The 266,474-nt window shown below is 39.8% G+C and overlaps 10 protein-coding genes across 16 annotated transcripts; 3 read left to right on the top strand and 7 right to left on the bottom strand.

Moving 5' to 3' along the window:
* Nucleotides 1-6,607: 6,607 nt before the first annotated feature.
* On the bottom strand, nucleotides 6,608-35,552 carry LOC125241023 (probable zinc-binding oxidoreductase, mitochondrial). 6 transcript variants are annotated; one of them, XM_048149293.1, is made up of 9 exons: nucleotides 35,409-35,552; nucleotides 26,983-27,199; nucleotides 26,392-26,507; nucleotides 25,513-25,635; nucleotides 23,713-23,880; nucleotides 22,951-23,125; nucleotides 10,751-10,898; nucleotides 8,494-8,646; nucleotides 6,608-7,500 (listed from the first exon to the last, which is right to left on the bottom strand). In XM_048149293.1, the coding sequence occupies exons 2-9, from the start codon at nucleotides 27,123-27,125 to the stop codon at nucleotides 7,384-7,386; spliced, it is 1,143 nt and encodes a 380-aa protein (XP_048005250.1). In that variant the 5' UTR covers nucleotides 27,126-27,199; nucleotides 35,409-35,552; the 3' UTR covers nucleotides 6,608-7,383. The 6 variants fall into 6 exon arrangements, with proteins under 6 accessions (XP_048005250.1, XP_048005249.1, XP_048005253.1 ...); XM_048149292.1 differs by having other exon boundaries at nucleotides 26,983-27,133; XM_048149296.1 differs by lacking the exon at nucleotides 35,409-35,552 and adding an exon at nucleotides 35,010-35,146 and having other exon boundaries at nucleotides 26,983-27,133.
* Nucleotides 35,553-37,636: 2,084 nt separating this feature from the next.
* LOC125241701 lies at nucleotides 37,637-38,469 on the top strand. The gene is made up of 2 exons (XM_048150296.1): nucleotides 37,637-37,662; nucleotides 37,904-38,469. Exon 2 carries the CDS (start codon nucleotides 37,910-37,912, stop codon nucleotides 38,408-38,410), a length of 501 nt encoding a protein of 166 aa, XP_048006253.1. The 5' UTR covers nucleotides 37,637-37,662; nucleotides 37,904-37,909; the 3' UTR covers nucleotides 38,411-38,469.
* Nucleotides 38,470-44,353: 5,884 nt separating this feature from the next.
* On the bottom strand, nucleotides 44,354-56,197 carry LOC125241520. Its single transcript, XM_048150043.1, has 9 exons — nucleotides 56,133-56,197; nucleotides 55,228-55,284; nucleotides 53,325-53,381; nucleotides 52,780-52,836; nucleotides 49,919-49,975; nucleotides 49,239-49,295; nucleotides 47,003-47,050; nucleotides 45,342-45,404; nucleotides 44,354-44,520 (listed from the first exon to the last, which is right to left on the bottom strand). Exons 2-9 carry the CDS (start codon nucleotides 55,241-55,243, stop codon nucleotides 44,408-44,410), a joined length of 468 nt encoding a protein of 155 aa, XP_048006000.1. The 5' UTR covers nucleotides 55,244-55,284; nucleotides 56,133-56,197; the 3' UTR covers nucleotides 44,354-44,407.
* A 486-nt stretch (nucleotides 56,198-56,683) lies between these two features.
* Nucleotides 56,684-151,930, bottom strand: LOC125241310. Its single transcript, XM_048149721.1, has 8 exons — nucleotides 151,785-151,930; nucleotides 69,701-69,778; nucleotides 68,765-68,806; nucleotides 67,404-67,451; nucleotides 66,789-66,836; nucleotides 66,064-66,114; nucleotides 60,689-60,745; nucleotides 56,684-57,192 (listed from the first exon to the last, which is right to left on the bottom strand). The coding sequence occupies exons 2-8, from the start codon at nucleotides 69,717-69,719 to the stop codon at nucleotides 57,104-57,106; spliced, it is 354 nt and encodes a 117-aa protein (XP_048005678.1). The 5' UTR covers nucleotides 69,720-69,778; nucleotides 151,785-151,930; the 3' UTR covers nucleotides 56,684-57,103.
* Nucleotides 88,135-89,104, top strand: LOC125240524. The gene is made up of 3 exons (XM_048148417.1): nucleotides 88,135-88,271; nucleotides 88,403-88,585; nucleotides 88,960-89,104. Exons 1-3 carry the CDS (start codon nucleotides 88,135-88,137, stop codon nucleotides 89,072-89,074), a joined length of 435 nt encoding a protein of 144 aa, XP_048004374.1. The 3' UTR covers nucleotides 89,075-89,104.
* Nucleotides 92,011-146,589, bottom strand: LOC125241309. Of its 2 annotated transcripts, none has more exons than XM_048149719.1 (2): nucleotides 146,486-146,589; nucleotides 92,011-92,587 (listed from the first exon to the last, which is right to left on the bottom strand). In XM_048149719.1, exon 2 carries the CDS (start codon nucleotides 92,562-92,564, stop codon nucleotides 92,055-92,057), a length of 510 nt encoding a protein of 169 aa, XP_048005676.1. In that variant the 5' UTR covers nucleotides 92,565-92,587; nucleotides 146,486-146,589; the 3' UTR covers nucleotides 92,011-92,054. The 2 variants fall into 2 exon arrangements, with proteins under 2 accessions (XP_048005676.1, XP_048005677.1); XM_048149720.1 differs by lacking the exon at nucleotides 146,486-146,589 and adding an exon at nucleotides 95,987-96,092.
* A 3,054-nt stretch (nucleotides 151,931-154,984) lies between the features above and the next one.
* LOC125240523 lies at nucleotides 154,985-169,585 on the bottom strand. The gene is made up of 6 exons (XM_048148416.1): nucleotides 169,116-169,585; nucleotides 158,754-158,918; nucleotides 157,397-157,657; nucleotides 157,015-157,344; nucleotides 156,073-156,648; nucleotides 154,985-155,754 (listed from the first exon to the last, which is right to left on the bottom strand). Exons 1-6 carry the CDS (start codon nucleotides 169,186-169,188, stop codon nucleotides 155,417-155,419), a joined length of 1,743 nt encoding a protein of 580 aa, XP_048004373.1. The 5' UTR covers nucleotides 169,189-169,585; the 3' UTR covers nucleotides 154,985-155,416.
* Nucleotides 169,586-181,648: 12,063 nt separating this feature from the next.
* On the bottom strand, nucleotides 181,649-183,223 carry LOC125240537 (tubulin alpha-1 chain-like). The gene has a single exon (XM_048148429.1). It carries the CDS (start codon nucleotides 183,140-183,142, stop codon nucleotides 181,790-181,792), a length of 1,353 nt encoding a protein of 450 aa, XP_048004386.1. The 5' UTR covers nucleotides 183,143-183,223; the 3' UTR covers nucleotides 181,649-181,789.
* Nucleotides 183,224-188,866: 5,643 nt separating this feature from the next.
* LOC125240538 (biogenesis of lysosome-related organelles complex 1 subunit 2) lies at nucleotides 188,867-200,583 on the top strand. Its single transcript, XM_048148431.1, has 4 exons — nucleotides 188,867-189,040; nucleotides 189,250-189,380; nucleotides 199,621-199,732; nucleotides 200,106-200,583. Exons 1-4 carry the CDS (start codon nucleotides 188,992-188,994, stop codon nucleotides 200,243-200,245), a joined length of 432 nt encoding a protein of 143 aa, XP_048004388.1. The 5' UTR covers nucleotides 188,867-188,991; the 3' UTR covers nucleotides 200,246-200,583.
* Nucleotides 200,584-202,208: 1,625 nt separating this feature from the next.
* Nucleotides 202,209-260,851, bottom strand: LOC125240585 (ADP-ribosylation factor GTPase-activating protein 1). The gene is made up of 9 exons (XM_048148536.1): nucleotides 260,693-260,851; nucleotides 260,453-260,620; nucleotides 257,058-257,171; nucleotides 218,816-218,970; nucleotides 217,238-217,361; nucleotides 213,898-214,020; nucleotides 211,252-211,388; nucleotides 209,431-209,582; nucleotides 202,209-206,064 (listed from the first exon to the last, which is right to left on the bottom strand). Exons 1-8 carry the CDS (start codon nucleotides 260,750-260,752, stop codon nucleotides 209,435-209,437), a joined length of 1,029 nt encoding a protein of 342 aa, XP_048004493.1. The 5' UTR covers nucleotides 260,753-260,851; the 3' UTR covers nucleotides 202,209-206,064; nucleotides 209,431-209,434.
* Between the last annotated feature and the right edge of the window lie 5,623 nt (nucleotides 260,852-266,474).

The following is a 266,474-nucleotide window of genomic DNA, read 5'->3' as shown; positions in this document are numbered from 1 at the left end:
TCACTTTTATTTTAACCCTTTGGATAAATGTTGCGCTTGATGGGTGAGGTGAGGGTGGCGACAAGAGGCTACTTGACCCTTTTTAAAAGTATATCTTATATTATTAATTACTGTCCAATTTACCGAAAACTATAGTGCCATATTTTATTACGACTTGAAACCCGATAAAAAACATTTTTAATGTATACTCTATAGGTTGTCTGCGCATGACGTAAATCGAATAGAACACAAATTTTTCCGACATTTAAGTATGATGCATAAAGTTCATCATGTTAGTGATTGACTCCACATAAAGTTAAGTTAGGTTCTATGACGTCACTACATGTCTGACAGCGTTTTCGGTAGTCAAAGTTAAAATAGTTATTTGTTATACAAGGGGGCAAAGTTGTATTTTAACGCCGAGTGTGGAATTGAAAAACGAGCAAGTGAAAGGATTCTATAGTTGAACCACGAGCGAAGCGAGTGGTTCGAAAATAGAATCCTGAACTTGCGAGTTTTTTAACACACGAGAAGTAAAATACATTTGCACCCGAGTGTAACACAAAACTTTTCCCCTCACTATAGCGAGGAAACTACAACGCAAAAATGCGTTTATCACTGCTTCCAGTAGTTCCACAGGTGGTAAATCATCTTTATTACTAGATTCACCTACTTTTATCAATTTTAAAGCAGTTAATTTGACTTTATTCAAGGACAAATTACTTTACCCACTAGTGGATAAAATGCGTTTTTACCCGCTGGTATTAAAGGACAAAACACGTGTTTCCGAGCTAGTGAGGGAAAAAAAATATTACACACATTTTTAATCGAAAATACGTAGCCACCATACACTTTTAATACCCAAAATCTATAAACATTGGTTTCTTATGTCAAATACTACAGAAAACAATCATTTCTTGTGCCAAATTCGATATGAGTCTGCGAAATTTTCAAGATAGGAAAAATTGTTTTGGTTGACCTCTATATTTATTAAATTTTGATAAATATAATTCCTTATTTATTATGTTATGTAACACCCAATGATATCATTTAATAATAACAATTTAGCGAAATACATTAAATATACGTTTGTATATAGGGTGTTTGTTACCAAATTAGTCACGGATATTTAATTAACATTTTCATGTTTTTTTAGTTTTCATTTCCTTAACAAACAAAATATTTAATTTATTTTCTAAATAACCATCCCCTATAATGTTATTGCCTGTCAGGATGTTTAACACTGTCTCTCATGTCACGTTAACAATGTCTAGAGAGATCATACAGATAACACATTTGTTTCCTAGTTTTGTCCAAAAAAAAACATAACAAAACCTATGATGTTTCATACATAAATTTAATATAGGAACTTCAGGAGCGGAGTACTATCAGCCGTAAAAATATCCGGGTCTAATTTGGTAACACCGTATATGTATAACACATGTATAACGAACTTACTTTCTTGACTCACGTATACAAATATACATACATCTAGAAAAATAGGTTTGAATAGACTATTACAATTGAGATACCGCCATTATTTTAATAAACACATATTTTCAGAAAATACAGCTTGTCCTTTGTGGTTTTTAGCTCTAAAATTTCGTTAAAATCTGTAATAGGATGAAAAACCTACACATGTAGTGCGAAATGTTTTCCTTCGTGTTTCACGGAAACTCACGAACGTGTCATGCTAGTTCGGTAAATCTAGGGGTTGCAATTAGAAAAACCTAGCATAATTTTTTTTTTCTAAATATGTTTTTTTTAGATGAAAAAATAATACGTTCTTCGTGATTTGTAACGTTTAAATTTTAAATCACATTTTAATTCGATAAGCATTCAGTATACAAACGTTTATTGGGGAATTCCCGATGCGGCGTGGAGCGCGGAGAGGCGGTGGTGTTGCCAACAGTAAATAGCGATAACTATTACTAACTACAGATTTCGTAAATGATAGTTTTATAAAACCAGAAATTAAAGTTAATAAATTAAACTAGTTTAATAGTTAGCATAAAGCCTAAAAAACCGTACAAAAGTATTAACTGCTTTGCAAGTTTTGAGATTTCGTACTTTAGAAAAAAAAACTTACTCCAGAAAACTGTTTTTTTTTTTGTCACGGTTTTTTTTTCAAGTTAGAAAAAAAAACCGTTTTTTGCAACCCTAGGTGAACCTTAGTACTTCTCGTACTGAGACTGACTGAAATATGACACGTTCGAATTTCCGTGAAAACACGAAGGAAAAACGTTGTGCTACTGCAGTACGTTTTAGTCAGTCTTCATTCAAATCAAAAGAAAAGAAGAGGATAGTCTTCTTTTCTTTTGATTTGAATTTATCATAATATTAATAATATTAATAATTGTAATTGATCTTAGGTAAAATTATTACGTTTATATCTTAAGTAAAAGATTGTCGTGAAATCGCGCAACAGTCGCTAGAAAACGAACACAGCTCTAAAAAGTCTCTGTCTGTAGAGTACACTATTGCGTTGCGATACATGTGCGAATGAGAGGATGTTTGAAACGAGCGGCGATAGCAACGAGTTACGAATTTCCTTTTCGCACGTGTATCGTACGACGTTTTTCTGTACAGATGGCCCTCTGTAAGTTTCGACCTGACAAGAAATGTTCCTCTTCTCGCACTAGTGCGTAAACAAAACACCATCTGTACTGAAATAGTTATTTGTTATACAAGGGGGCAAAGTTGTATTTTAACACACGAGAAGTAAAATACATTTGCACCCGAGTGTAACACAAAACTTTTCCCCTCACTACAGCGAGGAAACTACAACGCAAAAAAATGCGTTTATCACTGCTTCCAGTAGTTCCACAGGTGGTAAATCATCTTTTCCCCTCACTAGCTCGGAAACACGTGTTTTCTCCTTTAATACCAGCGGGTAAAAACGCATTTTATCCACTAGTGGGTAAAGTAATTTGATCTTGAATAAAGTCAAATTAACTGCTTTAAAATTGATAAAAGTAGGTGAATCTAGTAATAAAGATGATTTACCACCTGTGGAACTACTGGAAGCAGTGATAAACGCATTTTTTGCGTTGTAGTTTCCTCGCTATAGTGAGGGGAAAAGTTTTGTGTTACACTCGGGTGCAAATGTATTTTACTTCTCGTGTGTTAAAAAACTCGCAAGTTCAGGATTCTATTCTCGAACCACTCGCTTCGCTCGTGGTTCAACTATAGAATCCTTTCACTTGCTCGTTTTTCAATTCCACACTCGGCGTTAAAATACAACTTTGCCCCCTTGTATAACAAATAACTATTATTACTAGATTCACCTACTTTTGTCAATTTTAAACCAGTTAATTTGACTTTATTCAAGGTCAAATTACTTTACCCACTAGTGGATAAAATGCGTTTTTACCCGCTGGTATTAAAGGACAAAACACGTGTTTCCGAGCTAGTGAGGGGAAAAGGGTATTTTTGTTTAATTTCTGATTGGAGTACATGTATACTTTAATATATACCTAATTATAACAAAAATGTTAGTACCATTATTTCGTTATATTACATTCGTTGTTATTACAAACTATTTTATATTTACGTAAACGCAACTTATATAACTTATATTAATTAACTAAAGTAATAATTTTTCACCAATTTAATACTTTTTCATACATACAATTTTAAAACGTTAAAAACTCAATTTATTTGCAATCACAAAACATTCACGTCGCCAATATTGATATACTTAATCGCTTTATAGTTAATGTCGCTAATGTAATGTGTTATGTAATGTATGTGTATGTGGCTACTCGACCCTTGCTTAAAAGTTTGTCTTATATTATTAATTAGTTTAATTACTGTCCAATTAACCGAAAAAAGATCACTATATTTTATTATGGCTTAAAAACCGCAGAACATATTTTTAAAGTAAACTTTTTTTTTAATTTATTTAGGTAAACAAACAGTCACTACAAAACAGGCTTATATAAAGTATAATAATAGTGTTTACAGTATGTGTGACCAACACCGTTCACCACTTACTAAATACAGTACATTAAATCATTCGGAGGGTTTTTCATACTATTACGTAATCAGGCAAAAACAACATCAGCCATAATAATCTATAGATTATCTGTGAATAACGTCATTCAAGACAACAACACTTTTTGACATTTGACGAGGACTGATGTCAGTGCCTGACTCAACATGAAGTTAGTTCGTTTTCTATGACGTCACTACACGGCCGTTTCCGGTGGCCAAAATTTAAAAAAAAACTTACATTTTTAATTCAAAATACGTAGTCATCGTAAACTATTAATACCCAAAATCAATAGTGGTTTCTTATGTCAAATATTACAGAATATAATCATTGCTTGCGCCAAATTAGATATGAGTCTAGTAGCCTACAGTAAAGTACACATAGTGTCGTTGGCGTGCGTACAAATGTATGGAAGTCGTATGAGTACGCATGAAGTAACTTTCATGTTTCAACACACTTGCCCGTGTCAACAATATTGCCGAACCTTTTTAGGCTCATAAGCAGAGATCGGACGGATTTGCGACATTCTTATTGACTTACGTCATTTTAATGACTTTTAGTATGAGATGACGCACAAAAATCCGAACTCTGCTCATAAGTCAAAAATTCGAGCCGAGATTCGAACCCAGGACTACCGGCTTAGCAGGCAGGGTCACTACTAACTAGGCCAGACCGGTTGTTAATATCGAAATATTATTTAAAAAAAATGCTTCTAAATTTTTAGATATATTATACCATCACAAACTACTTCAATTAAAACAGGCACTGATCCCACCAAAAGTGGGTAAGCCATGAGCTATCGGCTATAAAAACGAACAAAAGACAGTCGCTCCCGTGCAAATAAAAGGGAGATCGAGCGATTTGTAGTTCATAGCTCGGCTACGAACTATAACTAGCCCGCGCTATCATCGCGTCTCTTTTATTTACACGGGAGTGATTATCTTTCGCTCGTTTTTATAGCCGATAGCTCATAGTTTACCCGCTTTTGGTGGGACCAGTGCCTAAAGTTGTAATTTCGCTACATTCGCAATATTATAAGTAGGTATTCTAAATATGTGTTGTTTTTACATTTGTTTATTCAAATTCGCATGGCAGGCAGACGGACAGTGTGTTCAATAAGTCAATATGTATATCCAAAAATAGAAGTATTATATCGGCTTGATAATTTACAATTCATGGACAGAAAAACATTTAGGCTTGAAGAACAATCTAATACACATTACGATTTTTCACCCACTGCTGGGCAAAGGAGGGGAGGCCTCTTCCTCCACTCGACCCTATCACTTGCATTTCCCCACCAGTTCGGATAACATTCTTTAATATATTTGATCACCATTAGGAACTAGTTTCTTCAATATATTTGCCATTTGCTCCAATATATTGCCCTTAGGAACGCGCTACTTTCATATATTTGATCGCCATTGTCCGAGGTGTGGTGACGGGTTAGAGGAGGGTGGAGCGAGTTAGTCCACGTTGTAAAAGCGCAGCCCTGCACCTCGGAGTTGATTTTTAAAATAATCTATACATCCGCCGCTCAAAACGATGATTCGCCCATATACACCGTGTTTCACTTAACACTAAAAACCTGAAAACAGTTTGTTCAGAATCAAGAGTAGAATCGATTCAGCTATATCTTGATGGGGGTAATATTTTTATTTAAATTTGTATTATTAGTTATTTTTTACGTGCCTATTCTATTGTACTCGTAAGACAACATTGTGTATATCGCATTGCTAGAGGTTGTTTACCTTTTTCAGTATTTAGTTGGTATTAATACTGGCTGGTTACTTCGACGATTATTTTTTCGCTACGAGTTTGACGTTGTTTGTCAGTTTAATCTTAATGTTTATCATAAGTCATAACAAATTGGACTCGTACCTAATTACAACCTTGTCATTTTAAACATTGGGTTTAAATTTGATTACCTGTCCAATTTGAAGTTTACTGTGACAAAGCTTTAAAGTGTTTTACAGTGACATCTTAGCTGTCTATTGGTAAACCTTATGTCGTTGCAGTAACGTACACAAATAAATAGTTTTGTGGTTTATGGTGGAAGTTAGCAACTATTTTATTGAGTGTAGAGCTAAAAGTCAAGTAGAGCTGTACAAAAAATTAAAAATTCAATTAAAAAAAAAGTAACCATCAGATTAAAAGATGAATACTCTAGATGAGTTTAAAAAAATAAAAATCAGTTGGGGTGTCTGAGGTTTTGAGTGTTACCGGAAACACGGTGTATATGGCACAAATCTATCCGCAAATTTTAAACTTCGTTGTAAAATTACACTCTTAATAATAAAAATAATAAGGCGTTCCACATGACATCAAAGCTCTCCAAACGGCCTCTATGTGTTGGATGTGTATCCCCACACACGCCTTATAAATGACCGGACTCGAAAGACCAGAGAGTTTTAAACGGAGATACATAATAATAAGCCACCGCCTACCTGTTTTTGTTATGTTTTTATAAGATATGATCAGAGGGCGGAATTGCTCATGGCAAAAATCAAACTTTAATCGAGTTGGAACGTTAAATTTTATCGACTATCGATTGAACTGAAATTATCAGTATATTGAGTTGTTTCCGTCGTAAGTAAGACGAGGATACTTCTTTATCCATTTGTTGACTGGTTTTCGTTTTAGATTAACCATTTTTTTTCAAACGTTTTTGCAAGAGGACTAGTGACAAAAATGGTAATCAAATGTTATACAATTTACTTTTAATCTAGTCAAAGAGGTCAAAATCAAATGGTCGAATAGCTAATCAGAGGTCAAATAAAGGCAGAAATTTAAAAGGTGACTGTTTTTATCGATAGCTGAAAATGTCGATAAAATTTACCGTTCCAACTCTATTGACGTTTGATTTTTGCCATGAGCAATTCCGCCCTCTGGATATGATCAAGGCAGGCGCCATAGACCGGTCACTAGTACAGTCAACCAATTGGAACCCTAGGCCACTCTACAACCATGTCAAAATAACAAGCAGTAAGAGATTTCTTACAATCTGATTTATAACGTCACTATGACAAAGTTCTACAGTGGCCTAGGGTTCCAATTGGTTGACTGTACAATTGTACATAACACCTCAACCCAATAGCCCGGTATATTTTGTTTCTTTTCATTGCAATAGTTCTAAATTAACCGGGGATTGTCCTTGGGTGTATTCTATATTGCGGACAGGGATAATCGCCGGTTACTTTTTAGATTAAGGGCCGGTTGCATCAAGCCATCTGCCACCGTTAAAGCGTTCGTTAAATAATGTTGTATGGGAAGTTCCATAGACGTCTGCTGGTCAAAGGTCGTCAAATGTGGTTGATGCTACTGGCCCTGTCTTAAAGGGCCTCTGCGCTGTTGGCTTCATGGTCCGAAGTGCGGTGACTTGACGAGAGGCTGGTAGGGGAGGGTGGGGCGAGTTAGTCCACGTTGTGGAAGCGCAGGATGGCGCGACCCTGCACCTCGGAGTTGCACAGCTTGCGGACCACCTCCTGGGCCTCCTCGGCCGGGAACACTGAGTGCGGGGGAGGGGCGATCTGAAACAACAATTATTTTACAAGTTAGTGACCGCGCCCCATGAGTTACCTTGACAAGTAAAGACCTTGACACATCTGTCATAATCTTGCCATTGAACTGGGCGTCCTCTGTCGCTAAAGCGTCCTTGAAAAGTGATCCAGCCCCACAGGTGGAGTGACCTTGCTCCATTAGGGACCTTGGCCCGGGGTGACCTTGACACATGTGTTTTTTTTTTTATCAAAAAAGGTTACACAGTATTATTCTAATTATAAACCAAACTGTATGACAGTTTGTTGGCGAATGCAAGCACTCACTATTAATTACTTCCTTATCGTCTACTGTGTCAGGTAGGTAGCAACAGCAACACACTTGTCCAACCAGCTGGTGGTCATTATCCAATTACAAAAACAAGTTTTGAAGGCGGTCGGAGAACTGTGAAACCATTGCACAATTTTGATGATGATTCATACTTAATCTCAAAGTATTAAAGCGTTCGTTAAATTTTATTGTATGGGAACATTATGTGTCTGTCAAATATGGTTGATACAACTTAATAGTATTAAACTACATTCTTAGGTAATGATTCTAATGTCTAATTAATACATTTACGCTAACCCGTTTTCTGATAATTATGTAATAAAAACTTTTTTACATTATTTTTGAAGGACACTAGGCTATTACAATCGTTATGACATGGAATAACATTAAATACATAACATTTGCCGCGTTGTGATCTTAACATTTCCGTAAGGGCACAGTATAATAAAGAGTACTATTGTACAGTATGGCCACTCCCGCTCCCCGCTGAAAGTGCCGCCCACCCCCTCTCGGTTACCTCACAGTTACCGCCTGTCAAAAACGCGAACAGTCATTTCATATTTCACTCATACAAGCCTAGTACGCGTTCGCCTACACGAGCTTAGAGTGTGTGCTAGGAACGCGCCTCTGTCATATATTTGACCGCCAGTGTCCGAGGTGTGGTAAGGGTGACCTTGGCGTGACCTCGGCCGTACCTCGCCCTTGGCGACGAGCGCGACCAGCGCGCGCAGCTGCGTGAGCGTGCCGTGCGGCACGACGGCCACGCGCACGCGCAGCTCGTCCGCTTTCTTCGCGAACTTGGGCAGCAGCTTCTCGCCCACGTCCTCCGTCACCAGCACCACGCCGCCCTGCAACGATTAATACTTGTTTCTTATACGGCGTGATTCACAAAAGCTGGCACGAATCTAAGGCACTGGTCCCACCGCGAGCTAGTAAGCTATGTGCTGTCGGCTATAAAAACGAACAAAAAGTAATCATTCCCGTGTAAATAAAAGAGCCACGGCGATATTGATAGCTCACCGCTGGGCGAGTAACTATAAACATCGCCGTGTGTCTATTTTATTTGCACGGGAGTGATTACCTTTTGTTCGTTTTATAGGCGATAGCTCATAGCTTACTAGCTCGCAGTGGGACCAGTGCCGAAGGGAATGAACGAAACTTTGATTTCGTGTGTGACACCTGTATCGATATACAGTCGGGACTGTCAAAAGTCACTATTTCATTGGTTCACATAGATATTTTCATCAAGTCATTGATTACATTTGTGGTTCAATTTCCTAATACTAGGACAAAATACCTACGATTAAATTTGAATCTACGTTAAATAGAACTGAATGGCTTTTGTTTTGATTCGTTCCATTTTCAAAAAAAAAATCAGCATTGTTTTCTAGTATGTAGTACCATTGGTTCTAAATTGATTGGCAATTTTTTTTATAATATGGTCTGTCGCTAGAGGCTTATACAAGGGTGCAAAGTTGTTGTTTAACCGCACGTGCCAATATTGATACCCGAGCAAGCGAAACATTCGAGCAAGTGGAGAGGTGGTGTAACCACCAACAACTCTCCATCAATCCAGGCAAAACAGTGGTAGTACCGTTTACCAGGAAAAGGGCCCTTACTGGCATGGAGCAACTAAGGCTCTATGGAAGGGTACTTGAACTTTCCAATGAAGTGAAATATCTAGGGGTAACACTAGACAAAGAACTGAACTGGAAAAGACACGTCGAACTGACCACAGCCAAGGCACTTAGAGTGTTTGGAATGTGTAGGTCAGCTTACGGCAAAACATGGGGTTTAAACCCAAAGGTACTAAGGTGGATCTACACCATGATGGTGAGACCTATAATCCTGTACGGAAGCCTGGCCTGGTGGCCAAGGACATTACTGAGCACATGCAAGGATGTCCTCATGAAGGTACAAAGGACAGCATGCATGGCTATAACGGGTGCGTTCAGAACGACGCCAACAGCAGCATTGGAGGTACTATTGGATCTCCCGCCGCTACATCTAGTGATACAGTCTGAGGCACTGAAATCGCTACACCGGCTGGCTTTAACAGGCCTCTGGAGCGATAGCATGCCGAAGACTAAACACACAAGCATGGAATACAACAATTCTATGGGAAGGCTGATGAGTATGGGCTGCGACAAAATGCAACCGAAATTCATCTTCCACAAAAACTTCAAAACCAAAGTCCATACTAGAGCCGAATGGAAGGAGGGGCTGGAGACACCCACCCCTGATGACAACACCATCATCTGGTATACAGACGGGTCCAAGATGGCATCTGGTACGGGCGCAGGCATTTATGCAAATGACTACAGTGGTAGTATCAGCATGGGCAATTATGCCACGGTCTTCCAAGCCGAGACATATGCAATAATTGCCTGTGTACATGAGAATATAGTTAGACAAATCCAAGGTAAGACTATCTATATACTCAGCGACAGTCAAGCGGCACTCAAAGCCTTCACATCGCCCAGAGTTACCTCTAGACTGGTATTAAACGGCATCCAAGCTCTTAACAAGCTTGGAAGCGAAACATTCAATATTAGAATCTTGAGCGTTGCGAGAGAATATCTTATGTGTGTGATGAGCACAGATGTTTGTTCTTGAGTCATGGATATTTTCTATGTATATAAGTAGTGATGTGCAAGTTGCGGAAACTTTCCAAAAAAATCTTAAATTTCTTGAAACTTTCACGAAAAACAAAGGGAATTTAAATTTATGATATAGAAAGTTTCCATCCATACAATTGTCCATGCAAAGTATGGAAAGTTTCCGAAGTTTTACTATGTGAAAATTTCAGAATTTTGGAAACTTTCCTTCGGCACATCAGTATATATAAGTATGTATTTATCTATAATTTAAGTATGTATGTCGTTGCTTAGCACCCATAGTATAAGCTTTGGTTAGTTTGGGGCTAGATGTCCTCGATATTGATTGGTTTACCGGCGCGAGGCACTGCAGCGCGCGGTGCAGCGACCGCGAGGTGGTCCCGAAGTTGAGCACGAGGTCGACTGGGCCGCCGCACGCGTCCGTCGTGCGCTCTATCAGCTGCTTCTCGTACAGGTCCTCGTTCCACTGCACCACGCTTATTCTGGAAAGAACCACAACTAAATCAATACGGACAAGTGTGACATTTGGCCTGTTTGGACCATTTTTTTCAAAGTTGTCCACCCCACCTTTTTTTGGATTTGGAATTTTTTATGTGGTTTCCACTCAGAATCGCGAGCTCTTTCAATCCTAATGGGAGAAAAAAGTGTCCGAAGGTTTTTTTCCAATTCCGTTACCATTTTTTCATACATTTTGGATGGCGGTAACGGAATGGAAGGTTTGAAAAATGAATGGAAATCTTGGGACAATTTTTTTCTCCTATCAGGATCGAAAGAGCTCGCGATTCTGAGTATGAACCGCGTAAAAATACCCATGTTACAAAAAAGTAGGGTGGACAACTTTGAAAAAAATGGCCCCTTTAAATCAAAGACATTATGTAACCCCGTATAGACGGAAAAAGTCTAAGAAAAAAACGTATCTTAAAGCCATAGAGAAAAAGGTACGGTGGCCTAGATGGCGTTGCACCTTTGGGGAACGTTCGGCTAGATGGCGCTTATATCAACATTTGACATTTTTACATATATCATGGTAACAATATGGGCCAAATTGTTAAAATTGAGATTCAAAACTTTTAAGCTTGTGTCGAGAGCTGGCAGTCTATGTACTGTGATTGATTACACATTTTACTTTGACAGTAACTCTCTATAATACTCGATCTTCTTTGGTTTAAGCCTAATAGGCTACTTGATCCTTGTATTGTCCAATTATCCGAAGTAAAATATTACAATATTTTATTATGACTTAAAAACAGCGAAAAACTAATTTTCAGTTGTTTATTAATGATTATAATTGTTTATTAACGATTATAATTGTTTCGAATCGAGTAATGAATACAAATTGTGTCGATAGATAAATAGGTATTATATGTGTGTAGTGTAATAATAACGATTTTTTATTTTTATTTATTTTATATTTGTTCGTACGTCAGAGTGCTGTGAAATTTATTAGGTTTGTGTCGACATTTGATTCGTGGATATATTTGACATTTAATTTGTTGTAATACATAGGATAAATTAAAATTACAAATGAACATTACAATATTAGTGGGTAAAAATGAAATAGAAGTATGAAATAGGTATACATATAATGTGAAACAAGCGGTGTGTGTAGAAACAAAATACATATATTTTGTAAATTAAATACATTCTTATAATTTGTATTGTCATATGCCTATTTAAACATACAGAAAACATTTTTACTTTTATTTTTTTAATAATAAAATAAAAAGCCTTTTATTTCCTGTTATGATGTACAATTAAATCTTTGCTGTTTGTTAATAATTGTTAGTTTTTTTTTCTAGTTCTAATTTAGTTTTTTGTTAGTGATTACATTTATATTTTAGGTAAGTTTATAATTATATCTTTTGATAAATGGGAACCCCTTAGGTGAAGGTCTTTTCCAAAGCTATTCATTATTGTCGGTCTTGAGTAATTTTTTGTTAGTTTGGTCCGGCAATTTTTTTTTATTATTTATCCTTTTCAATCAAATTCCTTTGCTCTCAAAAACCCATTCGACATCGGCGTCTGAGGTGATGCGGATCGGCTGTTTTTTTTTTTTTTTTTTTTTTATTTATTGTTCAGAACACATACAGTCATATATCAAATAACATAGGTAGCAAACATGTATAAGGTATAAAAGACCTGGAGGTTCATAAATGTTTTAAAAAGTAGGGTATACATCAAAAACATGCAAATGCGTCTTTGCGAGGAGAAATACATATGATAAATTTACTTTAACAACAAAAGTTTAGATCTAATAAGTCCTTTTAAAGCTGGAAGTGAATGCATAAATGGATCGATGTCATAGAAATACTCATTGTAAGTTTTAGATACACGTTTGAAAAAAGTATGCCTAGAATAATTAGTACGTGCGAAACTCACATAAAACAAATTTCGAGGACGTAAGGAACGATGCGGTACATTAAACATAATATTTTGTAGTAGATTTGGGCTATTAATTTCATTTTTTAAGATTTTAAATAAAAACATTGTGTCTATAAAAAGTCTTCTATTACAAAGAGAAATTATGTTGAAATGCTTAGCCGACCTGGCTGATGACTCAAATAAAGTGCCGGTTCTGTAACAGAGTGCTCGTAAGAAAACATTTTGTATTCTTTCTAGGCGATTAATATGGATATGGTATTGAGGAGACCAGATCACAGACCCAAATTCCAGAATACTCCTGACATATGAATTAAATAGTATTTTAAGGGTGCAGGGGCGCCTGAAGGGTTTACTCATTCTTAGTATCATACCTAAATTTTTGTAGGCTCGGTTACAAATGTTGTCAATATGAATATTAAAATTAAGCTGTGTGTCCATAGTAATACCTAAATCTCTAATAGAACTAACTCTAGTTATCTTCTTTCCATTTATTAAATAATTAAAATTTATTATATTTTGTTTTCGGGAGAAAGTAATCACAAAACACTTGTCTAAGTTTAGGTATAGATGATTATTGCTACAATATTCATAAAAACTGTCAAGATCATGTTGTAAGACATGACAATCCGCTTCAGAAGATATAGCTTTAAAAATCTTTGTATCATCAGCATAAACAAGGTGTTCCGAATTTCTGAAGCAGGTTGCCATGTCATTAACATATAAAATAAAAAGAAGAGGACCAAGGTGAGATCCTTGTGGCACCCCTGAGAGCACTGGCAGAAAACGAGAAGTATAACCCTTCAGTGCCACAGCCTGGCTTCGGTTCCTAAGATAAGATTGAATCCACCTGAGGAGGTCACCGTGAATACCGAGCCTCCGGAGCTTCTCAATTAACTTAAAATGGTTAATTTTATCGAAACATTTCGAGAAGTCGGTATACACGGCGTCCACCTGCCAGCCGGATGAGATTTTATTTAAAATAAAATCAGAGAAGTTGAGAAGGTTTGTATCAACACTGCGGCCACGACAGAAGCCGTGCTGATGTTCTGAAATATGCTGATAAATAGTTGCAGTTATTTCTGTGGTGACAATTTTTTCGAAAACTTTACCAAATATATTTAATTTGCTAATTGGTCTGTAATTAGTGACTAATTTAGAGTCGCCACTCTTATGTATCGGGGTTATTAACACTTTCGCTACCAAGAACCCGACTGTCGGGTACACCGCTCGTAGAAGCGTAGCCGATTACATGGGTTTCCCCGTATGTAGCGAAAATGTCGTAGCGCCGCGTAGAGCCCGGTTTCGAAAGTGTTAAAGCCTTTTTCCATAACTCGGGAAAGGTTCCTGACGAAATAGATTTTTGAAAAATTTTTGTAATGGGTACAGTAAGTTCTTTAGCACATGTTTTAATAAAGAGGGGATGAATAAAATCAGTACCGCTACCTTTTTTAACGTTTACTCCGTTCAATTGCTTAAAAACCAAATCTTCTGTAATATCAATAGAGCATAGATCAATTAGGCTATCAGTGGAACATTGCGACAGTGGCGCTCCTTGCCCATCACTAGGAGAGGGGACGAACACAGAATTGAAATAATCATTGAAAAGATTACTCATGGCTTCCCCATCACTAGCATTTACCCCATTAAATGACACTTGATCGGGTATAATATTAACAGGAAATTTAGATTTAATAAATGACCAAAAATAATTTGGTGATTTATATATTATGTCTTCGGTCAGTGAGATATAATTCTTGTAACATTCGGCTGCTAGTTTATGTTCCCTTTTTCTCAAAAATACAAACTCTGCCCTATCTAAAGGGTTATTATAAGTTTTCCATCGTTTGTGTACTAATAACTTTTGATTGCGAACTTTGATTAAACTGCGTGAAAACCATGGAGGATAACTAGTGTTGTGACTTATACTTTTGTGAGGTATAAATTTCAAAATCAGTTTATTTATAATGAGATACAAATAACCCACAGACTCATTAACATTCAAACTGTCTAAACAAGACCAGTCAGTATTAGAAAGGGCTGCACGAATCGATTCATAATCTCCGGAATGAAACATAGGTTTGACACCTTGATTAGGCCTCAGTTCGGGCAAGTATGACGATATTGATAAGGCTAATTCGATGAGTAGGGCCCTGTGCTGAGAATCTTCGGCGGTGAGGGGAGAGGGGCTCGCAGTAACAGAACAGTCACCATTAGACATCACAAGGTCAAGAATCCGCCCGTTTACATTAGTACATGAGTTATACTGACGCACACCTGTTAAGGTCATAAAATCAGACAAATGAAGGACCGTTCTATTATCACTAGCCCCCAGCGATAAGTAGTTTATATTGGGACTAGCACCCCAAGTAGCATACGATATATTGTAGTCGCCTAGAAGAATAAAAATGTCATCCGGGTTATTATGCATTAAAATAGAAGCGTTATCGAAAAATCGAATTAGTGACGAGTTATGATTATCGTTGTGCGGGAAATACACGCAAGCTATGTGTATGTGGGGTAGTGATGGGTAGGACATCAATTTCAAATGAGTTTGTATGAGTACCTCATTTCCAAAAATGAGGTGTTACAATGTCTTACTTCAAATGAGGTGAGGTACTGATCTGTATATATATATATATATATAATTTCTAGCATCGGCTGTTTGACAAAATCCATCGGCAACAAAAACTAGTATGTGTAGTTGTGTACTAGGTAAATATCCTTTATACATACTAAATTTCATTAGTCATAATGAGTACTTGAATATTTAACAAGAGAAAATAGATAAAATTAAAAAATATTTCAAGGACTGTCATAGAGGCCTGCATAACAACTTAATTTAATGTTTTTATGGAACTGGGTCTAATTTTGCCATTGAATAATATTATTTACAGTTTGTTCCATTTAAATTACTGCTACAAATTACAGTGGTTTCATATTATTAACAGCTTAATAATATAAAAATTTTACCTTCCAATAAAATTATTATTATTTTGCCTGGTATATCCGAGGTCTTTATAGAGAGAGAGTACGTCGTAGACGTCGCATCGGACCGATAGATGGCGCCATCGCTCGTTGTAAGTCGCTCCGGCGTCACACCGCCGCGATGTTGGTAGTCCCGTTTTCCCCACCTGCAACATAAGGCTCCTTGCGCCCCGACCCGCCACCAGCCACCCTCATTGTTGAGGAGAAGTGCCGACGGTATATTAAGCCTACCAGGAAGGCATCACTCAGACCTCGGATATACCAGGCAAAATAATAATAATTTTATTGGAAGGTAAAATTTTTATATTATTTGTGCCGTTTGTATATCCGAGGTCTTTATAGAGACCTGTTTATTATCTGCCTGTGTGGTGACGGGTTAAGAATTTCACCACCCCCTTTCTTCCCGTGGGTGTCGTAGAAGGCGACTATGGGATATGGGTTAAATTGTGGCGTAGGCGAGAGGCTGGCAACCTGTCACTGCAATGCCACAGTTTCGTTTTCTTTTAACCCCTCATTTGCCAAGAGTGGCCCTGAAGCTTTAGTAGTTTCATGTGCTCTGCCTACCCCTTTATGGGATACAGGCGTGATTGTATGTATGTTGTATGTATGTTTATTATCTCCTGGTGGCGAGTCAGCTGGCGCGCAAGCCTTTGGTAGCCCTATTGGCATAGCATAGAAGAATAAGTGAATCAGTTGTTGAACCGATTTGACAGATGTATCAGTCGAAATCGCCTTCGATCCGCGAATATCTCGGTGCCAGAAACGCCTAAAGAGATTTTCGTGATGACGTTTAGCTTTAGTCAGCGAATAGTTAGAGAAATGACATTATTATACATCGCAGATCAAAACCAAAAAAGATGTAGGCGAGGTTGACTTGAACAAGACACAAAAACTTTAGATACACTATTATTATTAACAGAGACGTTATTTTATCGGGTTATAAACCCAATTTCAGACACAAAGTGTGGAAATTAACTGTAAAAGTAGTGTAACTATCTGTACTGTAGCAGGGTAACGTAATTGATACTGCTTTTGTCAACCCTTCGTAAAAATTATCAAAATCAATATTAGCTTTGATATGACTATTTAAAGTCCAACGTCTTACGTCCATATCAAACACAGAAAAAGGTCATCACTCACGCGCCCAAGGCTATTTGTTACAATACTGGTATTTTCGATCAGACTATTTCGCGTCAAGCGAGCGCGGTTGCAAGCGAGACTCCTGAACTCTGAACTCTTTTTAGTGAGGGCATTTGAGGATACTGATCGCTCGGTAAAACTAGCCTAGAAGATGAAAAGTACGAGCGCTGTCGATTGCTACTACACTGGACGGAGGTATCAGTCGATTTCTTCAAGTCAGTCATTGACTCTTAGGGTAATCCATTACCTAATCCAAAACCCGATGCGACGGATTTCTACTTCGTGCAATGAAGGTCGACAGCGTAGACTGAGAGGTGACGTCCGTGTCGCATCGCTGGTGGTTGCTGAACACGTCGTGGTAGCAGGTCAAGGGATGAATTAAAACACCGCCACACATGCGCGCTTTGAGAGCGTAGGCGGAGCGCAATAATGGCGGTGCACCGCACAAACGCTGGCGTTGCGCCCAGTGGGCGCTAGCGGGAACTAACGAGCGCGGATTGCGAGCGCAACGCGCGCGGGACGCAAGCGGAATGCGCGCGCATTCAGCGCGCTGATAGCGTAGCGTTAGCGAAGCGGAATGCGCTTTATGTGTGGCGGAGGCTTAATACGTACCGTTGTACGGCGTAATGCAGGGCTCTCGCAGACGAAGAGGTACGATGACGGGCGAAGCAGAAGAAGGCGAGGTCACCGAAGGTCACTTGGCTCCCAGGGGGTGCATACTGACCTCGTACGACAGTCTGTTGGAGTCAGCAGTTACTGTCGTAGTTACTCGTAACAGAAGAGATGTAGTCCTGCCATCGTACAGCATAACATAACATACAACCGAACTGTGCATAGCATATAGTGTTATGCGAACCTTAATCCGGCTGCATGTCACTTCAGTCGCCAGCGCCACCGCCTGTTGAAGATTATTTTCCATCGGAAGAGCTTTACTTCGTACAATGTTACGATTATTGAAGGTCTTATCGGGCTGCAGATGCAAGCAAAACAGGAGCGATTGGCCTACAGCTATCGGCAGCTGTACGAGGTAATGCTGGAAACTGCAGCGGTGCAACCTTCCTCTGTAGACTACGAAAGTTGTGAAATTGATGAAATCAGGTTCTACGATCGAATCAAGCACTATTAATTCAGTATAGTCGAGCCAGATGATAACTACTGAAGTCCTCCTGAGTTCCTGGCCCCTTTCGCTTTGAGCTGGAATCTCAAGTTCACTAAGGCGAAGCGGGTTTATTTTTCCCAATTTGTTTATTAGAGGCTCGGCGAACAAGTTCATCTCTCGAATGGACAGGGGGCGCCACAAGCCTCCGGGAAATCTTCGTGTACTTGGAACCCCCGCGGCCAGATTACCGATCGGTTTTGGTGTCCGCCCGGTAAACAGACGCATGCTCAGGATGCAGGACGCTGGCTCGAATTCAGATCTGGACATTCTGAAAGAGATTTTTTTTTTTTAATTCCGCAAACCTTTACGATGTCTTTGACCTACACAATGAGCGATGTACAGGAACCACAGGGTCGTCTCGCGAGGCGCCTCTCCGATTAGATAGCCGCGAACATCGTCAGGACACCCTCGCAGCAGTGCGGCTCCTCGTCCGGTTATTGACGTCTTACCTCGTTCAACTATGGGTGGCCAAGCCACGTTAGGACGTAGCATCTTTAGAATTTATCTGTTCTCACTTCGGCGACGGAGGAGTCCTTGGTCAAAATAGAGTGTAAATACTGTCAAAGTACTTCACGGGAACTGGAAAGAGAAGAGTGGATACCATAGTGTACGGGATGTCAACTGATAGCGGCGCCCGGCGTCACATTGGAGGGTAGTATCAGCCTGGTCAGCAACAGAGTCTGCAACGATACCGTAGCAGACGGAGCCTGGATAGTCGTGGTCGTGGCACCATTGTAGGGGAAGACAGTGTTCGCGGTGAGCGTGACATCAGGCGCGACGGCAGCCGCCGACGTCGGCGTGGCGGCCAGCGACACCAAGGGAGCACATCAGCAATCTTACCAGCTTGTCACTGCAGCAGAAGGTGTTACGTTCGGCGGTGAGATTGAGACGGCCGTCGTCAGCTCGAAAGGCGTCTTCGATGCCCCTGTCGCGTCACGCAGTATCGTGCTCGGTGGCCCTCTCGAGGTCGCCGCCGTCAGCGCGGGAGGCACCGGCGCCAGCGTGGCAGTCGGCTACATCGGTGAACAGCATTGACAGAGTTCGCGGCGTCGTCACGGCAAACGCGGCAGGAAAATTAGCGACGCCTTCGCGGCAGCCGCAGTATTGCGCTCGGTGGCGCGATGAAGGTCGCCGCGTCTGCAATCTTACCTCGTGCGATCGAGGCGACATCAAGGCGCCAGCATCAGCGTGGCGGCCGACGACACCGGTGGAAAACTTCAAGTAGCTTGCGGCGTTGTCACGACAGACGCAGCAGAAGGATTGCGACGCCTGTGCAGCGGTTAACAGTATTACGCTCCGCATCACCACTGAGGCGCCAGCATAAGCGTGGCGGCCAGCAATACTGGTGGACAGCTTCGGCAGGGTCGCGGCGTTGTCACGGCAGATGAACGCTCTACATCACCATCGAGGCGCCAGCATAAGCGTGGCGGCCAGCGATATTGGTGGACAGCTTCAGCAGGATTCATAAAGCACCGCTCGTTCATTTCTATCGTGAGAACCCCGAAAGACGAATAATGATCGCTAGCGAGGCATAATATATCTCATTATTCAAGACGAACGAGCGTAAATTAAAAGGGAAGAAAGAATTGACGGATGAAATTGAAATTGAAAAATTTCATAATTCCGAAATGTTATAAGCCACTTTTTAAATAAAAACACGAATAATTCTGGTTTGACCAGAAGTAACAAGGAAATAGAAACTAAAAGATTAATTTCGAGACACCATGCTGTAAAAATGTTCGAACGGAATACGCGACAACAACACTGCCGCGGTCAGTGGCGCTATCGCAGCGCTACCAGTAAGTTTAAAAAAGAAAACTGATTAACGGTAACGATTTTTGCTTCGACGAAACAATGTGGGTGGCTGGTGGCGGGTCGGGGCGCAAGGAGCCTTATGTTGCAGGTGGGGAAAACGGGACTACCAACATCGCGGCGGTGTGACGCCGGAGCGACTTACAACGAGCGATGGCGCCATCTATCGGTCCGATGCGACGTCTACGACGTACTCTCTCTCTATAAAGACCTCGGATATACAAACGGCACAAATAATAACATACTTTGATTAGCATAGTTACCATAAAACTGCATGTTTTAAAACAAACTAAAGTTCGTATTGTTTTATAATTAGTACCACTTTTACATAAAAATAACAAACTTACCACTCCATGTGTTTTAAAAGCAATATGATAGTAATTAAAAACACCATCAACATTCGCGACGCCGGTAAGTCTTTTCAGTTCAGTTTCACTATTTTGTTGCACACAAATGACACTAAGGCAGAATCACAGGTATATTTGATTGTGTAAAAGTTGTCACCATTATTACATTTTGGCTCATTTATTAGTATTATCACTGTAGGAAGTGTAGGACATAACTAAACTTTATGCAAATACACACAAACTAACTTTTCTTCTGTAAACTGTCATTACTGTCAACGTCAACCGCCTGTGAATTACGTTTCGTGTCGGATTTATTTATCATTCTATTGAATTAAGAAATGAATTATTCTTTCTATTACTGATTAAATACTTAATTAAACTACCATGCTTCACATAATTTATATTATATTTCGGTCAGTAATCTTGTAATTGTTTTTAAGCAAGCTTCGTAAACGCATCTTCTCAGTGGTTGGCCCTCTGTGTTGGTATGCTTGGTATTCCGAATATTCAAAACACTTGAGTTACCATTTCAACGTCCAGTCTAAGAGAGCTCCCTGATTACACATAACAATAGCCATACAAACTCTATTGCTGCGGTAGATCACGTTATACTGGTCAATGTGTTAGCACAATAATAGCTATCAAAAAATTCAAAAATGAAGACCTGCCGCGAAAAACAACATTTTGCATCTCAGCTGCATTTATTCATGACTTCACAAATGCGACAGAGACAAAAGATGTGGTTCACGCGAAATCGTCTGATTTTTCGCGCGATTTTTGCGAGCAAGTTAACTATCCTGGGATCAAAAAGGCGTAAAATGTATGAAAACTTGCGGCGCATAAGATTGTTTTCTTTCGAGTCATGTGTAACGTATTTTTGGTGAGGAAATTTGAAGCCCGCGTGTGTCTGTCTCACTCCCTCTTATGGTAAACGTAACTATCTGTTTCACTTTGAAAGGATTTTTGAAGTGTTGTTGTCACAGTGCCTCTTCTGTCTTTCCGGTCCAAAGCGATTTCCGGTACAAACGAGTCAAACGATACATTTTATTTTATCGGTGGACCTTTTGTCCCGGCCATAAGGTCTGTAGTTCGATAACTGAACGTGTGGTTGATCACTTCATTTGAGGTGTCGACTCTCGCGACGGAGTTTGAGGGCCGCGTCTGCCGCGAGGCGCGCGAGTGGATGATGAGTTTTTGACGTTTTGTGACATTTGAAGTATGTGCATGATCTGTGAGGAATGAGGTCTTTGTGTTGCTACTGTTGCGAGCGAGTATTTGAGGGCCGCGAGGCGCGCGTGTGGATAATGAGTTTTGACGTTTTTGTGACATTTGAAGTACGTGAATGCTTTGTGAGGCGTGAGGTGTTTGTGTTGCGACTGTCACAAGCGAGTAAAATGAGGTGCGGTGAGTTGAAGTGTGATGCAATACATTTTTGCCGTGTGAAGTACTGCGACAAATTAACAATATGAGTGGTACAAATGAGGTGCCTCACGAGTGAGGAACTCAACACTAATGTGGGGCCGGCGCGGCTGGCGCGGCGCTTGGGTGGCGGCGGCAGGAGCGGGCGCCGGCGACACGGTGAGCCGGCGCCCTCCCGCCGCCGCCCTCCTCTCGACACCATCCATGCGATCCGAGAGGCAGAACAGTATGGCCCAGACAGAGTCTCTACACCCTTTGAAGTTCCAAACAAATACGTTACACGAACTAACGTCGTTAGATCCCTCTTTACATGTCTGTATGTGGATATATCCACCAAAAGATTCCTTATTTTCTCATTATAATCTAAACTATTAAATACTATTGAACCAACTGATTCATGACCCCACTTTGCAAATAATTCATTTGAATATTTCAAACCTATAAGGTCTATCCATACTAATATTATAAATAAGAAAGTTTTGTTTCTCCGTCTATCACGGCAAAACAAAGACATGAATTGACGTGATTTTTAAACTGGAGATAATCAAAAAGATGAAGACTGACATAGGCTACATTTTGTCTCTTTCTAACGCGAGCGAAGCGGGCAAAATCTAGTCGCTTACAATACACTTAAATTGTTTTAAATACTCAATCATATCACTACAAACATGTCAGTGTCTAATAAAATGATAACAAGTTCGTCACTAAGGAAACCCTACCTGCAAGGGAATTTTTATCTACTTACATTAAGATGGTTTGAAAAAATGATGATGATGATCATCAAGTTGTTAGTACTTCTCTAAATAAAAACATCGACAATCCTTTTATATACAAATTACCTTACTCGTCCTTAAGATTATTAATTACCACTAATAATAATCTCATAATTCTTGAAAAATCATGTAAGAAATTATGTAAAGTATTCAAATATGGTTCGTTTTATTATTATTGTCCATTTATTTTCAAACACGTGACATTTGTATAAAACAATAATGTTATATACACATAAATTCAAGCCTATATTCCCTAAACGGGGTAGGCAGAGCACATGAAACTACTCAAGATTCATTGCTACGGAAATAATTAATGACATATTATAATGTAAGTTGTCGATGAACTAAATATCAGAATGAAGTCACTAGTGTCACTTCGTTCGTGCCAGAAAAATATCTAGGTATAGTTATGAGTCATGATTCAGTTGATTCGATAGTACAACGGTCGCATTACCCTTGTCAGCTCGAAGACCACCATCCGTTACCATAGTTTTATTTCATAATATAGTACACTCACTGCTCGCTATCCCGGGCCAGCAGGAAGCCCTCGTCCTTGAGCGTGGCGACGGATATCCGGACGCGGTCGTGCCAGCACGCCTGCCGGAAGTAGTGCGTGGCTATGCGCAGCGCCCACAGCGCTAACCCGCCAGTGCCCACGATCAGAACTGTGGCTTTGTCCTTGTGGTCGGGACCTGGAATGTTACGATACATATCTACATTTTCGTATAAAAATATCATATGAAATGAATATGCATAAATGACCTACTTAAATAATCGACGGAATCAGGCGTTACTTTGCGGAAATCCTTGATAATCAAAATTAGAAGATTACTTATTCTATTCGCGGATTGGCTAAGTAATCTACTAGTTTTGACAAAAGCTTTTGATCAGGTGGAGCATAAAATTGTAAGGACTTATATGGGGTGTGACTCGAGGTAGTGTCATAGGTCCTCTACCTTCGAGGATCCCGTGCAGGCAATCGCTGGCGGTGTTGACGGTGTTCATGGCGTGCAACTTGCCGGTAGTAGGTAAGCATTGCAGTGACCATTTATAAAACGGATCAAAGCCTTTGATCTGGTGGAGCATGAAATTGTATGGACGTATATGAGATGTGCCTCAAGGTGGTATCATAGGTCCCTTACTTTACTATACTAGACTACTATAGCAGTGACCATTTATATAACTGACCCGATCAAAGCCTTTGATAAGGTGGAGCATGAAATTGTAGGAACTTGTATGAGGTGTGCCTCAGGGTGGTATCATAGGTCCCCTACTCTACCTTCTAGGATCTTGTGCAGGCAGTCGCTGGCGGTGTTGACGGTGTTCATGGCGAGCAGCGCGCCGGTGGGCAGCATGGCGGCCACGCTCAGCGGCAGCTCGGGCGGCACGCGAACCAGACACTTGAAGTCCGGGACCACTATGTAGTCCGCGTAGCCGTGCGGGACTCCTGAAATGTCGCGTTGACAAATTTCAATATCTGAGGCACATACTATAAGACTATGAATCTATGATAGTTCTTAAAATATATTCAAATCTAGAGTGAACAGGCATCTCCTGGGCGAGCTCACTTCATCGTAGGCCACGTATTTGCCTTTGGCTAGTCTGTGGCCAAGAATAAGCCCATTTATAATTAAAAAAAATTATATGTATTTCTAAAAAAAAAAAACCAGCTCTGTTATTTAGAATCTGTTAACACGTTCGTTACCAAAACCCGCCTGGTGGGCACTCGTGAACTTTGCTCAGATGCTGGAGAACCCTCCGGCGAGTTCTCGTCTCGCCATACCCAAATAAATAGAAATATTAATATATCTACTTGTTTGATCTTTTCCTTGTACTCCGTGTTGTGGCAATAAATGCATTTTCTTTCTTTCTTTCTTTCTTTCTTATATCTAATTATCATGACATGTAACTGTTTGTTAATTACCTACTAATGAACCGATAAGCACCTAACCTATACTACACTGGCCTACTAACACGAAATACCTAAGATATTAGGTTATACAAGCACAAGTATTAGGTTACTTTGTTGAAGTATTGACGTAAAATAATATTATGTTAGAGCCAATTACATTAAATGTATGCTTATCCATACTAATATTATAAATGGGAAAGTGTGTGTGTCTGTTTGTTTGTCCGTCTTTCGCGACAAAACGGAGCGACGAATTAACATGATTTTTTAAGTGGGATTGAAGGGATGGAGAGTGACATAGGCTACTTTTGTCTCTTTCTAACGCGTGCGAAGCCGCGGGCAAAAGCTAGTTTATAATATAACTAGCTTTTGCTCGCAATTCTGCTAGCGTCAAATTTCATACAAACGTCCACCCCCTATTTTAGGGAAGTGGGGGGTTAAAAGAGACAAAAAGTAGTCTATCACTCTCCATCCCTTCAACTATCTCCACTTAAAAAATCACGTCAATTCGTCGTTCCATTTTGCGATGCAAGACGAACAAACAAACACACACACACTTTCCCATTTATAATATTACTAGCTTTTGCCCGCGGCTTCGCTTGCGTTAGAAAGAGACAAAAGGTAGCCTATGCCACTCTCCATCCCTTTAACTATCTCCACTTAAAAAATCACCTCAATTCGTCGCTCCGTAATTATGTATGGAAAACTATAGACAATTAACATAACAAAATAAATAATGCAATGTCAACGGGGGATTGTTGTTTTATGTCACTCACACAAGCATGGTACGCGTTCACCTACACAAGCTTAGACTGTGGATCTAGAATTATAGAGGATCTAGTATTATAGAGAGTTACTGTCGAAGTAAAATGTGTAATCACAGTGCATAGAGTGCCATCTCTTGACACAGGCTTAAAACTTTTGAACCTCAGTTTTGACAATTTGGCCCATATTCTTAGCTTGATATGTTTTAAAATGTCAAATATTAATATTAGCGCCATCTAGCTGAGCGTACCCCAAAGGTGTAATGCCATCTTGGCCACCGTACCTTTTTCTGTATGGTACTGAGGTACGTTTTTTCTTAGACTTTATCTGTCTATACAGATTTATATATGTCTTTGTGTCATATATTTGATCGGCATTGCCGAGGTGTGCTGTGGTGTCACTGACCTTCGTAGGGGTACAGAACGATCCTGTCTCCTTCCTTGATGCCTTCGGTGTCAGCGTTCTTGCCTATGGCGTCGACGACTCCGGCCACTTCGTAGCCAGGGAAGAGGGCTCCGTCGCGTAAGCCTGGAACCGTTATATTTACATCATCATCCTCCTTGCGTTATCCTGGCATTTGCCACGGCTCATGGGAGCCTGGGGTCCGCTTTGACAACTAACAACCGTTATATTTACATCTGATGTATAATTTGTTAATTATATCATAGAGGAATAAGTAAGGGAAGAGTAGTAACCCCATACATCAGTAAATGCGGGTTATTTTTGTAGTGACATCTAGCGACAATCACGCATCAATCACTATGGTGTATGTATATGCACGACGTCGTCGTGCAACCAAGGTACGGCTGGTGCGAGCATTGGTGTTCTCCATCTTTATGTATGGCGCTGAAACTTGGAGCTTAAAAACCCTAGACAGGAAAAAGATTGATGCTTTTGAGATGTGGTGCTGGAGACGGATGCTCAGGATCCCATGGACTGCTTTTAGAACTAACGAGTCAATATTGCGAGAACTGAATATCACGCGGCTCTCAACTATTTGTCAGGAGAGAATACTCAGGTTCTTCGGGCATATCATGCGTTCTAAACAGCACACTCTCGAAAGGAATATTATCCTCGGCAAAGTCGAAGGCCGACGCTCCAGGGGTGGAATACCGCTAAGGTGGGCTGAGACCGTGGAGAAAGCTTGTGGTTCCATGCAGATGGCAGTCCATATGGCCCTAGACCGCGTCAAGTGGAGAGAAATCACTGTTGGTTACGATCCTCAGCCATGAGGGAACGACTGAGAAGAAGAAGATGTATATGCAATCTGTGAAAGTTACTTACCTATATGAGCAGGAGTCGATGTGTGGATCCCGAAGTTCTCCATCTCGCCCGATAAGCTGCCGATGGATGAGACGGAAGACGTCGAGCAGACCGACGCAGAGCGGGTGCGGTTCGCCCTGGAACGACCACATGCAACGTTTAACATAAGATACAGATTTTCAATCACTCATTCGTTCCGTTTGTGCTAGATCTCGTGACTCTCGTGAGTCACCTGCAGTTTTTTTTAATGTAAGTATATTATAATGCACTTATGATGTATGCCAAATAGAGCTACTGCGGCTCTATACCAACGCCACTAAGATTACTTTTACAGCTGTAAACATTTTTTTATTAATTATGCAGACTAAAAAAATATACACCAGAGAGGCGACGGTTTTTGTTGTGTCATAAGAAATTAAGAATTTTATTCGAGTAATAGAGGAGGCACACGGGGCATTACTATAGTCGAGTGGATCATGAAAAAGCCTTTGATAAAGTGGATCACGAAATAGTGGGTACTTGTATAGGGAGTACCCCAGGGAAGCGTATTTGCGCCCCTACTTTACAAAGTCGATTGACCTTGTAGGGCACGCATCTATGGTGGTTCCTTACCTGTAGCAAGCCCCGGCGTAAGCGACGCGGATCCGGGCCCCGTACATGGGCACCTCGGGCACGGGCACGTCGAAACTGAACACGCACTCCTTCAGCGTGGGCCCGGGGGACTCGATGGACACCTGGCGGCACAGCTTGCTCATCTTGACCGCTGCGAAGGCATGCTAACAGTTATTCGGATTGTCTGTATGACGAGATTGGTGACTGGAAAATTGGTCTGAAAATATTCTACGTGTTTTAGTTTGTTGCAACAAAAAGAATCGTATGTTTTGGGAACAAAAAATCTACAAAAACATAATGTTGTTGTTTAGTTAATATCCGAAATTTTTCGTTGTTTCTTTTTCGCAACTTCAGAAACTTTGCAACGGCACATCAATTCAATTCAATTCAATCATTTATTCATAAATAATAATTTACACGTCACATCATCATATTACAATTTGCATTTGCATCAGCATCAATTAAATTGTGTTACTTTCTAAATATGAATGTGTGGCTGGCCGGCTGTGGAATGATCTTCCTCTCAGCATTAGGCAGGCTCGGAACAAATTCGCCTTCAAGCGCATGCTGCGTAAGTACCTATCTGTTTGACAAGGTTCGATAGTCACCCTCAATGATCTTTCACAATGGGTATATTTTATATTATATTTATTATTTATGTATTGTATATTTATATACCTATATATGTATAATATTAGGTCTGTATATATATATTTAAATGTAGCATATATGGATATTGTTTGTATCTTAAATTCTTTTCCATTACACGCTAACTATACTAGGACCCTGCACCTACTTAATCTTTCGGTTTAGCCCATAGTTGACTGGTAGAGAATGCCATCTGGCATTAAGTCCGCCATTTGTATTTTTTTTATATTGTGCAATAAAGTTTAAATAAATAAAAAAAATGAATGTAATTAAAGTATCGCTTGCCAATATCCCAAAGTAACCATTACGATGCACTAGTAGATACAGATCTCTTAACAGGCCGTTAGCTTTTCGCTCCTAAACATATTATAGAGAACTTATGATATGGATGTAGTTGTAGATAAACGCTATAATGTATTTGCGAACGTTGTCATGTCATGCGTTATCGTGTCATGTCACGTACGACACACTGTGGCATAAGTTATTTATCTGTTTACCAGCTTTTCCGCGTTGTGATAAACTTTCATATCTGTTGCTATAAATAATTAATAAAGCGAAATGAAGGCTAGTGTGACTGTGACTTCTACCAAAGACATCATATACACCGTGTTTTTTTTGTTTTCCGTTAAATTCGACACGCAGTTAGGTTCATCATTAAGAACCATTTTGTATATCGCTTTTTGTTAAATTACAAAAAAAAAAAATTCGATTCGACACATAATAAATGGATTAATTAGTGTGAGGACCTTAATCATAACATTAAAGCCATTGTCAAGTGTTTGACGGCACATGTCAAAGCAAATAACATTAGGAAGTGGTAGGCAGGGATGTAACGGAGCTCTGCTTCTGCTTCCGTTTCTGCGGAACTTCCGTTTTGTTTTACACATCCGCTTCTGTTCCGGTTCTGTTATTTTTCAAACGGAAGTTATAGCGGATGTCGGAACCTAGCGCGACGGTGGGACATGAGCGGCGTACTTCAAAGACCAACAGGTCTATACCTGTCATTCGCTCATCTCTCCGCTTGCCACGTGCTGCGATACTAAACATCAATCGCTTCATTCCATTGCGCGCCAATATTTGTCCTGTCCACCTAGTTAGTAGCGAGTGAACAACTATTCAGTGGTGCAGGGCTTATCTACGATCCCCTTAGAAGCAAACTGCCGGGAGATAAAGCTGCTAAGCTTTTGTTTATTAAATACAGCTTACTTCTTTTATAATCACTCCATTTAATTAAAAAATTTAATTGTGTGCTAACAATTACACATATAATTTTTACTGGTTAGTTTTGGATTGTATTATACTACCTACGAGTAAGTTTTCTTTTCGTTTCTAAAACCTTTTACGGCATAATAAAGGTTTAAAAGGATTCTTGTGTGTATTTTAGTGATTACCTAAACAACTAAACATCTTAAAGTTCAAAATAATTTAAATTTTTGGATTGTAATGAATGATATACTTAAGATAAAATATCAGGTAACTTTTCTTTTCGTTTTTAAAACCTAAGTGGGCCTAAAGGCTGATTACAAACTGCTAATTACAGGCTAAACAGTAAACACCTAAAAGTTCTAGGTAATTTAAGTAGTTTTGGTTTATGTTATACCTATGTGGTATTTTTAGGGTTCCGTACCAAAAAGGTACAACAGGAACCCTTATGGTGCGACTCTGTCCGTCTGTCTGTCCGTCTGTCACATTCCTAAATATCTCGAGAACTACTAATGCTATCAACTTGAAATTTGGAATAGTTGTGAACATTGTAAACCTCTACAAATAGAAAGTATAATTTTTTTTAATATATTAATTTTAATTGTAGAAAATGGCCAAAATGAAAGGGGGGCAAACTGTAAATTTCAAGTTACTAGGGCAAGTGGGGTATCGTTGGAAAGAGCTCAAATTGAACGTAAATAAGCTATTTTTTATAATTTTTTTGTTGTGGAAAAAGAATTTTGAAGGAAAATGTAAAAAAAATACCGTTCCCCCCCCCCTTATCTCCGAAGTTTACCAACGAAAAATTATGAAAATTTTAGTAAACATTGGTTTTATACTATATATTACAGGAAAAATATAATCGTGTTTGTATTTTGAATACTTTTTTTTTAATTCACAAAAAACTTTTCAGATTTTTACTTTCAATTTACCCACCCTTGCGGATGTATATCGTACTTCAAATTAATACGAGATGTTACGTAAACCATCTTCTGTCCAATAAAGTATAAACTGTTTAAATCGGTTAACATTATAAAGAATTATCCCTGAAAAACCAGGTCGCGCAAATTAGTTAGCAAATTGACCGGGAGATGGCGCTATACACTATAATACTCATTAGTGCCTATACTTTTGTCTTCTAGTCAAGTCATTAGAGTTATATGAAAATATGAGATTATTTTTACTAGGTAGTTTGAAAGAAAGTTTGTACGGAACCCTCGGTGGGCGAATCCGACTCGCACTTCGCCGGTTTTTTTTTCATTTCGTTTTTAACATCTATATCTTCCGCTTCTGGTTCCGGTTCCGCTTCTGCTTCCGTTAAACTAAATTCAAAACTTCCGCTTCCGCTTCCGGTTCCGTTAAAACCACATCCGTTACATCCCTGGTGGTAGGTAAGGAACCGTAAGAGTTAAGTGGATAGTTCTTAGAGAAATTCATTGTATTTGAACTAAAGAATCTTCCCTGAAAGTTAACGGAATTCAATAAAAACAGGGTGTATAACTCCGTGTAGACATAAAGTCTAGGAAAAAAACGTAAAACTAGATCAAATCCATGAAATAATTACATACTTATGATTCAAAATTATCATTTAAAGGTTAATTGTGTCGCTTAACTTCAAAACCTGGGTAAATCCATTCTACTTTAAGGTTGTATAATTATATAAAAAATATAATCTGATCTGAAAGATAATCAACCTTATAGCAGAATGGATTTACCCAGTTTTGAAGTTAAGCGACATAATTCTACCAGCCAGGTTAAGACATCAAATTAAAATTACTTTGCACTCCTATTAATAAAATGCACCTTTTACACCCGTTCCCGAAGAATCAACAGTGGCTTTAACAGTTGGTGTGAAAGAACGAATTCTACATCAATTTGCAAATGCGCAATAATTTTAAAACTACGCACCCGAACGTTGTTTGCCGAATTCAGATCAATATACAGTTATACACCCGTGTCACAATCAATTACAGAACCATTTAGTACAATAAAACGAAATAAACGATCGGCCTTCTGTCAGTTCTGTCACAAGATTCCATTTGGCTTCATAAACAAAACTGTTTAAAAAAGAAATGACGACACTTTGACATCGACTTAAGATTCTATTTCGTCTCGCGCACCTAAACACGGGTGACGTCATCGAATACAGTAAACACTAAACACAATTAATAAAGCATTATTCAACATTTATGCTCTCCCTTTCATTCATAAGCGCTGGTGGCCTAGCGGTAAGAACGTGCGACTTTCGATCGGAAGGTCGCGGGTTCAAAGTTCAAACCCGGCTCGTACCAATGAGTTTTCTGAACTTAAGTGCGAAATGCCATTTGACATTTGCCAGTCCCTTTTCGGTGAAGTAAACATCGTGAGGAAATCGGACTAATTCCAATAAGGCCTAGCAACCCTTCGGGTTGGAAGGTCAGATAGCAATCGACTTATATTGACCGGGATATAGACCGTGATTACCTTTTTGATTTTTGTCGAGCTCCCGATATTTCGACGCAGTTGCATGCATCATGATCACGGAAAACCGGACACGGGTAGTTTTCCGTGATCATGATGCATGCAACTGCGTCGAAATATCGGGAGCTCGACAAAAATCAAAAAGGTAATCACGGTCTATATCCCGGTCAATATAAGTCTAATGAAAATAACCGTGAATCATTCAAAACTCAGATAGCAATCGCTTTCGTAAAACTAGTGCCTACGCCAAATCTTGGGATTAGTTGTCAAAGCGGACCCCAGGCCCCCATGAGCCGTGGCAAATGCCGGGATAACGCAAGGAGGATGATAATGATATGCTCTCCCTTTCATTCTGCTATGTTGAAAAGAAAGAGTATGAGTTATTCTTTTGAACAACATCATCTACTCGTAAATATAAACACGCTATGGAGGTTAAGCGACGTAGTGGTTTGTTAAAAATGTGGTTGTCGCATTGTATCTGTGTAGCTACATCTAAAACGTTACGGAAAATATCATTGTACGGAGAAAATAAACAGCACCCCAAAAGAGTTACCTACTTACTAGGTAGAACAAAAATTACATAATTATCTCGTGAAATTGTCGGAAAGTATGTATTTATCTAACAAAACAAGACGTAAAAATCGATTTCTTCAAAAGCCGAACTTTGAGCTGTACTACACCTCGGACACTGGCGATCACATATATGAAAGAGGCGCGTTCCTAGCACACAGTCTAAGCTCGTGTAGGTGAACGCGTACTATGCTTGTATGAGTGAGATATGATAGGTCGACTGTTCGCGTTTTTGACAGACGGTAACTATGAGGTAACCGAGAGGGAGTGGGCGGCACTTTCAGCGGGGAGCGGGAGTGGCCATACTGTACGATAGTACTCTTCATTATACTGTGGCCCCTCAACTAACAAAAAAACTAAACGGCGAAACAGTGTACGTGATCGAACAGCCCAAAAACAGGTCGTGTCGTGTACGTGGTCAATGTATGTTCAGCCCATGCCCATGCCCCAGCGAGGGAGTTAATGTAGTCAATTTGTATGGCCTATGGGCATTTTCAGAATTTGGGACCCCCCAATTAGCGTAAGTTGTTAACAAAAATTAACTCACTGTCAGTTTTGTCACGATAATTAAGCAAGAAATTTCAATAAAAATATTGTTTTTGTGTTAATTTAACATAAACTTTAAACGATAATCTACATTCAGAATGTGAAAAAAGTAAATTTTTATACAGATTTTATTCTTAATTGCCGTCACAAAACTGACAGCGAGTTAATTTTTGTTAACAACTTACGCTAATTGGGGGGACCCAAATTCTGAAAATGCCCCTATAGTATGTAACCTCAACATCCTCAACAGTCCAGTATACACGGTCCCAGTTTGTCACTAGATAAAGGCGCGATATTCAATTTTTTTTATGGGAAGATAAACATTCGCGCCACTTTGCCGCTCGCGATAACTTGCCACATTTTTCTAGTGACAGAAATGGTTTGAAAAGATTTAAAACATCATGCGAGGCCCTTATACAACGTTGAGTGTATACTGTGTGTATACCACTGCATGTCCCGGCCTTGCGCCCTCTTTTCACAGTGCAGGCAATGGTATATAGTTGAACAGAAAAACTAGGCCAAGTGGCTATTGTCACGCGAACGAGAATAGGCATTACGACGTCGCACTACAGTTCCAACTGAAAATAGGTTTCTCTGAGGACACTTTCAACTAAGTAGATCTATTTAGCACTTCAAATGAGTTAGAGATATGCGAATGCGACTAGAAAAGTTACAAGTACTCAACCTATTTTACAAATGATCTATCACCTTGTCATCATGATTAAATAAAATTTAATAATTAGTTAAGTGGAATCATAAAGCAATTTAGTAAATTGACTCCCTGAATAACAAGCTGTACATACATACATATTAGAGATGGGCCGAATACGGACTTTGCCGAATACGAATATTCGGCCGAACATTCGGTTCAGCTGTTACCGAACCGAACATTCGGCCGAATATTCGGTTGCGCCATATTTTAAAACTCTAAGTTAAAAACTTTTCAATTATTGGTAATGGGTACATTTATCTTACTAAGGCTCTTAATATTCCTATAATTTAGTGCAAAAGAAAATATTGGTTTTTGTTTCTACGTTACGTTTACGTGCTACGTTATATTTAATTTTTCACAAAATTATTATATTTATATTTTAACGCATTTTTTACACTCTTTAACTACCAAGGGGACCTTCGAATGCTGAAATAAGATGTCATTATCCGATGAATTACGAAACAACTTACGCTATTTGTTTACTTGTTTATTTGGTAAATATTCGGCAGTGTAACTGAACTTTTCGGCCGAATACAAACATTGAGAAACTTGCCGAATATGCCAAATACCAAATATTCGGCCCATCTCTAATACATATTAATAGAACTCATTTTATTATTATAGAATAGAACAAACTTTATTCAGGACACTTAAACAATATAAATTACAAAAAGATGCCACAAAAATTGAAATAAAACATCACTGAAAAGGTTTCCACTCAGCTTGCACTCAGTTTCCACTCATGGCTGTATATCATTTATCACCATGACCATGTCTGTCACGTTCTATCAAGTGTGTAAGTGTGAAAATGATGTATGAAAGTGACAAAAATATGACCATGATGTTGTGACTAGAATCAATATTAGCATGAGTGGTTAAACAACAACTATGTCCCCTTATAAAACAAACAACTATTGTTTGTTTTGAAAACATAAGAATTTTATTTTGGTAAATATAGTGGATTAAATGGATAACAAAAGGCAACAAAGCACTTTACAATTCACATGAGTTTGGCTCAACATACAGGATGCAACTACATAAATAAATCATGTTTGACCTACTTCCACTCAATTTAGATGCAACGGCATAAGAATCAGTCAGAAAAACAACTTTACAGAGAGTTTCAGTCACAGAGTATGATTTCTTTTATCAAGCCTACCGACTAGGTGCATAATCAAACATTGAATTTCAAGTCTCACCAGAAGGGTTCCTTTTGCACTATTTTGATACGGAACCCTGGTAAGATCAACAAAGTCTTAAAAAGCCACAAACAGAAAGTAATTAACTTTACATACAAATATGTAAGAAGGAAGATTTGTCAAATTTACTATAAACAACTTAACAGTAATTACTAACAAAAGAAAAGAACAAAAATGTGAAATAAAATTACTGAATATATACCTTAATAAAAATGAATCCCTACTAATTAACATATAGCTGAAACATGAAAATGAACACTTACCCAGTTCCTTGCAACAAAACAATGAAAAACCTATAAATAGTGACTCTGCATGCGATAACAGAGTGACAGCACAAACACTTTTAACAACTATCTCATCACCATACATCGGGGTTTTGGGAGCGGGAATGATTTACACTAGCCCAAAAATGGTGAAAACAATAAAAGATAAACATTAATTTAACATTTCTAGGTACATTTGGAGCCAGTTACATAGTTAAATATATATTTCAGTAATTCAAATGACTATAAACAGAGTTACAAATACACGAATTCATTCCCGCTCCCAAAACCCCGATGTATGCTCATCACACTATTAATTGCTGTGCAAACAAGGGCAGCTAGAGGGCGCCCAACTACATACAAATCAGTTAATGCATAAAAATACAATAAATAAACAATATTATCACTCTTCCTAGCTGCCATTACCTCTAAAACATTCACGTATTTGAATTTAGAAAACCCACTTTAATAGTCAGTTTTTAAAACCAGAAACTTAAAAAAGTAAGTTTATTATGGTCTCATTTGTTGTTGTTTTTCGACACTTGTGGTGTTCCGAGTATCACGCTGCAACCGAGTGCGAAAACAAAGCAACCGAAACATTATATAAACAGTATAATGACCTTTCAGCCTGTGAAGGTCAATCTTAAATCGAAATACAATAATATTTAGCACACTCCAAACATCTAAAATCACTTTAAATGCATTAAACATAAATACTACCTTTTTTTTAAACATTACATCAAACAAACACAATTACATAAATATCGTTATCGTCCAATTTGAGAGCTAAAACGTAATTTCGATTGGAACATAGATTAAAATTACCTTTTACACGACGTTTGTGTTACTTATTGTAGAACTCTGTAATGTAGATCTATTTTACACGCCTTCCAGTTATATTTACAAGGACAAAGAAAAGATATCTACATAAATACGAGGTTTTATACGTCCGCCTATTTTAAATTTTGACCCAAGTATGACAGTAATTTGACAATGACACATGACTGGCGTTCCTTTACACGTTTGAGACATTGACTTTGTTCAACTTATTATGATGAATAATTTTATTATTATACATTTAACTAGAAATTCTTAGCATTTATCCAGTGAATCTTCTTTAACAAAATTACGCAGTTATTACGAAATCCGCAAAGAATATAATACTCACTATTTGTACGACTCCTTTCATGTTTGATAGTGAATAGGTTGAAATAAATCCTACCCCATAGACAATTTGGGGTTCTCCTTCGAGTGTCTCAAACAGACGTCTCAGTGACGTTTTGGACAGTGTTGCCAGTTCGGAGATTTTCCTCCGATTTTCGGAGAATTTTAGCCTCTAGCGGAGAATTGGCGGAGATCAGGTACGATCGGAGAATTTCGGAGATTATGAAAAGGTCCCTAATTTTTTAAAGTTAAACCGCTCGGAAAACCTGAATGCATGAATTAAATATTTCAAATATTCTCAATGTTCTGTGCATTTCTGATATAAAAGCGTTAAGTAATAAAAAGTATGTATTCACCATAAACATTTTTTTTGTTTATAGACGGTCAACCAAATCTTGGCAGTAAAAAAGCCGGCCAATTAGTAAAATGTATCCTAAACATTGAAGTTGGAGGAATGGAATCATCGAGGAACTGCTGGCGTCCACTAGGCTCGCCGAGTCGAGCCTCGTTAATTCGTTTTCTGCATTTCTTATGAGACCGCGTCCATTAAAGTGGAGGCGGAAACAGCCGCGTCGAGTCGCATTCAAAATGTATGAGGACTCGATGTGATGCGGCTTGATTCCGCCTTAGGCCGGCAACAGACAGTCTTAGGCACGCCACAGACAGTCTGAAAAATTCATAATCTGAATTTGGATTTGTATGCAACCTGTCAGTTCAATTTGACAGATTTGTCAGTTTGAACTGACAAGTTTTATACAAATCCAAATTCAGATTATGAATTTTTCAGACTGTCTGTGCTGTGGACTGCTTTATGAAATCAGATCTAGTGCACGGATTTCCATACAATTCACAACTGTCCGTCTTAGTTTTTAAGATTATGTTTTTTTTCTGATCGATCTGACAAATTGCGAATAATCTTAATTTTCAATGCACTCGATCTGATTTCATAATATTTTGATTTTTTAAGATTATGAAATGAAGACTGTATGCAAACTGTCAGTTCAAACGGACACTGACAGATCTGTCAGTGTCAGTTAGCATACAAATCTTTTTTCAGATTATGATTTTTTCAGACTGTCTGACTGTTTCCGGCCTTAGTGGATGCCAGGCTTAAAACGGAATCGAACTGTGTCGAATCGAGTTCTCATACAATCGAATGCGATTCTACGCGTCGCTGATGGACGCTATTTCATAAGAAATGCAGAAAGAAGCTTAGAGGGTGCGCTAACGGGTGACTTTTCGAAGTGACTTTTTTGTCGCGACCATGGGCTAGTATGAAAGTGCGCTCATGAAGCAACGCAACTTTTCATACAAATACGTAGGTCGCCGAGCAACTTTGTCGGCCGTGGGCGCGCACCCTGAATAGATAATATGTTGTAAATAAATAAAAAAAATATTTTTTTTAGCTCTGTCGGTGACACTGACAGCTACAAACTGCGCAGCCATTAAATTAAAATGCGAGTACAAAGCTTTTGCGTGTAAAATGTAGTCGGTGAACCAAAATTTGGCACTAAAAATTGGCGGAATATTTGAAATGTTAAAAAAGGGGCTCACCGGCCAATTGTCTTAATAAAACGCGTGCCGGTTAGCCAAATGTTGGTACAAAAAAAGACGCGTAATTCAATATGCCCCTATATTCTGGGTCGTTGATTCCATCAACGTTAAGGTTTCGAAAGGCACGCGCTTTTTTCAGACCCCCCCTCGCCGAAAAAAAACTGGTTCTTGTATACGTTACGGAACATATGGATTGCAAAGGTCTGGCGGAGAATTGGTTGACATTTCGGAGATTTTTGCGACCGACTTCGGATAAAATCGTGGTTCACAGCTGGCAACACTGGTTTTGGACGATAAGGTGTGTGACGGTATGTATTTCACATAAATAACAAATATTACAATAATTAACAATGCTGAGAAGGTAATGCTTAAAGTATTCCTCTTTGTGATCCAGAACTCATAATAAAACTCTTAAAGTCATGCATTAAAAACCGGTTTTAACGGAAAAAAAGGCAAGCCAAACATTGTTGGTTCAAAATTTTCCTTGTATTGACTCTCAACCCAGCGGCGTAACATATAATTAACAACCTTAGTGATAACCGAGAGAATACAATTACTTAATCGTAAAACAGGTTAGTAACTGCGATTGTTTTTTTTTTCAGTGTAACATGTCGATGCAAAAGCGTTTTTGTTGTGACGACGAAACCGGCGAGATTATAACGTACGTTGTCAATGACGAGACCGGCGAGCCGACGCCGTCTGCGTGCCCCGCAGTACCCGGCCCGCGCGCGGCGGCCGCGCCTCCGCCCGAGACCATCAAGTTTCCTAAGGGCTATATGAGTGAGACCAAGAAATTCCAAATGTTGAAAGAGAACATAATCAGAGGTTCAAATGTGTTTAGTCCGAGGTTGCTCCTGATACCTATGGCCGCGGTGTGGCCGGCGCTTCTGGTCATGTTCCTGATGATTGCTGAGGTGTTCATACACATCTGCTGCCACAAACAGAACAAGTCCCTGAAGGACCCTAGTCTGTACTACCGTAGCCCATTGCATATGTTGACGAGTATTTTCTGTGGAGAGTGCCGGGAGAGTGAGATGTCGTCCAAGATTGGGCAAATGCAGGACCAGAGGAGGTTCCGCTATGGATACTTTAAAGGGATGGCTATATAAGTACAATTGCTCTCTTATGTATTTTTATGATACAAATGGGATATGCTTGAAAAGCTAAGCCCACATTTACATACTTTCATCTTTTATATTGCGTATACATAAGTCATTTTATAATTTGTTACTGAATCCAGGTAGTTGTTACAATATACATTTTTTTTAAAATATTTTATCTAGTTTTAGCTATTTATGGTATGGGAAATATCAAGGGTGAAGAGAAAGATGTAAAGAATATTCTTCTGAATACCAGAAGTGGCCAGTATGCTATACATATAAACTCATGTAAATTTGAGTTTTTATTGTTATGAGCGTAATATAAATCTCATATGAAATATGGATAGGTATTTGGATAGTTTTAACTTTGATTTGATGTGGTTACAAAAAATTATACGTTGCGTATAAGCAAGGTTTAAATACTCGCTACTTGTTTCCGCACAGCCTAAAATCCATGAATCTTGTGCCTTTATCGAAGTCGTCGATGTTTATTTTCTTTTTGCGTGGGACCTTGTTTTTATACTGGTGTCAATGATGTAACGGCCTTCTTATTTCTATAAATATTTTTCACGGCAGAGCTACAGACACCTTAAATAAGAACAAAAAATAAATTAAGCTAAATCGAAACCAAATAATCAGTACAGGACAACCGCACTATAAATTGTCAGTACCGGACATGTCAACAAACGATTTCGGAACATTGTTATCGAAATACTGTGAAATCCTTCATCCTTTTTTGTTGTTAGTAAATTATCACCTTAAGTATAATTATTTTCACCTTTTTAAATATTATTTTGGGCAAATTTGCGATGAAACCGTTAGAAAATTGAAAATATTTACTTCTCGTTTACATCACTGACATTCAATGATTTTTGACGACGGGTGTCAAATATTAATCCTTGCCAGTAAAATAAATTAGTTCAGCTGAAAATCCGCAACGTGGCGAGGGTCAAATAAAAACTTGTCAGGCTATACCAACATTCATAAGGGCGCTGTTGCTAGGGCGCCGTAAAAGGAGGACTCTAGCCCTTGACGAACCATATTATTGTGCGGCGAACGACAAAGTTACGTCGCTATCCAAATGCAAAAATATGAGTCTGCCCGATAGTCCAAAGCGGAGCTCCTCATAAAGCCAAAGGCGCAAAACGTCTCAGAGAGGCGCAATTTTCTGAGTCACAGCAGGTGGTGAGTGAACTTCAAAGCAATAAGATCACTTAGTGGCAAAATACCGAAATGGACATCCCGACGGTGACGATCGAGTCCGCAGTTAATCTCTTAATTGACTCTTAGTATTATAAAAATAATAGTGATGGCGAAATATAAGAAGGCCTAAAAGTCGGGAACATAGGCGCCCTGTGAAGTCAAAATACCCCAAAATATGTAAAAGACCGCAGCTCAGAAGACGATTTTATTATATAATTTTTTAAGTAAATAGTTAGGATGCTAACAAGTCCTGTATTTAAGCATACTTTGTAGATCCTCTGAGCAAACATGAACAAATATATTTTTAAACGCAACTTTAGGTACACTTTCCACAGGTGCAATGCTAGCTTTTTGTGCTACTTTTACTACTTAACTGTAATAAAATAAGATATTGTACTGTTTGTGAAAATATGCATTGTTGCTTTTTTTATTTAATTTGCTCACAAAATTGCTAACCATGACACCACTGCAGTGCGAAAAAAACTTAGCAACTGTTACATTTTTGATGGATTATTTTTGTTCCATTTTACCAAACTATGTTGCACTAAACGGTGTGTATTTTGTGTGTAAACCAACATAGCTACCACATGATTGGCGCGACATGTCTCGCCGCATGTCTTTCTCTAATTGTTGCATCATGACTATAATTATAAAGGATAGGATATATGATAATATTGTGCCAATCATGTGCTAGCAGTGATGACGAAACAGATTCCGATTCCATTTTACCCCTTAGAAGGCCTAAATAGAATGCCTTGATGGAGCATTTCATGGGCTATCCCATATGTACAGTCACCGGCATAAATAAGTCATGATTTCTATAGCTTGTCACATTAATGTCTTGTTTGAAATGCCATACGAAATTGTCAAACGATTGAAAGCAACTAGGTACAAATATCATCACTTATTTATGCCGGTGACTGTACGCATTATATTTCGTGGGTTACGATTTTCTTTTCGGCGTTTAAAGCAGGCGATCATTTTTTTATACATAATGCTCCACAATGCGTTAGATAAAGATACTCTTACACCCGCCAATTTTCTGAAAATTTGAAGACTCGTGAAATGCTCCTGTCCTGATTCACAAGCATTTTCTCAAATAGGTTAACTTAGGTATAACACGATGGTGACGGGCCCAAATCGAATATTATTAATTAAGAATTTATATTATTCTCAGCATCAAAATTGCAATAATAGATAGTTTTTACAAATCTTTGGCTTGTTAAGACTTTTACCAATATGTGATATTTGTATTCAAAATTTTACAGAGTTGTTTTACTCGAAATAAAGATTTTATTTAAATTTTTGATTGTTTTTGCTTACAAATGTTTATTCTTTAATCTTTTCAACGCCAAGAGCCACTAAAGTGGTCGAGTGCTGTCGTGCCCACCACGCCAACAACCACTAAAAAGGCTATGGCGGACGTTGTCAAAGCGACTTTCCTACTGTCAGTTAAGTTTTATATTCGCTCTTCACCAGTTGACTTTTTGGCGTCTATGGCATTTTTTGACACGGGAGGAGAAGCGTTGAAAAGGTTAAACTTTCATTTACGAAACATAATGAGGACCATGTGCATAAAACGTAGGGAATCCTTAGCGTACTGGGGGATTCTAGCGATATCCACACTAATATTATACTTAAATGGGAAAGGTGCCTTTTGTCTGGGTCTGCCTAAAACGCACTTTAAGGTGGCTCGCCTAGGTTACCCGAAGCTCAGGCTGCGTTAGATGGCGTTAATCTGCAAATTACCAGTCTTATTTTTTTTGTGGAGTCGTACAGGCATTTATATACTTTCAATTATGCTTCGCGAACATTTAATATTAAAATTAACGTATTACAACAAACATTCAACTTCTCATTGTAACGTTAATCCCCTTAATGTAAATAAATTTACTATTTTACACTATTTTTAAGTACCACTCACACATACAAACAGTGTTTTTGTATTCCTTCTAGTCGATAATTTCACGCGGCGACAGCTTGTTTAAATAGCCTTGCGGTAAATACGTGCCATCGCATGATTTGCATGGAAGTACTGGGTTCGAATCCAGGACTTTTTTCTTTTTTTAAATACTACGTCGGTGGCAAACAAGCATACGGTCCGCCTGATGGAAAGCGGTCACCGTAACCTATGGACGCCTGCAACTCGAAGAGTGTCGCTTGCGCGTTGCCGCCCCATTAGAAACTTGTACACTCCCCTTTGCTGCGTATGCACAGCAAAAAGGAGTGTACAAGTTCAAAGGAGGGTTTGGGTTGCCGACGACTCAAAGGACAATAGACGGAACAAATTAGTTCCGTAAGTCCTCCCGTCGTCAGCACCCCGCACCCTCGTTGAGCTCTGGCAGCCTTACTCACCGGCAGGAACACAACACTATGTGACACTATTTTTTGTTCGTCGAACTCAGAATTTCTAACATAATTATCCTAATCTGATATTTTAAAAAAATCCAAAAAGTATAGATAAATTTTAGTTTCTAAACTACGATCCGAATGATTTTTTTTCTAATTGTTTATTTTCGATGGAGCAAGGGTATTCAAATCGCTTTTGAAATCTTAAATTAGTAAATGAAAATGCAATAGTTAACTGAGTAACGTAATGCTTTAAAAACTCAAGTGGACTTTTTTTATCTAAGGAGTGAATTCGATAAAATATTATATTTAGCGAGGGTATTAAAAGTTGTGTTTTATATCTCAACTTAATAAATAGAAAATCAAAATGACAATAAAAAAATCAATATGTTCTCTAAGACAAAATTGATACCTTCGGCTCTCCATTCTTGCTCAGTCAATAAAAAAAACGAAATTTATATCCAAAAAAATACAAAAAGTTTATATAATCCTGGGAATCGAACGCACCTTCACGGCGTGACAGACGATTGTTCCCCAACGACGCCATTACATAACACTCTGTTACCGACGAAATTGGGCTATACATATATAATTATTTAAATATAAATAATAATGTCAAATCCATACTAATATTACAAATGGGAAAGGGTGTGTGTCTGTTTGTTTGTCCGTCTTTCACGGCAAAACCGGAGCGACGAATTGACGTGATTATTTAAGGGGATTTAGTTGAAGGGATGGAGAGTGACATAGGCTACTTTTTGTCTCTTTCTTACGCGAGCGAAGCCGCGGTCAAAAGCTAGTTTATTATAAATGGGAAAAGCTGGTTACTCTATAATCTGAAGTGGAAGAATTCGTTGTTTCACCAAAGATAATTTGTGTTTGTTTGTTTGTCCGTCTTTCACGGCCAAACGGAGCGACGGATTGACATGTTTTTTAAGTGGAGATAGTTGAAGGGATGGAGAGTGACATATGCTACTTTTGTCTCTTTCTAACGCAAGCGAAGCCGCGGGCTAAAGCTAGTACAGCACGGGTAGCATGGTCGCGCGATAGACGATAAAATATCAGGCCGTCCCTGTCGCACTATTAGTAAGTGCGATTATAGGGACGGCCAGATGTTTTATCATTTATCGCGCGACCATAATTGCCTGCCTGGATCAGATTATATTGATGATAATTATTATTTGTAACCATTTAGTTAATATTGTCTTCAGTTACCGCGATAGTTACTCATGAAATAAAAACTATGAAAACGGATTAAATCGTGTACTTATAATGAATTTACAATTTATCCCGACGTTTCGAACACTACAGCGTTCGTGGTCTCTGAGCTCAGCGGGTGACTGAGGAAAAATTACAATGTGCAAAAGCTACCCACATACCTACATACATATTCATATATATAACTATTTAGTTGTTGAAGAAAAACATTCACACAACAATAACATAGGTCAACTAGCTCAGTAAATGTAAGGAAGTAAATTACTAATACTATGCCACACTATGACCTATGTACCTGACCTGACGTGTAATATTTTATTTTATCAACAAAGGCATAATAAAGATTGTAATGTATTTTTGTATGAAAATAAAAAATAGGAAAGAAATATAGTAAGAGTCTTTTTTAATAGAATATTTATTCTATTAAAAAATAAAAATAAAACTTAATAAATCCAAAAAAAGTTCAAATTATTAAAAAAGAGCCCGGAATCGAACTCGAGATCTCCTGTTTCATAGTCAATGCATTTGACCGAGACGCCATTTCGATTTACACTAGCAGTATCGAAATACACGATATGTATCTTTATTGACAAAATGCGTCATTATTTCTGAGTCTGCTTGAGTTAAGTAAACCAATATCTTTAAACAATTACTTGTCAAGAGCCAAGTGTCACTGATGACAATGTCAACTAAAAATGCGCGAAATATGACGGCTCTGTGTCTGTACACAAAATTTGGCACACACATTTTCGTAAAATTAATAAAAAATTCACATGGATTTGTCCATGATTTCTGTGTGAAACAATGTATTTCGTTCAATACTGCGACGATGGATAATGTATAGTAGATGTATGCGCATATTTTTATTTAGTTGTAGTGTGCGGTGACTAAATAAATGGTAGATGTTTTTTGTATGGAAAGCGAGCCACCTTAACTAATTCGCGTTTTGCCAAAACGTCATTTGGAATAGGCTATTGGACTATGTCGCTGCAGGCCTAGCACATGATGGCCGCGGGAGTATGTCGCCGCGAGATAGACTACCTGTCCTTATGTCATTAATACAATTAGACAAAGACGTGTCATCTATCTCGCGGCGACATACTCCCGCGGCCATCATGTGCTAGGCCTACTGTTAGCCTATTGATTTGATTTACATAAATAATTAAAATAAAAGCGCATAAACGAAAGCAGAGTGTTTATTAAAGTGTGACAGGAGGCGGCAGGCGGCGGGCGCGGTCACTTCTTGGGGCTCGGGCACCACGCGCCCAGCGCGCCTTTCCCGTGCCCCAGAACTTGCACCTTGATCCCGCGGCACGCCTCCACTTGTTTCGACGACTCGGATGGGCTCACTGCCACATACAAAGGCATCGGTTAAACTCGGCTCCAGGGGGGCTATTTTTTTTTCAAAGTTGTCCACCCCACTTTTATTGGATTTGGAATTTTTTATGTGGTTTCCACTCAGAAATACGATCTCTTTTTATCCTGATAGGAGAAATAGTGTCCCAAGGTTGTGTTCCATTCCGTTACCATTTTTTCATACATTTTGTGTGGCGGTAACGGAGTGGAAGCTTTGAAAAATGTATGGAAATCTTGGGACATTTTTTTCTCCTATCAGGATCAAAAGAACAAGATATCGCGTAAAAAATACCCATGTTACAAAAAAAGTGGGCAGGACAACAATCAAGGAAACTAATTCTTTAGGAGAACGGTTGTTTCATTTGACAGCTCTGAGCATAAGCAAAAACATATCCGGTTTAATTTTTGAGTAGCAGTGTGAGACACGAGATTTTTTTCAAAGTAGTGACGGTATGTAAAAAGCGCTGAAAGCCTAGCGGTAAGAGTGTGCGGCTTTCAATCCGGAGGTCGCGAGTTCGAACCCCGGCTCGCACCAATGAGTTTTTCGGAACTTATGTGTTAAATGTCATTTGATATTTGCCAGTCGCTTTTCGGTGAAGGAAAACATCGTGAGGCAACCGGAATAATCCCAGTAAGGCCTAGTTACCCTTCGGGTTGGGAGGTCAGATGGCAGTCGCTTTCGTAAAACTAGTGCCTTCGCTAAATCTTGGGGTTAGTTCTCAAAGCGGACTCCAAGCTCCTATGAGCCGTGGCAAATACCGGGATAACGCAAGGAGGATGATGATGACGGTATGTAAAGCTAAAGTTATCAAACCTGATGGTTCAGGGGTAGAACACCGACAGTTAGGTAGTTTCCTCAGAGACGAATCGGGGCCCCCTGGAACGAAGAGTTTTATGAATTGGGTACATAGCCAAATGCACAAACCATTACGATGATACCGTTATCGTATTGGCGCGACAGAGTTTTAGTTTATACAGTCAACCAATTGGAACCCTAGCCACTGTAGAACTATGTCATAGTCACGTTATAAATCAGATTGTAAGAAATCTCTTTGCTTGTCATTTTGACATGGTTGTAGAGTGGCCTAGGGTTCCAATTGGTTGACTGTACAGTCGACATCAGATACCTACATCGGAGCGAGCGAAGTATTATTGTAATGAGTGCTTGTTCAGATATTTTCCCCTCACTAGCTCGGAAACACGTGTTTTGTCCTTTAATATCAGCGGGTAAAAACGCATTTTATCCACTAGTGGGTAAAGTAATTTGACCTTGAATAAAGTCAAATTAACTGGTTTAAAATTGACAAAAGTAGGTGAATCTAGTAATAAAGATGATTTACCACCTGTGGAACTACTGGAAACAGTTATAAACGCATTTTTTTGCGTTGTAGTTTCCTCGCTGTATTGAGGGGAAAAGTTTTGTGTTACACTCGGGTGCAAATGTATTTTACTTCTCGTGTGTTAAAAAACTCGCAAGTTCAGGATTCTATTCTCGAACCATACAACTTTGCCCCCTTGTATAACAAATAACTATTTCCCCTCACTAGCTCGGAAACACGTGTTTTGTCCTTTAATACCAGTGAGTAAAAACGCATTTTATTTACTAGTGAGTAAAGTAATTTGACCTTGAATAAAGTCAAATTAACTGCTTTAAAATTGATAAAAGTAGTTGAATCTAGTAATAATAGTTATTTGTTATACAAGGGGGCAAAGTTGTATTTTAACGCCGAGTGTGGAATTGAAAAACGAGCAAGTGAAAGGATTCTAGAGTTGAACCACGAGCGAAGCGAGTGGTTCGAAAACAGAATCCTGAACTTGCGAGTTTTTTAGCACACGAGAAGTAAAATACATTTGCACCGAGTTGAACACAAAACTTTTCCCCTCACTGGTAGCGAGGAAACTTCAACGCAAAAAATGCGTTTATCATACTGCTTCGAGTAGTTCCACAGGTCGTAAATCATCTTTATTACTAGATTCACCTACTTTTATCAATTTTAAAGCAGCTAATTTGACTTTATATTCAAGATCAAATTACTTTACCCACTAGTGGATAAAATACGTTTTTACCCGCTGGTATTAAAGGACAAAACACGTGTTTCCGAGCTAGTGAGGGGAAAAGGTGATTTACCACCTGTGAAACTACTGGAAGCAGTGATAAACGCAGTTTTTGCGTTGTAGTTTCCTCGCTATAGTGAGGGGAAAAGTTTTGTGTTACACTCGGGTGCAAATGTATTTTACTTCTCGTGTGTTAAAAAACTCGCAAGTTCAGGATTCTATTCTCGAACCACTCGCTTCGCTCGTGGTTCAACTATAGGATCCTTTCACTTGCTCGTTTTTCAATTCCACACTCGGCGTTAAAATACAACTTTGCCCCTTGTATAACAAATAACTATTTTTTCCTTGAAACGTCGGAGGTTAGTTTTGAAAACATAGGTAAGTACACGCGATTAAGTCCCTTTTGCAATTTTATCGAACCTGATTCAGTACAGCGACACGAAACGCCTTTCTTCTTAGATTTAGATCCTGAAAATAAATGAATAAGCGTGTAAGTAGGTACCTAAATATTTTATGCATTCATTTAGTTACGGCAAAGACTTATATAACTCCGTATAGACAGATATATAAAGTCTGAGAAAAAAACGTACCTCATTACCATACAGATAAGTGCGTTTTCACATTATCCGATCCGATATCGGATGTCGGACCGATATCCCATACATTACAGACGCCATCTTGGATTTTTTCCATTGAAATCCTTCCGACATCCGATATCGGATCGGATAATGTGAAAACGGCCTAAAGGTACGGTGACCTAGATGGCATTACACCTTTGGGTTACGCTCAGCTAGATGGCGCTAATATTAATATTTGACATTTTAACATAAATGAATATGGGCCAAAGTGTCAAAACTGACATTCTAAAGTTTTAAGCCTGTGTCAAGAGATGGCAGTCTATGAATTAATTCTTGTTATAACAATAAAAGCAGTCACCTATCCTCACATACCTTTTATTTATCACACACCAAGTAGGTATAGTATCTATTCACCCCACGCTGACTTTACGATGCCTTGTATTCGGGTCGGCTCCAAACTCCCGTCTCTCCTACTATCCTGACTGCAAACCCTACACTCCCCACCCTACCTACTGGGTGCTCCGGTGTCTTGGACAGGCTGCGGGGGCCTACGGCGGGGCAGCAGGGGTTGCTGCGCAATGAGCCGGTATGAAAACGTACTCTGTCTGATTCTGCGTTCGAGACTTAGTCGGTGAGATGTGACGCAGACATATCCAACGACTCGCTGCCTCTTAGGCTCAATCATCAGAGTCACGTGAGCCTACAGTGCTATTTCGTATCAAAATCTCCTCCCCCTGTAGTCTCTCCTTCCTAGTCCTTGCAGCAGGATCTGCTGGCTGGAGTTACCCCCTGAATCTGAATCTGTGTCAAGAGATGGCAGTCTATGTACTGTAATTACACATTTTACTTCTCCTCTAGTTCTCTTCTCCTCTCATGTCGGAAGGATTTGAATGGAAAAAAATGGCATTCTTACTTCTACGCAACTTCATTTAGTAACTTTGGTAAATACAATTAATGCATTACTAAAAAAATGAAGTTATCAGGATAAAACATGTAATATGGTGTCTCCTTATTTTGTTTACTTTAAAATATATCAAAGCATAATAATCATCCTATAAGTATACCTAAACTATTTTTTTATTAAGGAGGCAAACAAGCAGACAGGTCACCTGATGGTAAGCGGTCACTGCCGCCCATGGACACCCGATACACCAGAAGTGTTGGATGCGCGTTGTCGGCCTTTGAAATGGGTGTACGCTATTTTCTTGAAGGTTTGAATGTCGTATCGGTCCGGAAATACCACAGGTGACAATGAGGATGCACACTGACATTTTCTCCCGCCAGGCGGCGCCTATGCAAGTGTCTAGGCATATCACTGTCATTCATATGTGAGAGAAAAAACATAATATCATCTCGCTCTCACGTATGGGCTAATAAGGGTGGCGCCATCTGTCATAACCTTTGAGTGTGCCTCCTTATTGATTCCAAAACACCATAAAAAACAGGTAAGGTGTTTCCTGAAAAGTAGGCTTTTGCCGTTTCGTTCGTTGATCGGAGCGCTCCGATCTCGTTCAATCGCTCCCACGAACTAGTTCGCTCTTTTAGGTCTTTGCTCATTTAGTTCAATCTGACCAACGACTACTACGGTCGGAAAGATCAGGGTGGCTAGCCGAATGGCACAATCGCTCACGAAACGCTCACGAAACGAAGCGCTAGTAGATATCTATCTCTATCGCGCTTGCGTATTGGCGCGACAGAGCCAGCGGCGTATCGCTTTCGTTTGGCGTCGGAGAAATGCCATTCGGCTACGGGGCCTGAACGAATGGGACCGACTAGTGTCAAAATGATACGAATATTCCACAGACAATAACAATTCCGGGCCGAAAGGTTGTAAGTAACCGAAACTTAATATGAAAAATTTGACGTTTTTGTGTCGCTTTGCTAAATACCTCGCTTCCGGTCGGCGCTGTCACACACTCTTTTTTGATCCAAACCGCTCGCGCTCGCCGATCCTATATGAGCAAAGACCGATTCACAGAGCACGGAAAAATTCAGTTCAATTCGGTCATTGATGGGATTTTATTCCTAACAGTTCATAGTTTGTGAACGACACAAGCCTACTGAAAAGCCATACCGACCTGCTTCAGGGACGGAACAGCGACAAGTAACTTTTTTCTTCAGAGAAGGTTCGGACCCTGAAACGAAACAAGCGTGTTATGTTATTTACTGTCATACTTATGCATTCACTAAAGTAGTTGCGGTTTCCTGTAGCGTCGATTACCCTACACACTCGAGGGTAAGGTTGCATTTTAATTTAAGTGCCATAACCTAACAAAAAAATTAAAATTTTGAAAAAAACCCCAACATAGTCATACCTCGGAGACTGGCGATCAAATATATGCAAGAGGCGCGTTCCTAGCACACAGTCTATGCTCGTGTAGGTGAACGCGTACTATGCTTGTATACGAGTGAAATATGACAGGTCAACTGTTCGCGTTTTTGACAGGCGGTAACTGTGAGGTAACCGAGAGGGGGTGGACGGCAGTTTCAGTGGGGAGCGGGAGTGGCCATACTGTACGATAGTACTCTTCATTATACTGCGACATAGTGGAGAAAATAGTTCTAATAAAATTCCGCAACATGGCGCGTAGCGTAGCGTAGTCGTATATTTCTGATCAGGGGCCTATTGCATAACAATTTACAACTCATATTACAAGCGGTAGTCCCCCTCCAATTCATTTTATAAGAAAGAGAGTTCCGCTTGTAATACAAGTTGTAAATTGTTATGCAATAGGCCCCAGGCTTTATGTTATCTAACCTGCTTCTGGAACAATACAGGGACAAGTAACGCGTTTCTTCAGAGAAGTATTGGACCCTGAAACAAACACGTGTATTTTATGTTTACATAAAATATAGTGCAATGACTGCCATCGACACAGGCGAAAAATTGACAAATATAAATATTAGCGCCATCTAGCCGAGAATCAACCAAATGTGTAGTCACTCCGTCTAGACGACCATACTTTTTTTTGGTCGAGGTACGTTTTTTTCTTAGACTTTATATGTCTATTCGGCGTTATCTATAAAGTGGGTTCCCTTTATCTTGCAGAATATCGATTGTCCGAAATACATTTGGCATAGCAGCTTTCGCAGAATTTTTTTTACGCGAATGATACTTTTGCATAATTGTACAGATAGCATAATTGTCATATCGCATATCATTCGTTTGGCAGAATTCTGGATAGCAGAATACTATATTTTCGATTTTAATATAGCAGAATTGTATATAGTATACGTTACATTTCACCGAATTAGTAATAGCATACTGCTAATATCGTCGACTTTAATTTTGCAGCATTTTATGTCGCATAATACTCATGTTGCTGACTGTAATTTTGCACCGAATAGACGTTCCACCGAATTTATTTTGTCAGTTGTACATTAGGTTAGAAGGTTAGAACGTACCCCCATCCAGACAAAATACTTACACGACACAGAAATCGTATATATTATGTCACAGAGTTGGTTTAGGTGCGACGACGAGCGAAGCGAGGAGGAGCGTGTTAGGTTGACAGTGTTATGTTATTGGGCTGATAATTAAGCAATCACGCGTGCGCCACTATCATCATCATCAGCCCGCTGCAGTCCACTGCTGGACATAGGCCTCCCCCAAGGTACGCCACAGAGCCCGGTCTGCTGCTTTATGCATCCAGTTTCCGCCACTATATAGTTACTCAAAGGAAATGTTGGCAGAAATGTAGATTAGGTTAGAATCCCTATCCAAACAAAATACTCACATGACACAGAAATCTTATATGTCACAGAGTCGGTTTAGGTGCGACAATTAATCGAATATTATTATTAATCGAATATACTACTATTATACGATTTACCATTATGCCATTGTATTACTCTGCTTTAGATAATTCTGCACAATGACAGTATGCCAAGAAATTTATGCAAAAAGTCATTCTGCGAAAAAAGGATTCTGCCAAGCGTTGTTATGCGAAGGTAAAATATGACAAAAAATATTATGCAAGATAATGGTAATTCCTATAAAGTCGCCGTCAATAGAAATTGCGAACAATGTAAACAAACTGAATGGTTGAAATATCCATATCTTATACTATTAAACGAGCAATTCTTGTATATTTATTTATTTGTTTATTTATTTATTTATTTATTTATTTATTTATTTATTTATTTATTTATTTATTTATTTATTTATTTATATATACCGACGATCTCGGAAACCGCTCTAACGATTTCGCTGAAATTTGTTATGTGGGGGTTTTCGGGGGTGAAAAATCGATCTAGCGTAGCCTTAGATCCCGGAAAACGCGAATTTTCGAGTTTTCATGAGTTTTTCTTTCGCGTTTGTAAACATAAAATATGGTCGTTAATTTCGCCGCGCGCGCATCGATTCCGCTTAGCTCAGTCGTACGAGGTCGGTCGCATGTACTGTACGCAGATAGATCGTAGGTAATCCCGGCCAGAAATAAAGTTTTTGTTTTTTGTTTTTGTATTTATAAGAGTTTTTTTTATCTAAAGACGTGATATATTAAAATAAAACCGAGCGAAGCTCGGTCGCCCAGATATTTCCAACACTATTGTGTCTGAGCTGTCAATTCACATTTTTGACACATTTGTTTTGAAGTATGTTGCGTCTGTATGGAGATTAGAGGTAGTACCTCTAATCTCCATACAGATTCGAACCAGCGTTTGAGGCATCCGTCGCGATAACGGAGGACGCTGGTTCGAATCCAGCTTTGGACACTTGGAGGCCTTGGTCATTTTTTCTTTGTATATGACATTTTATCAGTTTATAGTTAAAATAGTAGTGTGTCTACTAAAAAATACAAATTAAATTATTTTCTATGAGGATAATTTAATTTGTTCTAAAATTAGCATGGCAGCGCCATCTCTCTTCGCTAACTCGTAATCACATGGGTTGATTCAGTTAGGAGATCGAACTAGTTTCGGTTCTATCTCAGAGATGGCAGGGGGCGCCTTAGCCTTCGGTAATTGTGTCATATACTTGAAAAATTCGACCCTTGCCACCGTGACCGAATGGCCGAGTGGTTTGAGGCATCCGTCGCGATAACGGAGGACGCTGGTTCGAATCCAGCTTTGGACACTTGGAGGCCTTGGTCATTTTTTCTTTGTATATGACATTTATTTCAGTTTATAGTTAAAATAGTAGTGTGTCTACTAAAAAATACAAATTAAATTATTTTCTATGAGGATAATTTAATTTGTTCTAAGAATTAGCATGGCAGCGCCATCTCTCTTCGCTAACTCGTAATCACATGGGTTGATTCAGTTAGGAGATCGAACTAGTTTCGGTTCTATCTCAGAGATGGCAGGGGGCGCCTTAGCCTTCGGTAATTGTGTCATATACTTGAAAAATTCGACCCTTGCCACCGTGACCGAATGGCCGAGTGGTTTGAGGCATCCGTCGCGATAACGGAGGACGCTGGTTCGAATCCAGCTTTGGACACTTGGAGGCCTTGGTCATTTTTTCTTTGTATATGACATTTATTTCAGTTTACAATTAAAGGTTTGTTTACATTGTTCGCAAATTGTGTTGGCGGCGACATTACATATAATGTTTTTCCAAGTAGATACGTACTAAAAGTACGAGTCAAAATAAGTTATTAATTATGGCATTTATCGAACCGGCTTCAGGGACAGAACATCGACACGTGAGGCGTTTCTTCACAGAAGCATCGGATCCTGAAACGAAGAAACGTGTCAGCATTCTATGCACATATTCATCTTTTAGTTACCTACTTATTGACAGGCCAGTAATAAATATGTTTAGTATAATGCACGCGATAATGCGCCCCATTTAGTATAATGCATGTGATATATTGTTGGATAGGTATTTAAAAATGAATAAGGGTTTACCAAGAAAAATATGGAAAACTACGGAACCCTACACTGAGCGTGGCCCGACACGCTCTTGGCCGGTTTATTATTATCATAAATGGGCTTACTCTTGGCCACAGACTAGCCAAAGGCAAAGACGAGGCCTACGACGGAGTGAGCTCGCCCAGAAGATTCTTGTTCACCCTAGATTTGAAGGTTGCCGGGGCTGAATGAAACCACGTGACCCCCCTCTAAGTGCGAAGCTGAATCCACCCCTGGTATATTGTGACCTGTTATTGGACGCTGGCCAGCGACTGGCAATTTACCTATCAACTATAATTTGACACACTAACCTCCTGATTGAGGAGCACAGGCACACGAAGGTAGTTTCTTCACAGACTTATTAGACCCTGAAACGAAGAAGTGTGTAACAAGTTTATTGACTGTAGAATATCGAGTGGTTCCTGTTAATGTACCTAAAGACAAACGAAACGTCATATACAAAGAAAAAGTGACCAAGGCCGCCAAGTGTTCCGAGCTGGAATCGAACCAGCGTACTCCATTAACCGGACGGATGCCTGTAAAACCACTCGGCCATCGGATCTCGAAAGCAAGGGTCGAAATTTCCAAGTATATTCATGACACAATTACCGAAGGCTTATGGAGGTGTACAATCTATACTAATATTATAAGTGAGAAAGTGTGTGTCTGTTTGTTTGCCCGTCTTTCACGGCAAAACGGGGAGACGAATTGACGTGATATTTTAAGGGTTGAGGAGTGACATATACTGCTTTTTATCTCTTTCTAAACCCACATTTTTACAAAATGGGGAGGGGGGGGGGACATTTTGTACGGAGCATTCCGCAATTTCGAATTTAACGCTAGCGAAGCCGCGAAAGTGGCGGCACCTAAGTTTAGCGCTGAGTGACATGTGGAGGGGATGTCATGTAATCCCCTGGGGACTGTCATGTAATCCCCTGGGGACTGTCATGTAATCCCCTGGGGACTGTCATGTAATCCCCTGAGAGACCTGTTTTTGATTTCTGCGCAATAACTGTCAGCGCTAAACTTATGTGGCACCACTTGTAATAGTTGTAATACCTATAATAAAAAAAGGGTTGACGACTACATAAAAATTGGCATTCGTTTAGTCCGTCAGTTAGATCGCCCAAAAATACTGAACACATATGTTTCGCCTTTTCTAATTAATGAAAATATACAAAGATATGGATCATCAAAGTTCCGGAGTGAGGGCTTCTGACGTTTAAAAATTGTACCTAGGCGTGCCCATACAACCATTTCGGTCGCAAAATCTTCAAATTAGTCACTAAATGTCAAATGTGACATAACGCGTGGTAACATCGTGCACACATTGCGCGGTTGTAATACAATAACAAAATGTAGTCGACGTATGCACGCATTACGGTAATAAAATGTGTACAAATTTTGACTGTTTATGTCACTGTCACTTTGTTTGTCGCATATGCACACATGACGGTAACAAAATGTGTACGAGTTTGTGGTTATTAATGTCACTGTCAGGCGGTTTCTAACTACACTTTTTTAGTCGCCGTACGCACTCATCACGGTAACAAAATGTCAATGTCACTGTCAGAAGAAGACATTTTATAAATCCAACAACGTATTCACTGCTTTCGGTCACGCGTGTACTCTAGGACCATTTTGCCACCAATTTTCGACTGTTTTATGACTTATTTTATGAAATCACTCCAGCAGTTTTAATTGCCCATGATAAATAACCCACATTGTAATACAAATGCAAATAATTAATATTTACCTTTTGCAAATTCTTACGCCATTACGTTTTAATGTCATAACATTTTATTTATTTTTCATTTTGACGTGTCTCACAGCTCGCCATTTGAAAAGAATGAAATTAACGAATGATTTTGGGAAACCAGTTGCCAAACGGTAACAATTTGTGCACGGGTAGTGCACAGTTCTGTGACCAATTGTGCCTGTTACCAATCGTCCCCATTTGGGTAGCCTCGACTAAACGATGACCATACTGCGACTAAGAATTGAGACACGAACATCTGTGTGCACGCAATATCCCGATATACGACGACCAAAAATGGTTATAGGGGTGACGTCACGCGAAACTTCAACGCACTGTACCGTCGTAATTTTTCGTTTACGAGAAAAAATAAAAAATAAGTGTCTAATATTCTTTGATAATCTAATTGACGGACTAGTTCGTTTTTTTTAGTCGTCTCGCCTATTATGTGGTCAAACCTGTGCCAGGGATCATACACGGACACGTCGTTTGTTTCTTCACAGACTTATTAGATCCTGAAACGAAAAAGCAAGTAAGTTTTATCCAAATTATTTTATGGTTAGTTGTCACTTCATATTTATGTATACATTTATTGCGATTGAGTTTAATGAATTCTAGATACTACATATAAGAACTAGGTCTTATTAAAATGTTTTCTATTATGATAGTAAAAATGACGATGTAAATTCTTAAGGCACTGGTCCCATCGCGAGCTAGTAAGCACTAATCACTCCCGTGTAACTAAAAGAGACACGGCGTTGTTTATAGTTACTCGCCCAGCGGTGAGCTATCAATATCGCCGTGTCTCTTTTATTTGCAAGGGAGTGCTCACAGAACTTAATTTAGATAGAAGAAACAAATTCATATATTTGTATAGGGGCCGAGCGTGTCAAATTTTATACTGAAGTTGATTCTTGCCTGTAATTTTAAATATGTCTCAGGCTCTTGATTGTTCATAATTTTTGTGTTGTTGCAATTGAATATCACGTAACGAGGCATTTTTTATGTTTTGGTTGACTTCAACTTACAAAAATTGACGCCCGAAAGCTGCAAGCTGCGAGTAAAGACGGACAACTCAGTGGATTTCACTGAGTTCATTTGACACGCTAAGTAGATACGTTTGCTTGATCTATGGTATATATGACATCTGTGGGAGTGCTTATCTTTTGTTCGTTTTTATAGCCGATAGCTCATAGCTTACTAGCTCGCGGTGGGACCAGTGCCTACGTAGGGTAAATTGCCAATAACTGGCCCCCTTCCGATAACTGGTTAACGTGAACTAAAAACGAACTCCGTATACTGGGAGGACTATTTAATTTACCTAATACACATAATTATGTATCTATAGGTCATTTTGTCAAACCTGACTTAGGGACTGTACACCGACACACTTTCTTCTGGGACTTCTTAGGCTCTGGAACTAACAAGCGAATTGAAGCTTAGCCTGTGCATATGTAAGTGTAAAAATAATCAGTAATCAGTATCTAGTACCTTAAATGTTTAGAGAGTAAGTTGTTCTTGTAACGTAGGTTAAGGCACTGGTCCCACCGCGAGCTAGTAAGCTATGAGCTATCGGCTATAAAAACGAACAAAAGATAGTCGCTCCCGAGCAAATAAAAGAGACACGGCGATTTTGATAGCTCACCGCTGGGCGAGTAACTATAAACATCGCCGTGTCTCTTTTATTTACACGGGAGCGACTATCTTTTGTTCGTTTTTATAGCCGATAGCTCATAGCTTACTAGCTCGCGATGGGACCAGTGCCTAAGGCGCCATATTATGTAGAATGGTTTATACAATAAATGATTTTTATCTTTATCTTTATCTAAAGGTAAAGCCTGAGTGGACACTCAGAGCGGAGCGTTCGGTGGCGGGCGAGCGTGCGTCTACCCTATGCAAGTTTGCAGCGTCAACTCAGGACAGGACACTTGTCTTGTATGAGCGTCAATTGTTAAACATGCGCGCCGCCGCTCGTCCCGCCATGATGCAGGCCCAATCAGTGCGTGCACTTTTCCCGCACACTAACACAAGACTTTTATCGAACTGAGTATATTTGACGGAACTAGAACTTGTAAGAGTAGGTATTTATTTCCTTTGTTTATTCGGTAAATAATCTAACCGAACTATTCGGCATTGATAAACTTGCCGAATTTGCAGAATACCGAATATTCGGCCCATCTCTATTCCAAACATATTTGAGAGCTATTGAGTCTTGTCTTACAAGCGGAAAGCAAAACTTATTACAAATTGTCACATTAGATACGATTTCCATTTGTAATTTTGTATCTCGTAGCGGCGTGAACTCGTCGTGGCTACGAAGTTTATTTTATATCTCTATTGTTGTGTATGATTCTGATTATAAATATACATAATATGTTTCAAACCTGGTTTAGGGCTTGCGCACCGACATGTCGCAATAGACCCTGGAACGAAGAAGAATTATGCTTTCATTTGTAATTATTGTTCGTAAAATAATTTATTTTTATCGAGTTGTATATAGAGTTTGCATTATCCGACGGATTTTTAATATTCGAATAATTCGGATAATACAATTTTTATTATTCGAATATTCGAATAATTCGGATAATTTCGGATAATTTATTAAATGGAACAAAATTAATGTTACAGGTGCGTATAAGCGTGGAATTGATAACGGCTGAGATAGATGAGCGCCATAATGCAAAATTTACCTACATTTTTATTTATTTTTTGCGTAAATCAGCAAACTGTAGAAATTAAAACACACCTAGCTCTCTATCTTTAGTTCTATGACTAGAATCTTGCAATCAGATAGTGAGCTGTCGATATAAGACAGTTAGTAGTAGTGATTAGTTAGGTGTTAGGTATAACGAGAAGTTTTTCTGACAACACCTTTACCTTGGAAATGGATGGTAGAGAGGATGGCTTGTGTAGAGTGGAACGTGAGACAACATCATTGGATATGATGATGGTTATAGGCGATACAGCGTTGTCATATTATCCGTTCCGATATCGGATATAGGAAGGATGTCAAAGGCAAAAATCAAAGATGGCGCCTTGAATGATTTCGAGAATGTATAGGAGTCGGTCCTTCGCTCGATCGGATCGGATACTCATCTTATCTTAAATCTGCGGGGCCCTTCCGGATACACTTCGACCCATCGGGATCTTTTGTGCAATTACCCCTTAGATCTAAAGATCCTTCAGCTATTCAGGAGCTTCTCGACCATCTCCACGTATCGGATGATGAGGCTCATGGGTAGCTCTCTGATGTCCTTTGGTACTAGGTAGCCTGCTCCAAAGTTCTTCATTCTTTGTCTGGCGAGGGCGTGACATTCACACATTAGATGTCTGACGGTCTCTTCCTCTTCGCCGCACATGCGACAATCTGTGTAGTCAGCGTGTCCCATCTTGGCCAACATTCCTTTGATCCCGTAATGGCCTGTGAACACCCCCGTTATAATTTGGAGTTGTCTTTTGCCTAGCTTTCCTAGCTTTTTGCTCCATCCAGATTCTACCCTCCGCATAAAGAGCTTTGAATGCTTCAGACCTACCAGGGCATCCCACTCTTTTTGGTGATTAGCCTTTGTATGGTCCTTCATAGCCGTTTTAATGGTTCCTTGTGACGTTGTCTTCAGACCTGGCCTTGGCAAGTTCATCAGCATTTTCATTGCCAATGAAGCCTTCGTGCCCCGGTATCCATACCAGTTGCATCTTGTTTTGCCTTCCAAGCTTGTTAAGAGCTTGGATGCCGTTTAATACCAGTCAAGAGTCACCTCTGGGCGATGTGAAGGCTTTGAGTGCCGCCTGACTGTCGCTGAGTATATAGATATTCTTTCCTTGGGTTTGTCTAACTATATTCTTATGTACACAGGTAATTATTGCGTATGTCTCGGCTTAAAAGACAGTGGCATAATTGCCCATGCTGATACTACCACTGTAGTCACTAGTCATTTGCATAAATGCCTACGCCCATACCAGATGCCATCTTGGACCGGATCGGATACTTAATATAAATAGTTGAAAACTCTTTTCGTAGGCTCTAAACAAAAGCGTCCTGGTTAGGGTCTTAGAACAGGAATAAGCAACTGAGCATAGGTACTCCTTCAAAACAGAATAACCAAAAAAAGAAGACCAATTAGTCGAAGATACTTCCTATCCAGGTGTGGATCATTTTAGACCTTAGTTGCACAGTGGCTGGTACCAAAGTACCAATGGAAGGGGAGAGGCGATAAATAAGTATTGTACCACCAACATAAAATATACAAGACATAAAATTTAAAAAAAAAATGAAGAAGGAGGAGGTACAAAGGCGAACTTATTTAAATATTCAAATCCAAAACGCCTCAAATTGCTCGGCAGCAATTTGATGGGTTTTAGTTTCCAAGCTGATCAGTAGATCGACTAAGATTTCAAAGTATAAGTAGTAATTAGACCGATTTTTGTGTATGAATGTAACTAAGGACTTAAAAGAAAAATGCCTTATATTTCTTAGTGAAGTGGAGGGAATTCTGGCGTACTAAATTGCCATGGAACTGATAACAGCTAAATTCGGAGTGAGGCGCTAAATTTCAATTTCAAAAAAACAAGGGACCAGGAAATCTAGGTTAAATCTCCCTTATTAAGTACGGTTTTACAGATAACTTCACGTTAGCTATTAGCAGTAATGAAAGTAGGTTGGGGTAACGTTTTCATATTAAAAAATAATACTTGAACGTTTTTCTGTTTTTTTAAATCATCCAATTAATCGAATATTTGATAAGAACTGAGTGCGTGGGGTGAGGCATTCTGCTTACTTCTTGTCCACGAATGCTTTCTTTGTTTTGTAAATATTAGTTTGATTTTGAAGATAAATAGGTGTTGACTTGTTAGCAATAACATTGTCCGTATTAAGAATTGATCGAAATTGGTTTCAGTGACGTCTATCTATTAAATATATTACTTATAAATAAAAAATAATGTTTATAGAAATTATCCGTTTATCCGGATAATTTCACTTGGATTATTCGAATATTTTCGGATAAAAATATTGGCGGATATTCGAATAATTCGGATATTCGAATATCCGGATTGCAAACCCTAGTTGTATACCTTGAGCTTTTAGTCCGTTTTCACACTATCCGATCGAATGTTGGAAGGATTTCAATGGAAAAAATACAAGATGGCGCCTGGATAGCGGTCCTACATCCGATATCGAATCGGATAATGTGAAAACGCACTTACTTTTATATTTATAGACGTTCAACCAAGTCTCGGCACAAAAAAGATGGCGCGAAGTTCATATTTTCTTTGGGATTTAAGGTTTCGTTCGCCCTTAAATTTTCAATCATTTTTTAAGTGTTATGTACTCGTATGGTTCGTTGAATTCTTAATGCCAAGAATTTTTTTTTGACATTCTTAAACAGATTAACTGAGTCCTACGGCAAGCTCAAGAAGGCTTGTGTTGTGGGTACCCAGACAATGATAATATAAAAATACGACTTATATACATATAAAACATAAACATCCATGACTCAGGAACAAAGATCTGTGGTGGATTCAGGCCTCACATGACATGTCGCCGCGAGATAGATCACATACTGTATTAATGACATAAGGACGGGTAGTCTATCTCGCGGCGATCTCGGAAGGCCCAGGACCGCAAGGCCAGACAGGTCGTTAATTTCGTCAGACTTGGTTGACCGTCTCGATGCCAAGAGCGCTTTACCTGCCAAGTAACTGTCCTCAGTTTGGCGGATTACTGTTACCTACAGCCAGGCCGCTCTACAACCATGTCAAAATGACAAGCAGCAAGAGATTTCTTACAATCTGATTTGTAACGTTACTATGATATGCTTCTACTCTACAGTGGTCTAGGGTTCCAATTGGTTGACTGTGTAGGTACATCGTAAAACGATGCAAAATTTCTTGTTAGATTATAACAAAAAAAAAATGTCAAACCTGGTCCGGGGCCTAAACACCGACAGACAATTTTTTTCTTCAAAGAGATATTGGAATCTGAAACGAAGAAAAGCGTGTATGTAAAGTCTGTCCAGTCCTCAGAGAATAATAAACACCAAGGATGATTTATATATGATCGACAATCTTCATAATAAGAATAGTACCTCAATTTTTTAGAATAAGAAAAAGAAAAGAAAACATTTATTGGCACACAAATAAAAATTAAACATTTACACAAAAATATTAAATAATAAAATAGACAGCTTACTTAGCATGCATGTCAAAAGGAATGGGCTCAGCATGTTATGCTGCGTAGCCATTTTATTACAAATTGACTGATTTAGCGCTACCTTTTAAATGCTATCGAGAACTATCACTAATAGGCTAGTTTCCTACTAGTCAAATCAGCTTCTATTTAAGAAATGTCAAAACTATTTTCTAATATGGAATTACTATGAAATACTGAGGAGTGACGTCACGGTCAATTCATTTACTTTATATCTTTCTCTTTGACTTATTAAATATAAATTATGTTTAAACATAACTACTGCCAGTACTGCCCCTATATTTCTTCTAATTATGTGGTGCTTTATTTTGTGCACTGCATAAAATATTTTATTTTAAATATAGGAAACTAGCCTATTATACCTACAAATGTCTTTTTTTAGAGTTCCGTCCTCCAACTAGGAAGTCCAGTAACCCTTATAGTTTCGCAATGTCTGTCTGTCCGTCCGTCAGTCCGCGGATAATTTCAGACCGTTAGAACTGGAAAGCTGAAATTTGGTACCAATACGCCGACAAAGTGCAAAAATAAAAAGTCAAAACAAAAATGTTTTATTAGGATACCCTCTCCTGCAGGTAAAGTGGGGAGTGTTTTTTTTTTATTTGGATAGGTATTTAAAAATGAATACGGGTCTACTAAAATAATTTTTTGATAATGCTCACATTTTCGGAAATAATCGCTCCTAAAGCAAAAAAATTACTAACTTTTGAACCATAACTTTAAAAAATATGAAAAAAATCACAAAAGTAGAACTTTATAAAGACTTTCTACAAAAAATTTTTTGAACTTGATAGCTTGAACAGTTTTTGAACTAAATGCGGGAAACTACGGAACCCTACACCCAGGGCCGGATTAAGGGTAGAGCGAGTGGAGCGGCCGCTCTAGGCACCACATGGCAAGGGGGCGCCAAAATCGAGAATGTGGAAAAATCCATACAAAAAATTATACATTGCGTGGGCGCGCACATATCACAAAATGGCGAGAGGAGTCGGGAATTAATCCAGCTATTGAAAATCTAGATTTGTAATTCAGATTAAGTGGAAAGTTGCACCACATTGCCAACATATAAAGCCTGACAAGATTTTATTTGACCCTGAAAGAGTGTCGCTACAAACCGCTTTCATATGGCAATAATGTGCGGACGTCATATATAATGGGGACAGCGTGTACTGGTTTCGCTTTAATATTTGTGGAAAATGAAAACAGGGTTTTAGAGAATCAAAGTTAATAATATAGTAATAAGCAAGGTTTAAATACTCGCTACTTGTTTCCGCACAGCCTAAAATCCATGAATCTTGTGCCTTTATCGAAGTCGTCGATGTTTATTTTCTTTTTGCGTGGGACCTTGTTTTTATACTGGTGTCAATGATGTAACGGCCTTCTTATTTCTATAAATATTTTTCACGGCAGAGCTACAGACACCTTAAATAAGAACAAAAAATAAATTAAGCTAAATCGAAACCAAATAATCAGTACAGGACAACCGCACTATAAATTGTCAGTACCGGACATGTCAACAAACGATTTCGGAACATTGTTATCGAAATACTGTGAAATCCTTCATCCTTTTTTGTTGTTAGTAAATTATCACCTTAAGTATAATTATTTTCACCTTTTTAAATATTATTTTGGGCAAATTTGCGATGAAACCGTTAGAAAATTGAAAATATTTACTTCTCGTTTACATCACTGACATTCAATTCAATTCAATTCAAAATATCTTTATTCATGTAGGCCTAGTTACAAGCTCTTATGAATAGTTCATTACATATATATTATGATCTTAATCTAACCTAATTATCAGAGCAATTTATTGTTGTAAATTATTGTTCATAATAATATTGAGTCTATAATATACAATTTCATATAAAAATAATCGTTAAACAAAAAATATATAATTAGGTATTATGTATATATAAAAATACATGTCTAGAATATTTCTAGGAAAAATCCAATGTCCAAAAAAATACAATATTAATTTCATCAACAATAATAATAATAAAAAACGTAAAAATAAGAAACCATTTCAATGATTTTTGACGACGGGTGTCAAATATTAATCCTTGCCAGTAAAATAAATTAGTTCAGCTGAAAATCCGCAACGTGGCGAGGGTCAAATAAAAACTTGTCAGGCTATACCAACATTCATAAGGGCGCTGTTGCTAGGGCGCCGTAAAAGGAGGATTCTAGCCCTTGACGAACCATATTATTGTGCGGCGAACGACAAAGTTACGTCGCTATCCAAATACAAAAATATGAGTCTGCCCGATAGTCCAAAGCGGAGCTCCTCATAAAGCCAAAGGCGCAAAACGTCTCAGAGAGGCGCAATTTTCTGAGTCACAGCAGGTGGTGAGTGAACTTCAAAGCAATAAGATCACTTAGTGGCAAAATACCGAAATGGACATCCCGACGGTGACGATCGAGTCCGCAGTTAATCTCTTAATTGACTCTTAGTATTATAAAAATAATAGTGATGGCGAAATATAAGAAGGCCTAAAAGTCGGGAACATAGGCGCCCTGTGAAGTCAAAATACCCCAAAATATGTAAAAGACCGCAGCTCAGAAGACAAAAGCTTGAAAGTTCGCGGATTCCCCGCTGGCGGGTTGAGTCTTAATAAATCGAGTCAATAGGAAAAAAAATCGCGCTCGCTTCGCTCGCGCTTACTATTTATATGTTCTCTTTCAGTTAGAACAAAATCCAAATCTACTTTCCTGTCTTAGCCACTATAGTGCTCCATTTTGTTTGTTATTTTATGTACATGATATCAACGGTCAGCCACACTTAACTAAACTAGGGTGCGACTGCGAAAGTTCAACCTGTTCAACCATTTGTCCCTTTCGTACTCTGTATGATGATATCCATAAATTCTATATTGCGTTAATCTTCAAATTATGGCACTACTATGAAAAAAAAAATGTCGCGCTCGCTACGCTCGCGATTTATTTTCCTGCGTAGTGAAACTTCTTCCCAAGGGCGCTAAAACTCAAACTCGCTCTACCCTGATCTAGTGCACGGGCCGGCGCTGCCTACACCTGACTTGGCCGGTTTTTTTAAAATGTGTATTGACGAGATGTCATGATAATAAGGGTCCCCACACATCTAGCGTCGCGGATCCTAAAATAAAGAAATATGTTTATGTTGCTCGCGTTATCACTTTTTTATTGTCTTGCACGGAGCGAGCCGAGCAGAGACCTTCTTTACGTAGAAGGAGGAGGTTCTGTATAATTTAGTTTCGTATTTATGTTTTATGTACTTATGTTCACCGATAACTCCGAGAGCCATGATCCGATTTTAATCATGTTTCTGAAGAAAGCGAAAGTGAGACAAGCCTTTTTCACAGGATTATTGCAAATGTGACGAAAAAGAAATTTAATTTTGGTTTTATCATAGATAGCTTTTACCCGCGGCTTCGCCCGCGTAATAAAAGTATTCATTAAGATTTTCATTTGGATCCTTAGGTTTCTCTGTAGGTATATTTATCTGCGATTATTTTGATTGCACATAATACTTTTGCTTGCAATGATTGTAGAAATATTACACATCGACCACAGCGTAGTACGCTGGGGAAACGTATATACGCTGGGGAAACCTTTATAAGCCTCGACATTACGTTGTCACCTAAATCTAGATGACGTTTCTTACTTTTATGTGTTTATTTTTTATGCTCTTATGTATTTTTAGTTACTCAGTGCTTTGGTTTTTACTGTCATACTGTGTAACATATTTAAAATAAAAATAAAAATAAAATAAATAAATAAACATCCCACATAGCCCGTATTTCGACACTATGATCGGTGGGTAAAAAGTACTTTTTTCTATTATCCCTTAAATTTTTTTACATTTTTTACATTTTAGAAGAAACAAATTCATAATATATTGCAAGGGGCCGAGCGTAATCTTCTGAAGTTGATTCTTGCTTGTAAAAAACGATCGTCTTGATTGCATAATTTTTGATTGTTGCAATTGAATACCGCGAGGCATTTTTTTATGTTTTGGTTGACCGATTACAAAAATTCCGAAATGCCCTGCGAGTAAAGACGATACTCCATATTATCCGTAGATACGTTTGTGATCGTATATATGACATCTGTGCGCTTATGGCTTATCGCAAACGTAATCTTCAAGCAAGCAAACAACGATCGTCTTAGAGCTATCGCGATTATCGCTATCGCATATTATCCGTATCCGTATCGCTATCGCTATCGCTATCACTATCGCTATCACTATCCCTATCGCTATCCCTATCGCTATCCCTATCCCTATCCCTATCCGTTATCAAGATGTTCAATGATTTCTTATCAAGTGCTAAAATATAAAGTTTCATGGTTTTATCTTTTAAAATTAAGAAATCCCATACAAACTTTCAACCTCTTTTTCAACCCCTTCATCCCTTTTTTTCGAAATAAAAAGTAGCCTATGTTCTGTCTCAGGGTCTAAAGATTGTCTGTTCCAAATTTCATCAAAATCGGTTGCGTGGTTTAAGCGGGAAAGTGTAACAGACAGACAGACAGACAGAGTTACTTTCGCATTTATAATATTAGTATGGATAGTATGGATGTTGTGTGACGTAAAATTGAAAATCCTCTGATGGCGTCAGCAGGGAAATTATCGTTAATACATCATTTTATCGACACTTCCAATCACTAGTAATGTCTTTGACCATATTTGACGCTTCGTTTGTTTACTATATTGGACAAGTAAGGTTGAACTGATTTTTTATCGACATTCTTTTGGGTTTACTACTTCAACTACTTGCATTATAGGTAATAAAGACAATAGAAAAATAATAACACGAGCTCAAGCGTTTTATTGCCCTTGGGGGCAACTATAGCGATATATATATATTTATATATATGAGTTTTTTATAATAAACTAGCGACCCGCCCCGGCTTTGCACTGGTACTATACTTACATGTAAACCTTCCTCTAGAATCACTCTATCTATTAAAAAAAACCGCATCAAAATCCGTTGCGTAGTTTTAAAGATTTAAGCATACATAGGGACATAGGGACAGAGAAAGCGACTTTGTTTTATACTATGTAGTGATAGTGATAGTGATGATGAAGTGAAGTAAAGGTGTCAGAGCAAACCTGGGGAGCGAAGCGCGCAAGTGATGACACGCTCCGTCGACGCTTTAGATGCTGAAACAAACTTACTGATTATTACTAATAAACATTATACTGAAGTGCGGAGGAAGATTTCCTCTTCGCATGAGTGTGGCACTGGTCCCACCGCGATCTAGTAAGCTATGAGCTATCGGCTATAAAAACGAACAAAAGATAAGCACTACCGTGGAAATAAAAGAGACACGGCGATATTAATAGCTCACCGCTGGGCGAGTAAGTAATAAACAACGCCGTGTCTTTTTTATTTGCACGGGAGTGATTATCTTTTGTTCGTTTTTATAGCCGATAGCTCATAGCTTACTAGCTCGCGGTGGGACCAGTGCCTATTGCACGGCGTTTGATTGAAGTTTCGACATATTATGTAGGCACACAAAGTACCGTTTCTCGCACTAGTGCAATAAAGTAACACCATCCGTACTACTGAAAAACATTATGTCACTATGATACAAGTGGGGAAAAGAAGTTCAAAAGTGGAAGATAAATCGACACGATTTACGAATTACCTCTTCGCACGTGTATCGTACGTTGTTTTACAGTGCCTACATATGGCCATTAAAATTTTTGATATAGTTGCGTAATGAGTTCATTACCTAGCTAGTGCGGTAATATAGTGCCGTATGTTAAGTAAGTAATATTATATGTTATGTTATTTATTATATTAAGTAATGGATCCATGGTCCATGGCTAACCTGAGCGCAGCATGCAAGTGACAACACGTTCCTTCAGGGCTTTCGCCGCTGAAACAATAGTACATTACATTACAGCAAAGGCCGGGAAAAGACGTGATGCTCTCCAGCAACCCCTTTGCGTTTAGGGTACGGGAACGTACAGGAACGTAAAGAACGTAATTGCGTTTGAGAAAAAATCCTTTACGTACATATAGGTACCTATCATCTTCATCGCACGAGATATGTATAGCCAGCCGGCGTATCATGCTTCCAATTTTATCACTTATCCACGTGGATAAGACATCTGTCACTTTCACACTGGCGTACTTGCCAAAGCGTGACGGATACTTTATCCACGTGGATAAGTGATAAAATTGGAAGCATAATGAAAATGAAAATTAAAAATTAAAATGAAAATGAAAATGAAGGATAAAGCATCCGTCACGCTTTAGCAAGTATGTCAGTGTGAGAGTGACAGATGTCTTATCCACGTGGATAAGTGATAAAATTGGCAGCATGATACGCCGGCATATGACTATGATTGTCAGCAGGGCGCTGTTATTCTGATGTTGCGGTGACAGTATCCTTAGATATATTCAGTATAGTTTGTAAAAATAAATCTATCGTTTTACTTACCCGAGTCCGAACACTGACGCTTGAGTTCTTTTCCCGGTGGCAGAGAAGCTAAAAAAAATGTTTAAAATGTACAAATCAATTGTGTGTTTTTTAATAGGTACCTAAAAGTATAGAGAGTATAATAGTATTTTATGCAACAGGCGTTTAAAGGGGGTCAAAAAAGACGAGTGGCGTGGGTAACAATTTGAGGCGAAGCCGAAAATTGTTAGTAAGACGCCACGAGTATTTTTTGACTCAGTTAAACACCGTTGCATACAATACTTTTTCTACGACCATGCACTTAGTTTTTTACTGTTTTCTTGAATAACTTTCGTGAAATTCACACTGTTTCCTTAATTTGACGCAAAGGTTTGCACTGTCAGCTCAGCGGCCCCAAAGCCTTCCCGCACACGAACGCGGTATCGTTATAACAATGCGTTGCCATGGTTACAGAGCCAAACAATGCGTTTTCAGTTTTTTCGATACTGCGCGCATGCGCCGAAAGCCGGCAGACGCTGGCTTTGGGAATAGACTTTTATGTAGGGTTTTAAAGATCTATGCACGACCCTGTAAATGACGAATAACAGTTCGGGAGTAGAAAAAGATACGGAATATAGTTATTAGTTATAGCATAGATTAAATATAAGAAGATTATACCATTCCATACATTAACATGCGACCGCCTAAGAACGTGCAAAAAGTAGATGGCGCCACTAAAAAAATACCATGTCAACGATTGTACTTGTAGATGGCGTTAAGGGTCATTTTCGACATAGATTTATGGCTCGAAAGTGACACTTAACGTCAATCTACTTACAAGTAATCGATAGCAACAAGACATTTTCAGTGGCGTGGCGCGCCATGCTACTTTATGGGATGGTATACAGTACCGGTCAAAAAAATTCACTCCTTGTTTTCAGTACAATTGACTGTTTTAGAGAGATAGTTTTTTGTAGTTCAGACGTCAAAATTTGTTTCGTAAACAATTTATATTTTTTTAACATCTGTTTCCCTCAAATCTTATAGGCTAAATAATTATTTGGCCTATATTATCTGGCTAAAACTGTGTTTCGTGTAAAATGTGTCTCAATTAGTGGCAAAGGCAAGGCCATAAATATAACTAGCATTTTGCCGTCATGTTTATTAGATTTTAGTGAAAGAAAGGTACGTGAATTGTGTCTAACTAGTAAAACAAATCTCCACAAAACAATAAATATGTTGAAAACATATTTCGACTACCAAACCGAAGATAATTATCGTACAAAAGTACTCATTTGTACCGAAATCAAAAGGTGAACTCAAACTTTTGACCGGTACTGTAATCTTAGATTTAATATAAGTATGGTTATAGGCAGGCATTATAATTATATATCGGTTTGTACCTGATCTGGCCGGAACCGGGACTGAGGGCGCTGGGCTCAGGTCTGGAACACAAAAACATCTTTTTCACCACACCAACTGGTAAAGGCTTTCTTTGCTATTCGAAAACAGATAGCAAAATTCTATTTTATCCACAAGGGGGCAAAGTAATTTCATACGAATTTTAACTCGATGTCTTAATCTGGCTGCTAGATTTTACCTATAAATGATGATTTTGAATCATAAATATTGAATAAATTGATGGATTTTATTTATTTTGATGTTTTATAGTTAGTATTTTGTTCGTGTTGGTGTGGTGAAAAATTTTGTGTTTCACTCGGTGGCAAAGTTTCTTTAACCTTCGTGCCTTGATACCCTCGCAGCGCTCAAGATTCCACTTTTTGAACCACTCGCTACGCTCGCGGTTCAATACTGGAATCTTTCGCTTGCTCGGGTATCAATATTGGCACGTGCGGTTAAACAACTACTTTGCCCCATTGTAAAACAAATAACTATTATTTATTTTATATGCTTTCATTTGGAACATATTTTATTCATTAACAAGCTTTTAGGTATTTTGCATACGATGTACAATTAATTATATACATACGAATACGATGTATGTGCGCAAAAGAGCAAATTGTGTCATCATATGACAGATACGACTAATGTAGCACAATGTATGTACTAATACTATATTATAAATCGGAAAGATCTGTCTGTTTGTTAGTCCGTCGGGAAACGGGAAAACGGAGCGACGAATTAACTTGTTTTTTTAAGTGGAAATGGATGGAGAGTGACATAGACTAACTTTTGTCTTCCTAACCCCCCACTACTTTCTAAAATGGGGAGCGGAAGTTTGTATGGATCATTCCCCAACTTTCGAATTTAAGGCGAGCGAAGCAACGATTAAAAGGTAATAAATACCATAATGTAAGTACTGTTACAAAGATACATACACCGACATAATGTGCCCATGGCGCAGGACAGGGCACCACGCTTCTTCGGCTTTGGCGTTGGCGGTGGCGGTGGCAACTCTGAAAGGCAGAAATCTATATCAGATAGACTGTGGTGGGCGCACCTGGTTCTATAGGAGCCAACATTTGAAATAAGTTCAGAAGATGAGAAAAATTCAGTTTTATTACAGCTATATCAATCAAACCCGTAAAACTCCAGAAAATATTGCCAATTTGTTAACAAGGTCATGAGAGGTTGTCAAACACAACTTCGCTTTCTTAGCGTCTTCAGAAGTATTACAAGAATTGCATGTCTTAAGCGAAATTCTCAATACCCCTTTTACTTTAGTGCTGACACTGCTGACCATATCACCAGGGGCGGCTCACTCCGCGATTCTATCGCCGCGCTACAAGTACATGCCGGGAGCCGCGAGTTCGGGGCCCATTCAGTGGTGACGACCATCGCGTGGAGCAATTCAATTCAATTTCGGCTGCTCGCGTGCGGTCCGTTTGTTAATGTAGGTTCTTTAGAACGGCGGCATTTTGTGCTTGTCAAAGGAGTGAGCCTTTTGTACTTTTACTATTATATATTCTGTGATTATGATATCACACACTATTTAGAAGGACCGGCGGAGGGCCGGATAATATCTTTTCGCGGGCAGGACATGACCCTGACTACTTGACGCACCACTGGTTAAGGATTTAACTTACTTATTTTTAGCCCATTTTATTTTAATAAACAAAAAACGTAATTTTGTACCTTGAGCACAGTTAACCAGTCGAAACTTCATTTGTTTCTTATCTTGATCACATATCGGCAAACAAACGTCCGTGTTCATTAGTTTAGACTTCTTCTTCTTTCTTTTATTTTTCTCGTATTGCGCAACGCTGATGACACCTTCCTGGTCGCCCTTGTAGCTGCTAGGATCTTTTAATTTAACGGGTGTGCTGGGCAGCAGAAGTTTCTGTCGGCACACGCCGCAAGGGGAATCTGGCAGTGCAGGCAGTTTAGATTTTGTTTTTGATTTTTGTTTAGTTGGACTACAGGTCCGCGATATCGGCGTAGGGCCTGGGATATACGTTGATGCTGGTTGTGGTTTCAGTTTTGCAGGTTTGGACTTCACTTTTGCTGGTTTACATGGCTTTACTTTTGATGAATTTACCGACGTCGCTGAACTTTCGGATGACGTCAGTTTCTTCTGACAGATACCACATGGAAATTCGACCGATTTAGTTGGTTTGGGTGACTTTACTTTCTGTGGTTTTACCGGTTTCGGACATTTTTCTGGTTTTGGCGACTTTGCCTTTTCAGGCTTTTCTTTTGCTGATTTTTTCGACGCTTCTGATACTAATGAGGCGTTTGAACTAGCGGAAGACAATATTTTTTGCTGACAGATACCACATGGAAATTCATCCGATTTAGTTGGTATGGGAGACTTTACTTTCTGTGATTTTACCGACGTTGCTGAACTAGATGAACTGTCACTTTCTTTACATAGGCAGTCGACAGATTTAGCTACTTTTGCAGATTTCTGTGACTTTTTCTTTGCTGATTTTGCCGACTTTCCCGTTAATTTCTGCTGACAAGCAGGACATAAAGTTTTGTCTATTTCAGTTTTTGGTTTTAGCTGCTTTCCTTTTGATGATTTACAAGATATTTCTGATGCTGTTGCGCTAGACGAAGAGCCAGAGGACGTCAGGTCTGTCTGAGAAATATTGTTGCTCATAATTTCTACCTGGCTTGATTCTTTTTTCGGTTTTGAAGGCTTTGATTTGGGTTTATTAACAGATTTTGGAGATTTTTTGCCTTTTCCAGGTGATACCAAACTAGTATATAGACTACCACAGGGTGTGATTTCTTGCTGAGGTATCTTGTCGCATAGAAACTCTACTTGGCTTGGTTGTTTTTTCGGTTTCGGTGGCTTTACTTTGGGTTGTTTGGCCGGTTTTGCTGACTTTTTTGTACTGCAAGTACTGCTTCTTCTAGAAATTGCCAAACTGTTACAACTGCCACAGGGCGTAAAGTTTTGCTGAGATGTGCTGTCGCATCGAATTTTTACCTGGCTTGATTGTTTTTTCGGTTTGGATGCTTTCGATGCCTTTTCTTTGCATGGTTTAACCGATTTTGATGTGTTTTCTGAACTACTACAGCTGCTTACTTCAGACATTGCCAAACTCTTACAACTGCCACAAGGCGTAAATTGCTGAGATATGTCTCGGCATAGAATTTCTACCTGGCTTGATTGTTTTTTCGGTTTTGATGCTTTCGATGGCTTTACTTTGGGTTGTTTACACGATTTTGCAGATTTTTTGCCTTTTCCAGACGTTGCTAAACTTGTACAACTGTCACTGGGCTTCATTTCTTGCTGAGATATGTTGCCGCATATAATTTCTACCTGGCTTGATTGTTTTTTCGGTTTTGATGCTTTGGACGCCTTTGATTTGGGTTGCTTGTCAGATTTTGAACATTTTTTGCCTCTTCCAGACATTGCCAAATCTGTATGACTGCCACATGGCTTCATTTCTTGCTGGGATATGTCGCCGCATAGAATTTCTACCTGGCTTGAATGTTTTTTGGGTTTTGATGCCTTTGCTTTGGGTTGCTTACCAGATTTTGCAGATTTTTTGCCACTTCCACATATTGCCAAACTTTTAGTACTGCCACAGGGGGTCACTTCTGGCGGAGATATATTGCCGCATATTATTACGTTGCTTGATTGTTTTTTTGGTTTCGGTGGTTTTGCTTTGGATTGTTTTGCTGACTTTTTTGAACTGCAAGTACTGCCCCTTCTGGACATTGCCAAACTATTACAACTGCCGCAGGACGTAAATTCTTGTTGAGATATGTTACCGCATAGAATTTCTACCTGGCTTGATTGTTTTTTCGGTTTTGATACTTTCGGTGCCTTTGCTTTGGGTTGCTTATCAGGTTTTGCAGATGTTTTCCCTTTTCCAGACTTTGCCAAACTTGTAGAACTGCAACAGGGCACTATTTCTTGCGGAGGTATACTGCCGCATATAATAACCTTGCTTGATTGTGCTTTTGGTTTTGATGGTTTTGGTGACTTTGCTTTGGGTTGTTTAACTGGTTTTTTTGAACAACTGGTACTGTCTTTTCTAGACTTTGTCAAAGTATAACTACCACAGGGTGACATTTCTTGCTCAGATATTTTGTCGCATAGGAATTCTACCTGGCTTGGTTGTTTTTTCGGTTTCGATGATTTCGGTGGCTTTACTTTGGGTTGTTTGGCCGGTTTTGCTGACTTTTTTGTACTGCAAGTACTGCCTCTTCGAGATATTGCCAAATTATTACAACTGCCACATGATGTAAATTCTTGCTGAGATATGTTGCCGCATAGAATTTCAACCTGGCTTGATTGTTTTTTCGGTTTGGATGCTTTCGGTGCCTTTTCTTTGGGTTGTTTACACGATTTTCCAGATTGTTTGCCTCCTCCAGACATTGCCAAACTTGTTGAACTGCCACAGGGCGTAAAGCCTTCCTGAGACATGTTGCCGCATAGGCTAACTTGACTTGATTGTTTTTTCGGTTGCTTGTTTTTTTTGTGTTTTAAACATTTTGAAGATGATTTTGTTGATTTTAAAGAGCTGTCGCTTTCTGAGGAGTTCAAACTTGACGCGCATGGACTAAGAACTGGGGGGTCACATGGATAATTTGCTTCACCCATTTTTGTCAATTTTGATTTACATGTTTCCTTTTTTTGCTTTGCTGGTTTAATTTCATTAATTGGAAAATCTGTCTGAGTGAATGATCTGGACAATAGTGCTGGGCAATTTGAGTCACGTTCTGCGTATGGAGTTTGACAGTTGGGATTGCATCGTGTAGAGGACGTGCGGCACTGTAACGCCAGTGGTCTGGTTTGGTAGTCCCCGGCCTTATGCGAAGCGGGAAGACAATTTACTACTTTGAGTGGAGTGGAAGGGCAGTCCTTTACCTTCTGTGGTCTGCTGGAGCTCCTCGGCGACTTGCTGGGGCATTGCAGCGATATGGGTGGCTGCTCCTGTATTGGCCTGTCTCGTACCCCGTGTGCACAGGTCCGAGATTTCAAACGTAACTCCTTTCGACTTGAGTGATTGGCCGATGCTTGTAAATCCGCAGAAGGGTTTATGCTTGGAGAACGATTTTTAGGTTGTAAAACTTCGAAACAGCACACAGATCCGCGGTCGGTCAAGTGTATGTTAGTCGGGACAGTGCGATTCAAACAGCATGTACTTTGCATATTAGCTTTATTGTTACGAGAGCTGTTTGTGCGTATGTCTTCCGGTTGGCTCCGGGGGGAGTTATGATCACAACAGGATTTGGCCCAGTGAGCTCTCTCGTTATTAAACAGCTGCATATAGTTTGGAGCCGGCTTCAATGTATTGCGTGAGGGCACGCTGATCTTTATTTGTGGACTTGTTATTCTACCGCAAGAAAATCTAGCAGGCTTTCTGTTACGAGAGTCCATGGCAAACTGATTGTTGTACCCCGGCGTGTCTTGATAAGGACTAGGACTCGCCCACCTTCGTCTGGATGAAGCAGTCCTATTTGCTTGAGATTCTCTTTTAGGGCAGCAAGGATTGCCGCAGCTTTCTATGGATGTACTTTGATTTTCATCCGTTGGTAAATTTTTAAAGGGACAGTCCGGATTCTCGCAGCTTTCTAGAGAGGTGGACTGATCTCTATCGGTCTGCGAATCTCTAAAAGGGCTATCAGGATTGGCGTAGCTGTCGATAGACGTACTTTGACCTCCACTCACTTGAGAATCTTTGAACGGACCTTCAGGACTGACACAGTTCTCTATTAACGTCTCATTTTCAGATGTCAGTGAATCTTTGAAAGGACAGCACGGATTATTACAACTCTCTACGGATGTCGTTTGGGAACGCTTGTTGCTTTGGGAGGCTGCAAATGGACGAGGTCTGATGAAACATTGCATGGAGGTGGAGCTTTTATAGAGGTCGTTATTGTTATTTTCTATATTGTTAGGAATTGGTTTAGAATCGCGTATTGTATTGCTATTCTGTTCTTGGCTCCCAGGTTTTTGAGGTCGTGCATCTTTCTCTAGCTTGGAGCTGCGGGATTTTCCACGACGTGTTTTTTTTTCACGCCGCTGTGCAGAATCTGACTTTTGAATATTTTTGGTACGTGTCTCGTCTTTTAGTTTGGAGCTAGAGGGTTTCTCAGAACATAGCTTCTTTTCATTCAGTAGCGTAGATTGAACCGATCCGGAACCGCTTGTATTTTCTGAGCTTCTAGGTAGTGTCTCTGTGGCAAGTTTGGATTTGCTAGGTTTTTTACGCGGTGACTTCTGGTTACGCTGTGGTGAATTGTCAGGCCCTGCAGGTTCTGACAATTCGCTCTCGCTGTTCCCTGCCGCACTTCCGGGTTGTATCTCTGCGCGGGGTTTCTCTTGAAGTGACTTATTTGCAAGCAGTTGTTCAGAGTCGGACACTAGGTCATCACTCTTCTCTGGGTCGCTCCCTGATTGGGGCTGTATGTTGGAGCTGGGTTTTTCTCGCTGAGACTTCTGTGCACGCTGTAGCACAGAGTGGGACAGTTTGGCGTCGCAGTTTTGTTCTTCTCCTAGGCTTCCGCTGGAAGTGCTTAGTTCTTGTGGGTCTCTTACGACCGCCTTCTGATTACTGATTGGTTGAGGTTTGCCACTTGGGGAAGCGACGCATATGTCACTTGCAACTGGATCTCGGTTACCCGGACTAAGGGATTCATCACTAATGGAATCCTTTTTAGATCTACTCTTGTCGGATGACTTATCTGTAATAAAGAAGAATTGTAATTTACATACTTTCATAACATGATCACAACAATAGATGCATAATAAATAGTACACTTGGTAACATAATGCAATATGTGGCTTTACGTCAAAAATTTTCATTGCGGAAAAGGCATAATAAGTACTTAAATACAGATGGGCAACCAAATGTTATCTCTCAAAAAAGGCGGCAAATTTTAACACTGGGTGTCGCGTATCATTTGTATCTTATTTGTGGAAATCTTTGTTAATAGTGCTAATGCTAACACATAACCGTAAGGCCGTTTTCACATTATCCGATCCGATATCGGATGTAGGAAGGATGTAATGTAAGATTTATGCGCTTCCAGGAGTTCCAGGTCTTCATTTATGTATTTAATAGATCACTATTACTAAAAAACGATATAAAACGCGAAAATTGCGGATTTAATGCCGATGGCACTTTCCTACAACAGTTTTTGTCTGAGGCACCATCGAACTGCCGATATCGGCAGGACGCTTCCGACATTTTTTGGCATGCCGGACCCCCCGCCAGTTGTCGGCCGATAATACGAGTATTTGTTTGTGTGCGTATATAATGTATGTATACGTTTGTAGTAGTATGCGTGACAAAAATGGCGTCTATTAAACAGCTGCTAATGATCGAAATTCAAAATAGTTGACAATTTCCATGGAAAAAAGAAGGTTGTAATGCATCGGTCCGAATTGCGGATACTAGTTTTTTCATCTTTTAGTAGATATAGTTGAATAAAAATGGCGTCTATTAAACAGCTGCTAATGATCGAAATTCAAAATAGTTGACAATTTCCATGGAAAAAAGAAGGTTGTAATGCATCGGTCCGAATTGCGGATACTAGTTTTTTCATCTTTTAGTAGATATAGTTGAATGTAAAATTATTTATTTTGCCTGACACTCAGAGTATTTTTTATGCTCGTTATTTTAATTTTACAATATAATATTTAGGATATAGTGCTTATAATTATTAAATATAAAACATTTTTCTAATATTTTTTGATACAAAATCATACTTCATTGATTTGGAACAATGCATTTTATCGGACCGACATCCGACACTATCGGAAGCGTTTATCGGATGTAGGATGTCGGTCCGACATCCGATATCGGATCGGATAATGTGAAAATGGCCTAACGCACCTGAAAGTGGGAGCGAGAAAAGAATAACTTTCTCGCTCCCTCGTGTTTCATAGAACGTTTTTCAACACACTTCAAAAGCCAGGAGCGCGATCTGCTCGTCTTCTTTTTCCATCTAACCACCTAACCTCGCGCGCGTAGAGGACACGCGCGCGAGGACAATTAAAAGAACCTATATAAATACCTAAGTAATAAGTTACACTTCTAAAGGCCATTAAATGGTAATTTAGTAGTGATGCATCAGTTTTTAGTGAGTGGGCAACTGCAGAGTTACATCAACGAAGACGTGCATTGTATGCCTTGTATGAGGAACGGCGGTTTAATACGAGTGATGAATTTAAAGAACATGTCAAACAATTTTCGAAACAGTTTAAATTAGATTGTCATACCGCTAAACGTAATTATTTAAGCAAGAAAATTAAAAGTAGTTCCGATATAATTAAAGCAACGTGGAAAGTAATTAACGTGGAGACTGGTCGGTCAAAGCAAAGAACAAATGAACTGAAATTAAAAATTGATGGCAAAATTGTAGATTCCAATTTAGAAGTAGCAACAGAATTTGAAAAGTTCTTCACTGATATACCAGTTTCCACAACTAGGCACTTAAATTCATCACCCGCATCTGCCGTTACATTGTTAGAAGATAATGTCACAGAATGTAGTAGAGACCTTGTATTTGAACATGTTAGTACCTCAGATATAATTAAGGCATTTCAATCAATTAATGTTAAAAAAACTTGTGACCTCTGGGGAGTCTCTGTCCATGGTGTTAAATCTTTAATAGAAATTGTAGCGCCTGACTTGGTAGTTATTTTTAATAACAGTGTTGATTGTGGTGAGTTTCCTGATCTTATGAAACACAGTAAAGTCATTCCATTATTTAAATCTGGTAGCACATCCGACCCCACTAATTTTAGACCGATATCAGTGTTACCGACATTCAGCAAAATTTTTGAAAAGTTAGTGTTATTTCAGCTATTGCAACATTTTAACATCAATAATCTAATGCACAATAAACAATTTGGTTTTACACGGGGTCGCTCAACAACCGACGCTGGTGCTGAGCTAATCAAACAGATTTTCGATGCCTGGGAGGAGTCACAGGATGCCTTGGGTATCTTCTGTGATTTATCTAAGGCTTTCGATTGCGTCTGTCATGAAACACTGATCAGGAAATTGCACTACTATGGAGTGCGAGGATCGGCACTGAATTTAGTCAAATCTTACTTACACGATAGAATACAAAGGGTCGACGTGAATGGACAGCGCTCACCGGGGTCACTAGTCTCTATGGGTGTACCGCAGGGATCAATATTGGGGTCTTTCCTGTTCCTTATCTACATTAATGACCTGCCATATCTTGTAAAGACCCACCATGATATAGTATTGTTTGCAGATGATACTTCCCTTATTTTCAAAGTCAAACGTCAGCAACAAACTTGTGAAAATGTAAACAATGCTATTTCCGAAGTAGTTAATTGGTTTAGTGTTAATAACTTATTGTTAAATGAGAAAAAGACTAAATGTATTAAGTTTGTAACGAGTAATGCTAAAAATGAACAAGCAAGTGTCGTTGTGAAGGATGAGGAATTGGAACTGGTAGATAGTACAGTTTTTCTTGGCATAACTTTAGATTCTAAACTTCAGTGGGGTCCCCATATTGCTACCCTCTCGAATAGACTGAGCTCTGCAGCATTTGCAGTGAGCAAGATCCGTCAGTTAACAGACGTGGAAACAGCTCGATTAGTTTATTTTAGTTACTTTCACAGCATTATGTCATATGGTATTTTACTATGGGGCAGTGCTTCAGAGATAAATACCATATTTGTTCTGCAGAAGAGGGCTATTCGAGCAATATACAAAATGAACCATAGAGACTCACTTAGAGATAAGTTTAAGGACATTAATATAATGACAGTGCATTGTCAATATATTTATGAGAATATTATGTATGTACATAAAAACATTTGTAAATTTAAGAAAAACTGTGATGTACATAATATAAACACTAGAAATAAGCATAAGCTTGCAGTGCCCTTCACTCGGCTCCATAAAATTAAAAAATGATTGATTGTTTTAAAGCTCATGCTTTATTTACTTAAATGTCTGGGCAATCTATCTCTATCGGGTCTATTATAATTCCACAAACTTACTTGCACGGCGTCCAAAAGAACGACGGCATTTAGTGTAATACGTCTTGCTCTCCTTGTTCCCCGCTGGGAGGGCTGGGCACTCCGGTTGTGAATCTGCATCTGGTGCGTACCCGCACGGGGTCTCAGCCCGCGACTTCTTTGCACAGGGGGACGACTGTGCGGGGCCTTCCTGTGCTTCGCATCCGGGTTCTGTCTCTGTACAGGGCTTCCCTTGAGGTGACTTGTTTTCAAGCAGTTCAGAATCGGACGCTGGGCCATCACTGCTCTCCTCGCCGCTCCCTGGTGGCTGTATGCCTATTTTGTAGCAGCAGGTTGACTTCTGTTCACGTTGTAACACAGGGCTATTTTGTCGCTCTGGTAGGCTTTCGCTGAGCTCTTGTTGTTCTGGGTTCTCCTCCTGGTGTGAAATCGATTGAGGGCGAGTTTCAAGCGTATTAGGTGGATCTGGGTTACCCGGGCAAACGAGTTGATCACTTTCGGGATTGGGATCTTTCTTTGGTGGACTACCTGTAAAAATAATAGTAGGTATATGTATTTTCACGGCATGATCACAATAATTAAGTGCATAAATCTGTATAATAAATAATCTACAAACTTACCTGCACGGCGTTGAAAACAAAGGCGACATTTCTCGTACATTTTTTTGCATTTGTTGATTGGGTTTGTAAATATCTTCTTTTTATTTTCTTTCTCTGCTTTAGATTTAGAATGTATAGTACTTATAATACACTGTTCGGGCATTTGGATCCCTCTTGTTGCACAGCACTTGGGGTCGGCCGGCTCCTGCACCACGACGCTGCCGGAGGTATTGGTGGCCACGTTGCGCAGCCGCTTGCCGGGCTGGTGCGCGGTGTTGACGCCCACGCTGCGGCTCACCACCCGGGATTCCTTGGGTCTCGTCTGCGCGTCCAGTGTCAGTTTGCGTAAGCATTTACCCGACCCGACGCCAATGTTGCGACTGGAATGCTTGGGGTTTGTCTGTACTTCTCGTGTGCAGCTGCAGCATGATCGTAAAGCGGATTTTTTGACTGCGCTCGATGTATTGGTGCCACGTGTATAAGATTGAGACACTTTTAGAGCCGGTCCTTTCGATACATTGTCAGTAGATTTCCCTGCACAGGAACATTTTATCGGTGTAAGTTTTTTCTGTCCTTCATGATTACGAATAGGATATAATCCGCCAGCACTGGTTCTTTTGAATATCACATAGCATGAATCTGATCCTTTAATGTCAGAGTCGGAGTCGCTTCGTCGCGCCTGGATGATAGTGCAGTCCGTGTAGGCCGGGCCGGGCCCCACGCCCTTGGTGCGGACCTTCCGATCTGTGTTCTTGATTTTCTCTCGAGATCTTTTTCGTGTAGCTCCAGTGGAGGTACAGTCGCAGGCTGTACTAGTATCAACTGACTTTTTCGAAACCGAGTGTCCCGAACTACATAGACTAAAAACATTATATTTTGACATGGAATGCATATTTTGCGTGTGCTTAATTTTAGCGATAATATACTTTTCAGATTTGCCACCTGTTGCACAGCTAGCCAAACATTTGTTTTCTTTATAGATGGTGTCGTCGCCGCAAGCCTGCGTGGCGTTGATGATTACGGGCCGCGTGTTCGTGCCTATTGTTGACGTCTCAGGCGGCACATAAGAACAGCACGGACCGCAACTTTGAGATTTTTTCATAGGACAGAGCCGACTGAGGTCGGATCCTATCTTTTTGTTCTTGGTTTTCGATTTCTTTTGCTTTCCAGATTTCGGCGACAGTCTACATTTTGCAAGTTCCCAGCTTCCTGCCGACGCGATCGACAAAGCGGGGCTCGGCAAGTGCGATCCGCAGGCCATATTCCGCGTTCTGATCTCTATTACAAAACTTCTTCTTTCGCTTTGAGTACTCGCATCTTGAGATGGTGCACGATAAGAAGACAGCGACGCTGTACTCGGCGAAGTCGTTGAACATTGTACCTTGACTGTCTCGGCCTTGAGACATCGCTGCCCGCCGTTGGCTCCGCCGTACGACGCCGGTCTATCGATTGATAGGTCAGGTGAGCTGCCACTGCATTTTTCTGGACACACCATTTCGGTTTGGGAGCCAACTGATGAACGCCTGGCCGTAGCAAGTTTTAGACCTATAATTTGTGACTCCTTTACTTGACACGCCTCATTATTTTCTGGCGTTTTGAACAGAGGACATGGCATCTGGGAATCTCTCGAACGCGCCCTTACCGGAACTAGATGTGGACTGCATTGTGCAACTGGGGGTGGTGGTTTCCTGGCTTTACAACCACCCGGACATTTGGCTGCGGCTTTACATTTGTCGCAACTCGAATATGAGTTTTTTGAAATCATTGATGTTGCATCTGATCGTGAATCTGATTCGAAACCTTTACATTCACATATTACTTTGACTTTATTATCACGTTTTTCTTGATCATTACAGCCACATAGTACTTTTTTTTATTTTTTTTAACTTGGAACGTGACTGTTTCGGAATCGGTGTTTGTGTTAGCGGCGGTAATTCACAATCGGAGCACTTGGTTTCCTGTGATGATGCTCTTGGTCGACATTTTTCGAACTCCGGAGATGAATCATTCGAAAACAGTGATGGTAGAGCTAGTTTAGGTACATTTGATTCAAAGTTTTGGACTCTACAGCCACCCGTACTTCCTCGTGATGGACATACGCTTTTTCTAGAGCCTGGACAATAGTCCTTGACTATTGCCGGACTTCTTGGTGATGGAGGTTCATTTTTTCTACACGTTTTGCACTCGGATGCAACTGGTCGACACGTTTCCAGGTCCCTGTAACTGCAGCATGCCGGCGGTTGTCTTGTAAATGAACGTGCTGTTTTTCGACACTCCGCCATCCCTGGACATGACATTTTTGAGTGATGTGATAGTGCAGGTGACTTTGGTGAATGTTGTTCAAACTTCTCGGATTTTCTTAATTTTGTAGCTGGTTTTGTTGAATCTGACCCAAAGTTCTCGGATTTACAACCACCAGGACATTTGGGTACTACAGGTGGCTTTTTTATACATTTTTCGAGCCCTGGACATGGATCTTTATTTCGGGGCATGTTTATTACTTCTTTGGAGGATTTTATTTCTACTTTTATCATGTCTTTTGAGTGGGTGATTGTTCCAGTTAGACTTTGACTTTCTATACTGGCTCGACAGCCTCCTCGACATTTTGTGTTCGGGTCGAGGGTCTCGTTGATGCACTTGTCGGGGCCGAGGCACGGGCCCTTCAGCACGAGGGTCGCCGAGCTCCCGACTCGGGTTTGAGACGCTGTCGTCTTGGCCTTGCAATCATTAGAACCTGTGCAATACCCTTTAGTCGATGGCATCAAACGGGGTGGTGACAGTGTATCCGTAGGAGCCTCGGAAACACTCGCTTGTTTAGTAGGAGTAGAACTGGGTTGTTTAGTGGCACTGGGTTGTTTAGTGGCACTGGGTTGTTTAGTGGCACTGGGTTGTTTAGTGGCACTGGGTTGTTTAGTAACACTGGGTTGTTTGGTAGCACTGGGTTGTTTAGTAGCGCTGGGTTGTTTGGTAGCACTGGGTTGTTTAGTAGCACTGGGTTGTTTAGTAGCGCTGGGTGGTCTACTGGGACTAACATTAGCTTCTTGATGAGTAGCACTGGCTTGTTTAGTTTGTGAGAGGGCGGGGCTAGATTTATCATCATTCTGATGAGAGCATTCACAGTCACAATTGCATTTCCGCTTGGGGCCGCCTGAATACAAGAGGGTTTGAAGTTTAGCCGCCAGAGCCTCGCCCAGGGAGCGCGCGGCCGCGGTCACGTCCAGGTAGGAGCAGGGGCCGACGCTGGAGCCGTCCTGATCCGTCGCGCTGCGCCGCGAGCTGGAGGCCCACGTGTGCGCGTGGAGGCGGGGCGGGGCCCCCTTGCCGGCGCCCTTGCCTTTCCCTGCTCCTCGACTTTTCGAAGCATCCTTTTGAGACGTGCGCGCCTCGGCCCTGAAGTGGTCGGTGCGAGACACTGGCGAGTTGTCTTGAGTCGTATGTTTACTGATGGTGCGACTGAGTTTAGGCTCGTTAGAGTCAATGTTTGGACCCAGTGTGTGCACGCTGATGCTCTTTACTGAAGGAGGGGTAGCGTCCTTGAGGGATTGCAACTCTCGGTTGACCTTTTTTGGTTTCTTGGGGAACACTGTGATGAGGCGGTTGGGGTTGGTTTCTGCAACAATCAATTATTCATATTCGTACACGGTCGAGTACACAAACATCTTTCCAAGCCAACATGCCAAAAATACACTACCGCTCATAAGTATTTCTATTTAGGCACTGTCATTATTTCTTTTAACTCTGATAAATTTAGTGTATATAGCTCCATTTTTGCTGCTAAGCAGAATTTCGACATTATATCAACACTTGCCTGGGAAAATGCAATATATCAGTTGTTAACCACAAAAAATTACAAATATTTACACCTAAGCAGTAAAATTTGTGAGGTTTTGGTAACTTATACATTTTATTACGTTTTTGGTAGCCGTTATTTCTCATATTGGATTTAAATTAAAAGGCTTTGTTATACTTAAACTGTATAAAGACATATAGTTTTGTGAAAAAAAAAATGTTTTACTTACATTGAGTCTTTTTCGTCTGAATTTGGTGTTATACAAATAACAGGTAAGTATTTTCGCGTTTTTTTTACCGGCATCGAGGACTTTCAAACAGACCCATCGCAGTCAAAAAATTGGCGACATCTAGCACTAATTTACTCAACAAAGATCGAACTGGAAGGCCTAAAGTGACAACTCCAGCCGATGATCGTCTTTGGTAGAAGCTGGGCTGAACCCTGCGTTGCAGTCCTACCACTTTCAAGGTCTATAAATAAAACAAAGAGGCTAAATTGGGCCATTTGACACAAAAATTGGTCAACAGCACAATAGAAAAATGTGCTTTTTAGTGACGAATCCAAGTTCGAGATTTTCGGTAGTAAAGAAAAGCATATGTGCGTAGAAGAATTGGAGAGTGTATGGCTGATAATTGTGTTATGGTTACGGTCGAGCACGGAGGGGTTTGGGGAAAGGCATTTTAGTGCCAACAAAGTCGGTAACTTGATTAAAATTGAGGTATTCTCAGAAAAAAGGGATACTTTTTCGAGGAGAATGCTTTGCCATCTGGAAGGCGACTAATCAATCAATCAATCAATTATTTATTCGTGATAACTACAAAATACACAAGTAAGAAAACAGAAACAGCAAATAAAAGAAATTAAACAAATAAGTTACCACGAAATGGTCTCGACTCAGCATAAAATGCTAACCCGAGGGTCAGCGCTGGTCTTCCGTCGGGACCATTTTGTTGGTTACGAACGCAGCTGTACGACGCGGACATGTGACACAGTGAACGCAGCGCAAAGATAAAACTAAACGCAGCGGCGAGCGCCATCTTGTTGCTGCCAGTACTAATTGGTGCCAGGTTTACTTTCTACTACTATAATTTTGTTTATTTTCTCTGTATGTATTCTACTTTTAAAAATAATAGTACATTACTACAGAGGCCGGGACAATCGAATTTTCGTTCCCCTTTGATACCACGTACCTTATACTATTAAACGAGCAATTCTTGTATATTTATTTATTTATTTATTTATATATACCGACGATCTCGGAAACCGCTCTAACGATTTCGCTGAAATTTGTTTTGTGGGGGTTTTCGGGGGTGAAAAATCGATCTAGCGTAGCCTTAGATCCCGGAAAACGCGAATTTTCGAGTTTTCATGAGTTTTTCTTTCGCATTTGTAAACGTAAAATATGGTCCTTAATTTCGCCGCGCGCGCATCGATTCCGCTTAACTCAGTCGCACGAGGTCGGTCTAATGTACGCAGATAGATCGTAGGTGTCAGGGTTTCGAATCCCGGCCAGAATTTAAGTTTTTGTTTTTTGTCTTCTTTTTTGTTTTTGTATTTATAAGAGTTTTTTTTTATCTAAAGACGTGATATATTAAAATAGAACCGAGCGAAGCTCGGTCGCCCAGATTACGCTTATAAAAAAACAAAAAGTTAAAAAAAAATTCAAAAAAAACGAAAAAAATTTTTTTTGTATGAAAACGCACCCAAAATCAAATATTGTCTAGGGCCCGTACCAGTTGCAGTCGGCACGTCTATAAAGCCTCTTATAGTTTTTTTTTTTAATTGGCTAAATACCTGGATGTTATGTCACAATTATCTGTGTTTGGAAATTAAAAAAGAGGACTTTGCCGGCCTTGGCCTGCAAGGTTTGTATGAAATTCCATTATCTATCAATCGTCCTAGCCGCACCTGCAACGTCATACTTCGCTGCCAATTATAAGGCACATAACATCAATATTTCATACCATGTTTGAGAAAAAATATTTTTTTTTTGTTGTTTATTAACTAAAACTGTCATTTTAACGATATTGCCTGAATTTGAATACTTAGTGCCTAAATACTTTTGAGCGGTAGTGTACATTTACCTACACGTCTCTATGAAGAGTCCCTATGTGAAGAAGAATGTACTCGTACACACCTTGCTCCAGGTAGTCGTTGATGAGGTCCTGCGCAGTCTTGCGGACGCTGCCCAGGCGGCTGCGCGCCGTGCCTGAGACGCCATCCGCCCCGACTCTGTAGACTCACCAGCACCCACGTATTTCTTGCAGTCTTCAAGTATACTATCTATTGCAATGGTCCCACAAAAGGCGAGTGAGTTAAATATGAACTATCAGTGACAAAAACGAATAAAAAATAGTCGCTCCCGTTCAAATAAAAGAGACGCGATAATAGCGCGAGCGAGTTATAAGTAATTCGGCCGAGCGATGAACCTTTTGTCGTTTTCATCGCCGAAAACTCATAGCTTAAATACTCTCTTTTGGTGGAACCAGCGCCTATATGGAGAAGAATGCACACACCTTGCTCCAGGTAGTCATTGATGAGGTCCTGCGCAGTCTTGCTGACGCTGCCCAGGCGGCTGCCGCGCCGTTGGACGGAGACCTGCGCTTGAGACACCACCCGCCCGGGAGACTCAGCGGCGCCCATGTAGTTATCGTACTCTTCCGGGGCATCTGACGTAAAGGAGGATTTATTGTCAAAATGTGTAGCCACAGCCTTTTTACTGATATACAGGCACAGATATAGGAAGAAGATCGGACATGCCAGGCGATTTGAGCATAGAGAGTGCGTGATCTTTACGTCGAACTCATATGATATGGTAAACTTAAAAGTTGACCAACTTTAGAAAATAATGTTAATGAGGATCATACAAAGCTGCCGAGCCTGGAACAGAAATCATGGAATACTCGGTGACTCTGTCGTCGAAGTCCTACATGATGTCTACATGGGTTGACCAACTAAAAGATGACATTCTTACAAAGCTGCCTGGGACAGTCTAGAATTCTAAGCACGGAAGACTCGGTGACGCTGCTGTTGAACTAATATGATATAGTACCTATCCATAAAGGTTAACCAGCTTTAGAAAATAATAATGATCTTACAAAGCTGCTACTTAAACCTGGAACAGAGGCCAGAGTGCAAAGCATGGATCTCATGTGATATGGTGTCCATAAGGGTTGAGCAACTTAAGAATAAGCACAGATGTCAATACCATAGATCAAGCAAACGTATCTACTTCAGTGTGTCAAATGAACTCAGTAAAATCCACTGAGAAGTCCATCTTTAATCGCAGCTTGCAGCTTTCGGGCGTCAATTTTTGTAAGTTGAAGTCAACAAAAACATTAAAAATGGATCTTTACGTGATATTTAATTGCAACAACACAAAAATTATGAACACTCAAGGGCCTGAGACATATTTAAAATCACAGGCAAGTAACAACCTCAGTACAAAATCTGACACGCTCGGTCCCTGTACAAATAGATGAACTTGTGTCTTCTATCTAAATCTAGTTCTGTGAGGATAAGTATCTTACAAGCTTGGAACAGCGTGTGACAGCTAATGGAGCAGCTGACATCGGAGTCCAGGATGCAAAGCATGGAGGACTCAGTGACGCAGGTGTCGTACTCCAGGGCGGGGTGGCTCTGACTCAGGTACAGCCGGTTGGCTAGGTTCGCGGCCATGTTTCCAGGGTTCGAGGTACGCTTCTGCGAAAGGTGTTACGAAAAAAAATTGGTTAGGCTTTGAGCTTGTAGTTAAAACTGCAATCCTTGACGCTCTACAGTTAGCTCTTTCTCTGATCGGTGCGACAAAACCGGTTGTCTATCGTTCACCACGGAGCTTTAACGATTTTAATCATTCGGTAAAAACATCGTGAGAAAATCTTCGAAGAAATTTAAGGTTGTATGTGTCCCCAATCCACATTGGGCTAGGGTGGGGACATTAGCCCGAGCCCCTCTCACTCGTGAGAGGAGGTCAGTGCCCAGCAGTGGGATATAGGCTGAATTATATATTTTATAGGCCCTTCAGTTAAAAAAAAAAAACAGCGCAACGCAGCACTGCTCGGAACTAGATCTGAGGGACGCTGCTGCCTATTAGGCATCTATTGTATGAAAAAAGGAGCATCATCACGAAAAGAAGACGGAACCTTAAAATGTGTATAAGGACAACTGCAGCAGTCAGGAATCGAGGTGTTGCTAGTTTTTCTTTTTTGAAGACCAATCAAAAGAAATTATTCAACATTAAGCACATATTTGTATCTTGAACTTTGGGCAGCGGCGTGGGCGATATCTCTTCGCTTGTATTTCAACCAACCAATTATCATAAAATGATGAAAAATTATACATCCAATCCAAACCTTTTTCAGGAATCACTTAAAATCCGTTCCAAAGGATATGCTGCATGCCAGACAGTTGTGTTTCTCGTGGAGTCACCACCAACGGCGAAGAGCTGTGCCCCCAGCAGCCCAGCGCGTCCAGTGGTGCCGAAAGGACATTTCTGCTATTTCACTACATTTCTATTTAAAAAACACATTTTTACGGATTCATGGTGATTTTGATGGTGTAATGACGGATATTGACGTTTTGCTGATAGAAACTTTATTTTAAAATGGAAATCAAAGACAACATGTAAAATAACACCTTCATACTTCGTCAAGTTAAACTAAATAAGTATGAAATAAAGCTTTTAATTATTACACTTGTCCCAATATTTCCGTTTTCTGTAATAGTTTCGCTTGCCTCCTGTGCCCTCAGATGTTATTTTTCAGTGGAATATAATACTTTGCTTTTAAGTTCATTTACAATAAGCATATATCCTCCTTATTTCAAGAAAGGAGTTCACATTGTTCTGCCATTGCCGTAGTTCTGCAACAAACGTCAACCAAAAGATAAACAATCAATATTTTTTATTTACATGTTCCCTTTTATACCATGAAATAGAAACTGCAAATTACTCGTCTAGAATAAGTTAAGTTTTTCCAGTATTCGAAGGTTAAAATGGGAACACAGTTGGGCGTTAAGCCGTGCCGCTGTTGCCTCTTGGGTCCGAAAGGGGAACAGATCACTCCTAGGAAGAAGCTGCTTACCAGAGCATTGGAGAGTTTCTATGATAACTGTGCAGCGTACAACTTGAGGTAAAGCCACAGATGCTTATAATAGTACAAGTATGTCGAGTATAGAGGGCTCACTGCTTTTATGATCACAAAATGCTACCTTTCATAGTCCTTATCTACATATTAGTATAGTATTTTTATTCGTTATTCAGATACATCCCATACCGAACGCTGACGGACCAGACTTGCGTTCAAACCATCGTGAAAGACTTCGTGCTGCTGTTCTGTTTCTTCGTGACCAACTTTGTGGTGTTTCTGACCATTCTTGCCAGGATCGCTATGCACCTGTGCGATCTCTTCTTCGAAGCTTTTGATTGGATGAAGGAAATGTCTAAGTAAGGTTTCAGTTTGTGAAACTTTTTTGACATTACTGAATAAAGGTTTCCCCAAACCTATCGACATGGAATCGGTTCTAGCCGGCCAAAAATCGGTCGTTAGTAAATATGCGTACGCATGCGTTCAGTGACGATAACGACGCGTTAGCGTCTTCATGATTCAACCTTTTTACTCATTGTCACAGGTGTTTTGCGAGTTTAAAGTACTTATATATACTTTTGCTACTTGCCACTCACGATTAAGGTAAAAGTATGAACTTTCAGCACTGACTATAGGTTTGAACAGGCCAAATTTAAAGGCCAGACACACTTCTCCTTGTGACATACTTGCCCGTATTGATCTTTAAATAGAATAAATAACTCGTTGTCCACAGGAGCCCGGAAAAACCGCCCCAGAAGAAAATGCTGACTCACATCTCGCCTCAGGAAGACTGTCCCAACTTCTGCCGAAACCCGAGGAACAGACAGCACGTGGTAGTCAGCCACTAAACCTCTAAACATTTATCCGCCGTACTGTACTACGCCCCATTAAATTGAACTGCCATTGTCCGATATACATATAAGACATACAATCAATAGGTAATAACTTTTAAATCGCGTACTAATTACATTTTAAACTGACCTCCAGCGTTTCAGGGACGGCGTTGTCCCCGTGGTCTCGGAGAAGACTGGCTTGTAGTGACATCAACACCTGACAGCGCGTAACACTCAGTCATTGTTACGTTGCGTATGGTTGCGCGAAATGCCGATCACTCAGCGCGTACCATTCTGTCAGTGTCGTTGCACTCAAAGCGACTCACTCATTCTATTCATTCACTTAATTATTCACTCGGTCAGTGACAGAAGAGAATGGATTTGAATGGTGTGGAATGGTTGGTTGGAAAGTTGGAATGTGTGTGTATTACATTTAGATAGACGCAACTAAACGCGAATACGTGATGGTCACTTGACAAAATGTTTTTGAGGTTATGTTAGGAAGTTTCACTTCTTCCGCGTGGAGTCCTCCACGCACTGTTCGAACTACCCGCACTGTTTGGTCTTGTTTATCAACTTGAACTGTTGGCGCACTAGGGATGTAACTCCGCGAAGTCCCGTTTTAAAAGTTAATATGTGTAATAAATAATCGTGAAAGTCCAGTAACGTACAATCATAGCTCAAACGGAAGTGGGAGGCGTATACAGCGGTACATAGGCTGCTTACAATCAGGCGGGTCATATGCTTGTTTGTCGTCATTGTATTTTAAAAAATCGCCGTGTGTTAAAGACTAATCCTAGTAAAACTTACTAGCACGTTCAATGAAATAAAAGTCAATCGCAGTTTCAATCGAAGGACGCATTATTGAACAAAATCTTATCACGAAATATAGGGAAAATTTTCCTTCGTTATTGATTTACAATAGGTACTTATAATAATTACAAAATGTCAGGTGAAAAACCGGTTATATAAATTTTTGGACGGTTTCTGACTAGGTTTTTGCTAGAAGATTATAAATAACATACGTTTTTACTAGGGATGTACCGACTAGTCGGGAAAGCCGACTATCCGGCCAAATTTCTAGTCGGCGATTAGTCGGCGACTAGTCGGCAAAAAAGGCCGATTAGGCGGCACTTCATTAGTGATAGAAAAACAGTACAAAAGTAAATTATCAGCTGAAATTATGGTTGTAATATTATGTGCCTATTCGTAATTCCTTTCTTTGTCAAAACAAATATCTGTGATCACCACAGAAAGAAATTTCCTACCTAGTATTATATATTTCATAGGCAGGATCACTACCCACTAAGCCAAGCCGGTTGTTAAAAATGGAAAATGTATATATTATATTGATATTGGCGTGAACCTTTGAACCCGTAAAAAAACATGAAAAGCGCGAATGAAGGGATAAAAATGATATTCAAAAATTTGAATGTGAATTTAGTCGTAGTATAGTAATAGTGAATTTAGTCGAAAATTATGTTTTGGCCGACTAGCCGACTAGTCGGCCGACTAATCGGCCACCCGAGCGCCGACTCAATAGTCGGTACATCCCTAGTTTTTACAATTTAATTTTTTTTCGGGTTTTATTATTCTTCATCACACTCCTTCAGTAAATTGGAATTGTACAGTCAACGGCATAAAGAAGTGCTGATTTCTGTACCTTGTCGCTTTTAATTGTTTGACAATTTCCTATGACATTTCAAACAAGACGTTAATATGACAAGATACAGAAATCATCACTTATGCCAGTGACTGTACGTAGGCGCAGCGGGAGTTATAAAAATATCGTTCTCCCTAGGGAGTTAGGTATAAAATTTCTAGCACCTACACAACTATTTTCTTTTATATTTTTTATACTGCAAGTGTGATGAAAAACATTGTTTGTAATTTGGGGGTATAAGAATATTGCAAACTCGAGACATTACCTAAATCGCTCCGTGTTGCTTAATGAACTATTGTTTTTCCTCTGTATTTTTATATTTCATTGTCACTGCGTCAAAATCCTAACTGCATTTTATTACATTTGTTTCTAATAAAAAAATGTTGAGTTTTAACAGATTGGCCTTTATGACGTGAATGGCCAGCTAGTTCTAGTGTAGTCTACGGTTCAGTAACCTTAGTGCGTTTTCACATTATCCGATTCGATATCGGATGTAGGATTTCAAAGGCAAAAATCAAAGATGGCGGCGTAAAATATATGGAATATCGGTCCTACATCCGATATCGGATCGGATAATGTGAAAACGGCCTAAGGCGTACCTATTCAGAAAAATATACAAAACTTGATAATCACAACACAAATCCTAGTGGTTTTGGGACTCTTTCTACTCTGAATCGACAGCATTCCGCATTTCGTCACATATTATTAGTTTAGAAGTTTTTTTCACTTGTGTGCTCGCGTTGTTTCATAAATTTTTTTGGAACACATTATTTTTACTGTAGGTAAGTGCGTTTTCACATTATCCGATCCGATATCGGATGTAGGACCGATATCCCATACATTACAAGCACCATCTTGAATTTTTTTCCATTAAAATCCTTCCGACATCCAATGTCGGATCGGATAATGTGAAAACGGACTAAGGATTGAAGCAGCTGGTGATTCTGTGCCCATCGAAACCAAAAATACCATAAGGATCTGAGGAATCAGGTCTACTCGTTCTATTTTAGAAAAAACGTAGCAACTGTATTTTTTCTAGGAAAACCTCCAAAGGAGTTAGGGTAAACTCGCCTCATTCGGTGACACACCTAATTCGGTGATACAATCTTTGAAGCAGTATTCCGAAAGACGATTTTTGGTTGTTTCACCGAATTAGGCGTGTCACCGAATGAGGCGAGTTTACCCTATACAGTTGGAATTATGGATTTATAATCTTTTAATTTTTCAAATGGGCCGTTTCAGCAAATAAAACTCAAAGCAAAATTTACAAAAGTGGCTTATATAAGATTTGACAAAAAAACAGTAAGCAGTACCTGTTAAAAAACACTACAACTAAATGTTTGACTCAGTCTCAGTATCCGACGGCGAATCGCTCCAAGAATTATGGTTGAGAGCCCGCGCCTTCATAAACAAGTATTTGGACTGCATGTTCTTCAAGTCCCCCTCTCGCTCCAGCGGCTTCACATTCCTCTTCCGCGGGACCATCTTCGGCACCCCCCACACGTCCACCACAGACCGTATCTCCTGGCTGGACTCCGCGTGAAGAATTAGTAGAAGCGAGGATGTGTTCAACCCTCCCCTCTTCAAAGTGGCCACAGCTCCGCAGGTCTTCTGAGCTAAGTTATCTACTTGAAGGTATTTGATGGTGTGTCTCGGGAATGTGTTCTCGTAAACATAGAACTGGCCTTCCGCAGCAGTAACCGGGTTGTTCTCTATAGTTGCCGCGTCCAGGTGCTCCAGGTGGCCGTTCCATTCCCCTAGCTCGAAGGGCGCCTTGGCTCTGCTGCAGTTTATGGCTATAGTAATCCCAACGTGTAGGAGAAGCAACGCGACTAACGCCATCGGGAGTCATGTGTGGACTGCACCTGGTGTTAAACAATACGCCGATAATGCCTTTTTGGTTTGCGTTATTTTCTATTGTTGGCTTACGTCGTAGGTTCGTTTTACGTAAGATTTGATGATGAATTCACTTGTACAGTCGTTACAGATACATCTGGGCGGGCGAGGTGCCCACAAATATCGACACGCGCCTCTGTTACATTAAAGTGCGTGTTCTGGTATTTGTGAACACTGCTCGCCCCTATATATCAGGTGGTGACTGTACCTAGATACTTCCGTGGTACCTATATATAGTATCGTCCCACGATAAGTCTGCATAGATTTTAATAGATTACTCACGTAAAGTATTGAGTTTTCACTAGAGACTGTCAAATAGTTCTGGTTCTATTGACTTCATACAATCAGAAAGAGAGCGCCTTAGCTGTAAAGTTAGGAACGTATTGAAAACTCCGATGAAAATTTTAGTACATGAGCGTTTCCGCTTGGAGCGCTGTTCAGTTTTTCCATACATTTTCCGTAACTCTCACTGAAAACGTAACGTATTTTTTAACTCAAAAAAGTCATGGTAATGCTACTTTGTTTTTTATCAACGTTTTCCTGAGCGGGAAACAAATATTAAAGTAATGTTTTAATACGTTAATAACTAGTTCTATTTTTTTGCTAGGACATATACATTTATCACAAATGTGATTCCCAAGGTTATTTACAAAGTTATATATACTAGAATTCGTAAAATTTCTCTTCAAAATATGCTTATTTGATAATCCTTGTTTGAGTATTTTAACGGTAACATTAATGCTTAAGTGGTCAGATAGGTTTAATTCATCAGAAAACACATTTTGAATATTACACATCGATATATTTGTAAATGCGTGATCAATACATGTGCTAGATAGATTATTTATTCTGGTAGGTATTTTGATTAACTGTCTGAATCCAAATTGGGTAATAGTAGTTTTTATTAAGATTACATTTGACCCGATATAATTTTTGATTGCATGCATACTCAATAATCTCTGCATAGATTTTAATAGCCCCACCTCTGCAAGGGTTAAGTAAACGTCATAATTTCATCAAAGTTTAAAATAACATCAGCACTGGCGAGGCTGTGAAAATCATTGCAAACTTATCGTGGATTACCTATAAGTACTTGTATTAGCAAGTGTATGATGCGGGTGAACGGAGCGGGTTCACGTACGCAGCGCAGGTGGCATTATATTGTAGGTAAAATCCGCAACATTTTGCTAATATTCACGTAACTCGCTTTCTTTACATCTAGCTCGCGCTAATATGCCAGTACTACCGAAATGCATTAGAAAAAGTACATGCGTTCCAACGAAAATGTCAGTACCTAGTCATGGTAAACTATCGTACCTAAAGTGGCGCACTGACGACCATCAGCCCAACGGATGGCAACGTATGTAATGGCGCAATTTCATTAGTCGATAACTCGTTCGGTATACATCATACGGGGAGTCCGCGCAGGCGATATAACAACCAATGAAAGTGGTGCAATTTAATTGGTCGTTAACTCGTTCGGTATGCAGCATACGGGGAGTCGCCGCAGGCGAGATAACAACCAATGAAAGTGGTGCAATTTAATTGGTCGTTAACTCATCCGGTATGCAGCATACGGGGAGTCGCCGCAGGCGAGATAACAACCAATGAAAGTGGTGCAATTTAATTGGTCGTTAACTCGTTCGGTATGCAGCATACGGGGAGTCGCCGCAGGCGAGATAACAACCAATGAAAATGGTGCTATTTAATTGGTCGTTAACTCGTTCGGTATGCAGCATACGGGGAGTCGCCGCAGGCGAGATAACAACCAATGAAAGTGGTGCAAATTGATTGGTCGTTATGCAGCATTCGGGGCTCCCCGCAAGCGAGATAACAACCAATGAAAGTTACTATTACTATTTAATTTCCCGAATGCGGGCCCTGTGGCATGCGTTCCAGAAATCTCTCGCACCAATGCGGACCCTATCGACTAATGAAAATGTTTCCCCGAATGCGGGCCCTGTGGACTGCGTTCCAGAAATCTCTCGTACCCCGCATGCGGGCCCTATCGACTAATGAATAACATATAAATAACAGCGCTGTCCTGACAATCCTATATGTATTTCTGGTCAGGCTTCACTATCACAATTTATATCACAACACAATTTATATTGTTCAAGAAATAAAGAAATGAATGAAATGAATATCAGAAGACTATTGGAACCTAATTACTAATTGGGTAACATGTATTGTCAGAAGTATGGCGCATTTTCATTAGTCGATAGGGCCTGCATGCGGGTTACGAGAGATTTCTGGAACGCGTGCCACAGTGCCCGCATTCGGGGAAACGTTTTCATTAGTTGATAGGGTCCGCATTCGGGGTGCTAGAGATTTCTAGAATGCATGCGGCGCATGCCACAGGGCCCGCATTCGGGAAATTAAATAGTAATAGTAACTTTCACTGGTTGTTATCTCGCCTGCGGGGAGTCCCCGTAAACTGCATAACGACCAATCATTGATTGGCAATCAATTTACACCACTTTCATTGGTCGTTATCTCGCCTGCGGTGACTCCCCGTATGCTGCATACCGAACGGGTTAGCGACCAATTAAATTGCAGCGCTTTCATTGGTTGTTATATCGCCCGCGGGGACTCCCCGTATACTGTATACCGAATGAGTTATCGACTAATGAAATTGCGCCATTATCGACTAATGAAATTGCGCCATTATCGACTAATGAAATTGCGCCATTATCGACTAATGAAATGCGCCATTAAAGTAACAAGAAAAAGTAACAGCGTCTGGTTACGTCCAAAAAAGCAAAGTCTTACAATCAGTAAGTCTATTGAAGCAAATTCCCAATGGTTCAACTGGTAAGACTACGCGGCAAGACTACAGGGAATAGGTCCCACCGGTAGACATTATGCGCTTGTAATAAGAACTACAACTGTAGGATCCGGTCACCTACGGCCACTTCCCCAAACGACCACCATGCAAATTCCTATATGGGCCATTTCTTAGTTCGGCCGTTTCCTTGTCCGACCATTTCCCCGATAGACCACTGTTAGAATTCTTTCTACGTCCAGTTCTCCGAACGGCCACTGTGAAAATTCTTTGTTGGCCCCATTCCCCGAACGACCACCATGCAAATTTTCCTATATGGGCCATTTCTTGGTTCGGCCGTTTCCTTGTCCGACCATTTCCCCGATAGACCAATGTTGGAATTCTTTCTACGTCCAGTTCTCCGAACGGCCACTGTGAAAATTCTTTGTAGGGCCACCCATTCCCCGAACGACCATCGTTAAAATTACCAGATTGTCTAATTCCTCGATTGGCCACTACAACATTTACTAGTTTGTCCTATTCCCCGGTTGGCTACTTTCACTACACTATAACCTGGGCTAGTATGCATATATTATATACGTACCTACTTATACAGATCTACAGCTACGGAATCCTCCCATATGCGTGGTCCGACTCACACTTGGCCGATTTTTTGACTGGTAATGTACTGAACTGACATTTATCTAATCATTTTCCGAGCCTGGTATAACCTAAATTTTGTCTGTTGTGGAGAAATGCTAGCACCTAAAAAGCAATAATTTTTAAGAAAAAAAAACCACCGCCTTTGGGGTTCTGGTGAAAACTACTTGCGAATGTTGGATTACGTAGAAATGTGCAGGTATTTTTTAAAACGGCTTTTAATACTTTCATTATTTGATGGCAACACAAATGAATATACGTATATACCGTTAAGGTTTGAGGAGTTTCCTGAATTCCTCATGAATCCGATTATAAGAAATCAAAGCTTGACAAAATTTGACTTGAAAACTCAATATTCTTAACAAACATAACTAAATAAATGTCACTGTTCTGAACTTAAATGCATGCTATTCTTATAAAAATACCAAAGTTACTATAAGTAAGTGTGCCGTTTAGCTTTAAAGAGTTCCGTTCTGATCTTCTAGCAGTTCCACTGCACCAAATGTCACTGTTCTGGACGAAAGTGCATGCTGTTCTTATAAAAATACCAAAGTCACTATAAGTGTGCCGTTCAGATTTGAGGAGTTCCGTTTTGACCATCATCAGCAGTTCCACTGGACCAAATGTCACTGTTCTGGACGTAAGTGTATGCCGTTATTATAAAAATACCAAAGTCACTATAAGCGTGCCGTTCAGATTTGAGGAGTTCCGTTCTGACCATCATCAGCAGTTCCATTGCACTAAATGTCACTGTTCCGTGCGTAAATGCATGCTGTTCCTTAAAAAATACAAAAATCACCATATGTGTGCCTTTCAGATTTGAGGAGTTTCCTCGATTTCTCCAGGATCCCATCACCAGAACTAGGTTCTGAGAAAAATGGGACCAGTCTGTATGCATATACATTAAATTTAAAAAAAAAACAAAATCGGTCCAGTAACGACGGAGATATCGAGGAACAAACATTAAAAAAAATACAGACGAATTGATAACCACCTGTTCGGGTTGTTAGGGTTCATTTTGGAGTGAAGGTGTTAGAAGAAATTAAAACAGGTCCATACGCTTATGACTATTTATTGCAACTAAAAATGCAGTGGCGGGTCGGCTCATCATCGGTACATACATCGGTACAGGTATGTATAGGTGCGTATAGATAATCAAATTTTAACTAAACATACCGCCCACCAAAAACAACAGTTTTTAAACTAAGCCTCAAAATGAGCGAAAAAAAAAACATTAGTTAACTTAAAACCAAGAAAAAACATCGTAAACTTTAACCACTTAAATGAACTTCATAAATGTCTAAACTTTGATTAAGGTTACGTAAAGGCCTTAAGTTAGCAAAATATAACAGTTATAATAAAAACAACATTAGCTTATTGTTATCAAAAAACTATAGGTAAGTTTTTACTCATTAGATACAGTAACTACAAATACCTATATATCTATCTCAGCTTATCTTAACAAATAATATGTGTAGGTACATTTTTGTCCCTGATGGCACAATATAATCTATGGCCGAGCCTTAGAAAATATTATTATATTTTACGAACAAGTTAGCTTGATGCTAATTACGTGCTAATAACTAGTCAAGCTAGGTACCTACAAATGTCTACATACATAATAAATGTGAAAGAAGTAAACAAAAATCCCATCACCCAGCTGCTCGGTTGCATTCTTATTATATGTTATTACGTTATCAATAACAAAGAAGCTACTTTGAACCTTATATTCATACAAATAGAATATCATAGTCTGCGATGCTTACAGTTCCGACTTAGTTCGTTTTGCTTCTACATAATGCAAACTGAGCAAATAATATACTGACATAATATACCTAACTCCGAAATTAATAAAATAATGCTTTCTGTTTTATAATTTTACATTGTGTCGTAAGTGTAAGTTTATATCCACCTTTTATACGTACTTAAAACTATAACATACTTAACATTCTTTTTCTTATCCAAACCACAACTTGTTTGCTAATTTAATATAACATGATTCAACATTAATGGACTGTATGGATTTGTTTAGATACTAAATGCAAACTAGTGTTAGCCAAAAATAATAACCTTTTAGTAGGTAAACAATGTTTTTATGGTTAGGTAAGTACGAACATAGAAACTTGTTATCATCTTAAGTATTTTTACAAACTGTTTAATGCACACACTCGAGAATTAAATCTTACACTAACATAATAAGATCTATATTTGATCGACATCTGGTGTTGGCGAAATAATATGAAGTGGTTTATTTCCTTAATGAGTAACTATTAAAATCACAAATTACAAGTTACGTCTATCTATAGGTGAGTATGCACATGTATTAAGGTACACAGCAGAAAAAAGTTTTTGTAATTATTCTTTAACTTATACTACAGATTATAGCTAACTTTCATATTCATTTGGAAGATTAGAGGTTTTACCTAATAAATAGGTATTTGGGTATTTTTAAACTTACTCGTACTTTATCTAACTGACCGCCCACCCTCTTGTACCTACCTACCAAGAATGGTAGAACATAGTACCTACGTTTAGCACGCGTGCGATTTATAAGTGAAAGGATGGTAAGCGGACACAGTAGCCTATAGACTCCTGTCATTTTAGCGAGTCCACTAATTATCGGGGTGCTTTGGTAAGAGTACCAACTTTGACAAGGGTCTCGCAGCAGCTGATCAGGTCCTGGAGGTAAGGCTGTTATCTTTCCTAGTAGCCATTTTGCGGGCGGCAAGTCATCCTCCTGGATTACAACGAGATCTCCAACAGTTGGGAGGTTAACTGTGTCTTGCCACTTGTATCGTGGTTATAAGGTGTTTAGGTATTCCAACTTCCATCTTTTCCTAGTCTTCTTTAATACGTTAATTTCCTCTTCATAAATTAAATATTGGTAGTATCGTATGCATCTAACTTCTATTTCTTCCATTTCAGCTGCTGTCAAATAATCTTCTCTTCTTTTCTTGTCTTGCCAATTTATAAATATTCTGCCCTGAACTAGTACTCTCTTCAACCTTGTCATTGATGACAACCTTTCCCATATAAGAGTGTCACCTAGGTCGATGTGGAACATCTTCTTCATTTCTAAACTTGTTAGTAGAATGTCAACTCTAGCGATCTCGATATTTTTCTCTTTCGGACACTCCATAGCCCAGACAAAAGTCTTATCCATCGGTATCGTTTTTGCTGATATCATTTTAATATGCACTTCATCATCTTCATCTACGACTCGTTCATAAGCTACTGCAGCGTAGGCTACGGATGACACATCAGCGAACCCATGAAGTTGTATGTCTTTGCAGAGTGCTGTGATTTTTAGCCATCGCGGGATAGCGATCATTTGAAGTTTGTTCAGCTCATTTCGGTAAGGATCCCATTCGTTTATTCCATGATTGCATACAAGCCATAACTTCTGTATGACCTTAGCCGTTATGACGACTAGAGCCATCCATCCTATGGGATTGAAGATCCTTGCCACATCTGACAAAACTAACCTTTTTGTTACAGGGTTCCTGAGTTCCGGTAAGTACACAGTAATTTTAAAGATGTCTTCGTTCCTGTCCCAGGTAAGTTCAAGTCTTTTTATTACCTTATCTAGCTTTATTTTCAGATTGTTGACCTTTTCTTTACCGACACTACCTTCATGTAAGTACTTAAACAGCTCGTGTGAGTTGCTTGAACATCTTTGCTTGCTAAATCCACCAGCTTTTAGTAACTTACTAACTTCAGTGTATATCACCTTCATTTCAGATAAGTCTTCGTGACCAGTCTTCAAGCCGTCCATGTAGAAGGAATCTTCCACCACTGCTGCACCTCGGTAATGTATCCACATTCCATAATAGTTTTTGTTTATAGTGTCTTTGTCCTCGTAAATGATTCTGACGCTTTATGCCAGGAACGCAGAATGTTAGATTAGCAGAATGCCAGATTCGCAAAAAGTCAGATTCTCAGAATGTCGGATTCGCAGAATGCCAGATTCTCAGAATGTCGGATTCGCAGAATGCCAGATTCGCAAAAAGTCAGATTCTCAGAATGTCGGATTAGCAGAATGCCGGATTCGCATAATACCAGATTCGCAGGTTGCCATACTCAATGCCAGGTGATTCTGATTACTGTAGGTACCACGCGATGGAATACTTACTTAAACAGAATAGGTAACATCACTTAATTTTCCTATAAAATAAAATAATTTATTCCATATTCAAAAGATACAAACCATCATCGAAATCCACAGCGCGGGCTTCGTCAAACGCGTAGGTACAAAATAGCATCCGCAACAAACTTCGTCTAAACTACATCAGTCATACCTAATTATAATTCACCTCAGTCTTCGTCAAAAGTGATAAAGGTAAAATTTACAACAAGCATTAAAAAAAAAAAATATATTTCGTGCAATTAAAATCCATATCACATTACATTAAATTAAAATTTACAGTCTACATTTGGTCTACATCACATTACATTTTTTTTTCAAAATGGCCGACTTTTTTTTTGACGATTTTTCAAGTTTGTCGTAGAGACTACAAATGTGGGAAAACTGGCCACTTTTATTTTGTATGGCAACTTTTAAACCGTAAGAGATAGCCGGGGGTGCTCGACCAAATGTCATACAGGTATCCGAGTAGAAAAAAGTTGCATTAAAAAAAAATCAAAATGGCCGACTTTTTTTTTGAAAATTTTCAAAACGGTCCTAGCGCGCTGAGATTTGGCACACGGGTGGACGGTCGCGCTAAGATTAGTATTCAAAAAGAAAATTTTGAAAAATTCAAAATGGCGGCCTTTGAGGGCCAATTGAAATTTGAATGGAGGTTTTTCTTTTAATTACCATATCTCCGTAACGGTACAAAGAAGTGAAAAGTGCTTAAACAAATGTTATACAGTCACCCGAGGTCCATCGAATGGCATTAAAAAAAAATCAAAATGGCCGACTTTTTTTTTTTGAAAAATTTCAAAATGGTCCGAGCGCGCTGAAATTTTGCACACAAGTAGACAGCCACCCCAAGATTAGTATACAAAAAGAAAATTTTGAAAAATTCAAAATGGCGCCCTTTGAAGGCCAATTGAAATTTGTATGGAGGTCCTTTTTTTAAATCCCCATAGCTCCGTAACGGTAGGAAAAAGGTTAATAGTGCTTGAACTAATGTTGTACAGTTATCTGAGGTCCATCGAATAGCATTTACAAAATTTCAAAATGGCCGACTTTGAAAAATTTTTTTTTTATTTTCGGTCCGAGCGCGTTCAAATTTGGCACGTGGTAAGAACGGGGGCCAAAAATAGAAATGAGAAAAAAAATTCGGAAAAGTCAAAAACGGTGGCGAGAGGGGACAAAGTCAAATTTCCCTACCAGTTTGTATGGAGGTTTTTTTTTTAAATCCCCATAGCTCCGTAACGGTAGGAAAAAGGTTAATAGTGCTTAAACTAATGTTGTACAGTTATCTGAGGTACATCGAATGGCATTTACAAAATTTCAAAATGGCCGACTTTGAAATTTTTTTTTTATTTTCGGTCCGAGCGCGTTCAAATTTGGCACGTGGTAAGAGCGGGGGCCAAAAATAAAAAATGAGAAAAAAAAAAATTTTGGAAAAGTCAAAAACGGCGGCGAGAGGGGACAAAGTCAAATTTCCCTACCAGCCTGAGGGAGCGTTCTACAGCCCGACGGTCATTGCTCCGGTCCAAGTTCCGAGCTGCGTACAGACAGTGCTCCCAAGCAAGAAAATATAAGTAAAAGTGTCTAAAAAGCGACGCGGCGGGCCGGAGGCCGCAGGCCGGAGGTCCAACTTCCCTACAAATCCTGCAATCCCCACAGTAACTACGCGGAGGGCCGAAGGCCGGGCGTGTCTGACAGGCTCCCAAGTACGCGAAGGCCGCAGGCCAAGCTGCGGGCAGAGTGCTCCCAAGCACGCGAAGGCCGCAGGCCGAGCTGCGTGCAGACTGTGCTCCCAAGAAAACAATAACAAAAAGTATCTAAATAAGCGAAGCGGCGGGCCAAAGGCCCGACGCGGAGCTTCGAAACCCAGCGAAGGCCGAAGGCCGAGCTCCGCGTAGGGCCGAAGGCCCGGAGCGTCCCTGATCGGCTCGCCGGCGGACCGGGAAGTTGGAGTTTAAACACGACCCAATAGTAAGAGAGAAGTACTTAGAGAAGCGAAACGACGGGCCGGAGGCCGCAGGCCGCAGGCCCGTCGTGAGCTTCTCAAGACACTTTTACTATTGGGTCGTGTTTAAGCTCCAACTTCCCCACAAATCCCACAGTAACTACGCGGAGGGCCGAAGGCCCGGAGCGTGTCTGAGAGGCTCCCAAGCACGCGAAGGCCGCAGGCCGAGCTGCGGGCAGAGTGCTCCCAAGCACGCGAAGGCCGCAGGCCGAGCTGCGGGCAGAGAGTGCTCCCAAGCACGCGAAGGCCGCAGGCCGAGCTGCGTACAGACTGTGCTCCCAAGCGAAACAATAACAAAAAGTATCTTAACAAGCGAAGCGGCGGGCCGAAGGCCCGACGCGGAGCTTCGAAACCCAGCGAAGGCCGAAGGCCGATTACTTATATTATATATTATAGTTATAAATTAAATTAAATTAAATGTATTAATTTGGCTCACATGCATGGAGCACCAATGCCTCAAAAGGCAACTGTCACACCGACTGGCTACTACACTGGCTGGCTGTGACGGCTACCCCGGATCCTATCGAGCATCGCGGCACAACGCTTGCGAAGTGTGGCATGAAATCCGTCAACACTAGCGTCAGCAAACATACCGGACGCACTACAGTAGTACCGCGGCAGCCGCAACAGCTGAGCACCCTAAACGCATCGTTGTATTGGACCCGCAGAGCATTTAGCGAACGCTGAGTATATCTTGTCCATAGGCTACAGGTATACAGCGATGTACAGTACAATCTAAACAGTGTTATTTTCTAATGGCATTCTCTATCAGTCAACCATTAGGCCACACAAAGGTATCTAGAGGTATACGAAGAAATGGTGCAATGGGAGAATTAAGTAATGTTACCTATTCTGTTTAAGTAGTATTCCATCGCGTGGTACCTACAGTAATCACCTGCCATTGAGTATGGCAACCTGCGAATCTGGTATTATGCGAATCTGGCATTCTGCTAATCCGACATTCTGAGAATCTGACTTTTTGCGAATCTGGCATTCTGAGAATCTGGCATTCTGCGAATCCGACATTCTGAGAATCTGACTTTTTGCGAATCTGGCATTCTGCTAATCTGACATTCTGCGTTCCTGGCATAAAGCGTCAGAATCCGGTTCATCCGTTCGGGAGCTTCATGCCACAGACAGACACACACAGAGACAGACAAACAGACAGACAGACAGACACGTTAAACTTATAACACCCCGTCGTTTTTGCGTCGGGGGTTAAAAAGAATAAGATACTTATAAAAAGTTTTTTATTTGGTTTGTAGTTCAAAAACTTAGATTTTTAATTTTCACTTTTACCTCCCAAAAGTGGCCGCTGTGATTAATGGTTATTTGTTATACAAAGGGGCAAAGTAGTTGTTTAACCGCACGTGCCATTATTGATACCCGAGCAAGCGAAAGATTCCAATATTGAACCGCGAGCGAGCGTAGCGAGTGGTTCAAAAAGTGGAATCTTGAGCTACTTGAGAAATTTTTCACCACACCAACACTAACAAAATACTAACTATAAAACATCAAATTAAATCAAATCCATCAATTTATTCAATATTTATGATTCAAAATCATCATTTATAGGTAAATTCTACCAGCCAGCCTAAGACGTCAAATTAAAATTTGTATGAAATTACTTTGCACTCTTGTGGATAAAATGCAATTTTGCTATCTGTTTTCGAATAGCAAAGTAATCCTATAAGGGTTTGTCTCTCCATTTTGAGGTACGGAACCCAAAAAAAAACAAATATTTACACTTGACCCTGGCTATACACTAGGACAAATGGTCGTCAAAATATTAGTGAAACAATGGCATACATGTTTTATTGGCATGTTGGCTACGCAACCTAGACACAAACAAACTTTTTTTTACACTGCGTCGGTGGCAAACAAGCATACGGTCCGCCTGAAACCAGTCACCGTAACCTATGGACGCCTGCAACTAAAGGAGTGTCACATATACAATAGGCAGAACCCGCAGAACAAATTAGTTCCGTCACCATTCTTGTCACATTATCAGTGGAACATTGCACATCGGCAAAGACGTGCTAATGCATAGCGGCCATGTATGAAGGCAAAAGGCAAGTCACACAGTTTCAGTACTCTTTATCTAATACCTCTGCCACACACTCGACGAGCGGCGTGGGAAGTAGCGAGGGAAGTAGGCAGAGGCATAGTGTGGCCGCGCTAGTTGCTATACATTAGATTGCACAAACATAACCTCTCGGGTCCCTTATTTCGGTTGAAATTGCGATGTTAAACTAGAAATCCGAAAATTCGGATTTTGGTTTTAAAATCCGGATTTAGGAACGGATCGGAAAATCAGCGGATAATCCGGATTTTCGAACTCCGGATTATCCGGATTGCAATCCCTAAGCGCTAGTCGTCATGCCGCTTGTCTTGCTCCTAGTCATGCCCACCGCTCCCTATTTTGTCGGATCCATATTTTTGGCGCGAGTCAAAGGGCCGGCAACAAGCTAGTGCAATAATCGCGTGAGTAGGGCAGTGTGTGGCCGGAGAGGGCAACATCGTGGCAGCGCGAGGAGCATAGTGTGGCAGAGGTATTACATCACCAATCATCAATCTTAGTAGGTACTATTATACAACGTGTTTCCGGTATCACTCAAAACCTCAGACACCCCAACAGATTTTTATTTTTTTAAACTCATCTAGCTAGAGTATTCATCTTTTAATCTGATGGTTACTTTTTTTTTAATTGAATTTTTAGATTTCTGTACAGCTCTACTTGACTTTTAGCTCTACACTCAATAAAATAATTGCTAACTACCATCATAAACCATAAAACTATTTATTTGTGTACGTTACTGCAACGACATAAGGTTTACCAATAGACAGCTAAGATGTCATTGTAAAACACTTTAAAGCTTTGTCACAGTAAACTTCAAATTTGACAGGTAATCGCAGTAAGCAAATTTAAACCCAATATTCAGAATGACAAGGTTGTAATTAGGTACGAGTTCAATTTGTTATGACTTATGAAGGGGGTCGTACGAAATCCTCGAAAAGTGCATTCGGCGTTTAACAAATGCTGCTCACATTTCTAAATTAAATGAAATAAAATAAATGTAGTTATTATCTTAAAGAGTGTGTCTACAACTTTTGACTATTCAGAATCTCTAATTATTAAAGGTATAATAAATAAACCCACGCAAAGTTGACCTAAAATGAGAAAAACGTATGTTGCCGTTTAGTAAACTTTGTTAAAAAAATTCAATACTTTAGTTATAACATTAAGTGATTCTAAAAGCCAGATAAATGGACTAGAAGTTTTGACGTTTTTTATATTTTTCCTCTCAAAGGCAACAAAGAAATTTTACCTTAAATTTAAACTATCGTAAAATTTCCATACATTCGCCATTGCTGTCAGAATTCTCCTTTCGATTAGACGCCGTGAGCGGCTCATCGGAGACAGACGTGTCGCCGGTCGCTCCGCGTTGACAATTAAATTTGACAAATATTTTGACAGAAAATAGTGTACGTACACGAAAAACCATACCAATGTAAAACTGTGCTCAAAATAAATAGGGTAAATCAAATATGTCAGGTGGAGATCCAATCTCATTTAAAGTTTAAAGGTGCATGGCTTGTGCATAAAAAATAAATAAAAAGATATCACATTATTAAAGAAAATAACGAACACAACCGAATGAGTATAAATGATTTCATTCTAGTTCGGTTAAATTGAAAAAAAGTTTCATGTTTTCTTTTACTCATTGGAATACATTTTCATTACGCTGGTATTAACAGTACGTCATTTCAAAAATATATATGACAGCACCTACGTCAAATTTTGTCAACCAAACTTCACAGGTTGTATGTAAACAATTACAATTTAATTTATCCATACATATTCAGATACTTATTAATCGATTCTTACTTATAATAGAAAAAAGGGGAATGCGAGCGGGTATAGGTATAGTGCTTCTGGTTCAAATTTAATTGTATATATAAAAAAATGTCTCGATTTCATTAAAGATTTACTCTGTGCATACCGCGAACACGTAATCGTAAGTTGAAAACAATAATAATTATAAAGTACCAAAATACATCGTTGTTTAGAAAGCGCTTGTTTTGAATGGTACTTCTCCACTCAACTAGACCAAATATTCATGGAATACCAGCTGGTGACCAGCATAAATGACTATGAACGGCCGTGCAAAAATATCTGATTTTCTATAGGGGGCCATAAGTAGGTATATGACGACATGTTCCCGGCAAAAATTTGTGATGCTCCGTGACCGGCAAAAACATCGTCTCTCTTTCTAGCGTCTCGCGAGCGTAGTTTCGGGAACTGTATGGAAAAAGACGCCGCGTCAGCGCGGCTTAGCCATAAGCCTAAATTACACTCTCACCCGCATAAATATCTATCCATTGTTAAAGCAAATATATATCTTACGGGCTAGAAATCATTAATATGTAATTAAAGTGCAATAACAAACCCTACCTGGTTGCCTTACAGCCGTAAATTGTATGAGGTGATTTGACAGTTCACGAAAACGGTGTAGACTTTTCATTGGATATGTCTGTCTCATTTGTTCTTAAATTATGACAAGTAAACTTATTGCAAATCTAGTATCAGAAGCCTTTATACAAGCTTTTATTCAACTTGCCTTGTTACTAGGTAATTAGGTATGTTAGTTTGAGTCAAAACGTAGAAGCTAAATTTGACCCACTTTCTGGTTTCCGATTGAGCTGAAATTTTGCACACATATGTAAATCAAGTAACAATGTAATATTATGGTATCATGGAGCTAATCTGATTATGAAGTAGAAAGGTGATCATAGGAACTCTGTTATGAAACGTCGTATCCCCATTGAGTCAGGGGTTTTTAGAAATGTCTCGGAGAGCAATAGATGATTGTTGAAAGAAAGGTACAGTCGGCGATAATAGCTTGTGCCAAAAATGAAATTTTTGCATAAAAAACTTATTAAGTATAAATTGGGAGGTGTAATTTTTTATTATCTCTTAAATATAGCATTAAGAAGAAAAACCGACCAAGAGCGCGTCAGTGTAGGGTTCCGTATTAAACCGACATTATACATAATGACAATTTAATAAATACCGTAATTTGGGGTGAAAAGGGTTCCGGGGGTATATAATGTTATTATATTTCTTGACATATTCCTTCTATTTTCCGCAATCAAAGTAGGAAAATAATATATTTACAGTTTCATGTCTGTCAAAGTTGACGTCCAAATTTATTGGATTTTTACTCATTTTAATCGTTCATTATCCTTTTGAATGTGTATACACTTCTAAAGTTTATGTATAACAGAAAATCATAAGACATATTTTCATTTTTGTAATGGTTTTCATGAAGAAAGCGATGCAACTGTGTTAGGAAATTTTTACGGGATGAATAAATATCCGCGGCCTGAGGGGTGAATGGGATCAGGAATGGGGGAAATTGGGTCGCAAAGGGGGTGAATAGGTTTACGAAGAGGGTGATTAGGGTCGGAAGAGGGGTGAATTGGGATGTGTGGTCAATGCTTGTCACATTGTATAAAAGATATATAACTTACCTAAAGTGATATTTTTATGATTGACCTCTCTGTATATGGACGCAATTTATACGTCAATGTATTGCTTCGTAGTTAGACTAGATACAAGAAATTAACACTTAGAAATATTAATCACACTTCTGTCCACCTCTATAATATAAACGGATTACTTTAAAATAAAAATCATAAGTACGAAACTATACAACTAGGGAAGAAATAAAATTATTTTATTAAATTATTTTTGATTTGTTCCTTTTCAAGTTTATATGAATAATAAATTTTCAATTCGCTCAAAGGTTGGAAGAGATCCCTTATAGGGATAAGGTCGCCTTTGTACATCATAACTATACTGTATTTTTATGTCCTAACTTGTCTTATGTACAATAAAGTGTCCAACTGTCCACATACATATATTGAAATAGATATCATACACGAAAGAAAAAACGACAAGGCTCACGGTGGCTGAGCCGGGAATCGAACCCGGGTCTTTAGCTTACGCAGCTAACGTTATTACCACTAGGCCACCAGACCAGGTAAAAAAACCGGCCAAATGAGAATCTATTTTCGCACAATTGTAAAACTAAATTATTTTTACTAGTTACCTCCAAAATACCAAATAAAATTGGGCTACATAGTACATCGTTTTCTAAAGATTTTGGGTTGATGGGGTCGGAACGGGTATAAACTAACGTAATTTATGGTGAATAGGGCCAAAACCGACTTTTGAACGTCGATAGCAGTTTTTTTATATGTGCCATGCAAATTTTTTACACAAAAAATCTTCTGGCAGTGTGAACTTCGGTTTGTCTTTGAAAATATGTCGTTTTATTTAGTAATTTTCGCTCACTCTAACGTTGGGCTGAATAGGGTCGGGAAGGGGGTGAATAGGGAAAAGTGCTAGGGTTGACTCTTTCGGATTGCGAACAAAATATGACCTGTCATATTATATTTATTTGACCAAAAAAATAAGGATTTAATATGTTATGTATGTGAGTCGGTAATGAAATCTACACATATTATATATTAAACGAGCAATTCTTGTATATTTATTTATTTATTTATTTATTTATTTATTTATTTATTTATATATACCGACGATCTCGGAAACCGCTCTAACGATTTCGCTGAAATTTGTTTAGTGGGGGTTTTCGGGGGTGAAAAATCGATCTAGCGTAGCCTTGGATCCCGGAAAACGCGAATTTTCGAGTTTTCATGAGATTTTCTTTCGCATTTGTAAACGTCGATTCCGCTTAGCTCAGTCGCACGAGTCGGTCTAATGTACGCAGATAGATCGTAGGTGTCAGGGTTTCGAATCCCGGTCAGAAATTAAGTTTTTGTTTTTTGTCTTTTTTTTTTGTTTTTGTATTCATAAGAGTTTTTTTTATCTAAAGACGTGATATATTAAAATAGAACCGAGCGAAGCTCGGTCGCCCAGATATTAATAACCCTTAACCAACCTTTATAGTTAGATGGTGCTCTGACGCGGTGAATAAGTAAGTATGGTCTTGGGTAGTGCGGATAACGTGTCAAAATAAAAGCATAGTTTGTTGCTATTTTTCATGTTTAAATAAATTTCTAAACTAACGTAGTGGGTATTAAAGTAAAAGGTTCACAGTGAATATTAGCTTGCCAGAAATTTTCTATCATAAAGTCAAACTAGGTATTTACTACTAATGATTTACTTTTTGGGGTGTCTTTGATCACTTGCATGGGGTAACATTGACATTAACATTGATAGTGACACATAGTTGATTATGTCACGGTACTTCCCAAGTAACAATTTCTGGTCCTATAGTGGTCGTGAGCACCAAATTAAATCACATTAAATAGTCCTATAAATAGTCTATATTGGTACTGTAGAGCCGATTTGGCGCAATTATGCAGCCATTTAGTGATATAATAGGGCTATAGCAGTATCATCCGTGACGTTTAAGGTCTATAATGGTGATGTGATGATGACTATTGTGCTAATTTGTTGACATAGAGGACACAGTAACGCTATTATAGTATCAATTTATGCTATAGTAGCATTTGAGATTCCGTTATACAGGTTTTTTGTTCTGTAATAGCAGTTGCCGTCCCTTTTAATGCGAATGAATGAAATTTCTAAAATTTTATGTGTGTAATATTTAACAAAAACTGTTCTAAACTTTATGAAAAGTGGCGTGTGAACTTGTGAAGTTTAGTGTCAATCAAAATAATTTGGATTTCGTATAATTCCATCATTACTGCAAAAAGGTATGCGATGGAAATTTTACCGTTAAAAGAATATCAGTTTAATGGAGTATTTTAAGTGCGCCCTCGATTTATACCTGTTTTGAATAAAATAAATAAATATAATTTAATACAATAAAATTATTGGCACCATAGTTTCTACTATGAATCCAAGAAGTAAAACATACGCTTTTATAGTTCGACTATGTCACTTATCATACGCATTCACTGCCATAAGCCCGCCATTGTGGATTCAATTAGGTTGCATGAGACTTTAACTATGATCCAGTTTAACTTATAAGTTCTTTATATAGAAAACAATACTTGTTTTCAATGTTTTACTATAGAAAGATCTTCTAAACAGTTTTTTTTTATAAAACATATAGTAAACTCAGCTATAACGCTATTGTGTTTTAAAAGAGATACCGAAACCATTATTCCACAGTTCTGTGATATAAAAGAGTAATTGTGACGTATACGGCGATGAGATATAAAAGGCATTAGAAAACGACTATTAACGCTTTTCAAAGCTATATAAACGTATCCTGAAAACTTCATTATACAGCAAAATAGCTCTATAATGGTATTCATATCACTACTACAGTGTTAAATACTGTAGCAGTGTTTTCCAAAGCCACTATTTCCCAAAATAGTGGTATAGTTAGGTTTTAATTTCTGTTAAAATACGACTACTAAAAATACTATAAGCGGCTTGTTGGGAACCTTAATAGCGCAAATTGATAACATAACAGTGATTCCTAACACTATTATACAATAATATTGTTCTTTAGTAGGTTATTTGATCCTGTTATAGACCAGGCCTATAGCGGCTGTATAAAATGGTGATATAAACGTTTACATCACTTCCTAATAACACCTTTTAGCTGTATAACGCAACAACTATAGCGGCTTGTCGGGAACCTTAATAGCGCAAATTGATTGCATAACAGTGATTTCTAACACCATTATATAATAATATTGTTATATAGTAGTCATATTTGATCCTGTTATAGACCAGGCCTATAGCGGCTCTATAAAATGGTGATATAAACGTTTACATCACTTCCTAATAACACCTTTTAGCTGTATAACGCAACAACTAAAGCGGCTTGTCGGGAACCTTAATAGCGCAAATTGATTGCATAACAGTGATTTCTAACACCATTATATAATAATATTGTTCTATAGTAGTCATATTTAATCCTGTTATAGACCAGGCCTATAGCGGCTCTATAAAATGGTGATATAAACGTTTACATCACTTCCTAATAACACTTTTTAGCTATATAACGCAACAACTATAGCGGCTTGTCGGGAACCTTAATAGCGCAAATTGATTGCATAGCAGTGATTCCTAACACTATTATACAATAATATAGATCTATAGTAGTCATATTTGATCCTGTTATAGACCAGGCCTATAGCGGCTCTATAAAATGGTGATATAAACGTTTACATCACTTCCTAATAACACCTTTTAGCGGTATAAGCTTATAGAGCTAAAAGGTGTTACTGGAGGCTTTTATACGACAAGCGGTCACGCCGAAAACCTTTATACGACATCTATAGTAGCTTTTGGCGTCGAAAACCAAAATTATAGCACTAAAATGTTACTTGGGTTGTTGAGGCTGATAATTTGATCTCTTCTTGTAATAAATATTGAAACAATTGCAAATAAAGTTGGTTTTTTGAAGATGGTAATTTTTATTCTTGATCAAAGTAACCAAAAAATCAGTGGCGGATTTGCCGTAAGGCCCAGTAGGCCCGGGCCTAGGGCGGCCAGATTTTAAGGGCGGCAAATCGTGGCAAAAAAATCACTGAGGATAACAAGATTAACAACAAAGAACTCGAATGCAAAGTATCTTAATATTATATAGGCTCGCGTAAGTATCGTATCCATTTCTGCGTATCAAAGAATAAATATTTAATTCGTACATCGTATTACATATAATATGCCGGCGCAAGGCACCTGTAACCTTATAGTGTCTGAGGCCCATGGAGGCGGCCCACATTCCTGGTCCAATGTTTACGTTAACAGCATTAGCGGAATTGTCACAGTGATGTCTTTGTACTTTGAGACGGAGCGGATATTGTAAACACCGCCGAACGTAGCCGTGGGTCCGATGTGGTACGTAATGAAATTAATTAAAATATTTGTTGTAAGCATTCCTTAAGGTGCCGAGAGGGCATTAAGATTTGGGACATGGATGAATAGAGACACGCGACCGTGCGCTATCCCATAACCGTGCCGTGAGATTACGTGTGCGCTTTAAGTACCTAGTAGTGTACTACTTGACCCACGGATTCGTTTCCGGTTCTGATAACTTAGTGATGCTAAAGCTTTGAGTTGGTGTGATTTTTTTGTGTTTTGGAACTTAAGTGATTGTGTTTGTTTTGATATTAGCAATATTCGTTACCAGTTGCATAAACATTTGTTGGACTTGTGTGCGTGATATGCCCACCGTTTCCGCCCGCCATGGAGCTGGTGCCTGCGGCGCCCCTTGATGTCGAGCTACCGGCTCCGACATATAAAAGTTAAGTAGTTTTAGTTAAATATATAGGATGGTACCTACCTATTGTTATCTATTACGCGTGTGTCTGCGATTTGCGATTGTTTTGTCAGCAGTGTGCGTAAAGCAATTGCAGTGTGCGGATTAAGTGTTTTAATTACTTATTTGCAGTGATAAGGGGTGAATGACAGCAATCATTATGCTAGTATGAATCTGCCGCGGGATTCCAGGCTTGATGTGGTTAGATAAAGGACAGGTTTTTATTATAATATCAGTATACCTTTATATTATAAGTTAATTGTCAGTATATTGCTATTACGGGTTAATGTTTTAAATGCAACATCCAATCATCAATTACTTACTGCTGAATAAAGCTGAGTTATTACTTCTGAATTCATTTTTTATATTAAATTAGTTTAGTATCTAAGGCCTCACTTACAATAAAATATGTAATTTATATAAAAATTACTTAATTATCAATATCATAACCAACACTTGCTTATTTAAGGGTGCTTTCAAAAACGTCAAAATAACGTAAAATTGATAGTTTTAGTCGGTGAAATGTTACACTTTCCGTTATCTAATAGATATATTTAGTTCAAGTTTCAATTGGAGCATCTTATTATCTTGATTCTTATCAGACTGGATTTTTGAAAGTTAGCTCACTAAATTAATTATGATTTTTTCTCTGATGCACGTTTAGGAAAACCCGCGTATAGCGCTGAATTAGTCGATCTTATTTGTAAAATTTGGGCAATTCGTAATACTGAAACTGGTAACTTTATAATACGTATCTAGACTAGAATCTTCTCAGACGACATTTTATTATAAGGTTTTGAAAAAGAGTAAAGCGCTGGTAGCCTAGCGGTAAGTGCGTGTAACTTACGTTCTGGAGGTCGCGGGTTCGAACCCCGGCTCGCACCAATGAGTTTTTCACTTATGTGTCATTTGATATTTGCCAGTCGCTTTTCGGTGAAGGAAAACATCGTGAGGAAACCGGACTAATTCCAATAAGGTCTGGTTACCCTTCGGGTTGGAAGGTCAGATGGCAGTCGCTTTCGTAAAACTAGTGCCTACGCCAAATTTTGGGATTAGTTGTCAAAGCGGACCCCAGGCTCCCATGAGCCATGGCAAAATGCCGGGATAACGCAAGGAGGATGATGATGATGATGTTTTGAAAAAAAGTAAACGAGGCAAATTACCTAAAATTAACTGACAATTTCTTTGAACATCTACATCATATCGAAGTTATTTTCGTACTAAAATAATCTGCAACGTTTACTTAAATTGCTGTTACGCCTTAGTGATTATTTTCTATTATCTATTTTTGGCTATTTTTTTGAAAACGAGCCTTCACCGTCACAATTATTACCACTTCTGGACATTTTTTCATATTTTGTCAGACTAATTAAAAAAAGTCCTATGATAATATATGTTATATATTTGTAAACAACTCGCAAAGCCCTATAATTTGATACCACACACGGTATGATTAAGCGCTCGGTTGCGATTTCACTATTTTTCACGTGAAAGCCCTCTTAATATTGTTTATTTTATAAATATAATACCTACACGGGTTAGCGTTTATTTTTCGAACAGTTTAATTCACAGTTTACTTGTAACCTCATTGTTTATGGGCGACGGTGGTTGCTTACTATCAGGCGATCTGACTGATCATTTGTCTACTATGGCATCAAAAAAAATTACCACGGGCCAGACGACGTATCCATATCACTGCTTCTACTTGACATCCCGCAGTGTGGCATCCAAATCCCCGATCACTGCCAATTTGGTAACGACATTTCGCAAATCGCAACGCAACGTTTACGTACGCATCTAGTTTATAATTATGGGTGTTGAGAAAGGGGCGGCACATGGCCTGGGGCCTAGAGCGGCTAGGACTGCAAATCCGCCACTGCCCAAAATAGCGTTAAAGAGTTGTAATATTTGACTCTGCGAACCATTTTTTTTTTCTTGAGATAAAATACTTTTGTAAGGGATTACATTCGATTATCGTTACAAAAAAAATAGTGTATCAAAGTAACCCCAATGTCAGTTTAAGTTTGATCACATCGAAACTATAAGTTTTTTTTGCAAAATTTCACTAAATAGTTTTATTTATTTATTTTTTTTTATGCTTTATTACATTTTTCTTAAAGTGAACGGTTTTTGAGATATCAGCTCTCAAAGTCGTAAAAAGTACATAAAAAATAAGTACAAATAGTGGACATAATGCCTTAAGGCATTCTCTACCAGTCAACCACTGGGTTAAAAAGAAACATTTGATACATGCAGGCATCGTGACAGAAAACAATAATCCTGATATCACTTATTTTGTTACCTTTTTAGATTTTTAGCAGGAAAAGACTTAAAAAGTTGATGGTCCCATTTTTTTTCTTTCTTAGTTACGTTACGTTGACCAATTTTGGAATTTATACTTCTCTAACTCTAATAGGTAAAAATACCCATTAAATGTAGAAGCTAGAGAAGTTTAAATTCCCAAATTGGTCAATGTAACCCCAGTTTACGGTAGACACCGTCAACCTATTCTAATAATTCTCTTTTTATTTGAAAGAAAATTCGTTACGATACTAAAATATGCAATCTAAGGTAAAAAATGCTTTTCATATAGTTACAAACTTAGTTCAGATTTTTTTGTACAACTTTTAAAAATTGTTCTACCTATCAAGTTCAAAATAATGTTCCAAGAAAGTCTTTTTAAAGTTCTGCTTTTGAGATTTTTTCATATTTGAGAAAACAGCCCTTATGGCCTGAAATACGGCATACGGCAGTGATATTGACATTGACATATGCTTTTTCGTATTTTGATGGTATTTTGACTGCACTGTATTTTTTGCCATGCTAATTTGAACCTTATCTTTGAGCGATGTTTTTTAATTTTCAGTTACATCACAGATGTTTATGACATGACATAGACATAGACATAGACATTTTTTTAATAATATTATAAATATTACACGTTCATCAATAAAATTATTTAACAGCAATTAAATTAAGATTATTACAATTTCAGTCTAGTTATAATTTCGAATATTTAATTGAAAGATGCATTCATTGATTATATTACATATGATATGTCATTTAGATTTGTTAATTTGATTTTAAATATTTTTTTTTTTTTTTTTTGACATCTAGGGATTTAGCCATTTAAAAGAAACTACAAGGGGCTTTACAGACGTGGCGACTGCAACTGGTACAGAGCCTAAGCCATAATTTAAAATTATATTGTGATTTTTATATGTATTTGTGTTTTATTTAATACTAAGTATGAGTTTCAACATTTTCAACTCAAGGAACTGAAATTAAGAGAAGAGACTCGGAAATTGGGTAAGATCAAGAGTCTGATGCAGATGGCAATGGCGGTATTGGATAAGATATGCGTCGATATTCCCTGTCTATCTTTGTGTCTCTGACTTGACTGCTGCTAGCTCTGTACTCTATTCATTAGGTTTTTATTTTATACACATACTTTATTTTTGTATTAAAATAAATGATAAAAAAAACCTAACGACCAAAAAGAAAAAAGAAAATATCTGATAGTCTTTAATACAACCCGTATATACGTAATGCGCAGCACAGGCCTCTGAAGACCTGTAACCCGTTTCTCGAAAGGTACAAGCCTTGTATTACAAGTGTGTTTCCATGACAACCCATACGATTTGACAGTTCGCGCACTTGTAATACAAGGCTTGTACCTTTCGAGAAACGGGCCCCTGGAGGTATCGGCCTTCACACACGACTTTGAATAATGTTTGCGAGTATAGGCAGGCTGATGATTTTTAATCTAAGTACTTATAGAAAAGTAACGCAAAATGAAGTGCAAAGCAAAGTAATTTGAAATACACCTAGGTAAACAATCAACTGAGTAAGGAACGTTATCTACATATTTAGGTAAATTTAAGTCACATGAGACATGAACAGAGAAGGAAAGCTAGATGACGTGTATTTTTTCTCTGTCTTCTTGTATGCTACCCTTTCTACAGTTTTAATTTCTCAAAGGAGGTCAGTAGTTGACTACAAACTCAAAATAACACCTTGAAAAAAATTAAGGGTCACTGACCTTTCACAGTAAATTGAGGTAGTGTGAGTGAAGGGTGTTTGTGTGTGTAATGGGGTAATTTGACAGATTCTGAAAATTCTCCCTGCTCTACCCCCTCTTAAGATAAAACTGACAAACAACGTCAAACTCGTAGCGGAAAAAATAATCGCCCAAGTAACCAGCCAGTATTGATAACCCTAAATACTAAAAAAGGTAAACAACCTCTAGCAATGCGATATACACAATGTTGTATTACGAATACAATAGAATAGGCACGTAAAAAATAACTAATAATACTAATTTAAATAAAAATATTACCCCCATCAAGATTTAGCTCAATCGATTCTACTCTCGATTCTGAACAAACGGTTTTCAGGTTTTTAGTGTTAAGTGAAACACGGTGTATATTACATTTTGCTCAAATAAGTACAACATGTGTCGACAACAAAAATGATCACAAGAAGCAAAGCACGAGCTCTACCAGCGTCACTACTAACAAGCGCACGCCCACCACCCTCGCCCGCCTCGTCCGTCTCCTCGCAACCGCCGTCGAGTGACGAGTTCGCCACCGCGGCCGACACCAGCGAGTCGAGCGACGAGAGCGGGCCGCCGCCACCGCCGCCACGACCACCTGCGCGACGAGGGCGGCCACCGCTGCCGGCACGCTTGGGACCTGCGGGACATCCTGCCCCGCCCACGGCTCCCGCTGCCGGTGGTGTAGTGCGTCGCATGACATGGACTCGAGAAATAAACGAGAATGTCATGCGCGCCTATTACGGGGCCACAGAGGGGGGAACCCGGCTATCCGCGTACCGTTCTAGAATGCTGCCTCTGTTCCAGGCACTCGAGCCATCCACCACCGTATCGGAGCAGCGTCTATCGGATCAGGTGCGCGTCATTCAGCGGTCAAAGCGGTTGGATGACGCCACACTTGATCGGCTTCGCCAGGAGGCCCTCGCTGCTCGCGCGGACCCCGCCTCGGGGCGGGATTTGCCCGCCATGTCGCCGGACCCGGTGCCCGAACCCGACCTGGCACCGGAGGCGCCGCGGGTTGATTCCGGTAACGACGGCGGGGACTTCGCGAGTCAGAGCGTAAGTGAGCCTGCTAATGAGCAACTGAGGAGGTCTTTGGAAGAGGCGATTACGCAGTATCGCTCCGCAAACAATCCTAGGCCACGATTACCACGTCTGCCTATGAATAGACGCAATCTAGCGTTAATGGGAGCCTTAAACGCTTTACTAGAGCCATTTATACGGACTAGTAAAGATCTAGATGATACACACTCGATCATGTACTGCGGAGCCATCGCGGCGTGCCGTGTTGCTCGAGTCAAGTTTCCGGACGCTGACCGTGCAACTAGGACCGTCGGAGGTGTCCCTGCATGGCAAGTACGGATCGAGCGTCGTATCAACTCGTTTAGGACTCTCATTGCAAAGCTGATCTGCTTCAGAGGGGGTAATAATCGCCCCCGAGTAATGCGCTTTGTGAACCAGGCGTTCGCGGGGACGGACATCAGGCCCCGCGACTATTTGGCCAATGTCACAGAGCGCATCGACTTCCTGAAGCAGAAAGTCTATGCATGGGCAAGCCGTATTCGCCGCTACAGAAAGCGTGTGGACCGATTCCAGCAGAATCGTCTTTTTCAAAGCGACCAAAGGAAAGTATACCGAAGGTGGGAGGAAACCGACCCTCGTGTGTCTGACGTGCGGCTGCCGGATGCTACTGCCCTGTCTGATTTCTGGCGTAGCATCTGGTCGGTGCCCGTCGAACACACGGAGGGTGAGTGGATGACCGTTGTCGAACGCGAGTGCGAGAACATCGAACCTATGGGGGCTATCACCATCAGCCCCGACGACGTAAGTTGTGCTGTCCGTACGGCCCAGAACTGGAAAAGTCCTGGACCGGACGGATTGCACAACTTCTGGCTAAAATGGTTTCGATGCTCGCACTCGCGTTTGGCAACGCAATTTCAACAAGCCCTCGATCTTGGTTCTCTCCCACCTTCCCTAACAACTGGTGTTACTTTCCTGCTCTACAAGTCCGGTAGTACCACGGAAGCAAAAAACTACAGACCCATCACGTGCTTGCCTACACTCTACAAGCTCCTTACATCCATTTTGAGAGCAAAAATTAACGCGCATATTGTCGCTAACAACATTCTGGCCCCCGCTCAAAATGGATGTAGGGTTGGGTCCCGTGGTACTAAAGAGCTCCTCCTCATAGACATGACCATTTGCCAACAAGTTCGGCGGAACAAGGGGGCCATCTCGGCCGCTTGGATTGACTATAAGAAGGCCTATGATTCAGTGCCTCATTCATGGCTGGGAAGGGTATTGGAGCTGTATAAACTTGATGCAGCTTTAATATCCTTCCTGGCTGCATGTATGAGGCAGTGGACCACAGTCCTTCGTCAACCAGGAGGCAGAGATGACCCCACTGGCCCGCAGGACTTCATAAGGATTGAGCGAGGAATATTCCAGGGTGACAGTCTGTCCATTATGGTTCTGCCTAGCTCTGAATCCCCTCAGCACCCTGCTGAAGGATTCAGGGCTAGGTTGCCGGCTTCGGAGAGAGGGTGAAGTCATCTCTCACCTTCTGTACATGGACGATCTCAAACTATTTGCACCGAACACCCAAGACCTGATGGTGCTATTGAAAACCACAGAAGTTTTCAGTACCGCCATCAGAATGGAGTTTGGTGTCGATAAGTGTGCGGTTATGCATGTACAGCGGGGGAGGTTGTAAATTCAGAAAATTTACAACTTTCTGAGACGATGTCGTTCAGATCTATCTCTGAATCAGAAACCTATAAGTACCTTGGTATGTCACAGTCGTTGGGTATTGAGGATGTTGGCATTAGACGGTCGGTGAAGGAGCGCTTTTTCAGTCGGCTGACAAAAGTCCTTAACAGTCTTTTGTCAGGAGGCAACAAAGTGCGCGCCTTTAACGCCTGGGTAATGCCTCTACTCACATACTCCTTTGGCATACTAAGGTGGACACAGACCGAGCTGGACGCCCTGGATCGGAGGGTCCGGTCACTGCTTACCACACACCGTATGTTACACCCTCGCTCGTCTGTTATGAGATTGTACATCCCACGGAAGTGCGGAGGTCGAGGCTTCCTAAACGCCAAAAATCTCCACAACCGTGAGGTGTACAATCTCAGGAATTACTTCCTTAACAACGAGTGTGGGATGCATCGTGATGTGGTGGCAGTGGACGGAAACCTCACGCCGCTCTCCTTGGCGAAAGAGAACTGGCGCAAACCTGTGATACTAAGTGCTGCGGACCGCAAGGCGGTATGGGAGAGCAAGCAGCTACACGGGCGGTTCTACAAGGCCCTCACGGGACCCGATGTAGACCTGCTCGCATCGGTGAACTGGTTACGATTCGGGGACCTCTTCGGAGAAACTGAGGGTTTTGCCTGTGCAATTGCGGACGAAGTTATGATGACGAACAACTACCGGAAATATATCCTGAAGGACGGCACGGTCGACATTTGTCGGGCATGCCACCGTCCCGGAGAATCACTCAGGCATATCATTTCCGGTTGTTCTCATCTTGCTAACGGTGAGTACTTGCACAGGCATAATCTCGTAGCCCGGATCATTCACCAGCAGCTTGCTCTTCAATACGGCCTTGTGGACCGCGAAGTACCGTACTACAAGTACTTACCTGCGCCAGTTCTTGAAAATGGCCGTGCCACGCTCTATTGGGATCGATCTATTATCACTGACAGGACTATTGTAGCCAATAAGCCTGACATTGTGATAATAGATCGACCGCAACGCCGGGCCGTGCTCGTTGACATCACCATCCCCCATGATGAGAATCTCGTGAAAGCCGAGAAGGACAAGTCCAGTAAGTACCTAGACTTGGCTCACGAGATAACCACCATGTGGGATGTTGATTCAACGATCATTGTCCCGATAGTCGTTTCAGCGAACGGTCTCATAGCGAAGAGTCTCGACCAACATCTTAAGAGACTCTCGCTCGGTGGTTGGATCAAGGGTCAGATGCAGAAGGCGGTGATTTTGGACACAGCGCGGATAGTCCGACGGTTCCTCTCTCTGCAGCCCTAACCACCGGCAGCTTGGGCCCTGCCCCGCTGCTGGCGGCACCCTAGGTTAGGTTTTTTATAATATGTTTATATTTTTTTATTGTTTTGTAAGTGGTTTTGTATTTTACTTTTATATTCGTATTATAAATAACCTAGCCTAAGATTTGAAAGAAATAAAGAGGAATAATAATAATAAGTCGACATTTGTCGGGCATGCCGCCGTCCCGGAGAGTCACTCAGGCATATTATTTCCGGTTGTTCTCATCTTGCTAACGGCGAGTACTTGCACAGACATAATCTCGTAGCCAGGATTATTCACCAGCAACTTGCTCTTCAATACGGCCTTGTGGACCGCGAAGTACCGTACTACAAGTACTTACCTGCGCCAGTTCTCGAAAATGGTCGTGCCACGCTCTATTGGGATCGATCTATTATCACTGACAGGACTATTGTAGCCAATAAACCTGACATTGTGATAATAGATCGACTGCAACGCCGGGCAGTGCTCGTTGACATCACCATCCCCCATGATGAGAATCTCGTGAAAGCCGAGAAGGACAAGTCCAGTAAGTACCTAGACTTGGCTCACGAGATAACCGCCATGTGGGATGTTGAATCAACGATCATTGTTCCGATAGTCGTTTCAGCGAACGGTCTCATAGCGAAGAGTCTCGACCAACATCTTAAGAGACTCTCGCTAGGTGGCTGGATCAAGGGCCAGATGCAGAAGGCGGTGATCTTGGACACAGCACGGATAGTTCGACGGTTCCTCTCTCTGCAGCCCTAACCACCGGCAGCTTGGGCCCTGCCCTGCTGCTGGCGGCACCCTAGGTTAGGTTTTTTATAATGTGTTTATATGTGTTTTATATTGTTTTGTATGTGTTTTCGTATTTTACTTTTATATTCATATTATAAACAGCCTAGCCTAAGAAAGAAAATAAATAAAGAGTATAATAATAAAAAAAAAAAAAAAAAAAAAAAAAAAAAAAAAAAAAAAAAAAAAAGACGCTGTCAACGTCAGACGTGTTTTTGTAAATTCTCTTGTATTTTTTTCAAATTTTTGTGTTTACATGTTGATTTTATAATTGTTTTTGTGGAAAATATTGCCCACGATACGAGAATTCTATCATGACCACATGGGCAAGAAGCTAACATGACAAATAAGTACAACATGTGTCGACAACAAAAATGATAACAAGAAGCAAAGCACGAGCTCTACCAGCGTCACTACTAACAAACGCACGCCCACCACCCTCGCCCGCCTCGTCCGTCTCCTCGCAACCGCCGTCGAGCGACGAGTTCGCCACCGCCGCGGCTGACACCAGCGAGTCGAGCGACGAGAGCGGGCCGCCGCCGCCGCCGCCACGACCACCTGCGCGACGAGGGCGGCCACCGCTGCCGGCACGCTTGGGGCCTGCGGGACATCCTGCCCCGCCCACGGCTCCCGCTGCCGGTGGTGTAGTGCGTCGCATGACATGGACTCGAGAAATAAACGAGAATGTCATGCGCGCCTATTACGGGGCCACAGAGGGGGGAACCCGGCTATCCGCGTACCGTTCTAGAATGCTGCCTCTGTTCCAGGCACTCGAGCCATCCACCACCGTATCGGAGCAGCGTCTATCGGATCAGGTGCGCGTCATTCAGCGGTCAAAGCGGTTGGATGACGCCACACTTGATCGGCTTCGCCAGGAGGCTCTCGCTGCTCGCGCGGACCCCGCCTCGGGGCGGGATTTGCCCGCCATGTCGCCGGACCCGGTGCCCGAACCCGACCTGGCACCGGAGGCGCCGCGGGTTGATTCCGGTAACGACGGCGGGGACTTCGCGAGTCAGAGCGTAAGTGAGCCTGCTAATGAGCAACTGAGGAGGTCTTTGGAAGAGGCGATTACGCAGTATCGCTCCGCAAACAATCCTAGGCCACGATTACCACGTCTGCCTATGAATAGACGCAATCTAGCGTTAATGGGAGCCTTAAACGCTTTACTAGAGCCATTTATACGGACTAGTAAAGATCTAGATGATACACACTCGATCATGTACTGCGGAGCCATCGCGGCGTGCCGTGTTGCTCGAGTCAAGTTTCCGGACGCTGACCGTGCAACTAGGACCGTCGGAGGTGTCCCTGCATGGCAAGTACGGATCGAGCGTCGTATCAACTCGTTTAGGACTCTCATTGCAAAGCTGATCTGCTTCAGAGGGGGTAATAATCGCCCCCGAGTAATGCGCTTTGTGAACCAGGCGTTCGCGGGGACGGACATCAGGCCCCGCGACTATTTGGCCAATGTCACAGAGCGCATCGACTTCCTGAAGCAGAAAGTCTATGCATGGGCAAGCCGTATTCGCCGCTACAGAAAGCGTGTGGACCGATTCCAGCAGAATCGTCTTTTTCAAAGCGACCAAAGGAAAGTATACCGAAGGTGGGAGGAAACCGACCCTCGTGTGTCTGACGTGCGGCTGCCGGATGCTACTGCCATGTCTGATTTCTGGCGTAGCATCTGGTCGGTGCCCGTCGAACACACGGAGGGTGAGTGGATGACCGTTGTCGAACGCGAGTGCGAGAACATCGAACCTATGGGGGCTATCACCATCAGCCCCGACGACGTAAGTTGTGCTGTCCGTACGGCCCAGAACTGGAAAAGTCCTGGACCGGACGGATTGCACAACTTCTGGCTAAAATGGTTTCGATGCTCGCACTCGCGTTTGGCAACGCAATTTCAACAAGCCCTCGATCTTGGTTCTCTCCCACCTTCCCTAACAACTGGTGTTACTTTCCTGCTCTACAAGTCCGGTAGTACCACGGAAGCAAAAAACTACAGACCCATCACGTGCTTGCCTACACTCTACAAGCTCCTTACATCCATTTTGAGAGCAAAAATTAACGCGCATATTGTCGCTAACAACATTCTGGCCCCCGCTCAAAATGGATGTAGGGTTGGGTCCCGTGGTACTAAAGAGCTCCTCCTCATAGACATGACCATTTGCCAACAAGTTCGGCGGAACAAGGGGGCCATCTCGGCCGCTTGGATTGACTATAAGAAGGCCTATGATTCAGTGCCTCATTCATGGCTGGGAAGGGTATTGGAGCTGTATAAACTTGATGCAGCTTTAATATCCTTCCTGGCTGCATGTATGAGGCAGTGGACCACAGTCCTTCGTCAACCAGGAGGCAGAGATGACCCCACTGGCCCGCAGGACTTCATAAGGATTGAGCGAGGAATATTCCAGGGTGACAGTCTGTCCATTATGGTTCTGCCTAGCTCTGAATCCCCTCAGCACCCTGCTGAAGGATTCAGGGCTAGGTTGCCGGCTTCGGAGAGAGGGTGAAGTCATCTCTCACCTTCTGTACATGGACGATCTCAAACTATTTGCACCGAACACCCAAGACCTGATGGTGCTATTGAAAACCACAGAAGTTTTCAGTACCGCCATCAGAATGGAGTTTGGTGTCGATAAGTGTGCGGTTATGCATGTACAGCGGGGGAGGTTGTAAATTCAGAAAATTTACAACTTTCTGAGACGATGTCGTTCAGATCTATCTCTGAATCAGAAACCTATAAGTACCTTGGTATGTCACAGTCGTTGGGTATTGAGGATGTTGGCATTAGACGGTCGGTGAAGGAGCGCTTTTTCAGTCGGCTGACAAAAGTCCTTAACAGTCTTTTGTCAGGAGGCAACAAAGTGCGCGCCTTTAACGCCTGGGTAATGCCTCTACTCACATACTCCTTTGGCATACTAAGGTGGACACAGACCGAGCTGGACGCCCTGGATCGGAGGGTCCGGTCACTGCTTACCACACACCGTATGTTACACCCTCGCTCGTCTGTTATGAGATTGTACATCCCACGGAAGTGCGGAGGTCGAGGCTTCCTAAACGCCAAAAATCTCCACAACCGTGAGGTGTACAATCTCAGGAATTACTTCCTTAACAACGAGTGTGGGATGCATCGTGATGTGGTGGCAGTGGACGGAAACCTCACGCCGCTCTCCTTGGCGAAAGAGAACTGGCGCAAACCTGTGATACTAAGTGCTGCGGACCGCAAGGCGGTATGGGAGAGCAAGCAGCTACACGGGCGGTTCTACAAGGCCCTCACGGGACCCGATGTAGACCTGCTCGCATCGGTGAACTGGTTACGATTCGGGGACCTCTTCGGAGAAACTGAGGGTTTTGCCTGTGCAATTGCGGACGAAGTTATGATGACGAACAACTACCGGAAATATATCCTGAAGGACGGCACGGTCGACATTTGTCGGGCATGCCACCGTCCCGGAGAATCACTCAGGCATATCATTTCCGGTTGTTCTCATCTTGCTAACGGTGAGTACTTGCACAGGCATAATCTCGTAGCCCGGATCATTCACCAGCAGCTTGCTCTTCAATACGGCCTTGTGGACCGCGAAGTACCGTACTACAAGTACTTACCTGCGCCAGTTCTTGAAAATGGCCGTGCCACGCTCTATTGGGATCGATCTATTATCACTGACAGGACTATTGTAGCCAATAAGCCTGACATTGTGATAATAGATCGACCGCAACGCCGGGCCGTGCTCGTTGACATCACCATCCCCCATGATGAGAATCTCGTGAAAGCCGAGAAGGACAAGTCCAGTAAGTACCTAGACTTGGCTCACGAGATAACCACCATGTGGGATGTTGATTCAACGATCATTGTCCCGATAGTCGTTTCAGCGAACGGTCTCATAGCGAAGAGTCTCGACCAACATCTTAAGAGACTCTCGCTCGGTGGTTGGATCAAGGGTCAGATGCAGAAGGCGGTGATTTTGGACACAGCGCGGATAGTCCGACGGTTCCTCTCTCTGCAGCCCTAACCACCGGCAGCTTGGGCCCTGCCCCGCTGCTGGCGGCACCCTAGGTTAGGTTTTTTATAATATGTTTATATTTTTTTATTGTTTTGTAAGTGGTTTTGTATTTTACTTTTATATTCGTATTATAAATAACCTAGCCTAAGATTTGAAAGAAATAAAGAGGAATAATAATAATAAGTCGACATTTGTCGGGCATGCCGCCGTCCCGGAGAGTCACTCAGGCATATTATTTCCGGTTGTTCTCATCTTGCTAACGGCGAGTACTTGCACAGACATAATCTCGTAGCCAGGATTATTCACCAGCAACTTGCTCTTCAATACGGCCTTGTGGACCGCGAAGTACCGTACTACAAGTACTTACCTGCGCCAGTTCTCGAAAATGGTCGTGCCACGCTCTATTGGGATCGATCTATTATCACTGACAGGACTATTGTAGCCAATAAACCTGACATTGTGATAATAGATCGACTGCAACGCCGGGCAGTGCTCGTTGACATCACCATCCCCCATGATGAGAATCTCGTGAAAGCCGAGAAGGACAAGTCCAGTAAGTACCTAGACTTGGCTCACGAGATAACCGCCATGTGGGATGTTGAATCAACGATCATTGTTCCGATAGTCGTTTCAGCGAACGGTCTCATAGCGAAGAGTCTCGACCAACATCTTAAGAGACTCTCGCTAGGTGGCTGGATCAAGGGCCAGATGCAGAAGGCGGTGATCTTGGACACAGCACGGATAGTTCGACGGTTCCTCTCTCTGCAGCCCTAACCACCGGCAGCTTGGGCCCTGCCCCGCTGCTGGCGGCACCCTAGGTTAGGTTTTTTATAATGTGTTTATATGTGTTTTATATTGTTTTGTATGTGTTTTCGTATTTTACTTTTATATTCATATTATAAACAGCCTAGCCTAAGAAAGAAAATAAATAAAGAGTATAATAAAAAAAAAAAAAAAAAAAAAAAAAAGACGCTGTCAACGTCAGACGTGTTTTTGTAAATTCTCTTGTATTTTTTTCAAATTTTTGTGTTTACATGTTGATTTTATAATTGTTTTTGTGGAAAATATTGCCCACGATACGAGAATTCTATCATGACCACATGGGCAAGAAGCTAACATGACAAATAAGTACAACATGTGTCGACAACAAAAATGATAACAAGAAGCAAAGCACGAGCTCTACCAGCGTCACTACTAACAAACGCACGCCCACCACCCTCGCCCGCCTCGTCCGTCTCCTCGCAACCGCCGTCGAGCGACGAGTTCGCCACCGCCGCGGCTGACACCAGCGAGTCGAGCGACGAGAGCGGGCCGCCGCCGCCGCCGCCACGACCACCTGCGCGACGAGGGCGGCCACCGCTGCCGGCACGCTTGGGGCCTGCGGGACATCCTGCCCCGCCCACGGCTCCCGCTGCCGGTGGTGTAGTGCGTCGCATGACATGGACTCGAGAAATAAACGAGAATGTCATGCGCGCCTATTACGGGGCCACAGAGGGGGGAACCCGGCTATCCGCGTACCGTTCTAGAATGCTGCCTCTGTTCCAGGCACTCGAGCCATCCACCACCGTATCGGAGCAGCGTCTATCGGATCAGGTGCGCGTCATTCAGCGGTCAAAGCGGTTGGATGACGCCACACTTGATCGGCTTCGCCAGGAGGCTCTCGCTGCTCGCGCGGACCCCGCCTCGGGGCGGGATTTGCCCGCCATGTCGCCGGACCCGGTGCCCGAACCCGACCTGGCACCGGAGGCGCCGCGGGTTGATTCCGGTAACGACGGCGGGGACTTCGCGAGTCAGAGCGTAAGTGAGCCTGCTAATGAGCAACTGAGGAGGTCTTTGGAAGAGGCGATTACGCAGTATCGCTCCGCAAACAATCCTAGGCCACGATTACCACGTCTGCCTATGAATAGACGCAATCTAGCGTTAATGGGAGCCTTAAACGCTTTACTAGAGCCATTTATACGGACTAGTAAAGATCTAGATGATACACACTCGATCATGTACTGCGGAGCCATCGCGGCGTGCCGTGTTGCTCGAGTCAAGTTTCCGGACGCTGACCGTGCAACTAGGACCGTCGGAGGTGTCCCTGCATGGCAAGTACGGATCGAGCGTCATATCAACTCGTTTAGGACTCTCATTGCAAAGCTGATCTGCTTCAGAGGGGGTAATAATCGCCCCCGAGTAATGCGCTTTGTGAACCAGGCGTTCGCGGGGACGGACATCAGGCCCCGCGACTATTTGGCCAATGTCACAGAGCGCATCGACTTCCTGAAGCAGAAAGTCTATGCATGGGCAAGCCGTATTCGCCGCTACAGAAAGCGTGTGGACCGATTCCAGCAGAATCGTCTTTTTCAAAGCGACCAAAGGAAAGTATACCGAAGGTGGGAGGAAACCGACCCTCGTGTGTCTGACGTGCGGCTGCCGGATGCTACTGCCCTGTCTGATTTCTGGCGTAGCATCTGGTCGGTGCCCGTCGAACACACGGAGGGTGAGTGGATGACCGTTGTCGAACGCGAGTGCGAGAACATCGAACCTATGGGGGCTATCACCATCAGCCCCGACGACGTAAGTTGTGCTGTCCGTACGGCCCAGAACTGGAAAAGTCCTGGACCGGACGGATTGCACAACTTCTGGCTAAAATGGTTTCGATGCTCGCACTCGCGTTTGGCAACGCAATTTCAACAAGCCCTCGATCTTGGTTCTCTACCACCTTCCCTAACAACTGGTGTTACTTTCCTGCTCTACAAGTCCGGTAGTACCACGGAAGCAAAAAACTACAGACCCATCACGTGCTTGCCTACACTCTACAAGCTCCTTACATCCATTTTGAGAGCAAAAATTAACGCGCATATTGTCGCTAACAACATTCTGGCCCCCGCTCAAAATGGATGTAGGGTTGGGTCCCGTGGTACTAAAGAGCTCCTCCTCATAGACATGACCATTTGCCAACAAGTTCGGCGGAACAAGGGGGCCATCTCGGCCGCTTGGATTGACTATAAGAAGGCCTATGATTCAGTGCCTCATTCATGGCTGGGAAGGGTATTGGAGCTGTATAAACTTGATGCAGCTTTAATATCCTTCCTGGCTGCATGTATGAGGCAGTGGACCACAGTCCTTCGTCAACCAGGAGGCAGAGATGACCCCACTGGCCCGCAGGACTTCATAAGGATTGAGCGAGGAATATTCCAGGGTGACAGTCTGTCCATTATGGTTCTGCCTAGCTCTGAATCCCCTCAGCACCCTGCTGAAGGATTCAGGGCTAGGTTGCCGGCTTCGGAGAGAGGGTGAAGTCATCTCTCACCTTCTGTACATGGACGATCTCAAACTATTTGCACCGAACACCCAAGACCTGATGGTGCTATTGAAAACCACAGAAGTTTTCAGTACCGCCATCAGAATGGAGTTTGGTGTCGATAAGTGTGCGGTTATGCATGTACAGCGGGGGGAGGTTGTAAATTCAGAAAATTTACAACTTTCTGAGACGATGTCGTTCAGATCTATCTCTGAATCAGAAACCTATAAGTACCTTGGTATGTCACAGTCGTTGGGTATTGAGGATGTTGGCATTAGACGGTCGGTGAAGGAGCGCTTTTTCAGTCGGCTGACAAAAGTCCTTAACAGTCTTTTGTCAGGAGGCAACAAAGTGCGCGCCTTTAACGCCTGGGTAATGCCTCTACTCACATACTCCTTTGGCATACTAAGGTGGACACAGACCGAGCTGGACGCCCTGGATCGGAGGGTCCGGTCACTGCTTACCACACACCGTATGTTACACCCTCGCTCGTCTGTTATGAGATTGTACATCCCACGGAAGTGCGGAGGTCGAGGCTTCCTAAACGCCAAAAATCTCCACAACCGTGAGGTGTACAATCTCAGGAATTACTTCCTTAACAACGAGTGTGGGATGCATCGTGATGTGGTGGCAGTGGACGGAAACCTCACGCCGCTCTCCTTGGCGAAAGAGAACTGGCGCAAACCTGTGATACTAAGTGCTGCGGACCGCAAGGCGGTATGGGAGAGCAAGCAGCTACACGGGCGGTTCTACAAGGCCCTCACGGGACCCGATGTAGACCTGCTCGCATCGGTGAACTGGTTACGATTCGGGGACCTCTTCGGAGAAACTGAGGGTTTTGCCTGTGCAATTGCGGACGAAGTTATGATGACGAACAACTACCGGAAATATATCCTGAAGGACGGCACGGTCGACATTTGTCGGGCATGCCACCGTCCCGGAGAATCACTCAGGCATATCATTTCCGGTTGTTCTCATCTTGCTAACGGTGAGTACTTGCACAGGCATAATCTCGTAGCCCGGATCATTCACCAGCAGCTTGCTCTTCAATACGGCCTTGTGGACCGCGAAGTACCGTACTACAAGTACTTACCTGCGCCAGTTCTTGAAAATGGCCGTGCCACGCTCTATTGGGATCGATCTATTATCACTGACAGGACTATTGTAGCCAATAAGCCTGACATTGTGATAATAGATCGACCGCAACGCCGGGCCGTGCTCGTTGACATCACCATCCCCCATGATGAGAATCTCGTGAAAGCCGAGAAGGACAAGTCCAGTAAGTACCTAGACTTGGCTCACGAGATAACCACCATGTGGGATGTTGATTCAACGATCATTGTCCCGATAGTCGTTTCAGCGAACGGTCTCATAGCGAAGAGTCTCGACCAACATCTTAAGAGACTCTCGCTCGGTGGTTGGATCAAGGGTCAGATGCAGAAGGCGGTGATTTTGGACACAGCGCGGATAGTCCGACGGTTCCTCTCTCTGCAGCCCTAACCACCGGCAGCTTGGGCCCTGCCCCGCTGCTGGCGGCACCCTAGGTTAGGTTTTTTATAATATGTTTATATTTTTTTATTGTTTTGTAAGTGGTTTTGTATTTTACTTTTATATTCGTATTATAAATAACCTAGCCTAAGATTTGAAAGAAATAAAGAGGAATAATAATAATAAGTCGACATTTGTCGGGCATGCCGCCGTCCCGGAGAGTCACTCAGGCATATTATTTCCGGTTGTTCTCATCTTGCTAACGGCGAGTACTTGCACAGACATAATCTCGTAGCCAGGATTATTCACCAGCAACTTGCTCTTCAATACGGCCTTGTGGACCGCGAAGTACCGTACTACAAGTACTTACCTGCGCCAGTTCTCGAAAATGGTCGTGCCACGCTCTATTGGGATCGATCTATTATCACTGACAGGACTATTGTAGCCAATAAACCTGACATTGTGATAATAGATCGACTGCAACGCCGGGCAGTGCTCGTTGACATCACCATCCCCCATGATGAGAATCTCGTGAAAGCCGAGAAGGACAAGTCCAGTAAGTACCTAGACTTGGCTCACGAGATAACCGCCATGTGGGATGTTGAATCAACGATCATTGTTCCGATAGTCGTTTCAGCGAACGGTCTCATAGCGAAGAGTCTCGACCAACATCTTAAGAGACTCTCGCTAGGTGGCTGGATCAAGGGCCAGATGCAGAAGGCGGTGATCTTGGACACAGCACGGATAGTTCGACGGTTCCTCTCTCTGCAGCCCTAACCACCGGCAGCTTGGGCCCTGCCCCGCTGCTGGCGGCACCCTAGGTTAGGTTTTTTATAATGTGTTTATATGTGTTTTATATTGTTTTGTATGTGTTTTCGTATTTTACTTTTATATTCATATTATAAACAGCCTAGCCTAAGAAACAAAATAAATAAAGAGTATAATAATAAAAAAAAAAAAAAAAAAAAAAAAGACGCTGTCAACGTCAGACGTGTTTTTGTAAATTCTCTTGTATTTTTTTCAAATTTTTGTGTTTACATGTTGATTTTATAATTGTTTTTGTGGAAAATATTGCCCACGATACGAGAATTCTATCATGATACATGGGCAAGAAGCTAACATGACAAATAAGTACAACATGTGTCGACAACAAAAATGATAACAAGAAGCAAAGCACGAGCTCTATCAGCGTCACTACTAACAAAGCGCACGCCCACCACCCTCGCCCGCCTCGTCCGTCTCCTCGCAACCGCCGTCGAGCGACGAGTTCGCCACCGCCGCGGCTGACACCAGCGAGTCGAGCGACGAGAGCGGGCCGCCGCCGCCGCCGCCACGACCACCTGCGCGACGAGGGCGGCCACCGCTGCCGGCACGCTTGGGGCCTGCGGGACATCCTGCCCCGCCCACGGCTCCCGCTGCCGGTGGTGTAGTGCGTCGCATGACATGGACTCGAGAAATAAACGAGAATGTCATGCGCGCCTATTACGGGGCTACACAGAGGGGGAACCCGGCTATCCGCGTACCGTTCTAGAATGCTGCCTCTGTTCCAGGCACTCGAGCCATCCACCACCGTATCGGAGCAGCGTCTATCGGATCAGGTGCGCGTCATTCAGCGGTCAAAGCGGTTGGATGACGCCACACTTGATCGGCTTCGCCAGGAGGCTCTCGCTGCTCGCGCGGACCCCGCCTCGGGGCGGATTTGCCCGCCATGTCGCCGGACCCGGTGCCCGAACCCGACCTGGCACCGGAGGCGCCGCGGGTTGATTCCGGTAACGACGGCGGGGACTTCGCGCGAGTCAGAGCGTAAGTGAGCCTGCTAATGAGCAACTGAGGAGGTCTTTGGAAGAGGCGATTACGCAGTATCGCTCCGCAAACAATCCTAGGCCACGATTACCACGTCTGCCTATGAATAGACGCAATCTAGCGTTAATGGGAGCCTTAAACGCTTTACTAGAGCCATTTATACGGACTAGTAAAGATCTAGATGATACACACTCGATCATGTACTGCGGAGCCATCGCGGCGTGCCGTGTTGCTCGAGTCAAGTTTCCGGACGCTGACCGTGCAACTAGGACCGTCGGAGGTGTCCCTGCATGGCAAGTACGGATCGAGCGTCGTATCAACTCGTTTAGGACTCTCATTGCAAAGCTGATCTGCTTCAGAGGGGGTAATAATCGCCCCCGAGTAATGCGCTTTGTGAACCAGGCGTTCGCGGGGACGGACATCAGGCCCCGCGACTATTTGGCCAATGTCACAGAGCGCATCGACTTCCTGAAGCAGAAAGTCTATGCATGGGCAAGCCGTATTCGCCGCTACAGAAAGCGTGTGGACCGATTCCAGCAGAATCGTCTTTTTCAAAGCGACCAAAGGAAAGTATACCGAAGGTGGGAGGAAACCGACCCTCGTGTGTCTGACGTGCGGCTGCCGGATGCTACTGCCATGTCTGATTTCTGGCGTAGCATCTGGTCGGTGCCCGTCGAACACACGGAGGGTGAGTGGATGACCGTTGTCGAACGCGAGTGCGAGAACATCGAACCTATGGGGGCTATCACCATCAGCCCCGACGACGTAAGTTGTGCTGTCCGTACGGCCCAGAACTGGAAAAGTCCTGGACCGGACGGATTGCACAACTTCTGGCTAAAATGGTTTCGATGCTCGCACTCGCGTTTGGCAACGCAATTTCAACAAGCCCTCGATCTTGGTTCTCTCCCACCTTCCCTAACAACTGGTGTTACTTTCCTGCTCTACAAGTCCGGTAGTACCACGGAAGCAAAAAACTACAGACCCATCACGTGCTTGCCTACACTCTACAAGCTCCTTACATCCATTTTGAGAGCAAAAATTAACGCGCATATTGTCGCTAACAACATTCTGGCCCCCGCTCAAAATGGATGTAGGGTTGGGTCCCGTGGTACTAAAGAGCTCCTCCTCATAGACATGACCATTTGCCAACAAGTTCGGCGGAACAAGGGGGCCATCTCGGCCGCTTGGATTGACTATAAGAAGGCCTATGATTCAGTGCCTCATTCATGGCTGGGAAGGGTATTGGAGCTGTATAAACTTGATGCAGCTTTAATATCCTTCCTGGCTGCATGTATGAGGCAGTGGACCACAGTCCTTCGTCAACCAGGAGGCAGAGATGACCCCACTGGCCCGCAGGACTTCATAAGGATTGAGCGAGGAATATTCCAGGGTGACAGTCTGAGTCCATTATGGTTCTGCCTAGCTCTGAATCCCCTCAGCACCCTGCTGAAGGATTCAGGGCTAGGTTGCCGGCTTCGGAGAGAGGGTGAAGTCATCTCTCACCTTCTGTACATGGACGATCTCAAACTATTTGCACCGAACACCCAAGACCTGATGGTGCTATTGAAAACCACAGAAGTTTTCAGTACCGCCATCAGAATGGAGTTTGGTGTCGATAAGTGTGCGGTTATGCATGTACAGCGGGGGAGGTTGTAAATTCAGAAAATTTACAACTTTCTGAGACGATGTCGTTCAGATCTATCTCTGAATCAGAAACCTATAAGTACCTTGGTATGTCACAGTCGTTGGGTATTGAGGATGTTGGCATTAGACGGTCGGTGAAGGAGCGCTTTTTCAGTCGGCTGACAAAAGTCCTTAACAGTCTTTTGTCAGGAGGCAACAAAGTGCGCGCCTTTAACGCCTGGGTAATGCCTCTACTCACATACTCCTTTGGCATACTAAGGTGGACACAGACCGAGCTGGACGCCCTGGATCGGAGGGTCCGGTCACTGCTTACCACACACCGTATGTTACACCCGCGCTCGTCTGTTATGAGATTGTACATCCCACGGAAGTGCGGAGGTCGAGGCTTCCTAAACGCCAAAAATCTCCACAACCGTGAGGTGTACAATCTCAGGAATTACTTCCTTAACAACGAGTGTGGGATGCATCGTGATGTGGTGGCAGTGGACGGAAACCTCACGCCGCTCTCCTTGGCGAAAGAGAACTGGCGCAAACCTGTGGTACTAAGTGCTGCGGACCGCAAGGCGGTATGGGAGAGCAAGCAGCTACACGGGCGGTTCTACAAGGCCCTCACGGGACCCGATGTAGACCTGCTCGCATCGGTGAACTGGTTACGATTCGGGGACCTCTTCGGAGAAACTGAGGGTTTTGCCTGTGCAATTGCGGACGAAGTTATGATGACGAACAACTACCGGAAATATATCCTGAAGGACGGCACGGTCGACATTTGTCGGGCATGCCGCCGTCCCGGAGAATCACTCAGGCATATCATTTCCGGTTGTTCTCATCTTGCTAACGGTGAGTACTTGCACAGGCATAATCTCGTAGCCCGGATCATTCACCAGCAGCTTGCTCTTCAATACGGCCTTGTGGACCGCGAAGTACCGTACTACAAGTACTTACCTGCGCCAGTTCTTGAAAATGGCCGTGCCACGCTCTATTGGGATCGATCTATTATCACTGACAGGACTATTGTAGCCAATAAGCCTGACATTGTGATAATAGATCGACCGCAACGCCGGGCCGTGCTCGTTGACATCACCATCCCCCATGATGAGAATCTCGTGAAAGCCGAGAAGGACAAGTCCAGTAAGTACCTAGACTTGGCTCACGAGATAACCACCATGTGGGATGTTGATTCAACGATCATTGTCCCGATAGTCGTTTCAGCGAACGGTCTCATAGCGAAGAGTCTCGACCAACATCTTAAGAGACTCTCGCTCGGTGGTTGGATCAAGGGTCAGATGCAGAAGGCGGTGATTTTGGACACAGCGCGGATAGTCCGACGGTTCCTCTCTCTGCAGCCCTAACCACCGGCAGCTTGGGCCCTGCCCCGCTGCTGGCGGCACCCTAGGTTAGGTTTTTTATAATATGTTTATATTTTTTTATTGTTTTGTAAGTGGTTTTGTATTTTACTTTTATATTCGTATTATAAATAACCTAGCCTAAGATTTGAAAGAAATAAAGAGGAATAAATAATAATAATTTTCTAACGCTATTCAGTATTCATTCAAATATTATTGTCAATTGTTATGTTATAACCCTGCCTGGGCCTGTGTGGTGACGGGTTAAGAATTTCACCACCCCCTTTCTTCCCGTGGGTGTCGTAGAAGGCGACTGTGGGATATGGGTTAAATTGTGGCGTAGGCGAGAGGCTGGCAACCTGTCACTGCAATGTCACAGTTTCGTTTTCTTTCAACCCCTTATTTGCCAAGAGTGGCACTGAAGCTTTAGTAGTTTCATGTGTTCTGCCTACCCCTTTATTGTATGTATATGTATGTATGTTATAACAACAAAACAGACCAGTTTACAAGCAGTCAGCAGAAATTTAAATTTTGTATCGTGCTAATTTTAGTGCCGAGATTAGGTTGACCGTCTATTATAGTCAGAGATCGGATTTTTGTGCGTCATCTCATACTAAAAGTCATTAAAAAAACCGGCCAAGAGCGTGTCGGGCCACGCTCAGTGTAGGGTTCCGTAGTTTTCCGTTTTTTTCTCAAAAACTACTGAACCTATCAAGTTCAAAACAATTTTCCTAGAAAGTTTTTATAAAGTTCTACTTTTGTGATATTTTTTAAACATATGGTTCAAAAGTTAGAGGGGGGGGACGCACTTTTTTTTCCTTTAGGAGCGATTATTTCCGAAAATATTAATATTATCACAGACATGGCGAAACTATAAGGGTTCCTAGTTGACTACGGAACCCTAATGACGTAAGTCACTAAGAATGTCGCAAATCCGTCCGATCTCTGATTATAGTAAATAAGTTGAGTAGTCCGTCGTTGGCTACTCCACGAAAACTACTAAATTACTAATAGGTAACCTTGCGCGCAATCAGTTCCAATGTATTGTACTAGCTTTTACCCGCGGCTTCGCCCGCGTAATAAAAGTATTCTTATTCAAACGTTTACAAAAAATAAGATTTTCATTTGGATCCGTAGGTTTCTACTCGTATGTAGGTACATTTGTCCGCAATTATTTCGATTAAGGTGCAGCGGGGCATTATACTTCTACATGTATCCACTGAACACGCTTACCATATATATTCCCCGTCCCCGTCCCTCCCCTATCCCTATTTCTATCCCTATCCCTATCCCTATCCCTATCCCTATCCCTATCCCTATCCCTATCCCTATACCTATACCTATCCCTATCCCTATCCCTATCCCTACCCTTATCCCTGTTCCGGCCCGTCCCGTCTCGTCCCGTCCCGCCCCGCCCCGCCCCGTCCCTGTCCCTGTCAAATTATCATGTTAGGCGGTGAATTTTGAAAAATCCTTTCTTAGTGCTCTTCTAAGGAACTTACATGTAATTTGAAATCTCTTGAACCAGAAGTAAACATAAAAAAGAAATCCATATGGCTATTTTCGATATTTAAACCCCATTGCACCACAACAGGGGAAAAGGTATTTCACTTCCGCCACGTCAGATTTTAAAAACGTTGTATTTATCGTGATCAGCGACCCGATAAACCATAAAAACGATACCCATATTGGTTTTTTTGACATTATCACCCCTTTTCACCCTTTTCAAAAACTTGAAACACGTATTTAGTCATACGTCTTTAGCAATCCTCCTGTGAAGTTTCGCATAACAGTGAAACTAACAATTTTCCCCAAGATATTTAAACCCCATTGCACCACAACAGGGGAAAAGGTATTTCACTTCCGCCACGTCAGATTTTAAAAAAGTTGTATTTATCGTGATCAGCGACCCGATAAACCATAAAAACGATACCCATATTGGTTTTTTGACATTATCACCCCTTTTCACCCTTTTCAAAAACTTGAAACACGTATTTAGTCATATGTCTTTAGCAGTATTTAGTCATATGTCTTTAGCATTTTGAAGTTTCGCATAACAGTGAAATTAACATTGTTTCCCCATACAAACTTTGAACCCCCATTTGACCCCCTTAGGAGGCGAATTTTGAAAAATCCTTTCTTAGCGCTCCTCTACACTATATAAGGAACCTACGTGCCAAATTTAAAATCTCTAGGACCAGTGGTTTCGGCTGTGCTTTGATATGTCCGTCAGTCAATATATTTTTTTGATATTTAAACCCCTTTGCACCACAACAGGGGAGATGATATTTCACTTCCGCCTCGTTAGATTTTAAAAACGTTGTATTTATCGTGATCAGCGACCCGATAAACCATAAAAACGATACCCATATTGATTTTTTTACTTTATCACCGCATTTTCACCCTTTTAGGGGTTAAATTTTCAAAAAACCTGAAACACGTATTCAATCATATGTCTTAAGGAATCTTCCTGTGAAGTTTCGAATAAAATAGTCAAACTAATCTTGTTTCCCCATACAAACTTTGAACCCCCATTTGACCCCCTTAGGAGGTGAATTTTGGAAAATCCTTTCTTAGTGCTCCTCTACACTATATAAGGAACCTACGTGCCAAATTTGAAATCTCTAGGACCAGCGGTTTCGGCTGTGCGTTGATATGTCAGTCAGTCAGTCAGTCAGTCAGTCAGTCAGTCAGTCAGTCAGTCAGTCAGCTTCTTCTTTTATATATTTAGATTATAATTACACTAGCTTTTGTACGCGGCTTCGCTCGCGTTAAAATCGAAAATACACGTAACACATCCATACAAACTTCCACCCCCCCATTCTAGGAGGGTAGGGGATTAGAACGAGACAAAAAGTAGCCTATGTCACTCTCCGTCCTTTCAACTATCTCCACTTAAAAAATCACGACAATTCGTCACTCCGTTTCGCCGTGAAAGACGGACAAACAGACACACACACTTTCCCATTTATAATATTACTAGCTTTTGCCCGCGGCTTCGCTCGCGTTAGAAAGAGACAAAAAGTGGCCTATGTCACTCTCCATCCCTTCAACTATCTCCACTTAAACTTAAAAAATCACGTCAATTCGTCACTCCGTTTTGCCTTGAAAGACGGACAAACAAACAGACACACACTTTCCCATTTATAATATTAGTATGGATAATGAAATTACTCGGTTAAAAACACCATGTGATGTTGAGGAAAAGAGAAGGATGTTGGCAAATTTGTGTATACAAACACTTTACATTATAAGTTGTACACGGTGTTATGAGGAAACTATAATTTTAACGAATAAAATGTTATATAAGTAGGTACAGATGGGCATATTTTGTTAAAACTCTCATTTTCAAAAAGTCTTACTTCTCACTTTTTGATATAAAAAATGAGGATAGTGAGACTATTCTCTAATTTCTCCATTTTTGTACTCAGACTAATAGTAACAATATTATTTTTCCCTCACTAGCTCGGAAACACGTGTTTTTAACCGTCGCCTCATATCTCAAGAAGGACGGTTATCAAGTCGTCTGTCATGTTTTTTTTTTTTTATTTTTTATGTTTGTTCCTCGATATCTCCGTCGTTCCTGGACCGATTTTGAAAATTTTTTTTTTGATTGAATGAACCCAGTTCTGATGATGGGATCCTGGAGAAATCGAGGGAACTCCTCAAATCTGAAAGGCATACATATGGTGATTTTTGTGTTTTTAAGAGCGCTATGACAAAAAAAGGCGATATATTGTAAAATGCACAATATTTATCGACAAAATTGTACACTTTACTCATACTAAAAGACAGTGAAAGTACTTGTTTCAGTTAGAACATCTTATTAACTGTCGGTTAAATAAAAAACATATGAAAAAAAAAGCTTTTTCAATTAGTAATGATTGTTTTTCTGATGCTCGTTTAGGAAAAACCGCGTGAAGCACAGAATTCGGAGCTCTTATTATGTACAATTTGATAAGATCACTCTCATAAATGAGGTAAATTTAAGTTCCAAATATCTTGTACTTAAGGCCCATTAAACAATATTTATCATTTAATCCTTTGAAATTGAGAAATTGAAAGTAAAACGAACTCAATTTTGTCTTGAAAATACATCGAAACAAGTGATCATTTCTCCGAAAATCTACATGTTATCGAAGTTATTTTAGTATAAAAATAATCTGCACAATGTGCTTAAACTGCTGTTATCCATTTGTCGTTATAATATTTTATCATGATTTTTTGCCAATTTTTTGAAAACTAGCCTTCCTGTCGCTATTTTACCGGCGACGGACGCCTGCGATTTCAGTGCCGCGCCGGAGCTCGAGCAGGTAAGACGTATGTCGCTTTGGTCTCCGAGTTTTCATCGCAAACGTCGAGAATATTTATTGTTGTGTGGGTCGGACGCCTTGTTTCTACACGGGCTATCCTCGCATTGTGTGTGTGTAAACAGCGACCAACGAATTTGATCCTAGATCCGTAAATATTTGCTTTTGTAATACTTTGTTATGTTTGAATGTTAAAGTATTACAACGTTGTGATGATAAAAATGTGAAAATTACAATACGGTCAAGATGATAAGACACATCAAGATGGTACTCGGGATCTGATGATGGAGCCAGAAGGTGGTCACCAGTACCAGTGAACCATGTAAGTAAACGACTTCGTGTTTAGGCTCGTTGGGTTCGTCTCAACAAGACCTTTGACAAGAGGTGGTACTCAGGGTCTGATGATGGAGCCAGATGGTGGTCACCAGTACCAATGAACCATATAACTAAACCCAGAGATGGGGAAATCGTAATCGATTCCGGATTACACGATTACTTGATTTTACTTTGTAATCTGACACTACTGGGTGTCAGATTACTTGTAATGTAATCAAGTGAAACGGTAAATTACCATTACATGTAAAGGAATCACTAATCATCTATACAATCATTACTATTACCAATAATTCGGAATCATAGTCGATTCAAAATAACTGAAATTATTGACTTGATTACTTTCAGATTACGAATATGTAGTACCTCAGATTGCTGACTGTCACTTTGACACAAAAGTCATCATGGGTGTCGTAAAATAGGTTTTAGGGGGTGCTGATTCCAAAATTAATGACCAATGTGGAATCTGACATTGCTGACTGTCACTTTGACACAAAAGTCGTCATGGGTGTCGTAAAATAGGTTTTAGGGGTGCTGATTCCAAAATTAATGACCAATGTTCAATCTGACATTGCTGACTGTCACTCTGACACAAAAGTCATCATGGGTGTCGTAAAATAGGTTTTAGGGGGTGCTGATTCCAAAATTAATGACCAATGTGGAATCTGACATTGCTGACTGTCACTTTGACACAAAAGTCGTCATGGGTGTCGTAAAATAGGTTTTAGGGGGTGCTGATTCCAAAATTAATGACCAATGTTCAATCTGACATTGCTGACTGTCACTCTGACACAAAAGTCGTCATGGGTGTCGTAAAATAGGTTTTAGGGGGTGCTGATTACAAAATGAATGACCAATTTGGAATCTGACAGTGCTGACTGTCAGTTTGACACAAAAGTCGTCATGGGTGTCGTAAAATAGGTTTTAGGGGGTGCTGATTCCAAAATTAATGACCAATGTGGAATCTGACATTGCTGACTGTCACTTTGACACAAAAGTCGTCATGGGTGTCGTAAAATAGGTTTTAGGAGGTGCTGATTTCAAAATTAATGACCAATGTGGAATCTGACATTGCTGACTGTCACTTTGACACAAAAGTCGTCATGGGTGTAGTAAAATAGGTTTTAGGAGGTGCTGATTCCAAAATTAATGACCAATGTTCAATCTGACATTGCTGACTGTCACTCTGACACAAAAGTCGTCATGGGTGTCGTAAAATAGGTTTTAGGGGTGCTGATTCCAAAATTAATGACCAATTTGGAATCTGACATTGCTGACTGTCACTTTGACACAAAAGTCGTCATGGGTGTCGTCAAATAGGTATCCGGAGGTGTTTGAAAACTAATGACCAATTTGGAATCGGACACTGTTGACTGTCACTTTGACACAAAAGTGATCATGGGTGTCTTCAAATAGGTTTTCATGGGTACTGATCTCAATATTAATGATCAATTTGGAATCTGACATTGCTGACTGTCACTTTGACATAAAAGTCGTTATGGGTGTCGTCAAATAGGTTTCCAGGGGTACTGTGCAATGTCAGGTTCCAAATCGGTCATTACTTTTTAAATCATTTCATTAATTTTGGAATCAGTACCCCTAAAAACTATTTGACTACACCCATGATTCCTTTTGTGTCAAAATGACAATTAGCACTGTGAGATTCCAAAATAGTCGTTAATTTTGGAATCAGCACCCCGGAAACCTTTTTGACGACACCCATGACGACTTTTGTGTCAAAGTGACAGTCAGCAATGTCAAGATTCCAAATCGGTCATTAATTTTCAAATCAGCACCTCCGGAAACCTATTTGACGACACCCATGATGACTTTTGTGTCAAAGTGACAGTCAGCAATGTTAGATTCCACATTAGTCATTATTTTTGGAATCAGCACCCCGTAAAACCTATTTTACGACACCCATGATGACTTTTGTGTCAAAGTGGCAGTCAGCAATGTTAGATTCCACATTGGTCATTATTTTTGGAATCAGCACCCCTAAAACCAATTTTACGACACCCATGACGACTTTTGTGTCAAAGTGACAGTCAGCAATGTCAGATTCCACATTGTTCATTAATTTTGGAATCAGCACCCCCGCAAACCTATTTGACGACACCCATGACGACTTTTGTGTCAAAGTGACAGTCAGCAATGTCAGATTCCACATTGGTCATTAATTTTGGAATCAGCACCCCTAAAACCAATTTTACGACACCCATGACGACTTTTGTGTCAAAGTGACAGTCAGCAATGTCAGATTCCACATTGTTCATTAATTTTGGAATCAGCACCCCCGCAAACCTATTTGACGACACCCATGACGACTTTTGTGTCAAAGTGACAGTCAGCAATGTCAGATTCCACATTGGTCATTAATTTTGGAATCAGCACCCCTAAAACCTATTTTACGACACCCATGACGACTTTTGTGTCAAAGTGACAGTCAGCAATGTCAGATTCCACATTGTTCATTAATTTTGGAATCAGCACCCCCGCAAACCTATTTGACGACACCCATGACGACTTTTGTGTCAAAGTGACAGTCAGCAATGTCAGATTCCACATTGGTCATTAATTTTGGAATCAGCACCCCCTAAAACCAATTTTACGACACCCATGACGACTTTTGTGTCAAAGTGACAGTCAGCAATGTCAGATTCCACATTGTTCATTAATTTTGGAATCAGCACCCCCGCAAACCTATTTGACGACACCCATGACGACTTTTGTGTCAAAGTGACAGTCAGCAATGTCAGATTCCACATTGGTCATTAATTTTGGAATCAGCACCCCCTAAAACCTATTTTACGACACCCATGATGACTTTTGTGTCAAAGTGACAGTCAGCAATGTCAGATTCCAAATCGGTCATTAATTTTTAAATCAGCACACCCGAAAACCTATACTCGTGGTATATGCACTTGAAATGTGAAAGTGAAAATGCTAGAATGACATGTAAACCACGAAGTTGTATAGTCATATTGTTCATTGATATTGGTGACCACCATCTGGCTCCATCATCAGACCCTGAGCACCACCTTGAAGTAATTAGAATTGTATTTGTCTTATTTTATCATCATATTAATATATACTTTACTCTAATACTTATCATATAACAAAAGCAAATATTTGGGATGGGATCTACTTTTATAATTATAACTTTAATTTTTTAAATAAATTTTAACATAATTGATATTATTTCGCGCTATATTCTCGTATTTTCGTACAAAATAATGTTTATTAGAAACCAAAAGTTTATATCGAGATAGTAGATTGTGGTTGTTATCAAAATTCCATAGAAAGGATCAAGATTGTTTTGTCCATTATTGTAGTGCGAGCGAGTGATAAGACGTGCTAGAAAGGGTCGGCATATTGGGCTCGCGCGGCGGGTAAAATACCTAATTTCGCCCGACGCCGAAATGTTATAACGCTCTTATGCATTTAGGTACGGAACAGTGACATTTGGTGCAGTGGAACTGCTGATGATGGCCAGAACGGAACTCTTCAAATCTGAACGGCACGCTTATACTGACTTTGGTATTTTTATACGAACAGCATGCACTTTCGTCCAGAACAGTGACATTTGGTGCAGTGGAATTTCTGATGATGGTCAGAACCGAACTCCTCAAATCTGAACGGCACGCTTATAGTGACTTTGGTATTTTTATAAGAACAGCATGCACTTTCGTCCAGAACAGTGACATTTGGTGCAGTGGAACTGCTGATGATGGCCAGAACCAAACTCCTCAAATCTGAACGGCACGCTTATAGTGACTTTGCCATTTTTATAAGAACAGCATGCACTTTCGTCCAGAACAGTGACATTTGGTGCAGTGGAATTTCTGATGATGGTCAGAACCGAACTCCTCAAATCTGAACGGCACGCTTATAGTGACTTTGGTATTTTTATAAGAACAGTATGCACTTTCGTCCAGAACAGTGACATTTGGTGCAGTGGAACTGCTGATGATGGCCAGAACCAAACTCCTCAAACCTGAACGGCACACTCATAGTGACTTTGGTATTTTTGTAAGAAAAGCATGCATTTAAGTTCAGAACAGTGACATTTATTTAGTTATGTTTGTTAAGCATATGTTTTGAAGTCAAAGTTTGTCAAGCTTCGATTTCTTATAATATAATCGGATTCATGAGGAATTGAGGAAACTCCTCAAACCTTAACGTTATACGTATATTCATTTGTGTTGCCATCTAATAATTAAAGCATTAAAAGCAGTTTTAAAAAATACTTACACATTTCTACATAAACCAACATTCGCAAGTAGCTTTCACCAGAACCCGAAAGGCGACGGTTTTTTTTTTCTTAAAAATTATTAACCGTCGCCTCATATCTCAAGAAGGACGGTTATCAAGTCGTCTGTATGTTTTTTTTTTTATTTTTTATGTTTGTTCCTCGATATCTCCGTCGTTCCTGGACCGATTTTGAAAATTTTTTTTTTTTTGATTGAATGTATATACATACAGATTGGTCCCATTTTTCTCAGAACCCAGTTCTGATGATGGGATCCTGGAGAAATCGAGGGAACTCCTCAAATCTGAAAGGCATACATATGGTGATTTTTGTGTTAATAAAGGAACAGCATGCATTTAGGTACGGAACAGTGACATTTGGTGCAGTGGAACTGCTGATGATGGCCAGAACGGAACTCTTCTAATCTGAACGGCACGCTTATAGTGACTTGGGTATTTTTATACGAACAGCATGCACTTTCGTACAGAACAGTGACATTTGGTGCAGTGGAATTTCTGATGATGGTCAGAACCGAACTCCTCAAATCTGAACGGCACGCTTATAGTGACTTTGGTATTTTTATAAGAACAGCATGCACTTTCGTCCAGAACAGTGACATTTGGTGCAGTGGAACTGCTGATGATGGCCAGAACCAAACTCCTCAAATCTGAACGGCACGCTTATAGTGACTTTGCCATTTTTATAAGAACAGCATGCACTTTCGTCCAGAACAGTGACATTTGGTGCAGTGGAATTTCTGATGATGGTCAGAACCGAACTCCTCAAATCTGAACGGCACGCTTATAGTGACTTTGGTATTTTTATAAGAACATCATGCACTTTCGTTCAGAACAGTGACATTTGGTGCAGTGGAACTGCTGATGATGGCCAGAACCAAACTCCTCAAATCTGAACGGCACGCTTATAGTGACTTTGCCATTTTTATAAGAACAGCATGCACTTTCATCCAGAACAGTGACATTTGGTGCAGTGGAATTTCTGATGATGGTCAGAACCGAACTCCTCAAATCTGAACGGCATACTTATAGTGACTTTGGTATTTTTATAAGAACAGCATGCACTTTCGTCCAGAACAGTGACATTTGGTGCAGTGGAACTGCTGATGATGGCCAGAACCAAACTCCTCAAACCTGAACGGCACACTCATAGTGACTTTGGTATTTTTGTAAGAAAAGCATGCATTTAAGTTCAGAACAGTGACATTTATTTAGTTATGTTTGTTAAGCATATGTTTTGAAGTCAAAGTTTGTCAAGCTTCGATTTCTTATAATATAATCGGATTCATGAGGAATTGAGGAAACTCCTCAAACCTTAACGTTATACGTATATTCATTTGTGTTTCCATCTAATAATTAAAGCATTAAAAGCAGTTTTAAAAAATACTTACACATTTCTACATAATCCAACATTCGCAAGTAGCTTTCACCAGAACCCGAAAGGCGACGGTTTTTTTTTTCTTAAAAATTATTGTCCTTTAATACCAGCGGGTATCCACTAGTGGGTAAAGTAATTTGACCTTGAATAAAGTCAAATTAACTGCTTTAAAATTTACAAAAGTAGGTGAATCTAGTAATTAAGATGATTTACCACCTGTGGAACTACTGGAAGCAGTGATAAACGCATTTTTTAACCGATTTCAAAAAAGGAGGAGGTTCTCAATTCGACTGAATGTTTTTTTTTTTTGTATGTATGTTACTCGATATCTCCGAGAATCATGGACCGATTTTCAAAATATTTTTTTTGATCGAACGGGTATACCCCCGAGATGGTCCCATTGGCAAGTCGGGGTCTGATGATGGGATCTTGGAGAAATCGAGGGAACTCTTCAAATGTTATAGGCACATGTAATGTTTTTAGTGTATTTTTCAAAGGTACACCAGTATTTACGTCTGATGGTAATAATTTTATGTGGCTGAGCTGATGATGGAAGGTCAACTCCTCAATGGTTAGGAGTTAAAGGATAATTCTTTCACTACTGTACATATATTCGGACTGATACATATAATACCACTAGGAACCACTAAAAATCAACAAATAAATTAACTTTTTAACAAAAAATAAAACCGCCTTCAAAAAAAGCGTGTTACAAAACACGGAGAAACTAAAAAGCCAAAAATAATAAACCTTCGAATTCAGATTTCTTATCGGATTGCAATAATCTAAACATCCAAATTATAAACAAATCAATTATTTTTGGAGTCGGGACCAGCCTGCGTATGGTTGGGTGGGGCAAACAGGAAATAGCAAGGCGACGAACAGGTCTGGTACCGACTACAAAAATAATTGATTTGTTTATAATTTGGATGTTTAGATTATTGCAATCCGATAAGAAATCTGAATTCGAAGGTTTATTATTTTTGGCTTTTTAGTTTCTCCGTGTTTTGTAACACGCTTTTTTTGAAGGCGGTTTTATTTTTTTTGCGTTGTAGTTTCCTCGCTATAGTGAGGGGAAAAGTTTTGTGATACACTCGGGTGCAAATGTATTTTACTTCTCGTGTGTTAAAAAACTCGCAAGTTCAGGATTCTTATATTCTCGAGAATCCTTTCACTTGCCCGTTTTTCAATTCCACACTCGGCGTTAAAATACAACTTTGCCCCCTTGTATAACAAATAACTATTTTTTTAAAGAATAAGTAAACTTACTTCTTTAAAAATGAATACACGTGTCGTCCATTACATCGTCATACCGAAACTCGTAACTACGTAAAAACTATATTAGGTATTACGATTAAGATTTTAGATTTAGATTTTGTGATAATATCTCATAATTTATTTATCTACCTATAAGTTTCTAATGTTTGCAATGTGTTTACAATGCTATCATTTCATAGAATGTCTTTTTAATATATTTACTGTAATAAGTAATAAACATTAAAATTTAAAATTATGTTTATAAGTGAATATTAAAATTTTAATTGCTCAGTCTCAGTATATTTACTACGAGTTTGTAACGTGTGTAACTTACTTTTTCTCGAACATGCAATGAAATATAATCATTTTGAAAGTAGACCTTTGATGTTTCAGGCACAGCAACTCCGATAAGGAATTTTATACCAAATTGAAAGCTTGGCCAGGACAGGAAGTATTTTTTCTCAAACATGCAATGAAATATTGTCTTTACGTTCCTTAAAATGGGCTGGGAAGTATCGCTTTTTGGGCGCAACAACTCGAGAGGACTGTAAAGGGATTTCATATTATTTTTTAGGCCTAGGCCTGCAAAGTAACTTTTTTTTATAAAATATTGTCCTTTAGAGCATTTTTTTTATTTCATTGCATGTTTGAGAAAAGCACTATACATGCCTCGGCGTGAAAACGGATTCCCGGCCTCGTATCCCTATCCAGCCTCGCTCGCACGCTCGCTCGGCCGTATATACCCACTTGGCCGGAAATCCTCATTTTCCCGGCCTCTGATGTAATGTACTATTTTTTTCATCTTTTGACAAAGCATCAAAAGCATTAAAACAATAAAAAAATGGTCATAGACGTTCAACTTTCGTAAAAATATTTAAATCTTATTGCGGATGTAGTTAGTTATAAGAATCTGTATTTTGGGCTAGTAAATGTCTTTCTTTCTTTCTTTTTTAACCCCCGACGCAAAAACGACGGTGTGTTATGTGTGTGTCTGTCTGTCTGTGTGTGTGTCTGTCTGTGGCATCGTAGCTCCCGAACGGATGAACCGATTTAGATTTAGTTTTTATTTGTTTGAAAGCTGAGTTAGTCGGGAGTGTTCTTAGCCATGTTTTATGAAAATCGGTCTACCATGTCGCGGTCGGGGGTTTTTATAAAATTTTAATTTCACAGTTTCGTTTTGTCACAGTTTCGTTTTCTTTCAACCCCTTATTTGCCAAGAGTGGCACTGAAGCTTTAGTAGTTACATGTGCTCTGCCTACCCCTTTATGGGATACAGGCGTGATTGTATGTTGTTGTATGTTATGTAATTTTGTGGTTAGGTTATTTACTCTCGTTAATATGCATTATGCATATCTCGTTTGAGATGTTTCGAGTCACATGGAGAGGAGACCCATCGTCAGGCATGAGTGATCGCGACGGCTAGACACCGTGTAAAAACGTTTTCACACCGCCGGTTTGGCCTAGCGCGTAGTGACCCTGCCTGCTAAGCCACGGTCCCGGGTTCGAATTTCGGTAAGGGCATTTATTTGTGTGATGAACGCAGATATTTGTTCCTGAGTCATGGATGTTTTTTATTTATTTTTTGTTTGTATTTGTATATTATATTAATTATATATATCGTTGCCTGAGTACCTGCAACACAAGCCTTCTTGAGCTTACCGTGGGGCTCAGTCAATCTGTGTAAGAATGTCCTATAATATTCATTTATTTATTTATATCGGATGTAGGAAGGATGTCAAAGGTAGCGACTGGCGCCTTAAATATACACGGTGTAACATGAGGAAACCGAATAATTTTAAAACAGCGTATTCCTCATTATATTAGAAGAGTAAAATGTCATATAAACTTTTCTGGATTTCGCCTACTTCCAGAGGTATAAGCATTTTAAAAAATAACAATTACTTATTATTTCTCAGAACAAAACGCTGTTTTGATGGCGATGATGCCGTCATCGGACATAATCTAACTATCCTCGTTGATAGATATCAAAAAGCAACTAGTGATTCGTTGCAAAAATATATTTTTTTAGAAATGTTAGAGGACTCCAAATTTATCCCTAGTTTAAAGAAATGGTTAATTAACAATGAATTTTATACCTTAAAAGACTTCTTTGAAAGATATGACTGATAATTATGATTCGCCATGACATGATTGCTAATAATGTATACCTAGTATAGTTTTTTAGCTTTAAGTGATAATTGTATACCCGAATTGGGTCACCGTTGTAACCTACTAATGTAATGAATTAACACCTGTGTAACACGGTTGAACAATAAAGATCTATCTATCTATCTATCTATCTAGAAAAAATATGCAAATTTTTATTTTAAGTGCCAGTTTTACGAATAAAATTTAATAAATTAATTAAATAAAATAAAAACCCAAAAAAACTAAAACTACAAAATTAAAATTTTGAAAATACCCCCCCGACCGCGACATAGGTAGACCGATTTTCATGAAACATGGCTAATAAGAACACTCCCGACTAACTCAGCTTTGAAAGAAGTTAGTTTTTTACTAAATCTAAATCGGTTCATCCGTTCGGGACACACAGACAGATAGACAAACAGTAGAGACAGACAGACTGACGTCCTTGAAACGGACGGACGGACGGACGGACTCGTATCGGACAAGGACGGACGGACGGACGGACGGACGGTTCACGGACAGACAGGACAGGACAGACAGACGGACGGACGGACGGACGGACGGACAGACAGACAGACAGACAGACAGACAGACACGTCAAACTTATAACACCCCTCCGTTTTTGCGTAGGGGGTTAAAAACTTTTTTGGCAAAATTTGCTTGACATATAACATTTTATCTTTATTTTGCCCTCAGAAATGTTTCGGTTTCGTCATGTCACACCGTGTATGTATAGGCAAGTATAGGTTATCGGTCCTACAGACCTACATCCAACGTCGGATCGGATAATGTGAAAACGTTTTTTTTTTTTATGGGATAGGAAGCAAACGAGCAGACAGGTCGCCTGATGGTAAGCGATCACCGCCGCCCATGGACACCCGAAACACCAGATGTATGGGGTGTACGCTCTTTTCTTGAAGATTTGAAGGTCGTATCGGTACGTTGTAAGGATCACTACAAACGGGCTGCAATTCAACCATCAATATTGGATACAACCCAATTTAAAACCGAAATAAATTACATATATGAAAGAAAAAGTGACCAAGTCCTCTGGTGCCTGAGGCTGGAAATATTGAAATATTTTCAATAGATTATAATTTAACTTGTGTTCATTAGAAACAACCCAATTTTTTTATCAGGATTATAAATTTCTAATTATGGCTTATCTATAATTCGAATCTTAATGTTTGCAATAAAAATCTATATCAAAACCAATTAGGTATGGTACAGGTAATAATTTTAATGAGTTTGTTGTTATATTATGCATAAAATGAATGAGTAATAAATAATAATACTAGGCCAAGGTAAGTAGATTTAAAATAACCACAAAATTAAAATTTTGATAAAACCCCCAACACAGTGGACCGATTTTCATGAAACATGACTAAGAACACTCTCGACTAACTCAGCTTTCAAACAAAACAAATTAAATCTAAATCGGTTCATCCGTTCGGGAGCTACGATTCCACAGACAGACACAACAGAGATTTGGGTCATGCCCCATGAGCCGCGGCAAATAACCCAACGATGATAATGATGACAATCAAATCACACATATTGTCAAATGCCTACAATAATTTTATTTTAAGGCAAAACAGTAACCAAATAATAATAGAGGGATATTTTGAGGGAATACCCAAAAGATAAGCTGATATTTTATGTGTATGATTCCTGACAAGACCGTCTGTTGTTACCTCTGTTTAATTTTTTTTTCTTGCTTGTGCATTACTTGTAAACTATGTCTTGTATTGTATATTCTCTATCGTAAACTATGTGACACACCGAAATATTATTACCATATGTATACCAATGGAAAGAGCTAGAGGAGGCCTTTGCCAAGCGGCACACTGAATTAAGAGATATTCTCTAATAAAAAAACGGGGGCTTAATAGATAGATATACCAATAAAAGCTGGCTGACTTGTACTCGCGTTTCAAGGGTTCCGTACACCACGAGAAGGGCTTAAGCGCCTCCTTTTTTGAAACGAAACAGAGATGAATTTATATGTAATATTCAAACGCGCTCACACAATTAGTAACTCCTTGCAGCGGCAGTGAGTGAAATTCGTTATTTGAGTTTAAAGTCCGACTTACGCTTGAGTGTAGTTTTATAATAGGTTTTCCTGTAATCTATAGATTGAAGGCTATCTCGTGTATTTTTTTAAAAGTAAAGTATAATAATGTTAACCATTCACTATTGGTTCAATATTGGAATCTTTCGCTTGCTCGTGTATCAATATCGGCATGTGCAGCGCTGGTGGTCTAGCGGTAACAGCGTGCGACTTTCAATCCAGAGGCCGCAGTTTCAAACCCCAGCTAGTACCAATGAGTTTTTCGGAACTTATGTGCAACATGTCATTTGATATTTTACCAGTCTCTTTTCACTGAAGGAAAACATCGTGAGGAAACCGGACTAATTCCAATAAGGTCTACAAGTAGTTACTCTATGGGTTTCGTAAACTAGTGCCTACGCCAAATCTTGGGATTAGTTGTCACAGCGGGCTCCAGGATCCCATGAGCCGCGGCAAATGCCGGGATAACGCGAGGAGGATGATGATGGTTAAACAACTTTGCCGCCTTGTAAAACAAATACCTATTTATGTAGCCCAAATGATTAGGGCAGCGTAATTTTGGTGTAGTCAAAATTGTCTCGCCAAAAAATACCTAATGTTTCCTTAGGCAGTTTCCCTGTTTTTTCTATAGTTTCCGATTTCGCCATCCATACTGTCCCAGATAAAAAAAAACACAGTGTATAGGTCTACAAAAAAGTCCGCAATGGCATATAGTGGTCTCACAAATGGCCTCGTCGGAAGATCAGCGCTGACCTCCGGGTCAGCATTATGCTGAGACGGGACCATTTCGTGACAAACTTGTCAATCCATTGTACTTTTGTAGTTTTAGTAATAGTGGTTTTTTTTTTTGCATATTGTGTAGTTTTAAGTTTATTACGAATAAATATTTTGATTGATTGATTGATATGTCTATCTTTTACGGATAACTTACTATCACAATGTTTAAACACCGCTATTGAATAACATTCCTTTGAGAAGAATTTCACAAACACAACGCGAGAACAAAAGGGGCGGAAATATCCAAAGAAAACCTCAAACATTAGAACATTCAACGATATTCTACACAAATAGTTAAGAGAATAGCTTACTTACCTTAATAATTTAGAAGATACACTCCAAAGCACTAATTATCCTTAAATATATTGATTTAGCATAAACACTATTAATTTTACATATTACGAAATCGCGCTTAGCAACCTATTTGAACATTTTGCGGCTTAGTTTTTTTTAGTCACAGTCTCATCACTTATTTTATTCAATTCATTTGTTTTAGTTATATAAAACAAAACGAGATTCAAGGCATGAGATTCGGCCGCTAACTAGGGCTTCCAAATACCGGACCTTATCCAATACCGGTATTCATTCCGGTATTGGCGATTTCAATACCGGGATCCCGGGATCCCGGTATTGAAATCGGGAAAATATAAGAACCAAGTAATTTGCTTAAAATAACAAATTTTATTCAAAATTTCGTTTGTTACTGTTCATGCGTGTTATACTACAGCGGAATCTTGCCAATCCGACTTACAAATGGGTCAAATCGATTACATTTCCAACTTCAAAAGTTTCGATTTCAACCCAAAACGGTTCGCAAACTTATGTGGCCAAGTCGGTTCAACTTTTATTGTTTTTAAGTACCTATACATAGTTCAAAGGGCTACGCCCTGTGCTCTTTATTTTTGTTATGAGTGGGACCGAGGATGCAGTATAAAAGCAAGCGGGAAAGAGCGCCAGATCTCTACTCAGGTGATTCTGTAAGTTAGACATCGCCGCCAGATCGGACATTTTGCAAGAAGACGCGGCCATGGCAAACCATGTTTTATGCCAAATCAGCCAAATCGATCTCTTTAAGGTCGTGCGGAATAGAATCTTTTACATTTTAATAATAACAGGCCTTTGCATCTATATAATAACAGACGATTCAAGTAGCATCCTTGCGACACTTACGTTCGTGGCTGAATAGCCCAATTCGAGAGAGGATCCCTCGTCCGCACACACGGCAGGTGTATGCTCCCCCAGATGGGCGGGGGTTAGAAGCCTGCTCGTGACGCCTCATGCGTTTATCATTCAAGGAGGAGAACCAGGCATTGGCGTGCTTGGATTGACCGTCATGGACAACACGGCGCCACGTGGGTCGGTCTTCGTCTAGTCGTTGCCACTGGTTGCATGGAATATCAAATGTGACCATGTCACGCTTCACGCAATCTTTAAAGCGCAGCATTGGCCGTCTGACCGGTCTCTTTGCATCTGCAACCTCCCCCAGCAGGATTTAACGTGGCAAACGTCCGCTCCATTCGATACACATGCCCGAGCCACCTCAGTCGCCTCTTCTTTAGTAATGGCTGTGATACTAGGAAGCTGTGTCTCATTCATGCTGTGTTACATTTTATAGTCAGTGTTAATGGTGTAATTGTACTGTAGATTTAACTATAATATCACTTTATTAAATAACAAGTATTAAGAACATTTCTCGATTACACACACTATAGTTTCATCATTGACTTTTGAAATTAGAATATGGGTGTTTTTTTTTGGAAACACAGTAATCAATATCTACGGTACAATTTTGTGGTATTTTTGTTTTTCGTAGCGCTAGAGGCGCTAAAGCAGTAATAAAATAAATCCGCCAAATCATTGAACAATTAGCCAAGAAAGCTAAATTGTCCGACATAGATGATTAAAAATCACATTAAGAAATAACCTATGGAATCACACATTACTTTGCAGAAATGATAATCAAAATCAAAAAGATTACTTCGCGGAATAGAAACACTTAATTTACGGATAAGAAAAGTAATTTTCTTCATTTTGATAGTTGAGTAGTGAGTTCCCAATTTCGTTACTATAGGGAATGTTACGGCAAAGTTTTGAGCTAGAGTTCAATACACTAACGCACACGTACAGTCAACCAATTTGAATCCTAGACCACTGTAAAACCTTTGCACAGTAAACGTCAATAGATAGATAGATAGATAGAATACTCTTTATTGGCACACCTCAGCAAAAGATACAGATGGAGACAAAACAAATGTCAATGTGACTTCTATGGCAAATAGAACACGGTGTAAATGAGACAGGGTTCTAGAGTGGCCTAGTATTCAAATTGGTTGACTGTACAGTAAAAATAGAGTAACTACGGTATACGTTAGTTCGTATGCATTAACCAATTTTTTGAAAAGTTATATCTATGATATAGATTATAGATGCATCAAGGCGATTTGTTTACAGAGGATCTGTGGCCTGTTGCAACTACGTTTGACGTGTTGCTTCTCTGTCACACTTACGTGCGAATTAACAAGTGCAACAAATGTGTCAAAAAATGTTCGCGGCAGACCCTCCTCAATGAATGCTTTTGACACGTATCTTTAATTCTTTATCAATGTAATCATCGAAAAAACTATCATTTTCATTCAAATATTGCAAAAACACCAAACAGAGAATGTGTCAAATCGAAAAACGAGAGCAGGAAGCAAGATTTACGCGTGCAGTGACCATCGTGATGCAGAAATTTAACGTTTTTGATGAGTAATTTACGTTCATTTGGCAAAATTTGTTAGTTTCTAAAATTACCGGGATCCCGGTATTACTAAATTAAATACCGGTATTGAAATGTGCCCAAAAAAAGGCGGGATCCCGGGATCCCGAGATACCGGGATCCCGGTATTGGAAGCCCTACCGCTAACTAAATCGATTCGATTTGATACTGAAATGAAAGTGAAATCTGAATGACATTGACAGTTCCCTGTGACAGCGATTTTGTTTATAAAGGTAGCTATCCGAGAACATTTTTTCGCAACGAGCATTGAATCATAACATAATTGAATCACTAGAATACGTGTTGGGTTTTCTAATATTCTAACAGAATTTAATATCGAGTGAATGTCTTCTAAGACCGTTTACACATATATACCTATGTAATAGACCTAACACACGACCTAACGACCGCTAACGACGACACGACACACTACCGCACCGTACCAAGGTGATCCATATACTATTATATCCTGTAAGAGAAAGCGAGAGACTTATTTGTTTCTCGTTCTCACTTGCGTGAAAAAATTAAATAGGCCGGCAGATCATCCTGCTTTGGGCATCAAGTTAAAATTTTTGTTAAAGTAGTTTGCGCACTTGTGGATAAAAATAAAATGCAATTTTGTGATTCGTATTTGAAGTATCAAGAAGTGCCTTTACCAGTTGGGGTGATGAAAACACATTGTAATTGTACTCAATATATTTGTATTAAGACAAAAAAAAGTTTCATAAATGTGAAAGTGTACATAAACTAAACATATAATACAAAATATAATCATACACATATACCAAAACTTTGTCCTACATAATCATTATCTTGATTTGACATATACCTTTTAGATACTTAATTACGTAATCATTCCTCAACACTTTACACGACATCGTCTCGTGTCACGACACAACGTCACAACGTTACACACTACATCGCGTCGTGCCACGACACGACGTCACAACGTTACACTACATCGCATCGCCACGACACGACGTCACAACGTTACACTACATCGCATCGCCACGACACGACGTCACAACGTTACACTACATCGTCTCGTGCACGAGACGACGTCACAACGTTACACGACATCGTCTCGAGCCACGACACAACGTCACAACGCTACACCGCACTATTACGAATCGTTATTAATAATAGCGTACACGCCAATCGCCGTGGGGCAAACACAATCAACAGAAAATCAAGAACAAACATGATCTTGGCACCTACACAGCCTCAACACAAGCGGTAAACCTACAAAAAGATCTTTCCTTACACTCTCCCATTGCAATTTCTCTTCTAAACCAGTTTGCGTCGTCATATCTTTTTTCCTTTTTCTCAACGGTAAGTCGTCACTTGAATCGGATCTTCTTTTTGAACTATTATCATTTGAATTATCGAGATCTACTTCTACGGACGATACTGACCAGAAATCATCTACACGAGCGTAGTTGAGATTTTGAATGTTGTCTTCTACGGTTTCATCTTCTGTAGATGCGCTTATTTCAGTGTCGGAGCATTCTTCAAGTCTTTCTGCACCTAAAAATATACATATAGATGGTTAAAAAAACCTTGGCACTTAAATAGGCGTCAAATTTCAACTCGCCGGCCGCCTTCATAAAACGCGTGCCTTCCTAAGGTCGGCAACAGACAGTCTTAAAATTCATAATCTGAAAAAGAAGATTTGTATGCAATCTGTCAATTCAATCTGAAAATTCTGTCAGTTTGAACTGACAGGTTGCATACAAATCTTTGTTAAGATTATGAATTTTAAGACTGTGTACCTACGCTCATCACCCAAATGTATGCCCTCACCGGGATTCGAACCCGGGAGCGCGGCTTAGCAATAAAACTTACTTGTCTTGGTTTCAAATGCCAACGCAGGACTTGTCTGATCTGCCCCTCCGTGCCAGGACTCATTAGCTCCAGACCCTTGAGCTTCTCTCATCTCCTCAACTGGCTCAAATTCTTCATTATCAAAATTCTCTGTACTATGAGCGAAAGGCTCTAAATTCTCAAAAGAATCTGAAGTACGGAAAACTAGATGACGTGCTTTGCGAGCAAACTCTCCTTTTCTAATAGCGAAGTCGAACCCATCTTCGTCATCGTCTACTCCATCTTTATTCCACTCAATAGATTCATTACCTATATCTGTTATTTCAGCTTCATCTTGGTTTGATTCGTTATCTTCTTCACGTTCATTTTCTTGAAAATCATCTTCAGTATTTATATTCTCTCTCTTCTCAAGGACATCTTCTTGATTATGATCCGTTCCTGTGTGTACTGCAGTGATAAATGTTTTATCTATACTAATTCTTGTAAGTTCACTGTCTGTTAGTAGTTTTTGCACTTCTGTATCTGGTTCTACGATTGTTATATCTTGTATATTTGATTCTTCAGCTGTTTTTGTTGGAACGCGGTCAATATTTTGACCTAGAAAGTAAAACATTACAAAATTACTTTCCCAAATATTGAATTTTCTGTCGATAATTTCGAATTCGAACTACATGTTTGCGTTTTCACATTCGATCCGATACCGGATGTAGGACCGATATCCTATACAGCCTATATGTATATTAAAATGCCAAATAATACCAATACCAAATAAATATTTTTTCTTTCTTTCTTTCTTCTTTCTTTCCAAGGTACCATTTATGATATCCTTCCTTATGATAGCCTTTGACATCCTTCCTACATCAGATATCGGATCGGATAATGTGAAAACGCTCGCGTACGTTAAACAATGATTGGAAACAGGCTAAAGTCACAATAATAATGAATTCTGTTCTACCCACTTACCAGAAGTGTTCAAAACATTCACGCTCTGCCCAGATAACCTTGAAGCAAATCCAGATCCAAATACTGTTCTCCCGAATTGTAGCACCCGAGGGGTCAGCACTGGGCTCCCGCTGTCAAACTGAACAGAAGCTCTTGCAGGCGATCCGTGTATCTGTGCTACTGTTGTCGATATTCTATGACATTGTTCCGTTGAGTCATCTTCAACTGATTTATTTTCAATAGTTTCAGATTCTTCACGTCTGATTTTAGTAATATCATCAGAAGACTCGTATCTCACTTCATTTGTTAAGTTTATTCTATCATAGTTTTCAATTTGTATATTAATTACTTCTGTGTTTTCATTTGGATCAGATTCAGTTGACAGAAGATTCGATAGTTTGACTGTCTTCTACAGTTGAAGACTTATTTAAATCATCAATAGATGTATGACTAGACGCGCAGGTTATTAGTTCACTGGTATCTTTTTCTTGTAAATCGTCTTCATTCTCAATTATTGGTTGATTTTCATTAGTTATTGAAACATCTTGATCAGAATCTATGTTTATATCATTTCTTGTTACATCTTTCCTGGTGTTGATGAAAGTGCTGGACATACTTCGATTTACTTCAAAGTCGGAGCTGCTGTCTTCGCTCTCATCTTCTCCTGAAACATGAAGAATGTTTTCATGTTCAATTATATTAGTCAGTGTTATTTTTCTAAATTACAAAACAGCTTCACAATGATTTTGATTTATTAGCCAAATAGCCAGCAGAGTTAGCACATGATTGCCGCGAGAGTATGTCGCCGCGAGATAGACTACCCGTGCTTGCGTCATTAGTCATCATCATCCTCCTTGCGTTATCCCGGCATTTGCCACGGCTCACGGGAGCCTGGGGTCCGCTTTGACAACTAATCCCAAGATCATATATCTCCTTTTGTCATTATTACAGTTAGAAACAGACGTGTCATCTATTTCGCGGCGACATACTCTCTGGGCCATCATGCGCTAGGCCTACTGGTCCACACAGAGCGAGGCACGTCACGAGGCAATGTGTTCGCGCCGCAAACGTCCAATATGGATGCCTTGGCCGAGGCAAGTTGGCCGGCAGAGCAACACGCCCTGTCTTGGTCAAGGGACGTCTACATAGCGCGTTTGCCGCGCGAGAAAATTACGTCGCAACGTACTCTCTATGTGGACCTGGCACTTGGCTATGGCTACCTACTTATAAACTATACCACAGTTAAACATAAAATAAAGGTCATATACAAAAAAAGAAGAAAGGCCTCCTGTCCCGAGCTGGAATCGAACCAGCTTCTTACGTTTACCGGACGGATGCCTAGACCACTCGGCCATCGGATCACGAAAGCAAGGGTCGAAAATTCCAAGTATATGACATTTATACACAACTATGGGAACAAATCAATTTATTTTAAACAAATATTTTGATTTGTGTTTTATAAGTAGTCACACTACTATATATAAATTAAAAATCGGAATAAGATGTCACATATTAAAGACGCCTTACAAAGATGACATATAGAAGAGAAATTTCGACGGCTTCCGCTGTGGCGAGGTGGCCTAGGGATTCATGGCGTTAGCCCGGATTGCTAAAAACGCCGGTTCGAATCCGGCCTTCACCACTGGTGGTGCTCGCCATTTTTTCTGTAATATATTTCGATTTTTAATATATGACATTTGTAAAGGCTCGTGGCGCCCTCTAATAATAATAATTAAATTCTTAGAGTATACCGCGCTTACCTAGAAAGAGCTGCCGGTAGTACCGCCGCATCCTTCGCTCGAGAGCGTCGTAAAAGTCCGGCGCGTGGTCGTGGCGGTTCGGCGCCGGCTCCACGATCAGGTCCGGCAAGCTTTCGCCGTCCGGCGACGAACGGTCCTCTTCCGGGATGGGGGATAGTTGGAAACCTGGAGGAAACTCGATGTATCAAAGACCTATACAGGATGTGGATTTGGTACGGGCCTTAAACAAAGGATACTATAGACTAGACAGCCAAATAATAATACCACTACCGAACGAGATGGTCACATAAAAAATGTTATTTTTTGTCTTTGTCATAGTTTCACTTTTCCGCCGCTGCCACAAACGAGTTTGTGGCAAACAATAAGGACGTGACTTGTCAAGCATATTAACCGCCCAAATTACGTAGGTTGTTTATGGTAAACTGTCAGCCATTTTTAAAGTGATTCTTAAATTCGCTCCATTATTCTATATCTGTCCCTTACGGGTGTACGCTTGTGTCAAGTCTATAGTATCCTTCGTCTGAGGTACGGGCGAATAATGCATCCATCAGTTATAGTATCTGCAGGGTTAGCTTTGATTGACGCGAGAGTATGTCGCCGCGAGATAGACTATCCGTAAGGGCCTGGCCACATGGGCGCGTTGCGGCGACGCACCGCAAAAATTCTGCGTTGCGTTGCCGCGCCGCCAGTTTCTGCGGCAGGAAATCTGCGGCGCGGCACCGCGACGCAAGAACTCGCGGTGCGTCGACGCACCGCAAAAACTCGCGGCGCGGCACCGCAACGCAGAATTTTTGCGGCGCGTCGCCGCGCCGCCAAAACTGGCGGTGCGTTACCGCTGCTCGCAATTGTGAACTGTTGTGTTCGAATTAAACTTCGTGTCGTTTATATTTAACCCTTCTTTACTTGGTGATGGATTTTTTTCCAAGCATCACGAAAATTGAATCAATAGTAGATTTAGTACAGTTTTTCACGATAAAATACTAAGCAATATTCGAATTTTTCAATATGCTATTAAAAATCATCTTTTTTAGTTACGTTGTTTCATATTTAAAAAATGGTGATAGATTTTTTTTCATTATTTTTCCAGTGCTCAGCATATACATATACCACCATGGTGTCATATATCTGTAAGTTGTTAAAAAAAGTAAAATCATGCAATTAAGGGTTTATTGACAATGGAGTGCCTCTCTAATTTATATTTCCGCAATGGGTACATCGATGGGTAGATTTAAATAATAACATTTTTAACCCCCGACGCAAAAAACGAAGGGGTGTTAAAAGTTTGACGTGTCTGTCTGTCTGTCTGTCTGTCTGTTTGTCTGTCTGTCTGTCTGTCTGTCTGTGTGTGTGTCTTTCTGTGGCATCGTAGCTCCCAAACGGATGAACCGATTTAGATTTATTTTTTTTGTCTGAAAGCTGAGTTAATCGGGAGTGTTCTTAGCAATGTTTCATGAAAATCGGTCCACTATGTCGGGGTCGGGGGTTTTTCAAAATTTAATTAAATAAATAATTTTATGACTTTTATATAATTCCCAAAAGATTTGACAATTTGTAAATACATAGGTAAAGAAAATATTCGTTCTATCTGAATATGACGATAGGTACCTACGTTAAAAATAGAGCGCTTTCGAACTACGTCCGAACCGAATCCGATAAATTCGTGAAAATAAAATTACGCACTATTATGGACTATGGACGGAAATCTGGCAGGATTTTGGAGTAGGCCCTTGAGGCAACCTGCTAAGATGCTTCTCTTATCATAGTCAACCTCAGGTCCGCAAGCTGGCAGCTGGGGAGCGGGGCTAAATCGACAATCGATTATATTTTTAAGACGATACAGGACGGTTCAATTTCCATACCAACGCTCTCGACTATTTGCTCCCTGGTTTTTGAAGGTAGACTGATTTTTTCAACACAGATTATTCTATAAATTGAAATAGACATCATACACGAAAGAAAAAACGACAAGGCCCAAGGCAACAATTAGTGCTTGCACCTCCTATATGAATCCATTTGCAGCATTACGATATAGCGAAAGACTATTTTTAACCCCCGACGCAAAAACGAAGGGGTGTTATAAGTTTGACGTGTCTGTCTGTCTATTTGTGTGTTTGTCTGTCTGTGTGTGTGTGTGTGTGTCTGTGGCATCGTGGTTCCCGAACGGATGAACCGATTTAAATTTAGTTTTTTTGTCTGAAAGCTGAGTTAGTCGGGAGTGTTCTTAGCCATGTTTCATGAAAATCGGTCCACTATGTCGCGGTCGGGAGTTTTTTCAAAAATTTAATTTTATTGTTAGGTTATTAAATAACAAATCAAAAAAATATTCAATAAAATAATTTGATTTGTTCCCAGTCAGATTGTTATTAATTATTAATCTTATCTGTGTTGGAACGTTTTGATATTTTTATTTTTAAAGACGCTCGAGTCAATCAAAAATTTCCAAAAACTGCCTTTTTCATTATGGCGCAAAAAAAGTGATACTCAAGATTGGTAACAATTAGCCAAAAAACCAAAACGGTACGATATAAATTTGATGAAAAACGTGTGACCTGTGCCTTTAAAAAGTAAAACAGAAAAACGTACGTCGTTTTCGTACGTGTTTTCACTACGATCAATATGCAAATGGATAATTTAGTAGGCAAGTTTTATTTAAATCGATTAAATCGTAAATAGTGGCTTGCAGCTAAAAATAATGTTCAACTGGAAAAACCTAGGTACGTTTTTTCGCTAGAATCTACATTTTAGTAGGAAATTTTCTTAAAAATAGATTAAAATTAAACTGGTACAGATTTTTTTAATTAGCCCGTTATAGTGCCCTACTGCTGGGCAAAGGCCTCTCCCCTTGATTTCCTCAACTCCCTCTGGTGTTATTTTTCCGGCCATGCAGTCACTCATAAAGGCGTCCAAGTCGTCTCACCATGCATGCGACAGACCAGACGTGGCATGCACAAATACACTTCAGCATGGCGGTTTTCTTCCCTACTTACTTTAATATGTACAGATCATTTCTGTCGTAGATCAATTTTAGCTGTAGACCACCGTTAACGACTAACTTACGAAAAACTAAAAAATGTTTACAACATGTCGGTGTGTACCTTAAACAAACCATGAAAAAAAACCGCTTCCTAAAAACAAGCGCGTTAGAAAACACGGAGAAAAAAGAAAATATAATTTTACATTGCAATAATATTGATGATTAGATTTCCTACCTAAACCTTTGAAATCAGATTTCTTAAGACGATACGATACAGGTCAGTTCTCCATACAAACGCTCTCGACTATTTCCTCCTTGGTTTTTGAAGATAGAGCAATGATTTTTTCGACACAGATTATTATTATTTTTTCTGAGTCGGACCGTTTTGATATTTTTTGCTATTCTTATTTTAAAAGATGCTAGATCCAATCAAAAATTTCTAAAAACGGCATTTTTCAATATGGCTCGAAAAAGGGATACTCAAGATCGGTAACAATTGTCCAAAAAATCTAAACGGTCCGACACAGATTATTTCATTTTAAATTATTCAGATTCTCAAATTTCGTTCCGTTTAAATAAGTTTTGAAGGAGGAAAAGAGAGCGGAACCTCGATTTCAAAGATTTTTTCGCAATATCTTTTAACTGAGTTGTTCTTAATGGAAATTTTTTTTTTCGATAAATCTAGTTAATAAAACTAGTATATTTAACTAAAATTCCCAAATTGAAAGGGGGACTCCTTTCCATTTTAGCATTTTCGCTCCCGTAGCGTCTTAATGTATTGCAATAATCTAAACATCCAAATTATAGACTAATCAATTATTTTTGTTAGTAATTAAATTCCGTTAGGCCGTTTTCACATTATCCGATCCGATATCGGATGTCATAAGGATTTCAATGGAAAAAATACAAGATGGCGCCTGTAATGTATGGGATATCGGTCCTACATCCGATATCGGATCGGATAATGTGAAAACGCACTTACGATTCATTAAGTTTTGAAGGAGGAAACAGTCGAGAGCGGAACCTCGATTTTAAAGAATTTTTTCGCAATATCTTTTAACTGAGTTGTTCTGAATGGACAATTTTTTTCGATAAATCTAGTTAATAACACTAGTATATTTAACTAAAATTCCCAAATTGAAAGGGCTCCCTTTCCTTTCCATTTTCGCTCCTGTAGCGTCTTAAATACCTAAAAGTACTTAAACACCTAAAAGTACTTAAATACCTAAAAGAACAACCAGCGAATCGTGTCATCACGCACGCACACAAGGGTAGCTTAGCTAACAACTGCGACACGGCCGGCCGCCGCGGCACGTTGCTGTATCGTGCAAATGCCACATTGAGCGGTGTAGGCCGTTTTCACATTATCCGATCCGATATCGGGTGTCGGACCGACATCCTACATCCGATAAACGCTTCCGATAGTGTCGGATGTCGGTCCGATAAAATGCATTGTTCCAAATCAATGAAGTATGATTTTGTATCAAAAAATATTTTTAAAAAGTTTTATATTTAATAATTATAAGCACTATATTTCAAATATTTTATTGTAAAATTAAAATAACGAGCATAAAAATACTCAAGAGCGGCAAGTAAAATAAATACTTATAATTTTACATTTAACTATATCTACTAAAAGATGAAAAAATTAGTATCCGCAATTCGGACCGATGAATTACAATCTTTTTGTTTTCAACAGAAATTCATCATTAACAGCAGCTGTTTAATAGACGCCATTTTTGTCACGCACACTACTAGTCATACTTGTTATGGAGAATTTTTTGCCAAAAGCTGCACTTTTGGATGGAAGCAAGCCGCTTTGCATGGTGATAGTAGACATCATAGTAAACGATTTTTCCCCTCACTAGCTCGGAAACACGTGTTTTGTCCTTTAATACCAGCGGGTAAAAACGCATTTTATCCACTAGTGGGTAAAGTAATTTGACCTTGAATAAAGTCAAATTAACTGCTTTTAAATTAATAGAAGTAGGTGAATCTAGTAATAAAGATAATTTACCACCTGTGGGACTACTGGAAGCAGTGATAAACGCATTTTTTGCGTTGTAGTTTCCTCGCTACAGTGAGGGGAAAAGTTTTGTGTTACACTCGGGTGCAAATGTATTTTACTTCTCGTGTGTTAAAAAACTCGCAAGTTCAGGATTCTATTCTCGAACCACTCGCTTCGCTCGTGGTTCAACTATAGAATCCTTTCACTTGCTCGTTTTTCAATTCCACACTCGGCGTTAAAATACAACTTTGCCCCCTTGTATAACAAATTACTATTTTCCGAGGATATCGAAATTTCATCCCTTAGGAAGCCGAGCGTAGCGAGGTGTTTTATGAAAATGAAAAAAATTCTATCTTTTTATTGTATCATCCGATTTTGACTAAACGTATCTCAAATAAAAGGCATTGATTTGTGTAATTAAAAAAAAATACAAAGAAAAAAAATTTGAAAGAAAAATAAGAAAAAAATAAAAAAAGTAAATTTACGTCTCGCACTGAATAACTTCAAAGAATGACAGACAAAATGTACAATGTCGATATACGAGTTTTTTTTAATCGAAGACAGATAAATTTTTAGTTGAAAACTGAAGACCGCATCGAAATCGGATTAGCATTTTTTAAGATACAAGTTGCCAAAGTTGGGAAAGATCGCTTTATATGGCCACTTTGAAATTCCTTTGCCAGAAAGTCAGAAATAATATGTTTTTCTGACACAGAAAAATACATAGTAACAGTACTCCTCAAAATAAAATTAAAAATTCCGAGGATATTATAATTTCATCCCTTAGAACGACGAGCGTAGCGAGGTCGGTTACGAAAACCGAAAAAAAATCTCATTTTTTTGTACGTCGTCCGATTTTGACAAAACATGTTTCATTTGAAAGGTATTGCTTTATGTAACTTAAAAAAAATATTGAAAAAAATTGGAAAAAAAATGTAAGATTTAAAAAAAAAACCTTAATTTTCGTATCACACTGAATAACCGCAAAAAACGGTAGACACGGTGTATAATTTCGATATATGATTTTTTTATATTAAAGACAAATAAATGCATGATTATAAACTAAAAACCGAATCGAAATCGAATCAGTAGTTTTTAAGATGCAAGTTGTCAAAGTTGGCTTAGTTTGTTTATATGGTCGCTTATAAATTCCTTAGGCAGAGAGTCAGAAACATTGTATTTTTCTTACAGTTACAAGTATGCATAGGTAATAGACATCATTATAAACATTTTTTTACCAGGATATAAAAATTTCATTCCTTAGAAACCCTTAGAAAGACGATCCAATAAAAAAAACTGCCTTTTTTTTGTTTTTCGTAACAGACATCGCTACGCTCGGCTTTCCAAGGGATGAATTTTTTATATCCTCGTAAAAAATTGTTTATTATGATGTCTATTACCTATGCATACTTTTAACTGTAAGAAAAATACAATGTTTCTGACTTTCTGCCTAAGGAATTTATAAGCGACCATATAAACAAACTAAGCCAACTTTGACAACTTGCATCTTAAAAACTACTGATTCTATTTCGATTCGGTTTTTAGTTTATAATCATGCATTTGTTTGTCTTTAATTTTAAAAAATCATATATCGAAATTATACACCGTGTCTACCGTTTTTTGCGGTTATTCAGTGTGATACGAAAATTAAGGTTTTTTTTTTTAAAATCTTACATTTTTTTTCCAATTTTTTTCAATATTTTTTTTTAAGTTATATAAAGCAATACCTTTCAAATGAAACATTTTTTGTCAAAATCGGACGACGTACAAAACAATGAGATTTTTTTTTTCGGTTTTCGTAACCGACCTCGCTACGCTCGTCGTTCTAAGGGATGAAATTATAATATCCTCGGAATTTTTAATTTTATTTTGATGTGTACTGTTACTATGTATTTTTCTGTGTCAGAAAAACATATTATTTCTGACTTTCTGGCAAAGGAATTTCAAAGTGGCCATATAAAGCGATCTTTCCCAACTTTGGCAACTTGTATCTTAAAAAATGCTAATCCGATTTCGATGCGGTCTTCAGTTTTCAACTAAAAATTTATCTGTCTTCGATTAAAAAAAACTCGTATATCGACATTGTACATTTTGTCTGTCATTCTTTGAAGTTATTCAGTGCGAGACGTAAATTTACTTTTTTTATTTTTTTCTTACTTTTCTTTCAAATTTTTTTTCTTTGTATTTTTTTTAAATTACACAAATCAATACCTTTCATTTGAGATACGTTTTGTCAAAATCGGACGATACAATATAAGTAGAATTTTTTCATTTTCATAAAACACCTCGCTACGCTCGGCTTCCTAAGGGATGAAATTTCGATATCCTCGGAAAAAATCGTTTACTATGATGTCTACTATCACCATGCAAAGCGGCTTGCTTCCATCCAAAAGTGCAGCTTTTTTTTTCATAACTAGTATGACTATACACTACAAACGTATACCTACATTATATACGCACACACACAAATATTATCGGCCAACAGCTGGCGGGGGGTCCGGCATGCCAAAAATGTCGGAAGCGTCCTGCCGATATCGGCAGTTCGGTGGTGCCTCGGACAAAAACTGTTCTAGGAGAGTGTCATCTGCATCAAATCCGCAATTTTTGCGTTTTATATCGTGGCCCGACACGCTCTTTTTTAGTAATAATGATCTATTAAATACATAAATAAAAACCTGGAAGCGCATAAATCTTACATTTTACATCCTTCCTATATCCGATATCGGATCGGATAATGTGAAAACGGCCGTAGGGTTGCCAACCGTAGGTAGTATACACAAAGACAGGAAAAATGCTCTGAGGAAAATGATATGATATATAGTATTGTAAGTAATATATTATTTTGGTTCAGCGTACTGTAATTATTTTTAATTTCTGTACCATTTTTTTTTGTAGGTACTGTACTGCACACAATTACACCGTCATATTTAAAATAGATACCTAACTTGGATAAGTACTCGACACCGATAGCAATTAGAAGTTGCAGGGCATTCATGGTCGCGCGATAAATGATAAAACATCGGGCCGTCCCTAGTCCCTATCGCACTTACAAATAGTGCGATAGGGACGGCCTGATATTTTTATCATTTATCGCGCGACCATAATTGCCTGCCTGCTGTCTATAAGGCTGTCCTTTCGTCCTTGTCCACATTAGAGATGGGCCGAATATTCGGTAAATATTCGGTATTTGGCATATTTAGTTAACCTCAGCATCTCCAGAGGTCCGACAGGTTTTCTAAATATATATTGTTTTTTTATTCGAGGTGAGATTTTAAAGACCAGTTCTTCGAAACTTGCTATTGTCATTCTGAAATATTCTTTGAACTTCACTTCACTTGTCTTTAATGCCGCATATTTCCTTTCAAAATGAGTTCCGTCATTATTCATTTTATATATATATGGGTTGACCCAGCATCTTCTTTTCGTCTCCTTTTTTTTAAGCGCCTCCGTAATACGAGCAAGAGCAGAATGCGCGTAATGGGATCCATGTCAGGATAAAGACTGATCGTGAAGTTCTGCACTGTGTATAGTTATCGAGGCGCGGCTACGCACCGCCAGTTTTGGCGGCGCGGCGACGCGCCGCAAAAATTCTGCGTTGCGGTGCCGCGCCGCGAGTTTTGCGGTGCGTCGACGCACCGCGAGTTCTTGCGTCGCGGTGCCGCGCCGCAGATTTCCTGTCGAAAAAACTGGCAGCGCGGCAACGCAACGCAGAATTTTTGCGGTGCGTCGCCGCAACGCGCCCATGTGGCCAGGCCCTAATATGTCATTAGTACAGTTAGAAGAAGACGTGTCATTTATTTCGCGGCGACATACTCTCGCGGCCATCATGTGCTAGGCCTACTGATCATACGATTCGTATATAATCATTTCGCTAAGATGTGTTATTATTTAAAAAAGAGTATTTTTTTTAACCGACTTCAAAAAAGGAAGGAAGTTCTCAATTCGACTGAATGTTTTTTTTTTTTTGTATGTATGTTATTCGATATCTCCGAGAATCATGGACCGATTTTCAAAATTTTTTTTTCATTCGATCAGGTATAACCCCCAGATGGTCCCATTGGCACCAAGTCGGGGTCTGATGATGGGATCTTGGGGAAATCGAGGGAACTCCTCAAATGTTATAGGCACATGTAATATTTTTAGTGTATTTTTCAAAGGTACACCAGTATTTACGCCTGATGGTGATAACTTTATGTGGCTGAGCTGATGATGGAAGGTCATCTCCTCAATGGTTAGGAGTTAAAGGATAATTCTTTCACTACTGTTATATACATATATTCGGACTGATACATAGAATATCAATAGGAACCACTAAAAATCAACAAATAAATAAACTTTTTAACAAAAAATAAAACCGCCTTCAAAAATAACCGCGTTACAAAACACGGAGAAACTAAAAAGCAAAAAATAATAAACCTTTGAATTCAGATTTCTTATCGGATTGCAATAATCTAAACATCCAAATTATAAACAAATCAATTATTTTTGGAGTCGGTGCCAGCCTGCGTATGGTTGGGTGGTGCAAACAGGAATAGCAAGGCGATGAACAGGTCTGGTACCGACTCCGTGTTTTGTAACGCGCTTATTTTTGAAGGCGGTTTTATTTTTTGTTAAAAAGTTTATTTATATGACCAAGCGACAATGTACGCCGTCCAACTCAACTTGATATGTACATATGAATTATCTATCGTTTCTTGATCAAATCGGGGAAATATTGCAAAAAGGCCAGGTCAGAAGTACTCGAAACCGACGAGCGTGTAAAAGAAACGTTATGAAAGTGTGTGAAGCGAAAGTGGTTTGTCAGGATCGTTAGTAAATGGAAATCCGTGATCTCTGCCTACCCCTCTGGGAAACAGGCGTGATTGTATGCATCTATGTATGTATGTTATCTATGAAACCAGCGTCTTAACTTGTACGGTTATCGATCTATTTAAAAAAATAAATTGAATTACTGGACACGTGTGTGACATCCTATAAAATTAACTTAAAAATACTAATTAATATAATACTACTCTATTAAAACTAACAAGACTCTAAACTAAATTCTATTCACAAAACTCGTTCCGAGCCCTCTCAGATGCAAAGGTGCCCATCACACTCGATGCGTTCCCACGCTGAATTGCGATAGACAGCCTTTGCATCAGAAAAGACCCGGAACGAGGGTCATGGCCTCTCTCGCTGATATGACATAAACATCATGTCCTAATTAATGACGGTAGGTAGGCTATAAAGTGGACGAAATACATTGCTTGCTGATTATGAAAAAAAAATCATCTATTTAAAAAAAAACCATGTGTTAGGCTCCTTAGGTCCGATACTAATCGTTATTAAGATGTACTAGGCCAGACCTGTCGTCAAATAATGAATATAACTCACTTACCGGGGTTTACCAGGAAGTTCCGTAGTAAGTACCGCTTTGTTCTCTCCCATCTTTCACTATATGGAGCCTGCATTTTAAATATGGCAAATATATAATCGCCAAATCACATTAAACACGTCACTTCTTGTTGATGGTATGATAATGATTATGGGTATCAAAAAATAATTTGAGCATTGAGCACGCGCGATACCGATGGTATCCCGACGCAGACTGCGGCCGCAGCTCGCTGCGACCATTGCCTCGGCGCGGAGGTCGACGGCGGCAGGGGCGGTGCGAAACTACCCTCACTTTCGGCATAATTGTCATTTCAGTTGTTACGGAGCGAAACACGTCGAGCGACCTTCGACAATTTTACGTGAGTTACCCGATTTTACATGTTTAACATGTCAGTGTCTCACGGTAGTTTTATTATTAAAATATCAAGGTTTATCCACATACTATCCTGCAAGTGGGAGCGAGAAAGAGTTATACTTTTCTCGCTTTTACTTGGAAACTCTCCAAGGTCGCCGTACGGTGCGGTCGTCTGTTAGCTACTAAAAAACCGGCCAAGAACGTGTCGGGCCACGCTCAGTGTAGGGTTCCGTAGTTTTCCGTAATTTACTCAAAAACTACTGAACCTATCAAGATCAAAACAATTTTCCTAGAAAGTCTTTATAAAGTTCTACTTTTGTGATTTTTTTCATATTTTTTAAATATATGGTTCAAAAGTTAGAGGGGGGGGGGACGCACTTTTTTTCCTTTAGGAGCGATTATTTCCAAAAATATTAATACTATCAAAAAACGATCTTAGTAAACCCGTATTAATTTTTAAATACCTATCCAACAATATATCACACGTTGGGGTTGGAATGAAAAAAAAATCAGCCCCCACTTTACATGTAGGGGGTGTACCCTAATAAAACATTTTTTTTTCCATTTTTTATTTTTGCACTTCGTTGGCGTGATTGATATACATATTGGTACCAAATTTCAGCTTTCTAGTGCTTACGGTTACTGAGATTATCCGCGGACGGACGGACGGACGGACGGACGGACAGACAGACATGGCGAAACTATAAGGGTTCCTAGTTGACTACGGAACCCTAAAAAAGGGACGACACTACAGTGTTACCCCTTTTTAATATCTATAAATTTATTGGTGGGCGGTAGAAGTTTTTGTTTGAAATTGGGACTCGATGAAAATGGTTGCCTACTAGGTCCTCGTCACCCGATGGCGCTAAAATCTAATAAAGAACTAGCTTTTACCCGCTGCTTCGCCCGCGTACTAAAAGTATTTTTATTCAAACGTATACAAAAATTAAGATTTTCATTTGGATCCGTAGGTTTCTCTGTAGGTACATTTGTCTGCGATTATTTCGATTACACATAATACTATTGTTTTTAAAGAAATGCTTGCAATGATTGTAGAAATGTTACCACATCGACCACAGCGTAGGTAGTAGGTATGAGTAGGTATGTATTCTATATACGCTGGGGAAACCTTTATAAACAACCCACATAGCCCGTATTTCGACACTAATGGTCGGTGGGTAAAAAGTACTTTCTTGCATTATCCCTTACAATAACGATCCCTTCCCACTGAGCCGCCTGCTTTTTGCACTGCGTTTTACACTGCCTGCATATCCCTCTAACGATACCGATATTATCCCTATCCCTGTCCCTGTCGCTGTCCCTATCCCTATCCCTATCCTTATCCTTAACCTTATTCCTGTCCCGGCCCGTCCCGTCTCGTCCTGTAGCGACTACATTATATAAGGAACCTACGTGCCAAATTTGGAATCTCTAGGACCAGCGGTTTCAGCTGTGCGTTGATATTTTATGTTAGTCAGCCAGTCAGTCAGTCAGTCAGTTTCTTCTTTTATATATTTAGATTTAGAATGTTCGGGAAAGTTCTTATATTTTCTAGAATGTTCTAGAACGTTCCAAAACGTGTAAAACTTAATGTTGTTCATAATAATGTTCTGGAATGTTCTAAAAATTTCTGAAATGATCTAGAAAAGTCCAGAATGTGTGTAAATGTTTCAATCGATATGGAATGTTCTAGAAAGTTCTGAAAACTTATGGAATAATGTAGAAATTTCATAAATATGTAAAACTTAATTCAGTTTAACACATTTTGGAACGTTCTAGAGTATTCTAGAAAATATTAGAATTTTCTAGAGCATTCTATATCAACTGTATTCAGTTTTGCACATTTTGGAACGTTCTAGATCATTCTAGAAAATATCAGAACTTTCCAGAATATTCTATTGGGTTGGTAAGAAAGTAATGAGCGAATCATAACCAATATTGTAATTTTTATTTAATTTATTATTTTAATCATTTATCAAAAATATAACGGCCTTCGTTATCTACTACTTGTCTCCATCGTTCTGGTAAAGAATGAATAGCATCGGCGAAGAAGTTCTTAGGTTTAGATTAAAAAAACTCAGCTATAAGTATACTGTCGTAGATGGGCTTGATCGTCGAACTTTTTTTCATTCAAGGCATTGCTTAGCGATCTGAACAATGCGTAATCCGTAGGTGCCAAGTCTGGAGAGTACGGTGGATGAGGTATCACTTTCCAACCTAGCTCCAATAGCTTTAGCCGAGTCACTTTTGCAATGTGTGGGCGAGCATTGTCGTGTAAGAAAAAAACTTTAGCATGCTGTGGACGATTCTGACAGATTTTTTGGTTTAAATTTTCAAGCTGATTACAGTATACTGATGCGGTAACAGTCATTCCACTTGGTAGGAGTTCCCAGTGAATAATACCATGAATATCCCACCAAACGGACAGCATAACTTTTTTCGGATGAGGCTCTGTTTTTGGTGCCTCTATTCCTTTTTCGTTTGGAGCTAGCCACTGACGTTTGCGTGTGTGATTTATATATAAGACCCATTTTTCATCTCCAGTGATAAGATGGTCCAACCAGTTGAATGTGCGGCGAAAAGACAGAAGTTGTATGCAGATATCGGCACGGCGGTTTAGTTGATCTCTATCAAGTTCGTGCGGTATCCAAACACTGTATTTGTAGTTTTTTCCCAACTCGTGTAAATGTGTTTCTATGGTGACATGAGAGCAGCCTAACTCGGTAGCAAGAGTACGACTCGTTAGCCTCGGTTCTCCTTCAATTAAGGTTTTTAATTTGGCTACATCAATCTTCACCGGTCGACCAGACTTAGGTTGAACTGATAATGAAAAGTCGCCACTACGAAACCGCTGGAACCATCGTTTCGCCGTGGCCTCAGACACAACTTCAGGAGCAACACGCTGACATATATTACGCACTGCTTCGGCGGCTGAATGGCCAGACTGAAATTCATATAGTAAGCAATGCCTTACATGCACTTTTAATTCGTCCATTTTCTTCCTTATATTAGCTCGGCGACAGCTAGTGAATGGCTGACAAGAAACAATGCGACTCGCCCTTTATATACTTTCGACCATAGAAGATTCTAGAACTCTCTCAAAAATTTTATGTGGAATTCAATCGATCGCTCATTACTTTCTTACCAACCCAATATATCAATTACATTCAGTTTTGCACGTTTTGGAACGTTCTAGATCATTCTAGAAAATATTAGAACTTTCCAGAACATTCTATATCAACTACATTCAGTTTTACACATTTTGGAACGTTTTAGAACATTCTAGAAAATATTAGAACTTTCCAGAACATTATATATCAACTACATTCAGTTTTACACATTTTGGAACGTTCTAGAACATTCTAGAAAATATTAGAACTTTCCAGAACATTCTATATCAAATACATTCAGTTTTACACATTTTGGAACGTTTTAGATCATTCTAGAAAATATCAGAACTTTCCAGAACATTCTATATCAACTACATTCAGTTTTGCAGATTTTGGAACGTTCTAGATTATTTTAGAAAATATTAGAACTTTCCAGAAGTATCTAGAACTTTCTAGAACATTCCAGATCGATTGAAACATTTACACAAATTCTGGACTTTTATAGATCATTCCAGAAATTTTTAGAACTTTCCAGAAGTACAGATATATAAGTACAGATGCACTTACCCACATTTTTTATATTGCGTGACACATTTAAAATTATATTGCGTGATACAGAAGTAGAGATGTACAGTACAGAAGAAGGACAGATATATATTTTTTTAACATTTTCGCCACCCACAGCCACCCACTTCCACCCACCGCGACCAAACTCCCTTACTTTCATCTAGAGACCAAGGCGTATTTACCACCCCAACAGGGGGTTGATTGGAATTGATAGTGATAGAGAAAACCCCGGACATACGTACATTAGCGTTAGCATTTTATATATGTATATAGATATATAGATTTTTTATATTTTGTGACACATTTAAAATTATATTGCGTGATACAGAAGTAGAGATGTACAGTACAGAAGAAGGACAGATATATATTTTTTTAACATTTTCGCCACCCACAGCCACCCACTTCCACCCACCGCGACCAAACTCCCTTACTTTCATCTAGAGACCAAGGCGTATTTACCACCCCAACAGGGGGTTGATTGGAATTGATAGTGATAGAGAAAACCCCGGACATACGTACATTAGCGTTAGCATTTTATATATGTATATAGATATAGATTTTTTATATTGCGTGACACATTTAAAATTATATTGCGTGATACAGAAGTAGAGATGTACAGTACAGAAGAAGGACAGATATATATTTTTTTAACATTTTCGCCACCCACAGCCACCCACTTCCACCCACCGCGACCAAACTCCCTTACTTTCATCTAGAGACCAAGGCGTATTTACCACCCCAACAGGGGGTTGATTGGAATTGATAGTGATAGAGAAAACCCCGGACATACGTACATTAGCGTTAGCATTTTATATATGTATATAGATAAAGCAGTCGGCTTTAACAGCGACTTGAACAGCTTCATCGAATGAAAAAAATCAAAACATCAATGTCAAGATAATAACCGCGAAAACCGAAAGTCAGCAAATCTCAAAAACTTTGTCCAAAAATTAAGAAAGATTTTAGTAAGTTTTATTTCGTCATTAAGGTTCTCTATAGTATCTAGTATCTATATTTTCTTAATTATACCAATTATTCTATATATATCTTATGAAAGTCGACTTATATTACTAAATATTGGTAACAAAATAGGATCAATTAAAATTTGCTGACGTGGCTATGTACAAACTTTTTGAGAACTGCTGAATTCGTCAATCGTTGAAATTCGTCGTTGTTGCTATGTGTTATAATAAACTTGTGCATTTTCGTGTAACTTTCATATTTGAGCTGATGACCGTGTTTCCAATGCTTTGAATAAAAAAATTAAAAAAATCTAATTCGTTTTGACAGTTCTTAAAAAGTTGCTGATTTGACTTTCAGACTAGAAGAAAATTTGTGAAAGGTTTTCAATAAATAACACAAGATAATAGTATTGTATTTATTATACTTAGGTAACAAATAAGCTAGGCTCCCATGACAAATAAGGACAAGTGATATGCCAAGGGGAGGGTAATATTATAAATAGTACTTTTTTTTTGGTAATTGTAGGTAGTCAGTAGTGACTAATATTTTGTAAACAAAGTTATAGTAACAAATAGTACAGCGAGTTGAAATTGATTTGAAAGATTACGGCCCAGCCACGACATTGGTCTAAGCGCGACAGCGTAGCGGTGAGCGGCAGCCATACGCGCGAATGAAGTCCCATCGCTGTGTCTCGCTCCAATGTATGGCCGCCGCTCACCGCTGTCGCGCTTAGACCAATGTCGTGGCTGAGCCGTTAGACCGTGATCGTCAGAATGGCGGGTGTACATCAAGCAATCCTGTTGCGGTATACTTCAGGAGTTAGTGCTAGCAATGTGCCAAATGTGCGCCAAAATTCAAGCAATGTGCTCTTTAAACTCCAGAGATATTCAAGAAATTCGACGGGTGCACTTCCAGTTCTAGAAGTTAATACTTAATAGCATACGCGTTTTACACAAAAAGGTGATCTATTTTATTTCAGCAGGCGTTTATAGATATATTTATTCAATTCCATATTACTCTTGAACGGCTCTCTGAATTAGTTTGTGTGGAAGCACATTGCGAGCACTAACCTTAGGCAGTACTTTCACCCTTGAGTAGGCAGCCATTATTAGCTAGAACTGGAAGTGCACCCGCCGACCTGACGTCAGAATGGCGGGTATCACTAATTTCTTAAATATCTCTGAAGTTTAAAGAGCATGGAGCTGCTTGTTTATCTCTAAAAAGTAATGAAATCTACATAAAGTTCCTTACTGCGATTTATTTATTATTATAGTTAACTAGCCTTTGCCCGCGGCTTCCCTCGCGTTAAATTCGAAAATCTCTCCACAAACTTCCATCCTCCATTCTAAGGAAGTGGGGGGATATAAAAAGAGACAAAAAGTAGCCTATGTCACTTTCCATCCCTTCAACTATCTCCACTTAAAAAATCACGTCAATACGTCGCTCCGTTTTGCCGTGAAAGATGGACAAACAAACAGACACACACACTTTCCCATTTATAATATTAGTATGGATGTTGTGTGACTTGGCCGTTGAAGTGTAGCGGTGCTGGCGACAGATTGGTGCAATGGTGTCATGGAGCACCTGGTTATAAACTTCTTTATACCCTTGTGTATAAAGAAGTTTATAAGTTTCATATTCGATGGTCCGAGCTAAGGTTCGTAAAGCCATGAAGCCGAGCTGATAATCATTGTCGCTAAACGCCGATCGAAACGCAGTCTGAAGTGGGTGATAAACGTACTATACGAGCAGGTATGCGTACTTATGGCTCGACGACCTTTTTCGATTGTGTGTCACCGTAAGTACGCGTAAAAACCGCTGCGCATAGTAGTCGACCATCCAACGCGTACTTGCTCGTACGCCTATCACCCACTTGACGTCGCGCCAACACTTTATGGAAAAAGCGGGTTTTCGACAACTACCAATAAGATTTTAGACATTCAAAAATCTTCAATAATACTCAACTGTTTCGGTCGCACTCGTTCAAATATAGGATAGGATTGGTATGAGTGAGACGGTCAGGAGATTGATTGTCAACATGATATCTATCATAAACACCGTTCGAAATGGCCTCATTAAAATCTAAATTTTAAATATATTGAAAGTAATATTACTAATCATTGACGTCACGCTCAAAATGAAAGAGATAGAAAATTTGACGGTATGGTACTCTTTTGCATGATTGTCATAATTCAAAATAAGAACGATGGCTTGCGTTGTAAACAGGGACTGAAACATGACACGGGCTCCTAGCGTCATCTATATACTTTTCACTGTATCACTTGTAATGCCGTTGAACTACCGCGTGCGTATTTTAAAAAAAAAACGACATTTTTATTCAAATGACACTCTTAGTGACATCTAGTGACATAGATTTACGGCTGCCAACGGGGTACGGTATTTAGTATGGGCTCTGCTGGTCCTTTATAATCGTCCTTGGTAATAGTAACTTTCACTGGTTGTTATCTCGCCTGCGGGGAGTCCCCGTAAACTGCATAACGACCAATCATTGATTGGCAATCAATTTACACCACTTTCATTGGTCGTTATCTCGCCTGCGGCGACTCCCCGTATGTTGCATACCGAACGGGTTAGCGACCAATTAAATTGCACCGCTTTCATTGGGATACCCCCATTTGCCAGAATTTCATTTGCCATAATTTTATTTGCCATCCTATTCAACAATCATAATATTGTTTCTCATAACATCTTATGCCATAATCATTGTTTACTATATTAATCTAGTGCCAGAAACTTTGTTTCCCATAAAGTCAGTTTCCATAATGTCATTTGTCAGAATCATCGAAATCCGTAATTACCACATTCCATACCATCATTTGTCATACAAATTAGCGTCTAGAAAAGTCAATTTCCATAATGTGCTTTAGCAGAATCGAAAACTACTATAATAGGTACTAGAAAGACTAGAGAATGAAACTGCTATCAGAAAGTAGGTTAGGTTAGGTTAGAACTGTGACCCCCTGGAAAATGAAACTGCTATCAGAAAGTAGGTTAGGTTAGAACTGTGAACCTCTGGAAAAGGAAACTGCTTGAAAAGTAGGTTAGGTTAGGTTAGAACTGTGACCCCCCGGAAAATGAAAATACTATCAGACAGTAGGTTAGGTTAGGTTAGAACTGCGACCCCCTGGAAAATGAAACTGCTATCAGAAAGTAGATTAGGTTAGGTTAGAACTGTGATCCCTTGGAGAATGAAACTGCTGGAAAAGTAGGTTAGGTTAGGTTAGAACTGTGACCCCTGGAAAATGAAACTGTTATCAGAAAGTAGGTTAGGTTAGGTAATAATATGGGCAACAATTAATATGGCAATAATTGCTTATGGCGTTTGAATATTCTATGAAACCATATTATTGCACTTAATAATATGGCTAACAAATAGTATGGCATTGTATGATTATGGAAGGTAATATTCGGATAAACAACGAGTATGTCATATGATTTTTATGGTAAACAAATCATTCGGGCAAATGAAATTCAGGCAAGTTAGATTCGGGCAAATGAATATTATGTTAAATGACTGTCGGGCAAACAATAGACAACCAAATTGCGCCATTATCGACTAATGAAATGCGCCATTAAAGTAACAAGAAAAGTAACAGCGTCTGGTTACGTCCAAAAAAGCAGTCTTACAATCAGTAAGTCTATTGAAGCAAATTCCCAATGGTTCAACTGGTAAGACTACGCGGTAAGACTACAGGGAATAGGTCCCACCGGTAGACATTATGCGCTTGTAATAAGAACTACAACTGTACCATCGGCAACACTAATCAGATTAATCATAATCAACGGCTGGGGGGGCGTTCAATATCTGTTCACGCCATACCACGCCAACTGGACGTTCAGATTTTTGCGAGCACCTTGATCGCTCCTATACAGGGTGCCCGGTAATTAATGGACAACCTTTTATCCACCAAGAGGGCACCTTATACTGGTCCAGAAAATCGACTTTGTTTAGTAAAAGTCGCCTGCGGTTTTCGAGATTTTCTCCCTCGAAACAGTTGTCGCGACCGGTTTCGTACAAAAAAGCAAAGTCTTACAATCAGTTTATTATGTCTACTAGCTTTTACCCGCGGCTTCGCCCGCGTAATAAAAGTATTCTTATTCAAACGTTTACAAAAAATAAGATTTTCATTTGGATCCGTAGGTTTCTATGTAGGTACATTTGTCCGCAATTATTTCGATTAAGGTGCAGCGGGGCATTATACTTCTACATGTATCCACTGAACACGCTTACCATATATATTCCCCGTCCCCGTCCCCGTCCCCGTCCCTCCCCTATCCCTATCCCTATCCCTATCCCTATCCCTATCCCTATCCCTATCCCTATCCCTATCCCTATCCCTATCCCTATCCCTATCCCTATCCCTATCCCTATCCCTATCCCTATCCCTATCCCTATCCCTATCCCTATCCCTATCCCTATCCCTATCCCTATCCCTATCCCTATCCCTATCCCTATCCCTATCCCTATCCCTATCCCTATCCCTATCCCTATCCCTATCCCTATCCCTATCCCTATCCCTATCCCTATCCCTATCCCTATCCCTATCCCTATCCCTATCCCTATCCCTATCCCTATCCCTATCCCTATCCCTATCCCTATCCCTATCCCTATCCCTATCCCTATCCCTATCCCTATCCCTATCCCTATCCCTATCCCTATCCCTATCCCTATCCCTATCCCTATCCCTATCCCTATCCCTATCCCTATCCCTATCCCTATCCCTATCCCTATCCCTATCCCTATCCCTATCCCTATCCCTATCCCTATCCCTATCCCTATCCCTATCCCTATCCCGATCCCGATCCCGATCCCGATCCCGATCCCGATCCCGATCCCGATCCCGATCCCGATCCCGATCCCGATCCCGATCCCGATCCCTATCCCTATCCCTATCCCTATCCCTATCCCTATCCCGATCCCTATCCCTATCCCTATCCCTAACCCTAACCCTAACCCTATCCCGTTCCTGTCCCTGTCCCTGTCCCTATCCCTGGCCCTGTCCCTGTCCTTGCCCCTGTCAAATTATCATGCTAGGAGGTGAACTTTGAAAAATCCTTTCTTAGTGCTCCTCTAAGGAACTTCCGTGTCAATTTGAAATCTCTTGAACCAGAAGTAAAGATAAAAACTAAAGCTATACTTATGGCTATTTTGGATATTTTAACCCCATTGCAGAACAACAGGGGGAACGTTTCTTTTCCACCTCATTAGATTATAAAATCGTTGTATTTATCGTGATCAGCGACCCGATAAACCATAAAAACGATACCCATATTGTGTTTTTGACTTTACCCCCTTTGCACCCCTTTAGGGGTCAAATTTTCAAAAAACCTAAAACATGTATTAGTTATATGCCTTTTAGGAATCCTCCTGTGAAGTTTCGAATAAAATAGACAAACTAATATTGTTTCCCCATACCAACTTTGAACCCCCATTTCACCCTTTTAAGAGGAGAATTTTGAAAAATCCTTTCTTAGTGCTCCTCTGCGCCATATAAGGAACCTATGTGCCAAATTTGAAATCTCTAGGACCAGCGGTTTCGGCTGTGTGTTGATATGTCAATCAGTCAGTCAATATCTTCTTTTATATATTTAAACCCCATTGCACCACAACAGGGGAGAAGGTATTTCACTTCCGCCTCGTTAGATTTTAAAAACGTTGTATTTATCGTGATCAGCGACCCGATTAACCATAAAAACGATACCCATAGAGCGTGCGCAGACAGAGAGCGGTCTGCGTTCTGTCAGAGTTCCGCGTTCTGGTGACCGTTGACCGCTCAAGAGTTCCAACGCACACAGGCGGCGTTCAAATCCTCGCGTTCTAGTTTCGTTTGTGTCTTTGTACATGCAACATGTCACTGAATAGTTCGTTTTCCTATGAAAAATTATTGCTCAAAAATTCTACCTGTTAAATTCTCCTTACAGATGAACAGCGATTCGATATTTCTATTCGCATGTCGATGAATAGTTTCATTAATTGAGAAAAAATAAAGGCTGGCTGTAATTTTAGGGCATTGTAATTATTTATTAAGGATAAAATAAACATAACAGCATTTCGTCGTGTACTATCCGTAGATTCGACCTCAGAAATCCTTCCTTTTCCTAACCAATTCATTTTTTTTTTCTGTGTTTGCAACCTCAGACATCCCCGCGTTCCGGCGTTCTCTGTCTCCGCGGGAAAAGAACGCTAGAACGCGGCGTTCCACTTTGACCGCCGCGGGCAGACTGCCCGCTGTGTGCGTTGTTGCTACAGATTCGGTACATTCTAAAGAACGCAGAACTCTGAACGCGGAACGCAGAACTCCAGACCGCTCTCTGTCTGCGCACGCTCATATTGATTTTTTTACTTTATCGCCCCCCTTTCACCCTTTTGGGGGTTAAATTTTCAAAAAACCTGAAACACGTAGTCAGTCATATGTCTTAAGGAATCTTCCTGTGAAGTTTCGAATAAAATAGTCAAACTAATTTTGTTTCCCCATACAAACTTTGAACCCCCATTTGACCCCCTTAGGAGGTGAATTTTGGAAAATCCTTTCTTAGTGCTCCTCTACACTATATAGGGAATCTACGTGCCAAATTTGAAATCTCTAGGACCAGCGGTTTGGGCTGTGCGTTGATTTAAGTCAGTCAGTCAGTCAGTCACTCAGGACTTTGCCGTTTGTGAGCGTCAGAATGGCGGGTGTACATCAAGCAATCCTGGTGTGGTATACGTCAGGAGTTAGTGCTAGCAATGTGCCAAATGTGCGCCAAAATTCGAGCAATGTGCTCTTTGAACTCCAGAGATATTTAAGAAATTAATGACACCCGCCATTCTGACGTCAGGTTGGCGGGTGTACTTCCAGTTCTAGCTAATGGCTGCTTACTCGAGGGTGAAAGTACTGCCTAAGGTTAGTGCTCGCAATGTGCTTCCACATGTATGAAACACACACTAATTCAGAGAGCCGTTGAAGAGTAATATGGGATTGAATAAATATATCTATAACGCCTGCTGAAATAAAATAGCAATGTTCATTGCCTGCAATGCAGCATTAACATGCAGGCGCTTTTCACAAAAAAGTGATACTCCTAGATATATTTATTCAATCCCATATTACTCTTCAACGGTTCTCTGAATTAGTTTGTGTTTCATACACGTGGAAGCACATTGCGAGCACTAACCTCAGGCAGTACTTTCACTCTTGAGTAGGCAGCCATTAGCTAGAACTGGAAGTACACCCGCCAACCTGACGTCAGAATGGCGGGTGTCATTAATTTCTTAAATATCTCTGGAGTTAAAACAGCACATTGCTCGAATTTTGGCGCACATTTGGCACATTGCTAGCACTAACTCCTGACGTATACCACACCAGGATTGCTTGATGTACACCCGCCATTCTGACGCTCACTGCCGTTTATATATATAGATGATTATGGTTCAACTGGTAAAACTACGCGGTAAGACTATAGGGAATAGTTCCTCTAATATGTATGGAAGGACTGCGGATCGGCGACCCATAAATCGCGGGGTAAAGTAAAACTAGAAAATACAGGTAAAAGCAACGCCAAAATTTAATAAATATAGATCAAAAATTCAGTATGTGCACACATGTAAAGTAAAATCACGTAGTTTTAGACCTAAGAGAACCAAAAACGTCCTAACATATAATATAAAATAATAAATTGTTCCTAATATTCCTCGCCGCCTTCGCCCTCTCCCTCGCCAGAGTCCATGCCCACCTCCTCGTAGTCCTTCTCCAGCGCTGCCAGGTCCTCGCGCGCCTCAGAGAACTCGCCTTCCTCCATACCCTCACCCACGTACCAGTGGACGAACGCTCGCTTCGCGTACATTAGGTCGAACTTGTGGTTCAGCCGCGACCACGCCTCGGCGATGGCTGTCGTGTTGGACAACATGCAAACTGCTCTCTGCACTTTAGCCAGATCCCCGCCCGGGACCACCGTCGGCGGCTGGTAGTTGATCCCCACCTTGAACCCGGTCGGGCACCAGTCCACGAACTGGATCGTGCGCTTCGTCTTGATCGTGCCGATGGCTGCGTTCACGTCCTTGGGCACCACGTCCCCGCGGTACAGCATGCAGCACGCCATGTACTTGCCGTGGCGAGGGTCGCACTTTACCATCTGGTTGGCGGGCTCGAAGCACGCGTTGGTGATCTCCGCCACCGACAGCTGCTCGTGGTACGCCTTCTCGGCGGAGATCACGGGCGCGTACGTCACCAGCGGGAAGTGGATGCGCGGGTACGGCACCAGGTTGGTCTGGAATTCTGTCAAGTCCACGTTTAGCGCGCCGTCGAACCTCAGCGAGGCGGTGATGGAGGATACGATTTGTCCGATCAGGCGGTTCAAGTTCGTGTAGGTCGGCCTCTCGATGTCCAAGTTTCTCCTGCAGATGTCGTAGATAGCTTCGTTGTCGACCATGAACGCGGCGTCGGAGTGCTCCAGGGTAGTGTGCGTGGTCAGGATAGAGTTGTAGGGCTCCACGACCGCGGTGGAAATCTGTGGCGCGGGGTAGATGGCGAACTCTAGCTTGGATTTCTTGCCGTAGTCGACGGAGAGCCGTTCCATGAGGAGCGAGGCGAAGCCGGAGCCGGTGCCGCCGCCGAACGAGTGGAAGATGAGGAAGCCCTGCAGGCCCGTGCACTGGTCGGCCAGCTTGCGCACGCGGTCCAGCACTAGGTCCACGATCTCCTTGCCGATGGTGTAGTGCCCGCGCGCGTAGTTGTTGGCGGCGTCCTCCTTGCCGGTGATGAGCTGCTCGGGGTGGAACAGCTGGCGGTACGTGCCGGTGCGCACCTCGTCCACCACGGTGGGCTCCAGGTCGATGAACACGGCGCGCGGCACGTGCTTGCCCGCGCCCGTCTCGCTGAAGAACGTGTTGAACGAGTCGTCGCCGCCGCCCACGGTCTTGTCCGACGGCATCTGCCCGTCCGGCTGGATCCCATGCTCCAGGCAGTACAACTCCCAGCAGGCGTTTCCGATTTGCACGCCGGCCTGTCCGCCGTGAATTGATATACACTCACGCATTGTTGATTATTATGTGATTACTAATTATTAACTTAAACTAAAAAAAACTTAATCTTTTGCTATGTGTTCCTTCTGGTTTCACTCCAAAATACGAACTAAAGAAATTGGGCGACAATATGGAATAGAATTCAAATGAAACAGCTGAGATTTGAAAATTTATTAAAAAATATTATTTTGTGCCAGTATTTTCGAGGTGAAGATATGTAAGAGGGACACACCTATAGACTAGAGTGAGACCAAAATACTTTGTTTGTGCCATGTTGGAAGGCAGGACAATGAATAGCCTCTGCATTTTTTTATTTGAAAGGAAGATATCTGTATAATATGGCAACACAGGACACGTCACTAATAAAACTATATTGTTTATGGTCAAATGTCATTCGTGTGTCAAAAAAGGGCGGGAATCCGAAACAGCAAGGCGGCTTTTTTGAAAATTTTTCATTAATTGGGTTTTAAGTCCTTTTTTACTAGCAAAACCTACATAATTTTGTCATCTTTTTCATTAAAACTAACTACAAATTGAAATTCTTGAAATAAACCTTTGATGAGCCCGGGAAACGGGGGTGCGGGCGGCGGCCCCTCCCCCATGGAAACAGACACCGCCAAAGTTTCTTCAAAAAGAAAGAAAAACAGAGAAACACCGGATTCTGATGATACGTGCACATCACGTAAACAAAAAATGACCCACATACGAAGCAGGCGTGGTCTTTTCAAAGATCACAATCCTATATACGAAGACCTGACCAAAAAGGAATATGCCATTCTATTACAGTCCGATGCCAATGAGGCCACGCATAAAATTCCCATGGACATCCTCAAAGTTAATAGGATACTAAAAGAAGTCACTGGAGTTCAGTATGTTAAAGCAGCGGGTAACTTTTATGTAAAAGTTTATTTTGGTTGTGCCAAAGATGCTAATGCATTTTTATTGAACAATGCTCTATTACAAGCCAACAACTGGAAAGCAACAATCCCCTACGATAGTATTGAATGCCAAGGAATAATTCGTGCTCCCGTTGATCTCAGTGAGGAGACATTACTTGACGAACTAAAAGCAGACTGCATGGTTCTCAGTGTGAAGCGATTTGCCAAAAAACAAGAAAATGGTCAATATAAACCGCTTCCGACTGTTCTGGTGACATTTATGGCTGCAACTAGACCCGACCACGTCATCTATGATCACATCTGGATGCCTGTACAGGAGTACATCAGGCCACTGCTGCAGTGCTTCAGATGCTACAAATTTAATCACGGTAGTGGAGCTTGCAAAAGTTCACAAGTTTGTTCCATTTGTTCGGCAGGACATTTTTACAAGGAATGTCCCACACCTTTTGACTTCAAGTGCTCAAACTGTAGTGGACCCCATTCGGCAGTTTCATATTCTTGTACGGTAAAGGCGGAAAAAATTGCTCAAATTAAGAACAAGATCAGTGGCAAATTCTCTTATGCTACGGCAGCTGCAGTAGCTGTTACACCTAAAAACAATACCAATAATACCTCAAATAGTAAGATGCAAAAACCACCTGCTAAGACTCCTCAAGGACGTGCTGTGATTGCTGATATCCTGAACTCTGATATTGTTCTTAATGCAATTACCAAAACAATTGTAGAGTTATTGAAGAAAAAAGAAATCAATAATACTTCCTCTGGTCCTATCCCTATAACCTCCCAAATGGTAAAAGAACAGCTTTTAACAAGTTTCACAACTTAAATTATGGATAGGTTAGGTTTTAAAGAATTAAAAATACTTCATTGGAACTCCAGAAGTCTATTTCCTAAATTAGGTCAGTTAATACATTTTTTACATAACTGTGATGAGAGTGTTGACATCATACTAATTAATGAAACTTGGCTGTCACCTAGCAAAGTTATAAAATTGCCTGGGTTTACTGTCATTAGAAGAGACTCTAACCATCCCCACAGTGGCATTGCAATTGCTATCCGTTCCAAACTCAGGTTTAGTGTTGTCAACACTTCATCACAGTACCATTTCCAAAATATTCTAGTTACTGTTGACATTAATAATTTTTTTCTAGATTTGTTGTGTGTATATGCACCTCCACCTCCAAATGGTAAGTTTAGTATAGATTTATTAAAAGATTCGTGTTCAAAATTTGTAAGCAATAACCGTCTCATAATAGGTGACTTCAACGCACATCACTCCTCCTGGAGTTCAAGAGTAAATGATGGAAGAGGTAAGGCTCTTCATGCTTTTATAGAAAATTCAGATTTTGTTTGTTTAAATGACGGCACGATCACGACTTTTGCTCCGTTTGGCCAACAAGGTAATGTTTTGGATTTAGTATTCGCATCCCGAGCTCTTAGCTCTAGTTGTTCGGTATCTGTTCTTGATGATCTTCTTAGTAGTAATCACTTCCCTCTGCTCATTGGTGTAGTTTTTGACTCGCCTACTCCAATATCTAAGAGTCCGGGTATTAATCTTCGTCAAGATAATTCACTAGCTAATGTAAATTTCAAAAAGATTGACTGGGCCAAGTTTAAAAAGTTATGTGATGTTGAATATGAAGCTTTTCAGTTTGTAGATAACCCTCTAGAAAATTATACGAAGTATTTGAGTATTTTACATGACATATTAATGACGTTTTCTAAAAAATGTTACCAGTTTAATAAAAATTTAAAAGCTACTCCTTGGTGGAATGAAGAATGTGAATGTGTAGTTTTACGAGCCAAAATAGCCTTACAATCATACAAAAAATATCCATCTGTAGAAAACTACATTTTATATAAAAAATTAGATGCCTTTAAGAAAAGAAAACTATTTGAAATTAAACGAGAGTGTTGGTCTAATCTTTGTTCTTCCTTTAATCGCATGACATCGAGTAAAATTATTTGGGATCACATACGCCGATTCAAGCATGCAAAACTTAATTTAGTTTCATCATCTTCAAATCTTTTTCAAAATCCAGATAATTCGACACTGTTTTTAGACAGGATTGCTTCAGACGATAATCATATATCAAATGGTGACCTTAATGAGTACTTTGAGAATTGTGGCCTCCCGGAGGCTCAATGGATGGTTAACAACTTTTCTTTTAATGAGTTTTTAGCTGCACTAGAAAATAAAAAAGATACTTCACCTGGGCCTGATTTCATTTCTTACAGTGTCATCAAAAACTTACCTAATCACGCCAAAGAAGTGTTATTGCAAATATTGAATGATTTATGGCAAAATAATTGTATTCCTCCAACTTGGAAAACACAACACGTTGTTCCAATTCTCAAACCTTATAAGGATCCTAATTGCGTTGAGTCATATAGACCTATTTCCTTAACATCCTGTTTCGCGAAAGTTTTTGAAACAATGTTAAAAAATAGACTAGAGTGGTTTACGGAAAACAGCAAACTTATTCCAAGTACTCAATACGGTTTTCGGAAAGGTAAAAGTACAATAGATAACTTAAGTTGTTTAATTGGCGATGTTAAGAATAACTTTCGATCTAATCAGTATACATTAGCTGTTTTTTTAGATATTAAAGGGGCATTTGACAACATTGATCACGCATATCTTATTAAAAGTTTATCTATATTGGGGTTTCCTGGGCATATTTTACGTTGGTTATTTAATTTTCTTAATAAAAGATCTCTTACTTTAAAAATTCGATCTACTTTAATAGGTTCTAAAGTTTCTACAAAGGGTACTCCTCAAGGCTCTGTATTATCTCCTCTTACATTTATACTAAGTTTGGTTTGTTTTATGAAAGAAATTCCGCATTCTGTTAAGCACTTATTTTATGCAGATGATTTGGTTTTATATGTAAACTGTAATGATATAAAAGTTGGTGAATCTATTATGAACGACTGTCTGCGTAGTATTCATAACATATTAACAAATTCACTAAAACTTGAAGTTAATGTTTCCAAAAGTTCTGTAATTCTCTTTTCTCAAAATGGCTTGCATTACCCTCAAGTTTTATATAATTCTAGCGTTATTCCTGCTCAGTCTTCTGTCAAATACGTTGGCCTATTTCTTGATTATGATCTTTCGTGGAAAACTCATATTGATACTATTTCTAAAAGAGCCGAACTAGGTTTAAATATATTGAAGTCGTTAACAGGAGTAAAATGGGGAGCAGACCCTAAGGTTCTTAAGACTATATATATCGCAGCTATTAGAAGTAATTTTGATTATGGTTGTATGTTTTTTGCTGATGCGAATATCCACCTTTTAAGGAAATTAGATATTATTCAAAATAGGGCGCTACGAATTATTACTGGAGCTATGATGTCATCTCCAATTAATTCTCTGGAGATAGAGGCTGGCATTGTGCCTCTATTTATACGTAGATCTTATATTACTGATAAATATGGCCTTAAGTTAGTTAGTCGTGATAATGAAGTAGCTTATAGATACTTGACATATGTCAACATACCAAATTATAATTTAGCACCGCTTACTAATTCTTCTTCCATAAGTGAAGTTATAACGTATTTAAATTTTGAATTCCAAGATATAGTGTATTGGTCGCATTTGCTTCCCTGTTTTGAACATGAATACTATGATAGCATGCGAGACGTGGTTGTTGAACTCATCAAATTTGAATCAAAATATGACTTCTTGGAGTTTCTTGATATGAAGACTGATTTTATTAAACTATATACAGATGGATCAAAGACTAAAGATAGGACCAGTTTTGCGTTTTATGATTCTTTTTTGAACTTAGGAAAAGTGTTTGAATGTAGTAGTTACTTTTCTGTATTTTCGGCTGAAGTATTAGGCATAATTTACGCTTTAGAGCATATTAACGATAATTATTTAAATAAAACCAAATTTTTAATTCTATCTGATTCCATGAGCGCTTTACAAGCTCTTAAAAATAAATGTCTAAGTGCAACTGTTAACTATTTAATTTATAAGTTAAGAAGCTGTTTAAGTTCTTTAATAGATAGAAATATAATTGTTGAATTTTGCTGGGTTCCTGGACATTCAGGAATTTTTGGTAACGAGCTTGTAGACACGCTAGCCAAATCTTCTGAAAATATTCAAGTTTGTAATTTAAAAGTACCTTATACCGATTTAGTTCCTTTTGTTAGAGAACTTATGATTAGACGTTGGAATAACTCGTGGTCTAAATCCAAAGAAGTTAAAGGCAAATGGCTAGCCGAAATAGTCCAGGCTCCCAGCACCAAGTCGTGGTTTGAATATCAAAGAAAATATATAGAAAGGAGATTTATTACAACTATATGTAGATTGCGAATTGGTCATGCTCGTTTTCCAGCACATCTTTTCCGATTAAAATTAAGTGATTCCGCTGCTTGTCCATATTGTAATTTTAATTTTTGTAATCTTGACCACATTTTCTTTAACTGTTCTTCATTTAATTTGCAGAGGTTGTTATTTGTTGCCATGTGCATGGATACGGGTTTTCAAGTTCTACCAAACTCTGTACAGGCTCTTTTAAAATATCCACAATTGTACCCTGTAATTTGTGAATTTGTTATGCACACTATTGGCGCTCTGTAAATAATTTTTAATTGATCAAAACTACTTCTTATTGATAAAACATTGTATTGTGTAGTTACTAAATAGTCATAAGTTTATCATTTAAATATGTGCAATTATTTACTTTTATGTTTAACATAGTAATTGTTATACCTGTACTTAATTGTTTCTTCTGTTTTATTAAATATTGTATGTTTGAGCTGATGGCCAAGTTGCCAATGCTCCCAATAAATTAAAAAAAAAAAAAAAAAATCATTCGTGTGTCATTCACATTTCATGTCAACAAATTCATGGCTTTGATTTTGTAAAAGTGTGATTCAGGATTGTATTGTGCTGTGATAATAACTAAAAAAACCGTAAAGTACGTAAGTCTGTGTAGTAACACAGAATGTCTGACGAGGACATCGAGAAGTGGATGAAAGACGGGCGCAACAAAGGTAAACCAAAGCTATGTATTTATAATGTGACCATTGATCAAACATGAACCAAGTAACTATTACTCTATTTTACATTATTTTGGACAAGTTTTAGAGCTTAGGTTGACCTAGCGTGTGTACATTTTCAGTTTAAGTAAGTTTTCTTAAAAAATGTTACTTTTAGGAAGTTTGGGCAAATATTAATTTATCCTAAGAAATGTGATTTCCAGACTTACAGGTGTCAACCAGCTGCTCGAGCTTCGAGGTGCTGGACCCGCACGATCCGGTGATCAGCCGGCTCGCCACGCAGCTCTTCAAGCGAACCAATGACTACCTGCAGGGAGAAATGTCTGCGGGCCAGGTGCGTACTAACAACATTCATTTCGACTCTCGCGTTTTGTACACTTTTTTTAAAGTCACTCACGGGTAGGGTAAACCAACATTATTTTACCGCTTTTCCGATGTTTCGGCCAGGTTGCACTGGCCATGAGTGAATTTGAAAACAATTATTTGCATTGCCACAGAATAACGTGTTTTCTTAACCAAATTTTTACAGTGATTCAGTGATGAATTGTTGTTGTCCGTTTCTAAATGTCCCTTGCTAATAATTGCTTTTAGCACTGCTTGCAAAATCACATTTACTCCCCACTGACATTGTTTAAAGTTAAGACCAAGGTCGAGGCCGAGGAACTTAGCCAAATCCTAGCTGCGATATTTAACGAGATTTTAAGTACAGGGATGATTCCAGAGCAATGGGGAGAGTCTGACATTATCTTACTATATTATATCGCGGAAATATCGCCGAAATTCGGGAGAGCACATGTGATTGCGTACCTGACAAATCCAGACTGGTTTTGTTGAAGTACCCTCATATTTCAATACACTACATGCCTTTCCCTCGGGATAGTCCACTATAAATCACTGATAGTTCACTAGCACTAATTTTCACTGTTTATCGACAGTTCACTAACACTATTAAATTGTCTGTAACAAGGTCCTTACATCCTATCATGCATTTATACTAAAACTAACATTATCATTGTCTATTAAAAGTCTTGGTTTGGATCTTCTGTCTGTTCATAATCAGACTCTGACAGACTCTCATATGAATCCATGGCCACTCTCTTTGCTTCCATGTTTTGTGGTGATGAAGGCGATCTCATTCGTTTGTTGGTTGGCGGTATGCGTTCTTGGCTCTGATTGAGTGTATAATCCTGAGGACCGGAAACCCCTATGATATCAGCCCACTGAGAGGCCGGGGGTGTAGCATTTACTTTTACATTAAGTTCTTCATCCTCATCACTATCTTCACATGGTTTGGTCTCAGTGTCACGTATTACTTCATGACCTGTATCTTCTGTAGCATTCTGACGGATATCTTCCGCCTTTCCCCCATGACCTTGTATCTGATTAATATGTCTCTTCATTAACTTTCCGTTCCATTTTATTATATACCTACAAATGCCTTGTCTCTTCTCGATGACTCCTTTCAACCAGCGCGGTCCTGAACTGTAATTCCGAAAATACACCGTCTGTCCCGTCTGAAATGAACGTACTTGAGTGTTTTCATTCTCGTCACACACTTGCGTCTCTTCCTGGTTCTTAAATGTAAGTGGATTAAGGTGATCAAACTTGGTCCGGAAACGCCTGTTATTTAAAAGTTCCGCCGGTGACTTATCATTCGTACTATTCGGTGTAGTACGCAATCCATACAATATTGTAGGTAATCTTATGTTCCATGGAAGTGTGGACTGTTTCTTTAATTTATTCTTGACCGTCTGTACAGTCCTCTCAGCTTGCCCATTAGACGCTGGATGGTACGGTGGCGTCAAGACTTGTCTTATTCCATTAGCTGATAAGAATTCTCTAAACTGGTCCGAAATAAAACTTCTGCCATTATCACTGACCAAGGTCTCTGGTAACCCTTGTTCTGCAAATATGTCCCGTAAAACAGTTATAAGTGTCCCTGAGCTCATATCAGAGACAATCTTTACTTCAGGCCATTTTGAATAGGCATCTATCAATATGAGAAATGTTTTTCCTTGAAATGGCCCTGCATAATCAACATGCAACCGTGACCATGCTTTCTCCGGCCTTATCCACTTATGGCTCACTTGTGAGGGCATATTTCTATTTTCAGCACAAGTTTCGCATTTTTTTACCAAATTTTCTATTTCCCTGTCTATAGCCGGCCACCAAAAATAACTTCGCGCTAAGGCTTTTGTTATCACTATTCCGTCATGATTTGAATGTAATTCCTGTAGGATGTACGGCCTCATCTTATCCGGTATAATCACTCGATTGCCCCACAGAATACAGTTTCTATATTCTGATATTTCGTTGCGTTTCTGCCAGTATACTTTATATTCGACATCTACTTTGCTGGGCCACCCGTTTCGAATCCAGTATAACACCTTGCTTAGTGTTTTATCTTTAGTTGTCAATTTCGCCACTTCACTGGCGGACAGTTCCAGATCTGATGGAGTTTCTTCTATAAGGAGGACTCCTAAATATTCCTCTTCAGCTGATTGGTCCTGGGACGGCCACCTGCTTAAAGCATCAGCATTTCCTAATTTTTTACCTTCCACATACTGTATGGAGTAATCATAAGAGTTCAATAGTAATGCCCAGCGGAGCATTCTTGGAGATATAACATTTGGAATGGGTTTTTTAGGTTCAAACAACCCCAATAACGGTTTATGATCGGTTCTGATCGTAATCTTCCTACCACTAATAAACTGGTGGAATTTCTTGAGGCCAAATACTATAGCTGCTGCCTCTTTATCTATCTGACCATAATTCCTTTCATGAATGTTCATTGTCCTTGAGGCAAACATTACCGGTCTGACTGATCCATCTTCCATCACATGTTCTAGAACTGCGCCCAAGCCAAATTGTGACGCATCACATGACATAATTATCTCCTTATTTACATCATAGTGGACTAGAGTGTCAGTACTCGACAACATCTTCCGCAGCTTTTCAAATGCCTTCTGATGCTGCATAGTCCATTGCCATTTCATATCCTTATTTAGCAACTTGTAAAGTGGTTCAGCAATATTAGCCTTGTGCGGTAAAAACCGATCATAAAAATTAAGCAACCCCAAGAATGCTTGGAGCTCTTTTATATTACTTGGTGCCGGTGTACTCTCGATTGCCTGTATTTTATCTTCACAAGGGTGTATGCCACATTCATCAATGAGAAACCCTAAAAATTTCACACTCTGTACTGCAAAGTTACACTTTTCCTTGTTAACTCTTAGGCCAGCTTCTTGTAATTTTTTTAACACCATTTCTAATCTGGAGTTATGCTCGGCGACATCTCTGCCACTTACAACAATATCATCCAATAATACAGCTATTCCTCTTATTCCTACAAGCAAGGAAGACATAAGTCTCTGGAAGATGCCGGGACACGCCTTGACCCCGAAGGCTAAACGTTTCATTTTATAAAGGCCTTTCGGTGTATTTATTGTTAGTAGCTGTGCCGTTGCCTCATCCACACTAACCTGAGTGTAAGCCCTTTCTAGATCAATCTTACTGAAAATTGTGCCACCCTGTATAGCGGTGAAGGCCTCATCCAAAGTAGGTAGAGGGTATGTATCGGTGTCAGTTACCATATTAACCGTAGACCTATAGTCACCGCAAAGCCTTACATTACCATTTGGTTTCAGGACAGGTACTATCGGAGTAGCCCACTCAGAGTGTGCGGTTGGTTCCAATACTCCTTCCTCTACTAACCTGTCTATTTCTTTCATTACTCTTTCTCTCAGAGCAAAAGGAATGGGTCTACTTTTCAAAAACTTGGGCACCGCTCCTTCCCGAGGTTTAATATTCACCATTGGGCCTTTATACTTCCCCAAACCTTCTTGGAAAACATCACTATATTTTTGGAGAAGTCTTCTAATCTCATCATTGTTTATTTTCAGATGCATAACTCCTTCAACCCGTATTCCGAATGGCCTAAACCAATTACGTCCTAAAAGACTAGGTCCATCACCCCTGGCTATAATCATCATAAGGTTATCTTGTAATCCCTTGAAACAAGCTTGCACCTTAATTGTCCCCAATATCTGTAATTGGTCCTTTGTCCACGTAGACAATGTGACACCATCTTTCTCTAATATAGGTAATTTCCCCTTCCATATGAGTCTGGCTGTCTCTTCAGAAATTAGAGTATATGCACATCCCGTGTCCACTTCCATTTCAATAACAGAACCTTCAATTGACACCTTTACCATAATAGGGTCAGCTTTATTTTCTCTAACATTGTTTACATTTGCATATAATCCATTGCAGTTTGATTTATGCCTTATATCCATATCCTTTTTATTTTTAGTAAGACATACAGCCTCAATGTGGCCGGTTCTGCCACAAGAATTACATTTACTCCAACGGAATCTGCACTCTCCTCTATGTTGCCTACCGCACCTGAAGCACGATTTATTCTGTTTGTCAACCTTTATGTTAGTGATTTTGTTTACCTCCATGGGCTCATCAACCTCCACATCTGGTTTAGATGATCCTGGCAATATAATAATACTGGAATCAAATGTGGCACTCTCATGTGAAAATGCTATCTCTGTTGCTTGCTTAAATGTTAACTTCTCACATTGCAACAGCTTTCTTTGGACCTCTTTACTCCGAATACCACAAACCAAGCGATCACGCAAAGTCCTCTCCAAGTCTGTGAAATTGCAATGAATACTCATTTTCCTTAAATTTGCTACATAATCTTTGACTTTTTCCCCCTCCTCTTGATTTCTTGAGTGAAACTTAAATGATTCTACAATCTCATTAGGTGTAGGATGAAAATGAGCCTTCAAAAATTCCAAAATTTTTTTATAGGTTATGTCACCTATACTAGTGGGAGATGACAAAGAAACTATTAAATCAAATAGTTGAGAGCCACATACCGCCAACAAATTCGCCTTTTTCTTGTCCTCATCCACTATATCATTTGCACTTAAACAGAATTCAAACCTTGTAATGTAGTTTTCCCAGCAGCCATTAGCCATATCAAATTCACCAAATTTAATACCCATTTTTTGCACTTTGCACTCAAAACCTCACAAAAACTCACTAACACAGTCTTTACACACGCTTTTACTACCAAATTGTCCCGTCGCCACTATTATATCGCGGAAATATCGCCGAAATTCGGGAGAGCACATGTGATTGCGTACCTGACAAATCCAGACTGGTTTTGTTGAAGTACCCTCATATTTCAATACACTACATACTACATAAAAAGGGGGCCAAGGACGATATCAATAACTACCGGCCAATAAGCCTTATGTCCAACATCTACAAAGTGTTTGCCAAGGTGCTTTTAGAACGAATAGCAGGTACATTAGATCAATGCCAACCAGTGGAGCAGGCGGGATTCAGAAAAGACTTTAGCACAATCGACCATATCCACACAGTAAAACAGGTTATCCAAAAGTACAAAGAGTTCCGGAAACCTCTGTTTCTGGCGTTCATCGATTACTCCAAAGCATTTGACAGCTTAAGCCACACTTGCATATGGGAAAGTTTGAAGCAACAGGGAGTTCACGACACATACATAGACATTATCAAGAAAATATATGCTATTAGTAAAAGTAAAATCAGACTGGAATCAACCGGCGAAAAATTCCCGATCCAACGAGGCGTCAGGCAAGGCGATCCACTATCTCCGAAGCTTTTCTCCGCAGTCCTAGAACGTCTATTCTCCAAACTTGACTGGGATCTCCGAGGTCTGAACATAAATGGCACACTCCTGAACCACCTAAGGTTCGCCGACGACATAGTTCTGTTCGAAGAAGATCCAACAAAACTTGAATGCATGCTTAGAGACCTAGCAAATAGGAGTAAGGAAGTGGGCTTAGAACTCAACTCTGCCAAGACCAAGTTAATGACTAACTCGAACAAAACTGAAATTTCAGTCAATGGGCGCTTACTGGACTTTGTCGAAAACTATGTGTATCTAGGCCAAATAATTTCCTTCAATGACCAAATGGATAAAGAAATCGACAAAAGAATATCATCAGGATGGAACAAATACTGGTCTCTCAAAGAGATCATGAAGAGCAACCTGGGAATACGGATAAAAAGTAAAACCTTCAACACATGTGTCCTGCCATGTCTAACCTACGGCTGCGAAACCTGGTCCCTCACTGTAAAACAAAGAGACAAACTTGCGAAGTGCCAGAGAGCTATGGAGAGGAGTATGTTGGGTGTAAAACTGAAGGACAAATGCCGTAACATCGACATAAGGGAAAGAACCAAAGTTAGAGACATCCTCACACACATAGACATGCAAAAATGGAGGTGGGCCGGCCACACTGTAAGATGTAAGACCGAAAAATGGAGTCAAAAAGTCCTCATGTGGCACCCCAGAGATGGTTCAAGAGCTCAACGCCCACCACTCAAACGATGGGAGGACGAAATTATAACCACTGTAGGGCCTTTCTGGACTAGACTGGCCAGGCAGAGGAAATGCTGGAAAGAGCTGGAGGAGGCCTATGCCAACAGGCACACTGAACTACGCGACTTCATCTAAACAAACAATCACAAACACCACGTTCAGAAGAAAAGGCTAAATAGATAGATAGATAGAAGACCAAGGTCACTTTTTTTTTTATTATGAACGGGCTTACTCTTGGCCACAGCCTAGCCAAAGTCGTGGCCTACAATGGAGTGAGTTCGCCCAGAAGATATTTGACCCTTGATTTGAAGGTTGCCGGGTTAGTCATTTGCAGAGTGTAGTCTCTCCATAAACACTATATTGCAGATGTAAGAGAATATTTCTCCATGCTTGCCATTTCAACTAGTATCACATGTAAATTATTGATAACGGCTGCCATTGCGATTGTGATGATTATAATCATATTATTAAGTAGAAGAATTTATTATTTCGCCTATTATTTTATTATGGAAGTGTCCTTTGGAAGAGTTTGCTTTTTGCGAATGTGTCCAATGCATCAGCAAATTACTTAAAGAATATAATTTTGAGCAATTGCCTAAAGTGTTTTTATATAGCCCGGCTATCCATACAGAGTGAGCCATACTGTAGACGTGCTTCGGCCGAGGCAGCTCACACGTTTTGCTCGGCTGAGCAACCTGCCTCGGCCAAGGCACATCTACATTGAATATTTCTCGCCCGTGTTAACACTGTGAACCCAGCTTATTACAATATTAATATTTTAACCAAGTAATGTCAAACCTCTACAAGGCTTTCAATCGCAAACAACAAGGAAATGCTCCAATGGTACAGGATCATTGTGCTTGTTTACTAGTCTGATCTGAGCCTTAGCTTTCACGTCCACCCACGCAATAGCAAATAAATAAATAGTTTAATACATTTTCAATATGCTACTTGCGAAATTTCATTTTTATAAAGTTAGATGTAAGGTCAGTGTGGAGAAGACCGTCTACCCGGAAAGACCGTCTATTGACTATAACTTTTTTGTTTATGTATCTACGCTTCTCACACCTCTGGAGGTATAGCAGTTTTTCATCCTTAATCCATTGGTCTTCAATACATATCCCTAGGACGAACACTAGTTAACAATAAACTTGTTTCTCGTTTCGAACTCGAACATCGAGTTCAACATGGTTCCGCAAAAAAATAAAATAAAATAGAAGCAGTTGGAATATTTGTATATCATGTGTGTAACGCAGTCATTTAATAACCGTTATTTCTGACTAGTACTATTAGTTTAGTTTATTTATTTCATAATGGTAAATTACAGTATAAATTATTCTACGTTAACCTATATGAATTTACATTATGATCGTCAATTATAATAATTTGGCATGCAAAGATACAATAATATAACGTCAATAATACTCAAAAACAATAGAAATTATTAAATTAACAATTTGTAAATGTGGTTTTCAAAACCACCGTCATTAAAAACTAAATAAATAATATAGCACAAGTCAAATTAAAAGTCTAATATTATTCTACTCAAAACGCGCTCAATTTCTAGTTTTATGTTCTGAAATATGTAACTTAGAAATTGTGCCTAGTCAGAAAGTCCGGCATAAAAGAGAAAGGCAAGACCGGCATATGATAAAGAAGGAGTTGCCAACCTTTTTTAGGCTTTATTGGAAATAAGTCGAGTGTAAACAATATCAATATATAGGTACGTTTTTGGCTTATGATAGTTGTACCGTTTTTGAAATATAGTTTTAATAATGATTCGTATGGTGTTACTAAAATCATTCGAAAGTATTAAGTAAAAATAAAATATATGTGACATGGTTGTGAAGAATGATAAGAGGTGAACAGAAGTAAGCCTACACTGCATTATTCATCATCATATTTAAGTTGGTAGAATTATCGTAAGGTCTAACCGTTTTTTTTATTTTTGTTTAACTATATTTAGATTGTGCAACATGCGGCGACAAATATTTCAAAAGAGAGTAGGGTTTCCAGTTGGTCATTATTTTTATAATCAGCACTACCCAACAGGGACCGTATGGGTACCCTTTAAAACGGTTTTGACACTTTTGACCGACTATTTTACGGCTACCCGACCGTTAATTGACATTGCTGGCTGTCACTTTGACAAAAAGTCGTCAAGGGTGTCGTCAATATGTTTTCGGGGGTGGTAGCTCAGGTAGGTGGTAACTCTGGTAGTAACTATAGAAAAACCAAGCATTGCTAAGAAATGTTACCAAACCAATTCACGTATTTTTTTTATGGGATAGGAGGCAAACGAGCAGACAGGTCACCTGATGGTAAGCGATCACCGCCGCCCATGGACACCCGAAACACCAGAAGTGTTGGAGGTGCGTTGCCAGCCTTTAAGATGGGTGTACGCTCTTTTCTTGAAGGTTTGAAGGTCGTATCGGTCCGGAAATACCGCCGGCGATAATTCATTCCACAGTTTAGCTGTGCGTGGCAGGAAGTTTCTGGAGAAACGCACAGTTGAGGACTGCCAGCCATCTAAATGATGACGATGGAAATGTTGTCGCGTAGGGCGATGGCGGAAAGAAGCGGTAGGGATTAATCCGAACAATTCCTCGGAGCACTCCCCGTATCTTAATATCCTATTACCTTTTCTTAATAAAAAGTTTCAAAAACAGGTAAGTAGTTGGATTTATATGAGCCTGTAATATCGTGACTAAATTGTGTCGCAGGTGTTCGTTGGAAAAACAGTATTATGCAATATCTGGACCTGAAAAGAAAAGGTTATGAACCCCATCTACGGGACATATGCAGGTCTTGCCTTATAAATAGAAAAATGCTTATATGTTCAATATTTTAACATTTTTTTATTAATTATCTAGCACATTCTGCCCTGTTATTACGTAAAATAACAATGATCATGATTTTGGAACCTAGTCTCATATGAAATTACGCGACAACAAGCAATAGACGGTCTTTCTGTACTCATCGCGGGAGGACGGTCAACCCGCCGAGCCTTATAAAATGTGATTTTTATGACTTAAAAGAGTTAAAAGTACCTTATTTCACCAAAATATTATAAAAGCTTTATAAAATATAATATTTGCTATCGCATAGAACCATGCGCATTACGCCACACTACATTAATTATAGAGTTTTATCCACTCAAACTTTTTTTCAAATAAACTATGCCGGTCTTGCCCGCACTGACCTTAATGTGTATGTATACTATGTATGTATGTATGTATGTAATGTACAATAAGCTTTATTGTACATAAAGGAAACAAAAGAGACACAGTTAAGAGTAGTAATATACAATGTAGGTGGACTTATCCTTTAATGGGATCTCTTCCAGTCAACGTTTGAGGAAATGAGTAGAAGCGAATTAACGATGAATGACAAATTTAAAAATGTACAACCACTAAAAGAATTAAATGCAAATTTTCTATACACATGGTAACAGATATCGACATTGTACATTTTGTCTGTCATATTTTGAAGTTATTCAGTTCAATACGTAAATTTACTTTTTTTAATTTTTTTCTTACTTTTTTATAATTTTTTTTTATTACATATAGCAATACCTTTCATTTGAGATACGTTTTGTCAAAATCAGACGATATGATAAAAAGGTAGAATTTTTTACATTTTCATGAAACACCTCGCTACGCTCGGCTTTCTAAGGGATGAAATTTCTATGATGTCTACTATCACCATGCAAAGCGGCTTCCTTCCATTTAAAAGTGCAGCTTTTGGCCAAAAATCCTCCATAACAAATATGACTTAATATAGGGGCCGAGCGTGTCAGATTTTTTACTGAAGTTGTTACTTGCCTGTGATTTTAAACATGTCTCAGTCCCATGAGTGTTCATAGTTTTAAATATCACGTAACGAGCCATTTTTAATGTTTGTGTTGACTTCAATTTACAAAAATTGACGCCCGAAAGCCGATTAAAGACGGACAACTCAGTGGATTTTACCGAGTTCATTTAACACGCCAAGTAGGTACACGGTATATCGTCACTACTTTGAAAAAATCTCGTATCTCACGCTGTTCCTCAAAGTTAAAACGCAGTAAGTCTATATGCATTCCATACATACTTACTACAATTTTCATTGACAGACGATACAAGTTTTTTTAAAAGTAGTGACGATATATGACATCTGTGGCCCATGCTCTATTGAATGAATAACGTTCCAGGACCACTACCACCTGCTGGAGCAGATCAACCGGCTGACGATCACCAAGTACGCGGACCTCAAGAGCCTGGCGGTCAACCTCAGCAAGACGCTCAACGAATACAACGATATGTGTAAGTTAAACCCAGTTGGCTTATTTGACAATAATGAATAATATATGCACGACTGCATGTAACTCCAAAATGGCCAAAATATTTTTATTAGTAAACTTTATTGCTAAAAAACATGTTTACAAAAGACTTTTGAAAGGGTCTAGCCGCTATCCTATAGTGAAACTACCCCTGGCTGAAATGTATAGCTTCCTTAAGTGCGTTTGTTTGTCTTATTTTAAGATATCGTTTTACCAAATTTCAAGCTCAGAATCCTCTTGGTTTTGCTAAAAAACACGGGATCACGGCTTAGCAGGGAGGGTCACTTACCTACCCACTAGACCAGACCGGTCGTCAAAATATATGTAATCATAATTTATTATGTAACCTTTCCCAGATAACACCCAAATCAGGCCGCTCCTCCAGCAAATCGACGCCATCGACGCTCAAGTCTCGAAATTCGAAGCCAGCGCGTACCGTCTCGACGCCTACACCAAGCAGCTCAAACAACGCTTCAAGGAGCTCGAGGAGAAGTAGCCAGCACCGCGGACCACTGATGAACAGTCGCCAGCGCCGAACGATGCACATCAGTATGGCCGCCTCCCGCTCTCGGTTACCTCACTGTTGGGCATTTTCGCGAGAACAATCACCAAAAATATGTTTTCTAATGTAGGTCAATTTTATGTTTTTCCTACTCACCTTTGATCAGACTCTTAAGAAATGTTCACTATGTTTAGAGTTTTAAAAGTTTTATGTATATATCGGTCGAAATTATTGTATAATAATTTAATAATTTTAATTTTAATATACCATATAATAACTATGTACCTAAATCAATTGTGACGTGTAATATGTAACAATATTATAAATAAATGAGTATGAGTATGAGTATGAGTATATTTTAAACTAGAATTTAAGTTCAATTATATTTATTTAGGTGTAATATTATATTTATTGCAAACGGACAAAAATTCAAAGATGTAAAAGAATACAATATTTCATGTAAAATAAAATTGTGTGTTCTTTTATTGAACTCTCAAGGATTTTTAGTTGGTTATAGTTTGAATAAGGTCTAACATCAGTGACATCAGTGTGGCTTAATTGCTACGAGTACATTTGGTCTGTACTGCCAACGTGCGTCCCAGAGTGGCGCTGATTGTCACAACCGTCATCTCATGGGCACGTCCAACATGAATGCTAGTGGCGGCCTCATATGGAAAAGCCCACAAAATCAGGGCAGCGCCAGTCAACAGCCATCATGTTGCATAGTAATTATTGTTAATTTAATAATTATAACTATACATTTTTAACTTTAAATGATGTGTTATTTATTTATCCTTCCATTGTAAACCCTTATATTACGTGGCGCTTATAAAATCTATCATATTTGACATCTTTGTTTGTATAGACCTGTCTGCTAGTTTGCCTTCTATCCCATAAAAAAACAAAGGCTTATGCCCTAACGAAATTTTCACCACTCGCGATGCTAGTTATAGAAAAATTCTTCTCCGTAGGAAGTTCTGAAAATTCTAGTATACCGTATTTCAGTTTTTACACTTTTTCTATTTAACACGGGGCGTAAGAATATTGCAAACCCGAGTCTTTAATCGCGACGGCGCGGCTTGCCGAAGCGATTTTAAGACGATACAGGAGCGAAAATAGAATGGAGGGGCCTTTCAACTTGGGAATTTTAGTTAAATATACAAGTGTTATTAACTAGATTTATCGAAAAAAAAATTGTCCATTAAGAACAACACAGTTAAGATATTTCAAAAAAATCTTTAAAATCGAGGTTCCGCTCTCGACTGTTTCCTCCTTCAAAACTTAATGAATCGGAACGAATTTTGAGAATCTGAATAAAAAGGAAATAATCTGTGTCGGACCGTTTAGCTTTTTTGGCTAATTGTTACCAATCTTGAGTAGCATTATAGCATACCTTTTTCTGCGCCATAATGAAAACGGCCGTTTTTGGAAATTTATGATTGGCTCTAGCGTCTTTAAAAATAAAAATATCAAAAAAATCATAACGGTCCGACACAGATCAAAATAATAACAATCTGTATTGAAAAAATCATTGCTCTATCTTAAAAAACCAGGGAGGAAATAGTCGAGAGCGTCTGTATGGAGAATTGACCCCTCCTGTATCGTCTTAAGTTAAATCTCGTGTCCATCTTAAGTTAAATATTTAACTTCCGCTTCACGTTCCACAATGTAATAGGTACTCGTAATGTATATTTCACTTGCTTATGCCCGCGGATTCGCTCGCGTTTAGTTTGAAAATTACGGAATGCTCCATACAAACTTCCACCTTCCATTTTAGGGAAGAGGGGGGGGGGTTAGATAGAAACAAATAGTAGCCTATGTCACTTTCCATCCCATCAACTATTTCCCCTTAAAAAATCACGTCAATTCGTCGCTCCGCCTTGCCCTGAAAGACGGCCAACACGCTTTCCCATCTATAATATTATTATGGATTTTGATGATAGCAATGAAACACCACTTTCACAAACTATTTTATTGAATCATGGCTACATTAACATCTTATCGGACACTGATACAAGTATTTCATTACACTATTAGCTGTATTAATAGACTGAGACGAAGGCATAGTAATTGTAAACATGTATTACCAGAAATATATTGAAAAATAGACATTTTTCATACAATTTGTGGTGAATCACAAGAATTGGCATAGGAATAGTTTTTACTAAAGCGACTGACTTCTGACCTTCCAAACTAGCGGATTGAAATTCTTGTGTAAATTAAATAAAAAGAAAGCAAGAAAAAATCTGTAAATGTCAATACATGTACCAGATGTAGTGCGAAAAGCTTTTCCTTCGTATTTTTCCGGAAACGTTCGTGTTTGTCATGCTAGTTCAGTCAACGTCAGTACATCTTGTACTGAGACTGACTGAAATGACACGACACGTTCGTACGTTTCCGTAAGAATACGAAGGAAACATTTTTTCACATCCTGTTATAAATATTAGTATTTCTCGGCGTTTACTAAACTCAATGATTTCTAGTAATACACGGGTACGAAGCAGAATTGACAGCCGTATTAAAGCATTTAACACTGATTCCATACCTTCTCACTTCACCTTTATTATGTTATGATCAATATATCAATTATACAAATAAATACTTTGTACATAAGTTCATCTTAACATAAAATTAAACACGTAAATGATATCGTTTTAATTTTCAAAAATGTTGTTAATTTAGTTTTATTTTATTATCAATAATATTCATTATCAGACGGTCAACAAAATCTTGGCACAAAAAATGCGGCAAACTTGAAAAATATTCCAATTGTCTTCATGAAACGCGTGTCCCCCTAAACCTTGGCATTGGCGGAATCACACACTAGCTTAATCACTAAAAAAAATGACTGAAAATAGGGGTGCAATCATTCCCATAGAAAATTAGAATTCCTCACTATTTTTTAGTGCCAAGATTAGACCGATCTCGTTTGTTTTAACGATACTGTATAACTGTGCCTATGCAGGTAGTAGATTATAGGCCGGACTTTTCAAACAAAATAACACCAGAAGTATATACAGTCAAACAATATTTTCGTTTAAATTTGAAAAATTATTTTTACTAAATTATAATACATAATAACTCTTAATACAAAGTTTTTTTTTATTATGCCTAACTATGTTTAAATTAAAATACAATTGTTTACATATACAATAATTGCCGTAGAGCGTAAATAAATGGCTATTTTTATAATTTTATTAATTAATTTATTAAGAGATTACAAGTATAAACAAAAAAACACTGTGAAATCCAACGACGAAAATTAATTTATGTTTATACTTATAATAAGAAAGAGTTGTAATCATATGTACCAACCAAATATTGATATAAGTTAAATTAAATTAAAAATTTGCTAACACGCCGCCGCCCGGAAGTCACCGACCTATGTACCCGAGCAGCGGACATCATTTTTCTAAATTTTCGTAAAACAGTTTTCAAATTATCTGATCCGATATCGGATGTAGGACCGAAATCCTATACATACATATAATAATAATAGACTCCATCTTTGATTTTTGCCTTCATACACCCGATATCGGATCGGATAATGTGAAAACGCTCAGAGACACGGTTACATGATTGTCTTTTGGATTTACGAATGCTTCGCGCTCGGTGATGACAAGCCTAATTATATACAATACATACATAATAAACTCACTATTATACATATAATCAAAATTATTCACATTTGATTCATACGTTACGTTGAAAGTTATCACTTATCAACGTTAAATTTTAGCGATGCCACCACAAAAAATACAAGTGAAATAAAAAGTACCAACCGTACTTTGTATTTGAGGTCATAATGAACAACTTTTACTGTGAGAACAATGCTGAAGTCACTCTCATTTGAATACAAACAGACAAGCTTTTTTTTTAGTATGAATAGGTAGACGTTTGACCACGATCACACCTGATGGTAAGTGATGATGCGGTCTACGGCGGATCACGCTTACCTATGAGATACCTAAGTATTTACTCTTACTTTAAAGAGACGGATTGTACTCATGCGGAAACACAGACTCAGGCAGGGCTTTTGTTCGCGATTTCAGCACTGTCCCATAAAAAAAGTTGTTCTTTATGTCCACAAAAGTCACTGTGCAAATTAAGTATGGTCCTTTTTATTTCATCTTGTATTATTCTTATTTAAAGATTTATTTAATAATTTCATAACAATAATGGAATACAGTCGTGCTTTAAATGCTCACACCAAAATAAGAGTTTAATAGAAACCTAGTTTAAGGAACTCTCAAGACAAATGGAATGTACGAGGACTGTCACACAGCAGGTTTTATGGAAATTCCCATACTAATTACGGAAATCCCCGTACAAATTATGGATATTCCCATACTAATTACGGAAATCCCCATACAAATTATGGAAATTCCCATACTAATTACGGAAATCCCCATACTAATTATGGAAATTTTCATACAAAAAAAACGTAGACGGTTTGGAGCAACCGACCCTGTTCATTCCTCGTACTGGCGAACCGTAGAAAAGTCTTAAGATTAGAGACAAGGACTCCCAATATGACTGCTGGCTATTATTTATTACATGTACATATATGTTGCAAAACTAACCGTATAAGGTGTTACCACACCGCTGCTTAAAAAACGGTGACGGTACGCAATCGCAGTGACGCATCGTATCCGCACCGTTTTTACCGCATGCTCCCCACACCGCTGCTCAAAATACGCAGACGGTACGGAAACACAGTGACTTTCGTATGGGGTACGTCGTGCGTTTCTGTACCGTCGCCATTTATTGAGCAGCGGTGTGGCGAGCATGCGATAAAAACGGTACGGATACGATGCGACACTGCGATTCCGTACCGTCGCTGTTTTTTAAGCAGCGGAGTGGTCGCACATTGAAGCGCGCCTAAGACGCAGTTTAACATTTATATTTTATCATATATACTATTACGTAAAAGCTCATTCGTAGACACGTAAAAAAATAAAATTATACAAAGAGACTAAGTAATGTAACAACCTAATATTATGAAGATTCTTTATTATATTTTTTTCTATGTTGCTCAAAGAAAGCTTTAAAAATGGATATAACTTTAAAATCAAATTTAAATATATATATTTTAACATTTTCAAGTTTTATCATGAACATAATGTGAAGTCATAAATTTATCACATCATTACGATTACGAGAAAACATATAATATATATCTTTTATTAACCGCTATAAACATCAACATTTGAAAGCATGCACCATAAACGAACGGACAGATTTCTTCAAAAAGGGTTATTAAATACACCATGAAATTTTCGATTTTAGTTAATCTATTACGGGCAAGGACGATATATACCACTGACATAGTCATACAAAAAAGTATACCCCTGAAATGGCCAACAATTTATGGATACAACTAGATGGCGCTGTTCCGCAGCTTGGAAGTGGCAAAAATCAAATTTTCACCAATATTTTTGCGTGTTTTTAATTTATTTAAGAACAAATGACACATTTCTTTATTTTAATACCATGATATCTAGTCAATGCAAAATTTGACAAAAATAATAATTTGTAAGCCTCATCAGTGTAGTTATGATAGTATTGAATAGGTGGCGCTAACAAATGAAGGTACGATTCTTAGTATGAAGACTGTCAATCCTTTATAAATCATCCTTGTTACGGGTAGTTCCATGGCTCGCCGCCGTAGGGCGCCGTGTCGTGGGGTGACAGCGAGGGACGGTACTATGGGGGCACTATTAAACATGCGGCCTAGCGCGGTACGGTGAGAGGGGATTAACTAATCTCACGATACAATAGTTAGTTATCTGGTTCCGTCGGTGTTTGTCCTTCTGTGAACAAAAAAAACATTTCTAGAAATACTTGGACATTATATCAGGTCGATTAGACTTAGTGTTTATATGATCTTCAAACAGGTCCTATCATGTAAACGAAATTTCAAATTTGGTCACAGACAATAGGGAACTTTACTGTAGTTAAAATAAATTTTTTATACCATGCACGAAATAAATCATCAGATAATTATAAGAAAAACATAATTATAAGAAGTTATTTTTAAATCTAATTTCTATTTAATAAGTCAGGTAGAAATATATAAAGTAACTGAGTTGACCGTGACGTCACTCAATTCGATTTCATATAAATTCCATATTAGCAAGGTTGAAAGTTTATGTAAATGCGCCATACGAATAAATAAATTAGCAAGTCGTTCAAATTCGTTTTGACAGATCTGAAAAAGAAGCTGATTTGACTAGGAGGCAAGTAGCCTATTATTAGTGATGTGACATGTCGATAGAATGAAGCGTTAACGACAATTTCGCTGCTGACTTCTTCAGAGGATTTTTTACGAGGGTCATGCCAAAAGAAATTAGATACTCAATATTTACATACTTTATTCTTTATTACAGCTATCTATTTTTCGAAGTATTCACCGTGAACACGTATACACTTTTCCATCCGTCTAACCCTTTAACGGGCAAGACTCAAAAAAATCGTGAGTTCAAACCTCATCGCCATCATGTAGTCCTAAAAATTCTGAACAAGAAAAAAATACAAAAAGATAGTCATACAGGGTGGTCTTTTTTGAGACCAGTACCCTATAAAGGGCTAAACCACTTAGAAAATACCGATGACCACTCTTCTTTAGACACCTCAGAAATTTCGTAATTATACGCAGCCAGGGCATCTTCTTTGTTCTCAAATCGCTTTCCTTTTAATTTTTCTTTAATTTTAGGAAAAAGGTAAAAATCACAGGGGGCTAGGTCAGAGGAATATGGGGGGTGGGGCAGAATAGTCACGTTTTTGAGCTGAAATAGTCAAGTGTTCTAGCGGAAGTGTGCGGGGCAGCGTTGTCGTGGTGCCAGAGCAGGTGCCGGGTTCCTGACTTCGGCCGCTTGTCACACCAAGCTGACAGTACTCTTGGGGCACAAACTGTCACATACCATTCTGAATTAACTGTCTTTTGATCTTCTAGCACTATTTTAGCAATATGTCCCGTCTTGCAGAAAAATGAGGCAACTATTTGTTTTTGTGTGCTTCGGGTTCGGCGACATTTTGTTGGCGTCGGCTCATCTTCAAAACACCATACTGTGGACTGTCGCTTTGTTTCGGGATCGTAGTTATATAGCCATGTTTCGTCACCTGTAAGTATAGGTATCATATACGTTTTTTTTCTCGCCTGCGTGGAATTTATCTATCATAAATTTGCACCAATCCACGCGACGGCCTTTCTGTAAATCGGTGAGCTTGTGCGGCACCCATCTTGAACAACGCTTATGAAGAGACAGATTACTATGAATTATAGTTTGCAATGCTTCTGATCCAATGTCCAGTTCACGCTCGAGCTCTACATATGTAATTCGTCGGTTCGCACGAATATTTTTTTCCACAGCCTGTACATTTTCTTCAGTGACTGCGGTTGGCGGCCGTCCGGTCTTCGCCTCATCTTCAAAGCTCTCCCGTCCTCTTTTAAATTTAGAAAACCAATTAAAAACAGTTGCACGTGAACACGCAAACTCTCCAAAAGTCGAAACTAAAAGTTCAAAACACTCATGAGGTTTTAAACCTTTTTTAAAGTCATAATATATCATAACACGAAAATCACGCCGAGTAAGCTCCATTGTTGCAGAAAATTCCCGCCAAAATTATTTAGAAAAAAAATAATTAAAAAAAGAATTTCCAAGTGTTCCATTTTTAAATTTATAAGCAAAAACCTACCTTTAAAATGGTGTATAACTGGCCAGTATCGATCAAATGACCATGGAGTATCTAACTTCTTTTGGCATGACCCTCGTATTGCACATCACATAATATGAATGTTTTCGTCACGTTCGCAACAATACGACCTATAATACAGTCTATTGTCGCTCTTCCTATAGAATAAACATTAAAATCAAGTACCACAACCTCTCCACACAGGTCCACAGGCTTGACGAAGCCTGTGGTGGATTATGACTGATGTAGTTTGGACGAAGTTTGTTGCGGATGCTATTTTGTACCTACGCGTTTGACGAAGCCTGCGCTGTGGATTTGGATGATGGTTTGTATGATTTGGATATGACATAAATGATTTTTGAGATTAAGTACCAAAAAAAAAATATTGTTATTAATTTTACACTTTTTTAAATCGATATTAATATCGATAAGTTGTCATTCCAACAATACGATTCATAGACAATCTAGATTTCGTAATGTCAGGAGTTTTTGAAGTCATCTTGAGTCATCTGCTCTGTGCGCTGAGCAAGGGCCCATTTAGACGGTAGGAGAACTCGCACACGAGTTTTATGTGAAAAATATCTTTATTTACATGAACATATTTGCGGTATTTGATGGCTGTGCAAAATTGTATGTAACCTCAACAGCTCGCAATGTAACTAAAATCGCATGCGAGTTTGCATGCCGTCTAAATCAGGCCTAAAGCCGTACGACGACGCGAGTTCTAGTACCGTCTAAATAAATAAATAAAAATAAATAAATATTGGGGACACCTTACACAGATCAACCTAGCCCCAAACTAAGCAAAGCTTGTACTAAGGATACTAGGCGACGATATACATACTTAAATAGATAAATACATACTTATATACATAGAAAACATCCATGACTCAGGAACATCTGTGTTCATCACACAAATAAATGCTTTTACCGGGTTTCAAACCCGGGACCGCGGCTTAGCAGACAGGGTCACTATGCGCAGATCGTAAAGCACACTTCAAACCGAGTTTTGACACAGCATTAATCTCCTGTCAGAATTGTACTACAATTTACATAATATGTAAACTTGTAATTACAATTATGTGTTCAATAAAGCACATTTCCTTACAAAATTGTTAAAAATCACCTGTAAGGTGAAAATGTTTATAGAACAGAAATATGTAAAATTGTAGCTTAACTCCTACAATTATGTAAATTTTCCACTATGACAAATTTGTAACTTGTAATTTTTATTGAACAGAAACTTGTAGAATTGTAAATTGTCTGTACAATCTACAATTTGTATTGTTTATTAAATGGGGCCCAGAACGGTCGTCCAATGCAGCCCTAAGGCCTGATTTAGACGGCGTGCGAACTCGCATGCGATTTTAGTTACATTGCGGGCTGTTGAGGTTACATGCTATTTTGCACAGCCATCGCAATGTAATAAATCTCGTATGCGAGTACTCGTATCGTCTAAATGGGCTCTTATACAGTGTACGCACGTGTCTAGTTGTTGAGCCAGTCCCAGCTGTCCTCCTGCTTGCGTATCTTGAGCTCCTTGACGTCGGGCGGCGGGCTGGCCACGCCGACCTGCGACAGGTCCCGAGCGTCCAGGTTGTTGCGCGCCGCCACTGATGGCTGCACTTGCTCGTTCCTGACCAAAGAGTATGACAAATTACAAATCATTTATTCAGCAAATAGGCCACAGGGGCACTTTTACACGTACGGTCAACCCACCATTTTATATGGAATTTGACAGTTGACAGCCCACTAACCTTGAGTTACGAGGGTAGTGCAAGTGAAATGAAATGAAATATTTATTTTTCCAAGTAGGCATATTACAATGCGCTTATGAACGTCAAATAAAGCTACGCCGGCTCTAACCCTACGCCTCAGCCTCGAGAAGATTTCAGTCCCCCCTCAGTTGGAGGGGGGTATCCACTATGGGACCGGCAAGAAACTCGGTGGGCCACTTCTTTTCAAAACATTACATCTTATAATTAACATGCATTAAAAACGAGATACAATTTAATCAGCAAAATGATTCATCAAAAAAAAAAAAGAAATATTAAATTAACAGACTAGGCACCTACTCTATTCTAGTGGCCCTTAATACACTCAATAACATTGTGGACATGAGTAACATGAGAGATAGTGTTAAACGCATGTTAAACGTCTCGTCAGGTTAAATGTGATGCACATTAGATGAAAATTACAATAATTTTTTGTTCGGTAAATGAATACAAAAAATCATATAAAAAGTTTTTTTTTTTTAATTTCTAGTGGAAATTGTTTTGATGTTAATTATCGTCCCATAAAATATTCGTGAGTAATATGGTAACGCCTTATACACCGTGTTTTTATTGTATTCCGTTAACTTTAAGGGAAGGTTCTTTAGGTCAAATACAATTAATTTCTCTAAGAAACTAGCATATTACTCTTACGGTTATTGAATTATTAAAAAAATTAATTTAATTACTAAAGACATATGTAAATAAATAAATATTATAGGACATTCTTACACAGATTGACTGAGGCCCACGGTAAGCTCAAGAAGGCTTGTGTTGTGGGTACTCAGACAACGATATATATAATATATAAATACTTATATACATAGAAAACATCCATGACTCAGGAACAGTTATCTGTGCTCATCACACTAATAAATGCCCTTACCGGGATTCGAACCCGGGACCGCGGCGTAGCAGGCAGGGTCACTTCCGACTGCGCCAGACCGGTCGTCAAATCAAAAAAATATGTGGCATCCCTTACCAGTTCCTTATGTTATTTGTTTTGACATTTGCCGTCAGACACTTGACACTGAGTTATAACTGATTAAGGTCCTCTCACACCAATTAATTCATTTATTAATTATTATGTATGGAAAGTAAAACACAGTTTTTTTTTCGAATTTAACGAAAAGCGATAAACAGGGTGGTTACTGATGGTGATGATCAAAGACATATATAACTCCGTATAGACAGATAAAGTCTAAGAAAAAAACGTACCTCAGTACCATACAGAAAAAGGTACGGTGGTCTAGATAGCATTACACCTTTGGGGTACGCTCAGCTAGATGGCGCTAATATGAATATTTGAAATTTTAACACATATGAAGCAAAGAATATGGGCCAAATTGTCAAAACTGAGGTTCAAAAGCTTTAAGCCTGTGTCAAGAGATGGCAGTCTATGCACTGTGATTACACATTTTACTTCGACAGTAACTCTCTATAATACTCGATCCTCTTTGTTGATGATGAACCTAACAGTGTGTCGAATTTAACGGAAAACAAAAGAAGACAGTGTATAGTAGGCTAGCTCACCACTGCGAGTAGGGTTCGGAGGCGGAGCCGCGCATGGCGCCGTAGGACTGCGCCTGGTAGAGCTGGGAGCCGTGCGCCGAGCCGCGCCGCGCGTCCGTCGCGCCGCCCAGGGAGCTCCAGCCGCCGCGGTTGTTCACCTACCAAATACAATACTTATTTGTTTTACAAGGGGGCAAACTTGTTGTTTAACCGCACGTGCCAATATTCAGATTCAGAAATTTATTTGCTGAAACATGGTATTTACAATAAGGTCTTAATACTAGCTAGGTATAACAGTTCTACATGTTTGGTCATAGAGACATGCAAATATTTTGTAGTGTAAATGTAATGTGTGTCGCATGCCTTAATTTAATGTCTACTTACTTATTAATTAGACAATCTTATAACTATCATTATCATTACTAACAATATATTATGTGTCATTCAGATATTCCTGAATCATAGTTTCGGACACGTATTCGTTGACTCGATTGTTGCTGGATGAATGTTCGCCGGGTCGAAAAGCGTAGAAATAATAAATTGTAAAACCGAAATTGAGGTTTCGATTGCCATCCCATAGAAGATCTCGGGCACGAATGTTCGTTGGCTCGACTGCCACTAGATCGAATGTTCGCTGGGTCGAAAAGCGTTGAAATAATAAATCGTAAAATCGAAATTCAGTTTTAAGATACCATCAATGTTTATAGATTTTGGGTATCAAAAGTGTATGATGACTACGTATTTTTGAGTAAAAATGTGTTTAATATTTTTTTAACTATGGCCACCAAAACCGCTGTCAGCCATGCAGTGACGTCATAAAACCTAACTTCATGGCGAGTCAATCACTGACATAATGAACTTTATGCCTCATACTTAAATGTTAGAAAATTTTCTGTTTAAGTAGAATTACGTCATGCACAGATAATCTATAGATTAACGTGGCTAATGTTCTTTTTGCCTGATTAAGTGAAAGTATACTGTAAAAATATTGTTTGCGGTTTTTAAGTCATAATAAAATATGGTAATATTAATTAATAATAAAAGACAGACTTTAAAACGTGTTAAGTAGCCTATTGGCTACGTGCAACGTGCACGACAATTAGGCACTGGTCCCACCGCGAGCTAGTAAGCTATGAGCTATCGGCTATAAAAACGAACAAAAGATAATCACTACCGTGTAAATAAAAGAGACACGGCGATGTTTATAGTTACTCGCCCAGCGGTGAGCTATCAAAATCGCCGTGTCTCTTTTATTTGCACGGAAGTGCTTTATCTTTTGTTCGCTCATTTAGCTCGCGATTGCCTTACGCCCACTACCATGTGAACGATAGCTCATAAGATTTTTCGTTAATTTTAAATAAACGAATAGATCGCGTAGCCAAAATGGCAAAAACGGAGTTTCGTCATGTCCGTCTGTCCGTCTGTCCGTCTGTCCGTGTCCGTCTGTCACGCCCCGGAAACTACCATGTGAACTTGAAGTGAGGGGAAAATGTCAAAAAATGACATGTATAAACTAAAAAAACATATATTTTAACGATTTTTCGTTAATTTTAAATAAATCGAATAACAAAGAGCTACTTTTTCAAGTGTAATTTATGTAGATAGATTATAAAGACATGGATATAATAATAAAAATCAGTTTCCAAAGCATTACTCACGGCATAATCTTCCAACCCCAGATCACAGAAAGAGGCAATAAATTGGTGCTGGCAGGGCATATAAGGAATCTTGAAGAACATAGGAGTAATGGTAGAAGTTCTACGAGCGAGTGATATGGTATTCGCTAAACCTCCGTCCCGTTAATGCCATATAAAACAAATCTAAACATAAGTACCTAGTCATGTCCGCGGCCACAGAAATATCCGACACGGGCCTATTCCCAGGCTAGGCCTGAATCTTTAAGCATAATCTTTTACGGCAGGAAAAATACTAACAGCGTATTAAACAATATTAGGTAAACAAAGCTTAAATATAATTTATTATAATGTTTTATTTTGACATGTCACTTACGTTTTCTTTTCACGGTAGCTATCCATTTAGTTCTTTGATCCAATTTCCAGTGTACTCTAAGAAACGCATTGAACGTGCAACGACTATTTATGCCATTATTTTTACAATTAACAACGAAACAACATTGGTGCCCCATATCAAACATTACACATTGGATTATATTTTATGAGTTTTGATAGATGACAACCACAATCAGTGTCGATTTTGACCACCGCAAGCACTGCGATCGCTTTGCTTACCCCCTCCATGCACTTCGCACGAAGCCAATATAAGACAGGTTGTATATATTTCGACCCAGCGAATATTCGATACAAAAACAGACGAGCCGGTGATCTTTCGATACACAACAGATCGAAACCAATCAATTCTAGATTGTGATTTTTCGATTATGCACAATTCCGACACAAGTATTTCGACCCAGCGAATATTCGATACAAGAACAGACGAGCCGATGAACTTTCGATACACAACAGATCGAAAACATACAATCCTAGATTATGACTTTTCGATTACGCATAATTCGGACACAAGTATTTCGACCCAGCGAATATTCGATCCAGCAACAGTCGAGTCAAGGAACATCCGACAGCATGATACTCCGAGAGTACGTGTCCGAAACTATGATATACAGTCATATGATGGAGGGTTCGGGGTTACCTTCTCAGTGACGGTGGTGGCCATCTCGGAGACGCGCTGCGACGCGAGCCCGCCGTACCGCACGGCGGACTCGGTGGCCGTGCGCGCGCACTTGGACACCGTCGATGCGAACAGCGACCAGCCCTGACACACGGACACTTCCATTAATACTACCAAAGACATATAACTCCGTATAGACAGATAAAGTCTAAGGAAAAAACGTACCTCAGTACCATACAGAAAAAGGTACGGTGGCCTAGATGGCATTACACATTTGGGGTACGCTCAGCTAGATGGCGCTAATAATAATATTTGGCATTTTAAAACATATATCAAGCTAAGAATATGGGCCAAATTGTCAAAACCGTGGTTCAAAAGTTTTAAGCCTGTTTCAAGAGATGGCAGTCTATGCACTGCGATTACACATTTTACTTCGACAGTAACTCTCTATAATACTAGATCCTCTTTGGTTTCATCCGAATTGTGTAAAGGTGCGACCACATCGCTGCTTAAAAAATGGTGACGGTAAGGAATCGCAGTGACGCATCGTATCCGCACCGTTTTTACCGCATGCTCCCCACACCGCTGCTCAAAATACGCAGACGGTACGGAAACGGACTTCACTGCGATTCCGTACCGTCGCCGTTTTTTAAGCAGCGGTGTGGTCCCTTAAGGCTGACATACGGTTTGATGCAGCACCTAACACTTGCCGTTTGGCCCTAAGGGCCAGTTGCATCAACCACATTTGACAGACACATCATCGTCACGCAGCAGACGTCTTTGGAACTTCCCATACAATAAAATTTAACGAACGAACGAAATTTTTATGTGGTTTCCACTCAGAATCACGAGCTCTTTTAATTCTAATAGAAAAAAAAGTGTCCCAAGGTTTTTTCCCATTCTGTTACCATTTTTTCATAAGGCGGTAACGGAATGGAAAGTTCGAAAAAATGTATGGAAATCTTGGGACATTTTTTTTCTCCTATCAGGATCGAAAGACCTCGCAATTCTGAGTATGAATCGCGTAAAAAATACCCATGTTACAAAATAAGTGGGGTGGACAACTTTGAAAAAAAAATAGCCCACATATGGTTTAGTGCAACCGATCCGACCATAAGAGTGTTATACTTACCGAGGCCAGTGCCGCCAGGCTGTTGTCCACCACCTCGTTGCCGGTGTGTGTGGGGGACATGGGGGTTGAGCGCGTCTGCCGCTGGTGGCGAGTATAAGAGTGTTGTAGTTACCGAGGCCAGCGCCGCCAGGCTGTTGTCCACCACCTCGTTGCCGGTGTGTGTGGGGGACATGGGGGTTGAGCGCGTCTGCCGCTGGTGGCGAGTATAAGAGTGTTGTAGTTACCGAGGCCAGCGCCGCCAGGCTGTTGTCCACCACCTCGTTGCCGGTGTGTGTGGGGGACATGGGGGTTGAGCGCGTCTGCCGCTGGTGGCGAGTATAAGAGTGTTATAGTTACCGAGGCCAGCGCCGCCAGGCTGTTGTCCACCACCTCGTTGCCGGTGTGTGTGGGGGACATGGGGGTTGAGCGCGTCTGCCGCTGGTGGCGAGTATAAGAGTGTTATACTTACCGAGGCCAGTGCCGCCAGGCTGTTGTCCACCACCTCGTTGCCGGTGTGTGTGGGGGACATGGGGGTTGAGCGCGTCTGCCGCTGGTGGCGAGTATAAGAGTGTTGTAGTTACCGAGGCCAGCGCCGCCAGGCTGTTGTCCACCACCTCGTTGCCGGTGTGTGTGGGGGACATGGGGGTTGAGCGCGTCTGCCGCTGGTGGCGAGTATAAGAGTGTTATAGTTACCGAGGCCAGCGCCGGGCTGTTGTGACCTCGTTGCCGGTGTGTGGGGGACATGGGGGTTGAGCGCGTCTGCCGCTGGTGGCGAGTATAAGAGTGTTATAGTTACCGAGGCCAGCGCCGCCAGGCTGTTGTCCACCACCTCGTTGCCGGTGTGTGTGGGGGACATGGGGGTTGAGCGCGTCTGCCGCTGGTGGCGAGTATAAGAGTGTTATAGTTACCGAGGCCAGCGCCGCCAGGCTGTTGTCCCCACCTCGTTGCCGGTGTGTGTGGGGGACATGGGGGTTGAGCGCGTCTGCCGCTGGTGGCGAGTATAAGAGTGTTATAGTTACCGAGGCCAGCGCCGCCAGGCTGTTGTCCCCACCTCGTTGCCGGTGTGTGTGGGGGACATGGGGGTTGAGCGCGTCTGCCGCTGGTGGCGAGTATAAGAGTGTTATAGTTACCGAGGCCAGCGCCGCCAGGCTGTTGTCCCCCACCTCGTTGCCGGTGTGTGTGGGGGACATGGGGGTTGAGCGCGTATAAGAGTGTTATAGTTACCGAGGCCAGCGCCGCCAGGCTGTTGTCCCCCACCTCGTTGCCGGTGTGTGTGGGGGACATGGGGGTTGAGCGCGTCTGCCGCTGGTGGCGAGTATAAGAGTGTTATAGTTACCGAGGCCAGCGCCGCCAGGCTGTTGTCCACCACCTCGTTGCCGGTGTGTGTGGGGGACATGGGGGTTGAGCGCGTCTGCCGCTGGTGGCGAGTATAAGAGTGTTATAGTTACCGAGGCCAGCGCCGCCAGGCTGTTGTCCACCACCTCGTTGCCGGTGTGTGTGGGGGACATGGGGGTTGAGCGCGTCTGCCGCTGGTGGCGAGTATAAGAGTGTTGTAGTTACCGAGGCCAGCGCCGCCAGGCTGTTGTCCACCACCTCGTTGCCGGTGTGTGTGGGGGACATGGGGGTTGAGCGCGTCTGCCGCTGGTGGCGAGTATAAGAGTGTTGTAGTTACCGAGGCCAGCGCCGCCAGGCTGTTGTCCACCACCTCGTTGCCGGTGTGTGTGGGGGACATGGGGGTTGAGCGCGTCTGCCGCTGGTGGCGAGTATAAGAGTGTTGTAGTTACCGAGGCCAGCGCCGCCAGGCTGTTGTCCACCACCTCGTTGCCGGTGTGTGTGGGGGACATGGGGGTTGAGCGCGTCTGCCGCTGGTGGCGAGTATAAGAGTGTTGTAGTTACCGAGGCCAGCGCCGCCAGGCTGTTGTCCCCACCTCGTTGCCGGTGTGTGTGGGGGACATGGGGGTTGAGCGCGTCTGCCGCTGGTGGCGAGTATAAGAGTGTTGTAGTTACCGAGGCCAGCGCCGCCAGGCTGTTGTCCCCCACCTCGTTGCCGGTGTGTGTGGGGGACATGGGGGTTGAGCGCGTCTGCCGCTGGTGGCGAGTATAAGAGTGTTGTAGTTACCGAGGCCAGCGCCGCCAGGCTGGCTGTTGTCCCCCACCTCGTTGCCGGTGTGTGTGGGGGACATGGGGGTGGGGGACATGGGGGTTGAGCGCGTCTGCCGCTGGTGGCGAGTATAAGAGTGTTGTAGTTACCGAGGCCAGCGCCGCCAGGCTGTTGTCCACCACCTCGTTGCCGGTGTGTGTGGGGGACATGGGGGTTGAGCGCGTCTGCTGCTGGTTGCCGAAGCCGGTGTAGCGACCGCTTCCGTACTCGCTACTGTGAAAATTAACATTTTATAATGTTAATTCATTTTTCATATATAGCATTAGCCTTAGATTAATTACATAATAAATACATAGTACATTACGGTACAAGTGTGGAAAAGAGGGAATGAGGAGGCACACTCAAAGGTGGCGCCACCTTATTAGTCCATTGCACGGATAAGAATTTCATACGTGAGAGCGAGAAGATGATATGTCTCTCTCACACATATGAATGGCAATGGCATGCCTAGGCGCTGGCACAGGCGCCGCCTGGCGGGATAAAATGTCAATGTGCCTCCTCATTGGAAACAACTGTAAAACAGAAGAGTTTTGAATGATTCACGGTTATTTTCATTAGACATATAAAAAGGTAATCACGGTCTATATCCCGGTCAATATCAGACTGTAAAACATGTTTGACAACGAAGTAAGGTCAACCGGGATGAACCCGTTTCTTGGAGTAAATGATGACGCAATATAATTATCACAGCCGTTTACACTAGTACGAGTAGTTTGGCAAATCTTGGGACGTAAAAGGTTGCAATTTTCAAGTTCAAGTGACGCATTCAATCTGATTGAACTTGTTTTTAACCGACTTCAATAAAAGGAGGAAGTTCTCAATCAGAGCTTTTTTATCGAAAAACTATTTATTTATTCAAAAGTGTATGGTTCCCAGATGGTCCCATTGTCAACATTCCATGATCTGATGAATCGAGGGCAATCCTTAAATTTTATAGGCACATGTAATGTAAAGGCATCGACTCCCAAAAATAATTGATTATCTTATAATTTGGATGTTTAGATTATTGCAGTCCGATAAGAAATATCATGTAAATGTTAAAAGTAATTTTTTGCTTTTTACTTTCTCCGTGTTTTTCTAACGCGCTTTTTTACATGTTTTTTTAGAGTTATTTTTTTTTTCAGTACAGATGGTGTTTTTTTACGCACTAGTGCGAGAACTGGTCCATTATATGCCAGGTCGAAACTTCGGAGAGCCATCTGTACTGAAAAACGTCGTACGATACACGTGCGAAAAGGAAATTCGTAACTCGTGTCGATTTAAAACACTCCCTTCGGTCGTGTTTTAATTTATCGCCACTCGTTTCGAACTTTCTTTTTTTCGCACTTGTATCGTAATGTAGTATTTAAGGCGGCAGATGCCCCGAAGAGACTCGAACATAGAATAAGTACTCACTGGTAGCTGATGTTGTTTTCAGAGCCGCTGTTATGGAACTCCTGGCCATTGGAGTAGGAATCCTTAGAGGAGACGTAAGACTGTGACCAGTCCGGCTGGTAGTCCAAGAGACTCCACTCTCGACCTTCGGACAGTGATCAGACAAGGTCGCCACGAGGCTAAGTCCGTTTTCACATTACCCGATCCGATATCGGATGTCGGAAGGATTTCAATGGAAAGAATCCAACATGGCGCCTGTAATGTATGGGAACACACTAACACTGGATACTCACTGGTAGCTGATGTTGTTGTCCGACCCGCTGTTGTGGAACTCCTGGCCGTTGGAGTAGGAATCCTTGGAGGAGGCGTAGGACTGAGGCTTGGGCGCCGGCCGGTCCGGCTGGTAGTCCGAGGGGCTCCAATCTCGCCCTTCAGAGAGCGCGGTGATCTGAGGACAATTGTAACAGCCTGTAACTCCCATAGCGCAGTATAATAAAGAGCACTATCGTACAGTATGGCCACTCCCGCTCCCCGCTGAAAGTGCCGCCCACCCGCTCTCAGTTCCCTCACAGTTACCGCCTGTCAAGAACGCGACCAGTTGACCTGTCATATCTCACTCATACAAGCATAGTACGCGTTCGCCTACACGAGTTTAGACTGTGTGCGTAGGAACGCGCTTGTTTCATATATTTGTTCCGTATTGTCCGAGGTGTGCCTTAAAACACAAGGAATCTTTTTGAATGTGTTTTTAACTCCCGACGCAAAAACGGAGGCGTGTTATAAGTTTGACGTGTCTGTCTGTCTGCTTGTCTGTCTGTCTGCTTGTCTGTCTGTCTGTGTGTGTCTGTCTGTGGCATCGTAGCTCCCGAACGGATGAACCGATTTCGATTTAGTTTTTTTTATTTGAAAGCTGTGTTAGTCGGGAGTGTTCATAGCCATGTTGTATGAAAATCGGTGCACTAGGTCGCGGTCGGGGTTTTTTTCAAAATATTATTTTTGTGGTTAGGTTATGTACAATCAAGAGTTACTACTACTACTGAATCTGTTAAAAGTAATAAATATTCGCCCGCGTAATAAAAGTATTCATTAAGATTTTCATTTGGATCCGTAGGGACCGTAGGTTTCTCTGTAGGTATATTTATCTGCGATTATTTCGATCGCACATAGGCACAATACGCACCTAATACTTTTGCTTGCAATGATTGTAGAAATATTACACATCGACCACAGCGTAGGTAATTCTATATACGCTGGGGAAACCTTTATAAACATCCCACATAGCCCGTATTTCGACACTATGATCGGTGGGTAAAAAGTACTTTTTTCTATTATCCCTTACAATTTTTTACATTTTGCTTATACTTATCGCAAACGTAATCTTCAAGCAAGCAAACAACGATCGTCTTAGAGCACATTGATTGTAAGAGACCGCCGACCGATTATCCGTATCCCTCTAACGATACCCATATTATCCGTATCCGTATCGCTATCGCTATCGCTATCCCTATCGTTATCCCTATCGCTATCCCTATCGCTATCCCTATCGCTATCTCTATCGCTATCCCTATCCCTATCCCTATCCCTATCCCTATCCCTATCCCTGATCAAGATGTTTAATGATATAACACTTTAAGTTCTCGCGCTTTGTACACATATTTAAAGTCACATACAGGTCGAACGCGATTAATTAACATTATTTTTACCTTTTTTCCCAACGTTTCGGCCAGGTTGCACTGGCCGTGGTCGCGGAAGACTGACGTCCCAGCAAAATGTCACCGGAGATGTAAACAACACAAAACTACCCGATATTAATTTATATAAATGTTCGGGGTAGACAAATAAATATAATCTACCCGCTTTTAGTTATTGTTTATTTCCCACCATGTTTATTTTAAAGGTAAAAATAATGTTAATTAATCGCGTTCGACCTGTATGTGACTTTAAATATATGTTTAATGATTTCTTATCAAGTGCTAAAATATAAAGTTTCATGGTTTTATCTTTTAAAATTAAGAAATCCCATACAAACATTCAACCTCTTTTTCGACCCCTTCATCCCTTTTTTTCGAAATAAAAAGTAGCCTATGTTCTGTCTCAGGGTCTAAAGATTGTCTGTTCCAAATTTCATCAAAATCGGTTGCGTGGTTTAAGCGGGAAAGCGTAACAGACAGACAGACAGACAGAGTTACTTTCGCATTTATAATATTAGTATGGATATGGGCAATAGAAAAATTTGGTTTAAACTCGTCTCGACTGGGGGACATTTTTTTTTATACACCATGTCGTAACTAATCTTTTTTTTTTTTCATTATGACACTATGATGTTGAGTTCTACATGTATCCACTGAACACGCCTACCATTTATTACGTAGAACATGAATAATGTGGACCAGTTACGTTTGCCCCCCAGTCGAGATTTGCCCTGCTGTACCTTATCTTTTTTAACCACCGACGCAAAAACGAAGGGGTGTTATAAGTTTGACGAGTCTGTCTGTCTGTCTGTTTGTTTGTCTGTCTGTGGCATCGTAGCTCCTGAACGGATGAACCGATTTAGATTTACGCAACTATGGGAACAAATCAAATTATTTTAACAAATATTTTTATTTGTGTTTTTTTTATGTAGTCACACTACTATATATAAATTAAAAAACGTGGCGAGGTGGCCTAGAGGTTGATGGCGTTTGGCCCGGATTGCTAAAAGACGCCGGTTCGAATCCGGCCTTCACCACTGGTGGTGCTCGTCGGTTTTTCTTATTTCGTTTTTTTTTTTTCGATTTAGATTTAGTTTTTTTTTGTCTAAAAGCTGAGTTAGTCGGGAGTGTTCTTAGCCATGTTTCATGAAAATCGGTCTACTATGTCGCGGTAGGGGGTTTTTTCAAAATTTTATACATACATACATACATACATACAATCACGCCTGTGTCCCATGAAGGGGTAGGCAGAGCACATGAAACTACTCAGGTTTCAGTGCCACTCTTGGCAAATAAGGGGTTGAAAGGAAACGAAACTGTGACATTGCAGTGACAGGTTGCCAGCCTCTCGCCTACGCCACAATTTAACCCATATCCCACAGTCGCCTTCTACGACACCCACGGGAAGAAAGGGGGTGGTGAAATTCTTAACCCGTCACCACACGGATAATTTTAATTTTATAAATTAGTTTTGTGCTAATGAACGTGTATGCTCTTCTGGTGAAACCCGATAAGTTGAACAAACTGGTTTTTGAAATTCGAACTAGGTGCGATTTCCACAATAAATAAATAAATAATAAATAAATATTGGGGACACCTTACACAGATCAACTTAGCCCCAAACTAAGCAAAGCTTGTACTATGGGTGCTAAGAGGCGATATACATACTTAAATAGATAAATACATACTTATATACATAGAAAACATCCATGACTCAGGAACAAATATCTGTGCTCATCACACAAATAAATGCCCATACCGGGATTCGAACCCAGGACCGCGGCTTAGCAGGCAGGGTCACTACCGACTGAGCCAGACCGGTCGTCAAACAATGTTGTTATTTCAAGGACAAATTATCTCGTAAAGCGAGATAATTGGTCCGTTCGGGTTTCACCAGTAAACCCTCGTTATATTGAATAAAAATTGCAACATTTCCTCGCATGCAATTTGTGGAAAACCTGGGATCCACGTGTGACCTTGCCCGTGCAGATCAATAATCCGGAATACGGGTAGACTTCGGGGAAATTCATGGAACGAGGGATTAAATACCTACAATGTAGAGGTACAATATACAATGCAGGTGCAATAGGTTTTCATTTCGTATCTTTTTTTTGTATTTCTACTTTTTAGGGTTTAAGCGCTGGTGGCCTAGCGGTAAGAGCGTGCGGCTTTCGATCCGGAGGTCGAGGGTTCGAACCCGGCTCGTACTAATGAGATTTTCTGAACTTATGTGCGAAATGTCATGCCATTAGATATTTGCCAGTCGCTTTTCGGTGAAGGAAAACATCGTGAGAAAACCGGACTAATTCCAATAAGGCCTAGTTACCCTTCGGGTTGGAAGGTCAGATGGCAGTCGCTTTCGTGAAAACTAGTGCCTACGCCAAATTTGGGATTAGTTGTCAAAGCGGACCCCAGGCTCCCATGAGCCGTGGCAAATGCCAGGATAAAGCAACGAGGATGATGACTTTTTAGGGTTTTATATTAAGTGTGTTTTTTTAGTTGTAATTGGATATTTGGAGACCTTATACATCTCTAATTAATTGTAGTAGAATTAGTATTATCAATTGTAAAAATAAATAATAAATAAATAAATATTGGGGACACCTTACACAGATCAACAGCCCCAAACTTGTACTATGGCTGCTAAGCGAAGATATACATACTTAAATAGATAAATATATATACATAGAAAACATCCATGACTCAGGAGCAAATATCTCTAATAATATCTATATCTTATTTTACACGCAATGAAATACTAGCAAGCCCGAGATAATGACATTTTATTCAGTACTAGCTTTTGCCCGCGGCTTCGCTCGCGTTAGAAAGAGACAAAAAGTAGCCTATTTCACTCTCCATCCCTTCAACTATCTCCTCTTAAAAAATCACGTCAATTCGTCGCTCCGTTTTGCCGTGAAAGACGGAGCGAAACTAGGCGCCACATGGCAAGGGGGCGCCAAAATCGAGAATGTGGAAAAATCCATACAAAAAAATTATACGTTGCGCGGGCGCGCACATATGACAAAATGGCGAGAGGAGTCGAGAATGAATCCGCTATCGAAAAATCTAGATTTGTATTTCAGATTAAGTGGAATGTTGCACCACATTGCCAACATATACCACCATTCATAAGGGCGCTGTAAAAGGAGGATTCTAGCCCTTGACGAACCACATTGTTGTGCGGCGAACGACAAAGTTACGTCGCTATCCAAATACAAAAATATGAGTCTACCCGACAGTCAAAAGCGGAGTTCCTCATAAAGCCAAAGGCGCAAAACGTTTCAGAAAGGCAATTTTGTGAGTCCCAGCAGATGGTGAGCGAATTTCAAAGCACTAAGTGGCAAAATAACGAAATGGGTATCCCGAAGGTGACGATCGAGTCCGCAGTTAATCTCTTAATTAACTCTTAGTATTATAAAAATAATAGTGATGGGGAAATATAAGGCCTAAAAGTCGGGAACATAGGCACCCTGTGAAGTCAAAATACCCCAAAATATGTCAAAGACCGTAGCTCTGCAGAACATAAAAGCTTGAAAGTTCGCGGATTCCTCGCTGGCAGGTTGAGTCTTCATAAATCGAGTAAAAAAAATCGCGATTTATATGTTCTCTTTTAGTTACTTAGGAAAAAATCCGAATGTGCTTTCCTGACTTAGCCACTATAGTGCTCCATTTTGTTAGTTATTTTATATATTTACATGATATCCACGTTCAGCCACACGTAACTATGCTAGGGTGCGACTACGAAAGTTCAACCATTTGTCCCTTTCGTACTCTGTATCTGTATGATGAAATCCATAAATTCTGTATTACGTCAATCTTCAAATTACGGCATTACTATGAAAAAATTTCGCGCTCGCTACGCTCGCGATTTATTTTCCTACGTAGTGATACCTTACCAAGAGGCGCCGAAACTCTAACTAGCTCTACCCTGATCGAGTGCACTGGCCGGCGCTGCACACACTTTCCCATTTATTGGGTTGGTAAGAAAGTAATGAGCGAATCATAACCAATATTGTAATTTTTATTTAATTTATTATTTTAATCATTTATCAAAAATATAACGGCCTTCGTTATCTACTACTTGTCTCCATCGTTCTGGTAAAGAATGAATAGCATCGGCGAAGAAGTTCTTAGGTTTAGATTCAAAAAACTCAGCTATGTACTGTCGTAGATGGGCTTGATCATCGAACTTTTTTTCATTCAAGGCATTGCTTAGCGATCTGAACAATGCGTAATCCGTAGGTACCAAGTCTGGAGAGTACGGTGGATGAGGTATCACTTTCCAACCTAGCTCCAATAGCTTTAGCCGAGTCACTTTTGCAATGTGTGGGCGAGCATTGTCGTGTAAGAAAAAAACCTTAGCATGATGTGGACGATTCTGACAGATTTCTTGGTTTAAATTTTCAAGCTGATTACAGTATACTGATGCGGTAACAGTTATTCCACTTGGTAGGAGTTCCCAGTGAATAATACCATGAATATCCCACCAAACGGACAGCATAACTTTTTTCGGGTGAGGCTCTGTTTTTGGTGCCTCTATTCCTTTTTCGTTTGGAGCTAGCCACTGACGTTTGCGTGTGTGATTTATATATAAGACCCATTTTTCATCTCCAGTGATAAGATGGTCCAACCAGTTGAATGTGCGGCGAAAAGACAGAAGTTGTATGCAGATATCGGCACGGCGGTTTAATTGATCTCTATCAAGTTCGTGCGGTATCCAAACACTGTATTTGTTTTTTCCCAACTCGTGTAAATGTGTTTCTATGGTGACATGAGAGCAGCCTAACTCGGTAGCAAGAGTACGACTCGTTAGCCTCGGATCTCCTTCAATTAAGGTTTTTAATTTGGCTACATCAATCTTCACCGGTCGACCAGACTTAGGTTGATCTGATAATGAAAAGTCGCCACTACGAAACCGCTGGAACCATCGTTTCGCCGTGGCCTCAGACACAACTTCAGGAGCAACACGCTGACATATATTACGCACTGCTTCGGCGGCTGAATGGCCAGACTGAAATTCATATAGTAAGCAATGCCTTACATGCACTTTTGATTCGTCCATTTTCTTCCTTATATTAGCTCGGCGACAGCTAGTGAATGACTGACGAGAAACTGTGCGACTCGCCCTTTATATACTTTCGACCATAGAAGATTCTAGAACTCTCTCAAAAATTTTATGTGGAATTCAATCGATCGCTCATTACTTTCTTACCAACCCAATATAATATTAGTATGGATTGTATACACGAATCCATGCGCGGATCCAGGGGGGGGAGGGGTCATGGGGGTCATGACCGGGGGGTCAGGCCCTGGAGCCTAAGTTGGCCATACAAATAGACCACGTGACCCCCCTGGGGCTCCGGGCCTTTACCACGTGACACCCCCCCGGCACGAGGCTGGATCCGCGCTTGCACGAATCCCGTATAAAAGCTTGCAATTAAATTCCAATTCAAGCTTTTGAAGCGATGTACTATTGATACAGTTTGCCTGTGGCGTTCGCTTCCGACGGCAACCGGGCGCCACAGACCACGTTGAATAGACACCGCAAAGCCACAGTATAATAAAGAGTACTATCGTACAGTGTGACCACTCCCGCTCCCCGCTGAAAGTGCCGCCCACCCCAACGCGACCTGTCATATCTTACTCATGCATACACTCAAAACACGTACAATAGCTTAGATTGTGTGCGTAGGAACGCGCCTCTTTCATATATTTGATCGCCATTGTCCAAGGTATGCAGTGAGGCTCAGTCTATTTGTGTAGGAATAAATAAATATTATAGGACATTCTTACACAAATTGACTAAGGCCCACGGTAAGCTCAAGAAGGCTTGTGTTGTGGGTACTCAGACAACGATATATGTAATATATAAATACTTATATACATAGAAAACATCCATGACTCAGGAACAAATATCTGTGCTCATCACACAAATAAATGCCCTTACCGGGATTCGAACCCGGGACCGCGGCGCAGCAGGCAGGGTCACTACCGACTGCGCCAGACCGGTCGCCAAAACGCGCGCGAGCGAGCGGTCGCGTAGGAATATCCTATAATATTTATGCATAATTCTCGTGTGAACAGTGTCTACCGTGCGGCAGTCTGACCGCGGCACTCGCTTCGATAATTGCATGTTTGTCATTGTGATGCCTCGTCAATCGCAGACGCCGTAAGCTTTACATTTGGTTGAATCAACTTTTTCTTGCGTGTTATTGCCATGGTTACGGTCTCCTGAGTCACGCTGGTTTTATGCAAAATTATGCTACTTGAACTATGCAAACATGCATTTTTCTGGTGTTAACAAGCCCTTTCCTTAATTTGCCACGTACAAACATGAACTACATGTGTGATTGCATAATTTCAGTAGCATAATTTTGCATAAAACCAGCGTGACTCAGGATACCGTAACCATGGCAATAACAGGCAAGAAAAAGTTGATTCACCCATTTACACCAAAGACATATATAACTCCGTATAGAAAGATAAAGTCTAAGACAAAAACGTACCTCAGTACCATACAGAAAAAGGTACGGTTGCCTAGATGGCAATACACCTTTGGGGTACGCTCCGCTAGATGGCGCTAATATTAATATTTGACATTTCAAAGCATATCAAGCTAAGAATATGGGCCTAATTGTCAAAACTGAGGTTCAAAAGTTTCAAGCCTGTGTCAAGAGATGGCAGTCTATGCACTGTGATTACACATTTTACTTCGACAGTAACTCTCCATAATACTCGATCCTTTTTGATTTACACCAAATAATAATTTAGTTAATTAACTATTTCAATTAAGTCAAGTGCTGGCGGCCAAGCGGTAAGAGAGTGTGTTTCAATCCGGAGGTCGCGGGTTCGAACCATGGCCATCTATGTGTGGTGTAGTGTATGCGCGTCCTTAGGCGGTCGCATTTTAATGTATGGGATGGTATGATCTTCTATTTTAATCTATGGTTATAGTTAGAAAAGTGATCTGTGGGCAGGTCTTCAATACAAATAGACAAAGGTTCGTTAGTTCTGGATAGATGCTTCATGGAGCTCGTTATGCTTTTTATTACTGAATCTCAACAAGTATATATAATAAGAGTTTTGAATGATTCACGGTTATTTTCATTAGACTTATATTGACCAGGCAGGATATAGACCGTGATTACCTTTTTCTTATGCAACTTTAACATCCACCCGCCTTCGTCAGTTTTCCGTGATCATGATGCATGCAACTGCGTCGAAATATCGGGAGCTCGACAAAAATCAAAAAGGTAATCACGGTCTATATGCCGGTCAATATAAGTCTAAAGTATATATAATTATACATATAGTGGACCTGAGAGCTGGCTTCGTTCATTTTCATACTTTTTATGATATAGTGCAGTGCACTTTTAACCTCCGACGCAAAAACGACAGGGTGTTATAAGTTTGAAGTGTGTGTCTGCCTGTGGCATCGTAGCTCCCGAACGGATGACCCGATTTTGATTTAGTTTTTTTTTGTTTGAATTAGTCGGGAGTGCTCTTGGCCATGTTTGATGGAAATCGGTCTAAATGTCGGGGGTTTTTCAAAATTTTAATTTTAATTACAATGCAAAACATGGATACATCTCTTTGTAGTCAACTGTACACGCAAACGATAACTAATGGATTATATTATTATCGGTTTAATAAATGCCCGGGTGGTGGTAACATCCATACTGATATTATAAATGGGAAAGTGTGTGTGTCTGTTTGTTTGTCCGTCTTTCACGGCACTACGGAGCGACGGATTGACGTGATTTTTAAGTGGATATATTTGAAGGGATGGAGAGTGACATAGGATACTTTTGTCTCTTTCTAACGCGAGGCGAAGCCGCGGGCAGAAGCTAGTACTGTATATTAAGTAGTTAGGTTGCAGTTGCAGTCCATACCGGTGATTGCACGGCGCGTGCATAGGAAAGGCATTCTATTTATAATCATAAAACCCCGATAATCAATACAGGACTGGATTCCTTTTAACGCGAGTAATATTTGCTTCAATACCGTCAACTGCTGATGCTTTCAAAGCTAATTAAATCCTATCTTACATACAACCACCTGAATCCCATTAAGGGGTACGCAGAGCACATAAACTACTCAAGTTTCAGTGGCACTCTTGGCAAAAAGGAAGTTGAAGATATCTAACGGCAGTGCGCAGGCCAAGTTCCAGCAACAGGCCGCGGCTGTTGATGAAGATGATTATGATCGAATTTAAAGTGCATCTATAAACTTGGCATTGGATTGGATTTAATTTCAACCTTTTTTTAGGCGAACAATTAGCCGATAGGAACTTGGCTCCCTTTTTAACAGGTATGTTTTTGGTGGGATATATGATTATACGCGCCATGTTGCGGAACTTCATACTAATATGACTGGATTAAGTTTAGTGAAATGATTGTAGGCACAGGCAGGAGTGCGGCGGTGCGGCGGAGGTATAGTTTTATAACCCTAGGGATATAATATAATTATATGCCGTAACATAGCTAAACAAAAGCGATTCATAACCATCTTACTAGGAATATAATTATAATACGGTATTTAAAATTGCAAACGGGACTTAATCGCGTATTACTATGTATTAAGTCCCGTTTGCAATTTTAAATATGTGTAAAAATCGTGAAAGTTTAAATCAGTGTTTTATGGACCGATTTACGTAATTTTGGTATTGAAATGTTTGTATTAGACCGCAGAAGGTTTAGGCAGTGTAAAAACACGTAAATATTGTGATGATAATTAGAAAACAGTGATTCTTTTTTCCCATACAAATTGTTCCTACCTGACAACTTGACAATGACGTGACGTTAATGACAGGTGCGTTCCAAACGCATTGTGATTTTATTAATTTATCTTGGCAAAATAATGTGAAAATTAGTAATTATTCCGTTAAAGAAATAAGAAATAATACTAAATCGGAACGCACACGTCTGTTACAGCTATTTTAAGTAGTCTATCTATGCTTTATTGGTCTATAGTCTGTGCTGTTTAGTATTTTATGGCCGCTGTACACATATGGCCAACGGTTCCACCAACCCCCTTGGCCAAGCGTGTAGAGGGCTACTTGGCCGTAAGTTGGCAGTTGGCGCTTGCGCTTGCCGGCCAACCGATTGGTGTCGGTTTTTTGTCCACACATCAAAGGATCTTGGCGCCAATGGCCAACTGCGTTTACACGTTGGCGCTTCATTCAGTTGGTCGTCAGCCGTCAGAGAGGACAGTAGTGAAATATTTACGAAAATAATAAGTTTATCTATGCCAATAATAGTGTAGATTTTAGGAAATAAAATAACCTTGCAAATGTTTAATGTATTTCCTAAAAAAGATAAATGTTCTTATCAGAATATTCAAAAAATTGATAATATTTCAAATTATTTAATTTTACTACGGGGTTATTATTTTTTAATCAGATTTTTCTGACAACGTCTATGACCTAGAATTTCCTAGACTTTTCCATTCCACGTCCATCTTTCATGAAGAGCCAATGCCAAGTGATTGGTTCGCCAATGTGTAAACAGCGGCTCTTATCTTGGCCAAGGGGTTTCACAAAGGGTTGGCGGAACCGTTGGCCATATGTGTACAGCGGCCATTAATTGTAAACTGTAAGAAATAATACTAAATCGGAAGGAACGCACACGTCTGGCAAATTCCACTTGATTTTGTGTGAAAATTGTTTTGTGGCTATGCCAAAGAAAAAACCAGATTTAGGTCGTCGAAGTAACACAAATGTTCAAAGAGCAAGCCAGCGTGCTAATCGCAGCGATGACCAACGAGAGGCAGCTAATGAACAAAACAGCCGCATTAGTATGTCACAATTGCGTTCGATCGTAATTTTGCTGCACTATTGCCATTTGTAAACAGGTATTGGTAGGTGGTGTAAATAAATGTATTTTATAACAATTATGAGCATTTTTATTTCTTATAATTTTACTATAATATCTTTCAATCAATAAACATAATATAACACTATAACACTTATTATTATACAATTCAATACAATAATAATTATGTAGGTGCCATCATTGCTTCGTGTTATTTTTTTTATTTTAAATTTGCTAGCACTTTTATTTACATAATATCTTTATATGTGAATATCCTATAATAAATGAATATAAGTGAAAAACAAAACTGTCCTAAGTTGGCTTTAATAATTGCTTAACCTACTATGTTTTTTTATTCAACTTGGCCGCAACTAAGTGGAAATAATAATAAATGTATGGACAATTTCGTTATTTCCACTTACTTGCGGTGTTTTTGGGAAATCACAGATTTTTGAGATAACGCCTAAATAAACTGTCAGTCCGACCCGCTGTCTCCATTTGATTCGGAGCGACTGGGACTTCTCAGCAGCACTGGTGAACTCCGAGCGTCGTCGCAAATTGGTTCGGTGATTATTGGCTGCGAAACAGAATTCTTCTCCGTCTGCGGATGACTTATAATGGATTTTTGGCTCTCTTCTATTTCATCTAATTCTTCAAAACTTACTTCTAAAGCAGGAAAACCGCCGTCTTGCTCCACTTTCTGGGAATTCGCAGACATTTGTGGAAAAATTATTTTCGATTTAATTTTGTTGGTAAGGTTCTGTTTTTGTAATTCAGCACGATATTTTCTTTTCGTTCTGGATAAATTGTTACCACATTTCACGCAATAGTTGTATGAATCTGCAGTTACAATTCCACATTCGTCGCATTTTGAACAGAAACTTTGTTTACTCTGCCTTTCCATCCATTTGCCGCAGAATGGACAATGCATATTTAAAATTTGCTGTTTCGCTGATAAGTTTTAGGTTTTAGTTCAAAAGTTCAAAACTCAACAATCTTTCAACAATGAAATGAAGTTGTCATTGTCAAATTGCTTGAGAGATTTATAAATTTTTTCTAATAGCTGTAACAGACGGTTAGATTTGGTTCGGGCCGGACCGGTCGGATTTGGTCCGCGTGCTCTACAGACGGCCGGATATGGTTCGGAGCTAATTAAATCCGCTGTCCGACTCGAACCAAATCTGACAGTTTGTTACAGCTATTAATTTTATACTTCACAAAAGCAATTTAAAACAACGCATGATTGCCACAAGAGGAAAAAAGTAAGTCATCTTATCTCTTCAATAGGTATGTGTAATTGTGTATATTAAATAGACGGTACGCTATAATGTAATTAATGATGTAGCTACTTAATTGTGTCAAGTAAAAATGGTCACTTCTTTGCCTTGCCCCATGTTTTGCGCCTCCAAGTATAAGGCGATACGAAGTACGCCGGGCAGCTAGTAATATATATAATACGTATACGGTGGCCGCTATCGGATGTAAAAAGCGCCTGGCATCCGTTGGCTCGTTGGGTGGACTACATTCGAAAAACTACGGGGCACTTCTGGGTGAGATTAGCCCAGGACCGGGATAAGTGGCGTACACGAAGGGAGGCCTATGCTCAGCAGTGGGCGATTAACGGCTGAAATGATAATGATGTACGTATAAGGTGTAGAGGAGCACTAAGAAAGGATTTTTCAAAATTCACCTCCTAAGGGGATGAAATGGGGGTCCAAAGTTTGTATGAGAAAACTAGATTCTAATTTTCGAATAAATTAGAATCTATACATGGGGTGCTCCTAAACATAAGTATGACTTTAGTATGCTTTAGTACAGGGGCGAAGCCGCGGGCATAATCTAGTAGTCATATATATCTGATCAGGGTATACAGATAGTATATAGGATAGAACAGATAGACCAGCTGGCCGGTATCGCCCATTCCTGTTGAATATACTTCCCAAAAATCACCTAACATTCGATGCTGTCAAGCAAAACATGAGTGGCCCAACCACGAGTCACTAACAAAGCAAACACTGATGTCTGTATAACTTATACTTCAAAATAAATTACAATAAGGGCCCATTTAGACGGTACGAGAACTCGCATACGAGTTTTATTACATTGCGGTACTTGATAGCTGTGCAAATTGTATGTAACCTCAACTGCCCGCAATGTAACTAAAATCGCATGCGAGTTTGCACGCCGTCTAAATCAGGCCTAAATCAGGGGCCCGTTTCTCGAAAGGTACAAGCCTTGTATTACAAGTGCGCGAACTGTCAAATCGTATGAGTTGTCATGGAAACACATTTGTAAATCAAGGCTTGTACCTTTCGAGAAACGGGCCCCAGGGGCCCATTTCTCGAAGCTACAAGTTTCAAAGTGAATTATCAGTACTGTTACTTGTCAATAGATGTCGCGACGAACGAAGAGTCTAATGCAAACTAATTTTTAGCTAATATTACAATAGTATTAATCAGTATTCTGTTTTCAATTCCTTCTGCTTGTAATATATATAAGTTGTAAACTGTTCTAATATTAAATTTTTGGCAGGCGAGACACTGTGGACACCTAGTATCGAGTAGTGGTACTGATAATTCACGCTATTTGACGCGTGATTGTCGCTAGATGTCACTTAACTATGCCTATACAAATAACTCGCATTTACTGATGTATGAGTAACAACTCTTCCCTTATTCCTCTATGGTATGCTCTGAGTTGAATTCTTCTCTTAGATGAGTGCCCAGTCAAACTTGTGGTAAGGGCACGGCCTTCATGATGAAACGCCAAGTGCAAACACGTGTGGTTGATATGCATATGCAGGAGGCTGGGCGCTAGAGCTGCAGATTTCAACGTTAGATGCTGTTCCTGATTCAGAACTGTCAGAACCGGCTTGCCTGCCTTTATAGAGCATGCCTACGGAAATTTGAAATAGAAATTATGAGAGCTTTTGTTAGCATTTAACATCGAAGTTATACCACACCTCGGACACTGGCGATCAAATATATGAAAGAGGCGCGTACCTAGCACACAGTCTAAGCTCGTGTAGGTGAACGCATACTATGCTTGTATGAGTGAGATATGACAGGTTGACTGTTCGCGTTTTTGACAGGCGGTAACTGTGAGGTAATTGAAAGGGGGTGGGCGGCGCTTTCAGCGGAGAGCGGGAGTGGCCATACTGTACGATAGTACTCTTTATTATACTGTGCTTATACTCTGTACTTTTAGGCATCAGGTAAAAAATTGGTCGGTTAGCCAACCAAATACAAAAACCAAGCGGATCTATCGCTGAGCGACCTGTGTTCATAGATTTATATATATTAAGCTAGATTGAGTTGTTAGACCAAAAAGTGTGTCCACGTGAGAGGGTAAAGTTGGGGCTGGTGTCCCTCTGGCACTTATTGCCACTGTCAAAATCATTTGAATGAGTCATCACTGTCATAATTTGGGGATACCAGTCAATATTCAAAGTTACTACCAAATCTACTAACACCCAATTAAAGGTTTTTTTTAATTGCTCAAATCTTTGGTTTTATGGCTTCATAATAATGACTTACCAATTCGTTACAAGGTACCACCAAGGTAATACCCTTGCCTCGATATAATACAAAAATTATTTAAGAAGTTTATAAACTTAGTTATCATACAGGTAAAAATACTACTACTATAGTAATCTCTTTAACACTGGTCACACGTGCGAGAGGGACACCAGCCCCAACTTTGACCCTCTCATGTGGACACACTTTTACTAGTCTGACAAAAACGCCTTTCTGCACCGGTGATAAAGTTCAATTTAGTATGGCAAAAAAAGTGTGAGCTCAGTCCCTATTGAAAGTCCATGCCTGTGTTTGACCTTCTTATTCGGTCGCGTAATGTTGTCATTTACCCTCAACGGGCATAAGGAGCGTTTTGAGTTGAGGGCAGATTTTGTTTACATCCATTCCATTCAAACACTTAAAGATACAGATATAGTTAAAGAAACAACTTTCTATAATTATATTCTATCATCATCATCATCCTCCTTGCGTTATCCCGGCATTTGCCACGGCTCATGGGAGCCTGGAGTCCGCTTTGGCCACTAATCCCAATTGGCGTAGGCACTAGAGTTTTACGAAAGCGACTACCATCTGACCTTTCAACCCAAAGGGTAACTAAGCCTTATTGGAATTAGTCCGGTTTCCTCAGGATGTTTTCCTTCGCCGAAAAGCGGCTGGCAAATATCAAATGACATTTCGCACATACATTTTGAAAAACTCATTGGCGCGAGCCGGGGTTCGAACCCGCGACGTCCGGAACGATAGCCGCACGTTCTTACCGCTAGGCGGCCAGCACTGTGTCTATAATTATATTCTATATCCATACTAATATCACAGAATATATAATAGTACAAGTACAGAAGGCCCACTGCTTTGATGTTCACGAAATGCCGCCTTTTTAAATACCTACAAAATTCTTACAAAGAAACGAGCCGCACGTGCGCGGCGTCCGGTGATAGGGTTACCAATGGATTCAAACTCACATAACATGTTATACTATTATATTCAAGTCTTGGCTACTTTCTAGGTATATATATATATATACTGTATTTATATATTTTTGTTCAAGTTCCAACATCACAAGCCTTATTGAACTTTTCCGTGGGACTAAATCAGTAGTAGATCTGTGTAAGAATGTCCTATGGTATTTATTTTATTCAATGTGTCAATTTAACTAAATATTATTAGCATTCCACACGCGGACATCGCTTGCAAAAACCTGGCGACGAAAAATAACAATAGAAAGTGCAAACGTTCATTCCGTGAGAACGCGCGCCACCCCTGAGTAGGCCGCGAACTCGCGGCCGCCAGGATGTACTTATAGCGCGGTGATAGAATCGCGGAGTGAGCCGCCCCTGCTAATATTATAAATGGGAAAGTGTGTGTGTCTGTTTGTTTGACCGTCTTTCACGGCACTAACCACAAAATTAAAATTTTGAAAAATCCGCGACCGCGACATAGTCGACCGATTTTCATGAAACATGGCTAAGAACACTCCCGACTAACTCAGCTTTGAAACAAAAAAAAACTAAATAAAAATCGGTTCATCCGTTCGGGAGCTACGATGCCACAGACAGACACACACACAGACAGACAGACAAACAGACAGACAGATAGACAAGTCAAACTTATAACACCCCGTCGTTTTTGCGTCAGGGATTAAAAATTTGGTTGTAATGAACCGTAATCCAATCAACTAACCAAACAGTGTAAGTTATAAAGTTACAAAAGTTATAATAATCTGTAAATCCAGAGAGGAACGCTGAGGTAAAATTACGGAGAAGTGGTTGCTCAACATGAAAAGTGGTTTTGCTTTAGACGGAAATGCTCTAGTGAGCTCAACATCGAGCTAACGGCTCCATTTCGGAATTAATTTGTCCGCACAGACACAGCAATACCGCAGAGGTCTAACCACAGATGTCATATATGTATACCATAGATTAAGCAAACGTATATATCTACTTAGCGTGTCAAATGAACTCGGTATAACCTAACCACAAAATTAAAATTTTGAAAAACCCACGACATAGTGGACCGATTTTCATGAAACATGGCTAAGAACACTCCCGACTAACTAAGCTTTCAAACAATAAAAACTACATCTAAATCGGTTCATCCATCCGTTCGGCAGCTACGATGCCACAGACACACACACAGACAGACAGACAGTCAGACCGACAGGCTGACAGACAAACAGACAGACAGACACGTCAAACTTATAACACCCCGTCGTTTTTGCGTCGTGGGTTAAAAATCCACTGAGTTGTCTTTATTCGCAGCTTGAAGTTTTAGGGCGTCAATTTTTGTAAGTTGAAGTCAACAAAAACATAAAAAATGCCTCGTTACGTGATATTAAATTGCAACAACACAAAAATTATGAACACTCAAGAGCCTGAGACATATTTAAAATCACAGGCAAGTAACAACTTCAGTACAAAACCTGACACGTTCGGCCCCATACATATAGATGAACTTGTTTCTTCTATGTAAATCTAGTTTTACGGCATTTGCTACAGCTCATGGAAATCCGGGGTCCGCTTTGACAACTAATCACAAGATTTGGCGTAGGCACTAGTTTTACATGGCTGCTATCTGACCTTCCAATCCGAAAAATAACTATAGGCCTTATTAGGATTAACCCAGTTTACTCACGAACGATGTTTTCGACTTTAGATACGGCGTCGCGGATTCGAATCCCAGCCGGTACCAATGAGTTTTTTGAACTTATGTGCGAAATGTCATTTGATAGGTATTTGCCAGTCTCCTTTCGGTGAAGAAAAACATCGTGAGGAAACCGGACTAATTCCAATAAGGCCTAGTTACCCTTCGGGTTGAAATGTCAGATGGCAGTCGCTTTAGTAAAACTAGTTGTCTACGCCAAATCTTGGGTTTAGGTGTCAAAGCGAACCCCAGGCTCCCAAGAGCCGTGGCTAATACCGGTATAATGCAAGGAGGATGATGATGACTTCTTGTTATTTTTGTGTGGCCGCGCAACGTCTATAGAATAAACTAGTGCAAAAGGAAGCTCACTACTCGCTTCACAATTTTAGAACTTTATGAAGAGATTAGATGCACATTCGAAGTGCACCGGACATGTGCTGACTACACAAGTATTATGTGTAATACTGTCTGTGGATATACAGGACAATTCGAATCGTGCATCTGACTTCAAAGTGAATTCCCATATTAGAATAATGGGATCGTACTAATCGGAACAGTAAGCTATCATTAAACGTATTTGTATCATTATAAATACATCTAAATATATAAAAGAAGAAGCTGACTGACTGACTGACTGACTGACTGACTGACTGACATATCAACGTACAGCCGAAACCGCTGGTCCTAGAGATTTCAAATTTGGCACGTAGGTTCCTTATATAGTGTAAGTAGTATATATTTGGGAAGTTTAAACCACTTTCATTTCGTTCGAGCGATTCTCGCTCAAACTCATTCCAGTGGTCTAAACTCCCAAATACATCCTAACCCTCAAATATCTGGGCAAGAATTGTATCATCATCGTTAGGAAGTTTAAACCACATCGATATCCTTTCGCGATAATAGTTGTGTTTAAAATCACTTCATACCGTTCGAGCGTTTCGCGGCCAAAGCAGGCATATTAATCGAGTTGACAATGTAAGTCATCATTATGGATTAACATTTCATTATAACAAGACGTTGCTAACTAACGAGTATTTACTATGAAGTTTGTTAAGCAACCTCAAACCCTTCGGTTTGACATACTAGCTTCAAACTGTTCAAAACAGAATTCTTATCATGGAAAACTTTTACCGAATTCAATCCGTTGCGTCATTTGTGGACCATCTAATTGTGGAAAGACCAATCTAATGATAGGTCTTCTTTTACATGAACAAGGAATTCGTTTTCAAAATGTGTATGTGTATTCAAAAACTCTTTATCAACCTTTATACAACTATCTAGAAAAAGTGTTGTCATTGGTTCCCTCAGTAAATTATTTCAAATATCGCGAAAATGATGAAGTCGTGAGTCCTCAGGATGCAGCTAATGACTCTGTATTCATATTTGATGACGTTGCATGTGAAAATCAAAATAATATAAGGGATTACTTTGCGATGGGACGACACAAAAACATTAATAGTTTTTACTTGAATCAAACCTACAGCAAAATACCTAAACAGTTAATAAGAGATAATGCAAATCTGATTATTTTGTTTAAACAAGACGAAATTAATTTACGACATATTTATGATGAACACGTTGGAACTGATATGCGATGGAACCAGTTTAGAGATATGTGTGCCACTGTATGGAACCAACCGCACAACTACTTAGTAATAAATAAGGATTGTGCGAAGAATTCAGGATGCTATAGATCGGGTTTTGATACATTTATTATTTTAGATGAATGTATTTAGAATGCCGCAATTACATTACACCGCCATTTCTTCATATAATTCCAACGAGGTTGCATCGTAATGAACGAAGAGAAGAATTTAAAAGAGAAGCTGCTTCAGTCAGCTGAGGCTGTAAAGAGAAAAGTTAAGTTAATTCGTAACATCAAAACGGCCAATGAAATGACATTAGAGTCAGTTTTAAAACCAATAACAGAACCTCTGAATGAGATGGTTAAAAGTAATAAAAAAAGTAACTTTAATAATGAAAATAATTACCTTAGCGACGAATTTAAGACTGATGATACAGACTGGAAAAACTCAATTAAGCGATTGAAATTCAGCCCTGAGGCCAGTGATAAGGAAAGTACTACTCACACCGTTGGTGTGAATTCTACGATCTCTAAAAGTAGAGACGTTTATGATGGAAGCAACGCCTCTTTAGATGACAGTATTAATAGCGAGGAATCAGCTGATGAGTTCTCTTTTAAGACTTCTGATTCTATAGATTCTCCCGGAGATGATAATAGTGATGGTAACATTTCGTATAATTTGGAGAATATCCCTTTTGGCGTACACAAAGAACGTGGTAAAATTATGCTCGGATCGCATGTGGTAGCGCTTGATAATAACAGTATAGTAATTAGCGGAAAAACTTACAATTTAACCCCGGGTTTGAAGGAATTATTATTTACAAAAGTGCCTGAACTTGAAGTTATAACTGAAGAAGATAAACTTAATTATAAGTTACTGCTATTAGAAACGAATGCACACAGGCGTGACTTTAATCCAAATAAACCTATAAAAAGCAACAAAGGTAGAAAATATTTACAAATCATAAGGCCTATGTTTAAATATACTAAAGAACGTTTAAAAAGTAATGGGAGTAATGTCCAGGGACAAGGGCTCCCAACTATGAAAAAGGTAACCAATAATATTTCATACGTTTATTGGGATGATCCAAATGAGTTAGTTGAAAGATTAAAGCTACTTATTGCATCCCGGGATGCTGGTAATACAGGGTTAGATAACGAAATAATATCTATAATTGAAGAATTGAAAGAATCAGATATATTGAAAGATATATAATGACCTAACGATACTTTAGATCCGCAGTCAATCTTAATCTTTTAATAAAGCATGATACATAGCAAAATGAACATTGATAAATTTGGACACCATGTACATAAACGCTTACGAGTATTCGAATTTTCGGAATTTGGCGAAAGGGCACTAATTCGCGCTGATAATGGCGATTTTGATTTACAATCGTCTCGACTGAAAGGTGTTAATACACCTGTGCTGTCTACTGATGGTGTAAACAAACAATATGTTGATCAACTCTTTAGTGGCACTTACAAAAAAAGTGAATTGGATTCTTTGCTTGAAACTATAAATTCACAAATTCATAGCTTGCAGCGCCAGTTGAACTTGAACTTTTATACAAAAAAGGAAACTGAGGGTATTTTGAGCAGACTCAGTAATGGAAAAGAACCAAATAGTAAATGAAATTCATAGGTCTGCTCGCAAAAATTTTGCGCGGCGTTCAGTTGTACTAAAAGGCATAGATGATTTGTGGCAAGCAGATTTACTGGATTTACAAAAATATCATAATATTAATAAGGGTTATAAGTACGTTTTGGTTGTCATTGATACATTTTCAAAATACATATGGGGAATTCCGATGAAATCTAAGACCAAATTTGAGACCAAAGACGCTTTTAGGCAACTAATTGACACTGCAAAACGCAAACCTAAACATCTACAGACAGATTTGGGGAAAGAATTTTACAATACTGAATTTAAAAATTATTTGGAATCCTTGCAGATAAACCATTATTCAACCTATTCAGTTAAAAAAGCATCAATTGTAGAAAGGGTTATAAAAACTTTAAAAGGCAAACTGTATAAATATTTTAGTTTTGTTGGCAATTACAAATGGTTTGGAAAACCTTTACATGATATTGTGAATTCATATAATCATACATTTCATCGCACAATAAGGTGTAGACCGATAGATGTTGATTTCCATAAAGAGTCTGAAATAAAATCTATACTAAACAAACCTCGCTCATACCTACAAACAAGGGCCAACAAATTCAGTGTAGGGGATTGCGTACGTATAAGCAAGTACAAAGGCGCTTTTCATAAAGGTTATACGCCTAATTGGTCTACAGAATTATTTACAATAAAACAAGTTAAGAATACTATACCCGTTACATATTACTTAGAGGATCAACGAAAAATTCAATATTAGGCACCTTTTATGAACAAGAGCTGCAAAAAACAAAGTATCCTAATGTTTATCTTATAGAGAAAATAATGAAAAGAAAAGGCAACAAGCTATACGTTAAGTGGTTGGGTCTTAGTACAAGCGAAAATAGTTGGATTGAGCGCAGTGCTGTTGTATAGAGGTAAATCTATTTATAATACTGATGCGAATGTTACTTTATCACTAGTTAACTGACTATGAAAGGAAGAGGACTTTTAAATAGTGCCATTAATAATCTTCCATTTGAACTACACATACCTGGGTACAATTATTGCGGCCCTGGAACTAAATTACAAGAACGCTTAAGACGGGGTGATAAAGGTATCAACGGGTTAGATTCAGCTTGTATGCAGCACGATATTGCTTACGACAAATATTCACGTATAGAGGATCGACATAAGGCTGATTTAGAACTTTATAAAATGGCTAAGCGACGTATGAATGCAAAAAACGCTGGGAAAGGAGAAAAACTGGCGTCATGGCTGGTTAGTAAAGTTATGAAATCAAAAATTAAGACAGGGGCAGGTGTTAAGTCATTTAAGCACTTAGTTACAAAAATACGTAGCGAATTAAAGAAAAAAAGAATGGAAATATCATAAGCAGTGCTTATACAGCTGCGAAGAAAATATTTCCTAACACAAGTCGTATGCGGATACCTCGTATAATACCTATTCCAAAAACTGGAGGCATATTACCGTTGATTCCTATATTCGCGGGATTATCGGCTCTGGGTTCTCTGGCAGGCGGCGCGGCAGGAATAGCTAAAGCTGTAGGAGACTATAAAGCGGCAAGAAATAAACTAGCGGAATCTGAACGTCACAACAAAATGATGGAATCCATAGCGTTGGGCAAAGGATTACATATAAAACCGTACAGAAATGGCAAAGGACTATGCTTAAAAACCTCAAAAAACTAAATGGTAGGTTACCCAGTCGAGCTCTCACAAATGTCGATATTATCAACAATTCAACGGGTATACCTTATTTTAGAGGAGTATTTATGAGAGACCGCTTACCCAAACTTCCTAAGCGTAGAGAATGCGCGATAATTAACTTAGACGAATCAAAAAACCAAGGAACTCACTGGGTAGCCTATGCAAAGGATAAAAAATATTGTGAATATTATAATAGCTTCGGCGATATTAAACCGCCATTAGAGTTGATAATATATTTGAAAAGATTTGATATTTCATATAATTATAGGCAGTTCCAACAATTTAATACTGTAAATTGTGGTCATTTATGCTTAAAATATTTAAAACAATTTTGGCAGAGGCGTTTAAATTGTTAACACTAATAAAAAAAATGTCATTTACACGATGTCTTTCACTTTATCCATAACGGGAACCTCCTCTAGTCTTACAACAAATTATTCGCCTGAACTTCAATTGGACGGTGAATACGAATGTGGTCTACTGTATTTATCTACGTTTAATTCAATACCTAACATAGATAGTCGAAATTGCAAATTTTACTACGGTGAGGGTGAAGTATTGGAGATACCAGAAGGCTCTTATGAACTCCAGGATTTAAACGATTATTTAAAAACACATGTTCAAGGCTGTTCTTTTAAACTTTTGTGTAATAATAATACTCTAAAAACATCTATTTTTTGCTCTAAGAGCATACATTTTGGTGGCGATAACTCCATAGGTAAACTACTAGGTTTCGGTAATGAAACTGTTCCTGCGAATATATTAATGGAATCTCCATTTCCAGTGTCCATTCTATCGACGACTATAGTTCGAATCGAATGTGATATCATTAGTGGATCATTTATCAACGGAAAACCGAGCCATATAGTTCATGAATTTGTACCTAATGTGCCTCCAGGGTATAGAATAATAGAGACGCCTAAAAACGTTATTTATTTTCCCGTCACTCAAAATACTTTAAGTTCTCTTAAAATAAGACTACTAGATACCAACAACCAATTGATAAATTTACGCGGAGAAGAGATTCAAATATATTTACACCTGAGAAAAAATGATTGATTTCAATAAAACAGCAGTGAACCGTGATAAATCAGGCAGTACCCTTGGTGCTATCAAGAAAAGAAGACCGAAAAGCAGGCTCACTAGTGAAAATATTTTGTTTCTCAGATCAATCGGTTTACTAAAATGAGCATTCTGGACTTAGCAAACTCCTTTAGCTATGATAACTCAATCGAAAGTTATGAATACCACTCGTACAAACCTTACGTTACAAGTTTTAATTTGAACGATGAAATTCGCATACCCATCAATCAGCAAGATATGTACGTGTTGCCTTCAGCTAGCACATTATACATAGAAGGTACTATTACAGTGATGAACAGAGAAACAAAACAACCCGTGTCGAGCGTCCTGTTTACCAATAACCCTGTCCTCCATTTCTTTCAAGACATTCGATACGAACTGAATGGAATTGAAATAGACAAAATAAAAAATGCAGGAATCACAACAACAATGAAATCTCTTTTATCCATGAGTGAACATGAAGCGAGAATGGCAAAGTCGTGGGGTGGGACATAAAAGGTACTAAAGTTACCCAAGGTTTATTTTCTGCTTCTATACCATTAAACAAAATTTTGGGCTTTGCTGAAGACTACAACAAAATTATTATTAATTGCAAACATGAACTTATACTTTTACGCTCTAACACTAACTTGAATAGCGTTAAATTGAACCCAAATGAATATATAGACAATGTTACTTTATCAAAAGTGGTATGGCGTATGCCTCATATTAAGGTTTCCGATAAGGAAAGACTGAATCTTCTTAAATATGTGGAAAAAGATCGTGCAATACAAATTGCGTTCAGAAACTGGGACCTCTTCGAATATCCACTGCTGCCAAAAACTTCCAAGCACTCTTGGGCTATTAAAACTTCATCTCAAATCGAAAAACCTCGGTATGTTATAGTTGGTTTGAAAACTGGTAGGAAAAATGCGTCCGACAAAGATATAACACATTTCGATCATTGTAACTTGAGAGAGGTTAAAGTTTTCTTGAATTCTATATATTATCCTTATGAAAATTTGAATGTTAGTTTTTCCGATGAGAAGTATGCTATATTATACGAGCAATATTCTAAATTCCAACAGTCCTACTATAATCGTAGTCAGGCACCCTTGTTAAATCCTTACGATTTCAAAGAAATAGCACCATTGTTTTTCGTGGATTGTTCAAGACAAAGTGACACTTTAAAATCGGGTGTTGTTGACATCAGAGTTGAAATAGAGTGCAGTGAGGATATACCCGATCAAACATCTGCGTATTGTCTTATTTTGAATGATAGCATTATAGAGTATAGACCTCTTAGCAATATAACAAGGAAAATATCATGAGCACTAAAAGCTTATTCGTGGATGTTCAAGGATTTAAATCATTAAATAACGATTTTATAATAAAGGAATTCGCACTTAGTACTAAAGAATACACGCAAGTCTTTTTAATAAAACCACCCTACACGTTTTCTCATTTATCTCAGCAAGAAAGAAAAAGAGTAATATGGTTAGAAAAAAACCACGGGATTTTATGGAGGGAAGGATTTGTCGATCACAGAGAATTTAAAAGAATGATTGTGAACCATTTAAATAACAAGAACATTTATGTAAAAGGAGCGGAAAAAATTAAGTGGGTTAAAGATTTGTGTGCTAATTGTGCTGTAATAGATTTAGGTGAACAAGATTGTCCTAATTTTCTACATTTGCATGAAAAATATTGTAATAAGTCTAGTGCATATAACTGCCTGCATCATGAAAAAAATGTGCTTTAAAAAATGTTATATGTATTAAAAAGTGGTATTTTGATACTATTGTGTCTGCACAAGATTTATAACGATGTTTACTATTTTAGAAATAAGCACTGTATTATGTTTTAATGATAATAAATAAAAGTCTGTAATGAAAGACCCATTTTTTATTTTTTTATTTTACGCACACATACATTTTTAACCTTAACAATAAACTCAGAAATTTTCTTGTAACATTGATTTAGAGATTTTATTTATTAAACTGTATGCCGAATCCACAACATTGTCCACTGGTTCGCTGGCTATATATTGAGCACTAAAGATCATATTTTCTTCATCATCACTCTCTGCCTGGCTTTCCTGCCCGTTACGTAAGCCGATGATTTTTATTTGTATCAGACGGGGTCCCTCAGCAACAGATTTTCTACATTTCACAAAAGTAGTGGATGATTTTAATTTACGTTTTGGAGCACGCTGTTTAGTTTTTATTTTCTTTTTGTTGGGTGTTTCTATTGATGGTGCTGTAATGGTCACGTCATGCTTGTTGGCAAGTTCTGGATATGCGTCTTCAAATGTCTGGGTGTTCCACTCTTGAGCATGGGTAAAAGGATCCTCCGGGTCACAATGTTCGCACATGTTGAAACTGTAACACAATAAGTATTACCTTTAATAAAGCCTTACTATTAAGCATTAAATCTACCTCTTGTAATTTTAAGTTTTTCTTTTGTAAAATAAAGTTTAAATAAATAAATAATAATAATGTATTTAAATTATCACATAATATTTACTAAAAGTATATAATAAAAATAAAATAATTACTTACTTGAACTTATTACTTGAACGACCACTTCTTATTGTATCAAATTCATAAATGCGAACATTATAACAATATGGAGAATGTCAGTATTGCAGTTTTCCAATAATGTTGTTGACCTGCTTTTGCCAGCGTAGGCATGCACGCGCCAAGAAATTAGACTCTATTCAGCTATGCAATATATACAGGTTAGGTAGATAAGCTTCTTGTTACTTGTCGGCGTTAATTGATTTATCAAACAGCTCAAAAGAAGAGAGTCACATGTGATGAGCAAAATTAACACCTTTGTATACTTACTCATTATCATTAGTAAGAAATTGATGTATTTAATTATAATTTATAACACTGAGTGAAAGTTACTCACAGAGCGCACTTGCAACTATTATTTACTATAAGATAGGTATAGCTCTGTACTTCCTTAAAGAAAAATGAATCTACAGCACTCAGGCTTTTGAGTAGGAAACTTATAACAAAAATAATTGTCATCCTTTTAAGAATGTATTCATCTTTTTACATTATTTTCATTGGGAAACATTGTTAAAGCTACTTAAAAATAACATAATTATTTGTACAATAGGTACTATATTGAATACATTCTTAAACGGTTGATCAGTATTTTGGTTACACCCTGTAAAAATGGAAAGTATGGGAGTGTATAAGAAGAAATAAACTGAACACATATTTTTTATACGTTTATTAGATAAGTATACAAAATAAAAGCATAAAATACAGACGTGCGTTATTATATATATATATTTATTTTCCAATGCAGTGAGTTAGCAGAGTATAAGTAGATATCCCTCATCCTGCTAAAATAAAGTGTAATTTTTTTCATGATTAACTGTGTTAACTAAGTTTAATAACAATTTGAAACACTTTCACGGTAAATACAATTGAAATAGTACATTGAAATTCGCTACAACATATAATATTCAGCACTTACTTTTAGTTACAACTTTTCCATTATTTGTTTCGGATCTACAAAAAAGAACTATTACCCCATGCCATAGTTGAAACTTTGTCTGATAAAATAATTCGTTTATCATCTTTATTACATAAAGCAACTTTGTTGACCGTTTGAGTGAAGATGTCATGTTTGATAGTTTTAAACAAAATATTCTTTTTTCGAATGATTTTATCGTTTAAAAGTACGTCTTTGTAATTTTCCAGTGTCAAATCTTTGATGGCACCAGCCTTAGTACCTTTTGCTTTTTTTACAAAGCCCTTTTTCGGGTGTGTACTAGTTATACAATACAGCTTAGACCTCAATCCTACAAACTCTGTTATAAGTGATCCTTCTAGCTCATCTTTGAATAGTCCCGGAATCTTTTTATTACGCAAAGGAATCTGGAAATCATTTAAAGGACTGTAATTACTCGTATCAAAGAAATCTAAGAAATGTGTCCTTAAGTCTTGGTAAAAGTCTCTAGTTTTAATTTCATAAATGAAACTGTCAGTATCAGAATAACAGAGGCGAACGCGATCACTATAGTGGGGTTTTATTACCGAGTAGTGAAATTTGTACATATGGTTTTTGGATAGTTCTAATACCGAGAATCCTATGTAAATGGGTTTATCCAATACAACTCTTTCTGGCTTCATTTGAATGGCTACCAAGTTGTCAGTGAGCACTGTGGCGCTATGAAAATTGGGTCTTGCTATTAAAGTACCGGCACAAGTAACCTTTTTAGTGCTGTTTCGTTCGTCATACCACTGGTTGACCAGTTTTACGTCAACGCGTCGTTCACAATCCTCAAGAGTTTTTCCGAATATCGAATTGTTCATTAGTTTAAATAGGTCCTGTTGAAATTGGGTTTTCGCATTTTTCCGCAACTCTGTATTTAAGTCTATGTATTTCTTTAAAAAAGAATTTTGTTTAAAAGTGAGTACACGATGTATTTTCTTAATAACCAAACCGTTTTTGAGGCATGTTTTTAGATGCTCGTAATGAATTACGTACTCATATTTATCGAACAAATTTGGAATTAATTTTGTATTTTTTCCTCCCGGAGGAACAAACTTTTCTGCGCAAAAAGGATAGTCGTTGTGATCATGATGTAAATATTGCGGATATAGCAAGTCAACCTCAAGTATATACCCAAATTCCGCGTCGTCTGAAACCGATGTAATATCTAGGTGTGAAATTTCAAAGTCATCCAAAAAACGAAAATCTGACACAGGCAGCGGTTGTGACATTGCATACCCGTACAAATTATTACAATCTATGTATATGAGAAACGAATCAGGTGATTTGTTATCGTAGGTTTTCATATACTGATTATTTGCAATGGAATGTCTAGTTGAACACATACAAATCCCTCCTCGAATCCCTTTTTGAATAAAGCGAATGATTTCTAGGTCTGATATTAGCTCTAATTTAATACCAGTCATTAGTAACATTGCATCGAATGAAAGACTAGGGGAGGTTAAATAGAACGCAGGATCTAGTCGATAACTAACCATACAATTTCGCCGAAAATTTTCAAAGATGTCTGATAAAAGTAAAACGTCGGTCTGAAGGTAAAGATCCGTATATTGACCAAGATTTTTTATATTAAATGTATTCCATACAGTTTGCGCATGCACATAATCCTCATCACTTATGTTCTCCGAAGTTAACGAGTTATAAAATAAATCCTGCGAAGGTAATTCAGTCTCGGCAAACGTGTCCCAACATGTTATATAGTCATAAGGATAAACACCTTTTCTAGTCAATAGGTCAAATTTGATTTCATCAGGAAAAAACAATCGTAAGTGAGAAAAGTCTGCCTTAGCAAGTCCCTTCGCTAATTTTTCTAAACTTGTATCTAGGAATTTAAACGAATCTACAAATCGTATCCGCACATACTGATCGTCAGGCATCTTTAAAAACTTACTGAAGGATATATAGTTTTCCTTGTTCTTCGCAATTATTTGCACCTTTGAACCTACATCCTCGCATAACTCCTTTATAAACAAGTGCGCATCATATCCTGCTAAGTTATGAAAGAAAACAGGAATAAATTTGGGAACACTATAACGTAAGTTACAGTATTGATGAGCGGCCCCACGATAAACACCAGTTAAGTGGCAGTGATCTCTTACTTTGTCGCCAAATAAAGCAGTCAGGCAAATGTGGCATGTCTGAGCATTTTTGTGGGCTAAAGCATTTGTTTCTGTGAAAATCATAGGCACTTCTTCACGCAATATTTTATAAATATCTTCAACATGTCTGTATAAATATTTTAAAAATTTAGAAACACAGTCGGGTCCTCTGTATTGAATAAATCTATTTAAGCGTTGATCATAAGAGCAGACTATGTTATAGGCAAAAGCTGCGGGTATATGCATTTGTTTATTTACAGTGAAACTTCCCTGAGGTTCCTTTTCAGGCTCACATGATTGAAATGGCCTAAGAATTGTTTCAAAGTCACAATAAACTACAAAAGGAACATTATAGTGACGTTCATAATGTTTAAATTGTAGATATGTACCTCTTTCCGGGAGTACAGTGGCGATTCCACTACAGGAGTGACTTTCAAACTTGTCTAGGGAAGGAAAATAAGAGGCAATCTTCACAAAAGTAAAGTTTACCATGATGTTTAGTTATTTGGGAACGAACCAATCGAGACAAATTATTTATTAAAACGTAGTGCGATTTATTTCCTTTCTCTATTAAAAGTAAATTAATTTTCTTACTCCTTTTATATTGAGATCTATAAATAGGTCCTGCCACTGTACGATTACCCATTAAAGAATACACATTAATACTTAAACCCACATTTTTATGCTCAAACATACCAATATCAGAGAAAGTTATGGGAAAACTGAGACCATCAATATTCAACACGTCTTTAAAGTAGGGGTATGAGGCCGTACGCTCTTTGTGATTTTTTGAGGGATAAAGCGCAGCAACAATACTCCACAGAAAACAATATTCATCTTTATTCTGTATGTTAATACAAGCTTTCTTGTTTTTAATAGACTTAGGTAAATCTATGTAAGAAGATCCTTTCAGAGGCTGGTATTTGTTAACATTAACCTCTAAATATAAATTAGATAAGAAAGTCCATCCACTATCGCGCTGCTCAAAATTTTCAATGTTATTTTTTATGTCGTTTATAACTTTTTGGTATAACTCAGAAAATGTATAGTTTTGATGTACTGTGAAGTTTTTTGTCGTAAACGACTTTGTTTCCTGCCGGTTGTTCTTAAATAAAAGAAAGTTTCCAAAATACTCGAAATTGATTTTTAAACACACGTGCTTTATCAAACACTGTTTTATAATATTTTCTAGTTTCGACGTTAAATTATCTAAAAACTGTTCAGGTATAGCAAATTCTAGCTCTTCAGATCCGAAAACTCTATAAGATGATATACGACCCTGAAAGGCAGACGAAATCTCAATTACGCCATCAGTTACTGCCACTAAAGAATTATTTTTGTGTTTAGTACTTCTCAAATGACCAACCCATTTATTTTTCAGAACTTGGATTGAACAGGCAGAGCAAAAAGGCATTTTAGTTCCACCTAACTAAATTCGCGTATAAAACAGTAAAATAAGTATTTATCTAACTAAAGTAAGTACCTATATGTATATGTGTGGTATCCGAATACAGTTCAAAATATACACTTAAAAATTATTTTTGACAATGCTGAATTTTTAACCTTTTTTGTTGTGAAAAAATGTAACTTCAGCATCGTCAAAAAGAGTTCTTAAATGCTTTGTGAGTTTTTGTAGATATTCCCACTGAGGAGTATCGTTATTTATTTGCGCTTTAACTGCCAGAAGGGCCTTTTTCCACTTATGCTCCGCTAACTCACTGCGTATATCGGCGGTGTTGTATACTCGCAGCTCCAAGAAAACTCCCCCTCAAGATCAGCAGCACGCCGAGTCAATCCATCAGCCACGCGTTGAGTTATAGACGAGCGTAGCTGGTCTGGTGTAGGGCAATTTTTCGCAAATGCCTCGTCATCAGGAAATAGCTCGAAGACGTCGAAGGGGTTGCTGGCAGTCTTTTTCTTAGACGCTCCACTAGTAGTCCTGTAAATAATACAATAAAATATAAGTAATGCAAAACAAGGCAACAAAAAATATTTTTCAGATTACAACATAGGTGGGTGTCACAATTATAATAATCGAATAGATGCATATTTTAAATGTGTAACATACCTAGGAGATTTCGCCTGGCGAGGCTTCTTCACCTTCTTGGTCCCCGCGTCAATTTCTTCCCACTCTCGTTCTGAATCGGACCTGAAAATATTTTAACAATTTGTAAATTTAAATTCATAATGTAAGTAGGTAAAATAAAACGTAATAATCAAAAACAATTTACGTATGCAACGCATACAATATGTAAGTAGGTACGTGCAGGTGTCATATCTTTTTACCTATTAGCAGCATCGGACTTTCTTTTCTGCACCGGTTTTTTCGCTTTCGCACCTCCAGTCTTGTTATTTAGGGGTACAATAGTTTCAAACTCGGAGTCCGACCTAAAAGTAAATTAAAAAAATCATTTTAAACCTTGCACATGAGCAACTAGTATTATAATTTAAAAAAAGACAAAATACAACACTTACTTACATGTTATATGTAGAAATGACGGCGGTTCGAACTTATTATTTATAAGACGTATGAGTACGTAATGTGCACTGTAAAGAGCAAAGTAGCAAAGGAATAAACAATTAGAATGATGGTTTATTAATAGCAATTTATTGATGATTTTACTAAACGAATCAGGGGTGTCACAGTCCTCATTTTACTAGTACTCGTAATAAATGCATGTAAGCCATTTGTATGACTAACTTAATATACTACGGTGTTTAAAATGCAAAATCGAGGCACACTTATTAAGTGATTAAGTGATAGTGGTATCTTAGGTGTAGGTAATCTTATTCAAGAAATCACTCCATAGCGGCAAGATAACATGTTGCTAAAGTAATTTATACTACTAAATTATTTTTGTAATTATTCTCAATTTGGTTTAAAAGCCAATATTCAAACATATTATTTTAGTGTACTTAGAATAAGTTAAACACCTAACAAGAAAACATTGGTTTTAAAACGTATGTTTTGCGCTGATGAAACATCCAAAACAGTGAATAAAGAGATTAAGGTGTTTATCCCGGTTATGATAATGTTACTTTATCATATCACCAATAATCATAAATCACCAAATACGTGCCGGCGGCAACCCTATATTTATGCCAATACTATGCTAACGCAAGTATCCTATAACAATTTACATCCGTTTCGAAATTACGAAATGTTAAGTAGATGTTGTTTTTAACAATTAGTGCAATCAATGCAGAATACCTAATTAGAATAACATATGGATATGACGTTGCATTTTCGCAACACGAACCTTGATGATCGGCTAAGTAGCAGTACTTAACAGTACCTATAAAATGGATGGTCCTGGGTTCGAATCTCAAAAATGGCCAACATTTCTGTGAAGTGCTTATTATTATTTTTTCTCTTCGTCTTTAAATGAATGAATGAAAATGTTTATATCAGATAAAAATGTCCATATTTTTTAAATAAGACTTTAGACTATTGCTATTAAAAGTAATAATTGAGCAAATATATAATGACGTTACAATATATTTATGTGCATCTATTAAGTATTTATCCTCCTAATACAAACAGTCTAAAACTCTTGTTCCAATAAACATACATAGTTCGAAGTCATTATGAAATAATTGTTTTGCTCAAATAGGGTCCTTTTGTTGAGTGCTTAACTAAATGAACACATGAGATTTTTTTAGTTGGAACCATTGAAGGGAAGCTCCTTACTATGGAAACGATAGTGAACGACATCTATGGAAATTAGCGCAACCTAGCATAATAATATATTGGATAACACGATGCCTTAGAAGCATCTAATTAACGAAGTAGCTAGTTAGTACCATCCCTCACTAATAGAGGCCGCACTTGCAGTAAAACATCAATGATAATAAATATGATCTGATTACATTCCTCCTTGACATAGCAAAATAAGACTATAGTGTATTTTCTGCCGTTTCAGACTTTTACTGTTTAATTACAAAGTCCACAATTGTTAATCAAAAGGTGGTATTTACTTCGTTTATTATAAACGATAGGTCTACATCGCACTATCAAAGTTTTTGATGTTACTTCGTATAAATAAACGCCTTATAGACGACGTTGATGAGTCTCGACGACCGGGGACTCCAACGTTCACACTTTTCGGAATTGGCCAACCGACTTGTGTGCAATGTTGAATCAGATACTTAGGGAAACTCTGTATATACGCGGTCGATATATATGGATTTCCATGCCTGAAGAGGATTGTACTTAAATGATGCACGTAAAATGCGGCCTTACGCCGGGGTTGAGCACCTTGGAGGTCCATTCATGTTCTGTGACGCTGACGAGTTGATCAGACATGTTGTGTGAAAACGCCATAGTCAACCGAGCATTCGCTTGGAAGAGACTCGCACTCTGGGACTGGCCACCTCAGAGAGTGAGTTGCGTTAAGCTTTTGCATCTTTTTTCAAGAAACATACATTTTATAACGTGTTCTTATAACTGATATTCACTGAAGATTCAAATAAAGTGCTCCCAAAACACCTTTGTTTCAAGAGACGACAAGTAATTTGAATAGTATGTAACATAGAAAAAATCTTAGCCCGATGTTTGAGAGCCCGGATATATGAGTTTGTAAGCACTGGAACGATTTCGATCGCGAAACGCTCGAACGGTATGAAGTGATTTTAAACTTCCCAACGGTATGGCTAACATGATCATGCAAACGCGATTATTATAGCAAAACGATATCGATGTGGTTTAAACTTCCTAACGATGATGATACAATTCTTGCCCAGATATTTGAGGGTTAGGATGTATTTGGGAGTTTAGACCACTGGAATGAGTTTGAGCGAGAATCGCTCGAACGAAATGAAAGTGGTTTAAACTTCCCAAATATATACTACTAGTGTAGAGGAGCACTAAGAAAGGATTTTCCAAAATTCACCTCCTAAGGGGGTCAAATGGGGGTTCAAAGATTGTATGGGGAAACAAGATTAGTTTGACTATTTTATTCGAAACTTCACAGGAAGATTCCTTAAGACATATGACTGAATACGTGTTTCAGGTTTTTTGAAAATTTAATCACTAAAAGGGTGAAAAGGGGATGATAAAGTCAAAAATCAATATGGGTATCGTTTTTATTGTATTGTATTGTATTGTATTCGTTTATTTCAGACATAACAGTCCATATTGTTACATTACGTTACACTTATATTTAAAAATAAAGCTATAGAATTCAATTATTAATTTAAAATGAAAACCACAATTAAAACAAAATAAATACGAATTAAATTAAATTAAATCAAACTAAATTAAATTTATATTATTTATGGTTTATCGGGTGGCTGATCACGATAAATACAACGTTTTTAAAATCTAACGAGGCGGAAGTTAAATACCTTCTCCCCTGTTGTGGTGCAATGGGGTTTAAATATCAAAAAAATATATAAAAGAAGATATTGACTGACTGACTGACATATCAATACACAGCCGAAACCGCTGGTCCTAGAGATTTCAAATTTGGCAAGTAGGTTCCTTATATAGTGTCTCAGGAGCACTAAGAAAGGATTTTCCAAAATTCACTTCTTAAGGGGGTCAAATGGGGGTTCAAAGTTTGTATGGGGAAGCAAGATTAGTTTGACTATTTTATTCGAAACTTCACAGGAAGATTCCTTAACCCTTCTGATGTCGCCTGTCAATTTTTATTATTGAAAAAGTGACCTTGACATTTAAAATAATAGATTAAAATTCCCACGCACTGATCAGTGCTTAGACATACGAAAGGTTAAGACATATGACTGAATACGTGTTTCAGGTTTTTTGAAAATTTAATCCCTAAAAGGGTGAAAAGGGGGTGATAAAGTCAAAAAATCGATATGGGTATCGTTTTTATGGTTTATCGGGTCGCTGATCACGATAAATACAACGTTTTTAATATCTAACGAGGCGGAAGTGAAATACCTTCTCCCCTGTTGTGGTGCAATGGGGTTTGAATATATAAAAGAAGATATTGACTGACTGATTGACATATCAACACACAGCCGAAACCGCTGGTCCTAGAGAATTCAAATTTGGCACACAACTTCCTTATATGGCGTAGAGGAGCACTAAGAAAGGATTTTTCAAAATTCTCCTCTTAAAAGGGTGAAATGGGGGTTCAAAGTTTGTATGGGGAAACAAGATTAGTTTGACTATTTTATTCGAAACTTCACAGGAGGATTCCTAAAGACATATGACTAAATACATGTTTCAGGATTGTTGAAAATTTGACCCCTAAAGTCAACAACACAATATGTGTATCGTTTTTATGGTTTATCGGGTCGCTGATCACGATAAATACAACTATTTTAAAATCTAATAAGGTGGAAAAGAAATTGTCTCCCCTGTTGTTGTGCAATGGGGTTAAAATATCCAAAATAGCCATAAGTATAGCTTTAGTTTTTATCTTTACTTCTGGTTCAAGAGATTTCAAATTGACACGGAAGTTCCTTAGAGGAGCACTAAGAAAGGATTTTTCAAAGTTCACCTCCTAGCATGATAATTTGACAGGGGCAAGGACAGGGACAGGTCCAGGGACAGGGACAGGGACAGGGACAGGGACAGGGACAGGGACAGGGACAGGGACAGGGACGGGCACAGGAACGGGATAGGGTTAGGGAGAGGGATAGGGATCGGGATAGGGATCGGGATCGGGATAGGGATAGGGATCGGGATCGGGATAGGGATCGGGATCGGGATAGGGATCGGGATAAGGATAGGGATAGGGATCGGGATAGGGATAGGGATAGGGATAGGGATAGGGATAGGGATCGGGATCGGGATCGGGATCGGGATAGGGATCGGGATCGGGATCGGGATCGGGATCGGGATAGGGATTGGGATTGGGATAGGGATAGGGATAGGGATCGGGATAGGGATAGGGATAGGGATAGGGATAGGAATCGGGATCGGGATCGGGATCGGGATCGGGATCGGGATCGGGATAGGGATCGGGATCGGGATCGGGATCGGGATCGGGATCGGGATCGGGATCGGGATCGGGATCGGGATAAGGATAGGGATAGGGATCGGGATCGGAATCGGGATAGGGATCGGGATAGGGATAGGGATCGGGATCGGGATCGGGATAGGCATCGGGATCGGGATCGGGATAGGGATAGGGATAGGGATAGGGATCGGGATCGGGATAGGGATCGGGATCGGGATAGGGATAGGGATCGGGATCGGGATAGGGATCGGGATAGGGATAGGGATAGGGATAGGGATAGGGATAGGGATCGGGATAGGGATAGGGATAGGGATCGGGATCGGGATAGGGATAGGGATTTGGATTGGGATAGGGATAGGGATAGGGATAGGGATAGGGATCGGGATAGGGATCGGGATCGGGGTCGGGATAGGGATAGGGATAGGGATAGGGATAGGGATAGGGATAGGGATAGGGATAGGGATAGGGATCGGGATCGGGATCGGGATCGGGATCGGGATAGGGATAGGGATAAAAATATGGAACGGGGACGGGGATAGGGATAGGGGAGGGACGGCGACGGGGATAGGGATAGGGGAGGGACGGCGACAGGGACGGGACGGGGACGGGGACAAAGATACAGATAGGAACGGGGATAAGAATAGGGATTGGGGTCGGAATAATCGGTCTGCAATCGATATCTAGGCAGTGTAAAATGCAGGTGGCTCAGTGGGAAGGGATTAGTAAGTAGGCATCGGCGGGTATCCTGCATCCCTAATAACTATTACATTCAATGTGCTGTGAGAAGATCGTTGTTTTGCTTGCCTTTTATATGTTTACGTTTGCAATAAGTATAAGCAAAATGGAAAAAAAATTAAGCGATAATGCAAGGAAGTACTTTTTACCCTACCGACCATAGCGTCGAGATACTGGCTATGTGGGTTGTATGAAGTTTCCCCAGTATAAATATTTATATATTTAAAATACATACATATTCGTACCTAATTATTTTTATTTTTAAAAACCGGGACTTAATCGCGTATAACTACATATTAAATTGACATACATATTCGTACCTACTACCTACGCTGTGGTCGCTGTGTAACAATTCTACAATCATTGCAAGAATTTATTTAAAAACAATAGTAATATGTGTAAGGTACAGTCAGCCAAAACCGGACCGTACAGCAAATAGATCAGTTACAATGGCCCCCCCAGTCGAGAATTGCCCCGCTTTACCTTAATCGAAATAATCGCGGACAGATGTATTTGGATGTGTGGTGTGACAAGACTGGATAGGATTCGGAATGAGTATATAAGAGGAAGCCTGAAAGTAGCACCAGTGACAGAGAAATTGAGAGGAAGTAGATTAGCATGGTATGGGCATGTAATGCGGAGGGATTAAAGCAATGTTATAAAACGAGTGGTAAATATGAAAGTGGATGGATACAATGGTAGTGGAAGGCCTAAAAAAGATGGATGGAATGTGTGAACAACGATATGAGAGTGAAAGGTATTAGTATGGAAATGACGGTTGATAGAGAGAAATGGAGGAAGATGATCTGCTGCGCCGACCCCAAATAATGGGAAAAGGGCAAGGGAATGGTGATGATGTATTTACAAAGAAACCTACGGATCCAAATGAAAATCTTATTTTTTGTAAACGTTTCAATAAGAATACTTTTATTACGCGGGCGAAGCCGCGGGTAAAAGCTAGTAATACATATAGGACATTCTTACACAGATTGACTGAGGCCCACGGTAAGCTCAAGAAGGCGTGTTGTGGGTACTCAGACAACGATATATATAATATATAAATACTTATATACATAGAAAAAATCCATGACAGGAACATCTGTGCTCATCACACAAATAAATGCCCTTACCGGGATTCCAACCCTGGACCGCGGCGCAGCAGGCAGGGTCACTACTGACTGCGCCAGACCGGTCGTCTCCGCCGCATTATTGAGTAAGACAGTCGCACTAGGAGCAGAAAATGGTCATCCCTGGCGTCACAAGCTGGCGTCAATTGGCACGTTGTGACATGCCAACTGAAAAGGGTTACCAACCATCTGGCGGTACGTGGCCGAAGCTTTCGTGTTGTATTTCTGGAGGATGGTCACTCCTGTGCGTAGCCGAATGCACAAACGCCCACGAAACGCTCACGATAATATATCTTTCGTACTAGTAGCTATCTATCTCTATCGCCCTTGCGTATTGAGCCAGACTACATTTCTGCGGCGTTTGGGTGGCGTTTCGCGTCGCAGAAATTTGGGTGACGTCACTCCTTGACACATTGTCACCTGTGTTCGGAAGGGTCACTAACCTTCTGGCGGTACATGGCAGCAGCTTTCGTGTTGTATTTCTGGACGATGGTCATCCCCGGCGTGACGTCCGGCTGGCTGTCGAACCACTCCTTGAGACGAGCGTTGCCCCCCACCTGACAATGGGACGAGTGTTAATGTTACAAAATTGTAAAGATGCGACGCCCCGCTGCTTATTAAACGGCGACGGTACGGAATCGCAGTGACGCATCGTATCCGTACCGTTTTTACCGTATGCTCAAAAAATGGCGACGGTACGGAAACGCACGACGTGTCCCATACAAAAGTCATTGCGTTTCTGTACCGTCTGCGTATTTTGAGCAGCGGTGTGGAGCGGAGTGGCGGTAAAAAACGGCACAGATACGATGCGTCACTGCGATTCCGTACCGTCGCTGTTTTTTAAGCAGCGGTGTGGTAACACCTTAATTATGTCATCTCGTGAGGGAAGTGTTTGTGAAGATGACATTTTACGGTGGTTTATTTGTATACAATAAACATTTTACAGATGTAGTGCGAAAAGGTTTTCCTTCGTACTTTTCCGGAAACGTTCGTATTTGTCATGTGCTAGTTCGAACAGTGTCAGTACGTCTTGTACAGAGACTGCCTGAAATAGCATGACACGTTCGTACGTTTCCGTAAAAATACGATGGAAAACCTCTCACTACATCTGTATATCCATTGATAAAAATAATGCATGTATTTGAATATGATTGTTGATTTTTTAGGTTTTAAGTAAATACAAAGGCAAAGAACAGTTTTAAAACGTTAACTCGCGTATAAGCAATATACATCACTAATACATAGTAGGTATAAAAGAATGTATCGTGCATATATGTATTCTAAGTTTCTATTCAATCTTTCAAATCTATCCCGATAACCTAAGATTGTCTGGGAGAGATCGCGTACAGCAATAAGACCAAATGTTGCTAACCTTTATTTTTATTGTAAATCTGTCATTTTTAAATATGTTATCTTTGTGGCGCAATAAAGAATATTAACTTACTTCCCGCTGTCTGTCTGTACCTATGTAAGCTTAGATCTTTAAAACTACAGAACGGATTTTGATACGAGTATTTTTTTAATAGTCATTCAAGAGGGAGGTTTATAGTCATAAGTCATAACACCCACCCGGGTTTTGTATAAATAAAATACAAGAAGAAACTGACTGACTGACTGACATATCAACGCACAGCCGAAATCGCTGGTCTAAGAGATTCCAAATTTGGCACGTAGTTTCCTTATAAGGTGTAGAGAAGCACTAAGAGAGGATTTTTCAATATTCACCCCCTGAAGGGGCGAAGTGGGGGGTCCAAAGTTTGTATGGGAAAAGAAGATTAGATTAGTACGCGGGCGAAGCCGCGGGAAAGAGCTAGTTTCGTATAAAATTGCTACAACTTTCAGTTTGCGTCTTTTAAGGCGTCAAACACGCGGTATATTTTTTATTTAAACATCTAATGATACCTACTCAAAACAAATAACGCTTTTATTCAAACAAATAATAGTCATTTTGCACAAATCCAGACTAAATACATAATATAATTTCACTAATATAATTCACGTAATTCTACGCCATGCCTACGCCGCCCATTCGCAATGCAGGAATCAAAATATGAACAAAACAGGAGCGTCAACAGCCGCAGGCGAGCAGCCACCCCCCACCCCCACCAATAGGGGGGCAACACGCGGGAAACAATATCGCTATCGAAAATTAAGCCTGAGCGAAGTTCACGGCTAATTGAAATACCTGGTACAGAGATAGAGCACTATAGAGGCTAATATGGCTAGCATCATGCTGAGTTGGGTCCATTTCGTGATTGAACACTTTTATGTCATTTTGTTCTTTGCTGTTTTATGTTTGATGTCTGTACATGTCCGTACATGTTATGTGATCGTCATGAATAATTTATGTATTTTATGTTTTATGTATATTGGAGCTTTTAGTTGGCACAGTTGTTCAGGTTAGAGCAATTGTAGCTTTTAGTTTACTACCGTCTCTCAATAAAGGATTTTTTCTACTCCCGTACTGTTATTCGTGAGTTACAAGGTCGTGCATAAAACTTAAAAACCCTACATAAAAGATGTCAGGACAAGTCTATCTAGTCTATACCCTGAAAACATTTAGTAGCAGTAGCACGATATAGCTGTTACAGTTTAGTAAATACATTGCTACCAACTTAACAAACCAATTCGCAGAGTCGAGACTCCTTCGTTTTCTGCTGCGTTCATGGGCGACGCGTCAAATCGCATTCAAATGTATGAGAACTCGATTCAACTCGGCTCGATTCGTCTTAGAGGCCAGGCTTCAAAGAACCATACCATAGACAGTTTTATTTTCATGTTTGCACTGAAACTGCATATTCAAAATGGTAGGTGGTCCACTAGATAACTAAGATGACTGAAAGTAGGTATTTGTTGATTTATAATTTTCTTTCAAAATAAGTGCTTGGTCGTAGAAAAAGTATTGTATGCAACGGTGTTTAACTGAGTCAAAAAAAACTCCACTCACATCAGTTCATAGGTTTTGCCGTGGAAGGTAGACGAACACACAGACCGACACTTTACCATATACATATAAAATTAGTATGGATTTACAAATTTGGAATGCATGTTGAAAGACAGCTTATTGTGTGTTTTTACATGTGACATTACTGAATTGCCATCAACATATTAAGAAATTTTCGACAAATTCTGTCAAAACTAAAATAATAATATAATTGATTGAAAATTTATTCCAAGATTGATGAAGGATATGATTTATTTATCATACTCATACTCATTTATTTGTAAAGCCATATTACATGTCAAGATTTTAGTTTAAACAAATAATATTACATAAGTATGGCACGTAATTAGAACTGTGAGATCAGAAGACAATACGGCTGCCAGGTTGTTACAGTTTTAGCACCACCCAGGTCACATCTAGGTAATGTGGGTAACATGGCATGTTGTGAAGTTATTTACCATTATGTTTTAAAGATTCACTGGAGGAGGCTTAAGTCAAAAACAAACTGCGGAAGAAAAAAATTAAAAGGAATTATAACATAAATAAGTAATAAGATAATTCATCTAGACCAGTGAATGCAATGAAATTTCTATTTTGATCTAAATTAATGGTTTCCCGTAATAGATGCATTAGACTTTAGTATTATAGCTACTGATTACATACCACAGACCCTGGGTCATAATAAAATTAGTCTAAAATTAACAGGAATTTATTGCTTACATGCTAATTTCGCTGTGCAGCCTTTCAGTCAAAAAATATTTCGTAAAACAAAAAATCGTTTCATCATGTCCTATCTACTTCCTGTTTAACTTCGCAATCCACTTAAAAAACAAGTATCCAAAGAAAAAAAACCATGGACAATTTCGCAATGATCTTGTAGTGGGGTATACTCACTTGCATCTTTTCAATCTCGTTCTCCTTCCATTTGTCCATCGTCACGGAACGGACGAACGAGATGTGCACGCCGAGGCTTCGGTGCACGCCCGAGCACTCTAGGCAGATCCAGATCCCGTACGTCACCGACACCCATTGAGGGTTCGAAGTGTCGCACTCGAAACATTTCTGAAACCCAACAAAACATGATGACTATGTTACCAGCCAATAGTTATTGACAACACTAAATCTTTCACTTACATGATTGTTGTCTTGAGAGCGGATGAGGTTTAAACGACGTCGTGTCTGAGGCGACGCCATCTGGTCCGACGTCTTGGATCCCTTCAGCTTGACGAGAAACTTTGAAACGGTCCCAAACCGGAGTCACAGTAGGCCCCAGCTGCAATTGAAGTGATTGTGACTGGCTGGCTGTCAAAATCTACGAAGTTTACGAATCTTGTTGGCATCCATAGACTAAACTAATTATTTTTGGTCAAAGATTTGCCGAAGGTGATTGAACACCAGCCAGATTTTATAATATAAATATTACAATAATTTAAAAGACAAACATATAGATTTGTGTAGATAAAAGTTTAAATTCTTATTTCCGCATTTCTATTATAGTCTTCCTAATTTATAGTTTATAGCATTTAATACAACATAGCTGTCACAAAGACAAATGGCACTTGGTTCTATATTCTCTATGGTGGCTTTTAATGAACAGCCATAATAACGTTCAGTCCGATCTTTTCTGTGATCAGCGCTCATATGAGACCTGCATAGTAGCAAAAGCGAACAATACAATATTAATATACATATATTATTTCTATGACTATGAAGTATAATTTACCCTACTAAGTCAATGAATACTTAACTTTTAAAACATCTGAAGTTATTTGTTGGATTAGGCATGTCTGCCATTGCTTTCAAGCTCGCGTTTGCGTGTTTATCCTCATCGAACAGTTTATATGATCAATACTTCAACATAAATTACAATGACAGACACGCGCTTAACAGACGATTTTTGATAGTACATTACGATATAGTTGCGTAAAAAGAAATTGCAAAACGAGTGATAAATTCAAAACGTAACGGAAGGTAGTGCTTTTACTCGACACGAGATAAAAATTTCCTCTTCGCTCATGTATTGTGGCCCTCTGAAGTTTGCGCACTAGTAAGATAAATTATCACCATGTGTACAGAAAAGTTATGTCTTCTATTCTCACAGCCTAATAAAAAAAATTAAACTTTGACGACAAAAATCCAATTATATATACGAATTCATTATTCAACTACTTGGTATCGAGATTTCGTTTGTAATCCCTATGCACCCTGTAGGTTTGACATAAAGCGAGCACTCGAGCAGTGCTCGCCGAGCAGACCGAGCACTTGATTTTATTGCTCGTAACTCTATGAAACTTAAATTTATAATAAAATGTTTGTTTTGGGAATACCTAAAAGTGAAACAAATAAGGAATCTAGAAGCCCACTTGTTTTCAGATTTTGTGTCGAACAAAAAACAAAATCAGAAATTTAAAAATTTGACCCGTCTGTCGATTAATCGGTATGATTGATGTTGAAGAAATAGAAATGAAATGAAATGAAATGAAATGAAATGAAATGAAATGAAATGATATCTTTTATTTCAGACAGATGTCCATATTTAGGTACACAAAATGTTAGTAAAACAATAACACAATAAAAATAAAATTAAAGAACAATAAAATAAAACATCTTACGCTAGAGTTAGTAGAACACATAATGCTCGTTAGATCTCACATGCATTGACATCCAATGAGTAATAAGAGGGCCATCAACCCTTTCTGCAATCACCCTCAGGAGAGTGTTGGTGCTGTCCCTGACGCGCTGCCACAATGACGCCACCCTCTTACGCAACACTGCGTGGAAGCCATCCGTGCTCCACTCGGCGAACATTCCCGACGCGCTGCAGCGCCAGGGCAGCCCCAACAATCCCCTGAAGGCATTGTTATATTGAACACGCAGAGCACTAAAAGTTCTTTTGGTATAGTTGCTCCACAGGTTGCACGTGTACAGGTTTTGACAGTAAGTTTTAAACAGTGTTAACTTCACCTCTCGGGAACAGCGCGCAAACCTGCGTGACAACATATTACCTCTAACTGATAGTGCTCTGCGTTCTCTTTCTATGTCCTCATCATCTCTGAGAGTATCAGTGATCCAATGGCCCAAATATTTGAATTTTGTCACAGCCTGAAGAGGAGATCCGTCTAGACTAATATATGGTATAGGATACGTTTTAGTACCAGACTTAAAGACTAAGATCTCACTCTTTTTGACATTATATTTGAGCCCATGGGCCACAGCATACTTCTCACAAATAGCCAGCATTATTTTTAATGCATTTATTGAGGGGCTCAGCAGCACCATATCGTCGGCATAGCTGATGTTGTTGACAAAACAGCCGTCCACCGAACAACCCACGCCAGCACTGCTGAGCTCCTCAATCAACCCATTTACATATATATTAAAAAGTGTGGGTGACGTTAATCCCCCTGTCGGACTCCACACTCCATTTTATAGGGGTCTGAGTACTGTCCAGCCCATCTAACGCTATTTGTTTGATGATCGTACCAATACTCAAACATGTTAGTTAACTCAACTGGTAAACTAGTCTCGTTGCGTAACTTATGCCACAATAACTTGTAAGACACAAGGTCAAATGCCTTCGACAAGTCCAAAAAACAAGCAAAAACTGGCGTATTTCTCTTTGTGTAATATTGAACAGTATGCTTAAAACACAGGACAGCCGATTCAGTTGACAATCCGGGTCGAAATCCGAACTGGGCGTCATGCAAGTTGATATGCTTATTCAGATGCGTGTTAAGCACACTGTCCAATACTTTAGCCATTATAGTTGCCAAAGAGATTGGTCTGTAGTTGGACCTGTCGGAGGCATCACCAGTCTTATTTTTTACAATCGGCACCACTATGGTTTTCATTAGGTCTTCAGGCAGGTAGTTATGACGAATACATAATGTGTATAACATTGCAAGGACCCTCGGAAGATGAGCGCCCGCATGTTGCAGATGCTCAATGCTGAGACCATCGTGTCCGGGTGATTTACCTCTCGTCATCTGGCGTACGACCTTCGCTATTTCCTCGGATGTGACTTTAATCGAGGCATTATTCACACAAGTCCCATCACCAAGCACCGGCGGACGCTCATCCACCTTCAAAGGTTCCACCTTGAAATGATCCTTAAAGAGGTTTGCAATGTCAATTGGCTCACTGACATTATCAACACTTACCGGAAGGCTCACTTTAGGGTTCAGCCTATTTGTCGATTTCCAGAATTGTACAAAGTTCTTAGAATGATGATGAGAGGCAATATTATCCATTATAATCTGGTCTTTCTCATTTTGACAGAACTTAAGTTTGGCTTTGAAACGTTTCCTAGTGCAGCACATCTCCTCATACAATTGGCCTGATCTTGGTTTACCAGACATGCACCATTCCTGAAAACATATCCTCGCCCTTTGGTGAGCCTCCCTGACGTGTTTATTCCAGCCTGCAACATGACCTGCTCGGTGGTGCTTTTTATGATAACTAGCAATTGACGCCTCTTTAAGTATCACTGTAATAGACTCATACATGTTATCTATGATTACCTTATGCTCAGAGTTAAAACAAACATTATCACAACATTGTTCTAGTTCTCCAGGAAAATCAACATCTTTTAATTTACTATTACACATATTTCGATAAGCGTTTATCTGGGACAGCTCCCTTTCACCCCATATTATACCCCTACAAATATCACTTCCCATGTCTGTGGTTTGAATATTATTTTTCGCTATATTTTTATTTAAATAACATACTATTTCCAAAGGGAAGTGGTCGGACCAAAACACGTCGTAGTGTATATTGACTTCAGCAACTGTTAATCTAGCCGCTTCTGTAGTTACACAGTGGTCAAGCCACCGGGCACAACCGTGGCTATCGCTGACATAAGTATAAGAGTCCGCTGGTAAGAGTTCAGAGTCCACTATGCATAGTTGTTGTTCACTACAAAAATTAACCAGTTCACTGTAGAAAGGCATGCCTGGGTGTGCATTAAAATCGCCTAACATGTATATGAGATCCACTTGTTCACTGTCAATAATCGCATAAATTTCTCCTAAACATTCCGTAAATTCAACTAGGTTATCACGCTCGTCAGTCGGCATGTAAACTGAAAAAACTATCATAGACCTGTCACTCATTGTCACTCTAATCGCCGTTAGCCTTACACTTTTACACTGAATTACGGAAACACACGGAAACCTGTTTTTACGCCACATGATTGCAACACCCCCATGAGGGCGGCCGCGTAACACTCCCGCCGCCAAATCAACAGCCGTCGTGCCGCAGTACCCGAACCCGGCGTCAGCAGTTCCAAGTAGCGGTATATCGTGTTGTAGTAGCCATGTCTCAGAAAGTGCGATTATATCAGCTGATTTACACAGAGATCTCACACACTCGATAGATCTTGAGAAACCTTTACAATTAAAGGATATGAACTTACTTGTACGATTATCCATTATGTTGACTTACAGCTTTGTCCTCACTTTTCTTAGATGAAAAGTCCACAAAACGCCTAAAAAGTATACCTTCCGGCCAGAAGTCTTCCTTTAGAAAAATGTTCAACTTACTTTTAGGTACTAGAACTTTGTATGCGTCATAGCCCCGGTCAATTTTCAAATTAATTTTTTTCAAGGACACATTTATTTGCGTCTTATTGTGAACATGAGTAGTTATATCATTTTCAGTTGTGGACTTACTGACATTATAAATAAATAGTGGTATTCTCATGTCGGCAGCCTTAAAATTACCACTAAACTCGGTAGCGGCTGTTCCCATTTTCCCCACTATTCTGTTTCTGAATCTATATCTCTGGGCGTCCTTCCACTCCTCGTCCGGGTTTTCAGTTCTCCATTGTCCAGGCTCCTTTAATTTACTCGCATAAGATGTCATATTAACATTATCAATCGTGCACATTCGCGGATCTGAATGCGCAGTCTCCGACTCCGTAGGTATAGGTAACATCGTTGATTCTGCAAGCGCAGTCGCCGTATGGCTCGTAGGCAGTACTTGAGGGCACATTCGCGTTCCTGTATGCGCAGTCTCTAAGTCCGCACACATGGGTGGTTCTGCATGCGCTATCGCTGAACCCGTTTGTAATACTTGTGTGCACATTCGCGGTTCTGATTGCGCGGCGCCCATGCCGGCCGCGGCATTGTCTGCATTCTGTAACATAGTGGTTTTCACGCGCGCATTGCTATTATGGGACATAGGTGGTTTTACTCGCACATCGGCCTCAGTATTAGTCATCATGGCTTCCGCAGTTGACACGAGCGTTAACATACGCGGTATTGAATGCCCATCCGAGTTGTTTACGCCGATTTGTTCGTTACATTTACTTAAATTTAAAGAAGTGTTTTGTTTACATATTTCTACCGACGACTCGTAAGGGTGTAGAGGGCTCTGTATCGATGAGTTATTATTGTTAGGACTAGATTCTGATGGGAAATGTTCCATACCCATAGGCCCACTGTCGTAGTTACAGTTATTTCGTAGGTAGTTTCCTCTACGTATGTTTACATTGCGGTAGTCATCTTGAGAAGTTATTGACGAAAGTTTTAGACGGTCTACTTCTTTCTTTAATGCCTCAAAGGTTTCTAAGGTGACGTATTGCCCTTCGATTGACTTAAATTGTTCCTTTAATACCAGTATATCTTTGAGGAGACGAGTCGGATCCAAGTGATCGAATGTTAAAGGGGGCAATTTCTGTAGATCTCGAGCTACAAATATCGGAACATTATCGGGATCCGTTTGTTTCAACAGTGAAATAATGTCGTCAATATCCCTGTGGGATTTTTTGTCACCCTTACGAATTTTAATGCGCTTATCCGTGGGAATAGAATCAAATAGCAATCTCTTTGCAAACATTATATCTTCTGGCGAGAACGCCGTCACACATATACGGCTCAAACTGTCTTCGTCCATCACATCAAGTTTATTCTTT

Source organism: Leguminivora glycinivorella, chromosome Z (assembly GCF_023078275.1).
Source record: "Leguminivora glycinivorella isolate SPB_JAAS2020 chromosome Z, LegGlyc_1.1, whole genome shotgun sequence".
NCBI classification, from domain to species: domain Eukaryota; kingdom Metazoa; phylum Arthropoda; class Insecta; order Lepidoptera; family Tortricidae; genus Leguminivora; species Leguminivora glycinivorella.
This window is presented reverse-complemented; position numbering and strand designations above follow the sequence as displayed.

Bases quoted from the DNA above. Each gene is read 5' to 3' on its own strand.
- LOC125241023 (XM_048149291.1), bottom strand. From the start codon at position 34,689: ATGTATGGTGATGAGATAGTTGTTAAAAGTGTTTGTGCTGTCACTCTG. The intron at 27,134-34,583 runs GTAAGTGTTCAT...ATGCCTTCGCAG, and splicing joins GTTTTGTTGCAAGGAACTGG to CGGTCAAGATGAGCAAGCTG. The intron at 23,881-25,512 runs GTCAGTGACACC...GCGACATTTCAG, and splicing joins CGTTCTGTACCCCTACGAAG to GAGTCCCGCACGGCTACGCG.
- LOC125241701 (XM_048150296.1), top strand. From the start codon at position 37,910: ATGTCGATGCAAAAGCGTTTTTGTTGTGACGACGAAACCGGCGAGATT.
- LOC125241520 (XM_048150043.1), bottom strand. The intron at 52,837-53,324 runs GTTAGTGTGTCA...TCTTCGTTTCAG, and splicing joins CTGTGCTCCTCAATCAGGAG to GATCCGATGCTTCTGTGAAG. The intron at 47,051-49,238 runs GTCGGTATGGCT...ATTTATTTTCAG, and splicing joins CTGTTCCGTCCCTGAAGCAG to GATCTAAATCTAAGAAGAAA.
- LOC125241310 (XM_048149721.1), bottom strand. The intron at 60,746-66,063 runs GTTTGCTCTGAC...TCTTCGTTTCAG, and splicing joins TTGCGCGCTTCGCTCCCCAG to ATTCCAATATCTCTTTGAAG. The intron at 57,193-60,688 runs GTTTGACATTTT...TCTTCGTTCCAG, and splicing joins GTGTTTAGGCCCCGGACCAG to GGTCTATTGCGACATGTCGG.
- LOC125240524 (XM_048148417.1), top strand. From the start codon at position 88,135: ATGGGAACACAGTTGGGCGTTAAGCCGTGCCGCTGTTGCCTCTTGGGT. The intron at 88,272-88,402 runs GTAAAGCCACAG...TTCGTTATTCAG, and splicing joins TGTGCAGCGTACAACTTGAG to ATACATCCCATACCGAACGC. The intron at 88,586-88,959 runs GTAAGGTTTCAG...CGTTGTCCACAG, and splicing joins TGGATGAAGGAAATGTCTAA to GAGCCCGGAAAAACCGCCCC.
- LOC125241309 (XM_048149719.1), bottom strand. From the start codon at position 92,564: ATGGCGTTAGTCGCGTTGCTTCTCCTACACGTTGGGATTACTATAGCC.
- LOC125240523 (XM_048148416.1), bottom strand. From the start codon at position 169,188: ATGCAGGCTCCATATAGTGAAAGATGGGAGAGAACAAAGCGGTACTTA. The intron at 157,658-158,753 runs GTAAGCGCGGTA...TTCATGTTTCAG, and splicing joins CTACCGGCAGCTCTTTCTAG to GAGAAGATGAGAGCGAAGAC. The intron at 157,345-157,396 runs GTCAAACTATCG...ATGAAAACACAG, and splicing joins GTCTTCAACTGTAGAAGACA to AAGTAATTAATATACAAATT.
- LOC125240537 (XM_048148429.1), bottom strand. From the start codon at position 183,142: ATGCGTGAGTGTATATCAATTCACGGCGGACAGGCCGGCGTGCAAATC.
- LOC125240538 (XM_048148431.1), top strand. From the start codon at position 188,992: ATGTCTGACGAGGACATCGAGAAGTGGATGAAAGACGGGCGCAACAAA. The intron at 189,041-189,249 runs GTAAACCAAAGC...TGTGATTTCCAG, and splicing joins GAAAGACGGGCGCAACAAAG to ACTTACAGGTGTCAACCAGC. The intron at 189,381-199,620 runs GTGCGTACTAAC...ATAACGTTCCAG, and splicing joins GAGAAATGTCTGCGGGCCAG to GACCACTACCACCTGCTGGA.
- LOC125240585 (XM_048148536.1), bottom strand. From the start codon at position 260,752: ATGGCGTCGCCTCAGACACGACGTCGTTTAAACCTCATCCGCTCTCAA. The intron at 214,021-217,237 runs GTAACTACAACA...TCCGTGTGTCAG, and splicing joins GCCTGGCGGCGCTGGCCTCG to GGCTGGTCGCTGTTCGCATC. The intron at 211,389-213,897 runs GTAACCCCGAAC...TGTATTTGGTAG, and splicing joins CCACCACCGTCACTGAGAAG to GTGAACAACCGCGGCGGCTG.